Source organism: Bos grunniens, chromosome 18 (assembly GCF_055505025.1).
Source record: "Bos grunniens cultivar Pamir isolate PY7600 chromosome 18, Bosgru_T2T1.0, whole genome shotgun sequence".
Lineage (NCBI taxonomy): Eukaryota > Metazoa > Chordata > Mammalia > Artiodactyla > Bovidae > Bos > Bos grunniens.
Window position 1 is genome coordinate 56,081,986 of NC_141182.1, and position 216,340 is coordinate 56,298,325.

Sequence of the window (216,340 nt, forward strand, 5' to 3'; positions counted from 1 at the left end):
TTGAAGTCACCATTTCCTGGGTTTCTTCTGGCTCAAGGTCAATCCTTGGATAAAACAAGTCGAGTAATCTAGCATTTAATTTACCATGGCAAGGAAAGGCAGGAACTCAGGGCTGGACATTTGGCTCTCAAAAGAATGGAAGCCTCATGAGAGGAAGACTGAACATCTGAGATATTTATAGAAGAAGAAAAAAAAAAAATCTGCTCACACCCAGTGCTTAGAACCCAGTGGACTAATTTATTGACCAACAGCATTATTCCTCCAGATTCATTCCAGAAACTGGGTAAACCAGTTGAGAAGCAGGTTCTGTAGGCATCACCAATGGCATATAAAATGGTAAGTGTATATACTCAGGCAGGGATGGGGAAAACACAATGAAAGTAGTGACCAGGGAGGATGTGGTCTAGGAGACGAACTGCAAAGCCAGGCTCCATGAGCTCCCCCACCCCGCCCAAAAATGTCCCTATCCTTGGGAATAAAAGCAGCTCTGGGTCTAGAGACAAAGACAGTTGCAATTTGATATTGACTTGCCTATTAAGAGCTGCTTTGAGGGATATATGATGTCAGGCCAAATAAATAGTTAGGAAGTCACACTACAGGTTGATCAGCAATTTCAATATCACCTTGGAGGATTTCTTCGTTTTCGACCTCTTTAATGGGTGTCAGTTGGAAACTTAGGGGTAAGGACTTGGAGGATATCACAGGCTTGTCCCAGCTGGTGGAGTTGAAGGGAATCCCATGAGTGAAGCAATATACAAAGTATATAGGGATGGGAAGGATGACAATGAGTAAAAGGGCGAACAATGTGAACAGCCCCCAGGATGGGTATTGTCGAACAATTTCTTTTGACTGTGGAGAGATGGGAAAGGGGTTCAGAATGTAGAAGTTCCCGGAACAGGAAAGACTGGGGAAGGGGAAGGTCAGAGGAGAACCAGGACAGAGGACTAAGGGTTTTCAGGGAGTCGGAGAATGAGATGATAGTCTTTAGACCAAGAGTGGATTGAAAAATCTAGCCCCCCACTCCCTATGAAGGTCGGGGGTCTGAGGAGGGTGACTTACAGTGCTTGAGTCCCAGGCCAAATAGGTGATATTCTTCAGAGATAGTTGAAATACAGTGGTCACAGACAGGGCTAGCAGCACAACTGGAATTAGATAGGACCACAGCCAACGAATGATGGAGTACATAGGATGGCCCCACAGGTTAGCCATGTCTGCAAAGAAACTGAGAGGAAGGGCCACAGGACTGTAGAAGGGCCTTACAGTTGGGCCTTACCCAGGCTTGGAGGACAAGATCAGCCAGACCTTAGCCCCCGCCTCAGCTCAAGCCTCATCCTCTATCTTCTTCTCAGTCAGTCTTCTATCCCTACTCAAGAAAAAATTTCAAACATTCCTCTACTGCTCCAAAACATTTCATGGATATCAGTGCCCTCAGGATAAAGGCCAAGTCCCTTTCATTCACTGTGAATATGAGAGTGTCTATGACATACCAGGGATTCTTCTAGTTGCTGGGTATCCATAGTGAACAACACAGACTCTAAAAGAGTAACATTTGGCCCTCCTTCAGCTTTTCTTCCCTGGAGAAGGAAATGGCAATCCACTCCAGTACTATTGCCTGGAAAATCCCATGGACAAAGGAGCCTGGTAGGCTGCAGTCTATGGGGTCGCAAGCTTTTCTTAGCTTCTTCCAGCCAATATATTCAGCCTCCTTTACTGCATGTTCTCAATCTCAATGAATACACAAATGGGGTCCTTTGGTCTAGAGTGCCCTTCTCTCTCCCTCTTTGTCTGCATATTCATCTGTCCAGACTAAGCTCAACCATCCTCTCGCCTAGGATGCTTTCCCCGACTCTCCAGATGCCTCTAAATGTCCCAGGCTACCTCTACTATAGGCTTTCCTTCTTGTACTGGGATTGTCTGCTCATACATGTCTTCCTCCTTGGACTCTGCCCTCTTTGAGAGGAGGAGTTTATTCCATTCATTTGTACCCCAGTACCACAAGACTTTCTTGACACAAAGAAAGACTCAAGATACATGTGAGTGAGTTAATGAATGAGTAAACTGACTCCAAGAACCACTGTTAGCTGAAAACCCTGCCACCTGAAACTTCTACCCTTAAATTATACCACGTAGATGACTACACATCTGCCTGTTTAAAAATTGGGCCTGGGAGTTGTTTGTATTCCTTGTATTTTATTTGGATTTTCCCACTCTTCCTTCCACAGTTATGCTTGATGTTCCTGATTATCCTGTTCCCTCTTCCTTAGTAGCTTTTCCTTGCAGAATTAGACCACATCTCTCAATCTACACCTCTCCCACCTTAGCCCAAGCCATTCAATAGCTCCCATTTGGAATATTACAATAGCTCCTAACTGCTCTCTTTGCTTCACTCTTGATTCCTCATAGTCTATTTACCATACAATAATCAATCATAGGTATCTTTTTGAAAAAACAAACCTGATAATGTCAATCCCCTTCTCAAAACCCTTCCATACCTCCTCTCTCATTCTACATAAAAAACTAAGTCCTGCCATAGCTAAAAAGTCCTACATCATCTCCCATTACCTCTCTGGTGTCAGCTCGTAACATTCTATTCTAATCTCTGATTTCCTCATTGCTCAAAAACTTCAGGAATGATGCTTCCTCTTGCTTTGGTACTTACTGTTTTCTCTACTTGGAATGCTCTCTCAAAATTTTTTCATGGTTCCTCCTCTCATTTCATTCAGGAGTCTGCTCAAATGTCACCTTACCAGAGAGGCCTTCCCTGTGATCCTATCAAAGTTATTAATAGCACATACTCCCACTCTTGATCATCTTATCTCACTTTTTTATTTTTCTCCTGTCAGTTATCACCTCTTGACATTTGTATTTGTTCATTTGGTTATTATTATGAATCTCTACCACTAGAATGTAAACTCCCTGGGGACAGGGAGTTTTACTCAATGCTTGTTTTACTCAATGCTCTGTCCTTGATTACTGAAACAGTTCCCAGCACATATTAAGCACCCCAGAAATATGTTAAATGAATGAATGAATAAAAAGGTTTCTCAGAAGGCCCTGGAGTTGCCTGAAGTTAAGGGTCCCTATGTCACTGTTGTCAAGTGAAAATAGAGGCAGGCAATAAGAAAGGGGTCAACCTTCCCTATAGACCCAAGCTATCACCTGCTAGCCTCTCTGGCCCATTTCACAGCCAAGTTTTCAAATATGATGACGATGATTATAGGGAGGATTGTCCAGTAGTCAGTCAGCAGTCTGATGTAGTAGCTGCCTGAAGGTCGAGTGAAGAAGAGGCCACACAGGAACATGATCATTAAGACAACCACTGGAGGGAACATTGGATTTAGATCAAGGTCAGAGGTCTGGCTGGGTAACAAGGGCTAGGCAGAGGTGATAGACTAGGGCTGGATAAGAATCTGAATGAAGTCAGGGTCATTGATGGGTATACACATGTAGGTCAGAGTACCTGTAAACAGCTTTGTATATTTCTGGACAGAAATAAAGATGTCTTGGAGAGAGGTAATGATGCTGTCCATGATCCCTATCATGGTGGACATCTCCAGATTCAGCAACATTAGGAAGAACAGGAAGGACCAGAAGACAGACCCAGGAATGAAAGACATGGCTTCAACGAAGGCCAGGAAAGCAAAGTTTGTGCTCTCCTTAATCTGTGAAGGGGAGAAAGGGCAGGAGTTAAAGTGTCCTTGAATTTAACAAAAACAACAAAAAGTACAGAGAGATATCCTATCTTTCCTGAAAATGTTCTTAAAACCCCTGTGTCACTGAGAAAACCAGATTTCCAAGCTGACCCTCTGACATGGAAAACCAATCCCACCTAGTATTACTCATAGAAGGGCATTCTGCAAACTATAGTTCTTTGCATTACCAAGGTTGCAGCTTATCCTGGTGCTTCTGGGATTTTTTTTTCTGGTGCCAACAAAAGCTGAAATTTCTGTTTTACAAAAGGTTTTGAAGGAACTCTAGGACTCATTCACCTATTTTTACTGACCTTCAAAAACTGCTCCTCTAAGTTGCACTCAGGCACATGGCTGAGGACCTCCTTCTTGATGGGGTTGGAGAGGCTGTTGAACCAGGATGTGAAGATGGAGGTTGGGTTGCCAATCAGATTTTGAGGTGGCTGGGCCTCAGGAGGCAGTATCCCCATGTTTACCAGATTCAAAAGTGTTTCAGTATTCCTGAGGATAAGGAGTTGAATCACATAGAATCATTTTGCTTCTTAGAAAATGATCTGCTTTTCCCTTATCTTCCAGATAAGAAAGGACATCATGTTACTGATCTGGGTAAGGTAGAGCATAAGATTAAATCTAGAAGCCATCCACCTTCAAAGTCATGAATTGTTATGAGCCTGGATAATTTATGACCCTAAGGGGATGGGGCAGAAGCCTTTCCTATAGTCTTCTTGAGTCTTATAGAGTTCTTGGAAACTCTGAGTCTCTGCTCCAATGATGGGGTCTCTTATTCACTCCCTACCTCTTATTCACGCCCTACCTCTTTCTTAGACTAACAGGTGGAAGTCAACCTTCTAAGCTTTGTATAACTGAATATCAGGGAGCATTTACTTAAGTGTACCATATGCATAACAGTCCCATGAAGTTGTACTATGCTGTGAGAAACTTCTTGCACTTTTTGATCTGGGTCCTGCTCTTTATTTTATCCCATGACCTTCTGCAGATCTACTCAGCTCACACTTAACTTCTTACAGTTTCAGGGCATGCGATGCTCTCTCATGCTCAAGACCAACCCAACTCCCACCATCATTCTTCACTTGGGCTAATTCCTATAAATCCTTAAAACTTCAGCTCATTGCTCTATAATAACTTCAATGGAAGGTTTGTTGATAATAGCAAAATGCAAGTGGCAGAGATCAAACCAGTCAATCCTAAAGGAAATCAACCCTGAATATTCACTGGAAAGACTGATGCTGAAGCTGAAGCTTCAATACTTGGGCCACCTGATATGAAGAGCTGACTCACTGGAAAAGACCCTGACACTGGGAAAGATTGAAGGCAAGAGGAGAAGGGTAGGACAGAGGATGAGATGGTTGGATGGCATCACCGACTCAGTAGACATGAGTTTGAGCAAACTCCGAAAGATGGTGCTGGATAGGGAAGCCTGGCATGCTGTAGTCCATGGAGTTGCAAAGAGTCAGACATGACTTAGAGACTGAACAGCAACAATAAAGCGGCATTTCTAATCACGTTTTAGAAAATAAAATACTATGTGCTCTTCTGGTAATAGGCAAGTTAAATATTTGAACCAAACTTCTCACTGGAAATAATTTAAAAGACTCAAAGATATTTTTAAATCTTGAAAAATAAAAATACTGACAAGATAATAAGGAATTACAGTATTGGACAAAAATCAGAGTACAAACAAAAGCAGTGGGGAAAGAAGACTTGCAAAGCAATTTTGCCTTGAAGGGTATGTCAAATACATCAAACTATACCTGAAATGTCCAGGCATAGTTTGATGTAAAAGCACCAGAGCATGCCCAAAGTAAGGATCAGAACAGAAGGTCTTCCCCTAAATCTGGCATTTCAAAGGGTTGCACCTTCAATAATAAAAAATGAACCAGAAGCTTGCACCCAACTGTTCCACACCACAGGGAACACAAGGAGGGCTGCTTCAGAAAAGGGCAAAACAAGGGCAAATTTTTAAGGATCCTGAATGTCATAACCACAGCCAGCCCTAGCTTAAACTTGGAGCCCAAATATTTGAGCCCGGTTGTCACAAAAACTCAAGTTGGAGTCTTTCTAATGTCCCTATGTATCAAGTAAAAGCAAAAGTCCTATCTGGATGAATATACCCTCTTCTTAGGCCTTAAAGAATTCTTACAAATAATAGTCAAATAAATAGGACATGGAGAGAACCACACACATAAAAACAAGACATCATGAGAAATAACACAATAAAAATATCCCTAAAGTTACTACAAATATTAGAATTACAAAAAAATATAATACAACTAAGTTTACTATGCTTAAATAATAAAAGACAAGCTTGGAAATATTTGCAGGAGACAAGAAACTATAAGTCAACGATAACGATTTTTAAAAATGAAACAGAACCTCTTGAAATAAAAAGTAACTGAGATTTAAAAGTCAGTATGGATAATTCTAATTTCACAATTAGGCACAGGGGCACAACTTATCCTCCCACTTTAAACAACTATACAGCTGGACAAAATGTATAAAACAACTGTTTTTAGACATTAGATAACAGGCAATACAGAACTGTGATCCCTGCTGCTGCTGCTGCTGCTGCTGCTGCTAAGTCACTTCAGTCATGTCCAACTCTGTGCGACCCCAGAGACGGCAGCCCACCAGGCTCCCCCGTCCCTGGGATTCTCCAGGCAATAACATTGGAGTGGGTTGCCATTTCCTTCTCCAGTGCATGAAAGTGAAAAACGAAAGTGAAGTTGTTCAGTCGTGTCAGACTCTTAGCGACGCCATGGACTGCAGCCTACCAGGCTCCGCCATCCATGGGGTTTGCCAGGCAAGAGTACTGGAGTGAGGTGCCATTGCCTTCTCCATGATTCCTGAGAAAAGGAAAACAAATGAGGTGCACCATGTAATTATCCTGGTTTTCTGCCTGAAAGCACATTCTAATCTGCAGAGCAGAAAAGATCACAAGTAAACCATGGCAGTCTCACTGAATTGGGGAGACAAAGAAGGAGTTCAGGGAGGCCAAAGAAGTTGAAGTTCCAAGGAAGAATTCTGGAGGAAATGTAGTTATGAAGAAAAAGAGTTCTAGAAATTTGCATCCAGTCTGCTGAGTGTGTGCTGAATTTTAAGATTCACACATACAGGATGAAAATCTGCAAGGCTATATATAAAGAATAACTCAGTTCAGTTCAGTCGCTCTGACTCTTTGCGACCCCATGAATTGCAGCACGCCAGGCCTCCCTGTCCATCACCAACTCCCAGAGTTCACTCAAACTCACGTGCATCGAGTCGATGATGCCATCCAGCCCTCTCATCCTCTGTCGTCCCCTTTTCCTCCTGCCCCCAACCCCTCCCAGCATCAGAGTCTTTTCCAATGAGTCAACTCTTCGCATGAGGTGGCCAAAGTACTGGAGTTTCAGCTTTAGCATCATTCCTTCCAAAGAACACCCAGGGCTGATCTCCTGTAGAAACAATAACTGGAAAACATCCAATCTGAATGGGGTATTCAGCAGAGAGTCCAGGAGGGCCATGCCTTCCAAATGGGACTGAGAGACTCCTGGAGGAAAGAGGGCTCTAGACGCACCCTACTGAAGCTTAAAATCAAAACTCAAAAGTATCAAACTGTAATTACTTGCTAGAACAAAGCTCAATCAATACTCATTCAAGGAAGGCAACAAAAAGTCAGACACTCAAAAATACAGAATTCACAAAGTCCAATCTCCAGTCAAAAATTAGTAAACAAATGAAGAAAGAGAAAAATGTGACCTTGATCAGTATAAAAACCAGTAAATAAAACAGTCACAAAATAGAGCGATAAATGACAGATGAAGGACTTAACAGTCAGGGATATTAAAATATCTATTTAAAAAAAAAAACAATGTTAAAGTATTTTTTAAAAATATGAACCTAACAAGTAGAGAAATGGAAGACAGAAAAAAGAACCAGGGGAGATTCCCTGGTGGTACAGAGGATAAGAATCCACCTGCCAATGCCGGGGACACAGTTTCAAGCTCTGATCCGGGACGATCCCACATGCCATAGAACAACTAAGCCCGTGTGCCGCCACCACTGAGCTTGTGCTCTAGAGCCTGTGCTCCACAACAAGAGAAGCCACCAAAATGAGAAGCCCACACACCACAGATAGAGAGTAGCCCCCACATGCCACAACTAGAGAAAAGCCCATCAGCAACAAAGACCTATCAGAGCCAAAAATAAAAATAAATAAATGCTTCAAATTAGTTCTTAAAAAATAACACTTGATGAAATAAAAAGAGCCCCACAATATACTAGATAAATTGAAGTATAATTAAGAATCTTCCCACAAAGAAAATTCTAGGCCCAAATGGCTCACTGGCATATTCTGTCAAATAATTTGAGTCAGAAATAATAATATTACAGAGATTCTTTTGGAAACCAGAAAAGGAGGAGCTATTTCCCAGGTTGTTTTATGAAGCCAGTATTACCTTGATAGTAAAACCATGCAAGGACACTAGAAGAATATCGCACATCAACCTAGATTCAACATCCTTAACAAAAGTCAACAGACTTAATCCAGCTATAGATAAAAATATAATACACCATGATCAAGTGGAGTTTATTTCAGGAATGCAAGAATGTTTAAACATTCAAAAATCAACCAATATCATGGATCACACTAAAAATACAGAAGAAATAAACAATCAACTCAGTAGTTGTAGAGTAACTGTATAACAAAATTCCAGCATTCATTTATGTAAAAAATTGCACAAAACAAGGAATATAAGGGAACTTGCTTAACCTAATTAAAGACATCTGGGGAGGAAATCCTGCAAATAATATGGTACATACTAGTGATTCACTGCTTTCCCCTGAAAATGGCAAAATGCGTGAATGTCCATTCTCACTCTTTCTATCCTCTACTGGAGATTCTAGTCAGTGAAATAAAGCAAGTAAAATAATTTTGTTAGAGGTTAGAAAGGAAGAAGTAAAAGTCTTCATATGCAGATATGTGATTGTGTATATATAAAAACCTAAAGCTACAAAAATAAGTGAATTTATCAAGGCCAATACCCATAAATTAGTTATATTCCAATATACTAAGAGTGAACAATTAAATGATTAAAATTTCAGAATATTATTTACAATAGAACATAAAACACAAAATCATTATAGAAAAACTTTACAAAATATTATAAGACATGCCATATATTGAAATTTACAGAATACTACTGAAAGAAATTAAAGAACATATAGGTATATACCATGTTCTTAAACAAGAAGACAAAATTTTGTTAATTATTCGTTCTTCCCAAAATGATCCATAGATTCAACGCAATCTCAACAGCAGAGCATAACTCTTTTTGTAAAAAAAAAAAAAAAAAATTGACAACTATTTCTAAAACTTACATGGGGGACGTGGCCAAGAGGGTGGAGTACAAAGACCCTGAGCTCACCTCCTCCCACAGGCACACCAAAACTAAAATTATTTACAAGGCAATTATTGATATGAACAATAAGAAGATTAGTAGAAAAAAATCTTCTACAACTAAAGATATAAAGAAGGAAATACAATAAGATGGGTAGGAGGAGTGGAGACAAGGTACAAGCAAGACCCCAGGGCAGGTGACTCACAAGTGTGAGGATAATTACAATTGTAGAGGTTCTCCCCAGGGAGCAAGGGGTACAAGCCTCTCATGGGGCTCCCCATCCCCTAGGTTCTGTACTGGGAAGATGAGACCCCAGAATCTTTGGCTTTGAAGGTCAGTGGGGCTTATTTCAGGAGAGTCAGGGCTATGGGAAATAGAGATTCTACTGTTAAACGGTGCACACAAAATCTCATAAACTCCAGGACTCAGGGAAGAAGCAGTAATTTGAAAAAAGCTTGAGTCAGACTCACTTGCTGAGGGAGGAACCAAGATGGCGGAGGAGTAGGATGGGGAGAACACTTTCTCCCCCACAAATTCATCAAAAGAGCATTTAAACATCGAGTAAATTCCACAAAACAACTTCTGAATGCCAACAGAGGACATCAGGCACCCAGAAAAGCAACCCAACTCTTCGAAAGGAGGACCTCATCAAACGCCTCCATACCGACACTGAAACCAAGCACCACACAAGGGCCAACGAGTTCCAGGGCAAGACATACCAAGCAAATTCTCCAGCAACAAAGGAGCACAGCCCTGAGCTTCAAGATACAAGCTGCCCAAAGTCACCCCAAAACCATAGACATCTCATAACTCATTACTGGACATTTCATTGCACTCCAGAGAGAAGAAATACAGTTCCACCCACCAGAACACCGACACAAGCTTCCCTAACCAGGAAACCTTGACAAGCCACCTGTACAAACCCACACACAGCGAGGAAAAGCCACAATAAAGAGAACTCCACAAACTGCCAGAATACAGAAAGGACACCCCAAAATCAGCAATTTAAACAAGATGAAGAGACAGAGGAATACCCAGCAGATAAAGGAACAGGATAAATGCCCACCAAACCAAACAAAAGAGGAAGAGATAGGGAATCTACCTGATAAAGAATTCCGAATAATGATAGTGAAATTGATCCAAAATCTTGAAATTAAAATGGAATCACAGATAAATAGCCTGGAGACAAGGATTGAGAAGATGCAAGAAAGGTTTAACAAGGACCTAGAAGAAATAAAAAAGAGTCAATATATAATGAATAATGCAATAAATGAAATTAAAAACACTCTGGAGGCAACAAATAGAATAACAGAGGCAGAAGATAGGATTAGTGAATTAGAAGATAGAATGGTAGAAATAAATGAATCAGAGAGGATAAAAGAAAAACGAATTAAAAGAAATGAGGACAATCTCAGAGACCTCCAGGACAATATTAAATGCTACAACGTTTGAATCATAGGGGTTCCAGAAGAAGAAGACAAAAAGAAAGACCATGAGAAGATACTTGAGGATATAATAGTTGAAAACTTCCCTAAAATGGGGAAGGAAATAATCACCCAAGTGCAAGAAACCCAGAGAGTCCCAAACAGGATAAACCCAAGGAGAAACACCTCAAGACACATATTAATCAAATTAACAAAGATCAAACACAAAGAACAAATATTAAAAGCAGCAAGTGAAAAACAAATAACACACAAGGAAATTCCCATAAGGATAACAGCTGATCTTTCAATAGAAACTCTTCAAGCCAGGAGGGAATGGCAAGACATACTTAAAATGATGAAAGAAAATAACCTACAGCCCAGATTATTGTACCCAGCAAGGATTTCATTCAAGTATGAAGGAGAAATCAAAAGCTTTTCAGACAAGCAAAAGCTGAGAGAATTCTGCACCACCAACCCAGCTCTCCAACAAATACTAAAGGATATTCTCTAGACAGGAAACACAAAAACGGTGTATAAGTTCGAACCCAAAACAATAAAGTAAATGGCAACGGGATCATACTTATCAGTAATTACCTTAAACGTAAATGGGTTGAATGCCCCAACTAGACTCACTTGCTGATCTTGGAGAGCCTCCCAGAGAGGAGGAAGACAAATGGGACTCATCCTGGGGACAAAGACACTGGTAGTAGCCATTTTGGGGAACTCATTCTACCACGAGGACAGTGGAGCTGGCAAGTGCCATTTTGGAAATGTACCTCTAGCTTATTAGTCCCAGGACCCAGATCTACCCACCAGTCAGTTGGCACCAGTCCTGGGATGCCTCAGGCCAACCATGTAGCTTGATGGAGACCCAGTCCGAACCACTAGAGGGCCCAGGATTCAACCCCACCCACCAGAGGACAGACAACATACTGGAATCTTTTATGACCAAACACTATGCAACTAAAAATCAACTACAAGGAAAAAACTGCAAAAATTAAAAAAAAAAAAAAACCCACAAACACACGAAGGCTACACAATATGCTACTAAACACGGAAGAAATCAAAGAGGAAATTTTAAAATACCAGGAGATAAATGAAAATTAAGACACCACAATCCAAAACCAGTGACAAAAGAGGCGAGAGTACACAATGGGGAAAAGACCACCTCTTCAATAAACGGTGTTGGGAGAACTGGATAGTTACAAGCAAAAGAATCAAACCGAATGACTTTTTCACACCACATACAAAAATAAACTAAAAATGGATTAAAGACTTAAACATAAAGACCTGAAATCATAAAACAGCTAGAAGAAAATTTAGTATACTTTTTGATATCAGTCTTAAGAATGTATTTTCTCAGGCAACAGAACAAAAGCAAAAATAAACAAATGGGACCAAATTAAACTTAAAAGCTTATGCACAGTGAAGGAAACTATTAATAAAACAAAAAAGGCCACCTATTGTATGGGAAAAGATATTTGCAAATGATATACTAGCAGGGGGCTAAAATCCAAAATATACAGAGAACACATACAACTCAACGTAAAAACAACCCAATTAGAAAATGGGCAGAGGACTGAGTAGACATTTTTCCAGAGAAGACAAACAGATGGACAACAGGCTCATGAAAAGATGCTCAAGATCACTAATTATTAGAGAAATGCAAATCAAGACTACAGCAAGATATCACCCAACACCTGTCGGAACAGCTATTATCAAAAAACAACAATAAAAAGTGTGCTGAGGAAGTGGAGAAAAGGGAACCCTTATACATTATTGGTGCAATGTAAACTGCTACAGCCACTCTGGAAAACAGTATTGAAATTCCTCAATAAATTAAAATAGAACTACCATATGATCCAGCAATTCTACTCCTGGGTATTTACCCAAGAAAATTAAAACACTAATTTGAAAAGATATATGCACCCCATGTTCATTATTACTTACAATAGCCAAGATATGAACTCAACCTAAATGTCCTAATAGATGAATGGATAATAGGTAAAACTGAATCTCTTTGCTGTACACTTGAAACTAACACAACATTGTTAATCAAGTATGCTCCAATATAAAATAAAAAAAAATTTTAATTGATGAATGGATAAAGAAGATATATATATATATATATATATATATATATATACATATATATATATACATACACACACACACATACACAAACCAAGCTTCCCAGGTGGCCCTGCTGCTGCTGCTGCTAAGTCACTTTAGTCGTGTCCGACTCTGTGCGACCCCATAGACGGCAGCCCACCAGGCTGCCCCGTCCCCGGGATTTTCCAGGCAAGAACACTGGAGTGGGTTGCTATTTCCTTCTCCAACGCAGGAAAGTGAAAAGTGAAAGGGAAGTCGCTCAGTCGTGTCCGACTCTTCGCGACCCCATGGACTGCAGCCCACCAGGCTCATCCGTCCATGGGATTTTCCAGGCAAGAGTGCTGGAGTGGGGTGCCATTGCCTTCTCCGCCAGGGGGCGCTAGTGGTTAAAAAAAAAAACAACACACACCTGCCTGACAACGCAGATGTAAGAGACTCAGGTTCAATCCCTGGGTCTGGAAGATCCCCTGCAGAAGGAAATGGCAATCTACTCCAGTATTCTAGCAGGGATAGTTCCATGGACAGCCTGGCGGTCTATAGTCCACAGGGTCGCAAAGAGTTGGACACGACTGAGTGACTGAACAACAACTATATATATATATATATATGTAAAATGAAATATTTACTCAGTCACAAAAAATAAGGAAATCTTGCCATTTGCAACAATACAAATGGATCTAGAGGATATTATGCTAAGTGAAATAAATCATACAGAGAAAGACAAATGTATGAAATCACTCATACACGGAATTTAAAAAACAAATGACTGCACATAACTAACAGAAACAGAGTCATAGATACAATCATAGTTATAGAGAACAAACAGATGGTTGCTAGAAGGGAGGTGTTAAGGCAGGAGAGAAATTGGTGAGGGAGATTAAGTTACAAAATAAATGAGTCATAGGTATAAACTGTACCATGTGGAGAATACTGCCAATATTTATGTAATATCTTTGTATGGTGACAAGATGATATCTAGACTTACATTTTGAAATGTAGAGAAATAGTGAATTACTGTGTTATGTGCCAAGAATGAACACAGTGTTGTAGGTCAATTATACATCAAAAAGAAAGAAACTCATAGAAAAAGAGATGAGATGTGTGGTTACCAGATGCATCGGGGCAGGGGGCAGGAGCAACTGGATGAAGACAGTCAAAAGGTACAAACTTCCAGTTATAAGATAAGTAAGTACTAGGATGGACTGAATCGGAGGTAAGTTGGTGAACTTAAATATAGATCAATAGTGTTATACAATCTGAGGAGCAGGAAACCATATTTTAGAACATAGTGAACAGAGCCTCAGGGGCTTACAGGATGTAACAGAGTTTAACATACATACACGTAGTTTAGAGTTCAAAAAGGAGGAGAGAATGAGGCAGAAAAAATATTTAAAGAGAGAATGATGGTTAAGTTCTCAAAGTTGGTGAAAAATACACATTTACAAAGTTACAAAGCTTAGCCAATTCCAAGTAGGATGAACATTTTTTGAATGTCTTCTCATCAGAAATGACAGAGTTCAGATGTACATTCTACCCTACTTTTATCTGATGCAACTGAAAGTCCTGTACACGAAAGGACTCTGAAAAGTAAGTGGTAGCGACAGGTAGCTCAGAGAAGGAAAGCCAAATTCAAAGTACCACTGTATTAGCAGTGAATTTACAATGATTTTTCCCAATAACATCTCCTGACCTGGACTCAAAAGTAGCCTGAAACCAAGAACTATCTATCGAGTATGGACATAATTCCAAGAGAAAAGTCTGATATTTCTGGCCCAAGGAATAGAGGCCTCAAATTTCAGAGAGAACAAGAGAAATCCCCTAATTTTTCTTGTTCTTTTCTGTTTTATCAAACATGTCAGACAATCCTGCAGCGACAGAGGTGGCTGGACGAGCACCTATACATCTGAGATGGAAATCCTCCTCTGACCAAATAAACTGTGGTTCCAAGTACACGCATAAGGGAGGAAAATCCATGTTACTTTAAATATTTTTTCTATTGTCTCAATATGTAGCCCTGGAGGCAGATGGAGTTGATGAAATGAGTAGCAGAGCAGGGAAACTAAAGCTCTAGTTTTCTAGGCAGAAAGCCAAGTAGCAGGGCTTCTTAAGAACTGGAAAGTGTTGGGGAGACTTCAGATAAGAAGGAGCTGAAGAAGGCGACCCCATAAAATGTTATATGAAATTCTTGGTAGCACAGGGTTATATCTGACCCTGAACAGCATTCCAAAGACTGGGACAACTAGAAAATAAGGTATATCACTGCCCAGCTTCCAAACTATTAGTGGCACACAACTAAATGGATCCAAACAGCACTGAAATTAAAAACTGAACTGACATTGGAACCACAGCCCACAGAAGATGGGAAGAAACTTACAACATAAATCTAGCCAGGGCAGTTCTCTCATAAAACTGTAAAAAAAAAAAAAAAAAAATTCTCCAAAGAAAATTGATACAGTCTCATATATGTTTAAAATAACTATATACAACACAAAATTACTTGATGTATAAAGAATCAGGAAAATCTCAATATGCCACAAGGAAAAACATAATCAATACATAACAACCCCAAAATGACATAGAAGTTTTTACTATCAGACTTTAAAGCAATTATTATAATCATACTCTGAGAAGTCAGAGTGAACACTCTTGAAACAAGTAGAAAGACAGACTATCAGCAGACAAAAGATACAAGAAAAATACTAAGTGGAAAATTGTATAACTGAAAAATACAATAACAGAAAATTCACTTGACTGGCTAAATAACAGAATGAAGATGACAGAAGAAATAGTCAGTGGCCTGGCTGAAAAAGTTCCCTGAAACTTTGGAATTTGGTCAAAGTCATAAAACTTTAGATTCAAGAATCTCAATGAAACTTAAACAGGAGTTGATAAACCTGAAAAACCTATGCCTAGACACATCAAAATCAAACAAATGAAAACTAAACATGAAAAAATCTGGATTATATGGATTTGTGTATGCAGTTTGCTGTATACCTGAAACTAGCAACACTGTATATCAACTATACTTCAGTTTTTTACAATTGTTTTTAATCTGAAAGCTGCCAAAGAAAAACAACACATTATATACAGGGGAACAACAATTTGAGTGACTGTGTTTCTCATCAGAAATGGAGACCAGAAAGAAACAGTACATTTTTTAAGTACTGAAAGAGAAGGATTGTCAACACACAATTCCTCCAAGAAACAAGTGTAAAATCCTCACTCACCTAGAGCCAGACATCCTGGAATGTGAAGTCAAGTGGGCCTTAGAAAGCATCACTATGAACAAAGCTAGTGGAGGTGATGGAATTCCAGTTGAGCTATTTCAAATCCTGAAAGATGATGCTGTGAAAGTGCTGCACTCAATATGCCAGCAAATTTGGAAAACTCAGCAGTGGCCACAGGACTGGAAAATGTCAGTTTTCATTCCAATCCCAAAGAAAGGCAATGCCAAAGATGCTCAAACTACCACACAATTGCACTCATCTCACATGCTAATAAAGTAATTCTCAAAATTCTCCAAGCCAGGCTTCAACACTTTGTGAATCTTGAACTTGCAGATGTTCAAGCTGGTTTTAGAAGAGGCAGAGGAACCAGAGATCAAATTGCCAACATCCACTGGCTCATGGAAAAAGCAAGAGGGTTCCAGAAAAACATCTGCTTTATTGACTATGCCAAAGCCTTTGACTGTGTGGATCACAATAAACTGTGTAAAATTCTGAAAGAGGTGGGAATACCAGACCACCTGACCTGCCTCTTGAGAAACCTGTATGCAGGTCAGGAAGCAACAGTTAGAACTGGACATGGAACAACAGACTGGTTCTAAATAGGAAAAGGAGTACGTCAAGGCTGTATATTGTCACCCTGCTTATTTAACTTATATGCAGAGTACATCATGAGAAACGCTGGGCTGGAAGCACAAGCTGGAATCCAGATTGCTGGGAGAAATATCAATAACCTCAGATATGCAGATGACACCACCCTTATGGCAGAAAGTGAAGAGAAACTGAAAAGCCTCTTGATGAAAGTGAAAGAGAAGAGTTAAAAAGTTGGCTTAAAGCTCAACATTCAGAAAACCAAGATCATGGCATCTGGTCCCATCACTTCATGGGAAATAGATGGAGAAACAGTGGGAACAGTGTCAGAGTTTATTTTGAGGGGCTACAAAATCACTGCAGATGGTGACTGCAGCCATGAAATTAAAAGATGCTTACTCCTTGGAAGGAAAGTTATGACCAACCTAGATAGTATATTGAAAAGCAGAGATATTACTTTGCCAACAAAGGTCCATCTAGTCAAGGCTATGGTTTTTCCAGTGGTCATGTATGGATATGAGAGTTGGACTGTGAAGAAAGCTGAGTGCCGAAGAATTGATGCTTTTGAACTGTGGTGTTGGAGAAGACTCTTGAGAGCCCCTTGGACTGCAAGGAGATCCAACCAGTCCATTCTAAAGGAGATCAGTCCTGGATGTTCATTGCAAGGACTGATGCTGAAGCTGAAACTCCAATACTTTGGCCACCTCATGTGAAGAGTCAACTCATTGGAAAAGACTCTGATGCTGGGAGGGATTGGGGGCAGGAGGAGAAGGGGACGACAGAGGATGAGATGGTTGGATGGCATCACCGACTCGATGGACATGAGTTTGAGTGAACTCTGGGAGTTGGTGATGGACAGGGAGGCCTGGAGTGCTGCGATTCATGAGGTTGCAGAGTCGGACACGACTGAGCGACTGAATTGAACTGAAAAGGCATTATTAGATGAAAGAATCTCAAAAAATTCATTGCCAACATATCTTTAATATTAAAGAAATGCTAAAAGTTTTTCAGATGGAATGGAAATAATACTGGAGGGAAAATTCAAACTTCAGAAACTAAGGAAGAGCAACAAAAATGATATCCAGGTAAATATAGCAGGGTATTTTTCTCCTCTTAAGTTGGAGAATACGTATGTCAGTTGAAGGTAAAATGTATAACATTGTTTGATAGAATTTTCAGTGTATGTGGTACATATGACAACCATAAAACAAAGTGGGGAAGACAAAGGGTCTTATTATGATTATACAGTTTTACATGTCACTTAAAGTGTTAAAATATTAATTCTAATTAGACTGTAAAAAGTGCACATTTTTATTGGGTTGTTTGCCTTCTCATTGAGTTGAAAGATTTCTTTACATATTCCAAATAACATGTAGTTGATCCTTCAACGAAATGGGGGTTAGAGATTTCCCTGGTGGTCCAGTGATTAAGAATCCATCTGCCAATGTAGGGGACACAGGTTCAGTCTCCGATCTGGGAAGATTCCACATGCTGCAGGGCATCTAAGCCCCTGTGGCACAACTAGAGAAAGATCTATCACAGCCAAAAATAAAATAAATTTTTTTCAAAAAAGCTCATTGAAAGTTATCTATTTTTTAAAAATGGGATGTTGGGAGAGCCATCCCTCTGCACGGTTGAAAGTCCACTTTTAACTTATAGTCAGACCTCCACATCTGCAGCTCCTCAGTATCCAGTTCTGTATCCATGGATTCAGCCAATCGCAGATCATGTAGTAGTGTAGTACTATTGAAAAAAATCCATGTATAAGTGGGCCTGTGCAATTCAAACTTGCACTGTGCAAAAATCAACTGTGTACAGAATATATAAATTCCTCCAATTTTGTAACATGTACTTTCATTATCTTAATGGAATCTTTCAAAGAGAAAATGATTTTAATCCCAATGGTGTCCAATTATTAACCATAATAAGGGCTCTCCTAATAGCAGCAATGAGAACTCTATGAAGTATAGAAAAATAGCAGATATACAGAATGGCAGGCAATACCACTAGGCCTAAGGCAAATTAATAAGAAAGGAACAAATGTGAAAGAGTGATTTCTAGGATATCTTTTTAAATTCTTTAAAACTGGAAAACAAGAGTATATATAGTATCCCATCTTCTGTGTAAGAAAGAAAGTAAATAAGAAGATACACATTTTTCTACTTATTTTTACAAATACAAGAAGGATAAAGTAAAAAATAATGAGTTTTCTTCAGAGGACAGGTGAGAATAGGGTTGAAGAATTGGTTGAGAATTGGGTGAAGGTCAGTTCAGTTCAGTTCAGTCACTCAGTTGTGTCCAACTCTTTGCAACCCCGTGAATTGCAGCATGCCAGGCCTCCCTGTCCATCACCAACTCCCAGAGTCCACCCAAACCCATGTCCATCAAGTCGGTGATGCCATCCAACCATCTCATTCTCTGTCATCCCCTTCTCCTCCTGCCCTCAATCTTTCCCAGCATCAGGGTCTTTTCAAATGAGTCAGCTCTTTGCATCAGGTAGCCAAAGTATTGGAGTTTCAGCTTCAACATCAGTCCCTCCAATGAACACGTAGGACTGATCTCCTTTAGGATGGACTGGTTGGATCTCCTTGCAGTCCAAGGGGCTCTCAAGAGTCTTCTCCAACACCACAGTTCAAAAGCATCAATTCTTCGGTGCTCAGCTTTCTTTATAGTCCAACTCTCATATCCATACATGACTACTGGAAAAACCATAGGGTTGACTAGATGGACCTTAGTTGACAAAGTAATGTCTCTGCTTTTGAACATGCTATCTAGGTTGGTCATAGCTTTTCTTCCAAGGAGCAAGCGTCTTTTAATTTCATGCCTGCAGTCACCATCTGCAGTGATTCTGAAGCCCCCAAAAATAAAATCTCTCACTGTTTCCACATCTATTTGCTGTGAAGTGATGGGACAGGATGCCATGATCTTCGTTTTCTGAATGTTGAGCTTCAAACCAATTTTTTCACTCTCCTCTTTCACTTTTTTTTTTTTTCTCCTCTTTCACTTTCATCAAGAGGCTCTTTGGTTCATTTTCTGCCATAAGGGTGGTGTCATCTGCATATCTGAGGTTATTGATATTTCTCCCAGCAATCTTGATTCCAGATTGTGCTTCTTCCAGCCCGTGCTTCTTCCAGCCCAGCGTTTCTCATGATGTACTCTGCACATAAGTTAAATAAGCAGGGTGACAATATACAGCCTTGACGTACTCCTTTTCCTATTTAGAACCAGTCTGTTGTTCCATGTCCAGTTCTAACTGTTGCTTCCTGACCTGCATACAGGTTTCTCAAGAGGCAGGTCAGGTGGTCTGGTATTCCCACCTCTTTCAGAATTTTACACAGTTTATTGTGATCCACACAGTCAAAGGCTTTGGCATAGTCAATAAAGCAGATGTTTTTCTGGAACCCTCTTGCTTTTTCCATGAGCCAGTGGATGTTGGCAATTTGATCTCTGGTTCCTCTGCCTCTTCTAAAACCAGCTTGAACATCTGCAAGTTCAAGATTCACAAAGTGTTGAAGCCTGGCTTGGAGAATTTTGAGCATTACTTTACTAGCGTGTGAGATGAGTGCAATTGTGTGGTAGTTTGAGCATCTTTGGCATTGCCTTTGGGATTGGAATGAAAACTGACGTTTTCCAGTCCTATGGCCACTGCTGAGTTTTCCAAATTTGCTGGCATATTGAGTGCAGCACTTTCACAGCATCATCTTTCAGGACTTGAAATAGCTCAACTGGAATTCCATCACCTCCACTAGCTTTGTTCGTAGTGATGCTTTCTAAGGCCCACTTGACTTCACATTCCAGGATGTCTGGCTCTAGGTGAGTGATCACACCACCGTGATTATCTGGGACAGTGACATTTCTCTGTATCTTCTTGTATAATTTTGTCTTTGGAATCCATATTAATGTTTAATAAAATAAAATTAGGGGCCCTAAAATGTCATACAAACAGAAACAAATGAACATAACTGTATTTCAAGTGAATAACGTAACTACACTGAACTGAGGAGAAAGAACTAGCCCAAGTTAGTTTTGAACACAGCATTCTGGCCATAAAATTCAGGATAAAGACAAGTTGTCAGTGAACACTGGAACATAGGATCAGTGTAGTGTGTGTGTGCATGCACGCTCAGTCGTGTCCTACTCTTTGCTACCCCATGGACTATAGCCCACCAGGCTCCTCTGTCCATGGGATTTCCCAGGCAAGAACACTGGAGTCAGTTGCTATTTCCTCCTCCAGAGGATCTTCCTGACCCAGGGATCAAACCCACGACTCCTGTGTCTCCTGCACTGCAGGCAGATTCTTTACCACTGAGCCATCAGGGAAGCCATATTCTAGTATCAGAATTAAGCAATGGGTGTGTGTGAGAGACAGACAGACACAGAGAAACACTGTGGAAAGCAATTTGCATTATCTAGTGAAGCAGAAGATAGATGCAGTAGATTGAAGAAACATGGTCACGATATTTAACAGCTCTTCCCATCAAGAGACAAAGTCTACTTTTCCACTCCTTGAATCTGGGATGTCTTTGTGAATTCCTTTGACCAAAAAAAAGTAACAGCAGTGACAACTGGAGCAATCTCATGCTTAGGCTTCAAGACATTTTTCTGATTCCACCTTTATTCTCTGTGAGCTGCCATATGAGGAAGCCTAGGCTAGCCACAAGGTGAGGCCTCCTGGAGAGAACAGCCTTTGCTGACCCGCCAACTGTGCAAGCAGAGTGAGCCCAGCTACCACCATACACAGCAGAGCAGTGCTGCTCCAGCTGGGCCCAGCTGAATGCAGACATGTGAGTTAACCCACCCACACCCAGAAGAAGAATTTTCCAGTAAACCCACAGAATCAGAAGGAAATAATAAACCACTGCTGTTTTTAGCCACTTACTTTTGGAGTGATATGTCTCACAGTAATAGATAACTACACTCCAACAATTTCACTTATACTTATATACCCTTGAAAAATGTACACAGAGGTAGTGCACTGAGGAAAATGTATAATGTTTAGAGAAACATTGTTTCAATAGCCAAAAACTAGAAAGATTGTACAAACATTCACTAGTAGTAGAATGGGTAAATAAACTGTGGTATGTTCATTTACTGGAATATTATACAGCACTAAAAAAAGCACAGACTAGAGGAAGATACATGGCACCCCACTCCAGTACTCCTGCCTGGAAAATCCCATGGATGGAGGAGCCTGGTAGGCTGCAGTCCATGGGGTCGCTGAGGGTCGGACACGACTGAGTGACTTCACTTTCACTTTTCACTTTCATGCATTGGAGAAGGAAATGGCAACCCACTCCAGTGTTCTTGCCTGGAGAATCCCAGGGACGGGGGAGCCTGGTGGGCCGCCGTCTATGGGGTCACACAGAATCGGACATGACTGAAGTGACTTAGCAGCAGCAGCAGAGGAAGATACAACAATACGGATGAATCTTTCAAGGACAGGTTGAATTAAAAAAGTAAAACACAAAAGAATACAAAGAATATGTGTATGTAAATGAACAAATTAGACTACATAAATGGATACATTAAACTACTGCTTTGTATAAATGTTCAAATTAAACTATATTGCTTAGATAAGCATACATATAAGAAAATGGAAAGAAAATAAAGAACTAATTATCATAAAAGTCATGATAATGGGTACCTCTAGGAAGGAGGAAAGAAGTAATAATTAGAAGTCCCTCTATATGTATGCAATATACAATAAATGTTTTTTAAAATATTAAAAATACCATTACACTCCTACCAGACTGGCAAAATTTTAAAGTTTGACCAAGCTTAATCGAGTGTTGTGCAGAAAGTGAAATACACGGAATTCTCACTATCATAAACCATGTTGAAAATCAGACAACGTATGTTAAGTCTATAGGTGTGCCAACCCTACCCAGCAATTCCATTCTTAAACATATATATTAGAGAACTCTTGCAGGTGTGCGTCTGAATATGCCCAGCCTTCTAGAAGGAAAACAGTGGCCATTTGCATGGATTAGGATTACCAGCGATAAATTCAGCTTAGGTTTGCCTCCTCTGGGAGTTCTTCTCTGAGTAGCTTAGGAGGAATGAATAGCTCTGTATTTTGTCCTCCCCATGACTTCTGCTCCTCGTTATCATGAGTTTAAGACCATATAATCAAGTATCTAATTCCCCTCCCCTTCTCCTTCCAAATCTTAAAACTCTGTGAAGGCAAGGTCTATGGTCTGATTCACCTGTCCAATCTTCATGTTATACAAGGAGTACTTTCTAAATGTTTGATGAGTGTTTTTGAAATTAATGCCTAAAGTATTAAAAATGGGGATGAATTAAAGAATAAAAATAATTTAAAAATAAAGGCTTTAGTTCTGAGAGTCCTTTTAGGGTTAAGTATGATAGACTGGGTGTTCATTGGAAGGACTGATGTTGAAGCTGAAACTCCAATACTTTGGCCACCTCATGCGAAGAGTTGACTCATTGGAAAAGACCCTGATGCTGGGAAAGATTTGGGGCAGGAAAAGAAGGGGACGACAGAGGATGAGATGGCTGGATGGCATCATCGACTCGATAGACATGAGTTTGGGTAAACTCCGGGAGTTGGTGATGGACAGGGAGGCCTGGCGTGCTGCGGTTCATGGGGTGGCAGATAGTCGGACACAACTGAGCAACTGAAATGAACTGAACTGATGACAGACCAACAGAAATCCCTAAATTTAGGAGCTGACGGTAAAGAATGAAGGCATTCAAGAAGTGGAGAGTTCTACAGATGACTGTGGTTCTGGATGCGATCTGGGACTGGAGTAACCTTGAATGCTTTCATATCTCTGTGGTGGTACTCTGAGGTAAACAGTTGGCATTCTCAGAGTTTGAAGATTTCTAGGACTAAAAAAGGGCTCTAAGAAGGATACTATATGACAGGGATTCTACTGTCTGTTTTTCACTCTAGGGAAAAGTAGAGGCTTGCAAGTACACCTGAGATTGAGATGTGTGAATGTAGGTCTTTGTAGAAACTTTAAGTTAGGCTCCCTGTGTTTTGTAGTTCCCTGAGGTTGGGATCCTCAACTAAGAGGTTGGCCTTACTTCTCATTGCAGCGGTGCGTGAGCTGTGTGGCCCAGAAGCCCAAGACAGAGAAGATAAAAGGTGTGACAAGCATCATGGAGATCAGGTTAGCCAGAGCCACAATAACGGCATCATTGAGACAGCTGCTGGATGATTGAATGTGCGAGGCTATGGAGATAATGGAGCCAAAGCCGAGGCCCAAGGAACACAAGACTTGGTTCCCTGCTCCGCGCCATACGTTCACATTGTATATAGCTGATATCTAAAAGGGAGAAGACAAGTGTTAAGGGAAGATGTCAAAGAAGGAGAGGAGAATCTTAAAAGGGTTAAAATGGGGGAGAGGGGACACAGAGAGAGATAATGGGGAAAGGATGCCCTAAGAATAAGCAGGAAATGTCCTCCAAAGCCTGAGAGGGGAATGAGGAAGATACACCTTACCTTGACAATTGTCATATAGTGAAGGCCAAATACTGCCCCTTCTAGCATTATACTCCGCACGACAAAACAGAGCATTATGAGACCGCTGCTTGATACCAAGACGCACATTACCTGAATTGAGAGTGGGACAAAGCATGTACCAGTGGGAGTCAACAAATAATCAGCAAAATCAAAAGTTCTGAATCAGAAATAAGGAGGAGTTAGAAGACAGCTTCTAGCAGGGGTCAGGGGCTACTGGGAGTAAAAAGTCAGAGGGAGTGAAAAATTAGGAAACCAAGGAGTAACAAAGTTAGGTGAGGACCAAAGCATCTGAGAATGTCAAGATATAAAAAAAATGGTGGCTCACCTTCCCAGTCCACTTGAGCCCATTAAGCATGAAAACACCAAGAAGACACACGGACAGGAATAAAGGCAGGCACAGACTGAACACTGGTGGCCCATCATCCTCAATACTGTCTGAGGCCTTCAGAGTCATCCGGTACCAGAAGTACAGGGTGGGTGTCGTCCGTGCACATTCAGGATCTGAGGGGACCTGGCTCTGGACATGCCTGCTAGACAGGATGACCCCTCCCCTCTTCTTTATCCCCCCCCTTCCCCCTCTTCCTTTCCCCTCCCCCCATTTCTTCTTCCTTCCACAATCTTCCTCTTCTTTATCACTCCTTGCTCCTTTCTCCTCTTCCAAATTTCCTCCTACCTCTCTGTTTCCCCCTTCTCATCTTTCACTTCCTCCTCACCAAAGCCACTGGCGTTCTCCAGTAAGGGACATTTCTCCCATGGGACAGGATACTGGAAGGACTGACTCAAGTAGAAGAGGATCCAGGCAGTGACCACATTCAAGAACAAGCCGTTGATGAAGCACACCTAGGGGCCAGGGAGGAGGTGGCTGGGGAGGAAGGGAGGGATCAGGAAAAAGGAGGGGATTTGACAGAGGATTGGGGGACTGAAGGGATCTGACCCATGGAAGTGCAGTCTTGGGACCCATTCCAGGATGAGGGTTAGGATGGGGATGGGGTGTAAAGGGTAGGCCTGGGAAGCCCAGAACTCCTCACCATGAAGCTTGTATACCCTACACCACCAATCCAGGGGCTGATGACCTTCCACACACCAATATTGCCCTGACGCATCCTCTGGCCAGCTGCCATCTCCAGGAAGAGGAGAGGAATCCCGATCAAGAACAGCAAGAAGATGTAGATGATGAGAAAAATGCCTGTACAGGGGATTCAAGGAGGAGCTCTCAGAACCAGCTGGCTTTTTGGTACCTGGACTTCTTCATGGGTACAGAAAAACTCGTTCCCCACCAGTGACCTCCCTCAGGGGCATAGGTATCAGGGGTCAACTGTTTCCACATCCCTTACAGTTCCAGGCGCCCAGTTCTTTGGTCTCTAATTCCTGGAAGACCCAAACATCTAGTCTTCACCTCCACCCTTGACCCAGGCTTCTAGCCCCACCATCCTCCTGTTCAGATATTCTGTACCTCTAACCCCTCTCATGATCCTTCACGTTCAGGCATCTGACTCCTATCCTGCTCAGAATACCAAGTCTTTATCCTCTACAGGTCCCAGAGACCTTGGGAGTTTGAAGTCTAGACAGGCCTCCATCTTGTTAGCCCCTTGTGGATCCGTGGTTCCTGGTACCCAGACTTACCACCTCCGCTGTGAAGCCACAGGTAGCAAAAACTCCAGAGACTGGCCGGCCTCATGGTATAGCCCATCTGGGCCAGGAGGTACTCAGCCTTGTTGGACCAGAATGGACGAGTAATGAGGACTTCACTCTTCTCCTTCTCTGGCACCTGAACTTTCTCAGCTAAGAGTCTCTGTTTTAGGACTGGGGCAGCCTCTGCCTCCGTGACAGGGGTTGCCTTGGGATGGCTGGCCCTGCTCTGAGCCTCAAAAGCTTGCGTCTCCCAGGCCTGAGCCCTCACAGCCCGGGCCTCAAAAGCCTGGACCTCGGAGACCCAGGCTGTCAGAGACCAGGTGGCCGTGCCCTTGTCTTCCAAAGCGTGACTTCCGGGGGAGCTTTCAGCAGATGAGACTTTGGCCAATGATGTTCCTGAAGCCTGGGCGTCTGTTGTAATTTCAGGCAGACTTTCAGGAGCAGCTCCAACTTTCGCAAGGGAGGATTTGATTTTGTGAGTAGACCTGAAGGACACCAAAAACTAGATTTTAGGTTTTAAAGTAAAAAGATGACTGAGTTACACAACAATCCTCAACACCTCCTAAGGAAACCTTCCATTTCTGTCCCTGTGTGTATATGCTAAGTCACTTCAGTCGTGTCCGACTCTTTGAGACCCCATAGACTGCAGCCCGCCAGGCTCCTCTGTCCATGGGATTCTCCAGGCAAGGATACTGGAGTGGGTTGCCATGCCCTCCTCCAGGGGACCTTCCCGACCCAGAGATCAAACCCACATCTCCTGCATTGGCAGATGGATTCTCTGCCACTGAGCCACCTGGGAAATCCCAGATTTTACCATGCATGTGTGCGTGCTAAGTGGCTTCAGTCATATCCGATTCTGTGCAAGCCTATGGACTGTAGCCTGCCAGGCTCCTCTGTCCATGGGATTCTCCAGGCAAGAATACTGGAGTGGGTTGCCATGCCCTCCTCCAGGGGATCTTCCCAACTCAGGGATCAAACCCGCATCTCTTATGTCTCCTGCATTGGTAGGTGGGTTATTTACCACTAGCACCACTGGGAAGACCCATTTCTGTCTCTTCCACCACTGAAATTCAAAGCACAAAAGAATCTTTCACGTAAGTTTTACTTCTTAGAAACGTTTCAGTGCAAGGGATAAAGACAAACAGCCAAGCTAATAGTGAGGAATTCCACTCAAAAAGTTTCTGAAAACTTTGAGGTACACTCCATACAGAGGATAGTACTATTTATAGTGGGCTTCTGAATCAAAGAAAGGACTTTAATACTAAATCTGCCTGGTAAGCCAATCTTAGGAAAGCTGTTGTACTTCTCTGAGCTGTTTCACCTGTAAAACACTCAGGTTTCTGCTCAATTATCACCTCACCAGAGACGCCTTCCCTGCCAGCCTATCTAAAATAGTAGCTGCTGCTGCTGCTGCTGCTAAGTCGCTTCAGTCGTGTCCGACTCTGTGCGACCCCATAGACGGCCACCCACCAGGCTCCCCCGTCCCTGGGATTCTCCAGGCAAGAACACTGGAGTGGGTTGCCATTTCCTTCTCCAATGCATGAAAGTGAAAAGGGAAAGTGAAGTCGCTCAGTCGTGTCCAACTCTTAGCGACCCCATGGACTGCAGCCTACCAGGCTCCTCCGTCCATGGGATTTTCCAGGCAAGAGTACTGGAGTGGGGTGCCATCGCCTTCTCCGAAAATAGTAGCTACCTACCCACAACTCTACCTACCCACAACTCTCTCCATCAAACCTACTTTTATTTTTCTTCATAGCATTTCTCACCTCCTGATGTGATTATCTCTTGACGGTTAGTCTAGTCACATCTAACCGTGCTCCCCACCCCACTGCTCTGTTCCCAACAAGTGGATGGTGCTTTACCTCATATCTAGGGCCACTTTCCTCTCTGTTCTCTGTGCTTCCACCACTCTGACCTGTTGTTGGCTCTTCAAATGCTCTACAAGAGAATAGAAAAGGAAAAAAACAAGATGTGGAAGAGGGGAAGAGAGGGAACTGGAGTTTTCTTTCAAAGGAGGAAAGAGTATGCCACCCAAAAGCAGAGGCAGCGAGTAGGTGCCAAGACAGCACAGGCACATCTAGGGCACAAGGATAAATCAACTGTGAGACACACTGTTTCCAAAGAGTTCTTAAGTAGCTCAGGAAATGCTTACATTTCAATGATAGGTTAAAAAAAAAAACAACTCAGATATAAATTTCCATCTTTAGTTCTATTTCTACTACATTTTAAAATGCAATGAAAAAAAAAAATAAAATGCAATGAAAAAAAAAGAATTAAAAAAACGCAAAGAAAGTCCAAAAGAAAATACATTAATATATAGAGGACAAGGATTATAGGTATTTTTCTAGCCTTCCCTCTGATTTTAAATCAGTCTAGTAAATTTTCTAAAAGTGTTACTTAATTATCAATAAAAATATATATCAATAAATAAAAACTAAAAATAAAATGATGATACTGGACACAGAAGTCAAATTGAAAGAGCTCCCATCAGCCAAATCTTGGACAACTGGAGCATCAAGATAAATAATAACAGATAAGAACACACAGAATAAAATAAGAATCTATGAATCCACAGTGATATAAATAAGGAAAAGGAAAATCTCTTCCTTACAGTAAAATGCAAACTAATAAATGCATAGGAATGATGAAATTAGAAAATTATCATTCGCCATGAGTAATAATTGACTCAAGCAATAATTGTTAATCATTGCTCACACAAGAAAGTTTGACAGGGACAGAAATGAGTGCTTAGTATTAATGTGTCTCCCCACAGGATACTCTCCTCCCCACCAAATAGAAAAATAGTATCTTTACAGTCTTAAACACTACCTTAACCACATAGTGAAAGTCAGTTGATACCATCTGCTTCCCGATCTGAGGCGCTGAGAAGAACACAACATCATTTCAGTGGTATTCTTGCCAAAAATGTGCGACCAGAATCTAATCATGAAGAAATAGCAAACTGACGGACATTCTATAATGTAACTGACCTCTAGGCATTAAAAATGTTGAAGTCAGGAAGACAAGAAAAGACAAAAGAATTTTAAGTCCAAAATTACAATTGTAAGCCTGAAATTATGTCAAAATAAAAAATTAATGCTGGAACTTGAAAAACATCTGGGTTGGACTTCTAGTGTCTGATTCTCATGTAAGGGGCTTGTAAGGAGGGCCTGCCACTCCATCTTAATAAGCAAAAAATCTGAACAGACTGAAAAACCAGCAACTCTTGTTGGATCCCTAAGGGAAGTGAGGACAGAGGGAAAATCACTGCCCTTAAGACTGGAGAGACAGATAGGCAAATACAAAAATTCACTGAATAACAGAATATCAGAGGAAAAAATCCCCTTGGGTTTCCAGCAAGGGAAGGGGAAAAAAGAACCATGTTAGTGTTATCGTATTTTCATAATTTAAAAATGAAGAAAAAGAACCATTTTGAAGCACTCTAGAATACTCTGTTCTTAATGATGCCTCCCCTCAAGAGAAACTAGTTAACCAGAGCCTCATCTGTTAATATCAGAGTCAAATTGACCTAGGGTAAGGAAATACCCAACTCCAGCCCACTCTAGACACCCTGTCTCACCTAAAAGAGAAGGGGAAAAACAAAAACCTGAGAAACATTTGTTAAGTTCACAGTCCAGAAACACAGGCACTAAAAGACTGAGATCTAGTCACAGGATTATTGAACATTTCCCCTCGTCCTACAACTCACCACATTACTAAAGGCTGATTTATAGTAGTTTACCATTACAGCAAGTTCAGGCTATCAAGGTAAAAATTAAAAGGCATACCAAAAAGTAAAAAAACACAATTTGAAGAGAGAACAAGGATTAACCAGACATGGTTAATTAACTAACCAGACATGGTTGAGATGTTGAATCATCAGACCAGGGATTTAAAATAACTATGAGTAATATGTTAACGGTGCTAATAGATTAAGTAGACAGCACACAAGAACAGATGGGTAATGTGAGCAGAAAGATGGAAATCCTACGAAAGAACCAAAAAGGACTGACAGAGATTTAAAAATACTGTAACAGAAATGAAAAATATTTTTGATGGGTTTTATTTGTAGACCAAACATGGCTGAGAAAATCATCTCTGAGCCTGAGAATATCTTGAATAGAAGCCTCCAAATCTGAAAAGCAAAGAGAACAAAGACTGAAAATCAGCAGGCAGAAAATAAGTAAAGATATAGTTAAACTCACCACCACCACCAATCAAAAGGATATAATTGGCGTTTACAGATTACTTCCTCCAGTAACAGCAGAATACACATTTTTCTCAAGTTCATTCACCACAACAGACCACATTCTGAGCCATAAAACACCTTAACAAATTTCAGATTTGTTATTTGAAGTCATACAATGTCTGCTTTCAGTCCACAATCAAATTAAACTAGAACTAGATGAAATAGACTGATTCTTTGAAAGACACAGTCTTCTAAAACTCATACAAGAAGAAACAATCTAAATAGGTCTGTCTCTATTAAATAAGTTCAACAAATAATAACCTTCCAAAACAGAAAGCACAAGAACCAGATGGGTTCACTAATGAATTCTACCAACAATTTAGGGAAGAAATTATACTGATTTTCTACAATCTCTTGGAGGATAGAAGCAGAGGGAATAATTCTATGAGACCAGCATTACCTAGACACCAAAACAAAGATATTACAGAAAAAGAAAACTATTAATTAATATCTCTCATAAACATAGGTGCAAAAATCCTCAACAAAATATTAGCAAATACAACCCAACAATGTATAAAAAGAATTATACATCATGACCAAGTAGGACTTATCCCATGTATCCCATGTATACAAGGCTGAATGAATACAACATTCAAAAGGCAATTAATGCAACAACAGGCCCATGAAAAGATGCTCAACATCATTAATCATTAGAGAAATGCAAACCAAAACTATAATGAGGTACCACCTCACACCAGTCAAAATGGCTATCATTAAAAAAATCTACAAATAACAAATGCTGGAGAGGGTGTAGAAAAAAGGGTCTCTACCCCTCCTACACTGTTGGTGGGAATGTAAATTGGTGCAATCACTATGAAAAACAGTATGGAGGCTTCTCAAAAAACTAAAAATAAAGTAGCCATATGATCCAGGAATCTTGCTCCTGGGCATATATCCAGACAAAACTATAACTCAGAGAGATACATACATGCACTCCAATGTTCATAGCAGCACTACTTACGAGAGCCAAGACATGGAAGCAATCTAAATGTCTATCGACAGATAAAAGCATAAAGAAAATGGTATAAATACACAATGGAATACTACTCAGCCATAAAAAAGAAAGAAAGAATGTCATTTAATGGGTGGACCTAGAGATTATCATGTGTGTTTAGTTGTTCAGTCGTGTCCAACTCTGCGACACCACGGACTGCAGCCCACCAGGCTCCTCTGTCCATGGGGATTCTCCAGGCAAGAATACTAGAGTGTGTTGTCATGCCCTCCTCCAGGGGATCTTCCCAACCCAGGGATCAAACCCAGGTCTTCCACACTGCAGGCAGATTCTTTACCTTCTGAGCCACCAGGGAAGCCCAAGAATACTGGAGTGGATAGTCTATCCCTTCTCCAGGGGATTTTCCCAACCCAGGAATCAAACCAGGTCCTCCCGCATTGCAGGTGGATTCTTTACCAGGTGAGCTACCAGGAAGCCCAGAGATTCTTTACCAGCTGAGCCCAGAGATTACCAACTGAGCGACCAGGGAAGCCCAGATAAGCGTAAATCAGAAAAAGAAAGACAAATAACATAGGATACCATTTATATGTGAAATCTATCAATAAAGTAAGACACAAATGAACTTATCTATGAAACAGAAACAGATTCACAGACACAGAGAACAGACATATGGCTGCCAAGGAGGAGATGGGGTGGGGGAGGATAGGACTGAGAGTTTGTAATGAGTAGATCAAACTGTATATGAAAACCATATACAAGATGAATAAATAACCATGTCCTATTGTATGGCACAGGGGACTATATTCAATATCCTGTGATAAACCCTAATGGAAAACTATATGAAAAATATATATGTGTGTAACAGGATCACTTTGTTGAACACCTGAAACTTAAAATTTTTTAAAAATAAAATTGTCAAGCAGAACTGCATTAAAATTCACTGCATGGTCTAGTGATAGAACAAAGAGTCAGTAAACTTCAAGATGCACTCATATAAATCATCTAATTTCTGAAAGAAAAAGAGGGAGGAAAATATGAAAGTCATAGTCTTAGGGACCTGGGTGGCCAATCAAAAGATCTAACAATGGATAAGCAGAGGCGTTAAAGGAGAGAAAAGAATGAAAATAGGTCAGAAAAACATATTTGAAGAAATAATGGCAGAAAACCTCCCAAATTTGGTGAAAGAGATAGATTTTTATTTAAAGAAGCTTAAAGAGTACCACATAGGATAAACACAAAGAGAAAAATGTCTAATATGAGCACAGTCAATCTGCTGGAAATCAAAGATAAAGAGAAAAATCTTGAAAGCAGCCAGAGAAAAAGAACATATTACATACAAGGGAACAATACTAAATACTATGTACTTGTCATCAGAAGTTATGGAGGCCAAAGGGAATGGAATAATATTTTCAAAGCACAAAAAAAGGGGAAAAAAAGACTGCCCATCAGAATTCTATAATCAATAAAAATATCCTTAAAAAAAAAAAAAAGAAGCCGCAGACTTCCCTGATGGTCCAGTCGTTAAGAATGGACCTGGCAATGAAGGGGTCACAGGTTCAATCCCAGGTCCAGGAAAATCCCAGATGCTGCAGGGCAGCTAAGCCTGTGGGCCACAATTACTGAAGCCTGTGCGTCCTAGACGACTCCGCAACAAGAGAAGCCACCACAACGAGAAGCCTGTGAACAGCAACTAGAGAGCAGCCACGGCTCAGGGTAACTAGAGGAAGACCACAGGCAGCAACAAAGACCCAGCACAGCCAAAAATAAACAAATAATTAATTTAAAAAATAGATTAAAAAAATTTTTTTAAGTTTGTTCTTTAAAAAGGAGACAAAACAAAAACATATTCAAATAAAGAAAGATTCAGAGAATTCATCACAGCAGACCACAAAACAAAAGATGATGAAATTAGTTCTGAGAATGAAGGTAACAATATCAGAGGGAAATTCAGATCTTCAAGAACAAATAAAGAATGTTGGAGATAGTATGTATGTGGGAAATAGTAAAACTATATTTTCCCCTTCTTTAAAATACATGTGAATTTTTAAAACAAAACTTACTTGTGAATTTTTAAAACAAAATTATGATTTTAAAAAACAAAAATTATAATTGTACCAATCATAAAGAAGAACAAAATAATGCCATTTGCAGCAACATGGATGGACCTAGAGATCATCATACTAAGTGAAGTAACTTAGACAGAGAAAGACAAATATATGGTATCACTTATATTTGGAATCTAAAAAATGGTACAAATGAACTTATTTACAAAACAGAAATAGTGTCATAGAAAACAAACTTATGGTTACCAACGGGGGAAGGGAGGGACAGATAAATTGGGAGATTAGGACTGACGTATACACACTACTATATATAAAATATATAATTAATAAGCGCAGGGAACTTTACTTAATACTCTGTAACGATGTATATGGGAAAAGAATCTAAAAGAGTGGATATATATATATATATATATGTATAACTTATTGAGAGTCCCTTGGACTGCAAGGAGATCCAACCAGTCCATCCTAAAGGAGATCAGTCCTGGGTGTTCATTGGAGGGACTGATGTTGAAGCTGAAACTCCAATACTTCGGCCACTTGATGTGAAGAGCTGACTCATTTGAAAAGACCCTGATGCTGGGAAAGATTGAGGGCAGGAGAAGAAGGGGACAACAGAGGATGAGATGGTTGGATGGTATCACCGACTCTATGGACATGGGTTTGGGTGGACTCTGGGAGTTGGTGATGGACAGGAAGGCCTGGAGTGCTGCAGTTCATGGGGTCACAGAGTAGACACGACTGAGCGATTGAACTGAACTGATTCACTTTGCTATACAGCAGAAACTAACACAATATTATAAATCAACTACACTCCAATAAAAATTAATTAGAAAACAAAAAGTTTATAAGTTGTAGGTTTTATACTGCATAGTAGATGTAAAACACATTGAAAGCAGGGGGGCATACACTGGACATATACAATTGCAAGATATCTACATTATATATGAATTGATAAAATATTCTCTCTAAACAGACTATAAAAACTTAAGAATATGACTTGTAATCCCTAGACAACTGCTAAATAAATGTTACAAAGAGTTACAGTTACCAAGGCAAAAGATAAATTAAAATGAATACTAAAAAACTATTCAAACTATCTAAAAGAAGATAGAAAGGAAAAATGGAAGCCTAAAATGGACAAAAAGAAAAATAATGAAATGGAAAACTAAAATCCAACCATATCATTTACATTAAAGGTTTTCAATTTAAGCATTCCAATTAAAAGGCAAAATTTGTCAGGATGAATAAAAAAGCAAGACCCAATTATATGCTGGTGAACAGATATGCTGTTAAGTTCAAAGATACAGATAGATGAAAGTAAATTACTAGAAAAAGTTATATCATGCAAAACTTTTTTCGAGTAGGTGAGTCTTTATTTTTCGCACACCATTCTCAAACACTATCGTGTATGTGCGTGTGCGCTCAGTCACTCGGTCATGTTCCACTCTTTGTGACCCCACAGACTATAGCTTGCCAGTCTCCTCTGTCCATGGAATCTCCCAGATAAGAAGGACTGGAGTAGGTTACCATTTCCTTTTTCAGGGGATCTTCCCGAGCCAGGGATTGAACCCACAATGGCAGGCGGATTCTTTACCACTGAGCCACCAGGGAAGCCCAGTGGCCCTATTAGTATAACAAAATTATGTTTGAGATAAAGAATATTATCAGATAGAAAGAAGGACGTTTATTCATAATAAAAGGTCAATTCATCATGAAGGTAATATTTACAAATGTGTTCAAACATAAAAGTCTCAAAATACATGAAGCAAAAGTTTACAAAAATTAAAGAAAAAATAAATTCCAAAATCATAATATTAATAGAAGTTAGCAGGAAAAAAGAAGATGAAAATATCAGTAAAGATGAAGATCCAAAAACGCTATCAGCAGCTTTGGCCTAACTGATATTTATACAATCTCAGAATTGCAGAACACATATCGACCATAAAACACATATCAATAAATTCTCAAGGATTAAAATCACACAGAGTATATTCTCTGACTACATGTTAGTAAATTTAAAATCAATAACCACATATTTAAGAAAACTTCAAATACTTGGAAATTGAAGAAAATTGGGACTTTCCTTGGTGGTCCAGTGGCTAAGACTCTGTGCTTCCAATGCAGGGGATCCAGGATTCAATCCCCAGTCAGGGAAGTAGATTCCACATTCTGCAACTTAAGATCCTGAATGCCACAACAAAAATCAAAAGTCCTGTGTGCCACAACTGAGACTTGGCAAAGCCAAATAAACAAAATATTTTTTAAAAGAATATATTACTAAACAATTCAGAGGTCAAAGAATAAATCACAAAGAAATTATAAAAATTTTAAAACTAAAGGATAATAAAATTATAAAATGCCAAAATTTGTGGAATATAGCAAAAGCAATGCTCTGAGAGAATTTTATAACTTTACACGCTGATATTAGAACAGAAAAGAGGTTTAAAGCCATTGTCTGAGGGACTTCTCTGGTGGTCCGGTGGTTAAGAATCCACCTGCCAACGCAGTGGACACTGGTTCAATCCCTGGTCCAGGAGCTCAAATCCCACATGCCATGGGGCAACTAAGCCCATGTCCCACAACTACTGAGCCCACGTGCCATACAGCCCATTCTCCACCATAAGAGAAGCCACCACAATGAGAAGCCTGGGCACCGCAACTAGAGAGTAGCCCCTACTCACCATCACTAGACAAAGCCCGAGTGCAGCAACGGAGAACCCGAGCACCACCCTGAAGACCCAGTGCAGCCAGAAATAAATAAATAGAGGACGGAACAGAAAACAGACTACTGATGAAAGTAAGAAAGCCAAAACTGGTTCTTTGAAATGATCAACAAAATGGGTAAACCCCACAACAGATTGATGGGACAAAAAGAGATATGCACATCACCAATATCGGGAATGAAAGAGGATTATTACCGCATATCCTATAGACATTGAAAGGATAACAAGAAAATATTTCATGCCAACAAACAACTTAGATGAAATGGGGGAATTCCTTAAAAATACAACTTAACAAAACTGATATCCAATGACATGGGAAATCTGTATAGTCCTATGACTATTAAATAAATTGCATTCCTTATCAAAATCCCTCCCACCAAGAAAATTCCAGGCCCAGATGGTTTCAATTAGTGAATTTCATAGAATATTGGAAGAAAAAAAATAACACCAAGTATAAGTACTTCTGAAAACAGAAGAGGAAACACTTCCCAGTCCATTTTATAAGGCTGCTACTGCTAAGTCACTTCAGTTGTGTCTGACTCTGTGTGACCCCATAGACGGCAGCCCACCAGGCTCCCCCGTCCCTGGGATTCTCCAGGCAAGAACACTGGAGTGGGTTGCCATTTCCTTCTCCGTTTATAAGGCTACCATCACCCTAATAACTAAACTTGATAAAGATATTAGTAAAAGAAACCATTTAAGACAAATATCTTCATGAACATAGATGAAGACAAAAATCCTCAACAAAAACTACAAATGAATCCTGAAATATACAAAAGGGGTAATAACTAATGATAACATGGAGTTTGTCCCAGAAATGCATGGTTGATTTAACATACAAAAGTAGCAATGTAGGGAACTTCCCTGGCAGTCCAAAGCTTAAGATTCCGTGCTCCCAATGCAGGTGTGCTGCTTTGACCCCTGACTGGAGGACTAAGATCCTGCACAGCCCACCACATGGCAAAAAAAGTAGCAATGTAATTCGGAAATAAACCCATAAGCATATGGACTTTGATTCTTGAAATAGAGTACAAAGACATCCAACTGGAAAAGAAAGGTCCTTTCTGGAATAACTGAATTATACAAATAGGGAAAAAAAGAATGAAACTCAAATCCTATTTCATGCTATACACAAAGACTAATTTTATATGAATCATCAATCTAAATGGAAAATCTAAAACTAAAAAGCATTTAAAAGAAAACCTAAGAGCCTCAGTCAGGCACGGAGTCACTTGTGGAAGGAACATCGTGATGGTTGCCCAAGGAGAACCCAAAGTTCAGTTCAAACTTATAATGGTTGGTGATGGTGGTACTGGAAAACTACATTCATGAAACGTCATCTGACTGGTAAATTTGAGAAGTATGTAGCTACCTTGGGTGTTGAGGTCTATCCTCTCTTGTGTTCCATACCAACAGAGGACCGATTAAGTTCAATGTATGGGATACAGCCAGTCAGGAGAAATTTGGTGGACTGAGAGATGGCTATGATAGACAAGCTTAAAGTGCCATTATAATGTTTGATGTAACATCAAGAGTTTACTTACAAGAATATGCCTAACTGGCATAGAGATCTGGTACGAGTGTGTGAGAACATCCTGATTGTGTTGTGTGGCAACAAAGTGGATATTAAGGACAGAAAGGTTAAGGCAAAGTCAATTCTCTTCCACCAAAAGAAGAATCTTCAGTACTATGACATTTCTGCCAAAAGTAACTACAACTTGGAAACTCCCTTCCTCTGGCTTGCTAGAAAACTGATTGGAGACCCTAACTTGGAGTTTGTCGCTGTGCCTGCTCTTGCCCCGCCAGAGGTGGTCATGGACCCAGCCTCAGCAGCACAGTACGAGAGTGATTTAGAGGCTGCTCAGACAACTGCTCTCCTGGATGAAGATGATGACCTGTGAGAAAGTGAGGCTGGGGCCCAGCGTCAGAAGTCTAGTTATATAGGCAACTGTCCTGCGATGTCAGCGGTGCAGCGTGTTTGCCACTTTATTAAATAGCTAAGCAGAACGTGTGCTTAATCTTTGGATGCTTAAGGAGATGGATGGGCTTTGGAGTGAATGTGGCAGTTTAAAAAAAAAAAAAAACCTTCATTTTTTTTTTGACCTGCATATTTAGGTGTTTTGGAACACAGTTGTTTCCTCCTTGAGTTTCAAATATAAGACTGCTATAGTCACATGACAATACTGAGAAGTGGAACCTTGTTTGTTATTGTCATTCCCATTCCTTTTCGTTTAGAATCAGAATAAAGTTGTATTTCAAATATCAAAAAAAAAGAAGAAGAAAACATGAGAGAGTACCTTTATGACTTAAGGGTAGGCAAAAGTTTCAAATGTAGAACATAAAGTGCAATAATCTTTAGAATTAATCATTTAGATTTCACAAAGTTAAAAAACTCTGCTCATCAAGAAACTTAAGAAAATTAATAGGCAAAGTCAGAGACTAGGAGAAAATGATCCCGAGATACATAGATGACAAAAGACTTGTGTTTAGGGAATATAAAGAACTACTGCTTAATTAAAAGATATAAAACAGTAGTAGGGGTATAAGAGGTACAAACTACTATGTACATAATAAATAAACTACAAGTATATATTGTACAACACAAGGAATATAGACAATATTTTTTAATAACTGTATACCGAGTATAACCTTTAGAACTTGTGAATCACTATGTTGTACATTTGCAACTCATGTAATATATCAACTATATGTCAAATTTTAAAAGATGTACAATTAGGACTTCCCTGATGGTCCAGGTGTTAAGAATCCACCTGCTAATGAAAAGAACACAAGTTTGATCCCTGATCCTAAAAGATTCCACATGTCTCCAGGCAAATAGGCCCATGCACCACAACCACTGAGCCCACACACCCTAGAGCCTGTGCTCTGCAACAGGAGAAGCCACCAGTGAGAAGCCCTTGCGCTGCAACTAGAGAATAGCCTGTACAGCAATAGACCCAGCACAGCCAAAAATAAAAATAAATAATTAAAAATTATAAAAAAAAGAAAACACATAACCAGTATCAGGAATAAAAGAAGGGGACATTATTATAGATGCTGCAGATATTAAATAAATAATAATAATAAATATTAACATTATTGTACCAATAAATTTAAAAAATAGATGAGATACTCAAATACCTTTTAAAAATTAACCAAGGAAGTATCTCATGAAAAATAAAGAACCCCCAAAGTCCTGTAGCCATTAAATAACTTGAAAATCTTTTAAACACACATGTGTTCATGCACACACTTACACACATACATATACAAACCTTTCTAATACCAGGTTGTCAGCAATGGCAAATTTTACCAATGTTTAAGAAAGATATACTTGTCTATAAAACAGAAAGAGGAACACTCCCCAACTTATAAGACCACCTCAACCTTGATACCAAAATTTATCTGAAAATTTTGAGTTTCAGCCAAAAAATAGCTGAAATACTTCTGAATAAAAACAAAGTGAGAAGTCATGCTCTAACAAGTATTAAGTTTTGTTATAAATTTGTAGTAAGACAGTGTGAATGGATACAAGGACAAACAGCCTAGTGGAAAAGAATAGAGAGCCTAAAATTAGACCCATCCTTATACGGAGTCTGATACATGAGAGATATGCCTTAGCAGATCTGTGAGTAGGGGCTGAACTTCTCAATAAACGGTGCTGGACCAACTAGGCGTCCATATAGGAAAAAAAAAAAAAAGGCCCCTACCTCAAATGACTGTCCATGGGGTCGCAAAGAGTTAGATACAACTGAAGCAACTTAGGAAGCATCTCAAAGGGCGTGCAAAAATTAATCTCACGTGGAAGAAAGAAGTAAATTGGAAAAAAAATACTATAAAATTCTAGAAAAGAATGGAGGCTCACTGTTATACTACTCCAGGGAACAAAATTACTGATGATGCAAATGCTGCCCTTTAAAGCACAACACCTTGGTGTTTCTCGTAAAAGACACAATGACCATAAAATTTCAATTTGAGGACTTCCCTGGTGGCACAGTGGATAAGACTCCACCTGCCAATGTAGGGGACGGGAGTTCAATCCTGGGTTAAGGAAGAACCCACGGGCCATGGAACAACTAAGCCCATGCACCACAACTATTGAGCTTGTGCTCTAGAGCCTGGGAACCACAGCTACTGAGCCCATGTGCTGTAGCTACTGAAGCCTGCCCATCTAGACTCCATGCTCCACAACAAGAGAAGCCACCACAGCGAGAAGCCTTCATACAACGCAGGCCCAGCGCAGCCAAAAATAAAATAAACAATAAAATTATTTTTAAAACTTTCATCTGATACATTCTACTACATTAAAATTTAAAACGGCTTTTCATCAAAAGGCTCCAAAAGGAGAATAGAAAGAAAAACTGTAGAGTGGGAGAATATATCCACAACCTACATAACAACAAATGACTAATATTCAAAAGATATAAAGAACATTACAAATTAGGAAGAAAAGGACAGACAACCCAATAGGGAAATGGGCAGGGGGCTGAAGAAGCACTTCAAAAATACTGTATAATATTTAAATAAGTATTAAATAATTCATTTAATTAAATTATTCCAATAAATATTACAAATTCTATGTCATTAACAGTCAATGAAAGGTAATTAAAATAACAATGAAATACCACTGCACACCAACCAGATTGGGAAAAAAATGGAAAAGTTTAATAATATCAGGTGTTGATGAGATGTAAAACAACCAAAAAGTCTCATCCTTTGTTAATGTCAGTGTAAATGGTTATAACTACCTTGGAGAACAACCTAGTACCAGCAGTAAAACTGAATACACACACACACTACGGCCCAACAACTCCCAATGTATTCTCTAGAGAAACTCTTTCACTTGAGCCAAAGAATACAGTAATAATTAATGATAACATATTGTGCTTGCTTTATGTCGAGCACTGTTCTAAATGCTCTATATTTTTAAATTACATTACTCTTCACCATAACCATGTAAGGTAGGTACTATTATTACTCCCATTTTACAAAAGTGAAAAAATTGAAATACGAAGCAACTTCTTCAATTGTACACTACCGATGAGTGGTAGTCAGGATTTAACACAGTTTGGTTTCAGAAACAGCTCTTAACCAACTACATTCTTCTACTTCTCACAAGAATGTTTTCAGAAACATTATTCATAATTGTCACAAAGCTGAAAAACACAAGTGCCCATCAACAGCAAAATGCATAAATCATAGACTTTTCAATCAAAAGAATACTATCCATATGTGAAGAAAATAAAGGAACTACAGCTACATGCAACAGTATAAATAAATTTCACAATGTTGAGCAGAAGAAGCACAATATAAAATATTCTAGACAGAGAATCCATAGTTCTAAGTTGAAAACAGAAGCAAAATCATGGCAAAAGTATAAAGAAAATCAAGGAGATGATCAGCACAAAAGTCAGACTTGAAGTTATCTCTAAAAGGTAAGAAGGGACTATGAAATGATAATGACAGAAGATCTTCCAGAGCCATGGTAACATTTATTTCTTGATCTGGGTGGCAATTACACAGATATAAGCTTTATAATTATTCATTTAAAACTCTGTTTATACATTCTATGCCCTTTGGTGGCCACAGATTTCATGATTTAGAACGTTAGAAATAAAATATAAAGAAAAGAAGAAATGGCCAGAGAACAAGGAGAAACATCAGAAGGAAATGCTGTCACAAAAAGGAAAAAGTAGCAAAGAACTTCCAATTATCAACACAATTCAAGTAAGATAAACCCTAAAGTGTATCCATAGGGAATTCTTTCATTTGGGTTTTTTTTTTTAAGTGACTTTTATTCTTTAAAGGTAGTTAAAAACCCATGTAGCATATTAGGTTATCAAATGTTAAATCATTCATAACAGTATGTGTCTTAGTACTTCTTACTTTTTTTTATTTTAATTGGAGGCTAATTCCTTTACAGTATTGTGGTGGTTTTTGCCATACAGTGCCATGAATTTGCCAGGGCTGTACATGTATCCCCCTGCCTCCCCTCACCCCATTCCCACCTCCCTCCCCATCCCATCCCTCTGGGCTGTCCCAGTGCACCGGCTTTGAGTGCCCTGCTTCATGCATTGAACAGAAATCTTAATTCGATTTGTTCAAAAATTAACCAAGTTGAGGAAGCTGGAGATATTTCTCAGATAGCCGGCAGCTTACCTAAGAAAGGCAAATCTTCACTATTACCAGATGGTTTGCCAGCAACTGAAATGAACCATAACTCAAATAACAGGAAGTACTTCTGATCCCCCGTACTTCTGATCCCCCGTACTTCTGATCCCCCTAATTCTTGCTAACACTGACCCTGACACTGAGTTCCACTAAAAAAAGGAAAACTGTGTTTATGAAAAATAAATCCACCTTTCCTAAAAACATTCAAAAAGCGTAAACTGGTCAATTTACCAGAATCTATAAGTTTTCTGGTAAATTGGTAAATTTGACTCTTACTGAGAGAAGTAATTTTGGGCGAACAGATTCTGCAAACGGGCCACCTGCAACCCCCCCTGAAAGCCCCTTTGTGTTCTAGCAGCCGAGAGGCCCTGATGGTGGCCCAACGCCTGAGACCCTACCTCATCCTTCCCGGCAGACTCTCCTCAACCACTGCTTCCAGGGAGCTCTCGGAGCTCCTGGAAGTGCCCCTTTACCTCTGTCCCTGTAACTATAAACCCCAAAACGAAAGGAAGGAGCTGGTGTCCAGCTTCCTCAAGAAAAAAGCAATAACTTCGTCCCCAACAGGCCGGTGAAGGCCCGGTCTCTGCAGCCTGGGGGCCTGAACCCATTGGCTTCCCTGTTTGGGCGGGGACCGCGGCCTGCGGGTCGCGACTTGGGACGGCCTCAAAGTCGAATCTGGTGAGCGAAGGGGCTGACACCAGTTTCCCAGGTTCTAGGGGAGAAAAAAGGAGGGTCCTCTCAGGCCGTTTGACCCCTCAGCTCCACAGAGCCCGGGCAGTCTGGGAGGCTCCGGACGGTGGCCAGTTATCCCTTGGCTGAGTCCGATGACCTCAGGGCATGACGTCCAACCTCACACACCCGAGATTTATGAACGTTTCAGGGATCCCATAGGCGCCAATTTCACCTCACCCTCGAGGCCTGGGCTCTTCAGTCTGGTCAGTCAGGCGAAAATGAGGGTGTACAAGGCTCAACTGAGAAGCTTAGCGACCGAGGCCTCAGGCCCCACAGGCCTCATCTCGCGACGCTCCTCGCTCTACCTCTAGGCGCCTTTCCCGCATTCTTCTGCGCGCATGCGCGTCCCGCGTGCAGGCGCGAGCGACTCCGTGCCTCCGCTCTTTTCAACAGCTATCTCCCTCCCTGTACATGTAAGTGCATGTACCCACATGCGCCTACTTCCACGCATACGTCCGTCCATCCCGCCTTTCCTTATGTTCCCATTTAGACAGGGTGCCCAATCCCTTCCCTTTCTACCTCCTGGCACTGTTCAGTCCAGGCTCTAAGGCCAGTCCCTAGTCTGGAGCACTGGCTTCACTTCCACTTCCCTGAGTAATGTGGAAGCAAGGGTGAGGTGGAATCGTTCTTCACATTCATTTCTTCTTGCCTTCTAACCTTTTGACAGTAATACTTAAGGCTTCCATACTACTAGCCAAACCCTAAATATATGTCCTATAAGACAGATGGGGATCTTGCCTTCAGAGTTCAGTAATATGCTGTGCTTACAGAGAAGATTCTAAAACCCAAGATTTACTCAAAATTTCTGGTCTTAGGACTGCTTTGATATTCTTAAAAATGAAGGACCTCAATTATTTTTGTGGGTTATATTTATATAGATTGTGTTTATGTGAGCTATATCTATCAATATTAAAATGAGAAATTTCTGAAATATGTATTGGCATCATAACACAAAAATCCATTGCTTTAACATAAATAACATCTTTAATAACTAATTTCCACACCAAAAATAACAATCCCAAAGAAGGGCAATGCCAAAGAATGCTCAAACTACCGCACAATTGCACTCATCTCACATGCTAGTAAAGTAATGCTCAAAATTCTCCAAGCCAGGCTTCAGCAATACGTGAACCGTGAACTTCCTGATGTTCAAGCTGGTTTTAGAAAAGGCAAAGGAACCAGAGATCAAATTGCCAACATCCACTGGCTCATGGAAAAAGCAAGAGTGTTCCAGAAAAACATCTATTTCTGCTTTATTGACTATGCCAAAGCCTTTGACTGTGTGGATCACAATAAACTGTGTAAAATTCTGAAAGAGATGGGAATACCAGACCACCTGACCTGCCTCTTGAGAAATTTGTATGCAGGTCAGGAAGCAACAGTTAGAACTGGACATGGAACAACAGACTGGTTCCAAATAGGAAAAGGAGTACATCAAGGCTGTATATTGTCACTCTGCTTATTTAACTTATATGCAGAGTACATCATGAGAAACGCTGGACTGGAAGAAACACAAGCTGGAATCAAGATTGCCGGGAGAAATACCAATAACCTCAGATATGCGGATGACACCACCTTTATGGCAGAAAGTGAAGAGGAACTAAAAAGCCTCTTGATGAAAGTGAAAGTGGAGAGTGAAAAAGTTGGCTTAAAGCTCAACATTCAGAAAACAAAGATCATGGCATCTGGTCCCATCACTTCATGGGAAATAGATGGGGAAACAGTGGAAACAGTGTCAGACTTTATTTTGGGGGGCTCCAAAATCACTGCAGATGGTGACTGCAGCCATGAAATTAAAAGACGCTTACTCCTTGGAAGGAAAGTTATGACCAACCTGGATAGCATATTCAAAAGCAGAGACATTACTTCGCCAACAAAGGTCTGTCTAGTCAAGGCTATGGTTTTTCCAGTGGTCATGTATGGATGTGAGAGTTGGACTGTGAAGAAGGCTGAGCACCGAAGAATTGATGCTTTTGAACTGTGGTGTTGGAGAAGACTCTTGAGAGTCCCTTGGACTGCAAGGAGATCCGACTAGTCCATTCTGAAGGAGATCAGCCCTGGGATTTCTTTGGAGGGAATGATGCTGAAGCTGAAACTCCAATACTTTGGTCACCTCATGCGAAGAGTTGACTCATTGGAAAGGACTCTGATGCTGGGAGGGATTGGGGGCAGGAGGAGAAGGGGATGACAGAGGATGAGATGGCCGGATGGCATCACTGACTTGATGGACGTGAGTCTGAGTGAACTCCGGGGGTTGGTGATGGACAGGGAGGCCTGGCGTGCTGTGATTCATGGGGTCGCGAAGAGTCGGACACGACTGAGCGACTGAACTGAACTGAACTGAGAAGAGTATTTTACATTTTTGCAAATCTCTTTTAACACCTGGCTTAATAGACAACAGTTGCATTATCATATGTGCTTGGGGTGTTGGGGGTGGTGCGGCTTGTCAAAATAGCTCACATGCTGTAGCTTTCAAAATACATCGCTGTATACTCAAGAGAAAGTGAGAGTGACATGGCAAATAACATCTTAATAGTATTATGAAAATAATTTTCACTTCATGAACCCCTGAAAGTGTCTCAGGAACCACCAGCAGTCCTTAGGCCACATTCTGAGGACTACAGGCTTAGATCATTATGACTGAACAAAAAGATATAAAGAAAAATGCTAGGTGCTATAAAAATACATCACAATCTGAGGGAAATTATCCAATCCTTCAACTCAGAGACCTAATTTGGAGAAAGCATGACTGAGTCTAAGCTCATACTACTCATCACACAACAGGCCAATAAATCCAGAGACAAATTGCTAGGGCAGGAATAGAAACTTTATTTGGAAAGCCAACATACCAAGAAGATGGTGGACTAGTGTCCCTAAGAACCATCTTACCCAAGTTAAAATTCAGGCTTCTTTTATATTAAGAGAGGAGGTAGGGTGTAGCTGGTTGTTGCAAACTTCTTGGTGCAGGAATCTGTTCTTGAAGCTGTCCATGTGGGTCTGGTCACAGTGTTCCTATAAGCGTCCAACAAGACGAGTTATTTTCTGTTCTGCAGCTCTTTATCTTCATATGAACGGAAGAGTGTTATACTTCTAAAGGTCAGAGCCTTGAGAATGGACTGTCATGTGTATTTCAGGCTATAGGCAACATTCTTTTACAAAGGTGCAGAGCCAGGATGACTAAGCACAGGGAATAGAGCACAAAGGTTAGACCTAAAGGAATAGATCCGATATGCAGTTAGGGTTGTTCTTCTCTGTTACAAGAGGAGTTCTCTGAGGAAGTAACACTGGAACTGAGACATAAAGGATAATTTACTAAGTGTAAAATGGAACATGAACATCTCAGTCCCTGAGGCTATGCAAAGGCCCTGGAGCAGGAAAATTTGTGAATTCTAGACACCAGGAAAAATGTCAGTCAGTAATTGTTTTAAATTGTATGTATTTTTGGTTGTGCTGGGTCTTTGTTGCTGCATGGGCTTTCCTCTAGCTGCAGAGAGTGGGGGCTACCCTGTAGTTATGGTTCAGGGCCTTCTCATTGCAGTGGCTTCTGTTGTTGTGGAACACAGGCTCTAGGTGCACGGGCTCAGTAGTTTCAGCTCCCAGGCTCTAGAGCACAGCCTCAGTGGTTGTGGCACACAGGCTTAGTTGCTCCATGGCATATGGGATCTTCCTGGATCAGGGCGCTAACCCTTGTCCCCTGCATTGGCAGGTGGATTCTTTACCACTGAGCCATCAGGGAAGTCTCAGTAAATATTTAATGAATGATGTACCCTACACTGCCCTAGACCCTCAGGATGCTGTTGTGAAAAAGATTTTACATTTTAGTTGCAAAAGCAGGAAATATAAACAAATAAGAATTTCTGAGCATGGGAGTGCTGTTAAGAAAGCAAGACAGAGTGTTATCAGGGGACAAGACAGAGAACTGTAGATAGTAGTCAAGTAAGACCTCTCTGAGGAAGTGACATTGGCAGAGACTTGAAGGAGATGAGGAAAGCAACCAGGAACAACATGAGGAAGAGCATTCCAAGCAGAGGGAACAGCAATGACAAAGGTCTGGAGGCAGAAGTATACTTGATAGGTTCTTGAAACAGTAAGGAAGCCAATATAACTGGATCCCAGTGATTGAAGGGAAGGTGGGTAATAGGTGAGATAAGAGAAGTAATAAGGGTCAGAGTATTTTATGGAGGCCCTTGGAGGTCATGGTAGGAAGCTGGGTTTTTTTCCCTGAGTGAGATAAGAAGCTATTAGAGGGTTCTGAGTCAAGAAGTGACTCATGTTTTAACAGAAGGATTCCTATGGCTTCTAGGCAGACAATAGGATGTGTGTGGGCTAAGGGTAGTTTCCAGGCATTTCTTGGCTTATATCTGCATAACTCCAATCTCTGCCTCTGTCTTCTTCTCCTCTAGGAGTGCCTTTGCTTTGAGTGTCTCTTTTAAGAACATTTGTCATTAGATTTAAGGCCCACTCAGATTATCCAGAATAATCTCATTTTGAAATCCTTAACTACATCTTCAAAGACCCTTTTTCCAAATAAGGTTAAAAAAACAAGTAGGGTCACATTCACAGGTTCCAGTGGTTCGGACAAGAACATTGAGTCGGTGATGCCATCCAGCCATCTCATCCTCTGTCGTCCCCTTCTCCTCCTGCCCCCAATCCCTCCCAGCATCAGAGTCCTTTCCAATGAGTCAACTCTTCGCATGAGGTGGCCAAAGTACTGGAGTTTCAGCTTTAGCATCATTCCCTCCAAAGAAATCCCAGGGCTGATCTCCTTCAGAATGGCTGTGAATTTGAGGGACCACATTCAACCCACTACAGTAGGTCTGGGATGAGGACTGAGAATATTAACAAATGCCCAGCTGAGGCTGATGTGTGGGGACCGCAACCAGTGATATAGAGAAGTCAAGTAAGATGGGGACCAAGAATTGACCACATGGATATCATTGGTGACTTTGACCAAAGTGGTTTTGGTGAACAAGTCAGAATGAAAGTCATATTGAGAGACTTGGAAGAGAGGAAGTAGCAGTGAGTATAGCCAAATTTTTAATGGATTTTGTTATCAAGAAGAGGAAGAAATGGGACAGAGGTGTAGAAGGATGTGTGGTCAATGAATGAGTTTTTAGGTGGAAGAAATAATAGCATGATTGTGTGCTAATAGGAAAGTATTGGTAGGGAGGGAAATTTTGATGATTCACAGGAAGGAGTCAACCATGTGATACCACACTAACAGAATGAAGGATAAAAAAGCATACGATCATTTCATTAGATGAAGAAAAAGCTCTTGAGAAAACTCAACATCCTTTCATGATAAAAATTTCCAACAAATTAGGTATAGACGGAATGTACCTCAACATAATGAAGACTATATGACAAACCCTCAGCTAACAGCATACTCAATGGTGAAAGGTTAAAAACCTTTTCTCTAAGATCAGGAACAATACAAAAATGCCTGCTCTCACCATTTCTATTCAACATAGTCTTAGCCACAACAATTAGGCAAGAAAAAGAAATAAAACTTATCCAAATCAAAAAGGAAGAAAATTATCTGTTTGCAGACAACATGATCTATTGTAGAAAACCCTAAAAACCTATAAAAAAAAAAAACCCTGTTAAAACTAACAAATGAATTCAATAAAGTTACAGGATAAAAATCAACACAAAAAAGTCAATTGCATTTCTATACACTAACAACAAACTATCTTTAAAAAAATTATGAAAGCAATTCCATTGGTAACTGTGTCAAAAACAATAAAACACTGAAAGACCTGTAAATTGAAATCTATAAGACACTGAGGAAAGAAACTGAATAAGACACAAATAAATGCAAAGATATCCCATGTTCTTGGACTGAAAGAACCAATATTGTGAAAATCCCCAAAGTGCCCAAAATAATCTACAGATTCAGTGTAATCCCTATCAAAATTCTCATTGCATTTTTCACAGAAATAGGAAAAAAACTATCTTAAAATTTGTATGGAACTACAAAATACCCTGAATAGCCAAAGCAGTCTCAAGAAAGAACACGATGGGAGACATTGTACTTCCTGATTTCAAACTTTGTAATATATACAAAGTCATAGTGATCAAAGCAATATGGTAGTGGCATAAAAACTAGCACATAAACCAGTGAAACATAATAGAGAGCCCATAAATTTACTCATGCATATACAGTCAACTAATTTTTATAAGGGTGCCAAGAACACATGATAGGAAAAGAACAGTCTCTTCAATAAATGGGAAAACTGCATACCCAGATGCAAAAGAATGAAACTGAACCACTATCATACGCCACTCACAAAAGTCGAGAAGGATTAGACTTAAATGTAAAACCTGAAACTATAAAACTAGAAGAAAGCATAGGAAAACAGTTCCTTGAGTTTCACCAAATTGGTCTTGGTAGTAATTTATTGGATAAGACACCAAAAGCACAGGAAACAAAAGCTAAAATAAACAAGTGAGATTACATCAAACCAAAGATCTTTTGCATACCAGAAGAAACAATCAAGGGCTTCTCTGGTGGCTCAGTGGTAAAGAATCCACTTGCCAATACAGGAGACACGGGTTCCATCCCTGGGAAGGTCCCACATGCAGAGTAACTAAGTCCATGCACCACAAGTATTGAGCCTGTGCGCTAGAGCCCGGCGTTGCAATTACTGAAGCCCAAGCGCCCTACAGCCCGAGCTCTGCAACAAGAAAACCCACTGCAATGAGATGTCTGCATACCGCAACTAGAGAAAAGCTGGTGCAGTAACAAAGACCCAGCCCAGCCAAAAATAAATAAATACAACTTTTTTAAAAAAGGAAATGATATATTGAAAAGACACCCTTTTCAATGGAGAATGGGATAAAATATTTGCAAACCATATATCTGATAAAGGACTAACATTCAAATTACATAAATAATTCCTATAACTCAACAGCAAAAAAAGCCAATAACTCAATTTGAAAAAATGGGGGAAGGATTTGAATAGACAATTTTTTTCTGAAGAAAACACCCAAGTGGCCAATAGAGGCATGAAAAGGTGCTCAGCATCACTAATCATGTGTGTGTGCACATGTGTGTATGCTCAGTTGCTCAGTCGCATCCAACTCTTTGCAACCCCATGGACTATAGTCCACCAGACTCCTCTGTCCATGGGTTTTCCCAGGCAAAATACTGGAGAGGGTTGCCATTTCCTTCTCCAGGGGTTCTTCCTGACCCAGAGATTGAACCCACATCTGTTACGTCTTGCATTGGCAGGCGGATTCTTTACCACTAGTGCCACCTAGGAAGCCCCACTATTCATGAGGGAAATGTAAATCAAAACTATCAAAACCATAAGATACCACCTCATAAGAGTTAGGATAGCTGGTATCAAAAAGAGAAGAGATATCAAGTCTTGGCAAGGATATGGATAAAAAGGAATCATTGCACACTTTTGTGTGAATGTAAATTGGTGATGCCACTATGGCAAACAATATGGAGATGCCTCAAAAAGTTAAAAATAGAAGCACCATATGCTCCAGCAATCCCACTCTGGGTATATATTTAAAGGAAATGAAATCAGTTTCTTGAAGGGATATCTTTTCACTCATGTTCATTGCAGCATTATTCACAATAGCCAAGATATGGAAGCAATCTAAATGTCCTTCAACAGATGAACGGATCAAGAAAATGTGATATATATATATATATCTCTATATTTCTAATATATGTATTACAATGGAATATTATTCAGCCATAAAAAAGAAGATAGTCCTGCCACTTGGAACAGTATGGATGAACCTGAGGGGGACATTATGCTAGATGAAATTAGCCACAGATAGAAAGGTAAATACTGGTATCATTTATATGTAGAATCTTTAAAAAAAAATTTTAAGTCCAATTTCATAGAAACAGATTATAGAATGGTAGGATGGGTTGGGGAGTAAGGAAAATGGGGAGACATAGATCTAAGGGTATAAATGTTCAGTTATAAGAGGAGTAAGTTCTGATCTGAGGGTCTAAATGTACAGTATGGTAACATAGTTAATACACTATTGTGTGCTGGAAAGTTGCTGAGAGTACATTTAAGTGTTCCACACACACACACACACACACACACACACACAAACACTGTTTACTATGTGAGATGAAGAACATGTTAATTATCTTGAGCATGGTAATCATTCCACTATATATATGTATATATATAATACACATATATAAAATCGTCCCGTATACTTTAAATATACATAATCATACTTGTCCGTTATTCCTCAATAAAATTGGGGCTAAAAAAAAGAAAGCCTAGAGTTAAAAATCAGAATATTACTAATATGAATTGATTTTTTATGACATTAATAAGAAAATAAATTACATTTAGAGCCTTAAAAAAAAAAAAAGGTAGATGAGATTGCTCAGAAGAGAGAGGGGGAACTGGCTCTCTAAGGAGGTCTGGTTTTCCTGGGTACATGTCGAGATAGTAGGAACATCCATAATGTTAAATAAACATCTATGAGGATTTGGGACTTGACAAGTGAGAAGCCTGCAGGATGTCAGGGGAGATTTCAGAGGCTGCTGGCTGTGGAGCTCAGGCCTAAAGATGATCAGGTATTGCAAACCTGGATCTAACGGCCAAGGTCCTGGGCTCAGTCTTGACTCCTGTGGGGCCTCCCCTTCTTGGGGCCTCGTTGCTGAAGCAGGAAGTACTGCCCTAGGCTCAGCTTCCGCTCTGGGTGTTTTGGTACTGCCAAATCACCCCTTTGCACTGGGGATCTTCCCACTTGGGGCCTGCAGCACTTTCACTTCCCCCAGGTGCCCAGCCCCTGCCCCAGCACATGGGAGCACCTTGGTCTACCTTGTTGCTAAGAACTGGACACAGATTCGGAGAGCGGGAAATGATAGGAAGGTGGGGGTGGGTAGATAAACAGAAGAAGAAGGAGACCCATGCAGATAAGGGGCCAGAAACCAGAGAGGAAGAGGATGCAGACCTGGTGGGGAAGGGGACAGAGAACTAGAGGTAAAGAGAGTGATAAAGATCCACAGAGAAAAGAACAGAGACCCAGAGATCGAAAAGGCCAGGAAGTGGTGGAGGGGTGGGGGGGGCGGGGGGCAGAGATGAATGCAGAGATGGCAGATCTTTGCAGGCAGTGAGGTCAGAGTGTCTGTGAGGTCGGCTGCTGCCCAGGGCCAGCCTGGGGTCCTGGTGCCCAGAGTAGGTGGGCTGCAAGTACATCAGGATGCCCTATGGGTCACCCAACCTGAGCCATGGAGATCTGGGAGGAACTGCCTGGCATGTCCTTGGTGCCCATCAATTCCAAGACCCCTCAGGTACTGGGGTGTGCATCCCAGTGGGTCAGGCAAGGGGAGATGGGGATGAAGACCCAGAAGAAAGTCACCCTGCATGTAGAGAGGCAGGGGGTGGGGCTCCAGCCCCAGCACTTCCTCTTTCTCTGAGTTCTTCCTTTCTCTTCTGTCTCAGTCTCTCCCCCTCTCTCTCTCTCAAGGTCTCTCTGCCTGTTCTCCCTACTGCCACCACCCCTTCTGTCCTGTCCCTCCCACCGGTGTCTCACCCCTCTAGGAGAAGATGTCAGCCCACGATGGCTGCCTCAGCCTCGTCAAGTACCTCCTCTTCGTCTTCAACCTCTTCTTCTTCGTAAGTTGCCTCTTGGCTCCGGAGCCCAGGCCCCAGCCCCTGCCGTAGCCACCCCATTTCATTTCCCTGTGTCACCCACCAGCCATACTCTCCTCTCCCCAGGTCCTAGGCAGTCTTATCTTCTGCTTCGGCATCTGGATACTCATCGACAAAACCAGCTTCGTGTCCTTCGTGGGTAAGGGGGCTGAGGCAGTCCGGGGCTGGGTGGGGACGTTGTGGGTCGGGGTGGGGGGTGGAGCGGTCTTCCTGGAGCAGATATGAACAGGGCTCTCCTCCTAGGGGACTCCTGGGGTCTCCCTCATCCCAGGGAGGCCCGCAGTGCCCAGCTTTCTTGTTTGATCTTAGGCTCTGCTCCACTCCTTGCTACGGCCACAACTTCTGAGCCTCAGATTCTTCCTCTGGCAAATGAGTTGTGTGTACCAATAACAATAATAGTGGCCATTTCTCAGGGACTTAGGTACCAGACAGCTCAGTGTCACACTTTAGGTGACATGTAGGTGTCAGATCTTGGGCAGAGATGCTCACCAGATTCTCCCATAAGTCTTCCCTCTCTTGAGGTTCAGAGAGGGGAAGTCACTGGATGTCACACAGCAAGGAAGTAGAAAAGCAGATTAACACTAATAATCATTGTAGGAAAATAATACTGGGTAGTAGTCAAAATCCCAATAACTCATATTTAATAAATGTTTACAAGATTTATTAAATATGAGGAGGACTAGAGGACTGGTGTAGAGGAGCAGACTGAACACATGTCTCCCATGTGTTCCTCAAAACAACTTTAGGAAATAGATATCATTATTCCCTAGGTCTCAGGGAGGTTTAGGTGGCTGATCCAATGTTGCAGAACTAGTGATGAGGCTGAAACTACCGAGGGTGAGGAGGGGCTGAAGGAGGAAAGCGGGACTGAGAACAAGAGGGAAAGACAGAGACCAGGAAGAAAGAGGGGCAGAGATCCAGAAAGAAGGGAACATAGACCTAAAGACAGAGAGGGCCAGAGACCAGCGAGAGGTGGGAAGAATTCCAGGAGACAGAGATTCAGTGTAGGACAGGGACAGAGACTCAGAGAAAAGGATACCAGGAGACCAAGAAGAGGCCCCCCCACCCCAAGTTTACTGTTCCCCTCTTGGGAGGTGTGTGGGTGGGGAATGGGGCTGTCTGGAGCTGTGCACATGGAGCCCAAGGTCACTGCCTCCCATTTCTCCCAGGCTTGTCCTTCATGCCCTTGCAGATCTGGTCCAAGGTCCTGGCCATCTCAGGAATCCTCACCATGGGTCTTGCCCTCCTGGGCTGTGTGGGGGCCCTGAAGGAGTTCCGCTGCCTCCTGGGCCTGGTGAGTTCCCCTCCACCCTTCCACCTCTAGGATCGTTCACATCTTGTCCTTAAATAGAGCCCTGGCAGCCCCTTCATCTTGGGGAGTTCAGCCTGACCTGCCCACTCTGTCTTCCTCCCTGCTCCAGTATTTTGGGACACTGCTGCTCCTGTTTGCCACACAGATCACCCTAGGAATCCTCATCTCCACTCAGAGAGTCCAGGTGAGCTCACCTTCTCCTCTCCTCACCCGAGCTAGTGGGTGGGGAGGGAGAGAGTGGAAACAGACAGAAGCAAAGGCAGACAGGGGCTAAGACAGACAAAGATAAATAACAGAGAGAGATAGAGAAGACAGAAAGACAGAGACTGGTAGAGAGACACAGAGAAGGATCTAGAGACAGACAGGGTCAGAGAAAGACTCACCAACACAAAGGAAGACAAAGACCCAAAGGGAAACAGAAGCGAGGAAAGAAAACCCTTGGAGAAACAGCTCCAAGAAAGAGAAACTTAATGAGATCGTGGGAGACAGTGGAGACCCGGAAAGACAAACGGGGGAAACAGGCTGAGGGCGGTTTGGAAGGACAGAGACATAGCTAGCCATTCAGTGAAACACCGAGGCTGCCACGAAGATGCTCAGAGACCACCAGAGGCTGGGACGGCTACGGAGTGGCTGGGGTGGGTTGGAGCAGAGGGCAGTGGGGAAGCAGGTGGGGGATTCAGCCTCACTCTCGGCCTATCAGCTGAAGAAGAAAGTGAAGGACGTCGTGCAGAAGACCATCCAAAACTACCGCACTCATCTGGAGGAGACGGCGGCGGAGGAGAGCTGGGACTACGTGCAGTTTCAGGTGCGTAAGGCCCCGCCCACCAGGATCCTTCCCTCTAGCTCTGGGATTCTGACTTGGCTCCGCCCTCTGCCTGGAGGAAACTTGGCCCCGACGGGATCCAAGCTCCCAGCTCTAGGACCCTAACGTAACCCTACCCACCTAAGCCACCTCCAGCCCTTGGCGACTTGGCCCAGTCCCCCAGCTCTCAACCCCTGCAGTGACTCCTCCCCCTGGCTCGACACACTCCGCCCTCAGTCCCAAGGCCCTAGCCTGACCCCACTCTCTGCCCAGTAGCGACTCTGGTTCCCAAGGGACCAGGCCCAAGCTAGATTCCTTTCCCTGGTCACTCACATGGCCCCGCCCTCCCATCCATTATCCCCCTACTTACAGCTGGTTTGTACTGCCTACCCAATCCTCCAAAGCACGATTCTGCAGCTCTTTCCCCAGCCTCAAGACCCCCGCCCCCATGACTCCTCTCTCCCAACCTCATGTACCCCTACTGTCCCTTGGCCCTGCTGTGATCCCACCCCAGCCCAGTTTTGTTAGCCCTCTACTCCTCAATATGACCCAGTACCCAGTCACACCCATCACCTAGTCCTCTGATCCCCCAAAGCATCTTGCATCTCTCTAGTCCTTGTTCCTGACTTTTTTTTTTTTTTGGTAGTTGCTTTACAATGTTGTGTTAACTTCTGCTGTACCCTGTTCCTCTGACTTTTGTTCTTCTCAGCTGCGCTGCTGTGGCTGGGAGTCTCCTCAGGACTGGTTCCATATCCCCAGCATGAGACGCAACGAGTCCGAAGGGGACCGCGTGCCCTGCTCCTGCTATAACTCATCGGCGACCAACGACTCCACAGTCTTCGATAAGATCTCCCCCCAGTTTAGCCGGCTCGGATCACTGGCGCGGCCCCGACACAATGTAGAAGTTTGCTCGGTCCCCGCGAACAGCTACATCTACCAACAGGTGGGGAAGATGTGGAGCGCAGGACCAGAGGGGTCTGACAGGGTGGGCCTACGGGAAAGGGCTGTTTTACAACAGGGGCAGAACCCCTACAAGGGGCAAGATCTTTTGGAAGGGCGGGGGCCTAAAGAAAAGGCCCAGGCGAAAGGGCAGAATCTGGAACGCTGATACCTGGGGATGAGGTCTTCAGCTTGGATGGACTGAAGCCCAGAGACTAGAGACCCCTGATAACTAGGGAATGGGGTGGTACCTGAAAGAGGGGTTAAGGCTGGACTGAGGACAGTGGGCTCCGGGCTTGAGGGCAAATCCCAAAAGTAACCTACCTATAACCTGTCCCTGTATCCTCAGGGCTGCGAACGGAATCTCTCCAACTGGTTGACCAACAACCTCATCTCCATAGTGGGCATTTGTCTCGGCGTGGGTCTACTCGAGGTGATCTGGTCCCGCCCCCACTCGCGATTGGCCTAGATGGCCCTGCCCCAAATTGCGCGTCCAACCAGTCTCTGGGAAAGGCGCATGCATTGATAGAAGTACAGCCAATCCAGGCCTTCCTGGGACTCCACCTGGCCTAGCCTCTGTGAGCCCTGATTGGTTGCACGGGAGCAGGCGTTCCCGCCCTTCCTCACAAGGCTCCCATTGGTCCTCCTTGATATCTGGGGATATACCTTGCTATTGGCCGCAATATCCCCCTTTCCCCGCAGGTGAGTGTAGCGGGGTTGAGCCTGCTATTACCGCGCAGCCTGTTGCACCGCGAACCCCAGCCGCAGGTGCCGGGTGCCTACAGTTCGAGCTCCGGGCGCAGCGGCGTGCTGAGCAGCAGTGGGCGTAGCGGCAGTCTGTGGGGTGGCTGGGGCATGGCTGACGCCTGCCCCAACTGGGGGGACAAGGCCCCGCTGGGCAAGCTGCCTAAGGTGCTGGGGCTCTGGTTGCTTTGGGATCAAGACGAGGAACAACTTGAGACCAGGAGTGCAGGCGCAGAGATGGAGGCCGAGATGGAATTAGAGGCAGAGACGGAGGAGGAGATAGATGAGTCTCCAGAATAAAGGACCCTGGGCTTTCTCTGGATCACACTCCTTCTCAGACTCTAGACCCTATGCCAGACGGAGCTGAGCTCCCCCTACCCCGCCCTATTCGCCCTTCCTGCTTCAAACTCTATTCCCAACCCTCCCCGGCCTGCCCATATCTTTGGTGTCCCACCCAATTACCCCTAGCCCTTTTACACTAATGCCGCCACATTCTCCAAACTGCCGTCCCTGAGTCTTTCACCACCAGGCCCACCTCCTACCTACTCCCTTCTCCACACCTCCCAAGGCGAAGCCCCGCCCAACTCGCGGGTCCTCGTTTTCTGCCCCTGGCCCGACCCCATAGATTTTTTTCCCTAGGGACCCCCCGATTCTCCTGGCACTCTCTCGACCTCTCTGACCTCGTCTCCTTTCTCTGTAGCTCAGCTTCATGACGCTCTCCATATTCCTGTGCAGAAACCTGGACCACGTCTACGATCGGCTCGCTCGGTACCGCTAGGCCCCGCCCTTCCCGAAGCCCCATCCCGACCCCCTCAAGTGTCCAGGGCATTTGAGTTCCCTGTCGCCTGTAAATATTTGTTTAATCCCCAGTTGGCCCCAGCCACTGAGCCCTCATTCCCCTCGGGGACCCAGGTGTCTGCCTTTCCCGCTGCTGTCACCTTGCCCCCCGTGGGACCTGGGGTTTCCGGCCACCAGCTTCCTGCCCTGAAAGACACCTCATTTCCTTGCCTCAGCTGTCAGCCTACCACCTCCCACTAGATTTATTTTTAGCCCAAGCCCCAAATAAATCCCCTGCGTTTTGGTAAAATAGCTTTATCCTCTGTCAAAACACAAACCAACACATTTGAGCGGGGGTGGGGAGAGGAGAGGGAGGCAACACAGTCTAGCCCCACGGCACATTTAGAAGAGGGCATGAGATTAAAAAGCCTCACCCCACTGCTTGCCCAGCTGAGAAAAGTCACAACCCTAACACCCACTTATAAATATCTCGTTATATTAAAAAAAAATAATAATATATTTCCAGGGCCCACCTGACTCTGCCCCTGCACAGAAAGGGTTAACCTTCAATATTTGATGTCAGGGTTCCCGGGATGGAGGTGGTAAGAAGAGGGAGATTGAGAAGAGGGAGATGTGGAAAAACAGGGAGGGACGAGCTCATGTGTCACTGGGGCCCTCCAAGACATCCAGAACAAAGAAAAGGGAGGGCACCTGTCTGAGACAGAAACCAGTGCTATCCCAGGGGTTGTCTCACTCCTGTCCTCAGTGCCTAATGCTCTGGGGTGATCTGTCCTTTCAGACACCCCTGTGAGGTTCCAAGATCAGGATCCGTCTTCCCCTCTCAGTCCTAGCCCATTCCACTCACCACCCAGCTTTTACAGTCCTAACAGGGAGCAGTCCCCTCCCCACGTAAGAAGCATGGGGAAAGCTGGAGGTCCTGCCTGGGAGGAGAGGGTATTCTGGAGGGTGAGCCACTTTTGGGGTCCCCCTTCAGTCCCTGACCAGGCGATAAATGTGGTGCTGGGCCCCCCGCTCACTGGTGGAGACTTCAAAGACGTAGGCGGTGCAGAGCAACAGTTCCTGGGTGTCTCTGTTTGTCACCACCTGTCAAGGAGGCCAGGAGAAAGGGGTTTATGCTCGGAACAGAGAGCAGGGAACACTGTGGACCCCCCAACCAAGATGTCATGGGATAAGGGGTCCCCACCATGTCATGTTCCCCCAGGTCGACGGGATGCCCCACATGCCAGGCTCTAGGTCTGAGGGTCTGCAGGGAAAGGCCTCACATCACATGGTGTATCATGTTACAGGGTCATCACACTCCCCAGACTTAAAGGATATCCTACCATACATAACATGTTCCATGGGCTCAGGTTAGGTTCCCTGTGAAGGGGGGTCCCCTAAGCTGAAGATCCACTGTGGGGCGTCCTTCAGGTCAGTTTTCCTCTTATGAGAATGCTGTGGAACCCCCACGATATCAGTTTCCTGGGTAAAGGGGTCCCCTAAGTGACGGGTCAAGCGTGAGGTGCCCCCGTGTCAGTTTCACAGGCTGAGGGTCAGTCGTGGGCACTCCCCTCCACATCAGGGGCCCTGCTCAGGCAGGGAACCAGCGCATCACCTGCAGGATGGTGAAGTTCTCCAGGACGCTGTTCATCATATAACGCTCGGGCAGCTGCCGCAATTTGTGCAGAAAATTCACCAGGTACTCGCACATGGGTGAGCGCAGCAGGCGGTACACGAACCTTCCATCCTCCAGCTGGGCACGCTCCGTCTGAACCAGGGGTTGGGAAAGTAGGGAGGACAGTGACTCAGAGACACAGGGGTTCACCCCCAGAGTCCGAACCCACTCTGTGCGACTTCTCAGATGCCACACCCACTCCCCATTGCCGTCTGCTCTCCATTGCCCCATCTGCAGTGACCAGAGATGAAAGCCTGAACCCTCAGGTACCCAGTTCAGGATTACTGAGCCTGCAATGAAGGACCCCTCTAGCCTCTCAGAGCTGTCCTCTGAACCCTCAAAGACCTCTGAACTCATGTGATCTCCAGGTCCTCAGATACCCTCAAACCCTCCAGAGATCCCTCCATGAGCTCCCCAAAGCCTGTATGACCTCTGTACTTGAGACCCCTCAAGACCTCAGCAACCTCTAAGTGTGACCCCTAACCACCTTGCCCTGAGGATTCTTTCATATCCACAAGAACCTTTTGAATCTTAGTGACAGTAAATCTCTGTACCACACAGTAACCTTAAACCCTCAAAGTGACCCCTATAGATAACTTTGGAACTCCAGATTAGCTCTAAGTCCATGTGTGAAAGAGGCTAGGGTACCCCCGCCCCACCACGCAGACCCTCAAAGGCCCGGAGCTGTTGTAACTCCTGGTCCGTTTAGTCTGTGCCCTCCCGAGTAGCAGGTGGCTGGGTGCTTACCCACCCAGAGTGCCACCCCTCCAGCCTCACCTCCACCTTCTCCACCACCTGCTTGCCGAAGGAGCAGACCTTGGAGGAACAGGTGAGGGTCATGTGTTCCAGGCTCTCATACTGGCTGCTCACTCCATAGAAGCCACCGCTGCTGCCGCCTGCCCCCACCTCCTCACCACTTGGGCCCCAGTTCAAGTCCGCCTGGGGGATGGGGAGGTACAGGTAAGTTGGAAGGGATGGCCCTTATAAACAGTGGGAACTCTTCTCAAGTGGGAACTCTGCCCCACAGGCTGGTGGCGCCTATTGCTTTGCAATCAACCATCTGTCTTCCTTAACAAAGTCCCCACCTCTCCAGTTTCTGGAAAAAAAAACCCACCCTTCCTTCCAGCAGTTGGGTCCCCCAGTGTCCCTGACCCTCTCTCCCCGGTAACTTCCCCATCAAAGAGGCCCCGGAATTCAAGTTTTTCTCCTGAAACCTCCAGCTCAGGAGGTCAGCCCCTGCCAAGAGCCTAGTTACTAAGGAGGTAGCTATTCCCTAGCAACCAGAGGCTCTCCCTCAAGGCCCTTCATGACCCTGGTTGCTAAGACAAGCGCCTACTCCCTAGCAGCAGGGCCTGGTGAGGTCTGGGGAAGCCCGACGCCTCTGGAAAACTCTCCCAGGCCCTTTTGTCCAATTCTCAGAGGTCACATCCCGTCATAATCCCAGTGGCCAAGTGGACAAACAGCCCAGGGATCGAACCCTCACCCCCTGCAGTGGAAGCACAGAGTCTCAACCACCAGACCGCCAGGGAAGTCCCAAGGCCAGACAGTCTTAGGAACAGGGCCTGGTGGAACCCAGCAAAGCCTCATCCTCTCTTTAGAAACCAAACACTCCAGGATTCATTTGCTAAGGGGATGGGGCCATTCATCAGCAACGAGGCTTGGTGTGGTCAGATGGGACATAGGGAAATCTGAAATGCCACAAGCCAATCCCCAGGGCCGTATCAGTCGCACGACTGGGTGTAGCAAAGTCTAGTGGAGTCTGCGGAGGATGGAGGTCCCCACACCTGCACTGGTCCCAACCATCCCACCCTGTGGGCAAAACTCCTTCCTGTTCCTTGCTGCTAAGGGAGCTGACACTGGGAGCCATGAGAACTGGTAAAGCTCAGGCTGACCTGGGCAGGTCCTGAGACTGTCTCCCTTAGAGCCAGTGGCCCGAGCTGGGACTTATGAGCCCTTTTGTTTTTAGTGGTGGAACTCACCCAGAATTTGACCAGGAAGAAGGCATGGGGGGGCCCACGATCATACAGCTCCCGCAGACCGCCCTTTTTCTCAGGGAATTTGTCGTAGATCTGCCGGACATCCACACTCTCGAGGGGGGGCGCTCCAGGGCTGGGGCAGTGCTGGCTGATGTGTACAAACAGGTGCCTCTGGTACTAAGGAGGGACGGCCAGGGGTAAGGAGTGGGAGATGGGCTGGACCCCCAGTCCTCACTGCCCAAGCCCATCCCTCACTCCATCACCATCTTCCACAGCTCCTGCAAACTGTTCCACTGGGCCCAGCTCTCAGGCACTGTCCCCACTCCCTGCTGCCCTTTCACTCCCACAGTCCCTCAGGCCCCAAGCCCTGTCCTTAGTGCCCAGTTCTCTGCCCTGTCGCCTGATCTCCATCCCCACAGCCCTTTCCTCTCCCACCCTCACCCCAGCCTTCTCCTTGGCCTCCCAGCCTCCAGTCTCTCCTCTCCAGTTCATCACTCACATGGCTCCAGAGCTGACCAACCCTGCTCATAATCCTCCCATGGCTCCCCAGTGCCTCCCAGGACAAAGCCCACAGCCCCTCAACCTGACCCTATATTAAAAAAGTTTTCATGGATGGATGGATGGGAATCCACACAGCCCACATCAGGACTTCCTATCTGTTCCTTTTTTTTTTTTTTTGGGCTGCACCAGGTCTTAGTTGCCATATGTGGGATCCTCAATCTTTGCTGTGGCATGTCGGTCTAGTTCCCTGACCAGGGATCAAACTCCGGCCCCCTGCTTTGGGAGCGTGGACTCTCAACTAGTGGACCACCAGAGAAGTCCCTCTGCTTCTATTCTTATCACTTCTGTTCATACCCTGAAAATATTCCCCTTCTTCTTTTCCAGAACTAATCCCCTCTCTGATCTTCCCAGGCTCAAGTCCATCCAAATCTGCCTTTTCCTGGAAGGCTCCCTGGATCGCAATCAGATGGCATCTCTCTACCCTCCCTTTCCCATGGTTCCCCATAACCCTCTAGACAAAGCCTGGGTCCCTCACTCAGCTTGGCAATGCCAGCTTCTCCAGAATCAGCTCCCACCATATTCGATTATTTGTTTTCCTGAAAACTTCATGCTGTTTCTATCTCTGTGTCTGAAGCATCCAGTTCTGCACATGGCAAAATCCTATGTAACCCTCAAAACTCAACTCAAATGTTGTCATCTCAGGGATGTCTTCACTCACTCCCCAGATATGATTCTTCTGTACACTCAGAAACACATGAGCTTCCCTTATCCCAGTACATACATGACATCTATCAAAACTGCAGGGACTATTCTGGGTCCCAGGGCTACAAGGCAAAGTCTCTGACCTCAGGGAGCTACTGGCAGAAACAGGAAATTTTTTAAATCTTTCCATAGATGATAGAACCTTCAGAGAGTGATGTATGCTATGAAAAACTAAAGCACAGGGATGAGGGGAAGAGTGATGGTAGTTGGCATTTCCATAAAGTGGCATGGGAAAGCCCATCTGAGAAGATAATCAAGCAAAGCAATGAATGGGTGCAAAGAGAGAATGGGGATATCTGGGATATCTTGCACATCCAGGTGCAAAGGCTCTGAACCAGGAGCGGGTCTGGCATGTTTCCAAACGGGCGTGGAGGTCAGTATGGCCAGACCAGAGTAAACAAAGTTGAGAGGACAGGAAGTAAGGTCAGAACAGGAATAAGGGCCAGACCACCCAGAGCCTTGTCGGCAACTGAATGATGCTAGCTTTTGCTCAAAGTGAGATGGGAGGGTTTTAACCTGATTTGACGGGTTTTACCAGGACCACGATATACAGAAACTGGTGTTTAGATCTCTGTGGCAGATACTGCTGTGTTCACAAACCCCATTTCCTTTTCCCACCACTAAACTACACTTCCCAGGCTCCTTTGCAGTTAGATGTGACCATGTGACTAAGTTCTGGCCAATGGGATGTGAGCAGACCTGATAGTCGCTACATCCAACCCAGACTCATAAAACTTGCATAGTTCTTGACTCTCTGCCTTCCACCATCTGCCAGCCAGATGCAGAGCATCCAGCAGCATCTTCTAGAGTGCTAGAAAATGGCAGAGCCACAAAATGGAAGAAGCCTGGATTTCCCAAATCATTCTGTGGAAGGCTCCTTAACGACCAGCCATATTGAAATGTTAATGAGTGAGAAACTTCTATGATGGTCAACCCCTGCAGGTTGGGAGTTATTACTTCTAACAGTCAGTCCACTTGGGCTGTTATTGGCACCTGTCTTCATCCTAAGCCAGGAAAGCTCACACCTAGAAAGATTTTCTTCCCCAGGTTCCCAGTATTCACCACAAAGCCTAGTGCACAGTTGGCATTCAAAAATGTTTACTTAATGAATGAGCGATGTCCTGAGGGATTTCTCTGGTTTTCCCAACCCATGACCCCATGACCTTCTAGTTCCTTTATTCTAGTAGTTCTCAAAGTGTGGTCCCTGGACCAGCAGCACCAACATCACCTGGTAGCTTGTTAGAAATGCAGATTCTCAGATCCTACACCAGATCAACTGAATCAGAAATTTTAGGAGTGGACCTAGCAAACTATGTTTTAACAAGCTCTCCATGTTATTCTGATGCATGGTAAAATTGGAGAACCACTACTTTATGCTTGCCCTTGCTAGAACCGTCTTCATTCCAAAACCCTCCCGTGACTATGCCAAAATTGTACTCACAGAGTCAGTTGCATCCGGTGGTTCCACAAAGGCCGAGAACTCCACCAGCTGCAACCGAGCAGTGCCCAGAGCCCGAGCCTGCCAGGCTGGGGGTGATGGGGCAGGTGGGGGCAAAGCGGGAGGTGAGAGGGCTTGGGGGGGCTCGTACCCTAGAGAGAGAGAAGAACAAACAGTAAAAATTGCTAATGTTGATTGACTCTGTCAAGCACTGTTCTCTCTTGCCTGCCTCCTCTTAGAAGCTGAAAAAGCTAAATACTCACTTTCCCAGCCTCCCTTGCAGCTAGAGGTGGCCATGTGACACAGTCCTAACCAATGAGACGTTATGGAAAATCTGCTGGGGGGCTTCTGGGAAGGAGTTTCTTCCTGAATGAAAAAGATAGAACTTTGGGAGGAGAGAGCATTTGGCTCTGGCCAAGTCCTGCTTGGGATGTGATGCCTGGAGTCACAACAGCCATCTTGGGATAAGACAGAGGCCACTAGAGAGATGCCAGTCCTGGTATTGCTGAGCTGCTAAACCAGCAAAGGAGCAGTCCACCTCCAGACTTTTTGTTACATGGAATCATAAAGCCTTTACTATTTAAGGCACTATTAATTTGGATATTCTGTAACTTGGAGCCAAAAGCATTCCCACTTGATGAATCTGTGAAACCTGAGAGTTCTTTCACCAATGTGAGTTCTTAGGACCACCCAGCATGGACTTCTGGAAATCATCTTTGCTACCAGGTGGACAGAGCCTGCCAGAGAATGAAGCCACCTTAGAGGAAAGCAGCACCAAGCAACTCCTGTTGCTACCATTTGAGCTCCTGTATCCAGCCATGCCTGAAGCCCTAACTCCTGAAATTTCAGTTAACCTGAACCAATAGAATCTCTCCATTTTGTTTTTTACTTTTTTGGGTCATCTAGCTTGAATTAGATTTTTATCACTTGCAGCTGAAAGAATCTTGATTAACATATCAATGTCCCTGATATCCTTCAGGTTAGCAAGTGATTAAACATAAACCCAGTAGATCTGGTTACAGAAGCAAGGATCTCAACCACTACAAATTCTGGGACATCTTTCCACACTCCCACAGGCCCTGCCTCAGATCTAGATCTCAATAAGACAGTATCCCCTAACTCATGGAAGGTAGAAAGAAAGGCAGCTGGAGCTGAGAAGAGAGGGGAAAACAAGGCAGGGCAGAGAAAAGGCTCTTACCTGGGAGGTCAGTAGATGGAGGAGTCAGTGACAAGGAGAACGGTGTCTGCGAGAAGGGCTTCACACTGAAGGAGAAAGGAAGCTGGGGGTCAGCAAGAAGGAAAGATGCTAATCATACCAGCTAACAATTACTGAGGGGCCATGGCAAGCCAGACCCTGTGCAAGCACATTATGGGCACCATTTCCTTGAAGACTCACAGCCTATCAAGGTAGGTGTGATGATTGCTCTTCTCATTTTGTATAGGAGGAAACAGACAAACAGGGGTCAACTGACCTGCCCAAAGTCACACAGCTGGTATGGCGGAACCTGGGTTCAAACCCAGATCAGCCCCAACCACAAAGCCTGTGATCTTAAGGGGCCCCCAACTTTTCTGGCACCAGGGGCCGGTTTCATGGAAGACAGTTCTTCTCCAGACCAGAGGTGGGAGGGAGGGGAACAGTTTCTGGATGATTCAAGTACATTACATTTATTGTGTGCTTTATTTCTATTATTATTACATCAACTCCACCTCAGATCATTAGGCATTAGATCCTGGAACTTGGGGACCCCTGGTCTCGAGGATATTCTGGTACCTCTCACAAAATGGCAGAAAGAGAACACAAATGGGGTCTCAAGAGGTGGGAAGAAACCAAAACATAGGGAACTTGGAGAAAGAGGAGGCTGAAGGCTCAGGAAGGTAGGGAGAAAAAGACCAACGGGACATCAGGCCAAAGTTCAGGGTAAGGGAGCAGTACAATAGAATCTAAAACAGTGCTGTCCATCTCACAATAGCCAAACATGGAAGCAACCTGTGTGTCCATCAACAGATGAACAGGTAAAGAAAATGTAGTACATATATACAGTGGAATACTACTCAGTCATAAAAAAGAATGAAATAATGCCATTTGCAGCCACATGGATAGACCTAGAGATGATCAGACTAAGTGAAGTAAGTCAGACAGAGAAAGACAAATACTATATTATATCACTTACATGTGGAATATAAAATATGACTCAAAGGAACTTATCTACAAAACAGAAGCAGTCACAGACCCAGGGAACAGATCAGCAGATACAAACTATTATATATAGGATGGATAAACAACAAGGTCCTACTACATAGCACAGGGAACTATTTTCAATATCCTCTGATAGACCATAATGGCAAAGAATGTGCAAAAGAATGTATATATATGTGTAGCTGATAACTTTGCTATATACCCAAAACTAACATTGTAAATCAACTATACTTCAATTAAAAAAAAATTTTTAATAGACATTCTGAAAAACATAATACTGAGAGAAGAAAACTAGCATATGGATCACACTTCAATTTTGTGTTTACATAGGTGATGATTTAATTAACATTCATTGTCCCGCATTTGACTACTAACTCCATAAAGACGGGATCCCGGTACCCAGGGCAATGCATGCTGAACCACCTCTCCTTCCAGCCCAACCTCCTCCCCTGCAAACCTGTGGTTCCTTTGGCCCCCAGAGACTTGTTCAGACAATTTTCTGTGCCCACATACAGCAGCAGCTCCTAATGAACTTTCTTCTCTCCCAGACTGGACCCCACAGCCTGTCTTTCTCTGGTAACACTCGCCATGCTCCTGCCTCACCATCCTGAGGCTACACTGCTCCACCAATGCCCACCTAGCCTGGATCCACTGCCACCTCTCTGGGCTGAAGACTCCATGAACCTCTGTGGCCCATTTCTAGTCTTCCAGACCGAAGGACAGGGAAGTCTGGTGTGCTGCAGTCCATAGGGTTGCAAAGTGTTGGACACGACTAAGCAACTGAACAACAAACAACAGGACTAGAAGCATATCCTGTCACCCTCAGGGCTCTCGGAGATGAAAAGGGGCCCATTTCCTTCCTTCTGACCCTGAGAGAAGATAAGGATCCCTGCTCTACCCTCAGGCCCAAGAACCACCTTTATGGGATGACAATGAGCCTTCCCATGAGCCTCTGGGGCTCCACTCATTCCTCTGGACCTACAGAGGTTCCCAACACTTTGGATCTACAACTGCCTTTCCCATGAGCCTCTGGGACTCAGACAATCTCTCTGGGAGGCCATTACCCCCATGGACATCCTACAGGACTCTCACATTCATCAAATCCCACTCTGAGCTCATTTCCGCCCCAAACCCACTCCTCCCCCAGGCTGCACATCTCTGGATGGTCCCACCTACCCCAGTCACCAGCCAGACCCCAAGTACTGCCCTTGCCTCCTCCCTCCTTACCCCAGCAGACCCCAGCCTCATTTCTCCTCCTCCTATCTCTCTGTCCCCGCTCAGACCAGCTCCTCTTCTCCAGACCACTGCCCCAACCTCCTCCCTGGGATCCAAATCCAGACAGCCTGACTCCAGAGGCTACCTTCACAAGGGAGTTAGGAGCTGGAAGGTGGAGCAAGAAAGGTCTGGGTAGGGAGGAGGGAGGGGGTTGTAGGGGGATGGGGAGCAGGTGCTGAGCTGGAATAGAAAGAACTTACTCAGGAACATTCCACGGGGGCCCAGAACTCCCCGACCAAAACTGGAAAAGCTCCGGGGTCTGAAAAAGAGACAAAGAAGTGTGGCGTCAATCAATTTCCTGTTGCAACTGCAACCCCTTCCCTCCAGCCCTGAACCCCACAATTCCCGCCCAGGCCACCTGAGGACCGGCGGGACCCAGTTTGGCCTGCAGGGAAGGTGCTGAGATGAGCTGGGCAGAGGACATGGTGGCCATTGTCTGGAAAGCCTTGTCCTTGGAAACCTGGTCCTGGAGGAGAAGTTGGAGGTCCATGTTAATGGGGAGTCCCAGTGGACACAGGAAGGGTGGGACAAGGACAAGGCAGGGCAAACCTGGGGAGATGCAGAGTTGGGGAGTCAAGACAAAGCGTTGGGGCGGGTTTAGGTCCCTCTCACTACAGCCCCCTGCCCCTCCTGGCCTCCTCAGGAATGTTTGTCTGGGTAAGGGAGCGAGTGGGAGGATGGGCAGGGGGACTTACCACATTCAGGGCCTGCCCATGGTGGTGGGGGGAGGGTGCCAAAGAAGGAAAGAAAACATAACTTAGGAAATGAGGCCCGGACTCCTCCCATCCAGCCCCTCAACACACACCTTCCTGCCCTCCCAGCCCCTACAGCCCAGCCACCCTGAGCTGAGCAAAGGGAGGAAGGGGGAGCAAGGGATGAATATGGAACAAGAAATAGAGAAGGCCAAACCTAGAGGGGGAAAGGGGCTCCCCCATCCGGAATATAAGACAGCAATGAGGGTTCCTAGGTTTCAGAAATAGCCGGAAGTGAAGGCTTCTGAATATGCAGACCACAGGAAATGAGACTATTAGACCCGGAGGGAAGAGACGCTGAAGGTTTCCCAGCCCAGACAGGGCAGAGGAGGAACAGCAAGCCCCAGAAAAGACCAAAGACTGGAAGTGAAGGTTTTCAGACTTAGTAAAGGGAAGGGGACCTTCTGGATACAAAAAGACCAGGAAGCGGTGGTCCCCAAGTCCTAGGGAAGAGCAAGAAAAGACCTCAACTCGGAAGAGAAGAAAAACGAGGATCTCAGGCCAAGAGGGAACAGGAAATCCAGAGGATGCAAAAAAAAAAAAAAAAGTAAAGGGATATGAACATCTCCAAAAGGAAATGAAGATTTCTGGGCACAGAAAGTGCAGGCAGGCCACATGGGAAGATGAACCAGGAGACGAAGAGGAGATCTTCACAGCACAAGAGGGAAAAGAGCAATGACACCAGGGAGAGAAGAGGGAGGGGAGGGGAAGGAAGACAGGAGCAGTCAGAGGAGAAGCCCAACACCCCATCCTTCTGGCCTGTCCTAAGCTAAATCTCAGTCCCACTCTCTCTATGACATTTTTCTACCCAGGGTCTCTGTTCACCCCCTGGCTGGGCCACGAACCCCCCACCTTGGGTCTCTGCTCTCCTGCCCTGTATGCCTCTCTGGGTGACTCTGTCCCCCTCTCCAGGTCTCTGCCCCCACACCCTGGGTCTCCGCTCTTTCTCTGGATCTCTACTGCCCTCTCTCTCTCTGGGTCTCTGTCTCCCCTCTCTGGTGCCTGTCCTCCTCTCTCAAAGTGCCTGCTTCCCTCTCAAGGTGTCTGTCACAGTTCCTTGACCTCTACCTTGAGCTTGGACTGGATTTCCCTCGATTTCCTTCGGGCCAAAACCTGGATGTGACTAGAGACCTGAAGGGAGAGACAAAGAAGCAGATTCAGGCCACAGCCACTCACGCCTTGCATCCCCTACCCCTTCCCTCCCTCCCCCCATCCAGGTGCCCCCATGAAGCTGGTGAACACGAAAGATGACAAATACACAGAATGGGCCCGTCATCTCGGCGCTTCGGAACAGATGTGTCCATAAAGACCTTTCTCTTCTCATGAACACTACTAATCATCCCCAGATCCAGTAAATCCAGGTCTTATTTCCCTTTCACACCTTGTTCTCTTTGGCCCTCTGTTCACTCTTACCCTCTGGTTCCCATGCAACCACCAAGAGAACTATATACCAAAACAGGCGCAGTTAGCGCACACTAACCAAGGTGTGAAGAGGAGAGACAAAAGCACATGAACAAGCCCCTCCTCTAACCTGAATCTGCCAGGAGGATGAGAGCCTAAGAAGACAAGCCCACCCCAGACAGAAGCCCACCAGACAGTCCTGAAACCTGTTTGCGAGTTCGGGTCTTTCCCGTCCTCAGCTTGATGTAGCGGGCAATCAGTTCATTCCGACCTGAAAAGTCAAAGATGGAAGAGAGTTAGACCTTCAGCAGAACTTCCCAACAGAGAAGACACCAGGGAAGGAGAGAGACGCAACATATCCTCAGCAAGCCGCGGGCTACACAGGAGAGGAGTTATGACTGCAGGCTTTGGAGCCAGGCAGCCTGGGTTCAGATCCCAGTTCTGCCACACACTGGCTCTGTGTGGCCTCAGGCAAATCACTTAGCCTTGCTGGGCTTTGGGTTCCTCATCTGTGCAAACGGTGATGCTAACTCCTACCTGAGTTATCGTGAGCACACGATGTGCTTTTATGTGAACAGTGATTAGAGCTTCCGCCAATGTTCCTTAATATTTTTACTAACCGGTGGGGGCTAAGGCAAAAACGAGGGCTGGACTCACCATACATCTTGCCTTCATCAGACAGGATGATTTTCCGCCGGCCACAGGGCGGGTAGATGGCCAGGGCCTCCTGGAAGCTCTGCTCGATGTCTGGACTCCAGACACCTTCTGCATCTGGGCCCCCGTCGCCCCCCGCCCCCTCACTGCCGCCGGTGCCCTCCTCGCTTCCTTCCTCACTTCCTGTCCAGCCGCTGCCATCGTCCAGAGGGGCCCCAGCGCGGGGTTCCCCCATCTGGGCCTGGAGGAACACAGAGTTCAGCAAGGTTCCCCGGATCCACCCAGAGAGACCTCAGAACAGAGGTCCAGATCACTGGGTCTGAGGGGAGAGGCTGGGGGCACCTGGACTCCCGGATCTGAGGGAGGAGGGGGCTGGAGGCTGAACTCCTGGATCTGAGGGAAGCAGGAGACTGGGAGCCTGGATTCCTGGGTCCTGGAGAAAAAGGGGCTGGATTTCTGGGGAAGTTTAGGGTGAGAGGGTTCTCCTCTGTATTCTCAGTGGAGCCTAGATTGTGATGAAGTCTTGAAGACCCCAGAACAATGCCTAGGGTCCAGGAGGGCTGAAACTTTGGCTGTGGATTACTGGTTTAAAGAAGATAGGCGTCAGAGCCTAGCTGCAGGGAAGGGGGACGTGGGTGAGATCTTCTCAGTCCCATGCCAAGAACAGGTGCCAGGGTGTGAGCAGCAGCTGCTAGAAAAGGAGGGGCACAGGCCCCAGGAAGGCTGAGGGCAGATCCAGACACAGAGACTCAGAGAGGACAGAGATCCAGAGAGAGGAAACACAGACCTAATGTCGGGGGACAGAAACCCAGAGGGAGGGGGACCAGAGATCCAGAGACAGGGGGACAGAGACCTAGAGAGAGAAGGACAGAGACTCAGGGCAGAAACTCAAGCCAAGACCAGGAAAGACCCACAGAACCACAGACTGGGGGGCAGGGGCGCCCTGCCATCAGGAGAGCCAGAACAAAGGGCCCAGGCGTCCCCTCCCCCAGTTTCCCACAACCCCTATCAGGGGAGGGACTGGCCAGCGAGGGCGCCTCCCCTCTGGCCCCCAGCCCCGCCCCTTCCCTCCCCTCCCCCCCGTCCCTGCGCCGTGGGCTCTGATCCAACTCAAGTTCCCAGTGACTTTCCGGAGGCCGGGAACAGGGGGAAACTTTTTCCAATACAGTCAGATCCCGCCTCCCTGGCGGCTCCACGTCTTCCACGGCTTTCCCAGGACCCCAGAGTCCGGACTCCCATCCCCCTCCTCCCTCGGACCCCGGAGCCCCGGTCCAGACAGACAAAGACCCCAGGCCGAGCCCAGTGGCGCTGCGGCATTCAGGACCCCCGTAGGCCAAAATCCCAGCCCAGCTCTCCCCCATGTGGCCAGACAAAGGGACGGAGGAGCCGAGTCAGAAAGGTTCCCCTTAATTTCCCGCCCCAGGTCCCAAACCTCCAGAGAGACAAGATGAAGATCCAGAAAGTCCCGGAGCCCCCTTTCGGCCACCCAGGAGGCCTCCTTTCTCCACGAGGAGGACCAAGCGTCCATAAATGACACGCACAAATCAATTCGGTCAGAAACAAGCATGGGGCCCTTTCTCACTTGAAACCGACACCTCCACAGACACTCACACCCCTCAGCGTTCCCAGCCCTTACTCCCAGGCGCACACTCCCAAACTCAGACACATCAACAGACACCCCAACTCTGGCGAAAGTTGCAACTCCACACTTAGACTCGGTCAAGAGCGCAAATTCCGGCCCCCCGGCATAAAGAGGGCGGCAAGCAATTCAGAGACCATCCCACGAACACCTCAACTCATAAGGTGTAACTTCCCACTCGAACTCACACACCCCAAAGCACGATCCCCGACTCCCGCCGGCGCCTTCCTACCTACCTCCCGGCCTGGGGCTGGGGAGCCGCGGGCGGGCGGGGCTGCGAGGGAGAAAGTTGCCCGGGAGCTTTGTTTGGGAAAAGTGGGAGGGACCGGAGGGGGGGGGGGGCGGGTCCCGGCGCCGGACCGCGGGAAGGGGGATCCTACGGTGACAGTTTCGGAGAGGATTTTTGCTTTGGCCAAAGAGAGGTGAAGTCTAGCTGGGGCCTGTGAGAATTCCGAGATTCTGATGCTTGGATCCCAGAGAGAGGAGGGGAATGGAGGGTCTGGACACCTGGGTCTGAGGGAGAATTGATTGGGGCCCGGAAACCTGGGACTGAAGGAAGAGGAGACTGGGGGCCAAGATTCCTGAATTTGGAGGAGGAAAGGTCTGGGGCCCTGGCCTCCCAGCCACCCTCCAGTGTAGTTTGTGTGTTGCAGATGTGGAAGTGACTGATGTTAATAGAAACACAAAAGAATCTTCCCTGTTCAACCTCAAGTGTATTTTTGAGGATAGAAGTATGGAGATGGGTTTCTTGTTGATTTCCATTGGTTTCTCTTGATTGATTGGCCTCCTTGTGACCTCATCAGAGTTAAGGATCTTGGGCAAGACGACTGGGAGTTTATTGGAAGTTCACGAAGATGCAGACTCCCACATCCACATGCATTAGTGGACTAGAGGTGGCCGCTGTCCCAGGACCAGGAGAGAGCCTTGGTTGCCAGAGGAGAGAGATGAGAGTCCCTTAATTATATCCCTTAAAGATGAGTGTTCAAACTGACAAGACTAGAGGGGCTGGATCAAGAATCTCATGTCCTGAGGAAGAAGGGAGCCCAGGTTCCGGGTTCCCTGTAAGGTGGGACATAAGGCTGTCTTTAGGGTTTCTAGGGAGGAATTTTTTGGTGGAACCGTGGAGTTCAGCGTCCCTACATTGCCCTCTGTTGAGCGCCTTAATCGTTTCAAAACCTAAAGACGACGAAAAGGGACACGGAGCTTTCAAAGATAGATACAAAACTAAGCAGTGGGCGAATCAGAAGGACTGTTCGGACACCTGTATTTCAAGAGCAGAGGGAGCCTAGGAATGGAACTGAGGGCTCTAGGGACAAGATCCAGGGCACAGAGGCGTGGCCTAGATGTGGGGCGTGGCCCTAAGTCGGGGCGGGGCCACCTTCGACTGGAGCGAGACTCCAGCACGTGGCCAGGATCAGAGAATACCGGCCACACTGAGTCTCCAGGGCAGAGGTCAGCCGACAGGGACGCGGTCTGACTATGGGGGTGTGAATTTGAAATCAATGCCCCGCTCTGGCTTAAGGGGCGTGGCTCCTACTCATGGGTGAGACTACCCAATAGTGGGCCGGCCTCAGGGGTGAGGTAAGCAGATGGGGCGTGGTCAGACCATAGGGGCGGGTCCAGGGCTCGCGGAGCCCCTCCAACGCTCCAGTATCCGACCTGGGCTCGAGAACAGAACTGTTTGGATTTAACAGTCCGTGGACGGCGGGAGTCTTGAGTCCGGTGACCGGGCTGTGGTCTAGCATAAAGGCGGGGCCCAGAAGAAGGGGCGGGGCGTGGGAGAAGGTGAGGAGGAATGAGATCTGGATACGAATGTGGGAGAAGGAAAGAAATGAGATAGATCCATTGTGTGAGACCGAGCCCTGAAGAGCCGGGTCTGGGGGGAGGGGAGGGACCGGACTGGACCGGGGGTGTTGGCGTAGAAGGTAAGGGGAGGGGGCAAATGGCCGGAGTCTGAGGAGTTTCCGGACCAGGGGTCGGGAAGTGTCCTTGTCTAGGGAAGGGGGAGCTCTGACCCCTGTCCTCGCCGCAGCCTCCCGGCCCGCCCCGCCATGTGGCACCAGCTACTCCCGTTGCTGCTGCTCTCCTCTGCCTCGGTGCCCCCCTCCACTGCAGCCCCGATCCGCGATGGTGACGTCCAGGAGAGCTCCTCAGGTTTTCTAGGTCTTCAGAGTCTACTCCAAGGCTTCACACGCCTTTTCCTGAAAGTAAGCGGTGGCCTGGGTTGGGGGAAAGAAGAGGTACAGAGAAGAGGAACAGGGGTGACAGATGGTGACTGAGGGACGGAAAGAGTTCAGAGAAGAAAGAGTGGGAGAGAGGGGTCGTGGCCAGGTAGAAAGATAGACAAGAAGAGAGGGAGTCAAGGGGCAGAAAGATGGATGGAAAGACCGAGAGATAGGAAGAGAGGGAGGGAGACAGAGGGCGAGAGGGAGAGGGAGGAGAGGGCAATAGAGACAGAGAGACAGAAGACAGATGAGGGGCAGGAATAGAAAGGTGATGGGACATATGGAGGCAGGAGGTGACCGAGTTAGGCCCTCAGGGTCAGAGGATGGAGAGAGAAGGGGGACCCTAACAAGGCTCCAGGTGTCCTGGGGAGTCTGGATGTTCCACAGCTCACTGATTCCTCCTCTGGCCCAGGATGACCTGCTGCGGGGCATGGACAGCTTCTTCTCTGCCCCTATGGACTTCCGGGGCCTCCCTAGGAACTACCACCAAGAAGAGAACCAGGAGCGCAGGCTGGGAAACAACACTCTCTCCAGCCACCTCCAGATTGACAAGGTGCCTATGCCAGGAAGTCCCTCCTGGAGTATCTCCAAGATCCCTCATGTTGCAGTATCTGGTGGAGGTGGGGTTGAGGAAGGCAAAGGAGGAAGGCAGTTTTGTTCTCACTCTCTCCTCCTGTCCTCACAGGTGACCGACAACAAGACAGGAGAGGTGGTGATCTCCGAAAAGGTGGTGGCATCCATTGAGCCAGGAGAGGGGAGTTTGGAGGGTGACTGGAAGGTTAGGACACACCCCTGGCAGTGTCCAAGCCCAAACATTTTCTGTAGTTTAGCAAGAAATGATAGATTAATGAATTGACTCTCCCACTCCCTCTGTGCCACTCTTCCTCTCTCTGGGCCTCAGTTTTGTCATCTGTCAAAAGGGACTAACCAGCTTTCGGAAATGAGGTTTACAACCTCAGAGATACATCCTCTCTTACTTTAAACCCTAGAGGATTTTGTAAACCAAAGAAAGTGCATTTTTCCCCAAATAAGATTCACCCTCATAAACCTCAGAGTGTTTTGATCTCAAAGTACTCAAACCTCCAAGTATTTTTTAATCTGTCCCAAAGAGCTTGGTAAATCTCTCCCTTGTAAACGTCAGAATGTGATTTTTTAAATAATTCCTAAGTACTTTATGAACCCCCAATCCTTTGTGCATCTCACCTTTGTAAACCTCTAAGAGCAATTCTGATCACAAAGTGCTTTTTTTTTTAACCTAAAAAGGTTTAAGAACCCTTAAGTGCTTAGTAAACCCACATGGTTCTCCCATACACATTCCCAGTTTTTTATTTTAAAAACTTCAAATCTACAGAAAAGTTTAAAAAAAAAGTACAGTAAACCTGTATCCCCTTTCCCACAGAGCAGGGTTTCTCAACAGCATCACTGTTGGTGTTTGGGGCCATGTAATTTTTTTGTTGTGGGGGCTGTCCTGTGCACTATACAATGTTTAACAGCATCCTTGCCTCTACCACTGGACGGAAGAGGCACCCACCCCCTCCAGCTGTGACAACCAAAAATATCTCCTTGACCTGATTCACTACCTGTATAACATTTTACCAGATGGACTCTTTTTTACCTTTTTATTTTTGAACCATATGACAGTAAATGATTGACATCACGACACTTCACCCCTAAACCCTTCAGCAGATATCTCCTTCACCTCCATGACCATAGTTCCATTTTTACACCCAAGAAATGTAACATTGATATCCATTATCTCAGCACTTCCCAGGTGGCTCAGTGGTAAAGAATCCATCTGCCAATGCAGGAGACACAAGAGATTCTGGTTCAATCCCTGGGTCAGGAAGAACCCTTAGAGGAGGAAATGGAAACCCACTCCAAAATTCTTGCCTCAGAAATCCCATAAACAGAGGAGCCTAGAAGACTATAGTAGATGGGGTCACAAAGAGTCGGACATGAGTGATCGACCCAGCATATACACATACACACACACACACACACACACGTCAATTATCTCTGTATTTGTTTTCTAGGGCTGCCATAACAGTCTCACAGATTGGGTGGCTTCAACAACAGATGTGTATTTCTCATAGTTCTGGAGGCTAGGTGTCCAAGATCAAGGTGTCAGCAAGGTTGATTCCTACTGAGGGCTGTGAGGGAGACCTCTGTGCCTCTGCCCTAGCTTCTGGTGGTTTACTGACAGTTACTTAGTGTTGTTGGTGTGTAGATGCATCAGCCCCATCTGTCTTTATCTTCGCATGCAGTTCTCTGTGCATTTCTAGGTCCAAATTTCTAAGAAACTGGTCGTGTTAGATTAGAGCCCACGCTAATGACCTCATCTTACCTAATGAAAACCACAGTGATCTTATATGCAAAGAGGTCACATTCTGAGCTATTAGGGCAACCTCTTTGGTACCACGGATGAGTTTCATGGAAGACAGTTTTTCCAGAGACCGGGGTGGAGGTGGTTTGGGAGAGGACTCAAGCACATTTATTGTACACTTTATTTCTACTATTATTACTCAGTTCCACCTCAGATCATCAAACATGAGATGTCAGAGGTTAAGAACCCCTGTACTAGGGTCCTAATGGACCTCAACACATGAATTGGAGAGCAGGGATTACAATTCAATATGTAACCATCTCCTATAAGGCTTCCCAAACCTCAAGTGACTGAAACACAGACTCTGATTCAGTAGGTGGTTGGTGGGGGATTGCTCATTTGCATACCTAAAGGCTCCCAAGTGATGCTGATGCTGTGGGTCCACAGCCCTCACTTTGAGTCACAAGGACCAAACAGACACTGAAATGTCCCTGCTGGACCGAAAGCTGTCCACAAGAGCTCATATGATTTTTGACCCAGGATTCAATCAATTTTGATCCAGGATCACCCGTTGCAACTATGCTCATGATTCATTAATCCCAAAGAGCTTTGTACATTTCAGATTACTTTCTAAACCTCAGGGGGATGCTTAATCTGGAAGTGCTTTTGAAACCTCCAAAATGTGTTTTAAAACCCAGAGTATATTATAAACATCAGAGTATTTTTATTTCTAAAACACAAGTCCTTTGTAAAAAAGACAAAGTGAGCTTTATTGGACTGGCCCAGAAGTTTGGGTTTGTCCATAAGCTTGTATGAAAAGGGCTTTCCTGGTGGCTCCAACAGTAAAGAATCTGCCTGCAATGCAAGAGACCTGGGTTTGATCCTTGGGCGGGGGTAGGGGGAGATCCCCCGGAGAAGGGACTGACAACCCACTCCAGTATTCTTGCCTGGGAAATCCCATGGTGAGCTACAGTCCATGGAGTCCCAAAAAGTAGGACACGACTGAGTGATTAACATGCTTCTATCAGTTCAGTTCAGTTCAGTTCAGTTCAAGCAACCCAAATGAACTTTTTGGTCAACTCTGTAATTCCCAAAGTATTCCCTAGGTGGCAGAGTGGGTTGAGTATGCCAGGGGAGCATCCTGAGGCTGACCCTTGGAGTTTGAGAGGGTCTCCTTGTTCCCCGCCCCCTTCAACAGGTTCCTAAGATAGAGGAGAAGGAGGCCCTGGCGCCGGTCCCGAAGGCCGTGGACAGCTTCCACCCGGAGCCCCATCCCCGAGTGGCCGTCTGGATCATGAAGCTGCCACGGCGGAGGTCCCACCAGAATACCCAGGAGGGCGGCCACTGGCTGAGTGAGAAGCGACACCGTCTGCAGGCCATCCGGGATGGGCTCCGAGAGGGGACCCGAGAGGACGGACTTGAAGAGAGCGTGCAGAGCTCCTCTCACTCCAGGCTGCCCGCCCGCAAGGCCCACTTCCTGTACATCCTCAGGCCTTCCCAGCAGTTGTAGGGGTGGGGCCCGGGGAAGCCTGCCTGTACCCTCCACCAGACCCCAGCACCATATGGAAATTAAACCTTTTTTCCAGCAGCACCGTCTTCTTTTGGGATCTGTCCCCAGGCCTCAGCCAACCAAGCCTAGCTTTGAGCATGGCCTCTGGCTGAGCTGTAACTTCTTGCCAGCGTCCCCAGGTTGTTCCCTCATTCAGACGCCATCTGTCTTCCAACTGAGCAACTCTGTCATCTCCTCTGTCACCTCTGTCCCACCTGTACCCTCTGCTTCCATCTCTGTTACCGCCTGCTCTGCTTGCCCTCGGGCTCCCAACTCTCACTCCAGTCCTTTCTGTCCACTCTGCATTAGCTTCCTATCCCTGCCACACAAACCTAGCCACTGAAAACAGTGCAAATGTATCCTCTCACTAATCCATAGTTCAGAAATCCAGGATGGCTGGGCTGGTCCTCTGTGCAGGTCTCACAAAGGCAACATCAAGGTGTTAGCCAGCAGGGTTCTTACCTGAGGCCCCGGGATGCCTCTGTTTCCGAGATCATTCAGGTTGTTGGCACAATCAGGTCCCCTGAAGGTTCAACTGAGGTCCCTACTTCCTTGTTGGCTGTCTTCTGGGGCCACCCACTCTTAGCTCCTGGAGGTCTCTCTACAGTTCTTGTATGTGGGTCCCACACCTCAAATCTCACAAAAATACACAAAAATTTTCTCTGAATGTCCCTTCTGCCCCATCTCCCTTATGCCTTCCTCCTCCTCTTCTAGCAGGACAGAGTTCTCTGCCTTGAAGGACTCACAGGATTGGATTGGGCCCACCTGGACAGCATATGAAACAGGTTCCAGGAATTAGAGGGGGGCCGTCTTTGGGGGAGAGGACTTCCCTGGGAGCTCAGCTGGTAAAGAATCTGCCTGCAGGAGATCCTGCTTCGATTCCTGGGTCTGAAAGATCCCCTGGAGAAGGGATAGGCTAACCATTCTAGTATTCTTGGGCTTCCCTGGTGGCTCAAATGGTAAAGAATCCACCTGCAATGTGCGAGACCTGGGTTCAATCCCTGGGTTGGGAAGATCCCCTGGAGGAGGGCACGACAACCCGCTCCAGTATTCTTGCCTGGAGAATCCCCATGGACAGAGGAGCCTGGCAGGCTACAGTCCATGGGGTCGAAAAGGGTTGGACACAACTGAGCGACTCAACACGGCATGGCATCTTTGGGGAAAGCCATTATTCTGCCCACTGCATGTCCAGACTGTCACCTCCAGCCCCCAACTATGCATGTACACTTCCATCTCACATCCACACCACTTGTTTCCACTCTCATCTTTTTTTTTTTTCCTGGCCATGCCACACAGTGTTGGATCTTGGTTCCCAGACTAAAGATCAAACCCATGTGCCCTGCACTGGAAGTGCACAGTCTTAACCCTTAGACCACCAGAGATGTCTTCCTCATTTTTATCTTCTCCTTCCCTCTCAAATCATATGCTGACTCCATCTTGACTCGCTCTGTTTCTCTTTCCCTTTGTCCCTCTGTCTGTCCCTCCATGCCTGGCACTTCAGACTCCATCTTTGAGAGCTAGGCCTGCTGCCTCAGCCACCTGGAAACTGACAGTCCCTGTCTTGGGCACCCTGTCCACTTTGCCCATTCCTTCCAAATCCTCGGAGCAACTCCTATTCCCTCCAGAACACCTCCCTCAAGACACACCATTGAGAAGGCACATCTGGGTCTTTAGGTGCTGGGTCCTGCAGGGGAGGCAGACACAACGTGTGTTTTCCCCCCTCGAAGCCCAGGTTCCAGTTGGAATCACCCTGCACAGAGACTCAGCACATTCAGGAAACTAGCAATATGTGGGTGTAAATAAAAGAGAACTTTCTTTTGGGGGGAAAAATAGATTTTTTTTTATTATCCCAAATAAGCATCAATATGTCTTCATGGAGAATATCAAAACCTGATTGGCCTTTCCATACCTTCTCTCCCCAACCCACCCCCAGTCCCATTCACTTTCCCACCATTGACAACTATTTGTGTTTAATGTTTATTTTTGGTAAGTGTATTTTTGGTATATTAGTCAGCTAGGACTGCCCTAAGAAAATACCACAGATGTGAGTGACTTAAACAAGAGACATTTGTTTTCTTACAGTTCTGGGGCTGGAAGTCTGAGATCAAGTTGTTGACAGGTATCATGTCTTCTAAGGCCTCCCTCCCTGACTTGTAGGCAGCCATCTTTGTATCTTCATGTGGTCTTTTCTCACGCACGCACACATCTGTGTCCAAATTCCCTCCTCTTATAAGGACATCAGTCATTTTGGATTAGGGCCCACCCTAGAGAACTCCTCTCTTTTTTAAAAAGAAAGATATTTATTTCTTTGGTTTTGAGGGGTCTTAGTTGTGGCATATGGGATCGTTAGCTGTGGCATCTGGGATCTAGTTCTCTGGCCAGGGATAGAACCCCAGCACCCCCCTGTATTGGGAGCACAGAGTCTTGACCACTGGACCACCAGGAGGTCCTGAGAACTCATCTTAATAATTCTTTTTTTAGATTTTTTCTAATGTGGACCATTTTTAAAGTCTTTATTGGGTTTGTTACAACACTGCTTCTGTTTTAAGCTTTGATTTATTTTGGCTGCGAGGCATATGGGATCTTAGCTCCTCAAACAGGGATCAAACTCCATCTCCTGCACTATATGGCAAATTCTTAACCACTGGACCTCCTGGACCTCCAGGGAAGTCCCATCATCTTAATTATCTCTTTAAAGATCTTTTCTCCAAATATGATAGAATTCTGAGGCACCAGCAGTAAGGGCTTCAACATATGAAATTTCAGGGGACACATTTCAGCTCCTAACAGTAAGTAGTCTTATTTAATATAATTCCTTTTGATGCATGTATCTTTAATTTTCATTGGAAAAGATGATGGGAAAGATTGAGGATACGAAGAGAAGAGGGCGATGGAGGATGAGAATTGGATGGCATCACCGACTCAATGGACATGAGTTTGAGCAAACTCCGGGAGGTAGTGAAGGACAGGGAAGCCTAATGTGCTGCAGTCCATGGAGTTACAAAGAGCTGGACACGGCTGAGCTACTTGAACAACAAAAATTTTTAATTTACATTGGTGGTATTACATACGTCATTCCGGTGGGCCTTTTTCTTTTCAGTACCATCTTTATTTATTTTCTTGGTTGAATTTTGTGGAACATATGGGATCTTAGTTCCCCAGAGAATGAACCCACACCCCCTGCAGTGGAAGCACGGAGTCTTAACCACCGGACTGCCAGGGAAGTCCCTCAGTACCATCGTTAAGATGCCTCCATATTGCACTGGTACATCCAAAATCCACCCAGTTCCATGGTCAACCTCGCCACCCTCTCAGTGATCCACACCTGAGTTGCCTCTGATTTCCCACCATTACAAATAATGGTACAATAAACACTGGTAGAGAGCTTCGCGGGGCTTCCCAGGTGGCACATTGCTGAAAGAATCCACCTGCTAATGTAGGAGGAGGAAGAGACACAGGTTAGAGCATTGGGTTGGGAAGACCCCCTGGAGAAGGAAATGGCAGCCCACTCCAGTATTTCTTGCCTGGAAAACTCCATGGACAGAGGAACCTGGCAGGCTACAGTCCATGGGGTCGCAAAGAGCCAGGTATGACTAAGTACAGCACAGAAGCAGCAGCAAACACTAGTATATAAGCCCCTTTGTGGTCCAGAAGGACAGGATGGGGGGGCTCTAATCAGCAAAAGAATTGCTGGGTTGTAGGGGATGTATCTACCTATTTTGATTAGGTAGAATTTTCTGACAAGTCTGCTCCCTCTAGCAGACCATACATGCATGCTAAGTTGCTCAGTCGTGTCCAACTCTGTGACCCCACAGACTGTAACCCGCCAGGTTCCTCTCTCCATGGGATTTCCCAGGCAAGAATACAAAAGTGGGTTGCCATTTCCTCCTCCAGGGAATCTTCCAGACCCAGGGATCAAACCCACGTCTATTAAGTCTCATGCATTGGCAGGTGAGTTCTTTACCTCTAGGGCCACCTGGGAAGCCCCCAGTCCATAGGGATACCATAAACCTTAACCACATCTGGCATCTGGGGAAACAGATGTTTGTCTGCAGAACAGTTGAAGTATGCATCCACATGTGATCCAGATACTAATATTAAGACACAGATTTTAAAGTAACTATGATGAATAAGTTCAAAAAATAGATGAAAAGATGGAGAATTTCATCAGAAAACTAGAATCTAAAAGAGAGGGGAAAACAGAATAAAAGAGAGGGGAGAGGGAGATGGAATCCAATGTATATTTTAGGATTTATAAATTAAAAAATCAGTAGATGAGTTTCACAGCAGATGAGACACAGTGGGAAACAGATCAGGAGACAATATCCAGACTGGGGACTTCCCCGGTGGTCCCGGGGAAGTCCACACTTTCAGTGGAAGACTCCTCACTGTGAATGCAGGGGGCAAAAGTTCAATCCCTGGTTGGGGGGTGAAGATCCCACATCCTGTGCAGCCAAAAATAATAAACTCAAAAAAAAATCTAGATGAATCACACTGACTAAGGAGAGAAAATACAGGGCATTTCCTGGTGGTCTAGTGGTTAGGATTCAGCGCTTTCACTGCTGTGGACCTGGGTTCCATCCCTAAGATATCCCACAAGCCAGAAGGCATGGCAGAAAAAAAAGAAACAACTTATATCCAGCTTTTAGGCAAACAGAGAAGGGCATCTATATCTGTTTCTCGACTGTCTTCAGCTCAAAATGATCCTTATGTCATAGTGGGATATTTTGGGAGTGATATATTCTGCTACCCTTCACTGTATATAATATTAACCTACAAAAATCAATTATATCCCTAAACATTATGAACAAAAAGATTTTTACTGAAATTTTTAAAAATATGATTTGAATCAGCATAACAAGCAAAATACCTAAGAATAAACCTAACAAAAGATTTGCTAGATCTCTAAACAGGAAACTATGATACATTACTGAGAGTAATTAAAGAAAATCTAAATAAATAATTCATAGTAACAGTATTCACGGCTTCCCTGGTGGCTCAGTGGTAAAGAATCAGCCTACCAATGCAGGAGACACAGGTTCAGTCCCTGGTTTGGGAAGATCCCACGTGCTGCAGAGCAATTAAGCCCGTGCACCACAACTACTGAGTCCGTGCGCTGAAGCCCAGGAACTGCAACTACTGAAGCTTAGGCACCTAGAGCCTGCACTCTGCAAAAAGTGAAGCCACTGCGATGAGAAGCCCCAGCACTCTGAATAGAGATTAGCCCCCGCGCATCCCAACTGGAGAAAAGCCCGTGCAGCAACAAAGATCCAGCACAGGAATCAATCAATAAATAAAATTCTAAAACAGTATTCATAATTGCCAAAAAGCAGAAACAACCGATGTCCATTGAGAGTAAAATGGTTCAATCGTGGCATATTCAGAGACTGGAATATTATACGACAGTGAAATGAATGACCTACTGCCATGGAATGGATTTTATAATGTTGAGCAAAAGAGGCCATAATTAACAGTGGTCACCTTTAGTGGGGCAATAATTAGGAGGAAATGTGAAGACTTCTGGGCTGCAGGCAATATTCTCTTTTTTTATATGGGTGGTTTCATTACTGTATTACTCTATTAAAAGCTTAATTGACCCATAACCTAGAATTTAGCACTTTATGTATGTTACAATTATACTATAAAACAGTTTTTAAAATTATTTTAGGTCTTACAAAATTATATTCCTCAAAAAAAAGGGAAATAAACAAGAACTACTGAAGGAATAAAATGAAAAATAACAAAAAAGAAAAAAATGAAAGAATGAAATCATATTAATAACGTCAGCAGGGTCCACCACTTGTCAGCCGTGCTAAGAAAACACTAGGCAAACATTCTTATTGAACTCTTATAAGACTCCATAAAGTGGATATTGTTTGTTCCCATTTTAGGGAAGAAGGGGAGGCTCAGAGAGGTAGAATCACTTCCCAAAGTCACACAGCAATGGCACTAGGCTTTCTGATTTCAAATCTCACACTTTTAACCAATCACCACATCACTTGTTAAACAGGTTCTTTCCAAATGTTTAACAAGCCACCACATAATAGCCAAAATAATAACTATCACCCAACAAGGATTACTACTTCAAGCCCGCAAGGTACCTAAAAAGCAATTATCTCCATTTCTAGGTGAGAAACCTGAGGCTCAGAGAGAGGGTAAGCCTTTGTGCCAAGGTTACAGGTAGAGAGTGATGGAGTCAAAATTCAAACCCAAGAATGTCTGACTCCAGTCTTATCATCATTCTACACAGTCCAACAGTTTTGAGGCGTAGATTCTGTACCTTCATTCATTCGACAAAAAATGTTTGAGAACTCACCCTGGGCCAAGGATATTCTAGTTCCCAACAACCTTCTACCGCTAGGAGCTCACATTCCAGTAGGGGGTGACAAAGACAGTGCACAAATACAGACTATTTCACGGCGGAGAGACGAGCCTCGAGGACGAATAAAAAACTAAGTAGAGAGATGAGTCTGAATTATAGACTGTGTGTCAGAGGAAGGACTCTCTGAGGAAGTAACAGCTGAATGAACGATGATGGGATGAATGGGAGAATGTAAAATGATTTCTGGGTCTGGGCTAGCAAAGAGGCCGAGTGAGTGGGTCACGTGTGCATGCTAACTCGCTTCAGTCGTGTCCGACTCTTTGTGACCCTTTGGACTGTAGCCCACCAGGCTCCTCTGTCCATGGGATTCTCCAGGCAAGAATACTATAGTGGCTTGCCACGCCCTCCTCCTAGGGATCTTCCAGACCCAGGAAGATCTCGCATCTCTTAAGTCTCTTAAGTCTCTTGCATTAGCAGATGGGTTCACTAGCGCCACCTGGGAAGCCCGGGTGGGACATCTTTTATCCTAAATGCCCCTCGTTAGGAGTCTGACGGGCTACAGTCCATAGGGTCGCAGAGTCGGACACGACTGAAGCGACTGAGCACGGTCAGAAGTCAATTTGGGATGTAATTCTCGAGACGTAAGAGACGCGGGTTTGATACCTGGATCGGGAAGATCCCCTGGAGGAGGGCATAGCAACCCACCCCGGTATTCTTGCCTGGAGAATCCCACAGACAAGGGAGCCTGGTAGGCAACAATCCATAGGGTTGCAAAGAGTCAAGTGAGATTTAAGTGGCTTAGCATGCACCTCTCTCTAGCCCGAAAAGCTGAGGTTATCTTTCCTCTGCTGCTAAGTCACTTCAGTCGTGTCCGACTCTGTGCGACCCCATAGATGGCAGCCCACTAGGCTCCTCTGTCCCTGGGATTCTCCAGGCAAGAATACTGGAGTGGGTTGCCATTTCCTTCTCCAATGCATGAAAGTGAAAAGTGAAAATGAAGTCTCTCAGTTGTATCTTTCCTCTACTCTTTCCTAAAAGGGAGGAATGAAACCGTTTGGGAAAGAATCCTTCGGGGACCTATTAATACATTGTGACTGGAGCCGCAAAAAAAGGCATGGGAGTAGTGAGGTAGGACAGACAGGACATCATTGTGACGGATTGGCAGCCTGGCACGGAACAGAGGGCAAAAATGACACAACTTAGTGGCTGATAAGAAGTGGGGGGGGGGTGGACAAAGGGTCTCTCAGGCCAAGTTTCCCTTGCCTGGGCCCATTTCACCCAAGCTTGAGGTCGCAGAGAAAACCCCAGCCTTGAGCACTTCTAGCAACCTTAATCTCTTCCGCCTTTATCGACTCAGCCAGTACGCATGCGCCCGCTCCACCAGTCGGGGCACGCCCGGTCAGTCCTACGCATGCGCGGCCTCGCAGGTAACCGTAGCGACAGGAGAGCTCCTTGTCCCGGTGTGCGCCTGCGTCCCGGGGAGGAGCCCGGGAGGGGCGTGGCTTAGACCCCTCGTGCGCTCCCAGTCCCGCCCTAGCACGTTTCTTTTTCCGGTGGGAACAGCGCACGCGCATCTCCTCAGGACCCAACTGTCGTTTGTTTGTCGTTCGTGGCCCTCATTTGTGTCCCGAGACTGGAACACTGCGACGTGGCTCCAGGTGCGCCCAGGCCGTGGCGAGGCTTCCCAGAATAGCCGTGTCAGAGCCCCTCCCGAAATCCTGGCAAGCCCCCAAATCCTAAGGGAGAGTCCCCAATATCAGGGCCTTCCAAGTCTTGTTAAAGGTCTTAAAATCCTGACCAAACTTCCTCAGAAATACTGAAGGGAACCCTCCAGGAAATCTCGTAGATGACCCCTGAAATCCTGTCAGAATCGTCTAGAAATACTGTCAAACTTCAAAAACTGTCAAACTTCTCCCTCAGAATGTCAGAGCCTCTAACTGCTCCCAGGACTCAGGGGAGGCTCCCCAGAGGAGCTGGAACCCTCGGCCTGGGAGAACCAGGAAAGATGCTGAGTCCCCCCGAGCCATGAGGGACCTGGAGGTTGGCCAGGGTAGAGAAAAATGACAAGAAGCCAGGAGTTGCAGGAACCACTCTGTGCCACACCAGCCCAAAAGGCTAGGTGGTTAGTCCTGAGGTTACTAGGGAACCATGGGAGGGCTGGAAACAGGAGAAAGATGGGGTTCAAACTCAAGCAGGAGGCCAACAGTTCCAAATACAGGCTGATGGGCGAGAATGTAAGTAGCCCAAGGCACTGTGGGAACCCAGGGACATCACCTAGCCCAGAAACGGTTTCCAGAGGAGGGGACGTGGGAGCCGAGACAGGAAGGGCAGGCAAGAAGGATGTCCCAGGCAGAGACCTGGAGGTGGGAAGAACCAGCCCAGTTTGGTCAACAGCACAGGATTCAGGGTTGCAAGTGGGTTTGAGGGTGGTGGATGCACGTGGGATCAGGCCAAGCTGGGCCTTCAATATCAAGTCCAAGGTCTAGGCTCTGTCCCTAGGGTGCTTGGGAGCCATGGGGCAACACTGTGCAGGGGATGGGCAGGTCAGCGCTTGTGAGGATGAACTGGAGCGGGAGACTGGAGGCAGGAGGCTGAGGAAGAGGCTGGGCCAAGGAGCCAGGAGGGGAGGTTGAGACCTGACCCGAGCTGTAGGGAAGGCAAGGAGGGGAAAGGGAGAATCATAGGGCAGGAGGGACAGGGCTGGGGAACTTGACAAACTGTGGGGAGGAGGGGTGGCAGGAGGGAATGACCCCCACCCACCAGCCCCGCTTTGATCTCTGCCACCCACTCCTTAGGCCCCCATTTTCCCAGCCCACACCTCCAATCCATAAAACAGGTCTGAGCGAAAGCTGCTCTGGTCTTGGCAGGGGTGGGCAAACAGGTTCTGAGAACCCAGAACGGCCTGGGGCACAGGAGGGGCAGGGCGGGTCCCCACCCTCGGGTGGCTGGTTGAGGAGGCCATTCCCCTGTTTGTCCTTCTAGGAGCTTGGGGAGCAGCCAGTCCCTTTTTGGTCCCTTCCAGCGACGGAGGGGAGCTGTTAGCTTCTCCACCAGCTGCAGAGCAGCCAGGGTGGCCCATGGACATGCCAGAGGACCAGGCAGGTGGCCCCACTGCAAAAAGTAAGTGACTGGGCCCCTGTTTGTCCCATGCGAGGGTGGGGAGGGAGCAATGGTGAGCAGGGCACCAGGTTGTGATTCAGGGACTTGGAAGAGCTGGCTTGGGGTGGCTGAGCCTCCACTTTGAGGCAGGGTGGGATGCAGAGAACAATCCTTGATGAGGTACCTGCTGTGTGCCCACCTGTCTGGACACCTTATTTGTTCTGGGGAGGCCAAGCTGCAGGCATAGAAACCTCTGTGCGTGCCCCCTGCCTGCAGCACCCCCTCCAGTGACGTATAGACTCACCGTCACTTCTTGCAGATCTCTGCTTTCTGTAAAGGAGCTCCCCTGTTACTCTCTCTCTCCCCTTTCCTTCTTTACTTTTCTTCAGAGGACTGACATCTCTTCATCTGTCTGTTTAGACTTTGTCTCTCCGACTAGAACGTGAGCTCCACAGAGCAGGCTCAGTTTTATTCACTCTGGTATACCCAGCCCCTGGAGCAGCATTGGCCAACATGCAAACCACATATGTATATATACACACACATACTTTTAAATTTTGTTAATAGCTACATTGAATTAAAAAGAAGAAACAGACAAAACAGATGGCAATAATAGTATTATTTAACCTAATACATCTAAAACAGTGTCCTTTCAGCATACAATCAATATAAAAATGTACTGAAGTTATTCTGTTTTTTTAATACTAAGTCTTCAACATCTGGCATGTACTTTACACTAATGTGAGTGTGTGCATGCTTAGTCACTTCAGTCGTGTCTGACTCTTTGCAACCGTATGGACTGTAACCCACCAGGTTCCTCTGTCCGTGGGATTCTCCAGACTAGAATACTGTAGTGGGTTGCCATGCCCTCCTCCAGGGGATCTTCCTGACCCAGGAGTCGAACCCACATCTCCTGTGTCCCCTGCATTACAGGCGGATTCTTTACCCACTGAGCCACCTGGGAAGCCACTTTATACCAATAGAGCATCTCATCTCACTCTCACCACAGTTCAGGTCTCAAGAATCACTGTGGCCGTTGGCTATCCTGCTGATCGTGCTGCCCAGGAGCAATACCTGACGTATAATTGGAACCCAGTTACTAACTTTTGAATGATCAGATGGACACAGACCAAGGGGGTGTGAAAGTAGCTTCAGGAGGAAGATGTTGGGTTGTCCTTTCTGAAACTCATCTATTAAACAGTGAGACAGCCCAAGGGAAACTCCCACCCTAGAAGAGAGACAGGGCCCCTTTCTTAGAGGCTCCTAGCATCTAGCCTCAAAGCCGGTGTCTTTTCTCTCTGGCCTCAGGAGGCTTGCCAGGTGAAGGCAGGAGGCAGACACCTGGGCAGGCTGACCAAGTGACCAACATCTGAATGTGTAAACTTCATGTGCACCAGCAGAGGGTGTGCGGCCACCGAGGAACGTGTGGCTGCCGGCTGAGCCAGCTTTGGGAGACTCCCAGAGGAAAGGGGAGGGACACACCCAGGAGAGATGGAGACTGAGGAAAGCAGCAGGTGAAGAGAGAGAGAGTAACAGTGGAGTGAGGAGAGAGAAGCCTTGGAGAGTGGAGAGTCGCTGAGTTACGGGAGAAGCAGCACAGAGACCGAGAAGAAGATGGGGGTGGAAGATGTGGAGACAGGCGGGTGGGACTTGAGGGCCAAAGAGATGAGGAGGAGGATGGCAAGAGTCGGAGACAAAACTAGAGAAAGGACAGGACAGACAGACAGGTAGAGACACTGAGGAAGGAGAGAAGCAGAGTGACATCTTCCTGAGGGGCCCCGGGAGGCTGAGGGTCGCATCTGCTCTGTAGATCCATGCAGCTCCTCAGATCCCACAACATCTGGAGCCAGGCAGTCCTGGGTGACCTCACTGGGCCGCAGGGTCCTCCTGCATAATGTAGGGGGGCACCACGTCTCCCCTAACTGTAGGTCCTGCTCCCTTTCCCTAGAAGCCGAAGTTCAAACCCAAAGGGGCTGAATTTTTAGCTCAGTACAGAGAACGCTTGAAGAGTTAGTGGGATGAGAAATGGCAGTCAGATGTTGAACATGTGACCTTGGGCAAGTTTCCCACTTGTCTGTGCCTAAGCATCCTGGTTTGTAAACTGGGACTAATCATAGCAGCCACTGTGGTTCATGTCAAATGCTCAGAAGAGGCTTAGTGTTAGTCGCTCAGTCGTGCCCGACTCTTTGCAACCCCGTGGACTGCAGTCCACCAGGCTCCTCTGTCCATGAGATTTTCCAGGCAAGGATACTGGAGTGGGTTGCCATTTCCTTCTCCAGGGGATCTTCCCAACCCAGGGATCGAACCCGGGTCTCCTACACTGCAGACAGATTCTTTACCGACTGAGCTACAAGGGAAGCCCCCAGAAGAGGCTTGGCTCCTAGTAAATGCTGGATAAATGTTCAGTTTTATTATCGAGCTTCCAGATTTTATTAATATCTTATCTCCTCTCTAGGAGGGAAGTAACCCCCCCTCACCCACCCACTCATTTTCCATAGGAAGAAACTGAGGCTCAGAGAGACTGAGTCCCTTGCCCAGGTTGCGCTTGAGTCTGCCAGACCTTGCAGCCTGCACTCTGCTATACCCAGCATTAGGGGCAGGGCAGGGAGCTTCAGCAGTCACTTCCAGCCCTGGGAAAGATCTAGTGGGTCCAGGGGTGGAGACTGTATAGGCTCTTTCTATATCTTGGAACATTTTTTGAGTGCTTCTTTGTGTGGGCACAGTGAATACAGCAGCAGACAGACCCCAGGATGTTCAGTTGTGCAGAGGTGGGAAGCAGGAGGTGCTCTTCACTTACACAGACCTCACCCTCCCAGCCCCAGGGAGGGGGAGGATCAATCTATCCACCCATTTTACCGGTGGGAAAACTGAGGCTCCAAAAGGAAGACAGACTTGGCCACAGTCCTGTGGCTGGAACTCTGAGGTTGGAACCGCTCCCCCACCATTCACCCTGCCTGGATTGTCCCATCCCCCTTTGTTTCAGGCCCCAGCCCGTGGGGTGCTGATGACGCCAGCCAGCCTCGGGGATGTGGGGAGGAGAGACCCAGCCATGAGGCGGGCTGGGAGACGGGAGATCTGTGGGCAGGCGGGATCGATCCAGGCTGCCCGCGCAGTATCGGATTGTTCCTGGCTCCTGGGCCCCCTTCACCCTCTGCTTCTCCCAGAATCCTCTCTTCTTCATCCTCCTCTGCCCCTCGCCCCCTCTAAGCCAGGGAAGAGAGGAAAAAAGGCTATAAGAGGTTTTGTTCAGTATTGTGGGCTCCTGAGCCGATTGGACACAAGGGATTAGACAGCGGGGGCACTTCCTGGCCTGAAAGATGGGGGGGGCCCACATTCCCAAATCGGGGGATGGGGAAGGTGACTCAAAGACCCTCACCTTGTGGCCCCCACCAGCCCAAAGCCCAGGCAGCTTGGAATGAATTCCTTCCCCTCTGCAGGAGCCCCTCTTTGTTCTTCATCGGCCCCCTCCCCACAGATGGGCTGGCCCTCTTGTCTCCTCAGTGTACCTCTGGGACCAGGCAGAGGACAGAAGCCTGGGGACACTGCTCAGCTTAGAGGAGCAAATACTCAACTCCACGTTCGAAGCTTGTGACCCCCAGAGAACAGGTCAGAGAGTCAAGGAATAATAAGGAACAGAGCTGGGGGGCTGGGAACTGGGGGGCCACAGAGAGAGGGATGGGCTGGGGTGATGTGGGTGACTGGGAAGCTTCAGGAAGGAAATGGATAGGGGACGGTGGGGGGAGGAAACCTAGGGGAGGAGGGTAAGCAGAGGAAGGTGGGGCTTTGGAGCCTGGGGAAGGGGGGAAAGGCAGCCACTGGGGGCTTGGTGGGCTCAGCTGGTCCTCTTTGGTCCAGCTCTGAGGTGCAGATGACTGGGCCCCGTTTCCAGGTGAAAACGTTGACTCGGGGAAGAGGAGGGAGTTGCCCAAAGGGCACGGTGCAGGGGTGCCACCAGCCCAGCCAGTGGTCCCCACCCCTCCCCCTCTCCTGGCCCAGCCTCCCTCACAGCCTCTCTGTCCCCAGGCACTGTGGCTGTGACCCATCTACTAGCCTACCTGGAGGCCGTGACTGGACGGGGTCCCCAGGATGCTCGCCTCCAAACACTGGCCTGCAGCCTGGACCCCAGTGGGGAGGGCCCTCAGGCCACCGTGGACTTGGACACCTTCCTGGTGGTCATGCGGGACTGGATCACTGCCTGTCAGCTGGATGGGTGGGTCCCCGCACCTCCATCCCCCACCCCAGCCCCCCTCAGAAAACCTTTCCTAAGATCTAAGCTCATACCTGCTTACTGCAGCCAGCACGCTTTAGGCAGAGGGACCTGCTGTGGTTGGAAGGAGGCTGAGAAGAGAGGAGAATAGAGATGAGGTTGGGGTGAGGGGAGGGTCTGAGGACAGAAATGAAAGGGGCTGGAGAGAGGAGAAGGGGGATGTTGAGGGGCTGACAGAGGCCCCTCCCCAACCCTCCTCCAGGGGCAGTCTTTGCCCCTCCTGCTTTTCCATCTGGCCCCAGGCGCTTGCCATCTGGCCTCACCTTCCTCCCCACGGTGCTTGCTCTCACCTGACCTGGCCCCTCCTCCCATCACCCGCAACCCCCTGTCGGAGGCTGGTCAGGATCGGGGGAGGTGGCTGCAGGGGCCCTAAGTCTCATCCCTTTGATACAGGGGATTAGAGCTGGAAGAGGAGACGGCCTTCGAGGGAGCCCTGACCTCCCAGCAACTGCCATCTGGTGAGATCACTATATATAGAATGAAGCAGGCAGGCCCAGGGTCAGACAGTGGGGGGTACTTCCCATGGGGCCAGAGCAGGGGATAGGGCCGGACCCCAGAGACATTTGTTCTAACCTAGCTTTCTAGGCACCTCCATGACTGCCTCCCCACGTGCCCTGAGCTTTGGTGTTTGCTTTTTTTTCCCTCATTGGTTGTTTTCAACTCCTCCTCCTGACACCAGCCCTGCCACGGAGGTCCCTCCCACCTCTTACCATCATCACCCCTCCCTGCACTCTAGTTTCTGCATCCTCTGTCCCTTTGGTCTTGTCCCCATCTCCCGCCTGGCCTGGGCTCAGGCTGTTTCCTCAGCTGACTTTCCACGTCTTCCCTCATCCTTCACTCGGGGTAGGGAAGCCCTGGTGGGGAAAGCCTGGGATGCTGCAAGTGAAGGTCCCTTTCTCTCCAGCATCCTCAGCACAGATCTGCATCCCTTCCCTGTAGAAATATGATTGTGACTCATTACCTGCCCTCTTGTTTTGTCAGTTGATTTGCTCACCATTCTGCCCCAAAGCCTTCAACACAGGAGGTGCTCCATAAAAAAGTGCTGGTGTTACTGGTGTTACATTTCTCCAGCCTTATAAAAACAAAAACCAAAAAATAGAGCTTTCTTAACATGCTCTTGAACCTCCTCCAACGTGGCTTGGGGGCAGTCAGGGGAGGGTTGTGCGAAGGAGAGAAGATGTTAACTCTGGGGGAGGAAAGACCCCTTTGGGGCTGAATGGGGAAAGGACAGGAGGGAGAGGCTGGAGGCCAGGGTGGAGGCTGTGGTGAGGGTCCAGGGGGAGAAGGTGAGAGGCCCGAGGCAAGAGGAGGGAGGGAGCCAGGACGGCCCAGGGGCTGGGTGAGTAAGTGGGGGAACTGAGAGGAGAGACAAGGTTCAGGGCAGCTGGAATGCTGCCCAGGGTCTGGCGTGATGAATGTAGGGTGGTTGGGCCCCATGGGGAAATCTAGCCTGAGCTCAAGGTGCCCATGAACAAGAGGCTTCCTGGAGGGTGGTATGAGTGCAGCCCCAGAAGCAGGTGGGATCACCTAGAGTGAACGCAAGGGTGGAAGCCAAAGGAGGACCAAGGCTGGAGTCCGGGGGTTGCTAACATCTCGGATCACCTGGGAGCCCACCACCCTCTGTCTCCCTCTAGGATGCCCAGAAGTTGAGGATCCGGCCAATCTGGAGAGCTTCGGAGGCGAAGACCCCAGACCTGAGTTGTACCTATCCTCAGTCCCTCCCTGCCCTCCCCCTGCCCATGCCCTCCAGCGGCCTAGGGCCCAGGGCCTGGCCTAGGGCCTAGGGTCCTCCGGGGAGTGGGTGAGGGAAGCAGGCTGGGCTAATAGCTCAGGGAGAACAGGGCTGTCTCCTGTTTGTCTGGAGGAGCCAATTTCCCTGCCACCGGCACCTACCCAACCTGGGGAACGGAGGCCAGGGCTGCGGACAGTGACCCTGCCCCTTCCCTGCCCCCAGGCCTGCCACTGCCGACCTGCTGAGCAGCCTGGAGGACTTGGAGCTCAGCAACCGCCGGCTGGCTGGGGAGAATGCCAAACTGCAACGTAGTGTGGAGACAGCCGAGGAGGGGTCCGCACGCCTCGGGGAGGAGATATCAGCCCTGCGCAAGCAGCTCCGCAGGTAGGCCAGGCCCCACGTCCACCGTCCTGCACCCTCCACGTCCTACCTGCCCACAGGCCCAGGTTCCCTCCCACTTTCTTGGTATTTGAGTAGAAACTGGGTCTCTGTCGCCCACTCTGTCTCTTTCCTTCATTTCTCGCTGGGTCTCTGTGCTCCTCTCTGTAGGTCTCTGTACCCACCCCTCTGAGTCTCTGAGATTTCTCTGTTGCTCTGAGGGGATCTACCTCTGTGACCTCTACCTGTGACCACAGGATCTTCCTCTCTCTCCTGTGGCCTACCTCCCCACCCCCACCAGTACCCAGCAGGCTCTGCAGTTGGCCAGGGGCGTGGATGAGGAGCTGGAGGACCTGAAGACTCTGGCCAAGAGCCTGGAGGAACAGAACCGCAGCCTTCTGGCCCAGGCCCGGCACACGGTGGGTTTTGGGCAAGGGGTACAAAGTTGTTCTCTTCTTCCCACTTTCTTGGAGTCTGAGCAACAGAGCTTGACTACAGAATGGGAAAGGGCAAAGGTCACCCAGGTCTCCCTCAATCCCTTTCCTGCTCACCCCAGACTTTGAGTAGGATGCTTGCCATCCCTCTCATGACAAAGGGGGACAGCAGGAGCCAGCAGGGCTCCTCAGACCCGTTCCCCCAGCCCTGCTCCTCCATGACCCAACCTGAGTCATGTTCCCAGGGGTGGGAGAAGGGCAGCGTGGGGGCAGAGGAGCCCCACAAGAAGCCTTTGTTCTCTCTTTGGGTTTGGTCAGGAAAAGGAGCAGCAGCGTTTGGTGGCCGAGATGGAGACTCTGCAGGAAGAGGTGAGCTGAGGCCCAGCACCCCCTCCCACCCCTTCCCCAGTCCTCAGGATCTTCCTGCCTACTGCCTCCCCAAACACCCTTCAGTCTGGTGAAGGAGACCCCAGAATCACAGTAACGTGTGAATGTCCCTGAAGGTCATGTGGCTGCATGAAAGGGCTGCTACAGCTGAGAAGAGTGTGGGGCGCCTGGCTGACTCCTGGTTTTGGTGAGGCTGCTGACATCAGCCTGGGCCAGTCCGCCTCTCTGTCTGCCTCGGTGTCCTCATCTGTGATAAAGGGCAAGATATCGGACTCTCCCTGGTTGGATTGTGTGAAATTTAAACAAGGGGATGATTACAGCTCGAGGCACAAGGCAGGACACATGGGAAGAGCTCCCTAGAAGCTAGCTGTTACTGTTCATGTATTAGTATTTTTTTATGATGGTAAGAAAACAGGCCTTATAGTCAGCCCTGATTCAAAGTCCATCCCTGCACAACAGACAGCCTGCAGGCGGGTGACCTCCCCTTCCCGAGCCACAGATTTATTCTGTAAGAACAGGAGAGAAGGGTATCTGTTCATTAGGATTGTTGTGGGAATTAAATGGCCTCTGTTATCCCGGAACCTTGCACATAACATGAACAGGCCCAGTCCAGCCTCAGGTCAGATTCAAGCCTCATTCTATCCGAGACAGAAAACATTATCTTAATTAATTCGCGGTCCACTTAGTCCTTTTAGGGGGAAATAAACCCTACACACAAGGTGGCATCTAAGCTGCTGGAAACCCACGCAGCGTCTCAGTGCTCCTCACTCAATGTCTGTTCTCTCTGCTGGTCACAAGATTGATGCTCTTTGTCCCATCTGGTCCTCAGCCTTAGTCACCACTGCGTGCTGGCATCCACTGGGAGGCTGACATTGCCTTCTGGTCTCTGGGTGTACCGTCCTCACTGCATGTGATGGTGGTGGCCCTCGTTTGGACCCCACGACCGAGGAATACCACTAGGGGTTCTCCACACCCTGTAGGGGCACAGAGGAGATCTAACTGCTTTCCTGTGACTTTGTGGCTACAGGGGCCTCACTGGGCCTTCTAGGCTTTTAACTCCTCACACCACCACCTCTATTTTCTTACTCACATATGTTTCTGGTTCACAGACTGAGCTAGGAAACAACCTCCAGATGATATCCCAGAGGTTCTGTGGTTCAACTATATCCATCCTCCTCTCCAGCCCTCTAACCGGTTGCTTGGGGCTGGCCTGGAGGCATTTGCACTCTGTTTTTCTCTTCCTTGACTCTCCTGAACTCCTCCCCAGCCCTGAGAATCTCTGCCCAGTCCAAGCAGTAATACTCATTCCGTCTGGTATCTGTTCATTAGTTGCCCAAAATCTCTTTGTCCTATGTCTGTATTATGGCTTTTACATTCAAACCAAAAAGTATTCCACTACTGTTCCCTGGCTCTTTCATGAAAATTCTCTCTGTTTAGGGCAGTGAGAATCTTGCTGCAGAACAGCTACCATGGTGTGAAGCATGGGCTGCAGGCAGGATGTGACTGTTCTTTCCAGAACATTTCTTTTTAAGAATAAGGAGAGAGACTTCCCTGGCAGTCCAGTGGTTAAGACTATGCACTATTCAGGGGACATGGTTTCAATCCCTGGTCGAGGAACTAAGATCCCACAAAAAACTTGAAAATTAAAAAAAAAAAAAAAAGAAGAAGAACAAGAAGGAACTTTCCCTGAAGCCCCATGATGGGATCTCCCTCTTATATCTCATTGGCCAAGAAGACTTCAAATGATTATAGCCAAACCACTCCCTGGCATGGGTAACACAGCCACTGACAGGTCTGGACTACTTTCAGCTCCAGGGAAGAAAATGCCGAAGACGCGGCAGCTTCAATATGAAGAACATTAACTGACAAGAGGTTTTGAAGGTTCTGGGCTAGTCTGGCAGCTTTTTGGCTTGTTTGTCTGCCTGTGGCCTTAGGATCCCAGATGGCTGCAACAGCTCCAGACGTCATGTTCTCACTCAAAGCAGGACAAAGAGGGACAAATGCTCCTCTCGTGGCTCTCTCTCTCTTCATCAGAAGGAAAAATTTTTCCCGGAGCACCCCAACTCAACCCCTGCAGCGACAAACTTCTCTTACATCTCAGTGGATCACGTGACGAGAGGCTGGGCCTCTGCAGTGGGAGGCAAGCGAGTAAGAGGCGGTGAGAATGGCCTCTGGGTTAGCTGACCAACCAGATTCCGGGTGTCCGGAATCTGCTAAGATTTTCATCTTGATTCACCTCTAAGCCTGGGGCTGGGACCCCCTCTCCCCGACTCCCGTGGAGAGTGGACCCCCCAGGAAAGCAGGGCAAATGGCAGTCAGCGGTGGTCTCTCCTTCCAGCCCAGAAGGCCTGCTGCCAGGTGAAGTGCTCTGAGCAGCGCCTGGGACATCCTAGGCGCTCGATAAATCAGCTATTCTTGGTTCCCTCCCCCTACCTTTCCCCTCTCAGCAGCTGCCTACAGAGCATCTATAGATGGAGTTCTCAAGTTACCACAGAATAATGCTGGAGTAAGGGACACTCAGACACTCAGCTTTCCTACAGACCCCACAGAGCGGGCGGGGCTCAGGTTACTGCAGAAGAAGCCAGAGCGGCTGAGTAACCAGGTTTCCTGCCGAGCGGCCCAGAATCCAGCCTGCAAATCCCAGCCAGGTGGACAGATGTTGACACAGCATTCCTGGCTCCGTCCTTCCTCCGCCCTTCACCTGGCAGCCCAGGCCCGCTGAGACACAGGGAGTGAGGGCAGCTGATGGAAGACTTGGAGCTGAGCTGGGTTGGAGTGAGGGAGGAGCTGGCCTTGATTTCCCCGGGGGCACCAGGAGGAGAGGTGTGGCCAAGGAAAGTTGACTGCCTCTGTGCTTTGAAATGCTTTCCCCATATAGAAACTCAGTGCAGGGCTTCCCCCGTGGTCCAGTGGTCAAGAGTCCACCTTGAAATGCAGAAGACAGTGGTTCGATTCCTGGTCTGGGGAGATTGCACATGTCTCCGGGCACCTAAGCCCCTGCAGCACAATGACTGAGCCCACACTAGAGAGCCTGCAAGCTGCAACTGCCAAGCCCATGTACTGCAACCACTGAAACCCCCACACCTAGAGCCTGTGCTCCACAGCAAGAGAAGCCACTGCAGTGAGAAACCCACACGCCACAGCTAGAGAGAGCCGGCATGCAGCAATGAAGACCCACTACAGCCAGGAAAAGAAGTGCTGAAAAAAAAACAACTCAGTGCAGCTTGCTAGGTTTTTGGTGCCTGGAAGCTCTAGGCTACAACTTGGTCCATTTTATCAGGTCCCATTTTTGGCAGGTGTGAGCTGCCCTCTGTTGGCCCCCTTATTTTCCCAGATAACTGCCCTCCCTCTCCCTTGAGGACTCAGCCTCAGCACAACCTCCTTGAAAAGCTCCCAGAGGGTTTTTGCAAGGAGGCTGTGGGCTCCCACAGGGTCCAGGTCCTAGGCCTCCTCAGAGTCTACCTTAGGCATTATTATCATATGCTTCTGTGTCAGTCTCCACCTCCAGTGATGAGCAACTTGAGATGAGGGGTGAAGCTGGTTCCCCATTCTCACCCAAGCTCCAGAGGAGAGTGAGAGCTAAAAGTGCAGGATTTGGAATCAGACTTGAATTTGACCTTATTCTCCATGTGAACTTGGTCAAGTTTCTTAGCCCCTACACTCCTTAATTTCTTCTGTAGAACTGGGGATGGTGACAGTGTAAACATGAATAGTTGGGACAGCCAGACTTTACATTCTTCTGATGCAGATGTGCCATAGTTATGGGCATTGTTACATTGTGCCATTGTTGCTCGACCATGTTGAACATCGTTGTTCAATTGCTGAGTCATGCCTGGCTCTTTGTGACCACAGTACTGCATCACACCAGGCTCCTCTGTCCTCCGCTATTTCCCAGACTTCGTTCAGATTCACATGCATTGAGTCGGTGATGCTATCCAACCATCTTGTCCTCTGCCCCTGCTTCTCATTTTGCCTTCAATCTTTCCAAGCATCGGGGTTTTTTCTAGTGAGTGGGCTCTTTGCATCAAGTGGCCAAATTATTGGAAGTTCAGCTTCAGCACCATTCCTTCCAATTAACATTCAGGGTTGATTTCCTTCAGAATTGACTGTTTTGGTCTCCTTGCAGTCTAAGGGATTCTCGAGATCTCCAGCACTGCAACTCAAAAGCATCGGTTCTTCAACACTCAGCCTTCTTTATGGTCCAGCTCTCACATCCATATATGACTACTAGAAAAACCATAGCTTTGACTGACACAGATAGGAGAGTAGCGCCCAAGAAATCTTCCTGCCAAAATATTGAACAAAAATCTGAACAAGGCCCTGGATCTATCCATCAGTTTATAGGGAATAATGAGGCAGGAGGAACATGGAGACGGTCCTGCACAGGAAACAAGAAGACAGTAAAGCAATTCTACAGGGAAAATAACCTGGTTTCTTCCACAAATGAAGGGCCTGGAGAAGTGCCCGGATTGGGAAGGTGGGGGAATCACTGCCGGGTGAAATGAGACATTTCAACCAAAAGCCATGGTGGACCTTGTCTGGATCCTCATTCAAACAAACTAAATGTGAAAAAAACATTTGTGAGACAACCAAAACCAAAAAAGAGCACTAGGTGTGCGATGATACAAAGGAATTATTCTTAACTTTGTTGAGAGTGATCCTTGCGTTGTGGTCTTACTAAAGGAAAAGTCTTCAAGTAGCAAATAGAAATGCTGGAGTAGTTATAGGTGAAATAATAAGCCTGGGGTTTGCTTTAAAATAATCTGGTTAAACAAAGCAAACTCTTGGCGCATAGAGAAGAAACAAACAGGGAAAATGTATCTAATTACTGAAATTGGGTGACAGATAATGGGAGTTCATAATTTTTTTTTGGCAGAGTCAAGCAGCTTGTGGCATCTTAGTTCCCTAACCAGGGATTGAACCCCAGGCCTTTGCAGTGAAAGTACAGTCTTAACCACTGGACCACTGGGGAATTTCTGGGTTCACCACTTCATTAGTTTTACTTTTGTGGGTTAAAAATTCATAATACAAAGTTTTAGAAATGTCTTTTTAATATAACACCAAATTTTGGTATATGCTAGGCATTGTTCTAAATGTGTTTGTGTTCATTAACATATATTAAACGTGTATTTGCATGAATTCCCATGTATATAACCTGGGCAAAGTTGCTCAGTCTTTCTGTGAGCCAGTTATTTTTGTCTTCATTTTATCTATTTTGGCCACACCTCACAGTTTGCAGGATCTCAGTTTCTGTACCAGGGACTGAACCCAGGCCACCGTAGTGGAAGCGCCAAATCCTAACCACTAGACCACCAGGGAACTCCCATCTTTATCCTTAAAAGAGGGCACAGAAGTAAGTTAGCACTGGCAAGGTGCTCCGTAAATGTTAGCAGTAATTATTAGTTCATTTAATCCTCACATGCATCCCATCATAGCTCCATTTTTGCAGCTGTTTTTATTTTTTCATCTGCAAATCAGAGCTGAGATCCTATAGGATTGTTGGAGGGATTAAATGGGCTGAAACATTAGGAAGAGCTGAGCACAGGGAATCGGAGAAGGCAATGGCACCCCACTCCAGTACTCTTGCCTGGAAAATCCCATGGACAGAGGAGCCTGGTGGGCTGCAGTCCATGGGGTGGGTAGGAGTCGGACACGACTGAGCGACTTCCCTTTCACTTTTCACTTTCATGCATTGGAGAAGGAAATGGCAACCCACTCCAGTGTTCTTGCCTGGAGAATCCCAGGGACGGGGAAGCCTGGTTGGCTGCCGTCTATGGGGTCGCACAGAGTCAGACACGACTGAAGCGACTTAGCAGCAGCAGCAGCAGAGCACAGGGAATAGGGGGATGGATAGAGGAAGAGATAGTTAGGGAGTTTGGGATGGACATGTACACACTGCTATATTTAAAATGGATAACCAACAAGGATCTACTATATAGCACATGGGACTCTGCTCAATGTTATGTGGCAGCCTGAATGGGAGTGGAGTTTGGGAGAGAATGGATGCATGTATATGGCTGTTCACCTTCACTGTTCACCTGAAACTGTCCCAACATTGTTAATCGGCTATACCCTGATAAAAATAAAAAGTGAAAAAAAAGTCTTAGGAAGGCTGCCATTGAAGGATAATTAAAGCCGCATCTAAAAGGCTCAGAAAAAAGAAAGAGTGCCAAGCATGAGGCCTGATGCACATCATGTGCTCAGCACATGTCTTCTCTGAATATTAACATGGCCATTTGCTGAAGTGATCGTGACCAGGGTCCCTTCTTCCAGAATGGGAAGCTCCTGGCCGAGCGGGATGGAGTGAAGAGGAGGAGTGAGGAGCTGGCCTCGGAGAAGGACATCTTGAAGGTGCCACCCCTCCCTAGTGCCTTGACGATTTCCTACCTCCCCAAGGCCCGTTTTTACCCTCACCAGTTTCAGCCCCTGTGGTCTGGTGAGATCAGGGACTTGACTCAAGCCCTGAGGTCCCCAGGGCCAGTGGGCAGCTCACTGAAGTCCCCCTCGGTGTAGCTGATGTCCAGAGACATGAAGGGAGGTTGAGGAGAGGAGCTCCAGAGAGCGGGATAGGCCAGGGAGGGCAGGCCAGACAGATGGACGGGCTCCTTCCTTGGCAGCGGCAGCTCTATGAATGTGAACACCTCATTTGCCAGCGAGATGCCATCCTCTCCGAGGTGAGTGGGCTGGAGGGAAATGTGCCTTTGATGTGTCTCCTGCCTCAAGTCTACAAAGGAAAGTCCTCCTTGGCTCTGGGGCTTCCCAGGTGGCACTAGTGGTAAAGATCCCGCCTGCCAGTATAGGAAACATAAGAGACACGGGTTCAATCCCTGGGTTGAGAAGATCCTGTAGAGGAGACCATGGCAACCCACTCCAGTATTCTTGCCTGGAGAATCCCGTGGACAGAGGAGCCTGGCGGGGTACGGTCCACGTGACGGAAGTGACTTAGCCATGCACGCATACTAGACTCTAATGCTTGGAAACTCAGCCCAGAGAGGTCAGAGGGTTTCCAGGGAAGCTGATGCTCTCTTCAGGTCTCGCTCTGCCCCCAATCCCATCCCATCCATCCGAACCCCCTTCCCCCGGACCTGACCTCAGGGTCTTTGGTGGGTTGAGCCCAGCCTCAGTCAGCTTTGGGCTTTCCCAGCGCACTCGCCACGCGGAGAGCCTGACGAAGACCTTGGAGGAGTACAGAGCCACAACCCAGGTAACCCCCTGGCCCGGCCACAGGCCGCGCTTCTCTCTTGCCATCTCTGGGGTGTCCTGCCTCCTGTGTCTGATGATCTTTTTCTGAGTCTCCACCTCTTGTTTCTACCATCACTGCTGTTTGACTGTGTGCGTCTCTCTCCCTCTCCCCCTCTCTCTGCATGTTCACTTTTCCTCTGTCCTTTCTCTCTCTCTCTGTATCTCCATCTCCCATTCTCTGTGGGTGATTTCTCACAGCATCTCCCCTGCCCCTGTTTCTACACCTCTGCCTGGCTGGTTTCAGTCTCTGCCTCTCTCTGGGTCAGTTCCTCTGTCTCCTGGGGTGACTCCTCTCTCTGTCCCTTATCTTCAGAGTCTCTTGCACCCCATCTGTGTGTGATAGGGGTGTAGACACCCCTTTCTGTGTCTCTCGTTTTCCCATGTGTTTCCATCCCTGCTCTCCTTTTCTTAGTTTTCCTGACTGATAGGTTAGATTCCGGGTTCCTGTTGCTCTTTACCTCTCTTTGGCTTCCTAAGTTTCTGCTACTGTTTCTTCCCCTTCTCTCCTTGTCTGTATGTGTATGGAGGATCCCAAAGAAGTCAAAGGAGTGGACCTGGCCTTGGAAGAGGAGCCCAGTCGTGGGGCTGGGGAAAAGGCAGAGCCAGGGATCCTTTACTCCTTCCTTTGCAGGAACTGAGGCTGGAAATCTCCCACTTGGAGGAGCAGCTGAGTCAGACCCAAGAGGGGCTGGATGAGTGAGTAGAACGACGGGGGAAGAGGAAGCAGGAGGGGAGCCCAAGGACAGGGAGCCCCCACCGTGGCCTCCAGCCCCAAGGTGGGCAGGGCAGTAGCCTCATAGGCTGGCTGACAGGTGGTTGGGCATGGAGGCAGCCTTCCCTCTCCTGACTGTGTGGCCAGGCTATCCGAAGGGGCCCAGGTGAGGAGAGTGGACTGCACCAACCTGCTGCCGCCGTCGCTGGGTGTGGAGCTCCAGGCCATTCAGCAGGTGGGCCTGACACCCCCAGAACACCCTAAGCCACCACCAGCGGCAACTCTGACCCTGCCCTGACTCTCAGCCCACCCCGTTTCTCCCAGGACCACCTTGGTTCTTAACCTCATCCCTACCCCAGTCCTTGGTCGGGGCACCAAACCCTTCCCGGTGCTGCCTCGCTGACCCCCAGCCACCCTCATATCACTCCCCCCGCCCCCATCCTCGTGCCTCAGCCCATCTCCATGCCACCCCTGACCTCTGCCTTCACTGGCCTCTCCCTGGCCTCAGAAACAAGAGGAGAGAGCCGTCGATCTCTCCAGCCCGCTGTGTGGAGTGTGGCCGTGGGAGGAGGTGGTCAGCGAGATGGATGGGGAGGAGGGGCTTCCTCCTGAAACCCCTCCTGGGGGGCAGGTGAGCACGGGAGTGCCCTGAGACCGCCAGGTCCAGGGGCTGGGAGCAGGGCCCAGGACGCTTTTACTGTTCCCCATCCCATAGGCAGGTGTCGACTGAGGGCCTGATGGGTGCTGGCCTCAGAGCCCCTGGCCAGACAGGACACCACCCCTGCCCTCCAGGGACTGGCCTGCTGATGTGGAAGTGAGCCAACCAAACATGCAAATTTCATGGGGGTGGTGGTGGTTTCAAAAACACTGTCTCGGAATCACCTTATTTAAAATGTTACAAGGTGGGAAGGGAGGAAGTGAACTGTTCTTCCTGATACCATGTAGGTACTTTAAGCGTTTACCTTTTGAATACAAGTCACTTTTAAGAAAAAACTTAACAAGCCCACTCTGTAATCCAGAATCCAACAATAGCCATCATTTTATGACTTCTGTATTTACCTGAACAATATTTCAGACCTCATTTGAAACAATGAAGACAGCTCATCTTCAGTGTTCACAGTTGAAAAGTGAGATTTGTAATCTGTTAGTGACAGGAGGATTTTTTTTTTAAGAAAATATTGCTAAAAGTTCTGTAAACAATGCTTTATTGTCTTGAAAATCATACTGCTTCCTAGCTGCTCACCACCCTTGAAAGAGAAAGTTTCTCTGTTCACTTTTTCCCTGAGCTGAGAGAATCTTCTGTTGGATTCCTCGCTGCCCTCTCCCACTGTCTCTGAGGGCTGTAGGCGCCCTCATCCCTCACCCTGTTATTCTTGGGAAACTGAGGCTCAGAGAGAGATCACACAGCTTGTGGGGGCCACAGCTGCATCCCTCAGGGGAAGCATACATTTTAAAAATTATATTTAATTTTGGCTGTGCTGGGCTTCATTGCCGCGAGGGCTTTTCTCTAGTTGAGGCCAGCGGGGGCTGCTCCCTAGTTGCTGTGCGTGGGCTTCCATTGCAGTGGCCTCTTGTCGTGGAGCATGGGCTCCAAAGCAAGAAGGCTCTGGAGCACAGGCTTAGTAGTTGCGGCACACGGGTTTAGTTGTTCCTCCATATGTGGGATCTTCCTGGATCAGGGATCAAACCCATGTCTCCTGCAATGACAGGCAGAGTCTTTCCTGCTGAGCTGCCAGGGAAGCCCACGGGTGCACCTTAGAACTGCTGCTGAGAGCGCTCAGGTGCCTCCTGGAGGGGAAGACTGAGCCAGGCCTCTGGGTACTGCCTGCACTGGGTCCTGGGGACCCCTTGGGGCTCAGGACCTGATAGATCGTGAAAATGGGCCATCTCAGTGCAGGATGATCTGTGTGCGAGGGGGTCGGGGGGTGGGCCCTGCGGAAGCCCAGAGAAGGGAGTGCCTGTGTGGAGTAGGAGATACCACAGGGAAACTGACACTTGAGTTTATATTGAAGAAAAAAAAGAGAGAAGTTAAGTGGTGTGAGAAAGGAGAGGTCTTTCAGGCAGTGGGAACAGTATGCAGAGAGGACATGGGAGCGTGAAACCACATAACACGTTTGGAAGGTAGAGGGCAGTTGGGGGCGACTAGCCAGAGATGAGGTAAGGCCGGATCATGAAAGGAATCCCCTGCCAGTGAGGCTGAGAGGCTGTGCCTGGGGAGGGGCAGTCAGCTCTGGATGTACTGCACAGAAAGATCCCTCTGGGGCCACATGGGAGGCTGGGAGGCCAGGGAGGAGGCTGGGGTAGTGGTCCAGAGTTAGAGGATGAAGCTGGAGCCAGGCCAGGGCCCTGGGATGGAGAAAAAGGGACAGGCAGCGAGAATTAGGCAGGGGAGACAGAGCTGCCAACTCACCAACAGGGGGCTGAGGGCTCTGGGTTCTGGAAAAGGGGGTAGACAGAAAGACACTGAACCTACCTTGTGACCCCCTAAGGGGAGCATCCTGAGGGATGAGGGATGCTGCCCCGGAGGCAGTGGGTGCACAAGGGTGGAGCTCAGTGATGCATTTAGAAAGGTGTCTAGTTGGTGGTTGAGGCCACAGGCAAGGCTGGATGTCTCCAGAGAAAACAGAGAGGGACGTGGATGCCCACGACTGGGGACCTCAGAGGAGAAGGGGGTTGGAAGGGAAATGCTGAGCCTCTTTGGGGCCCAGACGAGTGAGAGAGGCTTGTGAATGTGAAAAGTTCAGGAGGACCTGAATTCCTGGTCCCAAAGGAAAACTGGTCCAGTTTCAGGCTTCTGCCCCTGGAGGGAAGGTAGAGCCACCCTCGAGGAGGAGCCCAGGAGAAGGGCAGGTTTTAGAAGTAGGTGGGGAAGCCCAGGATACCTAAGCTTTTCTTTCCCACAGAGAAACTTGCAGGAAGAGTCAGCGCACCCTCAGGAAGGAAGGGAGGAGCCATCGACGAGGTAAGGAGATTGGTCTTCCCTGAGCCATCCCTCTGCCCCAGGGTGACTCTGAGATGGCTGGAGTACAGGCCTGGAAGAGCCCCAAGGGAGGCTTACACAGAGGCGTGACCTCTGGGTGCCTCACTCCCACAGAGGCGACCCTGGGCCCGCGGACCAAAATGAATCAGACCAGCCTTACCCCCAGACCCTGGTAGTTCAGGAGGACATCTAGCCCCTGACCCCGCCTGAGGGGAAGACTTGAAGGAAGCCCTGCGTGGGGTCCTCTGGGAGTGATATTCATGTAGGAGACCCGTAGGCAAGAAGACAGTCATCAGGCGGATGGGACAGCTCAGTCACTCAGTCACTGTGACTGAACACACTTCTCCAAGGCTCCCAAGGAGCCCTGGGGCAAATGAGACCCAGATTGTGCCCCAGCAGAGCGCTCAGACAGCTGGGAGACCCTGGGGTCTGTGTGATCACACAGCCTGGGTTCAGATCTCCGCTTAGTTACTCTGATGGGATGGGGCAAGCCCGTGCCCTGTGACTGTTAATCGACTATTACGAGGCTTATGTGCCACTTCCAAAGATAGGGAAAGCACCGGATGTCTGGGCCCACCCTCCTCCACGGGGCCTCTGCCTCCCTGCAGGGCCTCTCTTTCCCTCCTCCCCTCTTTCAGGCTCCTGGCTGTGACAGCTAATGAGGCTGCCTGCCACGGCCTCTAATTGGACTTGTCTGGGAAAGCTGAGATTGGGCGGGATGGGGGCCCCCGGCGCTGTAACCTCCCCCTGCGTCACCAGGAAATGGAAAGAAGACAGCGCTGAGCAGCAGCGGGGACCGAGGCTGGTGCAGAGGCTGGGCATCCCAGTCTCCCTGGGGCGGGGGGAGGGCAGTATGGCCCACAAAGTGGGAAGCTGGGTGTGAGGGAAGTGGTGAGTCCTGTGGCCCAGGGCTCAGATACTGAGAGGGGCCGGGCCCCCCCCACCCCACGTAGAAATCCCAGGGGATCAGACAGCTGGTTATCTGACTGGACCAGAGGCTAGGGGCCAATGAGCCTGGGTGCCTTACTGAATCGGAGTTGAGGAAACAGCTGTATCCTGAGGGTGTGGGGTCTGAAACTAGTGGCTAAGGCTGGATCGCCGGGTCCCCGGTCCCCAGTAAAGGTGGTGATGGGTGGTGCAGACGTCTCGGTTTCCAAGGGACGTTGGGGCTGGGCAGCTTGTGTCTTGAGTCCCCAGAGAGGCGCCTGTTTCAGGGGCTCAGGCAGCTGTGACCACGGGGGGCACAGAGGCTGGGGCTTCCATACCTAAGAGAAATGACTTGGGATAGGGGTGGGATCCACAGAGTTGAGTTCTGGAGTCAGGGAAGCCTCAGCTGGAGTCCCAGTTGCAGTGAGACCCAGACTCCCTGAGCATGGCCCAACCCACCAGGCAGGAAGCTGGGGCAGGAGGCAGGGTCTCAGAGATGTCTGAGACCCAGAAGCCTCTGATCACCTGGGGGACCTGCTGGGAAAGGAGCAGCTGAGAAAGCCAATAAGGTGGAGGGGCCCCTGACCCTTTAGGGGTCACACACAGACTCTCTGGGGAATTTGGTGAAAAAATATAGATGCTAACCTACACGCAACGGTCTGCTCGCGGGGCTCCAGGGCACCCTCCAGGTCCATGTACGTGAAGACCCCCTGCTTTAAAGGTCCTGCCACACAGCTGGTGAATGGGAGCCAGGCAGGGGAGACGGATGCTTGCAGTGACTTTGTTGTCGCCCCAGGTTGCCCAGAAGAGAGGAAGAGGACGGAGCAGAGATCCAGGTCATGGTAGGCAGTCCCCAGCACCAGGCCCTCAGATGAGGCCTCTGTAGTCACAGCTCCTCCCCAGCCCCTGCCCACACCCCCAAGCAGACAGAAAAATCGTTTGGCCGAGAGTTAACAACGCCCTCGCTGTAGCTAATGAGAGCAGACGGTGCTGTAGTGGGAGGCTTCAGGCCAGTGGGCAGCCAGAATGTTCCCAGGGGACCCCCACACACACACTGCACACGGGGCCACAGCCTCTACGCCACATACGTGGCTACACCCCCGGATTGCGGAAATGCACACGTATGTACGCCCACACTCCGGAAGAGCCAGACCTTCCCCGGCCAGCCCAGAACTCCTGGGGCACCGCATCTGTCATAGCTGCCCTGCCGGCACCACACACAGCAGCTCCTTTGCTCCTCAGAGCGGCAGGTGACAATCCTGGTGCTCAGGCAGAGGAAGGGAGGGAAGGAAACGTGAGGTCAGAAGCCAGAAGGTGTGCCAGCTTCCATTCTGGGCACCTGGGACTCTTCAGGGTCCACACTGACCAAGATGCTCTCCCTGGCCCACCTCTTTCCCACCACACCACACTCCCGTCTGTGGAGACTGGGGCCCACCTCGGCTTCCTCATGGCTAGTGTGACGACGATCTTACCCAGCTCCCATGGTGGGGATGAAGGTTAAGGATCGCATCATAAAGTGCCTGGCACAGAGCAGACGCACAGTAGGTGACAGAGGTGAAGACAGTGGCTGAGACCAGGGTGTTGCTGGAACTCCTCATTTATTATTGTATTGTTACTGCCATAGTCATCATCCCCAGACCAAAGGCATGCATGAGAAAGCCTGAGATCTACAGAGGGAACACCCTTTCAGAAAGACACAGGGAAAAAGAAACACATGGGGGATGAGGTGGCAAAGTAAGGAGTATTGGGGGCTTTAATCTTAAAATACCTGCTGGGCCCGGTGTGGGGCAGGAAGATGGACCCAAGGAGTGTCCATGCTGCACTAGGCGCAGGCCAGGGCTGGGTTCCTGGAGGAGATAGTCTTTGACCTCAGGGGGCTTGGGTACTTCCAGAGTCAGACAGAAAATGGAAATAATAATACTGAGTAGCTCACATGGTTACTGGGTGCTGTCCACCAGACACTGTTCTAAGCCCACCTCCTGATAGTTTAGGTTTTGCCCACATTTCTCTCATTCATTTTCCACTTCAGCCCTTTGAGGCGGGCGTTGCCATCTCTTCTGTCTGGCAGATGGAGAAAGTGGGGCCTGACAGGTGGGGTGATTTGCAGGCGACACGCGACAGGAAACTGGCAGAGCTGGGAGCCCGGCGCAGCAGCGTGTGCTGGGGAGGCGCTCGCACTGCACCACTGTGTCCCGCCCCCTTCCGCGTGCTCACTTCTGTCCGGTGGGCTGACTCGAGCGCCTCTCCTGGTCCAACAAACCTGAGGCCATTTGTCCCCTTTGTCCTTCCAGGTGGACCTCCCCTTCCATCCAGAAGACTCACACCCTGGAGACATCCTCGGAAACCCTCCTGAGAGGTAGCGGGACCCAGGGGCCTGGGATGGGAGTTGGGGGCCAAGGAGAAGACCAACACCATTGCCCTGCCTTCCTTTGTCCTTAGCAGCCCCTCAGAACCAGAGCTGCAGCAGGCCCTGGTGCCCATGGTGAAGGAGCTGGTCCCAGTCAGGAGGCCGGTCTGGGGCCAGCTCTGCCTGTGGCCCCTGCACCTCCGGTGGCTCAGGTGCACCCCACAGCATCTCCAGAAGGAGGGTGGTGGTCAGACATCTGGGACACCACGGGCCCCCCAGGGCGCCGCCAAGCACTGTGCTGCCTCCCCGCAGGGTCACCCGGCACCTCCTGATCCCAGCGCCACTCCTGGGCCTGCTGCTGCTGCTGCTGCTCTCCGTCCTGCTGCTGGGCCAGTCCCCGCCACCCACGTGGCCCCACCTCCAGCTCTGCTACCTCCAGCCTCCTCCAGTGTGAGCCATGCCCCCTACCCCTGCAGAGCAATGTCTAGTTCGGTGACTTCCTAGGGCTCTTTCTCCTGTTATTCCCGTGGTCGTGCTACTGTGACTTGGGATTATCCCGCTGTCAGGGACCCCAGATACAGTGCTCCAGGAGCCACACCTCTGTATTGGGTTTTTATGTGAAGTCTCTTGGTTTTGTAATGATAGCAAAACGCTAGGGGTTATAGTTTCCTCACAAACCAAGTCTGAAGAAGGGCAGCTGTCAGCCCACAGCTCAGTCTCCACAGCACTGGGGCAGAGTGCTGTAATTCTCTCTACCTCTCTTGGCCCTTCCCTTGTGCTCAGGAGATGACACTATAGCTTCACAAGTGATGTCTGCAGGGAGAAGTGGACACACATCCCTTCCTTTTTATAAAGGAAAGCTATAGCCTTCCCAGAGCCAGCAGCAGACTCTGCCTTGTTGGCCAGAACTGTTCGGCATGACCACTCCTCACTGTAAGGGCAGCTGGGAGACTCCTGGCAGAAAGAGGGAGAATGAGATGTGGGCCACCACGCACACACACACACACACAAATGTCACCAACAGCAGGAAAGGATGTGCTCTTTGTTCATTCAGCTCATTCTTAGTGATCATCTATTTGCCATGGCTAGATCTATAAGACAGAAAAGCAGACCCTCCAATGCCAGGCTGAAGAGTGTTGATTTTTTCCTGAGGATGACAGGGGTTTGGGGATGTTTTGTTACTTGTTTTTGGTTATTTACTTTGTAATTAAGCTGTAACTGACATACAGTGATAAATGGACAAATCCCAAATATCAGCTGGGTAAATTATTGTACATGTAAACACCCATGAAAGCAAAACCCAGGTCAGGATATAAAGCAGTTTCAGCACTGCAGAGACTTCTTCAAGAGAGCTTTGAGCAAGGGAGGGATCATGGTAGAGGTGGCCCAGGCTCTGTGAGAGCTCAGAAAAAGCACCTATCCCCGCCTGGAAAGTTAGAGATTTCTTTCCAAATATGGGACAGATTTTGCATTTAGTCTTGAAAGATGGATAAGGTTGGTTATAGTGAGCAGAGGCGGCGAAGCGTATCCCAGGCAGAGGGAAAAAATGAATGTGTAACGACCAGGTGGATGGAAAACTTGTCTGTGTGCAGAAACATAGCACTATGTTGCTTGAATTAAAAAAAAAAAAAATGAAGCCAGAGATGGATTTGATGCTTTAAAGTTGAGAGAAGTAAGATGGGTAGACAAGAGTCCATTAAGCATTTTGAACACCAGCTTGAGCTGTACTGCCAAGTGTCTGAGAAAGGGCTCTGATCAGAGAAAAGGCAGAATCAACTCTAGGTGGGAAAGAGACCGCCTGAGCCTGTACAGGGGATGGATAATGGAGTGAAACTGGAGGCAGGAAGCACGGAAGAGATAGGAGGGCATGAGGCCTGAGCTGGGGTGGGTGGGTGGATGAAGCGCAGGGCAGAGAGTGGTAGAGCAGGAAGGACGGCACCAGGCCTTGAAGGAGGAAAGCAAGGGCCGGCATGTGACCCAGTGACTGGTGGACAGTGGAGCCATTCCCAATGTGGGGACCCCATGAGAAGGAGTGGGTTTCGGGGGACACTGAACTCATGTGGGGTGGAGTGTTCCAAGAAGGCTGGAGCCCTGAACCTTGAGCTCTTAGTCTGGAAATGGAGTCTGGGTGTTACTATCTATGATGGTGATTGAAGTATGGAGATGGCTGAAATTTCCTGAGGAGAGAGGAGTAGTGTGAGAAGGGAAGGGGTTCCAGGCACCATTCTCTGAAAAGCCTCAAATGCTAGGAAAGAGATCTGGGGAGGAGAAAGTACAGGAAGAGCATAGGCCAGGATCCAACAAGACACAATTACCAGGCCCTTCAGCAAACAGAAGATAAGCCTCCTCATGACATTTTAATTCTGTTTCTCCATGAAAGTAGAGGAATGATCAGACTTCTGAAGTTGCACATATTTGGGTTCCAGTTCTTCTGTCCTTTCCTAGCGCTGACAACCTGGGAAAATGCCCTCAGACTGCCAGAGTCTTGTTTGTAAACTTTGGCCAACTCCTTGTTTTTGTGACATGTGCATGCTCAGTCATGTCTGACTCTTTGCGACCCCATCAACTGTAGTATGCCGGGCTCATCTGTCCATGGAATTTTCCAGGTGAGAATGCTGGAGTGGGTTGTCATTTCCTACTCCAGGGGATCTTCCCGACCCAGGGGTCGACTCTGCGTCTCCCAGGTCTCCTGCGTTTACTGCATCGGCAGGCGGATTCTTTACCACTGAGCCACCAGGAGTACAGTTATTCCTTGCTTAGTATTTCTAAGTAACAGGGAAATAGGCCCCACCCCACAGCCTAACGGCCAATTAGGGCGCGATCCGCCTCTCGGAATGCAAATTATCGGGGAAGTTGCCAATCACAACGTGCCAGCCCCGCCCCCTTTCCCCACGATGACGTGCCCAGCTCCTCTCTTCTGAAGCCCAATCAGAGCGCGGTCCGCGAGAATTGCCCCGGGAGCTTGACTCAGAACCCCCAGCGTCCGGTTAGGGGAGTGGGTTGCCATGGTCACCACTGAAGGGCAAGACTGAAGGGCCAGCGGAGCCTCCAGACACAGACAAAAAAAGCGAGGGGCAGATTCTGATTAGCTGCTTCCTCGCTTCCTTCACGGGTGGGCCAGGTGTTTCCCCGCCTCCGTCTCATGCCTCCTGGAACCTGTTGCCTGTCTCCTTTCTCCTCTCCTCCCGTCCCGACTGGCACCCGGATCTGGAAATCGCGCAGTTCGAACAACACCCTGCAGAAACTGCTGCAGGCTGCTGCAAGAAAGGCCTTTTCTATTTTTTTTGAGGGTGGGTGGGGTTTCGCTCCGTTTGACTTGTGGGATGTGTGTTCCCGACCAGGGACTGAACCCACCCCAGCAGTGAAAGCGTCGAGTCCTAACACTATCACCAGGGAATCCCCAGAAACCCTTTTCTGATAATACATTTTGCTTCCAGAAGGGCACTGTATTTAAGTCTTCTAATTGTATATCTGGTTTAAATCTTACAATAGATGAGGAAAAGGGAGCTGAAAGGTTAGAAGCCCTTCCCAATACCACACAACTAGGTTTCAGGGAGTCTTGATTTTGAATAGCAAGTACATCTCCAGGGCCCGCACCCCATTCCACCGCCTCCGATCTTTCCACTGCGCCCAAAGTAGAAGTCGGGAAGTGATGAGAGAGTGAGAAAAAAGGAATTCAGAGAAAATGAGAGCTGGATGAAAAAGATGGAGACCTATAGGAAGAAAGGGGTAGGGGGGAAGAACATGAATGAGTCAGGCAGAGAAAAAGTGATTAAGAATTGAAGGAAGGTGCTCACTTCAGCAGCACATATACTAAAATTGAAACGATACAGAGAAGATTATCATGGCCCCTGCGCAAGGATGACATACAAATTTGCGAAGCGTTCCTTATTTTTCAGAAAAAGGAATTGAAAGAAGAGTTTTAGGCATAAAGAAGAAGAAAGGAGACGAAGAATCCCCAGAGGGCCGGGAAGCCAGGAGGAAGGAAGAGACTTATAGAGACTCCGAGAGAGGAGGACATATACCCAGTGAGCTATAGAGACCCAGAGAAGGGCCAGTGACCCAGAGGGGACAGAGACCAGGAAGGTTACAGAGAGCAAGAGAAGGGGGGAGGATGGAGACTCGGGGTAGGTTGGGAGCAGGTATGCGAGTGGAGAGGGACAAAGGCACAGAGTGGGAGCAAGGGGCAGAGCTGGGGCAGTAGTGTAGAGGAGGTGGGGCAGAGGGGAAAAAGAATGAGTGCAGGGAAAAAGAACAGAGGGGACGGAGGGGTAGAGGCCAGCGTAGCGGACGCAGGGCCCGCCCTCTGCACGTGTACACACACACACACACACACACACACACACACACACACCCCCACCACCACACGCACACGAGGCGCAGGAAGGAGGCGCAGTCGGGAGGCACAGCACGGTCTTTATTGAGGTGGGGCGGGCAGGCGCTCAGGGCGCGTCCAGCACCAGCAGCTTGTGCATGTACGAGTTCAGCCAGTGGCGGCGCTCGAGGGCGGCCAGCAGCCGCGCGCGCTCCCGGAAGGCCGCGTCGTCCGCCAGCGCCAGGCTCCGCCGCGACTGGGGGGTGGCCGGACCCGCCCGAGCCTCGCCGGGGGTGCGGAGTCTGCCGGGAGATGGAAAGAGGCGGTTACCGTGGGTCTCGGCCCGCGGCCCGCCGCCTGTTCTCCCCGCGGTCTAACTCGAAGCCCTGTGACTGCACCAGATGCGGAGGGGCTCGGTCTCTGTCCCCTGTCTCTTGCTCTGTGTGGGTCTTCGGCTCAGTGTTCACCAGTTCCGAGCCTCCTGAGTACAGAGACCGAGTCTGATGCCCCTGTCCCGCCCCAGCGCTCGGCGCACGCGTGGCACACACCCCAGACCCAATAAACGTTGCTCAAGGAACAAACTCGTTCCTGCTTCGACTCGTTTCAAGTCTCTCAAAGCCTTTCTCAGAATCCTTTTGTATCTCTTTATTTTGCAGATTACCTACCTGTCAATCTCCTATCTCTGGCCTCCTCTCTGGGTCTCTATTTCCCCTTTCTGAGTCTTTGTTCCCCATTCTTTTCGGGTCTGTTTCCACCTCTCGGAGTCCCCACCCTTCCCTGGGAGACTTGGATGTCCCACTTACCTGAAGACCCCCGCAGGAGGTAGGGCGACTCCTGAGGCCGTGCGGTGGCCCCAGGACACAAGAAGCAGGAGCAGCAGCAGCAGCCGCACCCGGGGGCTCCTGGGTACCTGGCGGGTCTCCATCACCTGTGGAGAGACAAGAAAGAGCTCAGTGATGCCCGTGTCTGGGCCCAGAAACCAGACCCCATCATCCACCCACCCACCCCCGAAGCCCATTTGCAGGGTGCCCTACCGCGCAGTGGGCTCCCGGCAGCGAGGCTGGCAGCCCCCTTATATCGCCTCCACAGCCCCCGCAGCGGCCAATGACGCAGACCAGGGGGCCGGGGGCACCGGGTCACCCCCACCCCAGGCTCATTAGGAGCTGCCAGCGGTAATGAGGAGCCGGGGGTGGGGGGCCAGCCGCTGCCTTGGCGGCCACCCACTAATTGGGACCAGGAGCTGGGACCTGAGGAGAATCGGGAGGGGGAGAGACAGACAGACAGAGAAGTGGACACAGGGGGTGTGTCAGAGGGATAAAAATAGAGACTGGCGGAAGGACCATCAGAGCAGAAGCCAGAGACACAGAGAAAGAGAGACAGGGGAAGGAACAGAGGAAGGACAGATGGGGAGATGCAGAGACACAAAGAGATGAAGCAACCATGAGAGGGAAGGACAAAGACTGACAGAGAAGAGGAAAGAGAGGGAGAAAGGGAGCAACAGAGGAAGTAAGGAAAAGGGAAGGAAGAGAGAAAAGAGAGGGAAAAGGGACCAAGAGAGCAGCTATGAGATGGAGGATCAAGGGAACGGCACTTGGAAAGACAGAAGGAGATGAAAGGACAGCCAGCCAGCCTGGGCAGAGATGTCCAGAGACAAATCCAGGCAGGCAGAGACCAGAAAGACTGGGAGGTGGGAGACAGGGGTAGGAAAGAGAAGGCAAAGGGGATGTGTGGTGGTGGGATGTGAAGGCAAGTACAGTGACAGGCAAAATCAGGAAAGTCTTAGCGACCCTGCACAGAAGGGAAAAAGACAAACAAGAACCCTGACTACCCTGAAGTTGTGTCCAAGCCCTTCCCGCGGAGGAATTTGGGGGTGCTGTGAAGATAAGGCCCATCCCCCCAATACTGGCTCTTAACGGGGTGAGCTCTTCACTATGGGATGGTAGGCAAAGGTTGGGAAGTCCCAAAAGGCAGCAGCAATCTGGGTCTCAGATTGACAGGACGTGGGAACCAAGACTCCTAGTTCCCCAGAGGAGGGGAACAAGGCCTGGGTCTGGGAACCTGGATTCCTGGATCTGAGGGGAGAGGTCTGGGGGGAGGGGTCCCAACTCCTGGATATTGAAGTGGGAGGCTACCAGAGACCTGCATGCTTGGTGTGGGTGTAGGAGAGGGCAGAGGGCTGGGACCCTTGGGTTTGCAGGGAGGAGAGCTGGGTTGGGTCACACCCCTCAACCAAAGGATCCAGTCCCTAACTCCCTCCCCCACTCCAGAGACACTATCCTTTATCTCTGGCCCTTTAAGAGCTCAAGCTGTCGCTAGGCTCCCAGGATCCCAAGGGTGGGGATCAGTTGCATCACCTGTGCCCCTGGGATCCTATGTCCCGCCACCCCACCCAGAGCCATTCTGCAGCATTCACCGATCTCTGCATTCAGCTCTGTTCACCTGTTGTTATCTTGGACCCCACTGAGCAGGTAAGAGACCTCAAACCCCAAGAGGCCCCAGCCCATTTGGGTGTATGCCCACCCCACCTTCACCTAACCACAAACCTAGGTATCTCTGCCCGAGACCAGCATGAGACCTGGGGATCCCAGCTTCCATCCTCCATAGAGATACGAGTCCTGCCCCAAGCTGTCTCCTCCTGAAGGCTGAGGAATCCAGACCCCTTACACACCCATCTCTGGAGGATAGGAGACTCAAGAGTTCCCAATCTCCTTCTAACTCAGGACCCAAGAGTTCCAGACACCCATTTCCTTTCTCTCCTGCAATCCACAACCCACCCACCCCCCAAGCTTTGCTCCCTCAAAATTCTAGGCATCTGAACCTTCAGGCCTCTCCTTTCTAGAGAATTAGGAATTTAGACCCACATTGCCCTCCACCCTCTGGGAACAAGGAGTCTGAACCCCAAGCAGCCTTCTTGACCAGGATCCAGGCGCCTTCTGCCTCCTCAGGTTACAGGCATTTAGGCCCCCTCATCTCTCAAATCCAGGGGGTCAGGCCCCCAAGTCGTTCCTTCTGAGCTTCCTCTAATGTAAACAACTGTTGAGTCAAGATGTCCCCAGGGCCCTTGAAGAGGAATTGATCCCATGTCCCCTCAGAGGTCTACACACTTCGAAGCCAAAGTCAAAGATCTGGGGGCTCGGAAATGTGTCTTTCTTTCCCAATGTTCCTGGGACCCCCTTTGGGGAAACAAATAAGGAAATTTACTATGACTCCCAAGAAGCCCTGTGCCTCAGTCTCCCTTAGCTACCATGGCTTCCACCCCACAACCTACTGGGGAGTTGCAGGTGGCATCTCCTTTTCCTGGCTCTGACCTGGGCGGTGCTAATGTGGTCTATCTGGGGACCACTGGGCGTGGCCTCCGGAGTGGGCAGAGGGTCCTCCCGGGAGGCTCTGACCTTAACCCCTTCCTTCCCGCTCCCCTGCTGCTACAGGTATCACCCAAAGCTATGAAATCCTTCAGACCAATCCTCTTCCTTCTCGGCTTCCTCTTCATCTGGCTGGGCTCCAAGGCCGCCCCTACGGTCTCACTGCCTGCGGGCTCCGACTTCTTGGGGATAGACCACCCCTCCCAGCCCTACTCTCCGGCTTCTGAAAATTCCACTCTCTATGGACCTAACCCAGAATCTCCAGGGGCTGCTTATCCTGAGCCCTCTAAGACACCTCATGCGGTTTCCCCTGAGCCCTCCCCTCTTGCCTTCACTAAGACCCCCAGTACTGACCTCCAAGAAACCCCCCACCAGGAGCCTCCTAAGGCCCCCAAACCTAACTCATTCAACACCTCAACACCAGGGTCCCTGGACACCCTCCAAATTAACCCCTCCAAAATGATATATCCAGAACCATCTGAGACCCCCAAAGCTGACCTGACTGAACTTCCACACACAGAATCCCCTGAGGCCTCTACACCTAATTCCTCTAAAACCTCACACCCAGCATTTTCTGAGACCCCAAACCCTGACCCTACCCAAACTCCACACCAAGAATCCCCAGAGATTTCCAAGGTTAACTCCACGGAAATCTCACAGACAGAATCCCGTGAGAATCTCAATTCTAATCCCTCTAAAACTTCACACCTAGGATTTTCTGGGACCCCAAACCCTGATCCTACACAAACTCCTCATCAAGAATTCCCAGAGATTCCCAAACTTAGCTCCCCTGAGATGTCACTTGAAGAAACCCCTGAGACCCCAAATTCTGACCCCACCAAAATCTCTGACATCAAATCTCTGGAAACCCATGACTCTGACACCCCAAACCCTAAATTCCTCCAGACCCTCCATCCTGACCCTACTGAAACACCCCACCCGGTATCTTATATAGGCCACGAGCCCAACCCCCTGGAGATTCCCCAAACAAAATTCCCCACAACCCTCTACCAAGACTCAACAGAGATACCCACAGCCTCTGACCCTGAAATCTCCACTAGCCTTGCTCCAGAAACTCCTGCACCCGTCAAAGAAGAAGTTACTGCTCTTAATGAGCAATCCCTGAATCCCAAACCAGAAGCACTTGCAGTCACCCAGCCCACCACCCTTAAATTGCCCACCTCAGATTCTCCGGGGACAGTTGATCTGAAAGCCCCCCAGAACTCCAGCCCTAAAGGGCTCGACGCCCCTCCTCCCTCAGCCCGGATTGCAGGGCCCCCTGCTCCTCCAGGGCCCCCCAGTCAGCCGGCCCCAGCCACTCCGAGGGCCCCCCAGCGGCGCAGCCGAGGTGAGAGAGTCAACACTATCATCGTGTTGGAGAGAGTGCAGGAGACCGGTGAGGGGCTGGGGAGCCGGACCCCTGGGTCTGGGGGAGGAGGGGCTGGGGTCCTGGATCCTGGGTCTGGGGGAGGAGGGGCTGGGGGCTGGACCACTGGGTCTGCGGGAGGAGGGGCTGGGGGTCTGAACCCCTGGGTCTGCGGGAGGAGGGGCTGGAGGTCTGGACCCCTGGGTTTGTGGGAGGAGGGGCTGGGGGCCTGGACCCCTGGGTCTGCGGGAGGAGGGGCTGGGGGTCTGAACCCCTGGGTCTGCGGGAGGAGGGGCTGGAGGTCTGGACCCCTGGGTCTGCGGGAGGAGGGGCTGGGGGTCTGGACCCCTGGGTCTGCGGGAGGAGGGGCTGGGGGTCTGAACCCCTGGGTCTGCGGGAGGAGGGGCTGGGGGTCTGAACCCCTGGGTCTGCGGGAGGAGGGGCTGGGGGTCTGGACCCCTGGGTCTGCGGGAGGAGGGGCTGGGGGTCTGGACCCCTGGGTCTGCGGGAGGAGGGGCTGGGGGTCTGAACCCCTGGGTCTGCGGGAGGAGGGGCTGGGGGTCTGGACCCCTGGGTTTGTGGGAGGAGGGGCTGGGGGCTGGACCCCTGGGTCTGCGGGAGGAGGGGCTGGAGGTCTGGACCCCTGGGTTTGCGGGAGGAGGGGCTGGGGGCCTGGATCCTGGGTCTGGGGGAGGAGGGGCTGGGGGTCCGGACCCCTGGGTCTGCGGGAGGAGGGGCTGGGGGCTGGCCCCCCGGGTCTGAGGGAGGAGGGGCTTGGGGTCTGGACCCCCGGGTCTGAGGGAGGAGGGGCTGGGGCCTGGACCCCCGGGTCTGAGGGAGGAGGGGCTGGGGCCTGGACCCCCGGGTCTGAGTCGGGAGGGGCTGGGGGTCTGGACCCCCGGGTCTGAGGGGGGAGGGGCTGGGGTCTGGACCCCCGGGTCTGAGGGAGGAGGGGCTAGGGGTCTGGACCCCCGTGTGTGAGGGAGGAAGGGCTGGGGGCCGGGACTCCCGGTTCCGAGGGCGGAGGAGGGCGGGGTCTGGACTCGGGTCTGAGGGTGGAGTGGGCTAGGAGGTTAGATTGCTCAGTCCCTGGGCCTCATTCCTCCAGGCGTGACCCTGGTGGGGCGTCCCCGGGGCGCGGCAGGCGGGGCCCTCTGCCTATTCCTCGCCGGGATCGGGCTGCTCATTGGCATTTTCCTGCTGCTGTGGTGTCTCTACCGCCGGGCGGCTCGACACCGGCCCTTCGCACACCACCGACTCCCAAACGACGGAGATGAACCGGGTGAGCCACTCCTGCAGCGTCCCGCTCCTTAAGTGCTTGCACGTTTCCTTAACCTGGTTTCGCCTGGCACTTAAGGGCGCCCTACCTAAAAGTACAGGTCCCCATCCAAGATCAGCAGAAGCCCTGACCCCCAATTCTCTGGAAATTTCACAAACACCTGTGAAGTTGCGCCCCCAGCGCAGCGCGGAGTTGCCCCAGGCAGGGGAACTGCAGGTCCCTACAAGCCCCGCCCCTTTCCCCCTCCTGGCGCGCGGCATGCCCCGCCCCTGCTGCGCGGACACCACGCCCCCTTGCTATTTAAGGCCCCTTTATTCGAAAACCCGGTTCCAGTGGAAGCTTGGAGTCCTCGCCCCCGTCTCCTCATCGGCCAGCGGCTCAGTAGAGGGGACAGGCCCCCAGTCAGACCGGGGACGACCTCGCTCTTTTGTCCCCATAGTTATGCATTTGGACGCCCCGAAGGAACCCTACGACCTCTACTTTTACGCGCCGGACGCCTGGGTCCCTTCACACATCGCTACCAAGCAGCCACCACCCACCCCCCCGCTGCCGCCCAAGCTGCCTCCGCCGCCCCGCGGGGGCCGCCCCCAGCGCCTAGAACCGCTCTCCCCTGCCACGCTCCCAAACAACTTCCTGTGAGCCTCTCCAAACCTGCGCCAGCCCCAGACGGAGGAAGCACCCAGGGGTCCTGTCCTCAGGGTCAGCTTTGCTACCTAGTGGTCCTCTAGAATAGAGGACACCCTGAAATGCTTTAGATGTCAGCGGAGAACACAGTCTGAGACCGAATAAATCGCATGTTCCCACAGCTGGACAACTCCTCTGGCCTAAGACCTGGGAGAGGAGGGTGGCTGGGGTCAAGGAGACTGGGGGCTTGGGCTCCTAGGTCCGAGGAAGAAGGAGGTTGGAGATTCCCAAGGCCAGTGACGACGGAGTGTGTACACCAAAGCATTTTATTGGGAGAGGGGCAGGGCAGGATTTACAATCACAGAGACAGAGACACAAAGACACAACCCTGCCCCGGGGAAAAACACCCCTTTTCCCCAGCCCCATTCCCTTTCCTGGGATTCTGTGACTTCTCCTTTACATATGTTCCCCCAAATTCTAAGCCGAAATAGGGGAGTCTGAGAGGGGAAGGATCCCAGATTTGGAGTCATTTAGCCCCTGAGGGACGCAATAAATGGCCACTGAGAAAATGAGGGCAGTTCAAAACCACCCAGGAGAATAAAGTGCAAGGAATTGGGGGTAAGGGGAGCATCTTGAAACCACCATGGGGAAGTTCAGTGGCGGTGGCTTCAAACCGTTGAGTTGATGGACTTGAGCAGCCGCTCTTCTTAGACCTGAAAATCGTGTCAGAAAAAGTGCATGGGGGTGAAGAGAGGCATATTGTTAAAACTGCCATTTTGGTTGTTTCCCTAGGCAATGTGCTAAGCTGGGAGAAGGTTTTGGGGAAATTTGGTGCTGCAGCAGAGTCTGCTGGTGGGGGAGGGATGAAAAGGTTGGGTGGGGGTACTTGAAACTGCCATTTCCCCTCAGAAACGCTGGTGAGAATCAATCCCTAGAATGGCAGGGATGGGTGATTAGTTAAACCAACTTGGAAAAAGCAGAATACAGTTGGGAGAGATTTGAAACTTCTAGAGGAAGACCTTGAATTTTTTTGAAAGAGGAGGGGGGGTTGAGTAATCTCAGGGGTTCTCCTGAGAGTCCCAGGGGTTCAAGGAAAGGGGGAGGTGCCCAAAACCACAAGAGAGAGGAAGAGTCTGAATTGTCCATTCAAATAAAGCCCTGAAAGGAGAGATTTGAAACCACTGAGGCAGAAAAGAGTGGAGAAGAGAAGCTTTAGGGGAATTTGGGTATCCTTGAAACTGCCAGTCTGCAGCTTCACTACCCCTGAGAGGCAAATAGGATGGGAGGAGGATCTGACAGCACTGGGAGCAAGGGAGAGTGCTTCTTAGGCCTGAGGCAGGACAGAGAGGACTGGGGTTCCTTGACACTGTCATTCAGGCCAGAGATGTGAGGAATGGAGGTCCTGGAAACTGCCATCCAGTGGGAGGCACGTGGTCAGTAGTCCCGGACAGGGGGTGGGGGTCTTGGGGGTTGAACTGTGCTGTGTGTAGCCCCATAGGATGGAGGGGGAGCAGGGGGTGCCCCGGGGGGCTCAGCCTCATCCTCCATTTCGCTTTCGTCGCTGCCAGCCAGCTGGTCGTGGCCAACGAAGCCACATTTCTCTTCGCTCATCTCCTCAGGCTCCGCCCACGGCTGCTTCTCTCCTGAAGCGAAGACCCCGTAGAAGATGACGCCCCCATAGTGCACCAGGGAGGCAATGAGGAACACATACTGCCACTCCTCCCGAGTCTGTAGGGGGGACAACGGGGAAATGAAGTCAGAGGACAGATAGGAGAGGGAAGAGGCTGGGATAATAGGAAAGGGGCGGGCCTTTTCTCTGGAAAAGGAGCCGGAGATCCAGAGAGTTGACGTGTGTCAGGAAGGTGCTGTACACAGATTTGGAGGGCAAGTGGGTCAGGGCCCAGGCACGGACCTTGTGCTTAGTCATGGCACCCACGATGATGGGGCACACCATGCCGGACAACGTGCCCACGCCGTTGGAGATGCCCATGAGGATGCTGGCATAGCGCGGGGCGATGTCCAGATGGTTCACGTTGAACCCTGGCGAGGCGAGCCGAGAGGCGTCACAACCGATTCCCACTCCAGTGACTCCTCCCCCAGCCTAGCCTCCCCGACCTCCCGGCAGCTCCGCTTTTTCCAGTCCGCCTTTCGCCAGGCTGGGAGGTGCTCTACCTGAGCCAGGAAGTTCCCCACTGAGCTGAGCAGAGTCCCCCCACCCTCAAGCTGCAGATCGCCGGTTCTCACCGGAGATGGCGAAGCCGCTGAAGCCCACGGCGAGGACTAGGAAGGAGATGGCCACGCCCTTGGAGTGCGAGTAGCCGACCACCAACAGCAGAGTAGCTTCCATGCCAAAGCCTACGGAGGGCCGCCCCCTCTGAGCACAGGCCGCCCCGCACCGCCTCTCCAGACCCACTCCCGGCTCCCAGCCTCCCCCAGTTTGACCCAGTCCTGCCACTTCCACGCCTGTCCCTGGCTTTGTCCTCCATTCTGCCCGCGCCCGCCCTAACCAAGCCCTCAGTTCTCTAGTGCCTGGCCCTTGACCACGTGCACAGGCTTCGCTGCCCCAGCTGGGACCTCAATGGCCCCACCCCCTGACTAGACCACGCCTGAAGACCGAGGGTGTAGGCCCCACCCCGGCACCTTCACGGCTTCCCTCTCAGTCCCCATTCATTACACTCACACCTTTGTCTCTCCGAGTGCCCCTCTTCATCACCCAGTTCCCATCCTACTCTGGCCAGCCTCGTATAGGCCCCGTCCTTCCAGACCCAACGTGGTCTCACCTTTGCTTCACCTGGGCAGCCACACCCGCCTTGCCCTTCTACAGACACTGCCCCGGAGGCTGCCACCTGAGATTCTGTTCCTGCCAGACCTGGTCTCGCTCCGCCTCCGCCTTTTTGGACACGCCCCCATGGACACGCCCTCTGACCCCGCCCCATCCGCCATGGTCCAGCCCTCCAGATCCGCCCAGCCATGCTCCGCGCATCCCAGCCCGGTCCCATACCAGATCCAGGCCCCGCCCCACTCACCCCCACAGTTCATCAACTTGCGCACGTTGGTGGTGGACATGATGCGGCGGCTCCTCAGGAAGTCGGCGATCTGGCCTCCAATGGGCACGATGATGGTCATCACCAGGTGAGGCAACGCTGACACCAGGCCCACCTGCGCCGGCGGGCGTACAGGGAGTCGCGGCTCAGCGGCCACCTGCCCGGGGCTCTCACCACGGCTCAGGTACCATGGGCTTCCTCCCTGCCCCCTTTCCAACCCCTTGGGATCCAGGTTCCTCTCCTTCCCGCGCTCACCCGCCCGCCGCGCCCGCAGCTCTCCCCTTCCGGGCCCAACCTTGCTGATCTCGAAACCGAACACTTCTTCGAAGTAGGCAGGCTGGGAGATAAGAAGCAGGTAGAAAGTCCAGCTACGACAGAAGTTGGCCACGATAATGGCGTAGACTGGCATGGACGTGAAGAAGCGCCTCCAAGGTGTGTTAAATTTCTGTGGTGGGCGAGAGGAGGGAAGGGCTGCTAGGACAAAGAACAGGCCCGGGCGCTCTCCGAGTCCCTTCAGGGATCCCACGATAGTCCCGCAGAGACCCAGATTTCCCTGTCTCACTAAAGCCGCCGAGGAGGCGGGGTTGCCGGCCTGACCGCGTCCCCATGGGAACGCTGACATCCTAGCCTCAGTGGTCCTCAGGCTGGCGGGTGTCCAGACCCCATGCTGACCTTCAGAGAGTCATAAATGTGGACCCAAGAGTCTCCTTCCACCCAATTATGCCCCCTAATTCGATCCTCACCCATCCTGAGGTCTGAGCAAAACCCCACATTCTAATCCGCCTCTGCAGGTTTAACCAGGCCCATCAGTGGTTCCGACCACCTCGCCACCTAGCCCTGCTCTCCGCACCTGCTAACTCCGTCCTCCCTGGGCTTTAATCACGCCTCCTAGGTTCTAGCGCCATCCAACTGGCGATCCCATCGTCTCCTCTAAATGTCTATGGAAATGTCTATGTACATCTACCAAGATCCACACGCAGTGCGGATTCAAAGCCCCTCTTCCTCCCGTCTCCCCTGCCTTGATAGCTCTCCTCTCCCCACCGCGCCCCCACCCCCCAAGCTTGGGCCCGGACCGTGACGGGGTTCATGAGCTTGGCGCTCTCGCCGATGGCGTCCTCGATGTACTTGCGCTCCTCCTCCGAAATGCTAGGGTGCAGCGCCGGGGACTCGTAGGAGACGAGCAGCCAGAACAGGTACCAGAAGATCCCGAAGCTGCCTGGTAGGTGGAGGGGGTCAGGAGGAGGATGGAAGCGAGGTGACCACCGGCCTCGCTCTGCCCCGGCGCCACCCGGACCCAGGCGTCCGGGCCCCTCACCATAGACGTAGAATACAGAGCTCCATCCTGAGTACTGCACCAGGACTCCGGCGAGAGGCATCGCGACCACCGCCCCGGCATAGGAACCTAACGGGGAGGGTGCAGAATGGAGAAGAGCGCATCTTTCTTCAAATGCAGTAGTGCGGATTCCCAGACCCTACCTTCCTGGGACACAGAAGTACCAACCACTGCCCCTCCTCCCTCAGACACATAGGTCTGGGTCACCAGCCCCCTCCTCTCTCAGATCCGGGAGTTCAAGCCCGCAACCCACTCCTCCTTCCACCGAAGAGTCTAGACTCCAGCACCCCCTACCCACGAGTCCGGATCCCAGCCCCTTCCTCTCACCGCAAAAGGCTGTCGTCGCCAGGCGACTCCGCTCTAAGGGCGGGGCCCATTTGCTCCAGATCCCGTGGCAAGCAGGGTACGTGACCCCCTAGGGAAGAGAAAACCAAAGTCAACGAGAAAAGGTGGGGTCGGAACAGCAACGGGGTCATAGGGGGCGGAGCTTTACCTCTACCAACCCCTGCAGGATCCTCACGAAGATGACACAGCCATAGTGGACACGGGCAGCCGAGGGAATCAGCATGTTTAGAGTGGAGGTAGCCACAATAGCAAAGCCGAAAACCCTGGTAGGAAAAGTTTGTGTTCCGAGAAGAGTCCAGCTATCCTGCCAGACCTAGGACTCTGCCCTTTCCTCCTTCAGCACGCCAGGGCCCGCGCCCCCAGAACCCCAGGTCCCACCTTCTATGAGACTCCCCGCTTCCACAATACAAACCCCACCTTTCTCTAGGGCCTCGGCCCTGAACCCAGGCTCCTCCGGTTTTCCCGGAGTCAGCCCCCAAATGCAAGGCCACAGCCTGTAACTCCACCCACACAACTGTAGTTTCTGCCCACTTTGAGACATCCGCCCCGCCCCCCACATACCTGTTGGCTGCGAATTTTTGGCAGATAAATCCTCCAGGAATCTGGGTGACAATGTAGCCCCAGAAAAAGGAACCGTGTATGAGGCCAACAGTCTCTGGATCCCAGTTGAACTGAGCTTTCTGTGGGCCAAAAGGCACATCAAACTAGCACCCCTGCCCCAGACGCTCTGCTTCTCCACCAATCAGCACCCGCAGACAGTCCCTCGGCCAATCAGCAACAAGGATCCCCTCTCGCCTTCAAAACACCTGCCAATCAGAGCTCGGGCCATCTACCCCAACTTTGCTCCTCCATGTTGCTAGGGCCGCACTACCTTAGCAACAGAGCCTGTTGCTGCCTAGAGGCCTAGCTCTGTCTGCTTGCCTGCCTCAGGGTCCCTTATGCATAGGAGCCCATATATGGGGTGGGTTTCTTCCTCCACTTCTAACCAATGTACAAACTGTTTGCAGATTGGATGCGTTCTAGGAAGAGACAAGAAGTAGCCAAAGGGTTGGGCATGATTGGAAAAGAACAGGGGCAGGTAGGCCACAGCCCAAATCAGGATTTTTTTTTTGGAGGCAGGGGCATGGCCTATATGGAAATTAAAACAGAAAATCTGAGACGAAGAGGGGCTTCAGGTTAATGGCCAGAGCAGATGGAGAAGGGATGTAAGCAGCGGTGGAACTTTCAAAAAGCCAGAATCAAAATTCACAATGGGGCCTTCCTTGGTGGTCCAGTGGTTAAGACTCCCCCTTCCAATACAGGGTTTGATCCCTGGTAGGAGAGCTAAGATCCCACATGCCTTATGGCCAAAAAACCAAAACAGAAGCAATGTTGTAATAAATTCAATAAAGACTTTAAAAATGTCCCATATAAAAAAAAAAATCTTACAAAAAAATTTCACGGTGGAGGGACTTCCCTGGTGGTCAAGTGTGTAGGATTCCCTGCTTCCACTGCAAGGGGTGCTGGTTAGATCCCTGCTTGAGAAAGTTCCGCAAGCCGCAAGTTACGGCAACAACAACAACAACAAATTCACGGAGCCTGAGTTGGCCTGGGAGTAACATTCAACACTGGAACAGGTGCGGGAGATGCAGGTGGAGCGAAGTTGCTAGGATGCCCAAAATGAAACAGGAGGAGCCATATCATAGGGAACCAAATGCTTGGCAGAGTCTACACTTTGACAGCAGAGAGGTGAAACAAACAGGAGCGGGGCTTCATTTAGATAAGGGCAGGACTTAGAAAGGGAGAGCCCTGAGGTGAGGTGGAGCTGAGGTTCTGTGCCAAGTGTCTGACTCTTTGTGACCCCATGGACTGTAGCCCACCAGGCTCCTCTGTCCATGAGATTCTCCAGGCAAGTATACCGGAGTGGGTTGCCATGCCCGTCTCCAGGGTATCTTTCCCACCTAGGGATCGAACCCACATCTCTTATATCTCCTGCATTGGCAGGCGGGTTCTTTACCACTAGCGCCACCTGGTTAGGGCCCAGGGTGCGGCAGCGCAAAAAGGCGGGTCTACTCAGGCCTGGGCGTGGAAGGGGCGTGGTCTGGGCCTCGCGTAGGTGAGTGTGACGTCATCAGAGGGCCTGGGCAGGGTTTCCCCCAGCCTCAGGCAGCTCCCGGCCCCGAGCTACCTGCATCACCACGTGGCCCCCGCGGTGGGTCGTGCTGTTGTTGACCATGGAGACGATGGCCACGCCCAGGTTGCAGCGGATGCCAAAGCTAATGCAGAAGCCCAGACCGCTCATGATGGCGATAATGTAGCGGCGAGGGAGGCCAAAGCAGGTGCAATCCACGACCGGCGGGTCCCGGGTCTGCGTCGTGACCGGGCGCCCATCTGCACTCAGCTCCAGCGTCTCGGCACCTTCTTGCCGCTTCTCCAGAAGACTGCGGCGAGGCAGCAAGGATCAGACTCGGACGTCCGGGCCCCTAGCCCCCTCCTCCCCATGACACGAGTCGGGGCAAAACTTCTTGCTTTTCAAGACCAGGGATTCTAAACCCGCAACCCCTCTTTTCCCAAGAGTCCAGCCCCAACTTCCTTCTCCCTCCAGGGTCCAGGAATCTGGACCCCTGGTCTCCATCTCCCTCAGACGAGGAATTCCCACGCGCCCCCAGCCCCTTCCTTCCTCAGACTCGAGTATGGAACTCCCCAGTTCCCTTCTCCACTAGCCTTGTCACCTCTCAACTCAGTTGTTTTAGACCCAGGCTACCCTTTGTGATCCAAAACCCTGTGCCCTGAGCCCCCATCCGCAAGGCCCAGAGACTCTCTCCAGCCCCCTCTTCCAGATATGAGTCTATTTGTGGAAGCAAAAGGCGCTAAGGAGATGCCTCAGCAAAGGTGTCAAAAGAACAGATGCTTCTCAGCCACATCTGCTATATATACTGCACCCCCTCCCCTGCCCCGGGACATGCCCTGCCGGGCTTCCAGGCCCAGGTGTGGGCTGACATCCAGCTGACTCCATTCAGCCACTGGAAGCCCACTCTCAGGGATCGGGGGTGGGGGTGGGGGGGGGGGGAGAGGTCCAGGGCACTGGAATCCAGCAGCCCAGCTGGATATATCTGGGGAAACTTGAGTTCAGGCTGTCAGTCTAGGGGGTGGGGAGGAGGAGTGGCGGGTGGTGTCCTGGCAAGGGACAGATGGCCCTGGTAGGGGGGTTGGCTCAGTCCCCAGCGTGACTCTCGCCCCCGCCTGTTCTGGATCCAGGATTGAATCTATGATGAGGGATAGGGTACTTGGAGGGCCACCTCCATTCCAGAGAGAGGCTGCAGGGATAAAGAGGTGCCCTGAGACAGACGTGGAAAAATTCAAAAGGAGAATGTCAGAAATGGAGTCGGGGAGTGGAGAGAACAGAGACTGAGAGAAAGAGGATCAGAAACACAGGAGGGAGAGAGACTCAGAGAGAAGGAAACAGATACCCAGAGAGGGAGAAACAGACAACCAGTCTGAAAGAGACCGGGGCAGAGACCCTGAGAAAAGATGGGGGAGGGGCAGGAAAGAGACCCTGAGAAGGAAAGGGACTGAAACCCAGTAAGGGACCCAAAGACAAGTGGGGACAGAAACCCAGGAGAGAGAACGCAGAGACAGAGACCCAGAACGCTGAGAGCAAGACGGAAAGACAAGGAGCCTGAGGAGAGACAGGCTGGGGACATGATGTGTGAGGCGTGGCTCTTCTCCGAGGCCGGTAGGCAGCCAGGGGATCCGGCTGGATCCCAGGAAGGGGCTAGAACAGATGGAGGCGAGGGAGACTGGGACGGGGGAGGAAAGAACAGCCAGACGGTCTGGGAGGAGGCGGGTGAAAGAGATGGGAACACAGCAACCCTCCCCATCCTGGAACTTAAGGAAGTGGGGGAGGGGGTTAAGAAAGTGGGGAGAATGGGGGAACGGACAGAAACTAGGGGGATGAGGAATAAGACCCTGGGTAGGGGACAATGAGCCAGATAGTGGGGAACAGAAGCCCCCCACAATGAATAGTGCACGGTGGTAGGGACTGGCCCCTCCCATCAGAACAGGTCGGCCAATGAGATTAAACTTTGACCCAGGTTGCCCTCCCACGCTGTTTGACCCTGAAACTCAAGATGGGATTGCAGCCCCTGAAATTTGATATTCATTGTTAATATGAGGACATAGATCTCGGATCAAGGTTTTCTAAACCACGGAATGCAGTCTCAGTATTCTGTATCTGTAAAATGGGGGCACGAGTAGAATGTGAGGTTACAAGGAGGGAACTTCAAGGTGACATTGTCATTTCAGGAGAACTAGAGACGCAGAGGTGAAGGTGGCCCCAATGCTTCATGGAGGGTAAGAACAGATCGCTTTGCCCTCTCAGAATGCCTGGAACTCAGGATTAGGAACTTGGTGATGATGAAAGGCAGTGGTTAGGGAGCACGTAGGTCACTTTCCTGGTGGTTCAGACAGTAAAGAATCTGCCTGTAATGCGGGAGACCCGGGTTAGATCCATGGGTCAGGAAGATCCCCTGGGGAAGGGAAGGGCTACCCACTCCAGTATTCTTGCCTGGAGAATTCCATGGACAGAGGTGGCTGACAGGCTACAACCCATGAGGTCGTAGAGTCAGACTGCCCCCTTCCACTTTCTTTCACCCAAAATGAAGAGTGTCTCAACCTCCATCTCTGGGTCTCTGCCTCTGCTTCTCAGAGATTCTCAGCCCACCCCCTTACTCCCCCCTCCCCAATCTCTGTCCTCATGTCCCTTTGGTTCTCCCTTACCCTCCCATTGTACAACTGAGAAAACTGAGTCTCAGGAAACAGAAGCAGCATGTCCAAGGTCACACACAAGTAGCAGTGGGACCCAATCACTTCCTGGTCCTCCGAATTGCCCCACCCCAGGCCTGGCTCTCAAAGGAGGCATATTGGCTCCTGTCTCTTGCTGTATTCCCTCTCCCCCCTGGTCCCTGTCCCAAGTCACCCTGGGTTGCTACGTGTTTCCTGATCTGAGGGAGTTTTCCACCCACTCCAGCAGCACTCATCTCGAGGAAATCTGCAGCCCCCACCCAAGACTTGGGCGGGAGACTGACCTGGGTTCAAAAGATTCCATGTGTACTCAGCCACTGACTTCCCCCCTTTTCCCAATGGTGCATCAGTTTCCCCAGCTTCGTCTAGAGGATTAAAAGGAGTCAGGTGTGGGCATTTCCCCCTCTCAGCAATCACCAGAGCAGACCCCAGGATTCAGATGCGATTGTTCTCCTGGGCTCAAACTCCTTAGTGACTGTCCTGGTGGGAACCCTGAACTCTGGGGTCTCTAGGGGCTCCCAAGGCAGCTGAGAAAGGTGATGATCAGGCAGAGTCAGATAGAGAGAAACCCAGACACAGGAGAAGCGGAGACTGAGGAAGAAAGAGAGCCTGAGAAACACATTCCTCCTCCCTCCATCCCCCTTCCCAACCCCCTCCACCAGCACGTCTCTCTCCCTCTCCTGACTTCACGCTGATGTATTTTGAGAAACTCGTGAAAGGAGGTGAGAAAAAGGGTGGGGAGGGGCTGGAAGATTGGGAAAAAGAAAGGGTGAGGTTATCTCAGCTCCTCCACCCCCTCCCTAACACTGCGCCATCCTCCTGCCCCCCTCCCTTCTGTCCAGCTTTATTCCTATCTCTCAGGTTACTAAAGGGTGGGGTAAGTTTGGAGCGTGGAGGTAATCTGCAGCAAGCAGGACTAGTGTTAGACTTAGAGAAGGACTTGCATGGTCTAGTGAGCTGCACTGAAGATCAATCAAAGATAGGGTCAGGGCTGTGGGCCACGGGGACCCCAGGGTCTGAGGGAATGGCAGCAGGGGCATGGTGCTGATGAGGCCCCAACTCCTCCCTGCACTGTGGCCAGATATTTTTAGGCTTCTCCGCAGCTGAGTAATTTCTCTGACTTGGAGCCAGGGCTGGGGTTGGGGGTGAGAGACTCAGGAGAGGTGTAGCAGACTGCTCTGGGGACACCCAGGTCATTGGGGTCATCTCCTTGACTGGGAGGAAGTCCCTTTCAGCCCTAGTCTATACCCTTTGGAAAGTCCATCCTACTCCAGGAGCCTAATGTTTGGCCTGCAACTTCCTTCTCCATCAGAGACCCAGGATACCCTGGCTTCTTCCTCCCAGCTTAGCTCTCCTCAAGGACAAGGACCAATGGACCTCAATCCGATTTAGCTTCAGATTAAACTCTCTGAGAGATGGCAACTGACAAACACACAGAGATGGAGAGATCTGGGATGAGGTAGTAAAAAAAAACCAGAGAGAGTGCCAGAGTTCCTAAAGGAGAGTGTCAGAAATCCTAGGGCAGGGAGTTGGGGGACAGAGACTCAGAGAAAGACACAAAGACCCAGAGAGAGGGTTGTAGAGATCTAGTGAGAGCAAGAGAGAGGGACGGGAACTCAGAGATAAAAGGAAATAGAGACTTAGAGAGAGTGGACAGAGATTTGGAGAGAGGAGGCAGAGAGAATATAGGTGAAGGGAGACCTAGAAGCCGGCGAGGGAATCAGAGATCCAAAAGAGGGGGATATATATTTATAATCCCAGAGAAAAGGGCAGAGAGCCTAGGGATGGGGTGGGGCGCAGAAAAATGATGGATGAGACCCGACCGTCGGAGACCGAGGGAGAAAACTGGACAGATGGGTGGCCCCCCCACGCATGGGTACCGCCTGTCCAGCTGTTCATCTGCGCCCAGGTGGGAATGAGCGTCCTCCTCGGACCCTCGCGTTCTTCCACGCCCAGGACCCCCACCACGCTCACCGGTGTAGCTTCCCGAGGGCGCGACCCGCTAGCTTCCGAAACTCCTCCTGGCGGAACTCCATGGTGGCTGCCCCTGCTGCCGGACCCCCCCGCCGATCCCCCCGCCCGCGGGCCCGGGCGGCCGCGTCCGGGTACCCGGGGTCCGCCCCGGCCCGGCCGGCCCCGCAGCTCCGCTCGGGGGGAAGGAGGCTGCGAGTGCGGGCTTTCTGGGGGCTGTCACCGGACTCAGCGTCGGGGGCGGGGTGGGGTGGGACGAGGCCCCGCCCACCCTGCTATACCCCGCCCCTTGTATTCTAGTCCCGCCCACCTTCCGCTGCCATTCATCCAGGTTCTCGCCTCGCCCAAGACCAAGCCTCTGGTTTTGAACTCACTTGTCTGGGTTGCATCGCTCCCAAATCAGTCCCTTCCCGGAGTTACTTCTCCCTCACCCATTCCCCACTAGCTCCTTCTATCCCAGATTCTCTCTCCTCCAGAGTTCTTTCCTGAGATTTGCTCCCGCCGCTTGTTTCCCCTAATTTCGTGCTCGCATTTTCATCTTCCTCTAAATATCCTCCAGCGTTTGTCCTCCCAGTCCTACCTCTCCGAATTTCTGTGCCCCCCAGTTCCTCATCCTGCCCAGGCATGCCATCCCCAACCCGCCACTTCCTCAGTTCCAACTTTCTCATTCAGAAGGTTCTTTTCTCATTCAGGGAATTCCTTCCCCTTTCGTAGATTCCAACCCCCATTTCGATCCACCCATTGTCCCCTCTAGTTCTTCCCCATCCACCTGTTTCCATCTTTCCCCTTTTGGATTCCATGTCCCTCCAGTTCTATTTCCCCTCTTGGCCCATCACCCCTTCCAGTTCCTTCATTTCCGATTTCCTTCCCTCTGGGTTCATCTCTTCAGTTATACTCCCCCTACCCTCATTGCAGGTCATTATTCCCTCCCTAGCCTCGGATCTATCCCCGCCCTTTTATTTCTCTCATCCTGAGTTCTGTCCCCACCCGTTGAGTGTGTCCCCTTGGATATTTCTTTACCCCTGAGTTCTGTCCCCTCCCCTGGGATCTATCCCTGCTTTGATTTTTGCCCACACCCTCTGGAACCCGATCCAGGTATACATCCGTGAGTACTTTCCGCGCCCGTGAGTTCTAGTCCCTCCCTCTGGAATCTGTCTCCGCCACCTGGGATCTGTCCCCACCCTCTGAACTCTTATTGCACCCCTGAATTCCAGCCCTGCCCCTCTGGGGTTGAACCTCGACTGTCCTCGGCCATCTCCAGCCCGAAGGCAGGTTCTGCTCCGCTCCTTTCGCCGCCAGCCCCTTTCCCCGACGCCGAGTCCACCTCCAGATACAGCCCCCAGGAGGGTGCTCCTTTCCCCATCGCCTCCCTGCGTCGGGCCAAAAATGCACTTGGGATTAAAATTTCATGATGTGGCACAGGTCCGCGAGGGAGTGGGAGGGAGCAGCCAGCGCGGCGGGCGGGCGCCAAGGACGAGGCGCAGCCTCTCGCCTCTAGCTTTGCCTCGCTGAGTCTTTGGGTGTCACAGTTTTGCCTGTGTTTGAGAAAACCTCGAATTCTTAGGGAGGAGAGGCTGGGGGCTGGGACTCCTGGGTTCGAGGGAGGAGGGAGCCGGGAGCTCGGACTCCAGAGTCTAGGGGAGAAGCCCGCGGAGCCGTCCGCACGCGCCACCCTGCGGCGGCAGAATCCCCGGTCTGGGTGTGGAGGCGGCGGCCGCGGCTCCGAGCCAGGTGTGAAGGTGGAGCAGATGGTGAAGAGGAGGGAGTGGGAGGGGAGCCCCGCCGCTGCCAGATCTCAAGCCTTCGCCGGAACCATCACCATGGAGACCGCGGAAGGCAGAGAGGACCCAGCCCCACATTTTCGGGACCCGGGAACGAGTTCTTCAGCCTCCCACGGAGGGTTCCTTTGCAAACTACAAGTCCCAGCGGCCGCTGGACTTCACCGTTTTCTTCTGAATGACTGCATACTCAGAGGGCTGCTGGGAGTTGTAGTTCTCTGAGACAATGGATTGACGTTGCTTTGCGCCCTCTGTTGGACACGAAGCCCAAATTCACTCCTGAGGACCAAGGGATCCTATTCGTCATCCCCAAAACTTTTGACTTTCTCACCACTCAGTTCATTCATTTCCAGCCACATTGGCCACCTGGCTGTTCTTTCAACATCTACCACTGAGGCTCCTGCATTTATCTATCCTCCTAGGATTCACTATGGAAGAAGAGGATGTTGGCAATCATTCATTAACTGAACAAATAGTTCCTACTAATGCTGAAGCTGAAGCTCCAATATTTTAGCCACTTGTTGTGACCATCCGACTCATTGGAAAAGACCCTGATGCTGGGAAAGATTGCGGCAAAATGAGAAGGGAGCAGCAAAAGATGAGATGGTTAGATAGCATCACCGACTCAATGGACATGAATGTGAGCAAACTCCAGGAGATAATGGAGGACAAAGGAGCCTGGCAGCCCATGGGGTCAAAAACAGTTGGACAGACTTAGGGAGTGAACAACTGCGAGTCAGGCATTGTCACACTATAGGGTACATCGCACTAATGAGAGTAACACTGAGTACTGGGGACCACCAGAGGAGGAAACCAGGGAAAATCAGAGAAAACCTGAAGAATTGAAAGGCTTTCCAGGGAAAGCGCACTAAAAAGGAAAATTGGGAGGGTGGGGGCAAGGTGTGGGTGGAAAGTCAGATGAGCCCTGTGAGGGCAAACGAGATGTACTGGAGTAGATCTGGGTAGGTGTACTCGAGAAAAGGATCCTACGAAGGGGAACTACAGAAAGGTGCAAAAAATCAGTGTGGTTCACCGTGATTAGCCTGAGTGACTGGAAGAGACAAAATGGAGTGTGAAGGGGACCGGATAGCACAGAGCCTTGAGTGCTCGGCGGAGGGGCTTGGACCTTCTCCCAGGGGTGCTGGAGAGCCAAGGAGGGGCCGTGAACAGGAGCCGGGCAAGGTCAGCCCTGAGACCTTGTTGGGGACAAACAAGGGGTAAGACAAGAGGTCAGGAGGCCAGGGAGAACATCCGGGGAAGAGGACGAGGCCTGAGCTGGGGCAGTGACCTCTACGGGACTCCAGCCCAATGTCCATCTTCCCTCCCATTCCCCATGTACTCCTAGCCACACACAAGACAAAGGCAAACATCTTTTATTTCAGTTTTAGAGAAGCCACCAGCCTCTCCCCTCAACACAGAAGCACAGGAAGACATCCGGTCAAGAAGGCACTTACAGAAGGGGCATGGCCACCATCAGTTGCTGAGGAGAGAAAACAGAGAGAGGATTCAGAGCCCAGGGGTCCAGCCCCCTGCCCCCTCTTCCCTCAGATCCAAGAGTCTAGGCCTCCCAGGGTTCCTAGCTTCCCCAAACCCCCAGCCCCCCAGGTACCTTTCTCTTCTGATGGAAGGCTGCCTTGCTCTCATCACAGTTGATCCGCAGGGGGATGTAGGTATCCAGATGGTACAGCTGCTGGGGGCCCCCCATCACCAGGCGATTCTCCCCGACTTCCAGCGACAGCCCCAGAGCACCATCCTGGAGGTGCGCGAGAATCAGCCCACCCTTCCCTTCCCAGCAGCAGGATGATCAGAACACAGACCAGAGAGAGAAGCCTCACGTGTTGGGGTACCATATTAAAAGAGTCTAATCTCCCAGGAAAAAGGTGAAACTCAAAGTGTTAGTCACTGTCGTGCTCCACTCTTTGAGACCCCATGGACTGTAGCCCACCAGGCTCCTCGGTCCATGGAATTTTCCAGGCAAGGATACTGGAGCGGCTTGCCATTTCCTTCTCCAGGAGATCTTCCCAACCCTGGGATTTAATCTGGGTCTCCCACATTGCTGGCAGGCTCTTTACCATCTGAGCCACCAGGGATGCCCCGGAAAAAGGTGGGACACAGTAATACAGGTCTGAGCACTGTAAGGACAGCACCGGAAGTGGGCCTAAGGACCCCGGGGAACAGAGAAGGCAGCTGGGCTCACGGGGCAGCACTAGCCAGGCTCACACTGGTCTAGCAACATTTGTTGCAATCTCTCCCATCACTCCCTGTCCAAGACCCCAGACCTCAGGGGATGCGCTCACCAGTTTGGGGAGGTCGATTTCAGCCAAGAGGAGGTCAGGGGCCTCCAGCCAAAGGCTCAGGTGAGGCTTCTCAGGGCTGGGGAGGAACAAGACCCAGAATTCAGGAGAGCCGCCAGGGCTTGGCCAGGACTATTGCCTCTCTTTCTCCCTCCCAGTCCTGGGGCCTCAAGACACCTTCCCAGGTGAAATTCCACTTCGCTTCCTTCTGTGTTCCCAGAGCCCCAGGACCCCATCCCGAAGTATGGAGCGAGATATTACAAAGAACGTCGGGGAGACAGGAGATAGGGGCCCCGTTGAATGCTCACCCTGCCTCAGGTCTCGGGGAGCTGGGCGTGTGTAGGTTCCCCAGCTCCTGGATCCGAGGACGCTGCTGGGAGCGGATATTTTGCTGGGAGATGGAGCCCAGGAAAGGTCTGTTCTTCAGTATGCGCCACTCTGAGGGGAAGGAGCACAGGGTCAGAGGTCACATGAGTCCAGGTTTCCTTCCGTTCTTTCTCCGCAGGGGAAGAGGGTCCTGTGCTGGGAGAGCCTCACAGGAGAGGCTTTGCCCTCTGCCTAGGAGGCCAGGCGTCTGACCACACCCGAAAGCTAGACTTTAGAAAGCCTGTCTGCGATAGCCCTGCCCCTTCGGGTTCTTCAGACCCCGCCCTTCTCTGAAATCCTGGGCCTCTTTCCCTCTCCTCCCAGAGCCCTCTCCCCGAACTCTACAGCCCAGAGTGCATGCGCTGTCTCTTCAGTCATGCCCAACTCTCTGCGACCCCGTGGGCTGTAATGTGCCAGGCTCCTCTGTCCATGGAATTTTCCAGGTAAGAATACGGGGGCGGGATCCATGCCCTCCTCCAGGGGATTTCCCCGAGCCCGGGATGGAACCCCTGTCTCCTGCGTCTCCTGCAGTGTAGGTGGATTCTTTACCGCTGAGCCACCTGGGAAGCCCCCTACAGCCCAGAGGCTAGTATAATCCCTGCCCACACTAGTCCCACTTCACGCGAGAGCTGCCCCCGAACTGCACTGGGCCTGGCTCCTCCCGGTGGCCCTGGCCCCACCCCCTCACCTGGATTCAGCTGCAGGCCGTATTTGTCCTCAAGGCCCTCCCTGGCGATGGTGATCACGAGCTCTCGCAAGAAATCGCTGTTCTAGGGGTGAAGAGAGGGAAGACATGCGGGACGCTGAAGAGGTGGAGGGAGAGGCCCCGGCCCAGGCCTCCCCCGCAGCCCCGCCCCCAACCTGCATCCTCCGGAAGAAGTCGCTGTTGACAGCTACGTCGTAGGCGGTACAACCCTGGCCTTCTGCAGGGAGAAAAGGGGGTGAGACCCCCAGCCCTCGGTGGGAACCCCAAGGCCCAGGCAGAGTTAAGGAAAACACAATCAAGGAAAGCAGCCACAGACCCAGAGAAACCCAGAGACAATTAGGAAGTCAAAGACACCAAACTTGCCAGTTGGACTCATACCCACCGCCTCGTCTCCAGTCTCTTCCCCTCTGGCCCTTTCCCACCAAGTCCCAGAGCTCACCCTGTTCACCCTCCCCAGTTCACAGTCCTCCCAGGGCTCCCCAGCGCCAATGGGAGAAGGCTGAGTTCTTCAGCCTGGCGCTGGAGGCCCTGCGTGGTTAGCTCCCTTCCAGCTGCAGAGAATTTCACTTCTCCCGCACTTCGTCCCTGTAAATTTCCTCCCATCACTACTGTTCACTGACCAATTGAATCATTTCTCTGGCCTCTGGACCCCTCTCTCCTCTCTGCCTAAGACCCTCTTCTCTACCTTGGCCTGATGAACTGCTCTGATTCCTTCCAATCTTATATCCAGTGTGTCCTCCTCCAGGAAGCCTTCCCTGATCCTTTAGTGGGAGTGAAGAACCCCCTCCAGCCCAGCACAGAATCACACCATATTGAAATCGCATCTGCCTCCTTTGCCCTCATCCAAGACTGAGAGGTTTTTCAAGGGCAGGTTCTGGGTTTTGATAAGTGCCTACTCCCCAAGGCACTGGCCAAGGCATCATCCCAAAGGCTTGATGGGGACATATGTGAATTGAAAAAACAAGGATACAGAGACAGAAACTCAACAGAGACGAGACAAGGCAGAGACATAGAGACAGGGGAGAAGGGTGCAGAAGAAAACAGGGGTGAGTAAGAGCTCGCCAAGGACTAGAGTCAGATCAGCTAATGAGCACCTGCTCAGCCCCACTATCTCCTGGGGTGAGGCACGGAGAACTGCCAGCCTGGCCAGTTGAGTAGAACCAGGACTTCCCAGTGAGATTGTGGATATCCAGGAGGTTAGACGGAGAAGGCGATGGCACCCCACTCCAGTACTCTTGCCTGGAAAATCCCACGGACGGAGGAGCCTGGTAGGCTGCAGTCCATGGGGTCGCAAAGAGTCGGACACGACTGAGCAGCTTCACTTTCACTTTTCACTTTCATGCATTGGAGAAGGAAATGGCAACCCACTCCAGTGTTCTTGCCTGGAGAATCCCAGGGACGGGGGAGCCTATTGGGCTGCCGTCTATGGGGTCGCACAGAGTCGGACACGACTGAGGCGACTTAGCAGCAGCAGGAGGTTAGAGATATGCCTTGGGGAAAAGGATTAGATAGGGGGTTGGGGGCGCGGGGGAACAAGTTTCTAGGTTCTGAGGGAGGGTGATCCCGGGTCCTGGAATCTTTGGTCCTAGGGAAGAAAGGATCATGGGGGTGGGGGTGGGGGGTAGATTCCTGGGTCTTCTCAAGGCACTGACTTGCATCCAGTTCCGCATGTGGCTCTCCCAGACTCATGGGGATGCGAAACCCAGCCTGGTCTTCCTCCAGCATTTGAAGCAGCTCATCCTCAGTCAAGTCAGCCGGTGGAGGGATGGAGGGAGAGTGACAGATGTTGATGAAAACCTTCCCTTCAGCTGAGTTGGTCTTGATGCAGAAACCTGGTGGCAATGGGTTTGTCCTTGACCATCTGTCTCTGCGTGGGTCTCAGTGTCCATCCTTCTTTTGATCTGTTCCCTCTCCTTGAGTATTAGTCCTCCACTTTCTGGGTCTCTTCCTTGGGATTTCTGACTCTCTTTGAATCTCTGGGCCCCGAGTCACCCATTCCCTCTATCTCTTTTTAAAAATTTTATTGGAGTATAGTTGTGTTACTTTCTGCTACACCGCAAAGCAAGTCAGTTCTACATATATACATACTCACTCTTTTTTAGATTGTCTTCCCATACAGGTCATTACAGAGTACTGAGTAGAGTTCCCTGTGTTACACAGTAGGTCCCTATTAGGTTTTGGGTGGTTTTTTGTTTGTTTGTTTGTTTTTTACTTTTTGGCCACTCTTAGCATTCGGCAGAGAAGGCAATGGCACCCCACTCCAGTACTTTTGCCTGGAGAATCCCATGGACGGAGGAGCCTGGTAGGCTGCAGTCCATGGGGTCGCTAAGAGTCGGACACGACTGAGCGACTTCACTTTCACTTTCCACTTTCATGCACTGGAGAAGGAAATGGCAACCCACTCCAGTGTTCGTGCCTGGAGAATCCCAGGGACGGGGGAGCCTGGTGGGCTGCCGTCTATGGGGTCGCACAGAGTTGGACATGACTGAAGCGACTTAGCAGCAGCAGCAGCAGTAGCATGTGGGGTCTTGGTTCCCTAACCAGGGATTGAACCTGAGCCCTCTGCAGTGGAAGCTTGGAATCTTAACCACTGGACCGCCAGGGAAGCCCCTAGTTATCTATTTTATATATGTGTGTGTTAGTAACTCAGTCGTGTCTGACTCTTTCCAACCCCATGGACTGTAGCCTGCCTGGCTCCTCTGTCCATGGAACTCTCCAGGCAAGAATACTGGAGTGGGGTGCCATTCCCTTCTCCAGGGGATCTTCCCAACCCAGGGATCAAATCCAGGTCTCCTGCAATGCAGCCGGATTCTTTACCGGCTGAGCCACCATATAGTAATATATATATGTCCATCTCAATCTCCTAATTTACCCCTCTCCCCTCTTTGGATCTCAGTAACCTCCCTGCTTTCTCTGGGTCTCTGTTCACTCTCGCCACCCTAGGCCTCTATACCCCACTACTGTGTCTCCTTCCCCCCTCCTCTCCCTGTGCTCCCTGTCCCCAGCTCTCTCTGGGACTCTACCCCTCTCTCCTTGGGTTTCTGTCTTTCTCACCAGGTTGAGGCTGTATCCGTGTGGACTCGGGTCTGCTTGTCTGGGCTTGCTGGAGCTCCTTGGAGGCCTGTGTGAAGAAACACAATTTCCAGGTTTGGCATTTGTGCTCTCAGAACCCCCTCATTTGTTCCTCAAGGGTTCCGTGAGTACTGTTTACCTACGAGCCAGGCAGGGCCTAAGACATACTATGTCCCCTTCCTACTTTGAGGAACCTGAAGAACAACCCCAATCTTACTCCCATTTCATCCAAAGAGTAGCAAATTTAAACAACTACAACTCCCATAGGCCCTGTTGCCTCCCCAGTGCATGCTGGGAACTGTCGTCCCCTTTCTTAGCGCGCGCGCACACGTTCACAAACCACACCCCACCAAAAAAGAAAAAAAAAAAAAAAAAAATCCCCTGAATCCCCTGGGACCCAGGAGTCCATTCAGTCTGCACCTGCAGCAGCAGCTCCTCGAAACGCGACGTCTCAGCGCCCATCGTCTCTGCATCGTTCAGCTCCGGCACCAGCATCTTCGAGTCGGCCATGGCCCTGCAACAGACCTAGGCGTCCTCAGCAACCCCGACGTGGGGGAACCTTCACCGGGAACCGAACTCTGAGGCCTGCTTCCCGGCCCTCAACCGACTCCCGACACCCACAATTCTGTATGAAGATCTGCGAACCTGGCCTGAGACTAATTTCACTCAGACCAGATACTGCGTCAAACCTCTCGGGAGCCAGTATCTCTAGACTAAGTGCCGAATATGTTAATAACAACCCCTCTTCCGGTCTCTGCGTAACAAAGAGCTCTGGTAAGCCACACTTCCTACTACCGCAAAGCTCATTCACCAATCCTACAACCGCATTCCTAATCACAGACCAATCCAGTCTAAGTCTGTAGCCACGCCACTATCTCAACCAATCAAAACTAAATATTGGTAGTCACGAAATGACACACTTCCTGTGTGGTTTAAAGCCACACTTCCGCCCCTTCCCGCCAGCCACAGAAGCTACACTTCCGCCGCTTCCCGCAGCCACATCCGGCCAGATTACTGGGCAAAGCTAGCACACTTTTAAAGCCTTAACCTCAATGAAGTGAAAGTCGCTCAGTTGTGGCCAACTCTTTGTGATCCCATGGGCTGTAACCCGCCAGGCTCCTCTGTCCATGGAATTCTCCAGGCAAGAACACAGGAGTGGGTTGCCATTCACTTCTCCAGGGGATCTTCCTGACCCAGGGATCGAACCTGTGTCTCCTGCATTGCAGGTGGATTCTTTACCGTCTGAGCCACCAGGGAAGCCCCTTTACCTCGGTGTCCATCCTAAAAGACTCCTGTCTGATCTCAATCACCTCGTCCTCAAGAGGTAGATTCGATTCTCAAGTAAAGGTATTTCGAACTAAAATCACACTTTCGATCTCCAATATGAACAAGGTGATGGGAAGACACCAATTCGGCCACTCTTCTAAATCTGAAGGCCTCGGAACTATTTGAAGGCACCCATATTTTCGTTCTGGGCTTCCCCGCTGGCTCAGCGGTAAAGAATCAGTCTGCAATGCAGGAGCCGCAGGAGACAGGGGTTCGATCCCTGGGTTGGAAAGATCCCCTAGAGGAGGGCATGGCAACCCACTCTTGTATTCTTGCCAGGAGAACCCCATGAACAGAGGACCCTGGCGGGCTACTGTCCATGTGATCGCAAAGAGTCGGACACGACTGAAGTGACTTAGCACACACATTTTCATTCCTCCGCCTTTGAGCACTGCGCATGCTTCAAACCACTTCCCACGCACAGACCTATAAGCGGAGTAACCGGGTGCTAAGGCGGAGTTACGCCCTGTGTCCTGTAGCTCCGCCCTTTGGGCTAGAGGGGGCGGTGCTGCCCTTCGGACCTCCAGGTTCCTTCGGGCAGAGCCCCGCAGTCCGTGGAAAAAGGTCTGAGAGAGTGATGGCTGCGACGCGGACAGCATCGCGGGCCTGCGAGATCTTCACGACGCTGGAATACGGACCGGCACCGGAGAGCCACGCATGCGCACTGGTGAGGGCTTGCCTGGATCCGCGCTGCCTATCCCCCTTCGCGGTCTTCAGGGCCCAGTTTTGCGCGCGGACTCCCGTGATCCACCGCGGCAGCTCAGCAGCTCCGCCCCCTCGGCTCCCGCTGCTTCTTAGGATCCAGGCTGGAGGGCGTTCCCTTGGCCTTTGACGGTTGTTGTGTCTTTGCCGTTTAGTCTGTTCTCGCGAGTCTTCGTGCCTGTTCTGTTCCACGCCCAAAGACTCAGTGTACCGCTTCTCCGAGTCTTCAGAATCCGTCCAGTGGGTCCTGTCGTTTTTCAGGGTCCCCTCAGAACCTCCTGTGATCCCCGCGGACTCAGAATTCCTGTGGCGCTCAGAATTCTGAGGGCGCTCAGAGCCTGGGTAGATTTCCTGTGATTCCTCAGAACATCCTATGGCTCCCGGGGTCCTAGAGTTCCAGGAGGAGGTCTCCTTTGACCATCTGGAGACCTCCAAAGAGTCCCCGGAATTCCTTAGCCATCACTTCAATACTTGTGAAGTTTCTATAGTCTCAGGAACTCTCAGAACCCCAGGATATATCAGAACTTCCTATAATTACCTTCGACCCCGCAAAATAATCTCGTGGGGCTCCAGTGATCCCTCAAGAGTCCCCCAGAACGCTCTTGGGGTTCCCTGTATAAGTAGTGAAAGTCGCTCAGTCATATCCGACTCTGCGACCCCATGGACTATACAGCCCATGGAATTCTCCAGGCTAGAATACTGGAGTGGGTAGCCTTTCCTTTCTCCAGGGGATTCTTCCCAGCCCAAAGATCGAACCCAGGTCTCTCTCCCGCATTGCAGGCGGATTCTTTACCAGCTGACTCACAACAGAAGCCCAAGAATACTGGAGTGGGTAGCCTATTCCTTCTGTATCAGTAGAGTGCCTCAAATTTTCTATACAGGTCCCTCAGAATCCCCCACGGAGCCATCCTGATCTCATAGGGCCCTCTGGCACCCACGTGTGAGAAGCTTGGGCTTCTCTGGAGGGAAAGAGGAAGAGGTTAGAACAGTGGTTCACATACGTGGAAGAAGATAAGACCAGAGCCTGGTGTGGGCTGTAGAGATGGGGAGGAGGGGATGAGGCAGAGATGCAGGAGGAACAGGGTTTGAGATACTGAGAGGGCAAGGACAATGCCTCGTGTCTGGCCCTGTCCTCCCACCTCACCCAGGAAGAGTAGGGTCGCAGAAAGGTTGGGCTTGGTTATCACATAGCTATGATGAGACGGACCTGGGGACAGCCTTGGGTCATGTGCAGGAGTCAGATACTGCCTGTGCCTGGGCCTCAGATCTGGAGACAGGGAGCTCACAGAAGAAAGAGAATTGAACAGTGGGAATGATAAGATTATTTAGAAATGTAGTGCAGGGCTTCCCCGGTGGCTCAGCGGTTAAGAATCTGCGTGCAGTGCAGGAGACATGGGTTTGATCCCTGGGTCAGGAAGATCTCTGGAGGAGGAAATGGCAACACACTCCAGTATTCTTGCCTGGAAAATCCCATGGACAGAGGAGCCTGGTGGGCTACAGGGCATAGAGTTGCAAAGAGTCGGACATGACTGAAGTGACTGAGCACGCCACAGTGTAGACTCAAATAAGTGGATCTGGGATGGAATACAGAGAATTCCCACACTTGGAGGTTGGTTAGAGATAGACTATCCTGAAATAGTAATAATGGCATAATACTCAATAAATTGCTTATATTTGTTGGGTGCTTTCTATGTTCCAGCCTCTGTGCTTAGCAAGTGCTTAGTCACTCAGTTGTGTTCAACTCTGCGACCCCATGGACTACAGCCCACCAGGCTCCTCTGTCCATGGGGATTCTCCAGGCAAGAATACTGGAGTGGGTTGCCATGCCTCCTCTAGGGGGTCTTCCCAACCCAGGGATCGAACCCAGGTCTCCCACATTGCAGGCGGATTCTTTACCGACTGAACCACCAGGGAAAGCCCTGTGCGCAGCATGATATCATTTAATCCCCAAAACAGTTGTGAAAGGGGATTATTGTCATTTAGTGATAGCACACAGAGGCTTAAAGAGGTAAGTAATAGGCTGATGGTCAACACAGCTTAAATGTCAAACTGAGATTTGAACCTGAACCCTGGATTCCAGAGTCCATGGGCCCCCACAACTCTCACCACCACCCCCCTGCTGCCCTGCAGCTCAACCTTACAATCTGTGGACCAGATTCAACCAGCTAACATGTTTTCTTTGGCCTGAACTTTATTTTTTTAAAATGTGCATTAGTGGACAACTAATTTCAAGTAAACATCCGGGATTCCAGCTTCTCTTGAAAATAAAATTCCAAAGTTTGGCAACCTTTGGCTCACATTCCCTGACAAATACCATCTGGATCCAATAGCTAACCGTCTTTTTAGACAAGTCCTGAGTTCTTAGTCTCTACCAGTGGCCTTTTCTCACCCCAGCATGGCCTGCCAGGACCTTGTGGAACATTCTTTCCAGGTTTTGTTTTTCTTTGGGGGTGGAATTTTGCAGACTTTCACAGAGGACTTAAATTATGAACTCTAATTCACCCATCACTCAATGTCAACAGTCATCCAGTGTTGTAGCTCTTTGTTTTCTCTTTTTTTTCCTGGAGTGATTTAAAACCCGATGACCTGTTAACTTCTCATAAATATTTGAATCTTCATTCCTAACAGATAAGGACTCATTTTGCAACATAACCACCAGGCCATTTTCACATTAGCAACATGAACAGTCATTCTTTAATATTGTCTAGTGTCCAACTCATGTTCACACATCCCCAGCTTTTTCCAAAATGTGACTTTCCATGGGGGCCTTTGAATTTGGAACTTCTGAATTTTTACTTTACTTAAAAATTGTTTAAAGAGAAATGAGGGCATTTCCCTGGTGGTCCCATGGTTAAGACTTTGTGTTTCCACCACAGGGGCTGTGGGTGCAATCCCTGGTCGGGGAACTAAGCCTGGCATGCTGCATGGGATGACAAAAAATAAATAAATAAGAATAATAATATTTTTTAAAGAAGAGAAAAACGAGGACTTTCCTGGTGGTCCAGTGGCTAAGCTTCTGTGCTTCCAATGCAGGGGGTGTGCGTTCAATCCTTGGTCAGGGAACTAGATCCCACATGCTACAACTAAAGATCCTGCATGCCAAATAAAGATAGAAGATCCCACATACCACAACTGAGACCCATGCAGCCAAGTAAAGAATTTTTTAAATCTTATTAATTATAAAAAAAAGTAAACAAAATGAGAAGGCCTACCTGGTAGAGTAAGAGAAAATCAGGAGACTGAGGCATTGGGGATGCAAAGAGAAAACAGTCTGCAGAAAGAAAAAAGTAGGAAGGATATCTTAGATTTAGCAAGCATTTGGGGAAGACAGGACCAGGGAGAGAAAGAAACAGGAAGCAGAGATGGTGAAATGCAGTAAAATTAATAGAAAGTCTTAAGTAAGTGCCCTTCTGAGCATATGACACATAGTGATCCATTTAATTCTCACCACTGACCTGTGACATAGGGAGGGACTGATTATCCCCATCTTCCAGATGGGCTAGCCAAGGCCCGAGTATTATAAGATCCAGGCTAAGAGTGCCCTCACACAGGAAGATGTGGAAGCCACCTGGCTTAAAAGTCCCACCTCCCAAAGAGACCCTGTAGCAGTGGTACAGTCATTAGACATTGCTTCCAGGGTCCTGGCAAGGGACGTGTCCAGCATAAGAATGCAGAGCACTCCAGCAACGCTTGATTGTTGTTGTTGTCCTTGTTGTCCCGTTGCTAAGTTGTGTCTGACTCTTTGTGACCCTTGCTCAAACTCATGTCCATTGAGTTGGTGATGCTGTCTAATCATCTCACCCTCTGCTGCCCCCTTCTTCTGTTGCCCTCGCTCTCCCGGCATCAGGATCTTTTCCAGTGAGTCGGCTTTTCACATGAGGTGGCCAAAGTATTGGAACTTCAGCATCAATTCTTCTGGATTGCTTTCCTTTAGGAGCGACTGGTTTGCAAGCAGTGATCTTCGGCACCCAATCTTCTTTATGGTCCAACTCTCTCATCCGCATGTGACTGCTGGAAAGCTTTGACTTTGACTTCCGTATAGCTCTGACTATTCGACTTTTGCTGGCAAAGTGATGTCTCCCACTGGATTTTTATGGTCTATTCCCAGTTTTCCCAGTCCAGGTGTAGTGGATCAGTCAAGGGTCAATGTTGTCTAGAAATATAACTAATTTTATCAGATTTCCAGGGAAATCATTTCTTTTTTTTTTTTTTCTTTTTAGCTGCATCGGGATCTTAGTTCCCTGACTAGGGAGCAAACCCACATTAGAAATGCAGATGCTTAACCACTGGACCACCAGGGAAGTTCTAGTCATTTCTATTCAAGAAGGTCATTTCTCCATGGAGAAGAAAAAGTTTTATTAATGCTTTGTTCACATTCTCCATGTGTAGAAGTCAATAGGACATCCTTCATACACTGCTGGTGGGAAATGTAAAGTGGTTGCTATAGTAAACAGTTTGATGTTTCCTGCATAAGTTACTCTGAACATTGCTATATGATCCAGCAGCTCTGGGGTACATATACCCAAAAGAAGTACACAGGTATTCAAAGACTTGTACATGAATGTTCACAGCAGTACTATTCACAATAGCCAAAAGGCAGAAAATAACCCAAATGGCTATCAACTGATGAGTAGATAAACCAAATGCCATCACTCCAGACAATGGAATATCATATCAAAAAAAAAAAAAGCTTGAGCTGAATAAAAGTGAAAATACAACATATCAACTTAAAAAAACAGAATTTAAAAATGGTGAATTTAATGTTTTAAAGTGGTAAGGAACCTGTCTGCTAATGCAGGAGATATAAGAGATGCAGGTTCGATCCCTGGCTTGGGAGGATCCCCTGGAGAAGGTCACGGCAACCCATTCCAGTATTCTTGCCTAGGGAATCACATGGACAGAGGAGCCTGGCAGGCTATGATCTGTGGGGTCACAAAGACTGAGTGATTTATCACACATATATATTTATATGTATTCCTACACAGGAAAATAACTGATGAGGTAAAGGGGGCAGATATTCCTCTCCCAGAGGACTCTGGGTAGGGGTCCAGCTCCCCCAGCCACCTCTCAGATCCCTTTCCTAAGTGTTTCCACCTCCCCCAGGCCTGGTTGGACACCCAGGACCGGCACTTGGGTCACTATGTTAATGGACAGTGGTTAAAACCGGAACACAGAAGTTCAGTGCCTTGCCAGGATCCCATCACAGGTATATGATGTCTCCCAGACGTGGGAGGGAGAGGTATCTATGGCCCCAAGTGTCCCCACCAACAACACACCAGTCCCTTTGCTCACGGCCCTGAGGGCAGGGAGCAGCTGGTGGGAGAAGAAGGCTGAGATTTCTGGCTCCCTTTGATAACAGTCCTCCTAGCTATGGTCCTAAGCCCCTGTGGACACTTTTGAAGTTGCTGTCTCATAAAATCCCATCCTTGCCTGTGGGCAGACCTATGTAGATTTATCCCCATTTGTCAGATGATAAAACTGAGACCCAGAGTGGGGCAGGGGACCAGCTTTACTGCCTTGGGCTACTCCTGGGCTCCAGAAATGTCAGCCCCCTCCAGTTCTGACAAAGGCTCCCCCCACCTTCCAACTGGGTCCCCCCATTCATCTCCCTAGGAGAGAACTTGGCCAGTTGCCTGCAGGCTCAGAGCGAGGATGTGGCAGCAGCTGTGGAGGCTGCCAGAGCCTCATTGGAGAACTGGAGCACGCAACCCGGAGCGATTCGGGCCCAACATCTGACCAGGTGATGCACTCGAGGTGTGGACCCCAGGGGATGGAGACGGATTTGAGAACAAAGACTCTTCCCCAACATCACACTGAATTCATTGGCAGCTCAGACTCATGTTCCCAGCTTGCCTTTGAGCAGCTGAAACATCCATTTCCCACTGTTTGCTGAGATTTGTAATGACAAAGCCTGATTCCCTGAATATCCTTGGGACTCTTCAGGGCACAATTTCTCAACAGCTCCTTGGGGCTGGTGAAGCCCCCAAAACCGTTTTTTGGGTTTTTTAAATATTTATTTATTTGGATGTGTCGGGTTTTAGTTGTAGCATGATGAGTGTGTGCTAAGTCGCTTCAGTCATGTCCAGCTCTTTGTGACCCTATGGACTGTTGCCTGCCAGGCTCCTCTGTCCATGGGATTCTCCCAGGGAAGAATACTGGAGTGGGTTGCCATGCCCTCCTCCAGGGGATCTTCCCCACCCAGGGACTGAACCCACGTCTCCTGCAGCTCCTGCATTGCAAACTGATGCTTTACCACAGAGCCACCAGGGCATGTGGGATCTTTAGTTGTGTCATGCAAACTCTTAGTTGCAGCATATGGGACCTGGTTCCCTAATCAGGGATTGAATCTGGGCCCCCTGCACTGGGAGTGCAGAGCCTTAACCACTGGACCACCAGAGAAGTCCCACTCCAAAACACTCTTGGGGAAGTTAGAGACAAAGATGCCATTTCCCCAAAGAACAACTGAGATTCGAGGTTAAGCTTTCATTTCCTGGCACCTTTGGGGGAGGTGGCCAAGATCTTTACACAGCAACCTGAGGTTTTGAGTATTTCCCAGATTACATTTCTCATCAACCTTTGGTGCCCTCCCCCCCTGGTAAATAGTGTGGGGATGCCCCAAGGGCTCTGGGGAACTATAGTTCAGGGACACAGCCTGTGTTCCAAGACTCTACCTGGCCAAGGGGCGGTGGGAAATGGGCATTCCCTGCTGCCTGCTCCACAGGCTGGCCAAGGCGATCCAGAAGCACCAGCGGCTGCTGTGGACCCTGGAGTCCCTGGTTACTGGACGGGCCGTTCGAGAAGTTCGAGACAGGGATGTGCCCCTGGCCCAGCAGCTGCTCCAGTACCACGCAGTCCAGGCGCACACCCAGGAGGAGGCGCTGGCAGGCTGGGAGCCCATGGGTGAGCCGCAGGAGTCCCAGCCCCTAGCCCCCACCGCCCTCGCCCTCCCCCCGGGGCCTGTGCCCAGTCTCCTCTGTTCCTGCAGGAGTGATTGGTCTCATCCTGTCCCCCACCTTCCCCTTCCTGGACATGATGTGGAGGATTTGCCCTGCACTGGCTGTGGGTAAGTGGTCGGTGGGGTCTGGATCCCGGGTCTGAGGGAGGAGGGGCTGGGGCCCTGGATCCTGGGTCTGGGGAGGAGGGGCTGGGGCCCTGGATCCTGGGTCTGAGGGAGGAGGGGCTGGGGGTCTGGACTCCTGGGTCTGAGGGAGGAGGGGCTGGGGGGTCTGGATCCTGGGTCTGAGGGAGGAGGGGTTGGGAGTCCGGACTCCTCGGTCTTGAACTACCTACTTCCCCCAGGCTGCACTGTGGTGGTCCTGGTGCCCCCAGCCTCCCCGACGCCCCTCCTCCTGGCCCAGCTGGCAGGGGAGCTAGGCCCATTCCCAGGAATCCTCAATGTGATCAGCGGCCCTGCCTCCCTGGGGCCTGTTCTGGCTGCCCAACCTGGAGTCCAGAAGGTGGCCTTCTGCGGAGCCATCAAGGTATCTTGGAGGCGGGGGGGGGCGGGGCCATGGCTGGGGAGGGGCCAGCATGCTCCGCCCCCTGCTGAAGGCTGTGCGACACCCCTAGGAAGGACGCGCCCTACGGCGGACCCTGGCAGGCTGGGTTCCCGAGCTGGGACTGGCATTGGGGGCTGAGTCGCTGCTGCTGCTGACGGAAGTGGCGGATGTGGACTCGGCCGTGGAGGGTATCGTGGATGCAGCCTGGTCTGACCGCAGCCCGGTGAGACTCCTGCGCCCGTGGGCCCCCCATCCTGGGGGCTGGGCATGTCCGTCACCAGAGCTTGGGGCCGCCTGTCTTCTTTCATTTTAATTTTCAGTTCTTTATGGCTCCAGACTCTTCTATCTTTACACCATCGCTTGTGCCAGACATCGCCCCTCAAGCTTCTGAGTCTCCACGTTCCTGCCTCTCCCGGTCCTGCAGATGAGGGGGCTCTGTGTCTGTCTTTCATTGTTACTTTAGTCGTTGAGTCGTGTCCAGATCTTTGCGACACGATGGACTGTAGCCCGTCAGGCTCTTCTGTCCATGAGGTTTCCCAGGCAAAAATATTGGAGTAGGTTGCCATTTCTTCCTCGAGGGGATCTTCCCAACCCAGGAATCGAACTCATGTCTCTTGTGTCTCCTGCACTGGCAGACGGGTTCCTTACCACTGAGCTACCTGGGAAGCCGCTATTGTTCTTTAGGACTCTTCCTTTTTCTAAGTGTCCACGTCCTAGATTTCTAAGCTCTCTGTTCACTCTGCATCACCAGCTTTCTGTAACTCCACATCCTGCCTAGGGTTTGGAGCCTCAGGGAGTCTCCAGGGTCCTCGGCCTCTTCGACCAGACCCTCCTCTGACCTTTACACGTATGTCCCCCTATCTTGGCCCTCTGTGGGTCTGTGGCCCATCCACGTGGGCCCTGAGTTAGTCCACTCTGACCCCTCCCTTCTCCTAACAGGGGGGCCTCAGGCTCCTCATCCAGGAGGCTGTGTGGGATGAGACGATGAGGCGGCTCCAGGAGCGGATGGGGCGGCTACGCTGCGGCCACGGGCTAGACGGGGCCGTGGACATGGGAGCCCGGGGGGCTGCCGCCCGTGACCTGGCGCAGCGCTACGTGAGCGAGGCCCAGAGCCAAGGTGCACAGGTGAGCTGGGGTACAGACTCTGGAGTTCCGGAGGAGGAGGGGCCTGAGAGCTCACTCCTGGGCCTGGGGGAGGAGGGGCCGGGGGGCTGGACCCCTGGGTCTGAGGGAAGAGGGGCTGGGGGTCTGAGTCCTGGTTCCCTGGGGAGGAAGAACCAGAAGGGACTGGCAGGTCTTTTCCTCTTTCTCCCAGGTCTTCCAGGCTGGCAGTGAGCCCTCAGACAGCCCATTCTTCCTCCCGACTTTGGTCTCTGATCTGCCTCCAGCCTCCCCATGTACCCAGGCAGAGGTGAGCCCTTTAGGTCCCAAAGGCCCTACTCCGTCCACCCATCTTCTGCTGGGCATGGGCAGCAGCAGCACACAGAGGTCGCCGGGGTGGCCATTTGGACTGGGTCTGGGGGCTGCTAGCTGTGGACCCCTAAGGTGTCATGGGGTGTTGGAGGGAGGGACCAGCCAGGCCCTCTGAGCCCCTCTGTCACCCCCTCCAGGTGCCATGGCCTCTGGTGGTGGCCTCCCCCTTCCGCACAGCCAAGGAGGCCCTGGCTGTGGCCAACGGGACGCCCCGTGGAGGAAGTGCCAGCGTGTGGAGCGAGAGACTGGGGCAGGCCCTGGAGCTAGCCTACGGGTCAGTGGACGCCTGCTGGGGCACACAGGGGGTCTGCTGGGAGGCCCCAGCTTCCGTCTCCATGTCTTCCCCCTCTGTGGGTCTCTCCCATCATCCCATCCTCACCTCTCCGACTCACCACCCCCCCAACTTTCTACGTTTCTCTCTGATGTCTCCTGCTTCCCACAGGCTCCAGGTGGGCACGGTCTGGATCAATGCCCATGGCCTCAGGGACCCTGCAGTACCCACGGGTGGCTGCAAGGAGAGCGGGTCTTCTTGGCATGGGGGGCAAGATGTGAGTAACCACCTCCCTGCATGGCACCACCCCTTCATCTACCTTGTGCCCATCTCACGGCCTCTTGACACTGCCCCTCTCCCAGGGTCTGTACGAGTATCTGCGGCCTTCGGGGACCCCTGCCTGGATTCCCTGCCTGTCCAAGACTCTCAACTATGACGCCTTTGGCCTTGCTCCTCCTTCAACCCTACCAGCTGGACCTGAAACAGGGTGAGCTAGTGTAGGGACTACAACTCCCAGAATTTGTGGAGGGTGGAGGGGAAGAGGGGAAGAGGGGATCCTCCCTGGACTGAAGGGAGGGTCTTTAGGGCCATGGAGGAGGGGGTCCCTGAGTCCCGCTGAGAATTGCTTTCTGAGTCTTAACAGCCTCACCCCCAGCTGCCAGGCCTGACAAGAGTCTCAGTTCCGCTCAATTAAGTTCTGTGCTCCCCCAGAGATTCATGGGGCCAGGAGTGTGGGGTCCTGCAGAGGCTTGTGGGAGCCGGAGTGGTCCATCCAGGGAGGGGTGAGGGTGGGTTCTGGGCAGGGGCGGCCCTGACCCATCCCCACCCCTCATCCTCCTGCAGCCCAGCACCCCCCTATGGGCTCTTTGTGGGGGGCCGTTTCCAGGCTCCTGGAGCCAGGAGTTCCAGGCCCATCCGGGATTCACAAGGCAGTCTCCAGGGCTACGTGGCTGAGGGTGGAGCCAAGGATATCCGCGGTGCTGTGGAGGCAGCTCACCAGGCCGCCCCCGGGTAAGTCGGAAGGGGGAGGCGGGGTGCATTGCTTGAGATAGGCCAGGGGTCATGGGGTGTTAGAGGACAGGGTCTGAAACCCCAGGGCTGGACTCCAGGATGCGGAATCTGAACTCTCAGAGCTGACAGGATGTTTCCAGCCCCTCACTTCCCTCCCTGGGCAGACGGGCAGTGGGGCCTGGATCACCAGGCTAGGGCCTGTGAACAGAGGTGGGGCACTGGGAAGAGCCAGGATGAGGAAGCCAACCCCCAGTGTGCACGGTCGCGTCCGCCCACAGCTGGATGAGCCAGTCCCCAGCGGCCAGAGCGGCCCTGCTGTGGGCCCTGGCGGCTGCGCTGCAACGCCGAGAGCCCAACCTGGTCTCAAGGCTGGAGAGGCACGGCGTGGAGCTCAAGGTCGCCAAGGCGGAGGTGGAGCTGAGCGTGAAGCGGCTTCGGGCCTGGGGGGCCCGGGTCCAGGCCCAAGGCTGCGCCCTGCAGGTGAGAGGGGTCTGTGGGCCGGCAGACAGAGCAGGCAGTCTGGAGTGGGGTCAGAGCAAGGGGTCCGCAAAGAGCCAGAGTGGAGGTCCAGTGGCTCTCTGGAGCCTGCTGGTGGGACCATCTATGGGACAACTCCTTTGGGAAACAGTTTGGCACTTTCTTAAAAAATTAAATATACTTTAAACATGATTCCTAGGTATTTATCTAAATAAATGCAATTTCTAGGTTTTATCCCAAGAAAAATAAACACATGTATCCATACAAAGACTTATGCACAAATACGTATAGCAGCGTTATTCACAGTAAACCAAAAGAGGAGTCCAAATGTCCCCCGTAGGTGAACAGAGAAAGAAATTGTGGTCCATCCATACCATAAGGACTTCCCTAATGGTCCAGTGGTGAAGACCCTGGGCTTCCAATGCAGGAGGTGCATGTTTGATCCCTTTCAGGGAACTAAGATCCCACATGCCATGTGACGCAATTAAAAGATTTTAAAAAAAAAATCTTTTTTTAAGGCATCCATGCAATGGGGTCCTACTCACACTCAGGAAGGAACAAGTTACAGCATGTGTGAAGCTTAAAATGGTTATGCTGAATGAAAGAAGCCAGATAAGAGAGTACAGACTGTATGATTCTATATCTAGAAAATCCTAGAAAACACACACTCATTTATAAAGAGAAAGCAGATCACTGGTTGTCTGAGGACAGGCAGAGGGTTCAAGTAGAGGCAGGAAGGAAGGGTTATCTAGGGGTACAAGGAAATTTGGGGGGGTGACGCTCATTATCTTGATTGTGGTTGTTGGTTTTGTGGGTGTATACATATATCAGAACTCATCAAATTGTGCTCTTTAAAGTGTGTGCAGTTTAGGTGAATTCCCTGGCGGTCCAACGGTTAAGGCGTCCTGCTTCCAATGCAGAGGGTGCGGTGATCCTGGTTGGGGAACTCAGATCCCACATGCCTCGAGGTGGTGGAGCCAGAAAAATAAAAGTGTGTGCAGTTTAGTGGTAGTCAATTATTAATATAGTCAGGAAAACCTTAAAACACATACACACACACACATGCAAACAAGCCCATAGGCCAGGTTTTGAGATCTGTACACATGTTAACCGGAGAAGGCGACGGTACCCCACTCCAGTACTCTTGCCTGGAAAACCCCATGGACGGAGGAGCCTGGTGGGCTGCAGTCCATGGGGTCACTAAGAGTCGGATACAACTGAGCGACTTCACTTTCACTTTTCACTTTCATGCATTGGAGAAGGAAATGGCAACCCACTCCAGTGTTGCCATTGAAAGTAAAGTCACTCCAGTGTTCTTGCCTGGAGAATCCCAGGGATGGGGGAGCCTGGTGGGCTGCCATCTATGGGGTCGCACAGAGTCGGACACGACTGAAGTGACTTAGCAGCACACATGTTAACTCATTCTATCCTAACAGCAAATCTCTGAGGTAGGCACTATTATTATACTCATTTTAAAGGTGAGTGACTGAGGCGCAGAGAGGTTAAGTAATTCACCCAAGGTCACACAGCTGATGTGAATGTCTACATTATGATGATTGGAATTGTCATGGAGAAGCAAACTGGGGGTGAGAGGAGAAAATGGGCCAGTGATAGAGAAGGTTGGAGGAGGGTAGTCAGCTCCCCTGCTCTGCCCTTGACCTCCTTCCCGTCCCTGCAGGTCGCAGAGCTGAGAGGCCCCGTGCTTCGGCTGCGGGAGCCGCTGGGCGTGCTCGCGATTGTGTGCCCGGACGAGTGGCCCCTGCTTGCCTTCGTGTCTCTACTGGCCCCCGCCCTGGCCCACGGCAACACTGTGGTCTTGGTGCCCAGCGGGGCCTGTCCCATCCCTGCCTTGGAGGTCTGCCAGGTACAGTTGCCCGCCTGCCTGCCGCTGCTCCCAGCAGCCTGGGGAGCAACAGAGGGGATGAAAGATGTCCCATGGCTTGCAGGAGCTCAGATCTCACCCCACCCCCCTTGGTAACCATGGTAACCCACATCCTGGTACCTGAGCCTTCAGTCCTTGTGGTCCCAGTGATGGTTCTCTCCAGACTGTGAGCCTTTATCAGTCATGACCCCAGTCCTGACCCCAGTCATTCCTGCCACGACCCCCATGGCCACTCCCTAGATGCTCACTGCTCACCCTCCCGACTGCCCCCAGTGTCTCTGACTCCCTCCCTCCCAGCCCTGGATGACCCATTCTCCCATCCGCTAGGAGATGGCCACCTTACTGCCAGCGGGCCTCGTGAATGTGGTGACAGGAGACCGGGACCACCTAACCCGCTGCCTCGCCTTGCACCAGGACATCCAGGCCCTGTGGTATTTCGGATCTGCCCAGGTACTTTTTGTTTTGCCATCTCCAGTGTCTTAAACTTCACCAACAAACTCTACCTTTTCTGGGATCCTGGCTGCACCCCCTTAGAGTTCCCATTGCTAAAGGGGAGAAACTTCTTGGCAGCTAGGTTCTGAGGTCCTGCCCCTTTAGAGCCCCTGTTACTAAGGAAGAGGATCTCCTTAACAACAAGGGCCTGATGCCCAGCCCAAAGACCTACTCTCATTGGACAACCCATTGCTAAGGACCACACCCTAGCAGCAGAGTCAGAAGCCTACAGTCCACCCTCTTGGTCTCCTGATAGTAACAGATGGAAACTCCTCGTCAACAGTTACCGCTGGCCCCATCCTTTTGAGTGTGGGCTGTTACGGAGAGAAAGTTCCACAGCCATAAAGGTCAGCCTTGTTTCTCTCAGCATCTGGAAGGTTTGCTTGCTGGGAGCTGAACTTTCTAGCCACAGAGCCTAGGTCAAGGGTCAAGCCTGTCTTCTGTAATAGCCCTTGTTGCCAAGGAAGCATGTGCTTAGCAACCAAGCCAGTAGATATGCTGACCATGCCTCTCTGCCTCTCCCCACACCAGGGCTCCCAGTTTGTGGAGTGGGCCTCAGCAGGAAACCTCAAGCCGGTGTGGGTGAACAGAGGCTGCCCACGGGCCTGGGATCAGGAGGCTGAGGGGGCAGGCCCGGAGCTGGAGCGGCGGGCAGCACGGACCAAGGCCCTATGGCTGCCCATGGGGGACTGATTGCCCAGCACTCCCACTCCATCTCGGACAGAGAAGACATGGACCCCAACTGACGCCAGACATCTGGAACTTGCCTTAGTATGGTTCCCTTGCCCTCCAATAAACTCTGACCAATCTTGGCTGTGCTTCTGAGGGGAGGATGGGAGGAAATAGCAACTTCTGGCCTATTGAGGCCATTTCATTCAGAGACTCAGCAGCCCTGTGGGCTGGCTCCAGGACAACGCAGTGCTTGTGAAACAGATAAAGGGGACGCAGAAGCTTTGGACAGGGCTCTAGGGACTCTTGTCTCTTCTCGTCTTTTCCATCCAGTGGCTCCTGCTCCCTGGCTTTCTCTAAGTATGCCTTGCCTCAAAATCTGTGATGTGCTGGTGTAAAGTAAACTGCAAACACACACACAAAAGCAATTATACTCCAAAAAAAATAGTAAAATACAGTGGCTTTCTGGAATAAAATAAAATCCCTGGTGAGTAACTTTGGCCAATGTCCATGGTGTGAAATCTACTGTGTCAATCTTAAGTTCCAAATGATTGAACCGCTGGCTGACGACTCCTGAATTTTTTAACAGTCAGCTCCTATGAGCCACTCCAGCATACTACTGTTTTGAGAATTCCTTTTTTTTTAAAAAATATTCTCTTATGTTTTCATACAGTGTTTTTTTTTTAATTTTTTAAAAATTATGTATATTTATTTTTGGTTGTGCTGGGTCTTCAGTTACTACATGCAGGCTTTCTTTAGTTGCAGTGAGCAAAGGCTATTCTCTGTTGCGGCACACAGGCTTCTCACTGCGGTGGCTTCTCTTGTTGCAGAGCACAGGCTCTAAGCTCACAAATGAGCTTCAGCTGTGGCTCACAGGCTCAGTAGTTTGGTGCATGGGCTTTATTTGCTCCGGGCCATGTGGAATCTTCCTGGACCAGGGATTGAACCCGTGTCCCCTGCATTGGCAGGCAGATTCCTATCCACTGTACCACCAGGGAAGAAGTCCTCTTTGAAGATTCTTTTTGATGCAAGGAACCCACTCACACTAGCTTAGGATAAAAGGGCATTTTTTGGACGGCTACAGAGATATGGAAAATAGGGCAAGACACACAGGTCCTAAGAACCTGAATGCAAGCAGGAAGTGTATTCAGGTCTGGTCTCTGGGTCACGTGATCTCTTGGGTCTCGTATCTGTCGATCTACTTATTCTAAATCCTTCTAGCCATGTGACTTTAGGAAAGCTTCTTAACCACTCTGAGGCTTGGTTTCCTCATCTGTAAACTGGGGCTAATAGTTCCAAGCTCACTGGGTAGATTCTGTGATGGGTATGCAAACATGCTGTTAGGGGTTGATTTTGTCCTGGAGCAAATGAAAACGGACACCTTCTATCAGCAGTTGGCTAAAGCTGGGCAGAATAAATCACCTCTCCCAGAATCTGGATGTTTAGACAGGAAAGACACAAGGAACATCTTGGAGGAAAGTCCCTGGAAGGCTGTAGTTCCTCTGAGGTTTGATAACAGCTTCCTCCCGGATTCTATGGGCTGCCTCAGTGACCTTCCGATTAGTCCTGAGGCTTTAATTAGTCAAGGCCAACTACAGCAGGTCTCCATAACCCCAACAAAGACCACAGAGGACAATGAATGCCACAGGTGTCTACTAGTGGTCCAATCATCTCTGGCCAAGAGGCAAGAGCTCCTGGTTAAGACAGCCATCTAGTCAGTCAGCAAAAATCAGTTGAGCGCCTGCTGTGAGTGGGGTGCTGGGGACAGCCATGAACGAGACAGAGCTTACTTAGCCTCATGAGCTCATGTAGTGGATGAGAGGCGCATTCACTTCCTGTCAGTGCTGTAACGGCGACCACAAGATAGTGGCTTAAATAAAACAATGCAAATGTATTATCTTAGAGCTCCAGAGATCAGAAGGCTGCAGTGGGTCTCACTGAGCCAAAACCAAGCAAGGTGTTAGGACTTCCCTGTGGTCCAGTGGCTAAGATTCCAAGCTCCCGTTACAGGGTGACTGGGTTCAATCCCTGGTCAGGGAACTAGATCCCACATACTGCAACGAGGATGTGGTGCAGTCAAATTATTTCAAATAAAATGAAGATGTCAGCAGGGGCTGGGAATTTGTCTCAAGGGCACTTGGGAGCCAGAGAGAGTTTGTAAACAGAGGAGAGGTGGGCTCAGCTCGGGTTAAAAGACACACAGACGTGACATACGGTGACAGGTAAAGTACTATAGAGTAGAAGCAGCTCGGGGCACTCTGGGAGCCCAAAGGAGACACCTTTCCCAACTTAAGTGTGTGTGTGTCTGTCTGTATATGAAGTGAGGATGAGAGATGGCAGGAATCTCCACAAGGCAATTGCCATCCTCATTGAGTTTTTCCCCCGGCTTTATGGAAGTATGATTGACAATTAAACATTGTATATATCAGTAGTTCAAGTCTACAATGGGATTTTTTTTATGCACTGTGAAATGAGTATCACAGTTAACACATCTGTCACCTATTTGTGGTGAGGACAAAAGATCCACTTTCAGCTACTTCTCAGTATATAATCCAATCTTTTTTTTTTTTTTGCCGCACTGCCTGGCATATCGGATCTTAGTTCCCCAATCAGGGATTGAACCCACACTCACTGGACCATCAGGGAAGTCCCTATTTTTTATTTTTTGAGGGACCTTCACACTTTTTTCCATAGTGGCTGTACCAAGTTACCAAGCTCCACAATCCCCTCTCCAACATTTATTTATTTTATTTATTTTGGCTGTGCTGCCTGGCTTGTGGGATCTCAGTTCCCTGACCAGGGATTGAACCTGGACACCAGCAGTGAAAGCACCAAATCCTAACCACTAGACCACCAAGGACCTCCCCCTCTCTGTCATAACCTGTTAGCCAACCTAACAAGTTATGTGAGGTGATAATCTCACCATGGCTCTGATTTGTATTTCCCTAATGAATAGTGATTGCATTGAGCCTTGAAGGGCAATGAGCATCTAATTAGAAAAGGTGTGGGGTGGGGGAGGTGGCGGGCAGGGAGCATCCCTGGCAGAGGAAACAGCATGTGCAAAGGCCCAGAGATGAGAAACAGCTTTGAGGGAACTAGCGGCTTCAGTGGTGGCGCCACCAAAATACTTCCTCATCCATGGAACCTATGAATGTGATCTTACTTGGAAAATAATCCTTGAAGATGCAAGTAAGTTAAGGATCTCAAGGTAAGATATCCTGGGTTATCCAAGTAGACCCTGTATCTAAATACAAGTTTTTTTTTATAAGAGACAAAAGAGGAGGACTTCCCTGATGGCTCAGTGGTAAAGAATCCGCTTGCCAAGGGGACACAGGTTCAATCCCTGGTCCAGGAAGGTCTTACATGCCATGGAGCAACAAATCCCGTAGCCACAACTATTGAGCCTGTGCTCTGGAGCCCGGAAGCCACAACTGCTGAGCCCAGGTGCCACAATTACTGAAGCCCAAGTGCCCTAGAGCCTGTGCTCCGCAACGAGAAGCCACCAGTGAGAAGCCCACACACTGCCACTAGAGAGTAGCCTCCGCTCTCTGCAACTAGAGAAAAGCCCATGCAGCAATGAAGACCCAGTGCAACCAAAAATAAATAATTCCAAAAGAGAGACAAAAGAGGAGAGGACGAGGAAGAGCAAAAAGCCATGTGAAGTTGGAGACAGAAGTTGAACTCAATTTTTTGCCTCCTTCCCTGAAAGTTGAAGGTGAGAGGTTGGAGATTGGAAGTGAGAAGTTTCAGCCCTCTAGTCATGTGACTGGACTTTCTGGTCCTGCCCAGCCCCCATCCTGAGTCACCTCATTAGTGTAAACTCAGATGTGGTCAGGGAGCCCTTCTTAATAACAGAGACACGCCTATCTGGAAGTTCCAGGGAATTAGGGGTTGTCACCCAAGAAACAGAGCCCAGGAGCAGGTGCATTATCCAGTATATGACAACAACGCAGAGGGGGCCAGGATCCTTTTGTTCATTCATTTAACAAATATTGATGGAGCACCTGTGAGCCAGTCATGGTTCTAGGTGCTGGAGATCCAGCAGGATGAACAGATACTGTGGTCGTCCTGGAGTTGAAGTCCTAATGGGGACAACTGACAATAAAGAAGATAAATGAACTGCAGTGGTGTGTCAGAAGCTGATAAGTGACAAGGGAGAAAGCAAAGCTCATGTGCGTGGGAGTGCTGGGAGGGGGTTGCGACTTGAAAAAGGTTGGTTGGGGAAGGCTTCACCTTGTGTATTTTTAAAAAAAATTTTTTTGGGGTTGCACTGGGTCTTCATTGCCATGCTCTGGCTTTCTCTACTTGAGGCGAACAGGGGCTCCTCTTCACTGCAGTGCGCGGGCTTCTCATTGCCGTGGCTTCTCTTGTTGCAGAGCATGAGCTCCTGGCACACAGGCTTGAGCAGTTGAAGAAGGCGGGTTCGGTAGTTGCAGCTCGCCTTTGCATCGTGTATTTGAGCAAAGACCTGAATGAGATCAGGTTGAGCCATGTGGGTATCTCGGGGAAGGGCATTCCCGACTGAGGGAACAGCCAGTGCAAAGGCCCTGGGGCAGGAATGTGCCTGCCTCAGGCCAGTGTGGCCGGACTGGAGAGAGGCAGGAGGAGAGACCAGCTCTGTTTAGGCCACAGTGAGGACTTGGACTCGTGTGGCAGGTGCGCGGGTAAGGGGGCAGCGTGGAGCAGAGGAGGGAGGTGAGGGGACTTAGATCTTCACAGGCTCCCTCAGGCTGCACATGGAGAACAGACTGGCAAGCGAGGGCTGAGGCAGGGAGGCTGGTAGGGTGAGGAGGAAACGATTTTCAGGTGGGTGACGGTGGTGGCAGTGGCGGGGGTGAGATGCGGTGGGATTCTGAACACATTTTGACGATCAGCCAACAAACTTGCTGATGGATCGGACTGTCAGTGGGCAGTGAGAGGCAGACGGAGTCACAGGTCCCCTCCAAGGCTTTGGGCCCGAACACCTGGAAGGTTGGAGCTGTCACTTACTCCCTGTGGAAGGAGATGGGGGTTGGAGAGTGGGGGTGGGGTTTCAAGGCAAAGGTGAAGGGCTCAGGGTGACCTCCTCCTTTCCCGAGCTGCGTTGATTCTAGCCAGAGACAGATCCACGTTGGAGCCCCCGCGCCACATTCACTGTGTCCCACCCGGGCTATCAACCCAAGCTCAGACCCCTTGAGCGTAAGTCCCGCTAAAGCGCCCTCTGCGGCGTCAGCTGCCACCTGTCACCACCAGGTGGCGCCCCTTGCACCAGCCCGATCCACCCCAGCTCACTCTCCCCCCAAAATTTCCTTTCACTTTCGATCTTTGGCTGTCACCCGGCGTGGCCCCTTCCACACCCAGCTGGGGCAAGCCTGGTGCGTGAGGAGAAATGGACTCCGGGTCCCCGAAGGGCGGGGCCGGGGTCCCCCTCCTGGGGCTGAGCGCAGACGGCGGGGGGTCGGGTTCCTGGGTCCCTGGCCTGAGCAGAGTTGCGGGCACCGGACGTCGGAGTTCTTAGAAGGGGAGATGAGGAGTTTTCACCGTAACTGTGCTTTACGCAGGAAGCCCTATAGAGTAGGAGGCGGAAACTTAGCCACATCAAAGGACCGAGGGAGGGGCGGGGAGGTGAAGGGGCGGGCAAGGAAGGGGCTGGGGTGTGGGGGTCCGAGACTCGCTCTTCTGTCCCTTCCAAGATCCGGCCACAGGCATGAAGGGCCCCCGGCAGAAATGGTAGTGCTGGCGCCAGCCTGGAGCCCAACTGTGCGTATCCCTTGGGGTTAAGGTGGGGGAATGGCAGTGTCAAGATGGGCAGAGCTTAGAGGGGAGGTGGACAGAGTTGGGGTGGACACGAGTGGGGAGATGAACAGGGGTGGGGGGAGATGGACAGAGTTGGGGTGGTCAGAAGTGAGCAGATGGACAGAGGTGAGAGAGATGGACAGAGGTGAGAGAGATTGACAGGGGTGGGGGAGATGGACAGGGGTGGGGGAGATGGACAGAGGTGGGGGAGATGGACAGGGGTGGGGGAGATGAGGAGATGGGCAGGGGTGGGGAGATGGACAGGGGTGGGGGAAATGAGGAGATGGACAGGGGTGGGGAGATGGACAGGGGTGGGGGAGATGAGGAGATGGACAGGGGTGGGGAGATGGACAGGGGTGGGGGAGATGAGGAGATGGACAGGGGTGGGGAGATGGACAGGGGTGGGGGAGATGAGGAGATGGACAGGGGTAGGGGAAATTGACACAGGTCGGGGGACGTGGACAGAAGTAGGCGAGATGGACAGGGGTGGGGGGAAGAAACAGGGAGATGGGGGCAAATGGGGAAGATAGGACTCAGATCTAGGGAAAAACAGGAGAGATGAGCATGAAAAGACAGAGGAATGGGCAAAGATGAGAAAATCCTGGGCAGAGGTGAGCAGAAGTGGAGAGAGATGGGCTGAGGTGCGGAGATGGGAGGTGAGACAGACAGAGCGGGCAGAGGAGGGTGAAAACTGGTCAGCACGTGTCCAGAAGCAGAGAGATACAGGGAAAGATGGTCGGAGGTGGGCACACAGGAGCGAAGCGGAGGAGGGGCTGAGAAGCGGGAAAGCTGGAAAGGGGAAAGAGGGAAGAGAGAACAGGGGGCTGCCGGAGGCAGCCTCCACGAGGGAGGGGGGCGTGTGTGGAGTCCATGGAGCCCCCGCCCTGCCCCGCCCGCAGACCTCCCTTCTGCTGCTGCTGTTACTGCTCAGCCCTGGCCTCCAAGGGACCCCCGACTGCTCCTTCCGCCACAGCCCCATCTCCTCCACCTTTGCCATCAAGATCGGCAAACTGGTGAGCGTCCCTGTTCCCAATAGGAGCCCGAGGTGCTGTCTCTGGCTCTGACTTCCCCCTGTCAAGAGTTTCTGTAGCCCCCTGCCTCCTCCCTCTGGGTTCCCATCCGTCGTCCGTCCCCCTATTCTTGCCCCCTTCGCTATGGGTCTCTGTCCCCCTTTCTCTGGGTCCCCATCTCCCCACCCTGGATCCCTGCCCCCTTCTCTCTGGGTCCCCGCCCCCCCTCTGGGTCCCGGCCCCCCTCTCTCTGGGTCCCCGCCCTCTCTCTCTCTGGGTCCCCGTCCCCTCACTCTGGATCCCCGCCCCCTCACTCTGGGTCCCCGCCCCCTTCTCTCTGGGTCCCCACCCCCTCACTCTGGATCCCCACCTCCTCTCTTTGGGTCCCCGCCCTCTCTCTGAGTCCCCGCCCTCTCTCTCTGGGTCTCCGCCCTCTCTCTCTGGGTTCCCGCCCCCTTCTCTCTGGGTCCTCGCCCCCTCACTCTGGGTCCCCGCCCTCTCTCTCTGGATCCCCGCCCCCTCACTCTGGATCCCCACCTCCTCTCTCTGGGTCCCTGCCCCCTCACTCTGGATCCCCGCCCCCTCTCTGGGTCCCCGCCTTCTCTCTCTGGATCCCCGCCCTCTCTCTCTGGGTTCCCGTCCCCTTCTCTCTGGGTCCCCGCCCCCTCTCTCTGGGTCTCCTCCCTCTCTCTCTCTCTCTCTCTCTCTCTCTGGGTCCCCACCCTCTCTCTCTCTGGATCCCCGCCCCCTCACTCTGGGTCCCCACCCCCTCTCTCTGGGTCCCCGCCCCCTCTCTCTGGGTCTCCTCCCTCTCTCTCTCTCTCTCTCTCTCTCTCTCTGGGTCCCCGCCCCCTCCCTCTGGGTCCCCACCCTCTCTCTCTCTCTCTGGATCCCCGCCCCCTCACTCTGGGTCCCCGCCCCCTCTCTCTGGGTCTCCTCCCTCTCTCTCTCTCTCTGGGTCCCCACCCTCTCTCTCACTCTGGGTCCCCGCCCCCTCTCCCTGGGTCCCCGCCCCCTCTCCCTGGGTCCCCGCCCCCTCTCTATGGGTCCCCTCCCCACTTCTCTGGGTCTCCGCCCCCTCTCTCTAGGTCCCCGCCCCCTCACTCTGGCTCCCCATAGTTTGTTTCCTCCGGTCTGCGCAGGCCTGACCCCGTTTTCTCCCGCAGTCCAAGTACCTGCTTCAAGATTACCCGGTCACTGTTGCCTCCAACCTGCAGGACGTGAGTCACAGACGGGAGGGGCCCAGGATGGAGGTGGGAAGGAGAAATTCAAGATTCACCGCCCCCTTAGGGGCCAGGCTAGTGTGCCCACCAGGCCACCCCCTCCCTGGGGACCCAGGAGTCCTGGCCCCCAGCCCCCTCCGCCCACCCGCGGGACCCAGAGCCTGGGTGGTCTCCCCCCAGGACAAGCTCTGCGGGGCGTTCTGGCGTCTGGTCCTGGCCCAGCGCTGGATGGGACGGCTCAAGACCGTGGCTGGGTCGGAGATGGAGAAACTGCTGGAGGATGTCAACACAGAGATACACTTTGTCACCTCATGTGCCTTCCAGGTCAGCCCTGAACTTGGGGGACAAGTGCGGAGAGCCTGATGCTTTCCTAGGGATTGGCAGCAAAGGTCTGCTAGGCCTTACTGGAGGTTTCCCCTTGACTGGGAGCACCCCGAGGGAGGTGGAGCTGGAACCTCAGACCTGCTGGGGCCTGGTGTGGGAGGTGACACTTCTCTAAGTACTGGAGGATGCCCAGGGGTAAGGGCCAAAGGCATCAATTCTGCTCATTTCTCAGGCCCTGTTGAAGGATGTTGCTAAGAGGTTCTTACCCCTAGCAACAGGGAGAAGGAGGGGACCCTAAACACCCTCCTGATCCAGGTCTGACTGGGCCTGGTTGTTAGCAACCAGGGGGAGCAAAGGTCCAGACTCTCCATGAGACCCAGGCCTCACCCTTGACCTGAGGTGACGCTGGGGGTGATGCCGTGGTGACGTCTCCCTCCCGTGCCCCCAGCCCCTTCCCAGCTGTCTTCGCTTCGTCCAGGCCAACATCTCCCACCTCCTGCAGGACACTCACCAGCAGCTGGAGGCCTTGAAGCCCTGGATCACCCACCGGAATTTCTCCCGGTGCCTGGAACTACAGTGTCAGCCGGGTAAAGCCTCCCACTGCCCCCAAGCCCACGGCCCCACCCACTCCTCACCCATTCCACTCAGGGCTCCCATGGGCTGTGTGACTTGGGCCTGTTTCCCCAAGCTCACCCCCCTCTGGGTCTCAGTTTACTTGTCCCTGAGAAGGGAATAACCAGCCTTGCCTGTTTCTCTGAGGCAACTCTATCCCATAGAAACAGAATGAGAGTCACATGTTTGAGTGTAAATTTCCTTATAGCCATGTTTAAAAAGTTTAAAAAGGTAAATTCACTTATTTTTCAGGATTTTTAGTGTTTGTTATTTTTTAGTATGTTATAGGTGGGTTTATTTTTAAAACTTTTTTACATTGGAATAATTACAGACTCAAAGAAAGGGGCAAAGAAATGTACAGGAAGGTCCTGGACACCGTTTACCCAGCCTTCCCAGTGGTACATTTTGCTTGGTAATGTTAATTACAGCACAAGAAATTGACATGGGTGCAATCCACAGAGTTTTTCAGAGTTTATCAGTTATGTATGCATAACTGCAGGCATGCATGTGTGTGTAGTAAGTAGTGTGTATCAGCTGCTGTAACAAGGTACCACCAACCAGGTGATTTAAAGACTAAAAGTTCATCCTCTTGTAACTGAGGAGTCAGCAGGACTGGCTCCTTCTGAGGGCTGTGAGGGAAGGATCTGTTTCAGTTGTCTCCCTTGGCTTGTAGATGGCCAATTTCATGTTCGTGGTGCTCTCCCCCATGCATATCTCTGTGTCTAGATTCCACTTTCTTATAAGGACACTAGTCATATTGGATTAGGGCCACTACTAACCATCTCATTTTAACTTGATCACATCTTTGAAGACCTGATCTCCAAATAAGGTCACATTCTGAGGGACTAGGGACTAGGATTGCATCTTATGAAAAACAAATTTTTTTTTTCTCCTGGCTGTACCACACGGTTTGTCGGATCTTAGTTCCTCAACCAGGGATGGGCCCCGTGCCTCCTGCAATGGGCTAGGAGTCTGAACTGCTGGACTGGACTGCCAGGGAAATCCCTGAGTTTGCATAACTTGATCCTCATTCCCAAATTCCCACCTCTCTGCCCTGGCAATCAGTAATGCTATTTAATTTAATTCTCATAGTTTTATAATTTTTAAGATAATTATTTCAAGCACAAAGAGCCCTTTAAAAAATAATTTTATTTACTTTTGGCTGCTCTGGGTCTTTGTTGCTGTGCGTGGGCTTCCTCTGGTTGCTGCAAAAGGGAGCTCCTCTTCCTTGCGGTGTGTGAGCATCTTATTGCGGTGGCTTCTCTTGTTGGGGAGCACAGACTCTAGGCCGGAGGGCTTCAGTAGTCTTGGCACACAGACTTGGTTGCCCTGCAGCATGTACTGAACCTGCATTAGCAGACAGATTCTTATCTATTGCACCACCAGGGAAGTCCTCCTTTTTTTTAAAAAAGGTGTGTGTGTGTGTGTGTGTGTGTGTGTGTGTGGCTGCGCTGGGTCTTCATTGCAGCACATGGGCTTTTGGTTGGTGTGCAGGCTTAGTTGTCCCTTGATGTGTGAGATCTTAGTTCTCTGACCAGGGATGGAACCGGCATCCTCTGCATGTTAAGATGAATTCCTAACCACTTAACCGCTGTTTGGTGTTCATATTTACATGCATCACTAATTATCCATTCAACTAAGTTTTACTAACCATCTCCTTGATGCTTGGCATTGGAGACACAGCACAGAACAAGACCAAGTTTGTGTCCATGGGGCGCTAACCTGCTGATCAGGGAGACATGATAAACATGTAAACATATAAATAAACAGGAAAGTGTCTGAGTGTAATGAGTCCTATGCAGGCACATTAAAACGGGGTGGTGGAATCATGGCTTGAAGTGGTCGGCTGGAAAGTCACCGAAAGTTGCAAACCAGGGAACAGGTAGTGCAAAGGTCCTGAGGCAGAAACCTGCCTCCCTGTTTAAGTAATCAAGAGGGAGCCCCAGTGGCTGAGGCCAAGTAAGCAAAGGGGAAAAGGTGTGGAGTGAGGGTACAGAGGGAATAAAGGGGGCCAGCTCAAGTGGGGCCTAGTGAGCTATCATGGCTTCATACAGAGTATCTTTCATTGTTCTATTATCTGTCCATTGACTCAGATATTTAATTTATGTAAATTAACTATTTGGGCTTCCCTGATGGCTCAGCCTTAGAGTCTGCCTGCCGATGCAGGAGATTTGGGGTTTGATCCCTGGTGCCTGGAGAAGGAAATGGCAACCCACTCCAATATTCTTGCCTGGGAAACCCCATGGACAGAGGCGCCTGGTGGGCTACAGTCCTTGGGGTCGCAAAGACTCGGACATGACTTAGTGACTAAACAACAACAGTAAGAAATATTAGGTTCTGGCAATGTCTCCTGTCACCCTCCTGGACCTCATAGACTACTGGGGGAAGAAAATGAATATATAAATCAATAGGTAAGCACTAGATACACGTTTGTCCAATTCTAAAATGCAGGAAATTTCCTGGTGATCCAGTGGTTAGGACTCTGCACTTCCACTGCTAGGGGCCTAGTTTCAATCCCTGGTCTGGTCAGGGAACTAATATCCTTCATGCCTCAAGGCCAAAACAAGTAAAATGATATATTTGAAATAAAGAATTATTGGGACTTCCCTGGCGGTCCAGTGGTTAAGACTCTGAGCTTCCAAAGCAAGCAGCACAAGTCTGATCCCTGGCTGGAGAAGTAAGATCCCAAATGCCACCCAGTCAATAAACAAACAAATAAAAGTAAATAATAAAAATATTTTTAAAAAATTTATAGGGTCTGGTTAAACAAGTAAACAAGCATACCAATTTAAAAAAGTTATTAGTGACTATTTTTTTAAATATACTTTTGGCTGTGCGGGTTTTCGTTGCTGCCCTTGTTGTGGGGCTACTCTCTAGTTTTGGCGTTCAGGCTTCTCATTGCAGTGGTTTCTCTTGGTTTGAAGCATGGGCTCTATTGCATGGGTCAAGCAGTTGTGCCCAGGGGCTTAGTTGCCCTGTAGCATGTGGAATCTTCCCAGACCAGGGATGAAACCCACGTCCCCTGCATTGGCAGGTGGATTCTTAACCACTGAACCACCAGGGAAGTCCTATTAGTGACTTTAAAAAAATCAATAAAATGCAACCTTACTATGTGCTAGGCACTGTTCTAGGCACTTTCTGTATATTCACTCACTTAATCTCTGTGACAACCTTATGAAGTCGGTATAATAATTATACCCACTTTATGGATGAGGTGACTGAGGCCCAGAGAAGTACACAGCCTACCCCCACCCCCTCCCCCAGGTCACACAGCCAGCACCAGGCAGGCCTTTTTTTTCCCCTTCCCTGGCCTGGCCCTACTTCTCAGTCACCTGACCTCTCTCCTGGCAGACTCCCCGACTCTGCTGCCCCCAAGGAGTCCTGGGGCCTTGGGAGCCACGTCCCTGCCGGCCCCTCAGTCCCCTCTTCTGCTCCTCTTGCTGCTGCTGCTGCTGCCAGTGGCCCTCCTGCTGCTGGCCACTGCCTGGTGCCTATGCCGGTGGAGGAGGAGACGGAGGACACGCTACCCTGGGGAGAGGGTGAGCCAGCAGGGTGCGCAGAGTGGGTGGAGAGGGTCCAGGGGGTGACCGGAGGTGGTGGATTCCATGGGCGGCACGGTACCCTGCCCCTCCCATCCCCAGGATGCTCTGCTCCTGCGGCTCCTGGAGGACCCTGGACTTGTTGATGTGGGGGCCATGGGGGTGGGGGATGACAGAGTGGAAGCAGGGAAGTGGTGGGCTAGCTCTGGATGTAAGAAGACCCCTCATGGAGGGGGACAGACTGGGACAGACAGACTGGAGGCCAAGGAGGAGGCCAGGTGAGCGTCCAGGAAGAGAGGACAAGGTCTGAGCAGGGGCTGGAACAGGACCACGGGGTGGAGAGGAGGGGACAGGCAGAGTCAGGGGTCAGGAGGGACGGGGCTGGAGAGTGACAGGCTTGATGGGGTCGAGGGGAGAGCAGGGAAGGGGAAGGGGCACAGGCAGAGGACGCTGGGTCTGGCCCAGCGGGAACCTGGGAGGAGGAGGGACAGTCCGCATTCGGCATTCTGAACAGTGAAGCTCAGCGGGCCGGGAGGTATTTGGATACAGGAGTCTGCAAGCCAGGAGAGAGCCGCCTCCAGGAGCAGGGTCTGCAAAGCCCTCCAGGTATGAAAAAGCTCAGGTTATTCTAGCAACTTTGTCCAGTCTGGGGGTGGGGTGAAAAAAAAAAACAAAAGCAAAACGGCACTGGGAGATGTTTGAGGTTACATCTTCCTTACCTCAAAGGTAAGGAAGAGAAGCTGGGGCTTCCTACCCTGGGGAAGCAAGAAGCCTCCGAGGCGAACCTGGGAACCGGTTTGGGGGTGGAGGTGGTTACCTGAGGGAGAAAGGCAGGGAGGGGCCCGTGGGTTCCTTAGTGCCCAAAGGAAACACTTGGCAGCACTCGCTCACCTGTTGTGTGCCTCAGTGCCTCCGGCCTTGTGCTGGAGCTTTCTACAAATTAACTCACTTAATTGAGAAACTGGTGGCCATTATCCCCATTTCCCCTTGGCGGACACCGAGGCTCAGAGAGGTCAATCATTTGCTGAAAGTCACACAGCTCCTGAGTGACAGCCAAGATTGGACTCTCGGCCCTCTGATTCCAGCATCCGTGCCTTTCATTCTTCTGCCTCAGTTTCCTTATCTGTACAATAGACTCATAATCATCCTTCATGCTAGAGTTGTCAGGAGGTTAAATGAAAGGACCACAAAAAAACCCCCTAGAGCAATGCTGTCCATAGGAAACAGAATACAAGCCACACATGTGACTTTAAATTTTCTAGTAGCCGCATATATTTTTTAAATTTTTAATTGAAGTATAGCTGATTTACCACATTGTGCCAATGCATCTTTTTAAAAGTAAAAACAAACAGGTTACCTTAAAGAATTTATGTTATTTCACCCTGTGTATCCAAAATCTTGTCATCTCAACATGCAATCAATACTTTAAAAATTTTGAGATATTTTGACATTCTTGTTTCCATACCAGGTTTTCAGAATCCAATGTGTAATGCGATGCTCACAGCACATCTCAATTCATATGAGAAACTTTTATTAGAAATACTTGATCTGTATCAAGATTCCATGAAACTTACAGTTGCATAAGTAGATTCCTATACTCAAGTTCTTTGAAACCTACAGAAGTTTTCCAATAACTGGATCAAGGAACAGTTTCTAAATTCAATGATTTTTTTTTCATTTCAGCATTTGTTTTGGACAGTACTTTTTGGTTTTGAGATACAATTTTCTATTGAGAAATTGTTCTCTTATCCTTGTCCCTTTTCATACCCTGTTTTCCCACGCTCCCAATAAACACACTATTAGTTGAAGCTTAAATTAGATGAAATGAAAAACTAAGTTCCTCAGTTTTGCTGGTCACAATAGGAATGCCCAGTTTTCACATGGGGCTGGTCTCAAGGGCTGTCTTGGAAAGCACAGATCTAAAACGTGTTCATCATTGCACGAAGTTTTCTTTGACAGCAATGCCCAAACACACAGTGAGTGCTCACGGTGAATGGAGTTGTTTTCGGGCATTAAGTCTATACTTGAGCTTGTACCCTGAGCTTCTTACTTTCCCCTCCTCTGTCCATGGAACCTCAAACAGCCTAGTGAGTCATCTATCATCCCCTTTTACAGCGGAGGACACTGAGGCCCAGAGAGAGCAGTCACCTGCCAGCGGACACAGAGTCGGAACTTGGAGGAAGTCAGCTAGAACCTGGTCCTTTCCTTGGCCACCCTGCTCCTGTCACTGTCCCCCCGGGATGGAGGCAACGCCAGCACCCACCATCGGCTCCCCCTTCCCCACTTTGTACAAAGCCCTTGTCCCCAGGAAATTGTATATAAATCATCATTTTCTACCAGCTCTGGCCAGGTTTGTTTGTGGATGGGACACGGTGTGTGTATGGGGCCGTTTGGGTTCGGGTTTGGTTTTTCAGTTAATGCAGTGTTTCATTCAATACCTATTTTCTGAGTCCTCCCGGGGCCCAGGGCCAAAAGAGGGCAATGCTGGGACCCAGACGTGAGTCGGAACCAGCCCTGCCCTCTCAGGATTCCTGGTTCAGAGGGGAGAGACATCGGCACCAGAGAGCCCCAGTACACGATGACACACGCTCTAATGGAGGTGGCGTAGGCACTGTGGGAGCCCCCAGGCGGTACCTGAGCCAGCCTGAGCGATATCAGGGAGGTTCTCTAAAAGGAAGGACTCAAGCCAGATTTTAGAAAACGGGATGGGGGTGGGGGTAGAGGGGACGGCAGCCTAGTCAAGGGACACTGTGAAGGCAAAGGCTTTGTCCAGAAAATCCAGAAAGTGAGAAGCTCCTTTGGGGAACACTCAGGCATCTAGAGAAGGAAATGGCAACCCACTCCAGTATTCTTGCCTGGAAAATCCCATGGACCGAGGAGCCTGGTAGGCTACAGTCCATGGGGTCGCAAAGAGTCGGACACGACTGAGCAACTTCACTTCAGGCATCTAGAAGTCATTCTTTCATTCGCCAGCTCTCAAGCTGAAGACTATCCCCACCTGGGGACACAAGCCCATACACGGCCAGGGATTTAGTCAGATCACAAGTCAGACAGGCACTGGAATTCAGATTTCTAAGCCTTGGCGGAGCGCTGAAGGGCAAGCCCTCCTGGCCCCCTGCAGGCCACCACGTGCCCTGCAGCGCGACTTCGCTTCAGGGGGTAACCGCCTGTCCTCCAGCATTCTTGGCCCCGCCCATCAGCAAGCCGCGGGCAACTCACGCGAGGCTTACCAGCCCCTCAAGAATACTGCAGCGGAGGCTGAAGAGCACCGCCCCCTACCCCACGTGATCTCGCCCGGCTCAGCCATGGCCGCCTAGGCTCGATGGGAACGATTCCGATTGGATAGTCAGAAGATGACCCGCCTCCCGGTGGGGCATTTCTGCGCACGCGGCTGACACTCTGGCCAATGAGAAGACAGAAAGCGGCCGTGTTGCGTCACTTCTTCCGCCCCTGTTTCAAGGGATAAGAAACCCTGCGTCTAGGGTTCCTTCTTTCCCAGGCAGCTGCCGAAGATGGCGGAGGGGCAGGTACAGGCTCCGCGCGGGCCGGGGCGGCGTGGGGCCGGGTGGGGTCCAGGCCGGACCGGGGTTGGACCTCTTTTCTCTCGTAAGTGTGCTGTGGAACTTAAGGACATAAGGAACTTAAGGACATAACTGAGCAAAGCAGAAAGCTTTCGGGGTAAGAGAAATCCAAAACGGGAATATAAAGAAGTTTTTGCGCTTTGGGCTGGGTAAGAATGCGGCATTATTTTTTCTTCGAGGGGCAGTCATCTTTGCTTCCTACACAAAAAGAGTTACTTTAAAATTAGGCCTCATTTATCTAGATCTTGGCGGAATTGAACCGGTGTGTCCCCACCAATGGGAAAGCACGCTGAAGGCGGCTACGCCACCTGGGGACGGTGAGAAGCCGGGGGTAGGCCAAAATGGAGAGTATTTCCGCCCTGCCCCGGCGCCGGTTGCTTCGGCCACGTGAAAGTGTGCATCAGGGTTCCCCTGCAACTGGGGGTAGTTTGGCACGAAACCTTTGCTGTAGGTTGGGAGAGCTCTTGCATGTGGGGCAGGCACAAATTGGTCTGCTTTGGGGTTAGATGGAGTCTAAAAGTGCTGGTGTTAGCAACTGGAATGAATGAAATGTTCCAGATCCTTGAAACATCCTTAATTGTTTAACCAGCTAGAAGGCCTCAAGGAAGGTAGAAGCTTACGACTGACTCTTCTCCGGCTCCTTCCTTGTGTAACCTATTACTGATAAAGGGAGGGAGTGGCTCTGGAAGGGGTGAACATGTGATGGGGTCTGTGGTTCAGGAAGGAAAATTAAGTTTGAAGCCAGGGAAGTGGTAGAGTTCTCTGAACACGGGTCCCTGCGTTCACATAATATGCACTTGGTAAGAGCTGGAACTTCTGAAAAGAAGCCAAGGATTAGATTAGTATTTGAGCTGTTAAAGCTTCCCTAAGGATGCAGAGCTAGTCAGTACCAGAGGAAGCTTGGGTTTTTGACCACCCTGCCTAGCTTCACTGGCTCTGAACCTGTTTGCTTTGATACTCACACTAGAAAGCTACCTTTGAGATCAGAACAGAATCAGATTCTGTCCAGGTTCTACAGGTTGCATTCAGATTACCGGTTCTTCTAACTGGGTGATCAGTGTTGATTCAGATTGTAGCTCATTCTCTGACCATGGAACATAATCTGGGCATAAAGATGTCTGCCCTTGAAGCAGCTGAAATGTGAGGGATTGGTTTATTTTGTATCTTAGCTGCTCACTGAAATTCTGAGTCATTTGCTTTCTTGGCCATCTCTAAAGTGAGCCTTAAGTTCTAGTTTTGGGTCTAATATCTGGTTAGCAGGTGTTCTGGGAGGTAAGTTAACTAATGGAGAGGAGTAATTGGTTGAGGTGGGCAGTCAAAGTTGTGGGTGCCTCTGAGCCCTTCTGAGCTCTTCAACCTGTCTCCAACAGGTCCTGGTGCTCGATGGCCGAGGCCATCTCCTGGGCCGCCTGGCGGCCATTGTGGCCAAGCAGGTGCTTCTGGGTAAGTCTGCCCGCTGCCCACAGCTCCCATCAGACATGAGCTCAGCAGGTCAGTGATGAGCAAAAATCACCATCTTTCGTTTGAGTCTCACGACCGTGAGATCAACCCCATGCACCGCTCTGAGACCTGCCAGCATCCTCCCCTCCCGGGTCAGGGGCTGTGAATTCAAAACATGTTTTGTTGGAGTAACAAATTGAACTTGAGCATGAGACAAGCTCCACCAGTTAGCGCTCTGTGACTTGGGGTAGGAGATTTGGTGTCTTCTGGTGTGTTTGTGCACAGGGGCCAGTTTCAGGCAGGGCTGGGGTCTCCTTTCTGGGCAGTAACTGGGCACCTGGCTTCCTGACTTTAGCCCTCCTTGATTGTTCCATTTTCCATTCCCTCTAGGCCGCAAGGTTGTGGTCGTGCGCTGTGAGGGCATCAACATTTCTGGCAATTTCTACAGAAATAAGTGTGAGTTAGGGCCTGGAAGGTGGGCTGGAGAGGCTGGATCTGTGTGGAGCTCAGGCTTCACAGACTTGGGAAGCAGACCCCCCAGTGGTGGGACATGCAAGTCTGAGTTCCTTAGCAGGCCCTCAGAAGTGAGGTCGTGGCGTTGGAAGGAGTTACTGCCTGGCTGGGGACTCTTAAGGCCTTACACGCTCTCCCTTCTTCCCAGTGAAATACCTGGCCTTTCTCCGCAAGCGGATGAACACCAACCCCTCCCGTGGCCCCTACCACTTCCGAGCCCCCAGCCGCATCTTCTGGCGGACAGTGCGAGGTGAGCTGGGCTCAGGGACCGCAGGTGCTGAGGGGGCAGGTAGCCAGTGATGAAGACTTCTCCCACTCGTGTTCGAGTTTGCCGACCGTGAGATGACTCCACATGCACTACCATCTGAGGCCACCTGTCTGCCTGCCTGGGCAGGACAGCGGCTCCCCCACGCGCCCCACTGAGCAGGCCTGCTGTCCTCTGTCCACAGGCATGCTGCCCCACAAGACCAAGCGGGGCCAGGCTGCTCTGGAGCGCCTCAAGGTGTTTGATGGGATCCCACCACCCTATGACAAGGTGAGCAGGTCCCAGCTCCCTGACAGTATCCCTATGGCTGGCGTCGGTGATGTTCTGCAGTTACCTACATTGTTTGATCCCTGTGAAAAGAGCACCGGCTGAGACGCCTGCCCCAGCCAGCCTTCTTCCCTGTCTGTCCCTCGCTCCAGGTCTCTAAGCCCCTCTCCTTCTCTAACAGAAAAAGCGAATGGTGGTTCCTGCTGCCCTCAAGGTTGTGCGTCTGAAGCCTACTCGCAAGGTGAGCCTCCAGATTTGCTGAGTGATGCCCTTGGAGTTCTGAGGCTTCCTGGGAGGGTGCACTTAGGGCCCTAGGACTGGCAGATGATGGTTTTTTTTCTCACGATGGTCTGCGGATGCCACTGCGGGCAGTGCCGAAAATGCCAATGGCTCAGCTGATGCCAGGAGGAACGGGGAGCATGGCTCCCTGACAAGCTGGAAGGCTCTAGGACAGAATGTTAACACCCCTCCCCTAGTCACCCTGGCCTCCTTTTCTAACAGCTTCGTTTCTTCTCTCTCCCCTCTAGTTTGCCTACCTAGGGCGCCTGGCTCATGAGGTTGGCTGGAAGTACCAGGCAGTAACGGCCACCCTGGAGGAGAAGAGAAAGGAGAAGGCCAAGATCCACTATCGGAAAAAGAAGCAGCTCATGGTGAGCGTGGGATTGGTACTGGAGGGGCCCCACATTCCCAGGCAGCTGGTACCTCTCGCCTCTTTATTAGGCTTTTGGAAGTCTCTGCCTAAGGCCCACTGTGGGAATGGGGAGTGGGATTGGGATTGGGTCCCTGGGATGACAGTCCCAGGGAGCAGCCACTGATCACTATCTGTCATCTTGGCCCCACAGAGGCTACGGAAGCAGGCCGAAAAGAACATCGAGAAGAAAATTGGCAAATTCACAGAGGTCCTCAAGACTCATGGATTCCTAGTCTGAGCCAAATAAAATTGACTGTTTATTCTTCATGCTTGGCCTGGCCTGCCCTTCCTCCATCGCCACCCTAGGATGTGGGGGCCCCCAGGGGCTGCCGTGCACGTGCCACAGGCAGACGGGGTATAGCCGAGGGGCATTAGTCAGTGTAGGCGGGTCCAGGGGCTGTGCAGGCATCGTTGGTCTGCAGCCTGTTTGTTCGTGAGACCTTTAAGACATAAACAGTTGGAACAACCAGTCCAGTTGCAGTATTGGCAGACGTGAGCTGGAAGACTATTGGAAAGGATTGGCATGACTTAAAGGGAGTCTGTTCATGCTTCCCACGTGGTCGGATACTATACTCTGCAGCTGTTAGGATGTGAGAGAATGCCCAAAAAGTATCTCTGGAAGAGAAGTTCCAGCCAAGGGATCACAGGCATCGCCCTCGTGTCTTCCCTATATTTTGTGATCCAAAACCAATAAATTATTTTGTTAAAGAAATGTGGCGTCTTTTCAGTGTGTGTCTGCTGTAGAGGCAGGCCCGGGGAGCAAGGCTCTCGGCTGACGGGGGACTTGGAGAATAAGGCTGGCTGTGCTCTTTCCACAGGTGGATCAGAAAACTGCCTTTCATGGAAGAGTTGACCTTGGTAGAGATTTTACATGCCAAGGGATTTGAGATGCCTGTGGATTTGTGGGTATTTATGGCCTGTAGAGACAGGTGTTGCCCATTTTACATAAAATTGTCTCCCTAATTCAGCTGCAAAGTATGGAATTGGCCACTCTTCCCTAAAACCAGTCCCTCACTGGGGCATGTGGGCTGTTCAGTCTATACCATGCCAGACTGTAATGCAGAGATAAGTGATGAGATATTAGAGAAGTGAGAAGGGTTTTTTTTTTAAGATTAAAACTAGACCTGTTAGATCTGCCAGGATGAGTCCCTGAAAGGGTCAGGGTACCCAGCCCTTGGTCACCTCCCAACACCCAGGTGGGCCCGCTGCCCCATCTTACTGAGGAGGTTCTGTGCGGTCAGTGGTGTCGGCGCTGATGACACCCGGAGGGGTCTGGCTTGACCAAGGTACATCCATCTGTACTGGGAGGAAAGCTAGGTTCCTGCTGCCCTTTGAGACTGGTGGGCAGTACTTGTGTGTTGGTTCACTGAGCAGGTAATAACTTCCACACTGTGCCATTGTATTCTGCTTAGTCTCCAAAATGTCCAAGAAGGCTCAAGTCTCAGGATCATTTTGCAAATGGGTGGTGTCCCTGCTACTCCTGGGGGCTCCTGCTCCAGCAGAGCTGCCTCCAGAACCAACTGAAAGTCCCAGAGTTTAAATCTTATGACACTATGTTAGAGCAGCACAATAGGCTGCCCAAACCACTTAATTTTGGCTTAAAACTTGCCACTTCAAAAGACATGCAACATTGGGACTTGTGTGGTGGTCCAGTGGCTAAGACGACTACGAATGCAGAAGGCCTGTGGGTTCCATCCCTGGTCAAGGAACTAGGTCCCATCTGCTGCAACTAAAGATCTAAAATCCCATGAACGGGAACTAAGACCCAGTACAGTCAAGTATTAAGCCAAATGTTAAAACACTTTAAGAAGATGACATGTCAGACTGGGAGAAGGTATTGGTGAATCATGTCTCTTGAAGGACTTGAATGCCAAATACATAGAAAAATTCTTAAAACTCAGTAACAATGAGCCAACCAACAAAAACTTAGGCCCAGATTTGAAAACAGCTTTCACCAAAGAAGATACACAAATGCTAATAAGCATGTGAAGAGATGCTCATCATTCCCCATTAAAGAAGATAAATGAAATCTTCAGACATAACCTTAATCATTCCTGGGGGAGAAATACAGGGAATCAGGACCTCTGGGCCAACAGAAGGGACGTTCCAAAACTGCCCAAAGCGCCCTGCAACAGCACTCTAGTCCCAGATCAGCTTCAACCCCTGGGCTACAGCAACCTTGGACACTACAGATGAATGGCTTGTTTTAACAGGCATTTCAGTGCTCACTGAGGAGGGGGCCGTTCTGTACTCTAATATGTGCATTTCCCTTGTGAAATGCTAGGAAATGTCTGAGATCTGTCAGAGACAGGGAAATACACCCTCAAGTGATAAGTAAAGTTGGCTGAAGTTCGTTACTGAGCACCAAGGCTGTTCACACTGCAGTTCAAAAAATTCAAGGTGGTGGTTTGTAAGCAGCCTTAAAATAGTAATGAAATTGAATAGAAATGAAAAGAAAAAAAAATGTATTACAGAAGGTAAAGTGAAGTGAAGTCACTCAATTGTGTCTGACTCTTTTGAGACCCCATAGACAGTAGCCTACCAGGCTCCACTGTCCATGGGGTTTTCCAGGCAAGAATACTGGAGTGGGCTGCCATTTCCTTCTCCAGGGGATCTTCCCAACCCAGGGATCGAACCCAAGTCTCCTGCATTGCAGGCAGACACTTTACCGTCTGAGCCACCAGAAAAGGTAAAGGAGAGAGTTAAAAGACTTAAAAATCAGACAAGTTGACGAAGGCAGAGGAGGGTGAGAGAGATAAGTGTGCTTGGTCACAATACAAAAAGGATTTCCTACTGTGAGTTGTGATCAACACCTAGAAGCTAAGGACCTAAACATCTCCAAACTGCCCTCACCCCCTCAGAGTGAAGCAGTATTTTTTATTTGCTCTTCCCTTATCATCAAAATCTCACCAGCTGCTCTTAGCAATTTGCAAAGTATTGAGCATTTAAGACACAGACAGGAAATCATACCTAATCTCACCACCTGGAGATGTAAACCACTAGGGCGATGTCATGTATTTCCTTCCAGGCTTTTTTCTACATTAACTTTCATACACAGTTTGGCACATATTGTAGGCAGCAACTCCAGGTCCCCCCTTTTTTTAAACTAAATATAAATCCTTTCCAAGTTATTCAAGAACTCTAGAACTTTTTTCTTCAAAAAAATAAATTATAAAACAACTACTAGGTCACAGAGGAAGATACAGCAGGTTTTAAAACAAAAAGTCTCTCTTCCTTAATGCTATCCCAGAGGGACTGAAACAGTGACAATTAAAAATGAACCATTCCTCACTTATATGTGAACTCTAAAATAGGACACAAGTGAACTTATCTATGAAACAGAAATAGATTTCGTAGAGAACAAACCTGTGGCTGCCGTGTGGGGGGTGAGGGAGGGATGGATTGGGAGTTTGGGATTAGCAGATGCCAACTATTATATATAGAACAGATAAACAACTGTATAGCACAGGGAACTATATTCAATATCCTGTGATAAACCATAATGGAAAATATGAAAAAGAATGTGTGTGTATATATATATATATATATATATATATATATGCAAAATTGAATCAATACACCTGAAACACAACATTGCAAATAAACTATAATTCAATTTTTTTTTAATTGGAAAAAAATCAGAAGAATATTTTGTGACCCCTGTAGAAGTTTGTTAGGAGCATAGATTGTATATTCTAAATGCAGTGCTTAAAAAAATTTTTACTAGACTTGTAAGTGGAAACAAAAAAAAAACCTCATGTTTTCTTCTAATATATAGCTTCTTTTCTTCATGGCTTCATTTCTCAAGCCTACCTAAATTTTATCCCTACACATCAGAAATTTACGTTGGCATAAAGTAGGAACTAGGTATCCAACTTTATCTTCAGATGGTCTCCCACTTGTCCTAACACAAAATTACTGAATAATTTGTATATTCCGCAGAGTTTTTAATTGCACCTGTCATCATATGCTAACTTCTCAGAGTTGGATCTATTTTTGGACTTCCTAGAAGATACATTTTAAATATTTACATTAAAGAAGTTAACTTTTTACTTAAATGTGACATAATATTTGCTCAAATATTTAAATATTTATATTGAAGAAACCAACTTTTATTTTTAAAAGAAATTGCATTTAACACACCCACAAAAATATAATAATGTACCAGGATTTCTTTTAAAATGATTAATTCAAAGGCAATTCGAAGCAGAATAAAACATACACTTAAGTCTTATATATATTGATTATGAACTCAGTACAACTTTGTACATTGAACTGGAAAAGTCTAGCAAAAGCCTAAATTTGAGGTCTTTGGTAAATGTGAAGCCTCAGCGAGAGCGCTGGGAAAATTCAGGCCAAGACTTAATTAAGGAAAGAGGCCAAAGTCTGGAGTTCGAATTCTCCCAACAAGGCCCAAGTCAGCACTCTTGCCTGGAAAATCCCATGGATTGGAGGAGCCTGGTGGGCTGCAGTCCATGGGGTCGATAAGAGTCGGACACGACTGAGCGACTTCACTTTCACTTTTTCACTTTCATGCATTGGAGAAGGAAATGGCAACCCACTCCAGTGTTCTTGCCTGGAGAATCCCAGGGACAGGGGAGCCTGGTGGGCTGCCGTCTATGGGGTCACACACAGTCGGACACGACTGAAGTGACTTAGTAGCAGCTGCAGGGTGTTACAAGACAGAGGGTTGTTGCCAACACTGGCCAGAAGGGGGCGCAGTACGCAAAAAGTGCGACTGGTGCTAAGTCGCTTCAGTCGTCTCCGACTCTTTGCGACCCCATAGACAGCAGCCCACCAGGCTCCCCTGTCCCTGGGATTCTCCAGGCAAGAACACTGGAGTGGGTTGCCATTTCCTTCTCCAATGCATGAAGGTGAAAAGTGAAAGTGAAGTCTCTCAGTCCTGTCCGACCCCATGGACTGCAGCCTACCGGGCTCCTCTGTCCATGGGATTTTCCAGGCAAGAGTACTGGAGTGGGGTGCCATCGCCTTCTCCGAAAAAGTGCGAAGTGAAGGTAAAAAGGACTCTGGTGTTCCTTCTTAAAAAGTTCATTTAAGTTCATCTGCTCAGTCGTGTCCAACTCTTTGCAACCCCATGGCTGCAGCACACCAGGCCTCCCTGTCCATCACCAACTTCCGGAGTTTACTCAAACTCATGTCCATGGAGTCGGTGATGCCCACTCATCTTCTGTCCCCTTCTCCTGCCTTCAATCTTTCCCAGCATCAGGGTCTTTTCAGATGAGACAGCTCTTCACATAAGGTGGACAGCTCTTCACATAAGGTGGCCAAAGTATTGAAGTTTCAGCTTCTACATCAGTGCTTCAAATGAACACTCAGGACTAATCTCCTTTAGGATGGACTGGTTGGATCTCCTTGCAGTCCTAGGGACTCTCAAGAGTCCTCCACCACCACAGTTCAAAAGCATCAGTTCTTCGGCACTCAGCTTTATAGTCCAACTCTCACATCCATACATGACTACTGGAAAAACCACAGCTTTGACAAGACGGACTTTTGTCGGGAAAGTAATTCTCTGCTTTTTAATAAGATGTCTAGGTTAGTCATAACTTTTCTTCCAAGGAGCAACCGTCTTTTAATTTCTCTAAAGGTAGGTGATTAAGTAAGGCTGGAGACAGACTGCTCAGGTTAAATTCCCAAATTCCCAACTATGCCTCAGTTTCCGCATCAGCAAAATGGGAATAATTAACAGAGCCATCCTTAGTGTGTTAGCACAATTCTGCGTACATGGTAATTGCTATTAGATTTTTGCTTTCCAAAAATTGGTAAAATAATAAATTGATATTGATTTGGACCTGCAGTGACCAACGCAGTGGATAACTAGCTCCATGTGGCTATTTAAATCGAATAAAATTAAAATTAAAAATTGAGGTTCACAGTTACACGCCCCCCACTTACAGTGCCAGTGACCACTGTATTGGACAGCGCAGATAGAAAATATTTGCATCATATCGGGGAGTACTATTGGACAGCGCTGTTCAACAATTAGCAGAAGGCCTTTTTGGTTTTTTTTAAATTCGAATTAAAATTCTTTTTTTTTATTTGAATTAAAATTTTCAACGAAACCACTCTCTGGGGAAAAAACGGCCCACAAAAGAAACCGACTTTTATTAAACTTCAGGAAGTTCATGGGTAGTGTCCGTCCCTCACAAAGATGGCGCTTCGCAGCGCGTGCATGTTCCTAACACTTTCTGGTCTCTCGCCCCGCAAAAAGATGGCCGCCGCCACGGCCCGTTCAAACCTTGCACGGAAACAGACACGAGGTCCCAAACCCCACGCGGTCTCACTCATCTCAGGAACATGGCCGCCTTCCGATAAATGTCGCGATAACATAGGCTGGTTAAGGCTGGCCACGCCTTCCCAACGTGACCTAGCATGCCGGCGCGCAATGATGGCGTAAGACTCTCGCGAGACAGTGTGCCGCTTCCCGCTCCTCTGCCTTGACCATCATGGCAGCTTTCGTTCTGTCTGCGAATCGCGTGCTTAGGTAGGACCGTTCGCCAATCAGAGTCTCGCCAAGGCACCGCCCCAAACCGTGTTTGTCCCGCCCCTTTGTCGTCACTTCCTCTCTAACCCTTGTGCAGTCGATAAGGAAACCCGGACGCCGCCGCGGCCTTCCTTTTTTCAGGCAGCCGGGAAGATGGCGGACATTCAGGTATGGGCTACGGGCCGATGCCGACACTGCGGGGTCTGGGTTTCAGAGGCGAGTCCTGGAGAGTGGGACTCCGCGCTCCAGTTTGGGGGTTAATTTCCCAGGGGTTAAATCGGGCAGAGGGCAGTTGTCTTGGCGTTAATCTCGATTAGCACCTCCTAAATGTTCCTTTGTAGCTCGGTCGGTAAATAATCTGCCTGCAGTGCAGGAATCCTGGGTTCGATCCCTGTGTCGGGAAGATCCTCTGGAGAAGGAAATGGCAACCCATTCCAGTATTCTTGCCTGGGAAATCTCATGGACAGAAGAGCCTAGTGGGGCTGCAGTCCGTGGGGTCGCAAAGAGTCGGGCACGACTGGACGACTAACACTTAAATTTTGGAGGCTCCGCATTTGGGGTTTAATTTAAGGTTCAAGGATTTTGGAAGTTGTCTTTTCAAAAATCAAGATTTACAGAGTACTTTTTTTTTGGGGGGGGAGGCTTTAGGCTGTAGGGTTAATCCTTTGAGAACTGACGTTTAAGGGCCACTCCAGGGAGCCCGTCAGTTTGGTATTTAATTCTGGAGCCGCCTATGTTAGTTAAGGCGTGCATCCTGGTTGGATGTCTTTGTGTCTTGAATAATTTTTGCTGAACAGTTTTGGTGTTTAAGGCTTGTTTTGTATCGCTGGGGCTTTAAGGATTGAATGCTCCAGGTGGTAGGAGGTGTTTTAGATCATAAATACTGATGTAACCCTGGGTTCAGAGTTGAGTTTGAATTAGAGATATATTTGGGTTAGTGTCTTGGAAGATAATTCTGGGGTGCTTGGCGCTGGTGGCCAACGTTCAGGGAGTTAAATACCCGACAAGATGGTATTGGGATTTTGTGAAGCTTTCCAGGCCAGGTTGTTGCCTGCTCGGGTCTTACCTGCTTCCTTCTCATCCCCTTAGACAGAACGTGCGTACCAAAAGCAACCGACCATCTTTCAAAATAAAAAGAGGGTCCTGCTTGGAGAAACTGGCAAAGAAAAGCTCCCTCGATACTACAAGAACATTGGTCTGGGCTTCAAGACTCCAAAGGAGGTACGGGCACCCTCAGAAGAAAGGAGGAGACCCCTGTGTCCCTGCACATGTGCCCAAACTGAGTTGACCTATCCACATCTCAGTGGCTGCTGCTGGGAACTGTAGTTTGTGTGTTTAGAAAGGCCACGCCCCTTGTTTTTTTCAGGAACTATTTTCAGAGTTCCCTAATCCTCCTTATCCCTGCAGGCCATCGAGGGCACCTACATTGACAAGAAATGCCCTTTTACGGGTAATGTCTCCATTCGAGGGCGGATCCTGTCTGGTGAGTGAGGACCTTCCTGGGTCTGAGGGAAGAAGGGCTGGGGACACTGAGGCTCCAGGGTCCTGGGTTGGGGAAGGGGTTGGCAGACTTCTCGTGACCCCGGGGGCACACTTTTGGCAAATGATGTCTGTTTCACGATGGTCTTCAGATGCCCACCCTGGGCAGTGCTGAGAAGGCCACTTGGCACAGCTGATGCTGGAAGCAGGGCTTCCTGGGAACCCTACTCAACGGCCCCCTGCTTCCTGGACACCCCGGGCTGCCCATGGCTCCCTTCCCTGTGGGGCCTGACCAGGAACTGCCCCCGGTCCCCCCAGGCGTGGTGACCAAAATGAAGATGCAGAGGACCATCGTCATCCGCCGAGACTACCTTCACTACATCCGAAAGTACAACCGCTTTGAGAAGCGCCACAAGAACATGTCCGTGCACCTTTCTCCCTGCTTCAGGTGAGCAGGGTTGGCTGCCCTCCCGGGCAGGGAGGAGGGGGTGGGCTGCACAGGAGTGAGTGACGTGGGACCAGACCTGGCTGTTAACAGGATGCCCTGGCTGCCGTGTGGAGGTCATCAGCTGTGGGGGCGGGTAGTAAAGGGGTCATGCATCACCATCTTTGTGAGCCTCCAGTGTCCTGCAAAGGACATGACAGATGGAGGCCTTCTGTCCCTGGAAGGGTCGGCCCATCCTCCGCATGGCCTGGAGCCCGGGGTCTTACACGTAGTTTGTGCTCAGTAATTACCTGGGGACAGGTGAAACTGGAAATAGCAGCTTGGTTGGGGTTTGGAGGAGCCAAAGCTGAGAGGCTCCACCTAGAGACAGGAAGACGCCTTCAGGGCCTGCTGAGAGCAGAGCCTCCCCTAACCCAGCCCTGCTTCCCTCCACAGGGACGTCCAGATCGGCGACATCGTCACGGTGGGCGAATGCCGGCCCCTGAGCAAGACTGTGCGCTTCAATGTCCTCAAGGTCACCAAGGCTGCCGGCACCAAGAAGCAGTTCCAGAAGTTCTGAGACTGGACCTCTGCCTGCTACCCCAAACACAATAAAGTTATTTTCCCAATCTCTGGCAGGCTCTGGCTGTCTGTGCCCCTACAAGAGGGAGGGGTTGATGTGGAAGATGGGATTCGTCTTCATCCTCTGGGGGCATAAAGATGGGGACCACATCCTGCCTCCTGCCCTCACGTCTGGGTGAAGACAACCTGTATCAAGACGCTGCCCTCCTCTGATGTTTTGGTCTTTGTTACCTTTTGGTGTTGTGCTCATAAGGCCTTTCTACCTGGTGTTGAGCTCCCCCCGCAAGTCTCTGGGGAGGAAGTGAGTGAGGGTGGAGGTTCCTGGGTTCTCTAGACTCTGAGCCTTTTCTGGTCTCTGAGGGGAGGGGGAGGAAGAAATATCCGCCCTCTTGGCTTTGCTAGGTGTCAGCGTCGGTGGGTTGGGTGGGCTTGGGTTCAAAGCTGCCTGTTTGGGAGTTGAAGGTCTTGACCTCAAGCTGGGATTGTTTTCTGACGGGAAAGCAAGGCACCCACTTTCCCCCTACACATCCCGCCATCCCTCCTAAGTGAGCACCATGCCTGTTGCAGATGAGTGAACTCATCTGAGGGGGCAAGTTCTCTGCTTAGGATCCCAGGAAGTACCTGAGCCACAGGCGTCAGATGATGGTGACTACTTTGCCCAAAAGTCCTAGTGAGGAAAATGGTCTAGAGGGCGTAGCGAGGCCAGCTAGCAGTGAAGGTCACGGGTGGCTGCATGGATAGGAAGTCCCTCAGGTGGGACTGAATCAGGACAGACCAGATGGGGTGGCTTTGGGTGAGGAGAGAAATTGGAGATGGGGAAAAATGAGGGCAAGGCAAATGAAGGGGAAGAGATTTCTGACAGAGCCAGACAGGGCTACCTTGAGTGTCAGGGTAAAAACTCAGGAGAAGTAGAGAGCTTAACAGTTGGTATTAACAGGGAAGGCTTTCTGCTAGAGGCAAATGGGGAAAGGAAGAGGGACCTTGAGTGTCAGATACGGAGATGAGAGATGTGAGACACCCCTCTGCTGGACACCAGTCAGAGACAGAAGCAGGTACAGAGACACGCATGGAACAGGTGAGGCAAGAGGGTGGCAGGTGCAGACAGATGCCAAGGAGAGGGAGACAGCAGAGACCCTCACCTGAGCCACAACGGGGCAGAGATGGATGTTCAGGTTTAGGGGAGGCGCTGGTTACCCCGTTAACTCCAGCCCGGAGGCCTGGCGCTGCTGGGATCCCCAGGTCCCTGCCTCCCCGTACCTGTACCAGGGTCTGAGACACACACTGGTACAAGGGTTGGGAGACAGGGCCGTGAGGAGAGAGGAGCCGCCGCTGCCGCTGCCGCCTCCGGGGACTTTGCGTCTGGACTGGCCCGGGGGCTCCTTTTTACCCAGGCCCGGTGAGGGCGGGGGTTCCTGCCAGAGGAAGTGGGGCCGCATCAAAGAGGGCAGGAAGGGGCAGGGACGGGTCAGAAGGGGGCACGCCCCGAGGTTCAGCCTGCGAGCCTGCCCCACCTGGTGCTGGAGGGTGGGAGACTCCGCGGAGGGGCACTGGGACCCAGAGAGCGGGGGACAGCGATGGGGGACAGGGAAAGGCAGATCGGAGAGACAGGACGGAGAATAGAGACCCAGAGGGGGACCTGAGGCCGCTCCAGGAGCCCCCACCCACAGGTGTTTCCGTTCGGGGTGGGGCCACCGTGTTTACAACAACAACAGGCCCGCTCCCCTGTTTCCTCCCAGCGGTGGGTTGCTGGGCGGCTCCTTGGCACCCCATTGTCGGGTGCAGCCCTGACCTGGTGGGGACCTCCTGATGGTCTGCACAAAATCCAAGGAGAAAGCCCCCAGGGCCGTGTCAATTCTCTGTTGCGATGACCTGGACGGGGACATTACCTGCAGTTCTTCTGTTTGTTTTGGCTGCTCTGGGTCTTCCTGTGGCGAACGGGCTCCTTGTGGCAGCATGCAGCCTTTCTCTAATTGCAATGCAAGGGCTATAGAGTGGGTGGGCTCAGTAGTTGCCCCGCAGCATATGGGATCTTAGTTCACCGACCAGGGCTCAAAACCGCGTCCCCTGCATTGGAAGGCGGATTCTTAACCATTGGACTGAGACAGGAGATAGAGGGGCTCCAGGTTAGACATTACAGCTGGCCTCCTGTTTGCATTTCACGGAGCACAAAGACGTGGGCTTCAGGCTGGATCCTTAACAACTGTTAGCATTTCCGGAGATGAGATAAATGAGATCCAGGAGGAATTTACAATCAGCCTCCCGTTTGCTCTGCAAAATGGAAGTAACAACAGAAGCAGGGTAAATAGCCAGTGTTTGTCTGCTGTAAACACTTTAATAGTCATGGCAATAGTCAAGGTAATAGTCAGGGCAAGGACAAAGAGGGCAAAACCCTGTTTGAATAAAGGATTATGGGATCTTCACTCCCCCTCTTTTGGGACAAGGGAGACCCTACACATGCGCAAAAAGGCTCCTTGGAGGCCAAAAGTCGGGATAACGCCAGGCCATAATGATTCTTGCTCCTCCCAGAAGCCTCCACTTTGAGATCCATCTTGGCTGAGCGGTGCGTGCGCACCCAGGGTAAGGGGCCCAGGGTAGGCCAGGTGTGGAAAAAGGAATCAGATATTGGGCTAAAGGTAAACAAAGACCTGGAAGAACTGACCTATGTAAACAACTTAACCGCCTCTTTACCGCACTCCTCCTCGCTACGGGGGACGCCCACACCCTCTCTGGGTGTGCATCTCTGCCTTGCTTCTGTCTTAACAGAGCAAACCACTTCTGTGTGCTCTCCCCACACTTGTTGTGCTCTGTCTCTAACAATAAACTTTGTACCTGCCTTTGTAGTTTCTGCCTCTGTGATAAATGCATTTTTCACTGGGGCCAAAGAACCAGGGAAAAACAGTTTATAGCCTCTAGTCCTTGCTGGTCTGGTGGCCAGGATTCCAGGCTGCCCAGTTCAATTCTTTGGAAGGGAATTAAATCTCGCTTCAAGCCACTGCTCACTGCTGCCTCACTGAGTTCAGGACCACCAGGAGGGGCCCCACTTGCCCTTCTTAGAGCCCTGTGACAGCTAGAGACATGACTCCTGGGCACAGATCACAGCCTCAGAGCTTGCCCTCTGCCTGCCTGGTCCTCCCACCCTCCCTGCTCCCCAGACTTGCTCCCTCCTCTGAGCCTTTGCACTGGCTGTGCCCTCTGCCTGGAACCTCTAACCCCAGGCTTCTACCTGCTGCTTCCCCCACCCCTTAACCTCTAGTTCTCACCAACCTCTTTCCATCTGGCAGAACCTCCAGCCCTCCCAGTCCCCGCTCCCTGCCTGAATGTCCCACATAGACAGGAAAGCCTGCTCATGGCATACTTGTATATTTGTTGCACAGATCCTCTATGGCCTGGCACACTTATTAGTTAACCTGTTAACTGCTGGAATATAAACTCCAAGAAGGGGGGAAAATCTCTGCAACCCCAGCACCTGGAACAAACTGTGAGTGCGCCTCACACATTTACCCGAGTGCATGAATCCTTTTGAGGTTAAATCCCAAATGAATTAATTTTCTAAAAAGTTAAATCCCCACATTCTCACAGGCCAGGCTTGACCCCTAGCATTACCCCAGAACCATCTCTTGGTGGGTGTTGAGCCGAAAGACCCAACTGAGCCAAAGATCAGGAAAAGGAAGGTTTGTTATAACTCGCCACAAGTAAGGAGAACACCAGGGACCCTCCCCAAAGGAGTGTCTCGCCAGCAGCAAAATTGGGGAAGTTTTAAGCTAAGGGAACAAGCACATTCATGGGGGTGGGGGCGTGGAGCAGAGGAGAAATCAGCACAGAACTGGGGCAAAGTTCACCAGAGCCCTAACTGTAGTTATTGAAGTCTGGAGGGGCAATATCATTCTACCTTCATCTGGGTGGGGCCTTAGTTACTGCAGATCTCAAAGATTGTATCAGATGGTTCTGTATATCCTTTGAGGAGGAATTAGGACTCTGTTTTATTGTTTCTTGACAGCTTTTCCTTTTTCCTGTATGCCCTCTCTTCCAGTAAAGAATCTGTCTGCAGGAGACCAAGGTTTGATTCCTGGGTCGGGAAGATCCCCTGGAAAAGGAAATGGCTACCCACTCCAGTACTCTTGCCTGGAAAATTCCAGGGACAGAGGAGCCTGTCGCAAAGAGTCGGACACGACTGAGCGTCTCACACTTGCACACTTTACTTGCACACTTTACTTCCCTGAAGATCACGGATTACTGAGACCTGTTCAAGGGCGAGCACTGGAGCCAGGCTTAGATCACAGATGGCTTAGGCCAAAATGGCTTCTCTTACATCAAGAAAGTCACTCCTGGTTCTTTGTCTTCAGGGACCCCCTAACCTATCCACTTACACTGGGTCTCAAGTCACAGAGTAACCGGAAGCAGTGAACATACAGAGAAATCTCCCAGTGGTAGTATGAAGACTGCAGGCTCTGTTGCAGAGTTTAGCCCTACCCTCGTTAGCTGCATAACCTTGCTGGGAACCACAGGGCTTCAGGTTCCTAATCTATAAAATCTTGCCTCCCTGCCCCTTCGGGAACATGAGATAGACTCACCTGTGTTATTGGGGGTAGAACTAGTTCTAGTAAGTGATACTTCTTAAGGAAGTGATTGTGTCACATTCCTGAGCCTACTGTAAAGCAAAGCCTAGTGAGACCTTGGCGAAGCCTTTGCTGAGTCGCCTTGGCCAGCCAGAGGACAAGACTCTTTGGCAGGGGACTTCCCTGGTGGTCCAGTGGCTAAGACTCTGCGATTCCAACGCAGGAGGCCCAGGTTTGATCCCTGGCCAGGGAACTAGATCCCACATGCCACAGCTAAAGATCCTGCATGCCGCAAATAAGACCTGGTTCAGCCAAAGAAATTTAAAAACTAAAAAGTCTTTGGCAGAAGTCCCTAGAAGTATCAATGGGGTTATGTAATCCTGGATCTACTACAGCAAATCCTGGTGGTTTGTCATGGGATCTTGAGACTATTTTAGCATGCTTCTGGAATATTCTGTTGCATGCCTCTTATAGGTGTCCCCAGTGGTCATTTTCCAGGGAAATTAGCTCCAAGCATGTTTCAAAGCAGGGTCCCAGGTTATGATGACAGCAGGTGTCAGGCCTGTTACATGAAAACAGGGCAGATATTGGTTATATCATAACATTTTGTGGCCTCGCATCTATCAGAACAGGCCACAGGAATATTCTGTTACAGCCAGACTGGCGAGCATCGTTGCAGCCCCTTGTGGTATTAGAGCACGACCTATAATAGATTGTAGTGGGACCTCAGGGTCTTGTAACTTTTTTTTTTTTTTAATTTTCCCTGTGGTCACAGTGCATGGTATGTGGGATCTTAGTTCCCCCACCAGGGATGAAACCTGTGCTCCTTGCTTTGGAAGCGCAGAGTCTTAACCACTGGACCACCAAGTACGTCCGTTGTAACTGGTGGTTGCAATACCTGGGTTATATGAGAGCCTGCACATGCATATTATGCGTGGAGCAGACCCCTGGATTCATTAAACTAGCCCTAGGACTGCAAGTGGAATCTAGGAACATGGAATTGGAGCAGCTTCAGATGTGTGAGCAGCCTTGCTGTCGTATGTTAGCACTTCCCTGAGTTTTCCATCATCGGAAAACCCTGGAGTTTCGCATTACAGTAGGTCCGAGCTCTGTTGTATTTAACAGAGACCCACAGATTGTTCCAGGGCTGCACATAGATTCTGCTAGAACATTCTAGAAAAGTTTTAGGGACCTATTAAACCTGCCCCAGGTCTTTCACTACCAGCTTCCTTCATTCTGCTGATGCTTCCTGTGCTGGCCCCTGGGGATGCAAGAGTGAGCGAGACAGTGCCAGGGCCTGCCTACCATCTAGTGCAACCCTGGGGACTTTCACCTCATTGAGTGGGAGGGAGGCAGTGTGGGGAACAGGTTACTTCTACGCTCTACTATGTGCCCCGTGCCAAACCTTTGATTCATTGAAGCCTCTCTACCGAAGGAGGTACAATTATCCTACTTCCCAGATGAAACTGAGGAACAGAGAAGCCCACCAGAAAGAGAGGGAGTTTGGTTTCAAACTCTGGTGTGATTGCATCCTTGGGTCAGGAGGGGGCGCTACAGTGCAGGGGAGAGAGGAGGGGTCGATGTTAAGGTGGTGATTCAGGAAGACAGCTCAGAACTGCCAGAGCCTATGTCCCCAGACACCAAGGGCGGCATCATGAGTGAGCTCCCTGTGCTGTTGTTCCAAAGGCACCTTGGTTCGTTTTGAAGTTGGAACTAAGCGCCCATATTTTCATTTCCCACTGGGCTCTGCACATTTCATAACTGTCCTGCTGTTTTCTATTACTTCATCAGGGGCCCCTGGCGATGTGATAGTAGGACCCCACGGAATCTAAAAGGTATAGGCAAAGGGACTTCCCTGGTGGTCCAGTGGTTAGGACTCGGTGCTTTTACTGCTGGGGCCCAAGGTTCAATCCCTGATCAGGGAAACTAAGATCCTGCAAGCTGCATGGCACACCCTGCAAATGCCACCCCACCCCCCCAAAAAAAACATGCATGAGCCGGGATCATTAGAGCATATGAGACGGGCAGCAGATGCTGTAAATGGTCCCTGAAGACACAGAAGGTTCCACGACACTTAGCAGCGATTCCTGGTGGGTATTAAGGGAACTTGAGAGCTTTTTCTTTTGAAGCAAGAAGGAGGAACATTATGAGGAATGTTCAGGTCAGACCTCTGAGAGGCCTCATGGCTAAACCCCGAGGTCATTCTGACAGGAGGAAAGGAAGACCTGAATGGGGACCCTACAGCAGAGCCAAGGGAGGGCACCCTCCATGACTGTGACCATGCTAGGCTGGATAGTGTTCCCCAAAGCTGCCTGTGCCCTTGAGCTCCAAAGCCTGTGATTACATGACCTTGTTTAATAAAGGGAACTTTGAAGATGTGATTAAATTCAGGATCTTGTGATGGGGAGATGATCTTGGATTATCCAGGTGGGACCAATGTCATCACAAGAGTCCTTAGAAGAGGGAAGGTCAGCAAGTTCCTGAGAAATGTGGAAAGTTTTTTGCCTGGTTCGCCAGCAATGCAGGAGACAGCAACAGGAGCTGTGGGTTTGATCCCTGGGTAGGGAAGATCCCCTGGAGGAGGAAATGGCAACCCACTCCAGCATTCTTGACTGGCAGAAGCCCATGGACAGAGGAGGCTGATGGGCTACCGTGCACGGGGTTGCAAAGAGTCGGACACAACTAAGCACGCACAAGTACATGGTTAAAGACGTGTCAACTTGGCGGGGCCACAGTGCCTGGATGTTTGGTCCAACATTATTCTGGATGTTTCTGTGTGGGTGTTTGGGGGTGAAATTACACTGAAATCAGTGGACTCTGAGTAGAGCCGACCACCCCCCACCATAATGTGGGTGGGCCTCATCCAATCAGTCGAAGGTGGAAGACTGACCTTCCCTCAAGCAAAGGGGAACCCTGCCAGCGGACTGCATTTAGATTTCATCTGCAAGATGAGCTCTTCTGGGTTTTCCAGATAGCCTGCCTTTGGACTTGAACTGTAATTCTTTCCGGCCACCTCTATCACATTTTGAACTCGCCAAGTCTTCAAGATCACGTGCGCCAATTTCTTACACTAAGTCTCTTTCTCTCTATATATACACATCCTGTTGATTCTGTTTTTCCAAGAAACCCTGACTAATATATCATATGACCTAGCAAGTCCACTCCTGGAGAAGGCAATGGCACCCTACTCCAGTACTCTTGCCTGGCAAATCCCATGGACGGAGGAGCCTGGTAGGCTGCAGTCCATGGGGTCGCTGAGGGTCGGACATGACTGAGTGACTTCCCTTTCACTTTTCACTTTCATGCATTGGAGAAGGAAATGGCAACCCACTCCAGTGTTCTTGCCTGGAGAATCCCAGGGACTGGGGAGCCTGGTGGGCTGCCCTCTGTGGGGTTGCACAGAGTCGGACACGACTGAAGTGGCTTAGCAGCAGCAGCAGCAACATACAGGGAAAAAAAATGTAAAAAAACAACAACAACCTTGCAAGCAAATATTTGCAGCAGCATTAGTCATAATAGCCAAAAAAGTGAAAACAACCAAATGTCCATCAGCTGCTAAAGGGATGAACCAAGTGTGGTCAATGCATACGACGGAGTATCATCCAGCCGTGAAGAGGAACGAAGTCCTGCCGCATGCTACCATGTGGCTAAATCTTGAAAACGGCATGCTGGGAAATTCCCTGGCAAACCAGTGGTTAAGACTCTGCATTTTCATTGTGATCTTCTGCAAGTCCTGCGGGGAGGCCAAAAAAAGAAAAACCCCACAGTACACTAAATGAAAGATGCCAGATATAAAATGCCACATTAATTTGAAATGTCCTGAATTGGCAAATCCATGGTGACAGAAAGTAAATTCGTGGTTGCCAGGGGCAGGGGGGAGAAGGGACCACTTAATGTGTCTGGGATCTCCTTTGGGATGATGAAAAAGTTCTGGAACTAGATCGTGGTGATGGTTGCACAACACTGTGAGTGCACCAAATGTCACTAATAGTAACTCCTTTGTCTTGGGCACTTTACCACAATAAAACAAGTGAATGGAAGCGTTATAGCAGGAATGTGGGCTGGAAGTGGGAGGCTGGATGATGTCCCAAGTATGGTGTAGAATATTGGGTCTGTGCATTACTGAGGTCATACCAGAAGATATCAAGGAATTGCAGGGGCACTTTAAGAGGCCCCTTGGGGGAGGAAGGAAGAAATGTGGAAGCTGGAGGACTTTTATCACCGCAGGCGTTAGTGACCTTTTCGGATGGGGGGCAAACAAGGAGGTAAGGAGGGGACCCACACAGACCTCCAAATTTGGCACTCGGATAATACTGATTCTCAACTTTGTCATGAATTTGCTGGGTGGCTGACATTCTCAAGATAAGAAAATCAGGGAGCAACAGTGCAAGAGAGAAAAAAAAAAAAAAGACAAAAGTTTCTCGAGAGAGGCAGAGACGGACACTCAGCCAGACCGGGCCCTGGGCCCGGGGTGTGCCCTACAGCTGTAGGGGCGGGGTTGGATATTCCTGGAGTCGAAGAGCCGTCGTCTCTGGACAGGATGTGAGAGAGGAACTGGGGTCTCCAGTCACGGGAGCCGGCTGGGGCCGCAGAGGGAAGGGATCGCGGCTGCCAGTGAGTGAGTCCAGAGCTGGGGCCCCTAGACCGAGGGAGGAGAGGGCCGGGCGCAGGACTCCCGGGTCTCAGGGACTAGGGAGCCGGCGATCTGGACTTTGGGGTCCGAGGGAGGAGGGGACGGAACTCGCGGTCTGAGGGAGGAGGAGGAAGGAGGAGGAGGCGGGGCCGAAGTCTGAGCCAGGAATCTCAGCCTATCCAGGCTCTGTAACTAATTAACCAGCGCGGATCAAATTAGTGGGTGAAAGTTCATCGAGGAGGAGGGCCTTGTCATCCTCCCCGCGGGATCGAGCTCCTCCACCTGCAGCCGCGGGCGAGCGGGGTAGCCGAGCCGAGCCGGGCCTGGCCGGGCCGGGTCAGAGCTGCGGGAGGGGCGGGCCGGGGGTCCGGAGGAGTCACGTGCCCCCTCCCGCCCCAGGTCTCCCACTCAGGATGCGGCTTCCCCGGCCTCAGCCCTGGGGGCTCGGTCTGCTGCTCGTCCTCCTGCCTGGGGCGCTGAGCGCAGGTGAGGGGCTGCCGGGCACGAGGGAGGTGCCAGCCTCCGGGAAATGACCGAAATCCAAGATCCCCAGCTCGAGCAGGGGGACTTCCTTCTCGGCCGCATTTCGTCTGGTTTCCCACGATCTTTTCTCCCTCTGGCGGTCTGTCTGGAAAACACCTGTCCCCTTCTTCCTGGGACTTCCCCCACCCCACCCCGCCAGGGTCTGGCCCCTCTGTCTGGGGTGGGGGTCTTTTCTCTCCCGGGGTGTCTGTCCCATCTAGGTCCCCCGCCCCATCTGCTTTCTTCGCCGGCAGAGAACTATCGCTCGCTCCAGTACCACTTCACCGCCGTGTCGGCCCCCGCAGCGGGGACCCCTGCTTTCTGGGTTTCGGGCTGGCTGGGGCCCCAGCAGTACCTGAGCTACAATAATCTACGGGCGCAGGCTGAGCCCTACGGCGCGTGGGTCTGGGAAAGCCAGGTGTCCTGGTATTGGGAGAAAGAGACCATGGATCTGAGGAACCAGGAGACGCTCTTCCTCGAAGCGCTCCAAGCTTTAGGCGAAGGTGAGACGGGGACTTCCTGGGCGGGGAGCCTGGATCCCGGGTCTGAGGGAGGAGGGGACTGCGGACCCCTGCTCCCGGGCCGCTCATCCGTGTGTGGGCACCCCAGGCCCCTTCACCATGCAGGGCCTGTTGGGCTGCGAGTTGGGCCCTGACAATGTCTCGGTGCCGGTGGCCAAGTTTGCCCTGAACGGCGAGGAGTTCATGATGTTTGACCCCAAGCTGGGCATCTGGGATGGTGACTGGCCTGAGTCCCGGACTGTCAGTATCAAGTGGACGCAGCAGCCAGAGGCAGTCAACAAGGAGAAGACCTTCCTCCTCTACTCCTGCCCACACCGGCTGCTGGGGCATCTGGAGAGGGGCCGGGGCAACCTGGAGTGGAAAGGTGAGCAACCCCTGATCACTGCAGGCCCCCTCCATTCCCAGGGCCTCATCCTCTTCCCCAGCCTCTCCCCGTCGGCGCCCCTGACTCCAGTCCACCCTGCTCGCCCACAATCACGTCTCTGAGGGTCTTCCTCCACCCCTTGTGGTCCCCAGCCCCTCTCCTGCACACAGCCCTCCCTGGCTCCCAGAGCCTTCGGGGCACGGCTCAGGCCCCTGGCATTGCGATCCCACGTGGCATGGCCTCTGCCCCTCACCTCAGCCTCGCCTGTCTCCATCTGCCCCACTCAGCCAGACACAGTCACCCAGAGCCCCCTGAGCTCGCCCCAGCCCTCCCATTTCTCCACCTTTGCCAGTTTCTCTGGTGCCAGAGGCCACTGGTGTCAGGTTCCACTCTGGCCCTGAGGTTTTTCTCTCGCCTCCTTCAGACGCCCGCAGGACCTTATGTGACCTCCATTCCATCCATCACGTGTCACTCTGAGCTATAATTACAGGCATGTCTAGGGAATTCAAGGGCTGCAGTTTAGAGCTCTTTGTCCGCAGCCTCTGCAACATTGAGTTTCCTGCTTCTATCTCGGCCTCTCCTCCACCCAGGAGTCAGGTGAATGTTTTAAAACATAAATGAGCTCCCATCCCACCCATGCTTAAAACCAGACCACAGATTCACGCTAATCTTGGATAAAAATCCAAACTCGCCTCCGAGGCCTGCAAGCCCTGCATGGTCTGGCTGCTTTCCACCACTGTAATTTCACAATGCCCCCAGTGACACTGGACTTCTCCCTTTCCTCCAGTATGTCAGGTTCTTTCCTCCCTCAGGGCCTTTGCACCAGCTGTTCCTGCTGCCTTTTTTTTTTTTTTTTTTAATTAATTTACTTTTGGCTGTGTCAGGTCATCATTGTGGCAACACTGCAGGCTTCTCTCTAGCTGTGGTGCCCAGATGCAGTTGCCTCACGGCATGTGGGATCTTAGTTCTCGGAGCAGGGATCAAACCCCTGTCCCCTGCATTACAAGGTGGATTCTTCATCTCTGGACCACCAGAGTAGTCCCCAGTGTTCCCTTTGCTTTTGATGCTCTTTCTTGGGCTCCGGCCAGGACTGGGTCCTTCTCATGCTAAAGGTTTGACCTTGAATGTCCACTCTTCAGTAGGGCCCTCCCTGGCTAAAGGGTGCCCCCCAGTCGTACCCCCATTATTGTCTCTCATGCCCCTGTTTTTTGTCCATTCATTCATTATAGCATCTTTCATTTTTTGTTGTTTTTTTTCTTGAGGTGTGACTTACCTATCTAAAGTACACTGCTCAGGGACTGTCCTGGTGGTTCAGTGGTTAAGACTCTGAGCTCCCAATGCAGGAGGCAAGGGTTCAATCCCTGGTCAGGGAAGTAGACCCACATGCCACACAGTGTGGCCAAAAAAAAAAGTACATGGCTCAATTTTTTTTTTTTTGGCTGTGCTACTCAGGGATCAAACCTGTGCCTCCTGCATTGGAAGCACAGTCTTAACCACTGGCCACTAGGAAAGTCCCTGAACCTGGAATTTATCTGTCAAGAAGTTTTATATTATGGATTAAAATTTTTAAATAGTTATAGGACCACTACTCAATTGTAAAATTTCTTCTTGTGTCTGTTCGGGAACATTGTGTCTCTCAGGAATTTGTCAGGTTCATTTAAATTTCAAGTGTGCTGGCTTGAAATTTTTCATATCCTCTATCTATTGAATGACTGTAGGGCCTGTCTTATTTTCCCTCACCACACTTTCATAGCCTGTTTCCCTTTCATTTATTTTAAAAATATTTATTTTTGGCTGTGTCTGGCCTTAGTTGTGGATCTTCCCTTGTGTGCTCGGGGTCTTCATTTTGACGAGTGGGCTTCTCTCTAATTGTAGGGCATGGGCTCGGTAGTTGCAGTGCTCAGGCTTAGTTGTCCTGCAGCATGTTGGATCTTAGTTCCCCAACCAGGGATCGAACCCATGTCTCCTGCATTGGAAGGCAAATTCTTAATCACTGGACCACCAGCAAAGTCCTCCCTTTCATTTACATATACACAAATATTCATTTCTCTGGTAGCTCAGAGAATCTGGTGGTAAAAAATCTGCCTGCAATGCAGGAGACCTGGGTTCTTTGCCTGGGTTGGGAAGATCCCGTAGGGAAGGGAGTGGCTACTTCCGTATTCTTGCCTGGAGAGTCCCATGGACAGAGGAGCCTGATGGGCTACAGTCCATGGGGTCACAGAGAGTTGGACACGACTGAGCAACTAACACACTCCTCTCATTAGAACACAAGCTCCATGAGGACAGGGACTTTTGTCTCTCTTGTTCACTGCTGTATCTCTAGTGTCTGGAAGAGTGCCTGGCACATCCCATGGTAGATGCGTGTGTCATTGTAGGAAGGACTGGAAGAGAGATGGGTACCCTTGTGGTGGGCAGGTTGGATATCAGTACCCCTAAGAAGGCCTTTCCCCCTTTATCGTTATGTTCTCTAGGCTCAGGACAGCATAGTGCACGATCAGGTGTAGTATGGGGGCTTCCCAGGTGGCACAGTGGTAAAGAATCCACCTGCCAATGTAGGAGATGCAAGAGACGCAGGTTCGATCCCTGGGTCCGGAAGATCCCCTGGAGTAGGAAATGGCAACCTGCTCCAGTATTCTTGCCTGGAGAGTCCCATAGACAGAGGAACCTGGTGGACTACAGTCCATGAGGTCACAAAGAGTCAGACACGACTGAGCGACTGAGCACACAGCACAGAGCAGCACACGGCACATGGTGAGACCTGCTGGGTAGACGGGGAGGAATGGAGGCCTCTCTCCATCTCTGCGCAACTCTGGGCCTGGTCCTGGGGGGTCCCTGGGCCTGGGGCTTAGGCCTGTCTGCCTGTTCGTCTGCAGAGCCACCCTCCATGCGCCTGAAGGCCCGACCCGGCAGTCCCGGCTTCTCTGTGCTCACCTGCAGCGCCTTCTCCTTCTACCCACCTGAGCTGAAGCTGCGCTTCCTGCGGAACGGGCTGGCCATTGGCTCTGGTGAGATAGACATGGGCCCCAACGGCGACGGCTCCTTCTACGCCTGGTCATCACTCACAGTCAAGAGTGGCGACGAGCACCACTACCGCTGCGTGGTGCAGCACGCGGGGCTGGCCCAGCCCCTCACGGTGGAGCTGGGTGAGGTCCTCCTGGGGAACTGTGCTCCCGACTTCCGGTTGTCTTTTCTCCCTCTGCTGCAGCAACCCTTCCTGAGTCTGACTGCTTTCTGCCCCACCGCTGCCAGTTCGTCCAAAGCCTGACAGCCTCTTGTCCTGCGTTGCTTGCCTCCCCACGTCTGAGTGCCTTCCGTCCTGGTGCTGCTGGCCTCGTTGATTCTGGCCACTCGTTAACTGCTATGGGACGTCCTCCCTAAGTCTGACCACCTTCCGTCCTGCTGCTGCTAGTCTTCAGGGAGTCTGACCATTCGTTGTCTGCTGCTGCCAGGCCTCTATGAGTCTGATGTTTTACTGCTCTGTGCCCACCCCTCCTCTCCAAGTTGGAACACCGCCCACTCTGCTGCTACAGGTCCCTTGACCAGAGTGATTGAGACCCCTCTTGCTACAGCTGGTTCTTATATCCAACCTGGGGGCTTTCTAGATCTAGAACATCCTGGGAGTGGCCTTCCCTTTACCCACACCCACTCCCCACAACCTGGTGCTGGGATCTCTGGGGTTGGGAGGGACTGCGAACCCCCCGTCCCCTGTCCTGACTCAGATGTGGCGGAGGGTCCCTTAAATATGTCACAACATTGTCTGACTGCAGAATCACCAGCCAGGACCTCGGTGCCAGTGGTGGGGATCGTCATCGGCTTATTCCTGCTCCTGACAGTGGCTGCAGGAGGAGCTCTCCTGTGGAGAAGGATGAGGAAGGGGCTGCCAGGTGTGGGACAGGAAGAGGGAGGTGCCTCAGAGAGAGGGGTAGAGACCCCCTCCAAAATAGGGAGATTCATTCCTGCAGGGACAGAGGGGGACAGAGACCCAGAGAGAGATGGGGAGAAAGAAAACTGGAGGGGAGAAAGAGATTCAGAGGGGGATAGAAATCCATAGAGTAGGACAGAGACTGAAAAAGACACAGACACACACAAACAACACACACCACACACACACATACACACACACACGTGGGGAGGGGCAGGCAGAGACTTGGAGGATTTCAAAGTTTCTAATGATCTCCCCTGTCCCTCTTTTCTCAGCTCCTTGGATCTCTTTCCGTGGGGAGGATGTAGGGGCCCTCCTGCCCACTCCCGGCCTGTCCAAGGATGGTGAATCTTAGGATAAAAATGCATTCCCAGCAACTGCCGATCATCCCCCATCCTGGCTGTTACCAGCTAATGTCCTCAGGTCCTTTTCATGCTGTGAGACCTCCGGGAATCCTGGTATTTTTGAGCCTCCGGAAGGAGCCCGATGTCCTCCCTCTGGATTTCTCCTCCTGTGATCTGCCTCAGATCCCCCTCCTGATATATATGGTTCTTTTCCAGCTCCACATATAACATGGGTTTGGGCCCGAATCGTTGTGTTCTCATCGTTTCGACTTTTTTAGGGAATTGCGAGGGGGGATAAATGGTGTAAGCCTTGGGCTTCAAATCTCTCCTGAGGCTAACTTGTTGCCATGGTGGAATTTGCCAACTTTATATACCAAGTCATGTATTTTTAATGAATAAATTTCACAAATATTTACTGGATGTTTGTGCCAGGCATTTTGAGGAATTCTTGGCTGGAGTCTGATCTGACTTCTTGGTGTAGCAGAAGAGGTGTTCCCTCCTTGAGGGAAAGGAAAGCCTCCTCTGGCTCCTAGGTTCCCTTCCTAAAACCTGCGGACAAAGGGAAAGAGATAAAAATACATCTCCCGTGAGGCTTTGAAGCTAGAGCAACTGGAGGTGGTCGGGCAGGGCGCCCCGACGCCTGCCGGGAGTTGTAGTTCCCCCGGCCGTGTCTCTCCGGAGTTGCCCACTTCGCCGTCACCGGGAAGGGGCGGGGCCGAGCCTCGCGGGGCCGCGCTTTCCTTTGTGGACGTGGCGAGGGGCGCCCTTGGTCCGCCCTACTCTCCTTGACCCCGCCCCGTAAGGTCCTCAAGAGCGCTCATTGGCTGGGGGGCGGGGCCTCTGCACTTCAGGAGGCGGGGCCTGACTGGAGAGCCGCCAAATTGGGCATCTTTTTGGAGAACGCAGGGTGGAACGTAGAGAGCGAAGTGAAGCTATCTGACCCGGTAAAGGGAGGCGGAGGCGGGTGGCCTGTCCAGGGAGGACGGTTTGGGTCCGCTTGGGTGGAGGATTGGGGACCAGGCTGAAAGCGATGCCCGGGAACCTGCAAGATTTCTCTCTGGCCACGACCCTGCCCTGAACTACGCGTGGGAAGTGCGCCACGTCTCCCGCTTGAATCCTACCCTCTTGGGGTACTTCTCTGGGACTTCCTCAGAGGATTCAGTCCCCACAGCTGGTTAACCTCTGAGAATCCTGCCTTCCTTTCCCCCTTCCTGTCCCTTCTTGAGGCCCAAACTTTGCAACCAGCTACCAGCACTCTGTCCTGTCCTGGATCCCCCCTCCACCCCCCACCCCACACCCCGTCCCATCCCTCCCATCCCCTCTCTGTCCTTTCCTCTGTGACCCTGACTCCTAGCCTCCGCCACTCCTCAGGGACTGATGATGTGGCCACCCTCACTTCTGCTGCTGCTGTTACTGCTCAGGCGTGGAGCCCAGGGGAAGCCATCTCCTGACGCCGGCCCTCATGGCCAGGGGAGGGTGCACCACGCGGCCCCCCTGAGCGAAGCCCCTCATGATGACTCTCACGGGAACTTCCAATACGATCATGAGGCTTTTCTGGGACGAGAAGTGGCCAAGGAATTTGACCAACTCACTCCAGAGGAAAGTCAAGCTCGTCTGGGGTAGGAGAGAGATGGAGGGGAAGGAGGATAGTAATTTTCAAGAGGGAGGTTAGGGGAGCCTTCAGTGAGAAGGTGATATTTGAGCCACGTGGGTATATGGGGGAATAACATTCAGGCAGAGGGAACTGTAAGTGCAAAGGCCCTGAGGCAGGAGGGGGAATGATGTGCCTGGTGTATCTGAAAAAGGGAGAGGTCTATGTGACTGGAACCCAGTGAGCAGAGGGAGAAAGTAGGAGGTAGTAGCAGAGAGAAGAGAGAGAGATCAGGTTGTGCAGGGCCTTTGGGGCCCCAGTGAGATGAGAGCTATGGAATGGCTCTGAAGGAGGAGGTGAGCCAACTTTGATTTTAATAGGATCCCTCTGGTTGCCATGCAGGGAACAGACTATAGGGAGCAAGAAGTAGAGAGCCCATTGAGGAAGGGACTGCAGTCTTCCAGGTGGGAGATAAGAGACCAGGGTATCCTGACTCAGGGTGGAGATAGCCGTAGTGGTCAGCTATGCTGACTGGAATGTTGTGCATGGATGGAGTTGGATGAAGTAGGCAAATGCGTTTGTGGTCGCGCTTACTACAATGCCCAGCACCGTTCAAAGGGCTTACCAGGCTTAACTCATTTAATCCCAACATCCTCAGTCTGAGGTATGTTCTATTATGTATTCCCATTTTACAGAGGGGGAAACTAAAGCACAGAGAGGTTATATGACGTGTCCACAGTCACACGGCCAGCAAGAAGAGGCAGCAGGATTTGAATCTTAATGTCTGGCTCTAGAGTCCGAGCTCTTAACCACAGCTCGAACCTCTGGGTAGCCGGAGCAGAGCAGAGACAACATAACGCTGGAGGGACGGGTCAGCGACCTAGGCAGGGCTATCTCAAATTGGATTCTGGGGACTGGGTCAAGGGGCTTTGGGATGGAGACAGGAAGAAGGGCTCCGTCAGCGGTCGGGCGAGGACACAGACCAATGACGGGACGTTACCAGGGATGGGACTTGGGAACCGACAGGCGTGGCCTGAGAGAAGGGGCATGAGGTGGTGGCCTAAAGGGGCTTGACCTGAGACAGAGAGGTGTGCAGGATCAGGCTGGAGTTCGGAGAGGAGTGGATGAAGGCCGAGCCCGCCGTGTTGGGGGTGACAGTCATAGGGCAAAGCCTGATAACGGCTAGGAAAAACCAGGCGCAAGAGGAGCATACCTCGGGACTGCAGGGCTATTGGCCTGAGATAGACCCGCGCGGCCAGGGAGGGGGCGGGGAAGAGGGCGGAGCTAGAGGGGCTAGCGGGCCAGGAGATTGGCGGAGCCAGGGAAGGGGGCGGGCCAGAGACGGGGAGCGGTCCGGACCGCGTGTTGCCGTGGCAGTCGGAGTTCAGAGTGAATCTTGGGACAGGGAGTCTGCGGGCGATGGGCGCGGTGTGATTCCCTGCCCTCCGTCCCCTCCCAGCTCTTTCAAGTGAGAGATGGAACGTGCGCAGGGTTGAGAGGTGGGGCCAAAGTGGAGGGTTGGACCTGGATTGTCATGGGTCCTTCCCCCACGCCGGCTAGTTGTAGAGCGGAGCGCCAGCCACAGGCCCGCTGCATCTCGGCAGAGAGGTTATCGCCTTTGGGAGCGGAGCCTGGATTGAGAGGGCGGAGCCCTAAGATGGGAGTGGTCCTGGGATTGACAGACTCCTCCCCCCGGTTTGCCGGCGGGGACAGCATTTTCAGTCCTATATGGGGTTGTGTCTCCAGTGTCTAGAAGAAGGCGGGACCCGGGGTGGGCGGGGTCCGAGACTGACGTGCGCCCACTCCGGCTCGCAGGCGCATCGTGGACCGCATGGACCGCGCCGGGGACGGGGATGGCTGGGTGTCGCTGGCCGAGCTCCGCTCGTGGATTGCACACACGCAGCAGCGGCACATACGGGACTCAGTGAGCGCGGCCTGGAACACGTACGACACAGACCGCGACGGGCGTGTGGGTTGGGAGGAGCTGCGCAACGCCACCTACGGCCACTATGAGCCGGGTACGCGGCGAGAAGCGACCCCTGGTCCCCTCACACACCGTGACCCCGACATTTGTGACACCTTCATCCTGAGAACCTCAAGCCACGTTAACCAGATCCCTAACCTTTGACTTCTGACCCTTGACCAGGGCCCACCCCCAATCCCTGATCTCTGGTTTCTCATTCTGACATCCACTGGGGACCTCAGTTTCTTGACCAGGGACATCTAACCGCCGGAGCCCTATCAACCTGACCTTTGACCTCTGACTTCTCATCCTGAGAACCCCAAAGCCATTTCCTCTGCCTCTGCCTCTGAATTTCCGCCTATCATCACCAGGCCCAAGAGCCCAACATGGCTCTTATCCTCTGACACCTGAACCCTCACCCCAGCCCCCCTCCAGACTTCTTCACATACCCTCAGGGGTATCGTTCCACACTCAGAGCTGACCCTGACCTTCCTTTGCTCACAGTCTCCCATGACTCCCCAGGGTCCTCAGGCTCACCCAACCTCAGCCCCACATCAGCCCCACCTCAGCCAACCTTCCACTTTCAATTTTCTGCATTTTCTGTCCCAGCTAAATGGATCTTCTGCAGTTCCCCTGAACTCACCATGCTCTGCAAACCTCTGTACTCTGCACATATCATTTCCTTTGCTGAAAATGCTCTTCCCTTCCTCTGTTCCCAGCAAGCTGAGTCAGTAAACTGCACCAGAGTGTGACTTCAGGGCCCAGAGGGCCAGTGTCAACTCACAGTCCATCCTTCCTGACTGCATAACCTTGGGCAAGTGATTTCCTCTCTCTGAGAGTCAGTTTTCTTCATAAAGTGAGGACAAACAAGATAACTCACTGTAGTCGCTTCTTGGGAGAATGAATTGCAGTTTGTAGATAAAGAGCTTAGCACATCATCAGGTCTCACTACAAGGTTAATTACTGTTAATTATTATTAATCGGTGGAGGTCTCCCTGCCGTGATTCCCCTGAGTTAGATCCCTCTATCTTAAAGCCCAGTCCACCAAAACCCCTCCTTCCCCAGGTGAAGAATTTCATGATGTGGAGGATGCGGAGACTTACAAGAAGATGCTGGCTCGGGACGAGCGGCGTTTCCGGGTGGCTGACCAGGATGGGGACTCAATGGCCACTCGGGAGGAGCTGACGGCCTTCTTGCACCCTGAGGAGTTCCCTCACATGCGGGACATTGTGATTGCTGTGAGTGGGGCCTGAGGAATCCGGCTTCTTACCTCCCTTCCCGGGACCTAGGCTTCTGACGCCAAGACTTGCGTCCCAGCGTTTACCTTGGGGGCCCCAGTGCCCACCCTCCACCCCCTAGTGTCTAATATCTCCTAATCTGGCCTCTCCCTTACTTTTCTTTTTTTAATATTTATTTATTTATTTGGCTACACTGGGTCTTTGTTGCTGCACATGGGATCTTTAGTTGTGTCCTGAAAACTCTTGGTTGTGGTATGTGGGATCCCATTCCCCGACCAGGGATTGGATGCATGTCCCCTGCATTGGGAGCATGGATTTTTGGCCACTGGGCCACCAGAGAAGTCCCTGGCCTCCCCCTTTCTGTGCTCACATTTGGGATCCAAGCACCCAGGCTACCTTCAGAAAATCACCCCCCTCCATAACTGCCTTAGAGGAGACCCTGTCCAAGCTGAATCCCAGGAAAATTCCGACCCTAGACATGGAGTGTCCACTCTGAGGCCATTTCTGCTTGCCCCCCATCTTCTATTATTTTATGATTTTTTTTTTTTTTGCCAACTCTGTCTGTATTCTAGAGTGACAGGATTTTTTTTTTCTCTTCTCCCTCTTTTTTTTTTCCGCTAGACTTTAATCTCTAGAGCCATTTTAGGTTCATAGCAAAGTTGAATGGAAAGTCCAGACATTTCCCCTGTCCCCCTGCCCATGCTAGGGGTAGTTAAATTCTTCCACCTGTTCCACCTGGTGGGGGTTTCAGTATCTTTATTACATTAGACATCTCAAAGGATATTGCTCAGAATATTTTTTTAGTATTTATTTTTATGTATTGGGCTGCGCTGGGTCTTAGTTGTGGCATGCAAACTCTTTTTTTAAAATTAATTTATTACGTTTATATTTGGTGGTGCTGGGTCTTCAGTGCTGTGTAGACTTTTCTCTAGTTGCGGTGAGCAGGTCCATTGTCTGTTTGCGGTGAGCAGGCTTCTCATTGCTTCTCTTGTTGTGGAGCGTGGATGTGTGGGCTTCAGTTGTTGGGGCTCCCGGGCTCTAGGCAGGCAGATTCTTTACCACTGAGCCACCAGGGACACCCTCATGCAAACTCTTGGTTGTAGCATGTGGGATCTAGTTCCCCATCCAGGGATCGAACCCAGGTCCCCTGCATTGAGAGTGCAGAGTCTTGGCCCCTCGACCACCAGGGACGTCTCTATGGCTCAGAATATTATCTACAGCTCTTGAGAGGAACTTAACGACCAAACTCCTATTATTTTGTCCTGTTTGACTGCTTTCCTCTGTTTCTGCATTTTCTCAGCCCCGATGCCTCTTTCTCCCCAGGAAACCCTGGAGGATCTGGACAGGAACAAAGACGGCTACGTGCAAGTGGAGGAGTACATTGGTGAGTGGGCCAAACTCTCCCCCCGAGGATGCCTGTCCTCTCCCCAGCCAAGGGTAGCAGCTGATACGTATCAGCCGTTAGAACAAAGACCCTCTGGAGTGGAGGCTGCCAGAATCCATTCACCCGAACGCTCACGGAGCATCAGCTGTGGGTCAGGCCTGGGGGGCCTTTACCGATGATGTATACTTGCTGGGTTTGGGCACATTTTTTTTTAATTATGTATTTTTCTATTTATTTTTGGCGGTGCTGGGTCTTTGTGGCTGTGTAGACTTTTCTCTAGTTGCGGAGAGCGTGGGGGCTACTCTGTAGTTGCGGTGCACGAGCTTCCTATTGCGGTGGCTTCTCTTATTATCGAGCACAGGCTGTAGGGCATGGGGGCTTCACTAGCTGCGTCACAAAGGCTCTAGAGCTCAGGCTCAGTAAATGTGGTGCACAGGCTTAGTTTCCTCGGGGCATATGGGATCTTCCCAAATCGGGAATCAGACCTATGACTCCTGCACTGGCGAGCAGATTCTTTACCACTGAGCCACCAGGGAAGCCCTCCAGCAAATCTTGATCAAACACCCACTGGGTGCCAGGCCCAGAAAACATTTGTTGACTTCCTTTGGTGTGCCAGACCAGAAAAGCGTGTATCAAGCACCTACCGTGCGCCTCAGTTTCCTCATCTTGTAAATGGAGATAATAGACCACCTACCATGTAGGAGCTATATATATAGTCAACCCAAATGCCCATCAATGGATGAATGGGTAAACAGGAGGGGATCCAGCCAGGCCATGGAATACTGTTCAGCTGTAAAAAAGAATGAAGCACCATCCATATAACAATGTGGATCAACCTCGAGAACATCAGGCCAAGTGAAAGAAGCAGACATAAAAAGCCACATCGTACGTGATCCCATTTATCTGAAATGTCTAGAGTAGGAAAATCCATTGTGATAGAAATCAGATAATCGGTTTCCAGGGGGCTGGAGGGAGGGAGGAATAGGGAGTAACTCCCGAATGGGCACAGGTGTCTTTTGGGGAAATGAAGATGTTCTGGAACTAGAGGGAGGGGGTGACTGCACACTGAGAATGTGCTAAGTGTCACTAATGGTGAATCTTAGGTTGTCGGCTTTTTACACAATTCCAAGAAAAAAAAAAAGAACCCCATGTAACTTCCAGTTACTGTGGTCATCATTTCCCATAAGAAATGATGACTGGGACTTCTCTGGGGGTACAGTGGTTAGGACTGGGCGCTTTCACTTCCATGGCCACAGGTTCAGATCATGGTTGGGGAACTAAGATTCTGCAAGCCGTGAGGTGTGGCAGGAAAAAAGAAAAGCCTGAAGGTTAACTGGGTAATTGTGTGCCCAGCACCTGCTCCATTATTTTTTTCCCCTGCTTGCTCCATCTTTGATGACATCTCTAAGACAGCTCCCTGGTTCAAACCCTGAGGAGAAGAAAGCATTCTGTCCTAATTATGGTGGCTTTGTGTCTGGTATAAAAAAAGACTTGTCTGTTTGTAATGTCTTCCAGATCTATCTGTGGGCCCTTGGGGTGAAGGGTTTTGCAAACATTTACAAATGATTGCCACAAAGGAGGGGCTCCTAGAATCTTGAGGGATGTTCTGGATGTGGTGAGCTGTTCATAGTGTAGATTCAGAAGATCACCTATAAAAATTTTCACTCATTCCTCCTTCACATTCCTCCCCCACATGAGCACCTACCATGTGCCAAGCAGTGCACACTCTTGTGTCACGGGTGTATCAACCAAGTGGATGGATGATTCAATCAATCAAACGACCAATCCATCAGTGCAGTCAGTTTCAAGTGTAGCATAGGGATCACTGGAGAAGGGCATGGCAACCCACTCCAGTATTCTTGCCTGGAGAACCCCATGAACAGAGGAACCTGGTGGGCTACAGTCCATGGGGTCTCAAAGAGTCAGATACGACTGAAGCAACTTAGCACTCACAGCATGCATGCATAAGGGATCAGCTGTAAATCAGGTTTGTTCCTAATCAGATTTAAACAGAAGAGGAAATTAAGGCAAAGGACAGTGAAAGGCCCGGGATCCGGAAATGTCAGAACCAGGCTGGGAGGTCCCGGGAACCGCCCCTGATGTCACCCCCTCTCGCCCCCGACTCCCCCATCCCAGCTGACCTGTACACGGCGGAGCCCGGGGAGGAGGAGCCGGCCTGGGTGCAGACCGAGCGGGAGCAGTTCCGGGACTTCCGGGATCTGAACAAGGACGGGAAGCTGGACGGGAGTGAGGTGGGCCACTGGGTGCTGCCCCCCGCCCAGGACCAGCCCCTGGTGGAGGCCAACCACTTACTGCATGAGAGCGACACGGACAAGGTGCGCGGACGGGGCCAGCTGGCGGGTGGGTGGGATGCGCAGAAATGACCAAAACCCGGGCCTGGGGCTTTGGGGTTCTTGTTTGCAGAAAGGAAGAGGGACAGAAAATTTGAGATGGGGAGGGAGAAGAGGGGGGGACAGGGACTTAGAGGGCGATGGAGATCGGGAGGCCATCCTTAGTTTCAGGGACGAGCCTCCCGGATGGGGTCCATTGCCAGTCCCCTGACCTCTGACCCCCTCAGGACGGGCGTCTGAGCAAGGCTGAGATCCTGGGCAACTGGAACATGTTCGTGGGCAGCCAGGCCACCAACTACGGCGAGGATCTGACACGGCACCACGACGAGCTCTGAGGCCCATGAGCCCACTGCCGCCTCGTCGCCCCACGGGCTGACCTGGGGCGCCCCAGTGGCCAGGCCCCCACCTGTCCAGCCCTGCAGGAGGTGACACCGACCTCAGCGTCCCCCTGCCCCGGGCGCTCCACGGACTCACCACTGGGTCAACTTCTTTCCCTGAGACACTGCAGCCCCTCCCAGCTCCCCAAAGGGGCTCACAGGCCCAAATGATGAGATGAGGGATCACCCCTTTCTCACTGGCATAGTCTCCCAGCCCAGACCAAGGCCCCCCGACATCAGGCTCAGCCTCCAAAGGCCTCCACTAACCCCCCAGCTCCAAATCTGAGCCTCATCCCACACAACGGAGAAACACACCCCTGGGTGCCCTGAACTTGCCCCCAGCACCTGCCCAAAGGATGTCTCTTCTCTGCCAGGGAGGCAATAAAATCCAGTGCTGGGGCCTCAGCTGCGTGTCTCTCTGAAGGGAGGACAGGGGCCTCGGGGGCTGTGACTGGAAGAGGAACGTGTTGGGAGTTGGGGGACTGCTGTGGGCTGAAGGAAGGGACTAGGCATTTGAAGAGGGGGCTCTAGGGGTTGGGCAGGGTTTGAGGTTGTTCCTTAAATTATACATAATGACCCATCTCGGGGAACCCTGCCTCCCAGGTTATTGTTCGGTTGCTCAGTCGTGTCTGACTCTTTGCCACCCCATGGACTACAGCATGCCAGGCTTCCCTGTCCTTCACTGTCTCCCAGAGATTGCTCAAACTCATGTCTATTGAGTTGGTGATGCCATCCAACCATCTCATCCGCTATCATCTCCTTCTCCTGCCCTCAGTCTTTCCCAGCATCAGGGTCTTTTCTAGTGAGTCAGCTCTTTGCATCAGTGGCCAAAGTATTGGAGCTTCAGGTTCAGCATCAGTCCTTCCAATGAATATTCAAGATTCATTTCCTTTAGGACTGACTAGTTTGATCTCTTTGCAGTCCAAGGGACTCTCCAGAGTCTTCTCCAGCACCACATTTGGAAAGCATCAATTCCTCAGTGCTCAACCTTCTTTATGGTCCAACTCCCACATCCATACATGACTACTGGAAAAGCCATAGCTTTGACTAGACGGACTTTTGTCAGCAAAGGGATGTCTCTGCTTTTTAATATGCTCTCTAGGGTTGTCATAGCCTCCCAGATACTGAGCATTAAGCCAGAATACCTGTGTAACTCATGGGAAACCTACCTAGGTTCACCTGTGGGTGATTGTGGGAAGGAAGAAATGAACACATCCCCTCCAGGCTCTGACCCAGAACCCGGACCTGCTCTCTCCCCTCTTAGTATAAAAGAAGTCTGAATTCTAACTCAGAGAAAATGGTTCTTTGAGACACACTAGTCCACCACCTTCTTGGTCTGCTGACTTTGTGAATAAAGTCACTATTCTTTGCCCTGACAACTCATCTCTGATTTATTGGCCTGTTGTGGGAGGAGCAGTACCAGTTTTGGCAAAGCCAACTGGGAGCCTCCTTGCTCCTAGCCAACCCACCCCTGTTAGGGAATTTTGGGGTAAATCCCTAGCAGCTGTGAGACCACTTGTCCTGAGGATCTTCCCTTCAGAATCCCCCAAAGCAACACCAGCTGCCCCATCGCTTGGCAGTTGGAGCAAGAAATTGACCTGTGGGAGCCGCTGGGTTCCATACAACAGGGCAAGTCATTTCCGGAGGAAACTTTTCTTCCAGGTGGGGCTTTTTCCCTCCAGAATAAGCCAGTTTGTTTTGTGTTGAAGTGGGGTACCCTGTTGGAGAGAGGCAATGATTGCTGAACTTTTCCCTGAATTGTGAACCGGTTTGTCTGATCCTGGCGTTTGTGTGTGCTGTGTGCGTTTTATTTTTTCTTGTGTTTCTGTCTCTGCAAATTGAGGAATGTTCCGACTATCCCTAAAGAAAACCCTCTAGGGCACATCTTGGGTAGATGATCTGATTACAGCTACAAACCCATGACTGAGAGGCACATAATACTTAATGCGTAACAATGTGTGACCACAGTACCTGTTAGGATCTCCACAAGAGGGTTGGGGAGGGGTCATCTTGGGACTCTGTGCCCTGTGTACCGTCACCTTTGCTGTGTTAATTCCATCATCTGCAGTCTCCTGGGTCATTGGTCTGGATACAGCAGCTCTCCAAGGAGTCACATTGCCCAGGGGTTGAGTTGATGGTTCTTGTGATACGTAAAACCTCGAGGCCAAACTTGAGGATTTATTTAGAGTTCTGCTTGTGGTCTGGGGTTTTTAATTTCATTTTGCTTTGGTACCATTTCTTTATTTACACACTGATGTCAAATGGAGGAAAGGAAGACAGACACAGATACACATATACAGACACACTTGCTGATAGACACACACACAAACACCTGTCCATCCCTGTCCCTAACTGGGAGAAGAGAAAGGTTTTACTTGGATCCTAAAATCACTGAAGGAATTATCCCAGAATTCAGCCCACTTGGTGGATGCCAAGGCCAAAAGTCATCTTTTAATGGTTAGAGATGCTCAATTGCTATGTATGGTTTTACAGGAGTCTTTGAATGGCTCTGTAGCTATTCTGTGGTGAAGCAAGGAAGAGTAATGGAATTATCTAGGTGCAAGCATTTGTATATGACATCAGGGTGAGAAAAAGACAGTCGTCACTTAATGGTAATAGAAACCCAAGAGAATATCTATCACACAGGAAGAAAAGGAAGGGAGCGAGTTGACACAGAGTTGACACAAAGTCAGTCTGTCCACTGAGGATCAGCACATAGGCTTTACTCAAATGCCTTAAGCTGTGGGAAATTTCAGATACCAGCTTGTGCATGTGGACAGTTTTTTTTTTCAGGACAAGTGGAGGCATTTCCCACCCAGACAGAAAAAGCCTCTGAAGTGGTGAAAACCCTCCTTAAAGAAATTATTCCCCAATTAAGATTACCTTACAGCCTTCAATTTTCTTGGGCTCCAAAATCACTGCAGATGTTGACTGCAGCCATGAAATTAAAGACACTTTCACTTTGGGGGGGAAAAAAATGACAAACCTAGACAGCATATTGAAGAAGGCAATGGCACCCCACTCCAGTACTCTTGCCTGGAAAATCCCATGGATGGAGGAGCCTGGTAGGCTGCAGTCCATGGGGTCGCTAAGAGTTGGACACGACTGAGCGACTTCACTTTCACTTTTCACCTTCATGCATTGGAGGAGGAAATGGCAACCCACTCCAGTGTTCTTGCCTGGAGAATCTCAGGGACGGCAGGGCCTCGTGGGCTGCCGTTTATGGGGTCGCACAGAGTCAGACATGACTGAAGCGACTTAGCAGCAGCAGCAGCAGCAGACAGCATATTAAAAGTCAGACATCACTTTGCTGATGAAAGTTCATATAGCCAAAGCTCTGCAAGGAAATCCAACCAGTCCATCCTAAAGGAGATCAGTCCTGGGTGTTCATTGGAAGGGCTGATGCTGAAGCTGAAACTCCAATACTTTGGCCACCTCATGCGAAGAGTTGACTCATTGGAAAAGACTGATGCTGGAAGGGATTGGGGGCAGGAGGAGAAGGGGACGACAGAGGATGAGATGGCTGGATGGCATCACTGACTCGATGGACGTGAGTTTGAGTGAACTCCGGGAGTTGGTGATGGACAGGGAGGCCTGGAGTGCTGTGATTCATGGGGTTGCAAAGAGTCGGACACGACTGAGTGACTGAACTGAACTGAACTGAACTGAATGGTTTTTCCAGTAGTCATGTACCGATGTGAGAGAATATAAAGAAGGCTGAGTGCTGAAGAACTGATGCTTTCGAATTGTGGTGCTGAAGAAGCCTCTTGAGAGTCCCTTGGACTGCAAGGGGATTAAACCAGCCCATCTTAAAGGAAATCAGTCCTGAATATTCACTGGAAGAACTGATGCTGAAGCTGAAGCTCCAGTACTTTGGTCACCTGATGCGAACAGCTGACTCATTGGAAAAGATCCTGATGCTGGGAAAGACTGAAGGCAAAAGGAGAAGAGGGTGGCAAAGGATGAAATGGTCAGATAGCATCACTGACTCAATGGATGTGAGTTTGAGCAAACTCTGGGAGATAGTGAAGGACAGGGAAGCCTGGTATGCTGCAGTCCATGGGGTGGCAAAGAGTTGGACACGACTTAGCAACTGAACAACAACTTCCTTCAAAGGGACAGTGTCCTTGCTCTTGTCTCCAGTGTAACCAAACATATCTAAAGGATTACAAATCAATTGGAAAGTATATTCGTCCTGGAGATTACAATTAACAGGAAAAACTGAGAAAATGAATCCTATGTTAAAGAGGAGCATTAGTAAAATATGTCATGAGACTAATTTAACTTTGGGTTAGGCCTAGACAGTAATTGTTTTGTCTTACCCAGAGTTTATAATTGTTACCTGTTGGAGGGTTGGAATTTTTTAATCTCTGTGGCTCAAAGCTTTTAATTATAACACACTGCCCCCTAGTGGCGGAAGGTGGAGACTCTGTTTAGGAAGTTCAGTTCACTTCAGTTGCTCAGTTGTGTGCGACCCTTTGTCACCCCATGGACTACAGCATGCCAGGCTTCCCTGTCCATCACCAACCCCCAGAGCTTGCTCAACCTCATATCCATGGAGTCAGTGATGCCATCCAACCATCTCATCCTCTGTCGTCCCCCTTCTCCTCCGCCTTCAATCTTTCCCAGCATCTGGGTCTTTTCTAATGAGTTAACTCTTTGCATCAGGTGGCCAAGTATTGAAGCTTCAGCATCAGTCCTTCTGATGAATATTCAGGACTGATTTCCTTTAGGATGGACTGGTTGCATCTCCTTGCACTCTAAGGCACTCTCAAGAGTCTTCTGCAACATCACAGTTCAAAAGCATCAATTCTTCGGCCCTCAGCTTTCTTTATGGTCCAACTCTCACATCCATACATGACTACTGGAAAAGCCATAGGTTTGACTAGATGGACCTTTGTCAGCAAAGTAATGTCTCTGCTTTTTAATATGCTGTCTAGGTTGGTCATAGCTTTTCTTCCAAGGAGCAAGTGTCTTAATTTCATGGCTGCAGTTACCATCTGCAGTGATTTTGAAGCCCAAGGAAATAAAATCTGTCACCGTTTCCATCATTTCCCCATCTGTTTGCCATGAAGTAATGGGTCAGATGCCATGATCTTAGTTTTTTGAATGTTGAGTTTTAAGTCAGCTTTTTCACTCTCCTCTTTCACTTTCACCAAGAGGCTCTTTAGTTCCTCTTCACTTTTGACCAAAAGGGTGGTGTCGTCTGCATATCTCAGGTTATTGGTACTTCTCCCGTATAGGAAGGAGTAGGGCAGATTTGTAGCTTTTTGAGAGCTGCATGGCTACTTGATGCAAAGAGAAGAACCGACTCATTGGAAAAGACCCTGATGCTGGGAAAGATTGAGGGCAGGAGAAGGGGGTAACAGAGGATGAGATAGTTGGATGGCATCACCAACTCAATGGACATGAGTTTGAGACTGCTCCAGGAGATAGTGAAGGGCAGGGAAGCCTGGCGTGCTGCAGTTCATGGGGTCACAGAGTCAGACACAGCTGAGCGATTGAACAACACTGTTTTAAAACTTTTTTTTTTTTTAAATCAAAACAATAGACATAGCAACAAATTTGTAGGGAACAAATTATGATTAAAAGCTGCCCAGGGACTTCCCTGGCGGTCCAGCTGTTGAGATGCCACACTTCCAAGGCAGGTGGCTTTAATTAGTCACTACCCAATTCCCTCCTCCCTTCAGTCACTCAGTCGTGTCCGACTCTTTGTGACCCCATGGACTTCAGCACTCCAGGCCTCCCTGTCTATCACCAGCTCCCAGAGTTTACTCAAACTCATGTCCATTGAGTCAGTGATGCCATCCAACCATCTCATCCTCTGTCACCCCCTTCTTGTCCTGCCCTCAATCTTTCCCAGCATCAGGGTCTTTTCAAATGAGTCAGTTCTTCGCAAACCATTCAATATCACAGTAATCCAAGCCTATGCTGAAGAAGCTGAAGTTGAACAGTTCTATGAAGACCTACAAGACCTTTTAGAACTAACACCCCAAAAAGATGTCCTTTTCATTATAGGGGACTAGAATGCAAAAGTAGGAAGTCAAGAAACACCTGGAGTAACAGGCAAATTTGGCCTTGGAGTACAGAATGAAGCAGGGCAAAGGCTAATAGAGTTTTGCCAAGAGAACGCACTGGTCATAGCAAACACCCTCTTCCAACAACACAAGAGAAGACTCTACACATGGACATCGCCAGATGGTCAACACCGAAATCAGACTGATTATATTCTTTGCAGCCAAAGATGGAGAAGCTCTATACAGTCAGCAAAAACAAGACCAGGAGCTGACTGTGGCTCGGATCATGAACTCCTTATTACCAAATTCAGACATAAATTGAAGAAAGTGGGGAAAACCACTAGATTATTCAGGTATGACCTAAATCAAATCCCTTATGATTATACAGTGGAAGTGAGAAATAGATTTAAGGGACTAGATCTGATAGTGCCTGATGAACTATGGACAGAGGTTCCTGACATCGTACAGGAGACAGGGATCAAGACCATCCCCATGGAAAAGAAATGCAAAAAAGCAAAATGGCGGTCTGAGGAGGCCTTACAAATAGCTGTGAAAAGAAGACAAGTGAAAAGCAAAAGAGAAAAGGAAAGATATAAGCATCTGAATGCAGAGTTCCAAAGAATAGCAAGGAGAGATAAGAAACCCTTCCTCAGCGATCAATGCAAAGAAATAGAGGAAAACAACAGAATGGGAAAGACTAGAGATCTCCTCAAGGAAATTAGAGATACCAAGGGAACATTTCATGCAAAGATCGGCTCCATAAAGGACAGAAATGGTATGGACCTAACAGAAGCAGAAGAGATTAAGAAGAGGTAGCAAGAATACACAGAAGAACTGTACAAAAAAGAGCTTCACAACCCAGATAATCACAATGGTGTGATCATTCACCTAGAGCCAGACATCCTGGAATGTGAAGTCAAGTGGGCCTTAGAAAGCATCACTATGAACAAAGCTAGTGGAGGTGATGGAATTCCAGTGGAGCTATTTCAAATCCTGGAAGATGATGCTCTGAAAGTGCTGCACTCAATATGCCAGCAAATTTGGAAAACTCAGCAGTGGCCACAGGACTGGAAAAGGTCAGTTTTCATTCCAATCCCAAATAAAGGCAATGCCAAAGAATGCTCAAATTACCACACAATTGCACTCATCTCACACGCTAGTAAAGTCATGCTCAAAATTCTCCAAGCCAGGCTTCAGCAATATGTGAACCGTGAACTTCCAGATGTTCAAGCTGGCCTTACAAAAGGCAGAGGAACCAGAGATCAAATTGCCAACATCCGCTGGATCATGAAAAAAGCAAGAGAGTTCCAGAAAAACATCTATTTCTGCTTTATTGACTATGCCAAAGCCTTTGACTGTGTGGATCACAATGAACTGTGGAAAATCCTGAAAGAAATGGGAATACCAGACCACCTGACCTGCCTCTTGAGAAACCTATATGCAGGTCAGGAAGCAACAATTAGAACGGGACATGGAACAACAGACTGGTTCCAGATAGGAAAAGGAGTACGTCAAGGTTGTATATCGTCATCCTGCTCATTTAACTTATATGCAGAGTACATCATGAGAAATGCTGGGCTGGAAGAAGCACAAGCTGGAATCAAGATTGCCGGGAGAAATATCAATAACCTCAGATATGCAGATGACACCACCCTTATGGCAGAAAGTGAAGAGGAACTCAAAAACCTCTTGATGAAAGTGAAAGAGGAGAGTGAAAAAGTTGGCTTAAAGCTCAACATTCATAAAACTAAGACCATGGCATCTGGTCCCATCGCTTCATGGCAAAGAGATGGGGAAACAGTGGAAACAGTGTCAGACTTTATTTTTTGGGGCTCCAAAATTACTGCAGATGGTGATTGCAGCCATGAAATTAAAAGACGCTTACTCCTTGGAATGAACGTTATGACCAACCTAGATAGCATATTGAAAAGCAGAGATGTTATTTTGCCAACAAAGGTCTGTCTAGTCAAGGCTATGGTTTTTCCTGTGGTCATGTATGGATGTGAGAATTGGACTGTGAAGAAGGCTGAGCACCGAAGAATTGATGCTTTTGAACTGTGGTGTTGGAGAAGACTCTTGAGAGCCCCTTGGACTGCAAGGAGATCCAACCAGTCCATCCTAAAGGAGATCAGTCCTGGGTGTTCATTGGAAGGACTGATGTTGAAGTTGAAACTCCAATACTTTGGCCACCTCATGCGAAGAGTTGACTCACTGGAAAAGACTCCGATGCTGGGAGGGATTGGGGGCAGGAGGAGGAGGGGACAACAGAGGATGAGATGGCTGGATGGCATCACCAACTCGATGGACATGAGTTTGAGTGAACTCTGGGTGTTAGTGATGGACAGGGAGGCCTGGCGTGCTGCGATTCATGGGGTTGCAAAGAGTCAGACACGACTGAGCAACTGAAGTGAACTGAACTTCGCATCAGGTGGCCAAAGTATTGGAGTTTCAGCTTCAGCATCAGTCCTTCCAATGAATAGTCAGGCCTGATTTCCTTTAGGATGGACTGGTTGGATCTTCTTGCTGTCCAAGCGACTCTCAAGAGTCTTCTCCAACACCACAGTTCAAAAGCATCAATTCTTCGGTGCTCAGCCTTCTTCACAGTCCAACTCTCACATCCATACATGACCACAGGAAAAACCATAGCCTTGACTAGACGAACCTTTGTTGGCAAAGTAATGTCTCTGCTTTTGAATATGCTATCTAGGTTGGCCATAACTTTTCTTCCAAGGACAAACGTCTTTTAATTTCATGGCTGCAGTCACCATCTGCAGTGATTTTCAAGTCCCCAAATAAAATCTGTCACTCTTTCCACTGCTGCTGCTGCTGCTAAGTCACTTCAGTCGTGTCCGACTCTGTGCGACCCCATAGACGGAAGCCCACCAGGCTCCCCCGTCCCTGGGATTCTCCAGGCAAGAACACTGGAGTGGGTTGCCATTTCCTTCTCCAGTGCATGAAAGTGAAAAGTGAAAGGGAATTTGCTCAGTCGTATCCAACTCTGTGCGACCCCATGGACTGTAGCCCACCAGGCTCCTCCATCCATGGGATTTTTCCAGGCAAGAGTACTGGAGTGGGGTGCCATTGCCTTCTCTGCTTTCCACTGTTTCTCCATCTATTTGCCATGAAGTGATGGAACCAGATGCCATGATCTTAGTTTTATGAATGTTGAGTTTTAAGCCAGCTTTTTCACTCTCCTCTTTCACTTTCATCAAGAGGTTTTTGAGTTCCTCTTCACTTTCTGCCATAAGGGTGGTATCATCTGCATATCTGAGGTTATTGATATTTCTCCCGGCAATCTTGATTCCAGCTTGTGCTTCCTCCGGCCCAGCATTTCTCATGATGTACTCTGCATATAAGTTAAATGAGCAGGATGACGATATACAACCTTGACGTACTCCCTTCCCTATTTGGAACCCGTCTGTTGTTCCATGTCTAGTTCTAACTGTTGCTTCCTGACCTGAAAACATATTTCTCAAGAGGCAGGTCAAGTGGTCTGGTATTCCTATCTCGAAGAATTTTCCACAGTTTATTGTGATCCACACAGTCAAAGGCTTTGGCATAGTCAATAAAGCAGAAGTAGATGTTTTTCTGGAACTTGCTTGCTTTTTCGAAGATCCAGTGGATGTTGGCAATTTGATCTCTGGTTCCTCTGCCTTTTCCAAATCCAGCTTGAACATCTGCAAGTTCACAGTTCACATACTGTTGAAGCCTGGCTTGGAGAATTTTGAGCATTACTTTACAGCATGAGAGGTGAGTGCAATTGTGTGGTAGTTTGAGCATTCTTTGGCATTGCCTTTCTTTGGGTTGGGAATGAAAACTGACCTTTTCCAGTCCTGTGGCCACTGCTGAGTTTTCCAAATTTGCTGGCATATTGAGTGCAGCACTTTCACAGTATCATCTTTCAAGATTTGAAATAGCTCCACTGGAATTACATCACCTCCACAGCTTTGTTCTTAGTGGTGCTTCCTAGAGCCCACTTGACTTCACATTCCAGGATGTCTGGCATTAGGTGAGTGACCATACCATCAT

The 216,340-nt window shown here is 49.8% G+C and overlaps 15 protein-coding genes, 2 long non-coding RNA genes, 6 other non-coding genes and 1 pseudogene across 94 annotated transcripts; 18 read left to right on the plus strand and 6 right to left on the minus strand.

Moving 5' to 3' along the window:
- Positions 1-217: 217 nt before the first annotated feature.
- SLC6A16 (solute carrier family 6 member 16) lies at positions 218-42,750 on the minus strand. Of its 2 annotated transcripts, XM_086353546.1 has the most exons (12): positions 27,420-27,490; positions 25,549-26,042; positions 24,954-25,111; positions 24,639-24,765; positions 24,251-24,426; positions 23,905-24,015; positions 23,487-23,728; positions 4,004-4,190; positions 3,461-3,662; positions 3,160-3,319; positions 1,060-1,222; positions 218-849 (listed from the first exon to the last, which is right to left on the minus strand). In XM_086353546.1, the coding sequence occupies exons 1-12, from the start codon at positions 27,422-27,424 to the stop codon at positions 589-591; spliced, it is 2,286 nt and encodes a 761-aa protein (XP_086209672.1). In that variant the 5' UTR covers positions 27,425-27,490; the 3' UTR covers positions 218-588. The 2 variants fall into 2 exon arrangements, with proteins under 2 accessions (XP_086209672.1, XP_086209671.1); XM_086353545.1 differs by lacking the exons at positions 218-849; positions 1,060-1,222; positions 3,160-3,319; positions 3,461-3,662; positions 4,004-4,190 and adding an exon at positions 42,625-42,750 and having other exon boundaries at positions 22,908-23,728; positions 27,420-27,495.
- On the plus strand, positions 36,796-37,445 carry LOC147354218 (GTP-binding nuclear protein Ran-like; annotated as a pseudogene).
- Positions 42,751-45,256: 2,506 nt separating the features above from the next.
- On the minus strand, positions 45,257-55,834 carry LOC147354219 (uncharacterized). The gene is made up of 2 exons (XR_015146276.1): positions 55,472-55,834; positions 45,257-45,459 (listed from the first exon to the last, which is right to left on the minus strand). It is a non-coding gene; the product is annotated as an uncharacterized LOC147354219 (long non-coding RNA).
- On the plus strand, positions 51,560-56,978 carry CD37 (CD37 molecule). Of its 2 annotated transcripts, XM_086353556.1 has the most exons (9): positions 51,560-51,733; positions 51,984-52,058; positions 52,161-52,233; positions 53,264-53,388; positions 53,516-53,590; positions 54,107-54,211; positions 54,918-55,151; positions 55,497-55,580; positions 55,850-56,218. In XM_086353556.1, exons 1-9 carry the CDS (start codon positions 51,671-51,673, stop codon positions 56,189-56,191), a joined length of 1,176 nt encoding a protein of 391 aa, XP_086209682.1. In that variant the 5' UTR covers positions 51,560-51,670; the 3' UTR covers positions 56,192-56,218. The 2 variants fall into 2 exon arrangements, with proteins under 2 accessions (XP_086209682.1, XP_086209681.1); XM_086353555.1 differs by lacking the exon at positions 55,850-56,218 and adding an exon at positions 56,592-56,978 and having other exon boundaries at positions 51,661-52,058.
- Positions 56,968-71,259, minus strand: TEAD2 (TEA domain transcription factor 2). Of its 8 annotated transcripts, XR_015146273.1 has the most exons (14): positions 71,175-71,259; positions 69,303-69,540; positions 68,852-68,916; positions 68,313-68,375; positions 67,188-67,199; positions 66,851-66,958; positions 66,693-66,751; positions 64,219-64,283; positions 63,284-63,386; positions 63,024-63,172; positions 60,323-60,496; positions 59,121-59,282; positions 58,284-58,436; positions 56,968-57,772 (listed from the first exon to the last, which is right to left on the minus strand). XR_015146273.1 is itself a non-coding variant. In XM_086353547.1 (13 exons), exons 2-13 carry the CDS (start codon positions 69,532-69,534, stop codon positions 57,659-57,661), a joined length of 1,356 nt encoding a protein of 451 aa, XP_086209673.1. In that variant the 5' UTR covers positions 69,535-69,540; positions 71,175-71,259; the 3' UTR covers positions 56,968-57,658. The 8 variants fall into 8 exon arrangements, 7 of the variants coding, with proteins under 7 accessions (XP_086209673.1, XP_086209680.1, XP_086209674.1 ...); XM_086353547.1 differs by lacking the exon at positions 63,284-63,386; XM_086353554.1 differs by lacking the exon at positions 67,188-67,199 and having other exon boundaries at positions 71,175-71,205.
- On the plus strand, positions 64,277-66,786 carry LOC147354222 (uncharacterized). Its single transcript, XR_015146275.1, has 2 exons — positions 64,277-64,427; positions 65,766-66,786. It is a non-coding gene; the product is annotated as an uncharacterized LOC147354222 (long non-coding RNA).
- A 1,073-nt stretch (positions 71,260-72,332) lies between the features above and the next one.
- Positions 72,333-77,074, plus strand: DKKL1 (dickkopf like acrosomal protein 1). 7 transcript variants are annotated; one of them, XM_086353558.1, is made up of 5 exons: positions 72,333-72,519; positions 72,971-73,145; positions 73,576-73,716; positions 73,849-73,941; positions 76,685-77,074. In XM_086353558.1, exons 2-5 carry the CDS (start codon positions 72,990-72,992, stop codon positions 76,994-76,996), a joined length of 702 nt encoding a protein of 233 aa, XP_086209684.1. In that variant the 5' UTR covers positions 72,333-72,519; positions 72,971-72,989; the 3' UTR covers positions 76,997-77,074. The 7 variants fall into 7 exon arrangements, with proteins under 7 accessions (XP_086209684.1, XP_086209687.1, XP_086209685.1 ...); XM_086353561.1 differs by having other exon boundaries at positions 73,849-73,890; XM_086353559.1 differs by lacking the exon at positions 72,333-72,519 and adding an exon at positions 72,612-72,863.
- A 7,649-nt stretch (positions 77,075-84,723) lies between these two features.
- On the plus strand, positions 84,724-109,498 carry KASH5 (KASH domain containing 5). 18 transcript variants are annotated; one of them, XM_086353585.1, is made up of 19 exons: positions 84,724-84,784; positions 86,340-86,477; positions 89,958-90,062; positions 90,480-90,666; positions 91,117-91,181; positions 92,358-92,424; positions 92,678-92,839; positions 93,135-93,252; positions 93,586-93,636; positions 99,928-100,005; positions 100,272-100,328; positions 100,799-100,858; positions 101,528-101,592; positions 101,756-101,843; positions 102,117-102,239; positions 104,512-104,570; positions 106,312-106,357; positions 107,807-107,871; positions 108,175-109,498. In XM_086353585.1, the coding sequence occupies exons 1-19, from the start codon at positions 84,724-84,726 to the stop codon at positions 108,314-108,316; spliced, it is 1,737 nt and encodes a 578-aa protein (XP_086209711.1). In that variant the 3' UTR covers positions 108,317-109,498. The 18 variants fall into 18 exon arrangements, 16 of the variants coding, with proteins under 16 accessions (XP_086209711.1, XP_086209703.1, XP_086209696.1 ...); XM_086353570.1 differs by lacking the exon at positions 84,724-84,784 and adding an exon at positions 84,787-85,015 and having other exon boundaries at positions 106,193-106,357; XM_086353569.1 differs by lacking the exon at positions 84,724-84,784 and adding an exon at positions 84,787-85,015.
- A 2,153-nt stretch (positions 109,499-111,651) lies between these two features.
- Positions 111,652-111,758, plus strand: LOC147354225 (U6 spliceosomal RNA). Its single transcript, XR_015146744.1, has one exon. It is a non-coding gene; the product is annotated as a U6 spliceosomal RNA (small nuclear RNA).
- Positions 111,759-112,193: 435 nt separating this feature from the next.
- On the minus strand, positions 112,194-114,813 carry PTH2 (parathyroid hormone 2). Its single transcript, XM_086353612.1, has 3 exons — positions 114,721-114,813; positions 112,981-113,105; positions 112,194-112,479 (listed from the first exon to the last, which is right to left on the minus strand). The coding sequence occupies exons 2-3, from the start codon at positions 113,100-113,102 to the stop codon at positions 112,305-112,307; spliced, it is 297 nt and encodes a 98-aa protein (XP_086209738.1). The 5' UTR covers positions 113,103-113,105; positions 114,721-114,813; the 3' UTR covers positions 112,194-112,304.
- A 354-nt stretch (positions 114,814-115,167) lies between these two features.
- GFY (golgi associated olfactory signaling regulator) lies at positions 115,168-118,989 on the plus strand. Of its 2 annotated transcripts, none has more exons than XM_086353567.1 (3): positions 115,168-116,935; positions 118,014-118,187; positions 118,624-118,989. In XM_086353567.1, the coding sequence occupies exons 1-3, from the start codon at positions 115,423-115,425 to the stop codon at positions 118,821-118,823; spliced, it is 1,887 nt and encodes a 628-aa protein (XP_086209693.1). In that variant the 5' UTR covers positions 115,168-115,422; the 3' UTR covers positions 118,824-118,989. The 2 variants fall into 2 exon arrangements, with proteins under 2 accessions (XP_086209693.1, XP_086209694.1); XM_086353568.1 differs by having other exon boundaries at positions 115,168-116,887.
- Positions 118,990-119,116: 127 nt separating this feature from the next.
- SLC17A7 (solute carrier family 17 member 7) lies at positions 119,117-130,511 on the minus strand. 3 transcript variants are annotated; one of them, XM_086353588.1, is made up of 12 exons: positions 130,287-130,511; positions 125,698-125,950; positions 124,092-124,210; positions 123,679-123,793; positions 123,513-123,600; positions 123,168-123,254; positions 122,926-123,068; positions 122,148-122,297; positions 121,835-121,967; positions 121,053-121,163; positions 120,721-120,848; positions 119,117-120,536 (listed from the first exon to the last, which is right to left on the minus strand). In XM_086353588.1, exons 1-12 carry the CDS (start codon positions 130,346-130,348, stop codon positions 120,243-120,245), a joined length of 1,683 nt encoding a protein of 560 aa, XP_086209714.1. In that variant the 5' UTR covers positions 130,349-130,511; the 3' UTR covers positions 119,117-120,242. The 3 variants fall into 3 exon arrangements, with proteins under 3 accessions (XP_086209714.1, XP_086209713.1, XP_086209715.1); XM_086353587.1 differs by lacking the exon at positions 120,721-120,848 and having other exon boundaries at positions 130,287-130,500; XM_086353589.1 differs by lacking the exons at positions 120,721-120,848; positions 121,053-121,163 and having other exon boundaries at positions 120,006-120,536; positions 130,287-130,500.
- Positions 130,512-133,418: 2,907 nt separating this feature from the next.
- Positions 133,419-140,491, minus strand: PIH1D1 (PIH1 domain containing 1). 13 transcript variants are annotated; one of them, XR_015146280.1, is made up of 10 exons: positions 140,192-140,242; positions 138,920-139,013; positions 138,482-138,548; positions 137,080-137,259; positions 135,583-135,644; positions 135,410-135,491; positions 134,664-134,793; positions 134,359-134,434; positions 133,671-133,846; positions 133,419-133,541 (listed from the first exon to the last, which is right to left on the minus strand). XR_015146280.1 is itself a non-coding variant. In XM_086353591.1 (10 exons), exons 1-10 carry the CDS (start codon positions 140,422-140,424, stop codon positions 133,512-133,514), a joined length of 1,038 nt encoding a protein of 345 aa, XP_086209717.1. In that variant the 5' UTR covers positions 140,425-140,491; the 3' UTR covers positions 133,419-133,511. The 13 variants fall into 13 exon arrangements, 9 of the variants coding, with proteins under 9 accessions (XP_086209717.1, XP_086209716.1, XP_086209719.1 ...); XM_086353591.1 differs by lacking the exon at positions 140,192-140,242 and adding an exon at positions 140,252-140,491 and having other exon boundaries at positions 133,671-133,814; XM_086353590.1 differs by having other exon boundaries at positions 133,671-133,814.
- On the plus strand, positions 140,321-154,801 carry ALDH16A1 (aldehyde dehydrogenase 16 family member A1). Of its 2 annotated transcripts, XM_086353565.1 has the most exons (17): positions 140,321-140,492; positions 145,631-145,733; positions 146,141-146,267; positions 147,249-147,427; positions 147,513-147,590; positions 147,827-148,008; positions 148,097-148,249; positions 148,966-149,151; positions 149,342-149,437; positions 149,637-149,773; positions 149,942-150,047; positions 150,133-150,257; positions 150,614-150,781; positions 151,060-151,261; positions 152,937-153,122; positions 153,468-153,590; positions 154,164-154,801. In XM_086353565.1, exons 1-17 carry the CDS (start codon positions 140,403-140,405, stop codon positions 154,323-154,325), a joined length of 2,403 nt encoding a protein of 800 aa, XP_086209691.1. In that variant the 5' UTR covers positions 140,321-140,402; the 3' UTR covers positions 154,326-154,801. The 2 variants fall into 2 exon arrangements, with proteins under 2 accessions (XP_086209691.1, XP_086209692.1); XM_086353566.1 differs by lacking the exons at positions 145,631-145,733; positions 146,141-146,267.
- Positions 154,802-157,368: 2,567 nt separating this feature from the next.
- FLT3LG (fms related receptor tyrosine kinase 3 ligand) lies at positions 157,369-169,123 on the plus strand. 11 transcript variants are annotated; one of them, XM_086353604.1, is made up of 8 exons: positions 157,369-157,509; positions 159,974-160,040; positions 160,976-161,089; positions 162,253-162,306; positions 162,490-162,633; positions 163,082-163,220; positions 166,597-166,784; positions 168,900-169,123. In XM_086353604.1, the coding sequence occupies exons 2-8, from the start codon at positions 160,008-160,010 to the stop codon at positions 169,104-169,106; spliced, it is 879 nt and encodes a 292-aa protein (XP_086209730.1). In that variant the 5' UTR covers positions 157,369-157,509; positions 159,974-160,007; the 3' UTR covers positions 169,107-169,123. The 11 variants fall into 11 exon arrangements, with proteins under 11 accessions (XP_086209730.1, XP_086209733.1, XP_086209727.1 ...); XM_086353607.1 differs by lacking the exon at positions 157,369-157,509 and adding an exon at positions 157,901-158,016; XM_086353601.1 differs by lacking the exon at positions 157,369-157,509 and adding an exon at positions 158,704-158,957.
- Positions 169,124-170,271: 1,148 nt separating this feature from the next.
- On the plus strand, positions 170,272-173,808 carry RPL13A (ribosomal protein L13a). 6 transcript variants are annotated; one of them, XR_015146285.1, is made up of 8 exons: positions 170,272-170,311; positions 171,736-171,808; positions 172,196-172,261; positions 172,467-172,568; positions 172,768-172,853; positions 173,003-173,091; positions 173,378-173,500; positions 173,693-173,808. XR_015146285.1 is itself a non-coding variant. In XM_086353615.1 (8 exons), the coding sequence occupies exons 4-8, from the start codon at positions 172,496-172,498 to the stop codon at positions 173,777-173,779; spliced, it is 429 nt and encodes a 142-aa protein (XP_086209741.1). In that variant the 5' UTR covers positions 170,272-170,462; positions 171,736-171,808; positions 172,196-172,261; positions 172,467-172,495; the 3' UTR covers positions 173,780-173,808. The 6 variants fall into 6 exon arrangements, 4 of the variants coding, with proteins under 4 accessions (XP_086209741.1, XP_086209739.1, XP_086209742.1 ...); XM_086353615.1 differs by having other exon boundaries at positions 170,272-170,462; positions 173,032-173,091; XM_086353613.1 differs by having other exon boundaries at positions 173,032-173,091.
- LOC147354233 (small nucleolar RNA Z195/SNORD33/SNORD32 family) lies at positions 171,854-171,937 on the plus strand. Its single transcript, XR_015146747.1, has one exon. It is a non-coding gene; the product is annotated as a small nucleolar RNA Z195/SNORD33/SNORD32 family (small nucleolar RNA).
- Positions 172,608-172,692, plus strand: LOC147354234 (small nucleolar RNA Z195/SNORD33/SNORD32 family). The gene has a single exon (XR_015146746.1). It is a non-coding gene; the product is annotated as a small nucleolar RNA Z195/SNORD33/SNORD32 family (small nucleolar RNA).
- Positions 172,892-172,962, plus strand: LOC147354235 (small nucleolar RNA SNORD34). Its single transcript, XR_015146774.1, has one exon. It is a non-coding gene; the product is annotated as a small nucleolar RNA SNORD34 (small nucleolar RNA).
- Positions 173,170-173,258, plus strand: LOC147354236 (small nucleolar RNA SNORD35). Its single transcript, XR_015146721.1, has one exon. It is a non-coding gene; the product is annotated as a small nucleolar RNA SNORD35 (small nucleolar RNA).
- A 6,365-nt stretch (positions 173,809-180,173) lies between the features above and the next one.
- On the plus strand, positions 180,174-182,579 carry RPS11 (ribosomal protein S11). Of its 2 annotated transcripts, none has more exons than XM_086353619.1 (5): positions 180,174-180,211; positions 181,133-181,264; positions 181,451-181,526; positions 181,675-181,970; positions 182,403-182,579. In XM_086353619.1, exons 4-5 carry the CDS (start codon positions 181,789-181,791, stop codon positions 182,524-182,526), a joined length of 306 nt encoding a protein of 101 aa, XP_086209745.1. In that variant the 5' UTR covers positions 180,174-180,211; positions 181,133-181,264; positions 181,451-181,526; positions 181,675-181,788; the 3' UTR covers positions 182,527-182,579. The 2 variants fall into 2 exon arrangements, with proteins under 2 accessions (XP_086209745.1, XP_086209743.1); XM_086353617.1 differs by having other exon boundaries at positions 181,841-181,970.
- On the plus strand, positions 181,642-181,728 carry LOC147354238 (small nucleolar RNA SNORD35). Its single transcript, XR_015146720.1, has one exon. It is a non-coding gene; the product is annotated as a small nucleolar RNA SNORD35 (small nucleolar RNA).
- An 8,177-nt stretch (positions 182,580-190,756) lies between the features above and the next one.
- On the plus strand, positions 190,757-197,810 carry FCGRT (Fc gamma receptor and transporter). Of its 7 annotated transcripts, XM_086353626.1 has the most exons (8): positions 190,757-191,349; positions 192,117-192,203; positions 192,494-192,742; positions 192,849-193,124; positions 195,998-196,267; positions 196,574-196,654; positions 196,892-197,008; positions 197,322-197,810. In XM_086353626.1, exons 1-8 carry the CDS (start codon positions 191,331-191,333, stop codon positions 197,399-197,401), a joined length of 1,179 nt encoding a protein of 392 aa, XP_086209752.1. In that variant the 5' UTR covers positions 190,757-191,330; the 3' UTR covers positions 197,402-197,810. The 7 variants fall into 7 exon arrangements, with proteins under 7 accessions (XP_086209752.1, XP_086209746.1, XP_086209749.1 ...); XM_086353620.1 differs by lacking the exon at positions 196,574-196,654; XM_086353621.1 differs by lacking the exons at positions 190,757-191,349; positions 196,574-196,654 and adding an exon at positions 191,622-191,702.
- Positions 197,811-198,286: 476 nt separating this feature from the next.
- Positions 198,287-206,699, plus strand: RCN3 (reticulocalbin 3). Of its 2 annotated transcripts, XM_086353627.1 has the most exons (7): positions 198,287-198,334; positions 198,762-199,009; positions 200,797-200,999; positions 202,010-202,182; positions 203,506-203,566; positions 205,703-205,902; positions 206,145-206,699. In XM_086353627.1, exons 2-7 carry the CDS (start codon positions 198,768-198,770, stop codon positions 206,250-206,252), a joined length of 987 nt encoding a protein of 328 aa, XP_086209753.1. In that variant the 5' UTR covers positions 198,287-198,334; positions 198,762-198,767; the 3' UTR covers positions 206,253-206,699. The 2 variants fall into 2 exon arrangements, with proteins under 2 accessions (XP_086209753.1, XP_086209755.1); XM_086353629.1 differs by lacking the exon at positions 198,762-199,009.
- The last annotated feature ends 9,641 nt before the right edge of the window (positions 206,700-216,340 follow it).

What these genes read in the sequence shown, in the direction of transcription:
- SLC6A16 (XM_086353546.1), bottom strand. An exon ending in TAGGGTATACAAGCTTCATG is followed by an intron (nt 24,766 to 24,953) that starts GTGAGGAGTTCT and finishes CCTGGCCCCTAG; the next exon opens with GTGTGCTTCATCAACGGCTT. An exon ending in TAGAGGAGCAGTTTTTGAAG is followed by an intron (nt 3,663 to 4,003) that starts GTCAGTAAAAAT and finishes TCCCCTTCACAG; the next exon opens with ATTAAGGAGAGCACAAACTT.
- RPL13A (XM_086353613.1), top strand. An exon ending in CAATTTCTACAGAAATAAGT is followed by an intron (nt 172,262 to 172,466) that starts GTGAGTTAGGGC and finishes CCTTCTTCCCAG; the next exon opens with TGAAATACCTGGCCTTTCTC. An exon ending in GGAAAAAGAAGCAGCTCATG is followed by an intron (nt 173,501 to 173,692) that starts GTGAGCGTGGGA and finishes TTGGCCCCACAG; the next exon opens with AGGCTACGGAAGCAGGCCGA.
- TEAD2 (XM_086353547.1), bottom strand. Translation starts at nt 69,534, where the DNA reads ATGGGGGAACCCCGCGCTGGGGCCCCTCTGGACGATGGCAGCGGCTGG. An exon ending in CCCCCGTGGAATGTTCCTGA is followed by an intron (nt 64,284 to 66,692) that starts GTAAGTTCTTTC and finishes TTTCTCCTTCAG; the next exon opens with TGTGAAGCCCTTCTCGCAGA. An exon ending in CACCGGATGCAACTGACTCT is followed by an intron (nt 60,497 to 63,023) that starts GTGAGTACAATT and finishes GTCCCTCCTTAG; the next exon opens with TACCAGAGGCACCTGTTTGT.
- FCGRT (XM_086353626.1), top strand. An exon ending in GCCTGGGGCGCTGAGCGCAG is followed by an intron (nt 192,204 to 192,493) that starts GTGAGGGGCTGC and finishes CTTCGCCGGCAG; the next exon opens with AGAACTATCGCTCGCTCCAG. An exon ending in CGCCCACTCTGCTGCTACAG is followed by an intron (nt 196,655 to 196,891) that starts GTCCCTTGACCA and finishes GTCTGACTGCAG; the next exon opens with AATCACCAGCCAGGACCTCG.
- FLT3LG (XM_086353600.1), top strand. Translation starts at nt 159,807, where the DNA reads ATGAGGAGTTTTCACCGTAACTGTGCTTTACGCAGGAAGCCCTATAGA. An exon ending in TTGCCTCCAACCTGCAGGAC is followed by an intron (nt 162,307 to 162,489) that starts GTGAGTCACAGA and finishes GTCTCCCCCCAG; the next exon opens with GACAAGCTCTGCGGGGCGTT. An exon ending in TCACCTCATGTGCCTTCCAG is followed by an intron (nt 162,634 to 163,081) that starts GTCAGCCCTGAA and finishes CCGTGCCCCCAG; the next exon opens with CCCCTTCCCAGCTGTCTTCG.
- DKKL1 (XM_086353558.1), top strand. Translation starts at nt 72,990, where the DNA reads ATGTGGCACCAGCTACTCCCGTTGCTGCTGCTCTCCTCTGCCTCGGTG. An exon ending in TCACACGCCTTTTCCTGAAA is followed by an intron (nt 73,146 to 73,575) that starts GTAAGCGGTGGC and finishes CCTCTGGCCCAG; the next exon opens with GATGACCTGCTGCGGGGCAT. An exon ending in GCCACCTCCAGATTGACAAG is followed by an intron (nt 73,717 to 73,848) that starts GTGCCTATGCCA and finishes CTGTCCTCACAG; the next exon opens with GTGACCGACAACAAGACAGG.
- CD37 (XM_086353556.1), top strand. Translation starts at nt 51,671, where the DNA reads ATGGAGATCTGGGAGGAACTGCCTGGCATGTCCTTGGTGCCCATCAAT. An exon ending in TCTTCAACCTCTTCTTCTTC is followed by an intron (nt 52,059 to 52,160) that starts GTAAGTTGCCTC and finishes TCCTCTCCCCAG; the next exon opens with GTCCTAGGCAGTCTTATCTT. An exon ending in ACAGCTACATCTACCAACAG is followed by an intron (nt 55,152 to 55,496) that starts GTGGGGAAGATG and finishes CTGTATCCTCAG; the next exon opens with GGCTGCGAACGGAATCTCTC.
- PIH1D1 (XM_086353591.1), bottom strand. Translation starts at nt 140,424, where the DNA reads ATGCTGTCCGCGTCGCAGCCATCACTCTCTCAGACCTTTTTCCACGGA. An exon ending in TCGAGGAGCTGCTGCTGCAG is followed by an intron (nt 138,549 to 138,919) that starts GTGCAGACTGAA and finishes TTCTTCACACAG; the next exon opens with GCCTCCAAGGAGCTCCAGCA. An exon ending in TCCCCGAGACCTGAGGCAGG is followed by an intron (nt 134,435 to 134,663) that starts GTGAGCATTCAA and finishes GTTCCTCCCCAG; the next exon opens with CCCTGAGAAGCCTCACCTGA.
- RPS11 (XM_086353617.1), top strand. An exon ending in GCTTCAAGACTCCAAAGGAG is followed by an intron (nt 181,265 to 181,450) that starts GTACGGGCACCC and finishes TTATCCCTGCAG; the next exon opens with GCCATCGAGGGCACCTACAT. An exon ending in CACCTTTCTCCCTGCTTCAG is followed by an intron (nt 181,971 to 182,402) that starts GTGAGCAGGGTT and finishes TTCCCTCCACAG; the next exon opens with GGACGTCCAGATCGGCGACA.
- SLC17A7 (XM_086353588.1), bottom strand. Translation starts at nt 130,348, where the DNA reads ATGGAGTTCCGCCAGGAGGAGTTTCGGAAGCTAGCGGGTCGCGCCCTC. An exon ending in CAAAAATTCGCAGCCAACAG is followed by an intron (nt 123,794 to 124,091) that starts GTATGTGGGGGG and finishes TTTTCCTACCAG; the next exon opens with GGTTTTCGGCTTTGCTATTG. An exon ending in TCCTGCAGGGGTTGGTAGAG is followed by an intron (nt 123,601 to 123,678) that starts GTAAAGCTCCGC and finishes TCTCTTCCCTAG; the next exon opens with GGGGTCACGTACCCTGCTTG.
- ALDH16A1 (XM_086353565.1), top strand. Translation starts at nt 140,403, where the DNA reads ATGGCTGCGACGCGGACAGCATCGCGGGCCTGCGAGATCTTCACGACG. An exon ending in TTGCCCTGCACTGGCTGTGG is followed by an intron (nt 147,591 to 147,826) that starts GTAAGTGGTCGG and finishes TACTTCCCCCAG; the next exon opens with GCTGCACTGTGGTGGTCCTG. An exon ending in CCCAGAGCCAAGGTGCACAG is followed by an intron (nt 149,152 to 149,341) that starts GTGAGCTGGGGT and finishes TCTTTCTCCCAG; the next exon opens with GTCTTCCAGGCTGGCAGTGA.
- KASH5 (XM_086353585.1), top strand. Translation starts at nt 84,724, where the DNA reads ATGCGCCCGCTCCACCAGTCGGGGCACGCCCGGTCAGTCCTACGCATG. An exon ending in AAACCCCTCCTGGGGGGCAG is followed by an intron (nt 102,240 to 104,511) that starts GTGAGCACGGGA and finishes TCTTTCCCACAG; the next exon opens with AGAAACTTGCAGGAAGAGTC. An exon ending in AGGGAGGAGCCATCGACGAG is followed by an intron (nt 104,571 to 106,311) that starts GTAAGGAGATTG and finishes TTGTCGCCCCAG; the next exon opens with GTTGCCCAGAAGAGAGGAAG.
- RCN3 (XM_086353627.1), top strand. Translation starts at nt 198,768, where the DNA reads ATGATGTGGCCACCCTCACTTCTGCTGCTGCTGTTACTGCTCAGGCGT. An exon ending in TGCGGGACATTGTGATTGCT is followed by an intron (nt 202,183 to 203,505) that starts GTGAGTGGGGCC and finishes CTTTCTCCCCAG; the next exon opens with GAAACCCTGGAGGATCTGGA. An exon ending in ATGAGAGCGACACGGACAAG is followed by an intron (nt 205,903 to 206,144) that starts GTGCGCGGACGG and finishes TGACCCCCTCAG; the next exon opens with GACGGGCGTCTGAGCAAGGC.
- PTH2 (XM_086353612.1), bottom strand. Translation starts at nt 113,102, where the DNA reads ATGGAGACCCGCCAGGTACCCAGGAGCCCCCGGGTGCGGCTGCTGCTG. An exon ending in CCTCCTGCGGGGGTCTTCAG is followed by an intron (nt 112,480 to 112,980) that starts GTAAGTGGGACA and finishes ATCTCCCGGCAG; the next exon opens with ACTCCGCACCCCCGGCGAGG.
- GFY (XM_086353567.1), top strand. Translation starts at nt 115,423, where the DNA reads ATGGCTTCCACCCCACAACCTACTGGGGAGTTGCAGGTGGCATCTCCT. An exon ending in GGAGAGAGTGCAGGAGACCG is followed by an intron (nt 116,936 to 118,013) that starts GTGAGGGGCTGG and finishes TCATTCCTCCAG; the next exon opens with GCGTGACCCTGGTGGGGCGT. An exon ending in AAACGACGGAGATGAACCGG is followed by an intron (nt 118,188 to 118,623) that starts GTGAGCCACTCC and finishes TTGTCCCCATAG; the next exon opens with TTATGCATTTGGACGCCCCG.